This window comes from Callospermophilus lateralis, chromosome 10 (genome assembly GCF_048772815.1).
Source record: "Callospermophilus lateralis isolate mCalLat2 chromosome 10, mCalLat2.hap1, whole genome shotgun sequence".
In the NCBI taxonomy this organism is placed as follows: domain Eukaryota; kingdom Metazoa; phylum Chordata; class Mammalia; order Rodentia; family Sciuridae; genus Callospermophilus; species Callospermophilus lateralis.
This window is the reverse complement of record NC_135314.1, coordinates 114,533,185-114,821,542: the sequence shown is the minus strand read 5'-3', so window position 1 is coordinate 114,821,542 and position 288,358 is coordinate 114,533,185.

Below are 288,358 nucleotides of genomic sequence, written 5' to 3'. Positions count from 1 at the left end.
TTATTGATTATTTTTCATATTTCTCTTATCTTTCCTAAATCAATAGTTAAGGCAAACTATTTGTTGATAATAGAGAATTAGCTCTGATTTTCAGTTACAATTTTTCTCTTTAAGATTTACAAGGTCTATTGACTTAAAACAAGTCATGAAAGTATAAAAGTAAAGTCTTGATTCTCAGGTCCTTTAAAATTTGAATGTTCTGAGGGTGACAGTGAGAGCAGGCTGCTGAGGTCTTTGAATTAGCCTGGAAACAGTCTTGGCTCATGTCCAAGCATCCACTCTAAGCTGGACACACAAGAGCAAGAAAGAACACAGATTTTAAAGTACTTAGTTTTAGGTGGTCAAGAAAGGACTCTTTACTCAAATACTTACTCATTTAACCATTGAGGGATATGAGAGCTATATTAAAGTTTTCTCTCTTACCTTAAAAAGGAGACATGATATTTTGGGCCTTTACTAAAATTAAGAGCACTATCGGGGCAAAACCATGGAGCATCTGTTCTGTGTGTGTGTGTCCACAAAGTGGAATAGCTTGGCTTTATGTGGGTCATGGCTTCTGGATTCCATCTCTTTGGAAATTGTTCTGGATTTTGCCTTTGGATCATATTCCCTCCAGCGTCTGACCTTTGAGTTTGCACTCTTGCTCTTGCTATTTCATATCACTTGCATGAAAGTGCAGTTCTGGAAACCTCCTCCTCTTCAGGACTGTGTGGCAATACAGAAACTAACTGGGAGCTGGAGGGAAGGAGGCCTGGAGGAGCACCAGGCCAAATGGAAGTCAGTGTAGAAACACTTCTGGTGGCTGAGTCTGATCATTTTTTGATGAGTGTGGCCGCTGGGTTTGAAGGCCAAAGTCATAGAGCAATTCATTTTGTTTTTCCGTGTATTCAGCTATTTTGCATGAATCTTTTGAAGTTGCTAAGCGAGAGGGTTAATAGCAAAAGTAGATGTTTGAAAGGGGTTTCAGCTGAAATACCTCCTAGTTTCCTTCCCTTTGTTTCTGTATTTACCAAGAGACACCCTTACATACTACCATGAAAAAGAGCTGCCAGTCAGCTGGTACAGCCCTTGCCCATCATTATCATTTTATTGACTGAAGAGCCTTGACTTTGCTTGGAATTTGAAGCCTGTTCTGCCACTGATTAGCCAAATGTCTAGGAAAGTTAATCTTTCTAGGCATCAGTATCCTCCTCATTTATTATATGAGAATTTAATAGGATTATTGAAGATTAGAGTAGCAATGGATGTTTACCACTTATAAAAACCTCCTACATAGTGTGCATCATATAAACATTTGCTAGTATTAATACTATCATGCATTATCTAGTTAACCATTCTTTAACCAGACCTAGGCAACTTTATATCATTTTTATTCATCCATGCATTCTGGCACTAACCTAAGCACTGAGAAGAATTCTGCTACATATACATAGTAGGGTCCATGGCCCTGAAGCTGTCTTGCGAGGGAAAAGTACAGGCGCCAGTCTGTTAAGACATTATTAAAAGTGGTAGGTACTTAAACAATGCATGGGTGCCAGAGAAATAAAAAGAAGCTGAGTAACAATTATGCCATAATATCAAATGCCATACTGCATACTATGTATCAATTGTTCCATTAACTCATCCCATTCCTGAAAAGAAGATAAACTCAACAGTATATGAAAAGTGAAGTTAAATATTGAAGGACTGGTGATATTTGAACTTCAAGATAAAGAATAAAATCATTCAGGTTGGAGAGGAGCATGTAAGTTGAACCACAGTGGCTAGAGAGGAAACGAACAAAAACCAAATAAACCTTTCTGTTCACTGACAACCCAAGTGCAAGCAAAGGAAGAGCTGCCATGCCATCATCTAGGGAGTTTATAAAATAATATAGTGGAGGAAATCCCATGGAGCTGCAATTTTGATTGGACTAGCATGATAGAAAATATTCCAGTTGATAGACATCAAAGAATAATGACATTGATATTTTAACACAATGCATCTGATTATAAATATTCCCTGCCAAACCAGGTGGTGGGAAGGAAGTTAATAACTTTTCCATTTTTAAAAATTCTCATTAAAAGAATTTTTTTTTTCCTTGTTGTGAGACCATGTTCTGTAACTGCCTGGTCTGGGTCCTCCGAGCAGAGCCTCAGGTCATAGAGGTTAGGGAGGTTTGTCTTCCCAAAGACAGTCCAGGGCAATAAAGATATAAGTATTTCTTTCCTCTACCCAGAGAATGTTTGCTTATGGTCCAGAGAAAATATAAGTTCTCTCTTTCTCTTTCTGTCCACAGAGAGGAAGATGGATAGATCAACAGCAGCCCATAAAAGACCAGCTTGGGGTTTGTCCTCCATTATTGTTTTACCATCTGACCTTGACACATTTTCCAATGGAGTTTGGGTTTGGGGAATTAACACAAAATATTGCTTTGACTATTACTTCTTTTAAAAGCTTTATCTTATTCTTATATGTATGTGTGTGTGTGCATTTATTGAGTAAAATATGATGTTTCAATACGCGTATACATGGTAGAATGATTAAGTCAGGCTAAGCAAGGTATTTCTCTCTTTTAATACTTTCCATTTCTGTTGGTGAGAGCATTTAAAATCCATGCTTTTGCTGGACACGGTGGCGCATGCCTGTAATCCCAGTGGCTTGGGAGGCTGAGGCAGGAGGATCATGAGTCCAAAGCCAGTCTCAGCAACTGAGTGAGGCACTAAGGAACTCAATGAGACCCTGTCTCAAAATAAAAATACAAAAAAGGGCTGGGGATGTGGCTTAGTGGTTAAGTGTCCCTGAGTTCAAACCCTGGTACCAAAAATAAATAGATAGATAGATAAATAGATAGATAAAATCCACGCTTTTATCTATTTCAAAATACATAAACATTATCATGATGTACAAAATATTACTAGGATATGTTCTCACATGATACTGAAACTTGTCCCTATGAACACAAGTTCTCCTTTGCCCATCCACCATTCACTCCCAACCTCTCATGGTCATCCTTCCGCTCTGCATTTCTTTAAGTTCAACTTTTTAAAGATTCCACATATAAATGAGATCATGCAGCTCTCTCTGCCTGGCATATTTCACTGAGCATAATGTCTCCTATGTCCTTTCATGTTGTCACTGAGGACAGAATTCCTGCTTTCTGATAGTACAATGTTGTGTATAAATATTGCATTTTAAACATCCATGCCTCTGTTGATGGATGGACACTTGGTTGTTTCTAGACTTTGTTAAGGAGGATAGTGCTGTGATGAACATGGCAGTGCAGACATCTCTTCGACATACTGTTTTGAATTCCTTTAGATATGCGCCCGGGAGTGCATTTCTGGATCATACAATAATTCTACTTATAGTTTTTTGAGGAACCGCTAAACTTTTTTTTCCAAAATGACTATGCTAATTTATAATACCACCAACAGTGTACAAGGACTCCTTTTCCTTTACATCCTTCCAACACTTTTCATCTTCCATCATTTTTATGAAAGCCATTATAACAAGTGATGTTTTATTGTGCTTGGTTTGTACTTCTCTGATTACTAGAGATGTTGACTATTTCCTCATGTATCTGCTGTTCATTTATGTGTCATCTTATTAGAAATATCCATTGAGATTCTTTGCCTATTTTTCTTGGTTCTGGGGATTGAACTCAGGAGCACTGGACCATTGAACCATATCCCCAGCCGTATTTTATATTTTATTTAGAGATAGGGTCTCAGTTGCTTAGTGCCTCACATTTGCTGAGGCTGGCTTTGAACTCTTGATTCTTCTGTCTCAGCCTCCTGAGCTGCTGGGATTACAGGAGTGCCCCAATGTACCTGGCTTTTTGCCTCTATTTTAGTTGGGTTTTTTATTATTTTTATTATTGAGTTTTTTGAGTACTTTGTATGTTTTGGACTTTAATTTCTTATCAGATGGTATTTGCAAATATTTCAACCCATTCTTTAGATTCTCTCTTTCTTTGGCTGTGCAGAAGCTTTTCAGTTTGGTATAAATCATTTGTCTACTATGCTTTGGGAATCACATTTGAATAATCATCGCCCACAACCAACCTTATGTTGCTTTCCCTTTATGTTTTCTTCTAATACTATTAATGTTTCAAGTCTAACATTTGAGTTTTTTAATCCATTTTTATTAGATTATTTTGTATATGGTGTGAGAAAAGGGCCAATTTTGTCCTGCATGTACATACCCAGTATCTCAACAGCTTCTATTGGAGAGATCATCTTTTTCCCATTGTGTTTTGGCACTTTTGTTAAAAATTAGATAATCAGATGTATGTGAGTTTATTTTTGAACTCTATCTTTTTCCATCGATAGAATTGTCTGTTTTTATGCTAGTACCATCCTGTTTTTATTGCTGTGGCTTTGTGATATATTTTGAAATTTGGTAATGGGCCACCTCCAGCTCTGTTCTTTTTGTTTACAATGGTTTTGACTACTTAGAGTCTTTTGTAGTTTCATATGAATTTTAGGATTTTTTTCTATTATGTGAATAATGACATTGAAATTTTGATAAGGATTGCACCAATTTTGTGAACTGCTTTGAATACTGTAGTCATTTAAACAATATTAATTATTGAAATCCATGAAAACAAAATATCTCTTTATTTTCATATTCTTCAATTTCTTTCATCAATATTTTATAGCTTTCAGTCTGTAGATCTTTCACGTCCTGAGTTAAATTTACTTTTAAGCATTTAATTTTACTTTTTGAAGCAATCATAAATCAGATTATTTTCTTCTTTTTTTTTTTTTAGAGTATATTGTTGTGGGAAACACTACTCATTTTTTTGTGAGATGACTATGTGTCCTGCAACTTTACTGAATTTATTTATTCATTTGAACAGTTTTATAATGGGGTATTTAGGATTTTTTTCCTTATAAGATAATGTTGTCAATAACAGTGTTGATTTTAATTTTTTTTCTGTTTAGATTACTTGTTATTTCTTTTCATTTTTCCTGCTTAATTTTCCAGTGCTATAATAAACAAAAGTGGTGAGAGTGGAAATCTTGGTTTTGCTCCTGATCCTACAGCAAAGGCTTTCAACTTTCAACTCTGAGGATAATATTACCTATTGGCTTGTCTATATGACCTTTTTGTACTGAGGAACATTTTTTTTCAGAAATTTTATTATAAAAAGATATTGAATTTTATCCCTTGTTATTCCTACATCTATTAAGATAATTAGTAGTCTTCTTCCCTTCATTCTATCAAAATGGTGAATTACACTGATTGATTTGCATACCAGGGAGAAATTCCAGTTAATCATAGTGAATGATCTTCCTATTATACTGTTGAATGTGGTTGGCTAGTGTTCTGTTGAGGATTTTTGCATCTATGCTCATCAGTGATAGTATATGATAATTTTCTGGTATTGTCTTCCTAATAAACATCTAACATGTACTTATTATACTATCTCTAGGAAAAGAAAAATAAGAGAAATAAGCAAAAACAATACTCAAAATGTAATGACTAAGAATTACTGAATGTTCTCAGCCTAAATTTTCAAAAAACAAAATTTCCAAGCATGACTAATACAAGAAAACCATAATTAAGATCATAAAAAATCATTAATTTTTTTTAGATATTAATGAACCTTTATTTTATTCATTTATTTATATGTTGATCTGAGAATCAAGCCCAGTGACTCACATATGCTAGGCAAGCACTCTACCACTGAGCACAGCCACAACCCCCCCCAAAAAAAATTTTAATAGTTTGAAATTAGAGAATAAACCTCACTAATTTGAAAGAACAACAATAAAACATGTGGCTGATGTCTTAGATATTATACAAAACAAAAGACAATGAAATGGTATTTTAAATAGCAAATAAAAATACTGCTATTAGCACATAGAATTCAAAATGGAAATAAAGATGTTATAGACATAAACTTCTGAGTTTTGGTTTCAAAAGGCGTATACTGAGCAAGTCTCTAAGAGAGATATTCAGGCCAACAGAACCTGATCAAATTTGAAAATGTAGAGATAGAGGAAGGAATAATGAGCATCAGAAAAGGTCCATATAAATGAATATTTAGTATCCAAATAAGTTGAGTGAAATGTCTTCAAAAGTTTAAAAAGCACATAAAAAAAATTCATGACAAAACGAGTTCAAAAAATAGAAAAAAGAGAAAATGTTTAGAAAGAGTGACTCCAGCCGTGTTGGCAAATAGTGTATTTGTTTCTGAGACAAGGACACTTCTTATAATAGAGAGTCACACTAAGAGAATAGAAAGATAAATTTATGAAGTTTGGTATCATTTCTGCAGAAATGGCAATTTGATTCTAATGTTTTTTTCTTTTTTTTTGTGAAGATAAGACTTGCAAAAAACTATAGCTATGAAATAATGAAAGGAAATGAACAAAGCTCAAGGTAACATACATATAAGATATCTATACTCACAATAAACCTCTTAAAAATTAGGCACATTATGTATCAGCCCAGTCATAATACTGAGCCATGGAAATAAATAGAGTACATAAACAGATTCACTCTTATCAATTAGTTTGTGACAAGGATTTAAATGGTATAAAAAACAGATTATATTTTTAATAAAAGTGGTGAAAATGTATTATTTCTATGTAATAGAAAATGAATTATTTCTATGTAATAATTCAGGAGACTATTACATAGAAAAATAAATATTGTAACCCTCTCTCACACTGTAACTTGAAAATTAATTCCACAGGACACGATGACCCAAATGTAAAAGTTAACCGATACTCTTAGAAAGTAAGAAATCACAGGTATAAAATTGGAGAAGGTAAAATATTTCTTAGTTAAAACTTAGAATTATTAGCATAAAATTAAAAATGATAAACTAGGCAATGTGAATATCAATGTGTTTTGAAAACTTAAGAACTGCAAAAAGGAAACTTACACAAATGAAAGATATACCCAACACATATATCAAACAAAGAATTCACAGCTAGAATATAAAAAGAACTAGTGCAAATCAGTAATAAAGAAATACCCAATTAAAAATTCTAAAAGTAGTTGAATAGTTACTACATAAAAACAAGTTATTCAAATGACCTTTAATTGTATGGAAATGTATTCAACTTCATTATCTCTTATATCATTGCACATAATCCACAATAACTTAAATTTAAATGTCAGTACACTAAGTATGGTTAAGAATGTGGAATAAATGGGGGTTTCATATATTGCTCATTAGAGTCTACGCTACTTGGTATTAACTGTGACATCTAAACATATACCTTTCCTGTGACCCATTAAGTTCACTTTTAACTAAAAAACTCAGATAATAATGTTGTGCCAGCATTGTCTAGGAAAGTACACCTCAAGTCGATATGGGATGTGTTAGATTTTGAACAGTTGTTAAGAAGTCAATAAATAGACTTTCATTAGGAAAACAAAGTACTGTAGGTATTTATTTTTATTACTTATTTAGGAAGCAGACAATAACAGAATTCCATAGATGGCAGCCCAGCACACTGAGACTCTTTGGGAGTTGTTTTGGAGTTTTCAGGCTTCTTCTGCATTTGGGACCCATAGTGGGGGAAATGAAGTCAAGATAATATCTGCCAAGGCGTTCATTAGTGTGGCTGCTGCTGGAACGGGGGCCTGGTGATCAGGAAAATGCACCATGCGAATCTCCCGATGCAGAGCTGTGGTTGACTTTCAGTGCTGTCTGAGTACCCCTCTGGATCTACCCAAACATTTGCAGAAGCCCTGCTTCCCACAGGCTGCTTCTAGCTGATGTGAACACAGCAGGACTATTAGTGCTGGTCCATTTCTACCAGATGCAAACTCTTTTGGTTGGCGACTTTGGTCATCAGATGAATAAAGCTTTCCTGCAAATTCTTTGCAGTCCAACATTCTTACTTCTTACTTCCACTTCTTGCCTCCCAGTTTTTGGCGTCAGTAAAAAGCAAGTGCACACAACAGAAAATTGTCGGAATAAACACCAAATTTACTGTCATCCTATACTTCAATGACAGGGACCTAATGGTCAAAAGACATGTTTGGTATCCCAAGGATACTGCTACAAAGAGAGGAATGGAATGGTTGTGTTGACAAACAAAATAATATTAGTAACAAAATACTGGACTTGGCCAAGACTAGAGTATATGCATAAGACACAGAGTTTTATCACTGTACAGTAGGATTCACCATAGGAACTCACTTGAGTCCTATGTCTGCAAATTTTGGAAAGATGCTGCAAAACTTTGAGTTTTGTGACTGAGGAAAATCTATCTTATAAATATAGTTTCTTAAAAAATGCAATGACTGTTTTCATAAAAGAAACAACAACAACAACAGACACTATATATTACAGGTCTTAGAGAGGGGTGAAGCAAGATAGTGAACTAAGTACCTCCAGTAATTGTCGCCCCATGGAAAAAAATCAGTTTGAACAGGTATGTATGGTACTTTCACAAGAGCTAAAAAACCAGGTGAAGGATTATAATATCTGGGTTTAAGTAAAATAATAATAAAAGACATAGCCAAGAAAGTGTGAAGCAAAGAGCTGCTCATGTCACCTGCTCTCTACTTCCAAACTATGTAGCGTGAAGACAGCAACATCCTGCTCAGGATGGTGGTGGGTGGAGAGCACTAAGTAGACATTAGACTAGGAACCCAGTACCATGCCCACCACAGAAAGACCCAGTGCTGGGCAGAGCACCACAGCTGGTGCACACAGGCCAGTGACCATGGATGAAACCTCTGTATCTATGTCAGTCTTGGCTGCCAAGTAACTGCCTTCATCACCCCCACCCAGCCTTGAGAAACACAGCACAGTCAAAAACTGTGTCTGCTGGTTGACAGAACAGGAAAGCAACTTCAAAGGGACTTTGACTTCACACTGAACCTCCCTGACCCCATGGGTGGAGCCTTTATACCCCTTTCAGCACCCGATAGAAACCCATGGCTCTACTTAGCTAGACTTTTATCCAGAAATCTCATCCAGAATGCATTATCTAGAACTCCATATCCAGAACTTGTCATCTCTGGCTGGTGTAAGTGAATTGAGGCTATGAACAGACCACAGCAGCACATAGGTGCTAGCAGCATGGACCCTGTTCTTGCCCATGTGCTATATTGGCCTTGACAGGCTGGGGGCTTCTGGCACCACCCCAGCATTGCAGGTTGCCACAGTAGCAATGGGACCATTCATTCCGTACAGAGTAACACATGACAGTCACTATCACTTAAGAGAAGAAGAGTGAGGTAAGCAGAAATCATTGCTTTCAAGACCAAGGCGGAACCCTCCACATTGAGGCCCAGTGCCAGGTAGAATTCTAGATCACCTGGTCACAAGGCAGTGACTATGGATGGGACATTAAGACCTGTTAGGAGCTACAGGCAGAAGTTCATAGGACATGCTACCTTTTCAGACACTCCATTCCATCATGAACAACACACCACCTGGGAATTTGTGACAACCTTGGGCTTGAGTCTCCCTCTAGTGGTGACTTGGTGACAAAACAGCAACACGAAAACCAAAACTTCAGAACACTCTCTAGTGCTAAATTGCTTCAGTGACCATAGGCTGGGAGAAAATAATAAACAACTTGCTTAAAATTTCTGAAAGGATAGGCAAAACAAAACCATATAATGAAGATCCGAATGAATACATACTCCTTCAAAGAACAGACATTGTTGTATATCTACAAGCACCAAGAATTTATAGGGAACCATGAACCCAAACAACCAACAAAATTAGGTACTGGACACTGACCATAAACCCAAGTGATTTGTGCAAACTCTCAGAGAATTCAAAACATCTGTTTTAAAGAAAATCAATGAATTTAAAAGACAGAGTGATTTATTAGATAAAATATAGAGATTGAAACGATTATTTAAAAAATAAAATCCTAGAGTTGAAAAATACATGAAAAGAAATAAAAAATATGACAGAAAGTGATATGATTTGTGTAAATGTATCCCAAAGGCCCATGTGTTCAATGTTTGGTCCTGAAAATATGGTGCTATTAGGAGGTGGTGGAATAGTTTTTGTGGCATGGTTGGAAGTTATATAGGAGTTATACAGGAGCATAACCTTAACTTGCTGGCACCTTGACGTGAGCAGCTTTGCTCTCCCACATGCTCCATGTCAAGGTGAGCTACATTATCACAGTCCCAAAAGCCATGGGTCAATTGAGTATGGGCTGAGAGCTCCACATCTGTGAGCCAAAAGAAACCTTTACTTTTAGAGAGTTCATTATCATAGGCATTTGCTACAGTAATGGGAAGCTGACTAACATAGTGGATTTCAACAGAAGAAGAAAGCAAAAAGAAGGAAAAATCAATGATTTCCAAGACAGGATATTTAAAAAGACAGAGTCAAGGGAGAAAAAGAAAATAAATATGAAGAGGAAAAAAGAAATATTATGGGAACTATGAGACAGCAGTACCAGAGCAAATATTTGTGTTATTGGGCCTGATGTGGAACTTCAGAAAGGCAAAGGAGTAGAAAGCTTATCCAAGGGACAATAACAGAAAATTCCCTCTAGGTAGATAAGGATACAAATACCTGGAACAGGAAGGCCAAAAGTCACCAGTTTGATTTGACCTCACCAACTGTACTCCAAGGCTTATTATAATCAAATTATCAAAGATTAAAACAACAAGAGAATTCTGAAAGCATCCAAGGAAAAGAAATGCTTAAGACATAAGGCTGTTCCAATTTACCTAATAAGAGACATCTTAATAGAAATCTTGCAGGTCAGGGATGGGGGATATAGCTCAGTGATAGGGTGCTTGCCTAGCACTCCTGAGGAGCCCCTGGTTTCAAAACCCAAGGAAAGAAGAAAGGTAGGTAGATTGGCTACAGGCCAGAAGTGAGTGGGGCCAGACATTCATGTACTAAATAAAGAAAAACAAAAAAAGAAAACAAAATGAAACAAAACTCTGCCAGTCATGAATGCTGTACCAGGAAAGCTATCTTTTAGATATGAAGAAGCTATGATAGAGACATTCCCAGACCACAAAAAAGGTGAAAGCACAGAGAATTTAAGTCTAACAGAACTGTCTTAGGTGAAATGCTAAATGAAGTTTCTTCAATCTGAAAGAAACATGGTAAGGAGTAAGAAGAAAAAGTTGAAGAGACAAAACTCATTGGTAGTTAACTATACAAACAACTCAGAATGGTCTAATATTATAAACTTGGTTTATAAGCCTTTCAGATCTTTAGTGTGAACACAAAAATATGAGATACTTAGTAATAATAATAATAATTGATAATAATAATAATGTTTATATGTTGATAGGCAGTGCAAAACATTACAAAATGTAGCAACAGAAATTCACAGTCTGAGGAGGAATGGAGTGCAAGTGTGATGGTTTTTATTAGTATTGTTTTTTGTTTGTTTATTTTCTTTATCATAAATGTTTTGCTGCTCTCTGTTCAGTTTGTTATGATCAAAAGATGATTTTGTAAGCTTCACAATAATAACAAAACAAAACATCTGTACTAGACACACCGAAAATAACTAGCAGGGAACAAATCACATTACTAGAGTAAGTCACTTAATGGCAAAGAAAGACTGTGAGGGGAAGAATAAAAAAAAAAAAAGGAACTTGAACACAACAAAATGGCAGTACTGAAGAGTTGCCCATCAATAATTACCTTAAGTAAAAATAGTTTAAATTCTCCAATTAAAAAAACAAAGTGAGTGAGTGGACAAAAAATATACTCAACTGTATGCTGCTTTTAAGAAACTCACTTCACCTTTAAAGACACACACAGGCTGAAAGCAAAGGGACAGAAGAAGAAATTCCAGGAAGGTGGATTCCAAAAGAAAGGCAGAGTAGACATAATTATAGCAAATCAAATTTGCTTTAAATCAGAAGCAGTAAAAAAAAAGAGATAAGGAAAGTTATTATATAATAATGAAAAGGTCTATATAATGATTAGGGTCTAGAACATACACACCAAGCTTGTAGTAAAAACATGTTCCCCCGTATAGCAAGGTTCAGAAGATGGGCTTTTAGACAATGACTGGATCATAAACACTCTGACCTCATCTTTGTATTAATGCATTTCGTAGATTAATCAATTGACAGCTGATTAGATTTCTGGGAGGTTGGACCTCGTTGGAAGAAGTAGGCTACGGAAGGTGCCCTGGAAGTGGTTTTCCCCTTGACTTCTCTTTCTCTCTCTCTCTGATTCCCAGCTGATTTCTTGTTCCATGTCCTATTGTCCAGGACAATGGAGTTGACCCCCATGAACGGAGTCCTCTAAACTATTTATTATTTATAAAAAAAAAAGTTTATTTCACTAACTTGTGTTTATCAGGTATATTGGTCACAGTCATGAAAAACTAACACAGGGTCTATACAGCAACAGAAAGTAACTATTGAAATATGTATGTGTCCAATATTTGAGCACATAAAAAGTAAATATCAACAGATATAAAGGGAGAGAGAGATTCCAATATAATAAAAGTAGGGGGCTTTAAAATCCTATATTCAACAATAAACATATCCTTCAGACAAATTGAACAAAGAAACTTTGGAGTTAAATTGTACCTTAGATCAAATGTATGTATGTAATAGATATCTATAGAGAATTCTATTCAAAAGCTGCAGAAGATACATTGATCTCAGTAGCACATGGAACATTCTCCGTAATATGTTACACATCTTGCTATAGAAAAAGTCTCAACTAAATTTAAATATTGAAATCATATTAAATATTTTTTCTGCCTACAACACAATAAAACCAGAAACTAATAATAAGAAAAACTTTGGAAATGGTACAAATACATGAAAATAAACAACTTATTCATTGTGGATCAATAAAGAAATTAAGAAGGAAATGTTTGAAAATCTTGAAAATTGATAATGGATATACAACCATATCAAAACTTACGGGATACAGCAAAATAAGTATAAGGAGAGTCTATAACAATCAACCCTACATCAAAAAAAGTAGACAGACCTTGAATAAATAACCTATCATTGTACCTTGAGGAACTAGAGAAAGATCATGGAAATGTGAATTTAAGAATAGGAAAGAAAGAATAAATGTCAGTGCAGAAATAGACAGTTCTTCGGCTAGATTAACAAAGACCCAAATAAGTAAACATCAGAGATTAAAAAAAGAGATATTACAATTGACACCGCTGAAACACAATGACCTCATTCATTTGGGCTCCACAAAATTCCTGAACAGCTGAAACTATATTGAACAAAAAGAATAAAGCCGGCGGTACTGTACTACCTCACTTTAAGAAAAAAATCACAAAGTTATGGTCATGAGAACAGCATGATGTCAGCATGATAACACAGATAAAGACAAATGGAACAGAAAACAGAACCCAGAGGTAAGTCATGAAACTAGAGCCGATCAATGTTCAAGGAAGGTTCTAAGTATGCATGGGGAAAGACATCTTTTAAATACTTGTGGGGGATACTTGGATACTCACGTACAGAGTGGTAAGATTAGATTGCTTTTTATCAACACACAAGCAGACATAGCAAATCAATATTGATAAGGCATCGATATCTATAATGTGTAAGTAAATCAAACAACTCAGTGGCAAAAGTAATAATAATCCTGTTGAGAAAAGGGCAATGCATCTACATAAACATTTCTCAAAATAAGGCACACAAATAGTCCAGAGGTATCTCGAAAAATTTGTGAGAATCTTTACATATCAGAAAAATGCAAATCAAAACCACAATGACATAATCATCTCATTCCAGCTGAGTGCCTGTTATCAAAAAAGTCAGCAATGCTGGTGAGAGTTTGGGGGAAAAGGAAAGGATTACACACTGTTGGTGTGAAGTGAGTTAGCACAGCCATTCTGGAATACAGTACGGAAGTTCTCAGAAAATTAAAAATAGATCAACCATATGATCCTGTAATCGCACTACTAATATCAAAAGGAAATCAAATCAGCAGGTTGCAGAGACGACTTCTTCCCCATGTTCTCTGCAGCACTCTTCACAATAGCCAAGGAAGGGGATCAACCTATTTGTATCAACTGATGAATGGATGGTTAAAATGTGGTGACGTCCACAAAATGGAATGCCACTCGTTCAGCAACCCAAGAGGATGAAACCTTGTCATTAGTGACATCCATGAAAACTGAAGGCATAAAGCCAAGTGAAATAAGCTGGCCAGAGAAAGCAAACTCCACATAACCTCACTCCCAAGTAGAATCTTAAAGACTCCATCTCACCCAAGTTGAGAGGAGAATGGTAGTTAGTAGAAGTTGAGAAGAGTAGGAGAGGTGAGGGATGGGGACAGGTTGGGGACCAGTAATAATTGACACTTAGAATAAATAGATTCCCAAGCTCTATCGCACAGTAGAGTAACTATAGATAATGATAACAGACTGTATATTTCAAAATAGCCAGAAGAAACAGGATTTTGAAAGTTTTCCCCACAAAGAAATGATATATGTTTGAGAGATAAATATGCCTACTTTGATTTTAGCATTATGCAATGAGGACATGCACAAAATTTCGACTGGTTCCCCAGAGATATGTACAATTTTTATTTGTCAACTTAAAAGTATAGATTCTTGTTTAGTCCTGCTTGTTTTCCCATGTCTTGAACCATCTCATTTGTTAAAAGCTACCAAGACGTCTCTTTGTTCCTTAAACATGTTAGGAGGTCAGGGGCAGGATGTTTGGTCTGGTTTAGTGAATACGGCTGCTCTAACAAAATGCCATAGACTCTGGCTTGTAAAGATTGCAAATAAGCTTTTCACAATTGCAGAGTTAGGGATATCCAAGATGAAGGTATAGGCAGATTTGGGGCTGGGGATGTGGCTCAGTGATAGAGCACTTGCTTGGTGTTTGTGAGGCCCAGTTTTGGGGTTAAAAAAGAAAGAAAGAAAGAAAAAGAGAACAACATAGATAGAGTGTTTCTGGAAGGGGCCCCTCCTTAATAGATGGCAGTCATTTTCCAATAGTCTCACACAGCCCAGAGGAGGAGTCTCCTAAGGACTTGTCCAAAAGGGCACTGATCTCATTCATTTTAGCACCACTTGTGACCTAATCGCTCTCCAAAGGCCCTGTCCCCAACATCACCAATACATAAATTTGGGGGGAGCATAAATAATTTAGATCACAGCTGGCCCAAATTAAAAAAAAATGTTGAATGCTGATTTTAAAGATGTATTTGAAGTGACATAAAAGATGTATTTGAATTTGCAAACTTTAAATACTGAGGTATTTAACCTTTACATCCTCATGAATCATGTTAACTACAAAATGTCCACTACTATATCAACACATGGGTAGGTGTTAGTATCATTTAGAGAGGCAAAGTTCTTCCCCACCTTAGTTGAGTAAAAAGTAAGAGCTTGATAGTTGTTAAAGGCACATATTCAGGCATGTTTGGGCACACTTGTACACACACACACACACACACACACACACACACACTAAACAAACTCCTAAGTGGTAATAGTACAAATGTGTAAAAATTTCTTACAGGAAGTTATGGTAATATGTATGGAAATTGCTATAATCAGTGTGATACTTTTTCAAAATACCCTCCCAAAATTGGCCTTTGTTTTCAAAGGATAAATCACTTACAAGATCGATTCATTCTTATCTTATATACTTAATATATGTGTATGTATATATATATGCACACACACACAATCCATTAACCCCCATTTTAGAGGAGATGAATTTTACTCAGGGGGACAAATGACAAATCTAAATTCACAGAATCATTAAGTGGTAAACCTTAGAATCTAAACTCAGGTGTTTATTAATCAAAAGCTGTGCTTTTTAAAAAAAAATAAACTATGATATATTATCTCCAATCCCCCTCAAAAAAAATAAAACATAATTTGAGTGTTTTAGTAATGACTATGTATCCCAAAGTATTTCATAAGAGGGTATATGTGTATATATTCAGGCCAAAATCAGAGAAAATTTCCACTGAACAAGATATGAAGATATATTATGTGGAAACCACAATACACATAATCCCCCAAATCCTCTATAACACATAATATGACAATGTTTAACCAGAAGTCCCCAAATGGATATTACAAAACAGCAACTTAAAAAAAAGACAAAGGAGGGTGGGTGTGGTGGTGCACGCCTGTAATCCCAATGGCTGGGGAGGCCAAGACAGGAGGATCACAAGTTCAAAGCCAGCCTCTGTAATGACGAGGCACTAAGCAACTCAGTGAGACCCTGTCTCTAAATAAAATACAAAATAGGGCTGGGGATGTGGCTCAGTGGTCGAGTGTGCCTGAGTTCAATCCCTGGTACCAAAAAAAAAAAAAAAAAAAAAAAAAGTAAAGTATTAGCAATAAGCTGAATACATTAAATTATTTATTATTTATTGATTTATTATTTTTTGGGGGGATATACATGACAGTAGATTGTATTTTGACGTATTAAACACACTTGGAGTACAACCCATTCCAATTAGGATCCCATTCTTGTGGGTGTAATAATGTGGAGTTCAAGTGATGCCTGATTCATTCTATGGTCTTTCCTGTGCCCTTCTCCCCCCTTTATTCCCTTTTGTCTAATCCAGTGAACTTCTGTTCTTCCCCTATGTTGTGGGTTAGCATCATAACCCACATCTCTGAGAGAACATTCAAACTTTAGTTTTGTGGGATTGGATTATTTCACTTAGTATGATATTTTCCAGTTCCATCTATTTACCAGCAAATGTAATAATTTCATTCTTCTTTATGGCTGAACGATATTTTGTTATGTGTATATACCACATTTTCTTTATCTATTCATCTGTTGAAGGGCACCTAGGTTGGTTTCATAGCTTGGCTATTGTGAATTGAGCTGCTATAAACATTGATGTGGCCTCTTCACTATAGTATGCTGATTTTAAGTCCTTTGCATATAAACCAAGGAGTGGAATAACTGGATCAAATAATGACTCCACTTCAGGTTTTCTAGGAATCCTCATACTGCTTTCTAGAGTGGTTTCATCAATGTGAAGTCCAACCAGCAATGTAGAAGTGAGCATTTTCCTAATCCTTGCCAACATTTATTGTTACTTGTAATATTGATAATTGTCATTGGGACTTGAGTGAGATGGAATGTTGTTTAATTTGCATTTCTCTAATTTCTAGAGATGTTGAACATTTTTTCATATATTTTTTGACTCTTCATATTTCTTCTGTGAAGTGTCTGGTCAATTCCTTTGCCCATTTGTTGATTGGGTTATTTGTTTTCTTGGTATTAATTTTTTTTTAGTTCTTTGTATATCCTGGAGATTAATGCTCTATCTGAGGTACAGGTGGTAAAGATTTTCTCCCATTCTGTATACTTTCTCTTTATTCTCTTGATTATTTCCTTTGTTATGAAGAAGATTTTTAGTTTGGTACTATTTCATATATTGATTCTTGATTTTACTTGCACTTTAGGAGTCTTATTGAAGAAATTGGTTCCTAAGCTAACATGATGAAGAGTTAGATCTACTTTTTCTTCTAGTAGGCACAAGATGTCTCTGGTCTAATGCTTAGATCATTGATCCACTTTGAATTGAGTTTTGTGCAGAGTGATAGATAGAGGTTTAATATCAATTTACTACTTAAGGATTTTCAGTTATTCCAGCACCATTTGTTGAAGAGGCTATCTTTTCTCCAATGAATGTTTATGGTGCCTTTGTCTATTCTGAGATTACTATACTTATATAGGTATGTCTTTATGTAACTTTTATTCTGTTGTATTGCTCTTCATGTCTGTTTTTGTGCCAATACCAGGCTATTTTTATTACTATACCTCTGTAATATAGTTTAAGGTCTGATATTGTGATGCCTCTTACATCATTTTTCTCTCTAAGGATTATTTTGGCTATTCTGGGTCTCTTGCTTTTCCAAATGAATTTTATGAGTGCTTTTTCTATTTCTATGAAGAATATCATTGGGATTTTAATATGAACTGCATTAAATATGCACAGTGCTTATGCATGACCATTTTGACAATATTAATTCTGCTTATCCAAGAACATGGGAGATCTTTCCATTTTCTGAGGTCTTCAATTTCTTTCTTTAATATTCTGTAGTTTTCATTGTAGAGGTCTTTCATCTCTTTTGTTAGATTGATTCCCAATATTTATTTATTTATCGATTAATCTATCTATTTATTTATTTATTGTGACTATGGTGAATGAGGTTGTTTTCTTGATTTCTCCTTCAGGTGATTTGTCATTGGTATATAGAAACACAATTGATTTATGGGGTGTTAATTTTATAGCCTGTTACTTTCTGAATTTATTTATGAGTCCTAATAGCTTTCTGGTAAAGATTTCAGTCTTCTAAATATAGAATCATGTCATTGGCAAATAGGGACACTTTGAGTTCTTCTTTTTATTTTCATATCCCATTAATTTATTTCTTTTTTAAAATTCATCTGGTTATGTCTTCAAGGACTATGTTGACCAGAAGTGGTGAAAGAGGACATCTCTCTATCTTTCTGTTTTTAGACAGAATGCTTTCCATTTTTCTCCATTTAGAATGATGTTGGCCTTGAGGTTAGCATATATAGCTTTTACAATGTTGAGGCATACTCCTTTTATCCCTAGTTTTTCTAATGTTTTGAGTATGAATGGACTGAATTTTGTCAAATGCTTTTTTCTGCATCTCTTGAGATAATCATGTGGTTCTTGTCTTTAAATTTATTGATATGATGAATTCCGTTTGTTAATTTTTATATGTTGAACCAATATTGCATCCCTGGAATGAACTCTACCTGATCATGGTGCACTATTTAATATGGTTTTGTATGGAATTTGCCAGTATTTTATTTATAAATTCTGCCTTTATGTTCACAATGATATTGGTCTGAAGTTTTCTTCCTTTCATGTGTCTTATTCTGGTTTTGGTGTAAGTGTGATATTACCTTCACAGAATGAGTTGAAGGGCACCACCTCTTCTATTTCACGAAATAATTTGAGGCATATTGGTATAAGTTCTTCTTTGAAGGTCTGTTAGAACTTGGTTGAGAAGCCATCTGGTCTTGGGTTTTTGTTTGTTGGCAGACTTTTGATGGTGTCTTCAATTTCATTGCTTGAAATTGATCTGTTTAAATTTCCTATGTCTTCCTGATTCGATTTGGGTAAGTCATATGTCTCTAGAAATTTGTTGGTGTCTTCATGATTTTTTATTTTGTTGGAATATAGATTTTCAAAGTAGCTTCTGATCATCATCTGTATTTCAATAGTGTGCCTAGTGAGTTTTCCTTTTTCATTTTGAAATTTAGTGATTGGAATTTTCTCTCTCTCTTTTTTAGTGTGGCTAAGGGTTTATCAATTTCATTTATTTTTTAAAAGAATCAACTTTTTGTTTTTGTTGAATTTTTTGAATTTTTTCTGATTTTTGGCTCTGATTTTAATTATTTCCTGTCTTCTACTGCTTTTGGTGCTGATTCCCCCCACCGTCAGCCAGGGCTTTGAGATAGATGTAGTGTTAGGTTATATATTGGTGACTTTCTATTCTTTTAAATAATGTGCTCAATGCATAAATTTTCCTCTTAGAACTACCTTTATAATTTCCCAAAGATTTTTTTTTAAGAGAAACCAAAGGAGGTGATAGAGTAAGCCAGGTTGAGGTTGTAGGAGGAGATGAGAGAGAGGGGGCAGGGAGAGAGAGAGAGAGAATTTTTTAATATTTATTTTTCAGTTTTCGGTGGACACAACATCTTTATTTTATTTTTATGTGGTGCTGAGGATGGAACCCAGCGCCCCATGCGTGCCAGGTGAGCACATTACCGCTTGAGCCACATCCCCAGCCCACAAAAGATTTTGATAAGTTATGTTGTTTTTCTTATTTACCTGAAATTATGTTTTTATCTCATCCTTGATTGCTTCTCCTATCCATTGGTCAGTAATACTGTATTATTTAGTCTCTCGATATTGCAGTAGCTTCTATTTTTTATTTCATTGTTGATTTTTTATTTCATTCCATTATGATCTTCTAGAATGTAAGGTATGATCTCTATATTTTTATATTTGCTAAGTGTTGTGCTGTTGCCTGAGACATGGTCTATTTTAGAGAAGGATCAGCATGCTGCTGAGAAGAACATGTTGAATACATTAAATTCTGAAAGGGGGTCTGCCATTCTATTTCATTTTGTATGCAGTTCATTTTCTAGACTTTTTATATCCATGGAGTCTGCTGTTTCATGGCTTTTAGCTAAATAGTAAATGAAAGAAAATAATTATTAGATTTCCCCCAAAATCACAAAATCTTAGGTAAAAGCAGATATTTGAAAACGCCCATGACTAAAATTTTTTTTGGTTATTTTGAGGTGCAATTGCACTTATTAGGCCCAATTTATGTAGCCTGATTAGCTAGATCTTTACAAAGTTTGTCAGTGTTTTAAAAAATTATGTTGTCTTCAGACTGATAGTTGTGTTAAGCACATTGATTTGGTTATCAGAAATAAAAAAAATAATCTCCATCAAACAGGCTTTATATCCTAATTATTTTAGGTTAGAGACAATGCCTAATTTAGGGGTGTTAGTCAGTTTTTGCTTCTGTGACCAAAGCCACAGACAAGAGGACAGATTTCATTTAACTCCTGGTTGCAGAGTTTCAGTCCATGGTGAGCTGACTCCAAGGCTGAAACATAATGGTGGAAGGGCTGGCTGAGGGCAGCTTCACAGGTCGTGGCAGCTGGGAAGCAGGAGGAGAGAGAAAGAGGCAAGAGAGAAGATGAACCCTTCTGAGGCATTCTCCCGGGGGACCTACTGCTCCAAATGGGGCTCTGCTCCCAGTAGTCCATGCAGCTCCCACCAAGCTCAGAGCCTTCATGATTTGACCATTTCCTAGTGCCCTCACCTCCAAGCCTTGCTGCACAGGGGATCCATGCTTTCAAAACACGAGCTTTTGGGGGAATCTTTCTGGTCCAAACCATAGTGCAAAGAGCAAAAGAATCTAAGTGTGAAAGAGGTCAAGGCTGTCACACAGACACTGTCTTCACAGTATGTCCCCGTGTTCCTTGAAGGGAAGGACCACGAGAAGCTGGGGCTCACAGTTGGAGTTCTGTGATTGACTCCCATCACGACAGGCAGGAGATCCTTTTTATTGCGTGTGTCTCTTTATCTTAAACACAATTTCTACTTCCATGCTATTTTATCACACTTTTAGTGTTTATTTAACACACATCAATATACCCCTAGAAAAAAACAACACACAGAGAAATTTTCTCCACGTTCATTTCATTTGTCACAAAATCCAGGCAATTAGACTCCCAGAGAATCTCTGCATTCTTATATGAGAACCCAACACTGTATACATATTTGTAGCTTTGTGGAAAGTAATGCTACCCAGTAGCAATCCAACCATCAAGACATACTTGGGCAATCAAGAACAAAAACATAGCCACTCAGTGACAGATTTTTGTAAGGTTGAAGCTATGGAGGACTCGTAATTTATATTAAATTTAGATTAATTTATCTAGATTTAGTTTGCAAACATTTGGTGAGTCTGCAAAAAAATATTAAAAACTAGTTGCTTGTATGGGTCTCTATGTCAATTTGCATTATAAATAAGCATATTTTCGACAGGCTGATAAATATTCCTCTTGTAACCTATTACTAGAAAAAAACAGATTTCTGAAATTTAATTCCCTGAGCTTAATGAACCCAGTAAATTTGATCTGAAGTCTTCCCAAGTTAATATGTTACATCTAAATTGACTTATTTTTTTTATGGGGACAAATTTGTACACATTTAAATTAATCTTGAAGAAAATATGTATCACCATAGAAATGTCTTATTTATAGTTCCCATATATGAGGGTCTTTATTTGATTTTGTTCATTTGATGTTTTAAAAAGAGAAATTTAATTACCTCAATGTTTAATGCTAATGTATAGCAAATGCTAATTTCTTGCAATTTTTTTTTAATTTAAGACATTCATTAAGTATGACTGACCACCTGTTAATGGAGACCCCGACCCTAGGTATTGAAGAACATGTAGCCATAGTTAATATCTTTGTCCATTTTGTTTTGTAATAACAGAATAGAAGAGGCTGGGTACTTTGCAAAGGAAAGAGGTTTGTTTACTCACAGTTCTGGAGGTCCCAGAGCATGAGGTTGGCATTAGCTTCTTGGGATGGATGACATCATATGAGGCATAAATACAGGCATGAGAGGTCACATGGTAAAAGAGAAAAGCAGGAAGAGAGTGGGGGAAGTCAAACTTGCTTTATAACAACCCATTCTCCAGGTGACTAATCCTGTCCCAAGAGGAAGGCATTAATCCCTCCTAAAGACCTAATTACCATTTCTTAAACACCCAGACACCTCAGTATCATTAGTCAGAACCACATTTCCAGAATAACACCATAGGGACAAGCCACACACAAACTTTCCACCAGGAACTTCAGGTCTGTAAAGGCAGCTTATGTTCATTTGCATAAAATTCTTCAATATAATTTTCTGTTTAGATCATTAATTTTTATGTTGTATTACATTTTCTTAACCGGTGTATCTTTTTCAATATAGAAACTACATATAAGCCACATTTACCAAAAACTTAAATGACTTTAAATGACTGATATTTGCAAAAAAAACAAAAAAAAATGAGCCTTGCTTTTAGAATCTTAAAATGTATCACCATAAGATCATAAAACCACAAAACAGGAGGCATAGAAGTAAAAATAAATAAATACAGATGCACCCCGATTGTTTGCATTTTTAACCTGAACATTTTTTGATTGTTTGGGAGAAAAATGCATTCAGCAGAAGTCATAGGACAGCTTCATGGGGATGCATTCCCATCCAAACTTGAGGAGCATCTCTACTGACAAGGGTGTGGGGCGAGTGTTATAAAGATGAACAGACATAAGGCTCAGTCCAGAAGGAAAAAAAATTTAAAAAATGATGAATTGTGAACTTAAGATGGACCACAGTCCAGCTATCAGTGTAGTAGCTATGAACTCAGCCTGCCTTTTGTGTAGATCCTAGTGCTGGGCACAAAGGACACGGTGGCAATCAGAAGGAACATAGACTCTGCCTGTGCAGAACGTAGAAGTGCCTAGGGTGAAAGTGGTAAAGTTAAGCAAATCATTGTTCCAGCTTGGGCCATAAACCATGAAAACTCCTGGGCTGGAGAAGCACAGAGAAATCTGACCTCAGCAGAGACACAAGGTACTGGGTGCATATGAATGTCGTGAGGATTGAATAAATGTTACCAAGAAAGAGTGCCAGGGAATGGGAAGGGATTTTTGAAGAAGGCAATAAAGCACATCTGAAAAACAGACATGTGTGTCTGAAATGTTGATGGTGGGAGCAGAGAGAAATATGGATTGAAACCAGAGAGGCAGTTAAGAGTGCATACATGTAGAATCCTATTGGCCTTGGAAACAGTTGGATATTTTAAGTATAACAGAACCTTCTTGCTGCCTTCTATTCAGCGGTGATTTTTAAAAAAGAATTTATTACTATTGTAGGTTAGAATTGGATTGGAGGATTTCACAAATAAAGGGGAATGGCCAATGAGGTGGCTATTTTGATAGTTCAAGGCATTGTACACATTTTTAAACCCGTTCTGGTTGGGGAGAGGTTGCCCCTCCTGGGCTGGCCCATTCTTAGACATAATTTGTTTTTCAACAAGACACAAACCCAGAGCCACATGTCCTCTATCTGGCCCATACTCTTGAGGAGGAAGGATCTTCCTTGATCATTCCACAGCCAGGTAGCAGGCAAGCAGGGGCAGCACCTTCACCTTGGAGCCCCAAATTATTCAAAATATCCCATTCAAAACATTTCATCCTGCCTGGTCTTATCTTTCCCTCTAAAGCCTGAGACAGGCTCTGGCTTTAGCTTCCTCTTGCTTCACTCTCTGCCTCTTGACGATCCCAAGGCTTCCCCAGGTGGCCTTTCATGAGGCACTGTGACTCCTGTTTATAGGACCAACACCTATGATAATGTCTTGCTTTCCTGAGCTTCTCTCTCCTGTGTCCCTTCCTGTGGCCACACCCAAATGACCCTCATGTCAATGAACAGAACATTCAAGCATGAGCTGAGGATGCCGTGGAATAAGGGGCTGTGCTGGTAGTGCAGACAGAGGAGAAATAGCTTCCATGGAGAGATTTTAGGTGAGATACTTAGGTCAAGAAATCAGAAGACCTGTCATTGTGGGGGAGGTGACAAACTTAAGCAAAGAATAACTCCTAGGGCTGTGGCGGTAGTACAGTGGCAGAGCACTTGTCGAGCATGTGTGAGGTACTGGGTTCCATCCTCAGCACCACATAAATAAATAATAATAAATAAATAAAATAAAGGCATGCTGTCCATCTACAACTATATAAAAAAAAATAACTCCTAGCTTACTTAGCTGGTGATGCCATTTAGTGGAGCTGAGAACCCTGGAGAAGGATGGGATTTGGGAGCAGATAATGTGGTGGGGACCATTGTTTTGTTTTTGGTTTATGGGATTTTAAAGAATCCAAGAATGGCTATCAAGTGGATTTTTAAAATAAAGAACCTGGACTAGAGGTGTATTTTTAAAAAAATTATTCTCTGAAGTTTAATTGGAGTATGATCAAAGACAGGAAGGTGGAAGGAATGGATGTGCTATAGTATAAAAGTCAAAGGTGAAAACGTTACTAGGAGGATCTATGTTGCCTAAGAATATACTACTAAGCTTCATGATCTCATCCTATTAGGATAGAGATTTCTGCTCTATAATCTATGAAGTAGGATTTCTTTTCAGTGGCGCCCTTGTTTAGCTCATAAATTCTAATTGTTACGAGATTACCAGAGAGAAAGGTAAGAAGAAAGACAACTCCCTCTGAATGGCAGGCTCGTGTGAACATAAGCAGCTTATCTCCCTCTGCAGAATGATGCAAGGGTAAATTCAGCTACCAGTTATGTTTCACAGAAAAAGGTTCTTAGTTATGTGATTATTAAACTGCAGAGGTATCAAGATTTTACAAATAGTGTTTTTTTGCTAAGGTTTATTGTACTTCCCCTCCCCCAGGAAGAAAAGAGCTATATGTTCTCCTGATTTTACACACACACACACACACACACACACACACACACACACACTTACTTATGCTCACACATTGTTAACAACTATTTTGATAATATAAAGAGAAAATCCATTGAACATATATTAGTCTAAAATAACCAGCATTTACATTTCAGTAATTCATGCATCATCATCTTTTTTTTTTGAATAGTCAATTTCTCTACTTTATTTTATTTTTTTAGTTGTAGATGGATACAATACCTTTATTTATTTATTTTTATGTGGTGCTGAGAATCGAACCCAGTGCCTCACATATGCCAGGCAAGCGCTCTACCACTGAGCCACAACCTCAGTGCCTTCATGCATCTTCTTAAGTACCATATATACGAGGTCATCTTCAAAAATTATAATTATTTTTTAATCTCTCTTTCTCCTTTCTTCTTGTGAGGGTGGATTTTGTATGTCAACCTGGCTGAAATAAAGAATGGCCAGCGGCTACTAAGACATTATTTCCAGGTGTGATCTGAGGCTGTTTCTGGACAAGATTAGCCTTTGAGTTAGCAGACTGCAAAGAAGATTCCATTTAGCACCATGCAAGGACATCATCCAATTCAGTGAGGGCTCTTTCTATTCTTCTTTTCTTTCTTCTTCTTCAGCTAGAACCTTCATCTTCCCCTGCCCTCAGACAGCAGAGTTCCTGGTTCTCTGGTTTTTAGACTTCTGCTAAATTACACCACTGGTTGTCCTGGCTTTCCAGGGTGCAGAAGCTATTATGGGATAGCTCAGCCTTCATAATCATAAGCCAATTACCATAATAAGTATCCTCCTTTACTTCTGGGCATGGGGGCATGCACCTGTTTTCCCAGATATTCAGGCAGCTGAGGCAAGAGGATCAGCCTGGGCAACATGGCAAGATACAATCTCTAAAAACAAATAAACAAAAACCATTAAATAAGTAACTTCTTATGGCCTTGGGATATAGTTGAGGGATAAAGTGTATGCTTAGTATGAGTAAGGGTGTGAGTCAATTCCCAACAGCTCAACAAATAAAATAATAGAAAATAAATAAATAAAAATCCACTTACATATCTACCTATTTTATTGATTTGGTGTTTCTAGAGAATCCTAATATATTTCAATATTTTACCTTTCAAGATTATCACAGCCTAGGCAACCAATTTGCTAAATCTGCTAGTTTTTCAAAGCTCTGAATTGGCTAATTTTATGTGTTTTTTTTTTCCAATGTAAAGTGAAAAATTCCCCTCTTTTTAATGTAATATAATAATACAATTGGTAGATAAATCATGGTATGAATACCATTTCATGTATGTATGAATACCATGCCAGGTGTATGTGAATACAATGCCGTGTATGTGTGAATACCATGCAGTACATGTGTGAATGGCATACTGTGTGTGTAATTGAATACTATGCCATCTGTGTGAATACCATGCCATGTGTATGAATGCCATGCCATTTGTAACCCATTTCCTTTAGATGGGAGTCCCTTGTTACCACATTTGTCCTAAAATGTTTTTGCAATAGACATGCTTATGAATAAACAACTTTATATTTCTGTTTTAATTTATTTTGTGTATCATCCCAGGAGTCGTATTTCTTAGCACAAAGACATATTCATTTTTTAGAACATCTGTAACAATTCATGTTTCCATCAACAAGGTAAGAGAATCTTACAGCCTTGTGAACAGCAGGGATTGTACCCTGATTTAACTTTCCCACCATGAAGTGCATGAAGTGATAGAACTCTAATACTCTAATTTAGGTGTCCTTGCTGTCACAGAGAGAGCATTTTTGATATTCTTCTCAAATGTCTTCTAAATTATTTATCAAATGCATTCATTTTGTTTATGTATGTTCACGTGGATGAGTTTTTCACTCAATATAATCGCCATTTACTAAATCCCACAAAATTAAAATATGTAATTTTTCATGTTTCAAGTTTCCATGTAGACTGTTATCTGTTTCTAAATTTAATATTGACAATTATTACTTATATTATCTTGTTTTATTGTATTTACTAAAACCTCTAAACCCTGTATAATAATAAGAAAGTGATAACTCACATAGTGTTGCTGTTTATTTAAATATCTTTATTTATTTTATTTATTTTTATGTTGTGCTGAGGATTGCACCCAGTGCCTCACATGTGCGAAGCAAGCTCTCTATCGCTGAGCACGAGTTAAATAACTCCAGCTCCTGTGTTGCTGGTTTTAATAGAAATAATTTTAATTTTCACCACTGAGAATCATGATGAAGTGATTGTGTTTGTTTCTATGATGTTTAGTTGATAGTAATTGCCTCTCATTCCTCTATTGCTACAATTTTTATTTGAAATAACCTCTGAATTTTACTTAAGGAAGGATGTGGAGTATGTTTAGAATGGCCATATGATTTTTCTTCAGTGATTTAATGATACCATAGTGTAGGCTGGAAGAATTTTCTGATAAAGATTTATTCATTATTTTATAGAAATACTAATGTTACTAACGTATATTTTCTATAATTCTAAGTCTTGGTTTTCAAATACTTTATTCAGAATTTTTTTGCCAACAATAAAGTCATCTGTCTAGAGCTCTTTTTATTCTTACTTGAGTTGATCAGTATAAAGGTAATTCAATTACATGAATTGGAGATGTTCCCATGATATGTGATACTATCTATCTTGGCAATTATTTTTATTTTTAATTGAGAATCTTTAATCACCGTTTTAAACTTTTGACAGGTATTTTTCTAATCTAGTTTTTTTTCGGGGGGGGGGAGTTTTGATTATGCATGCTTCTTATGAAACACCATATATCCTTAAGGTCTTAAAATGTGATTCATAGGCTTGCACAGAACCTTCTTTTGAATAGTCAATTTCTCTACTTTATTTTATTTTATTTTTTTAGTTGTAGAGGATACAATAATATAAAATAATAAAAATACAATAATATAAAATAATATAGTTGTAGAGGATACAATAATATAAAATAATAAAAAATTATTTCTTGTCTCATACTCCATTTATGATTCTCTCAACTTTGCAGTGTTTGTGGTTATTTCTTCAAAATTTCACACATTTTATACTTAAGTGGCCTTTTTTCCTTTATCAGAAATTCAAGGGCTTTGATGTTTTATTGATTCCATCTGATTTATTTTAAAAATTAACATTACCCTTATATTTTTTGATTCTCTGTTTCTAATTTCCTTTGGATTATTTTGCTCTTCCACTTTCTGATTCCTTAAAATAAATACATAGGTTCTCCATTTCCAGTTATTTTCTTATATTTAAGAAAAGCCAACAGAAGATATCAGCAAGTTGATGGAATAGGAAATGCAAGCCTTTGCCGCAGTCTGGCTGGGCCAAATCACGAGCCACTCACAGCTTGTAGATTCAAACAGCAATTCTTTATTCCCGAACTGTCACCGACACTCTACAAACACGTTCTGGGGAAATCCATGTTCTCTGCCCAAATCCACACCTCCACTGGGCTTCTGTCTCCCCAAAAATACTGTCTGAATCCCGTGAGAACTCAAGGGGAACTCAGGCAGCAGAATACGCCCTATTCCCAGCAGGAATAATCTTCCTAAACCGGGAATGCCCTAAACTAGGATTATCCTAAACCGGGAACACCCTAAACACGGATCCGCCCTGGTCCTTGAGCAAGGTCACCTTCCAGGAGTCCTTCCACTAAGAAACATGGGGGTACACTGGCAAGGAAATTGTCATACCTACTTGGCTAATGGCTCCCAGCAAGCCTTCTTCCCCCTCATCCATAAAAATAACAAATAGACACATATTCTTAAATGATAAAAGCCTTGGGAGGACTCAGATATACGTTAACAAAATGGCAGCAATACAATGGAGTAAAAGAATGAAAAACTGCACAGAAAGGATTGCTGGGGTAGGTCACCATGCCTGAGACATGGGATGTGGTGAGTAACAAAGAGGAAAGGTGGCTCCATCTGTGTGACCACAGTTGAGGCACCATTATGGTTCCCAGTGGCTTACTCTGCAAAGGACACTGGAATTTTCCAACATTTACGGAACCAACTATCTTCCTGAAGCAGTTTCCACAGGCAGGATGACATTACCGAGCTCCCCACCCACATAGGATCCACATTGTGGCACCCTTGGACTGGTGTTTTAACTGTCCCAATCTCATATATGCCCTGACCCCAGAGTCACCGCTTCTTCGCATATGTCATACCCCAACTCCAGCTGCCTCAAACAACATAGCCACCACTGATAAAGGCTAGCTCTGTGCCAGGCCTGATGGCCCTGGCTAATCCGCATTTACCCAAGCTACAGACCCCAGCTCTGGATCCTCCATGTGAGCACCTGTACCCTGACGTCTGAGCCACCATCACAATCAGCTGGTCTGCTACCTGGATCTCAGAGCCACTGAGGTTCCTCCTGTGCTCATGCTCCATGGCTGCACCATACGTGCCCTTGCTTCTGACTCTGGAACCAGGTCTACAATCCCAGCCTAGGGGTCCAGTTAGACTCACACCAAGAAGAGTACACCAAGACATACTATGACCAAAATTTCAAAGATAAGAGAAAAAAAAATCATGAAAACAAGGAGGAAAAAAGATCCCAATGTACTTTCCAAAAAAGCCATGAGTTTGAAATTGTCATAAGAAATTCTGCAGGCCAGGAAAGAGTAGGATGATAACATATTTAAACACCAACCAAGTGTAACTCAGCAAAGTTGTTCCTAAGAAATAAAGATAAAGACTTTTTTCCGAGCAACAGAAGGTAAGGAGGTTCATTGCCACTAGACCTGCCTTATAAGAAACACCAAGGGGAGTCAGATTCAAAATACTCCATTATTTTAATGATGATGTGCCAATTGCATATATTACTACTACACATTTCAAAAGACAAAACCTATTCAAAAATGCTAGAGCTATAATAATATGTCAAGAGATACCCAATATTATCAGATGTAAACTGTGACATCAAAAGCATAATATGTGTGTGTGGACTGGTTTTTCTGAAGTTCCTGAGTGCATTTCTTTTCCCATTTAAAGGTAGATTTTGGTCTAGTATGTAGGACATGAGGTAGCAAAGCTCATATCATCAAACCCTAGTTGGAAAGCTGAATTTATTTCACTCAATAGGTCAATATTCTGAAATTTTAAAACAAAATTTCAAACAGAAGCTCTTCACTTTTTATACCTGTTGAATACAAACAATATATATATATAAAGCTTTCTCTTGTCCAAGCTCCTGCCTTGGTTCCATGGCTCATGAAATAAATCAGTGAAAACTTTGGCAAAACAAGCCAGCCTTTCAAGACAAAGTCTCTCCCTTCTTCTCAACTGAGGCCCACGGAGGCTGTGCCCATTCTTCATTTTTCCATTCTTTCTTGGTCCTGAAATTCTGTTTCTACTTTTGGAAGAAAACTATCTGTCAAAGCCACATATCTCATTCTTCTTTAAATGCATGGGCGCAGGTTCTGTGAAAATTTCATTGCCTTATATAAACGTTTTAGGGACTCAGAAACAAAAAGATCCAAGCCTATGAAAAGTGTAATGAGTCCCAATGTAGCCATTTGGGATGGAGATTTAACTGCTTTGTTTGTGAGCTTCAGCTAAGGAAACAGATTACCTTCATCATGTGCTAATACCCCAGAGTCGATCTCAACTCTGCTCCACTATGGAAATTATCCTGGGGATACCACCAAACACTCTGAAGATGAATTCTGTAAACCTGTCAACTGGCGAACAAAAAAAAAATTATTATTGAGCCCAACTTCCAGCTGAACACTCTTCTTTCTCATATTGGGTTAAGAACCAATAGACAAATTATCATGAATGCATTTCAAAATTGAAGTCTCATTTCATAATGATGGAACTATTTGCATAGAAAATATTGCCTATTGGATGTCTAAGAATCTAGGGAATAGCAGAGATATAATTAAAGAGAGAATATTTCTAAAAGACATAACTCCTTGGATTAAACTGTTACGGTGTCAGAAATGTCAAAACAGAACTTAATTAATGTTATTTTATCAACACAACTTTCAGTAGTGTATCTTTGTATTTCTCATAAATTTTAACCTTGTTTCATTTCAGATTCCTTTGTCACTCTTAATAATTTGTTCTATCTCTGCTGTGAGCTTCAACAATTGTGAGAGTTCTATTTAAATGCTTAGTAAATATACTACTCCCCTTTTATACACCATAACATACAGAACTAATACATTATGTAGACAATAGTAGTATTAAAGGAGATATATATGATTGCCATATATAAAAATACTAACCCAACATAAATTGGGTAAGAAAATATTTTTAAAGGCTTTCATGTTTATTCAACAAATGTTTCCTAAAAGATTTTCATTGAAGCAAAGCAATTTAATTTTCCTTTTCATATTACTCTCAGTAGTTATAAACTTAATTAGCTTCATATGCTTCACATTGGTTAGCATTCATGATAAATTTAATCTTTCCTTAGCACAACTTTTTGAAATCAAAATATGAACTAGAAAGGTTTAACTTTGATTAGTAGGACAAGAACAATAAGTAATCATAGCGATGAGATGCTAATTAGTGTCTGGGTGGTTCTATTCATAGTAACAATGGGACATAATATCTCTGTGTCCTTTTGTGTTCAACAACACTTTGCCAGATCATTTATTATAATGCCAATTATATTGCACTTGAAATTTACAGGTATTTTAACAGCAGAAAGAGACAGGAAATGATTTAAAATCTTGTCTTTTCTAACAGGGAAGCATTGTGTAAACTTAAAATGATACATTTAGCCAAACTATTTTGTTTTAAATTCCAAAGTCCAAAATGAGAAAGTTTTGAAAGTTTTAATTTCTCAGAATTCCTGGTCAAGTTGTTTTTTTGAGTTGGATCAGTTTTCTGAACAGATAATTTCCTTACCAAGTGTGAACAAGAAACACATTAATTCACATTATATAACATGTGAATTTCTTTTATAAAAATCATGTTGAGTAACTTTAGCATGGAATAATATTTTATTTTTTTAAGAGAAAGAGAGAGAATTTTTTTAATATTTATTTATTTATTTTTTAGTTTTTGGCGGACACAACATCTTTGTTTGTATGTGGTGCTGAGGATTGAACCTGGGCCTCACGCATGCCAGGCGAGCGCGCTACCGCTTGAGACACATCCCCAGCCCGGAATAATATTTTAGATACAGGTGTTGAGAGGGAATCTCTAATTGTTGCTTTGTGTTTTAATATAGCCAATAGACACAGTATATAAGTTCCTCCCAAAGTAAAACACTATCTTGTGAATTATTTCTCTATGTCAAATTTAGACAATTTCAGGGGATGGGAGAATGAAAACATTTACAGTGAGAATTATTCTGTTTAACTACCTGTATAATCTTAGTTCCCCAAGGGATGATCAGCTATTATACATTTTTAAAAATGATTCATAAACTTTCCCATAAATGTGTTCATAATACATGGAGAAAACTCATTAGAAATAATAAGCATAGCAAAAAACTCTAAAGTGAGAATGAAAAGTGATTTAATTTGTTAAAATTCGAAATGCATGGTTGGGGTGTGTATAAAAAAGGGGGAGGGAATAGGGGAGAATCACAAACTGAAATCAAATTCCATGCATGTATGGATTTGTTGGGATGAACCTAACTATTATGTATAACTACAAAGCTCTAAAAAAAAAAAAAAAAAGTGAAAAGAAAGTAAATAAAACTTTCTAGATGCAATTACAAATTGGGTCCCTTTGTTCATATACTGTATTTATGTGTAATAATACTTGAAAAATGTTATTAATTTTTTATTTTATAATAGTATTATATATTTGGTAGCAATCATACAATAACAGCTACCATTAATTGAGTACTTTCTGTTTTCAGGCACTAGGATAAGCACTTTAGGTACATTAATACATTTCATAGTCTTCAAAACTCATTAGAAATGGTTATTATCATCCATATACAGATGACAAGCCAGTCACTTATTCATGACCTCAGAAGTTATATGGAAAAAGAATTTAAATAAAGGTCAGTGTTTTGCCAAGATGTACATTCTTTATAAGCAAAATTTAAAGAATTTCTAAAATGAGAAGTTACACATAAATTTACAGACAAATGTAAAATAAGAAAATATTGGCATGAATAAAGTTTTAAAAAAAAAGGAAAAACATGGGCTGGGGATATAGCTCAGTTGGTAGAGTGCTTGCCTTGCATGCACAAGCACAAGGTCCTGGGTTTAATCCCCAGCACCACCACCAAAAAAATAAAAAAAAAAGCAGATCTCTTAAATGTAACATTTTGGTGCTTTTCAAGTACATATAAATATATTTCTAATAAAATGATCATGCACTACTTATTTATGCTTGTGTTTCATTTCTATTTAATAAAATATCTTTATTATATTATGGGGGGACAGAGGGAATATATGAATATATATATATATATATATACATACACAAACTGGCTCAAAGTTTTTATTATACTCATTTAACATTTTGATAAATACCCCTAAGTAATCCCTCCAAGATGATCAAACATGTTAGTGCACTCTCCAGATGTTTTTAAAAATGTCTAGGTCTCTCCACACTTTCTTGTGCTGTGTCTCCTCTTTGTCATGGTAATTGGAAAATAAATCTGATTTTGTAAATCATGAACAATTTTCTATTGTAGCTTTTATTCATTTCAGTTTCTCAATACCCTTTTTGCCTATTTAAAGCCAACTTACTTTTATTCATACTTTTAACTGACTTTAATTTTTATCAGTCATTTCTGTTTGAAACTTCATCCTTTGCCTTTAAGTGTGAAGCATACATTTAATAAATTTTCTTCACTCTTGGAATGCTGCACATTTTTTGTCTTATGTAGAAATTACATGTAGTCAAATTTATTAAAAAATTATTCTATAGCTTCTGTATTTTGTGATAAACTTAGAATAAAATTACACTAAACCAAATTTGCCCAACCCTATAGATTGGGTCATCCCTCTAGTCACACTCATTTAAAATATCTCCTTTCTAATTTTCAAAGTCCCTATATGGCAATGTTTCTTATTCTTTAAGACATATTGATCTCTAAAAATCTTTCTGCAAAGGCAGCTTTACAAATATTTAACAGAAGCATGTGACTTTGATCTCGCTCATCAGAACATCAAATCTCCCTTTACTAATAATTGACCTGGTGGTAAACAAAGAACTCTTACCCACCCAACACACACACACACACACACACACACACACACACACACACATTGAGGTTTTAATAAGATATTGGACAAAAGACTGAGACTAATATTTTGATGAATGGTATCTATTGCAGATATGTAAAACATGAATTATCTAAAACTACTTCATGTGTTTTTGTCAGCTTTTTTTGTTGTTGTTATGACCAAAAAACCTCACAAGAACAATTTTAGAGGCAGAGGTTTATTTAGGGATCATGGTTTCAGAGGTCTCAGTCCATAGATAGATGGCTCTACTTGTTGCTTCAAGGTGAGGCAGAGCATCATGCTGGAATACTGTGGTAGAGGAAAGCAGGTTCAGGATATGGCCACCAAAAAACAACAGAGAGTGCTGTACAACAAAGACATAATATGTATCCCACAGGCACGTCCCCAAGAATCCTCCTCTGCCAGCCACAGCCTATCTACCTATAATTACCAGTTGATCCTTCATTTGTAGATTAGCACACTGATTAGTTTAAGGCTCTCCTAACCCAATCATTTCACCTCTGAGCTTTCTTACATTGTCTCCTAGATGTAGATGAGCTTTTGCGGGACACCTCACATGCAAATCATAACATCATGGAACCTGATGTGAAAAGAGGTATAAACTGAGAAAACAAGACCAATGATGAACCCAGCCTAATTCCAACTTAAGATTGGGAGCCATCTTATCACAAAGTCATTACTATAAATTACTGAGATTTCTAAATTTGTTTGGAATTCCTGCCTGTGCTCTGAACTCATTCATGCCTAGTTCTCCTTGACCAGATAACAACCCCCTCTAAAACCTTAGTGGTGCCTCATAAATCCTGGCTCCCCCTGACCAGATAGCAACCCTCTCTGAAACCTCATAGGTGCCTCATAAATTCTGATGTTGGGATCTGAATTTACTCCCTACCTTAAAATATCATGCCATGTAGAGCATTAACCTGCTATCTGCCTTTGTATTATGCTTGTCAAAATCCTGTTGGCTGTAAGTTCTCAAGACACTACCTTTTGCAACTTTTTGTGCTATAAAACCTTTTTCCTGAAGAACTGGGGGACTGTTCCCTGGCCCAGGTTTCAGGTGAGAGTCTCTGGCCTGCTGTTGTGCACACAATACAACCTTGCTTTAATTTGATCTAAAATTGGTGTCAGTGGTCTTTTCTTGCATCATGGTTCGACAACCAATCCCAAATCAACCCATATACAAATGATCTACAAGTTAATTTTTTCTGTTTTTTAAAAGATATTAAACTTTCAAAGTTAAAGAATCTTACTGAACGTAGGAGGAACATTATTGCCAAGTGTATCATCATTTCAACATGATTAAAATGTGCATTTCTCTTTTCATTAACTTAGGATTTTCATAGACTGGGAATGTGTTGAGTTATTCCTCATCACACACATTTTAAAATGAATTCCATGTGTTTTGGGATGGGCCATTTATATCAATCATACAGAAGTTTTAGATTGTAATAGATTAAAATTCTGACTATTTCATTTCACCTGTTTACAGCTTGCTAAACATAATTTCTTCCTAGTGCTGTTTTCATCCTTCCTTTGTAAAATGTCTGTTTCCTGTCAATTTGACAATGACTGTTTTCTTCTCTGATAGCCTCAGTTTCTATTTTTTCTCTTTTTGTTTTGTGTACATTTTCTACCTCTTTACCCTAATAAGAGGAGGCTCCTGTATGTCAGCTAATTCAATTTTATTCAGGGCAAAAATAATGGAACGTTTCTTCCTTTGAATTTAGAGGCCTAGCTGCAGATTAGTCAGGTCATTTTCAACTTCATAGGAGAGGAGGAAGGTGGACATAACAGCGGGGTTGTGCTTCTGACCGTGGGCAAGCACAGCCATGGAGACCTGAATTGTAGACAGTGGCAGGGATCTGACTGCACTTTGCATCTGAGCTTCAGTTCTCTGGGTATGAAAGAAGTTGGATCCGTGTCCTCATAGCCATGTTCCCAGCTTCCTGTCTGCCCAGAGGTCTGAGCATGGTCTGTAAATCGCCCAGCCACTAGAATGGAAGGCACCATGTAACTCGAAGTTGAGGTACCTGGGGGTACACAAGTGGACTGATGTCTGGGCGGGGACACTCTGAGGCCTATGGCTTCCAGAAGCTAGAAAAGGCAGGAAACCTCCTGCAGCCCCTAGAAGAAGGCACAGCTTGTCAACACCTTGGCTTTTCTCCAGTGAAATTCATTTTCAAAGTGCTGGCCTCCAGAGCTATAAGACAAAATGTGTGTGTTGTTTTAAGTTTCTGTTTTGATCCCTCTGTTTCTCCAGTAAATTTATAATTTATAAACACCTGCATTAAATGTCTTTCTGCTTGAATTCGGTGGTTTTTGTTTTCTGCCTCCTTGTGTGAATGATACGTGAGGTCATAAATTCTGACCTGTTAAAAGAGGTTGGGAGATGAGAAAATAATAAATATTAAATGTGACCTGGAAAAAGTAACCTGCCATATGGTGAAGTAATTGCAATTTTTATATATCCCAAATTGAATTTCTTTGGTTTTTCTGTAAACACATATAAGTGGTCTATGTATATCATATTAAAAGTTTCAAAGATTTCACATATACACACATAGACATATATAAATCTGGGAACACTGTGAAACTGCAATATTGTAGTAAAAGAAAAAGTGTTTTTATTCTCTGTGCAAAATCTTGAGCCACTTATTGAAATATATTCTTAATTATAAATAAGTTTTTTATTGAAATGCAACCAAATCAGTACTCAAACTTATTATTTGTAACTGTTCTTGTTCATAAAATGCATGTATTATAGATAACAAATTAAGTAAAAATGGCAGCACTTTTGAAAAGGATTAGTTAGTTTTCTAATATAGAAAATTATCTTATACAAGGCTGCATTTTCTTTTATCCTTTCCTCCATACAATATCAGAGTAAATTGGACCTCTGTCCCATAAATAACACCGAGTCTGGAGAGAAGGAAATTTTTATTTTTCCTTTATCTTCAAATGTATAAAATTGTTTGATTATAATCATGCTGTGGTAGACTGAATACTGTCTCTTTTAAGATATCCGTTTCTCGATTTCCTAATTCCTTGAATTTGTTCATATTACCCTGTGTTACCATTTTGCAGATGTGAATAAGAGTCTTGAAAGGGGAAAATGTGTTTGCTTTAGTTTGCTGGGCCTACCATAACAATTGCCATCACTGGGTGGTTCAAACAGTACAACTGCATTGTCTCATGTTGGCTGCAGTGGTTCTTTCTGAGAGCAAGCCTGAGTGAGAGAGAATCTATTAATGCTTTGCTTCTGGGTTTGCTGGGGATGCTTGATATTCCTTGACATGTATAAGCATCACACCATCAAAACCCTCATTTTCAACCTTGGGAGCCTCTTTGTCTCTATGTCCCAATCTCTTCTTTTATAAGGATGTCAATCATATTGGATTAGGAAACACTCTAATGATCAACTTAATCAATTCCACACCCATTGACCAATTTCCAAGTAAGATCACATTCTGAGAAATTAGGAGTTAAGGACTTTCAAAATATAATTTTTACAGAAATAAAAAAAAATTCAACCCATAATACCCTGAAAAATCGTGATAGGTCACAAATGTAGTGACTTAACACTCCTTGGGAAGAGGAAGGCATGAAGGTGAGAAGGCAGAGAGAAGTGGCAGGGACTTGAAGGAGGGACAAGTCTGGAATGCAGGTGGCTTCCAGAAGCTAGCAAAGGCAGGAAACCCACTACCTCCTGCAGCCTCCAGAAGAAAGCACAGCTTGTCAACACCTTGACTTTTCTCCAGTGAAACTTATTTTCAAAGTGCTGGCCTCCAGAGCTGTAAGACAAAATGTACGTGTTGTCTTAAGCCATTAAATTTCTCATAGTGGCAATAGGAAACTGATGTAATCAATAAAATTTTGTCCTACATTTTGTTATATTAATAGTTTATAATCTGAAATTTTTTAATTGATCGAATGGGAATTAATGGAGTCAATTTAGGAAAAATGAATTTCCTGGATCATATGTCTAATATACTATGTTCTTCTCAAAGAAGGCTCTTATATTCTCAATATGTTATTCCAATTTGCTGTTCCTTTGACTAAAATTTACATTTTAATGTGAGTGTGCTTGCTTTATAATTATTTAAGGACTTTAACCTAATAATTCCCTGTCTCTTGGATTTTATGTTCATCTTTTGAATTGCATATTAATTTCAGAAAACCAAGTTTCCCTTGATTCCAGCTTTGCAATCTTTATGCAGAAACATGTCACATCATTATGTGTGTATTGTTATTTGAAATATATTTAAAGAAGTTTAGAAGCAGATCTGTCTAAAATTATGGGTTCAAGGAAGCTGAAACAGATTTCTATTTACTAATTAGAAAATATAATTATTTTCTAATTCAACCTTTATTTTATTAATCATACATCTGGTTAGACTTTAACTTAGAAGTTATATATAGTAATATTTGCTTTAAAATATTTTCTTCATCAATGTCATTACATAGGCCACAAAGGAACTCTTAGCGAATACAAAAAACATGGATATAATTTATTGCATCTTAACAGATCATAATGGAATGAAATTAGAAATCAACACAAAAAAATCCTACAGAAAATATATAAACACATGGAGATGGAAGTATACACTTTTTAATGAGTAATGGGTGATAGAAGAAATCAGGTGGAAAATTAAATAATTCTTAGACTCAACTAAGAATAGTGATACAACAAACCAGAACTTCTGGGTTTCAATAAAGGTAGTTCTAAGAGAAAAATTTACTCTTATAAGAGTTCTCATGTCTACCAAAAGCAATATACAGATTCAATGCAATTCCCATCGAAACACCAATGACAGTCTTCACAGAACTAGTTAAAACAGCCCTAAAATTTATCAGAAGAATAAAAGACTGAGAACAAACAAAGCAATTCTAAGTCCACAAAGCAATGCTGGAGGCATCACAATACCTGACTTCAAATTATACTACAGAGCTATAATATCAAAAACTGCATGGTACTGACATAAAAACAGACACATAGATTAATGGTATGGAATAAAAGACACAGAGACAAACTCGCATAGATGCTGTCTTCTGATCCTTGACAAAGATTCCAAAAACCTTCATTGGAGAAAAGACAGCCTTTTAAACAAATGGTACTAGGAAAACTGGTTATCCATAAAAGAAGAATGAGACAAGAACTCCTATCTCTCACCTTGCAGAAATTAGGAAAACTACCCCATTCACAAGAGCATCAAATATATATAAAAATCTATCTATCTATCTATCTATCTATCTATCTATATATTATATAAATGTATATCAATCTAACAAAAGAGATGAAATACCTCTAGAATGAAAACTACAAAACACTAAAGAAAGAAATTAAAGAAGACCTTAGAAGATGGAAAGATCTCCCATGAACTTGGATGGGCAGAATTAGCATTGTCAAAATGACCATACTACCAAAAGCATCATACAGATTTAATGCATTTTCTATTAAAATCCCAACATCATTCCTTATAGAAAGATAACAAGCAATCATGAAATTCATTTGTAAAAATAAGAGGCTCAGAATAGCCAAAGCAATCCTTAGCAAGAAAAGTGAAACAGAAGGCATCAAAATATCAGACCTTAAATTATACTACAGAGCCACAGTAACAAAAACAGTGTGATATTGGCACCAAATAGACTTGTAGACCAATGGTACAGAATTGAAGACATAGAAACAAACCCACATAAATACAGTCATCTCATACTAGACAAAGTTCCAGAAACATTAATTGGAGAAGATAGCCTCAACAAATGGTGCTGGGAAAACTGGAAATTCACGTGTAACAAAATAAAATTAAACCGCTATTTCTCAACCTGCATAAAACTCAACTCAAAGTGTATCAAGGACTTAGACACTAGAATAGAGACCCTGTGTCTAATAGAAGAAAAAGTTGGTCCAAATCTTTACCATGTTGGCCTAGGATCTGATTTCCTTAACAAGATTCCTAAAGGGTAAGAAGTAAAATCAATAAACAGCAACAAAAAAAAAAAAAAAGGAAAGAATTCAAACTAAAAAGCTTCTTCTCAGCAAAGGAAACAATCAATAACATGAAGAGATAGCTGACAGAATGGGAGAAAATCTATACCACACACACCTCAGATAGAACATTAATTTCCAGGATATATAAAGAACTCCAAAAACTTAACATCAAAAAAACAAATAACCCAATAACTAATTGGGCTAAGGAACTGAACACACACCTTACAGAAAAAGAAATACAATTGATTAGAAAATATATGAAAAAATCTTCAACATCTCTAACAATTAGAGAAATGCAAATCAAAACTACTCAGAATGGCAATTATCAAGAATATAAGCAACAGTAAATGTTGGCAAGGATGTGGGGGAAAAGGTACATCCATACATTGCTGATGCGGCTGCAAACCGGTGCAAAGATTATGGAAAGCAGTATGGTGATTCATCAGAAAACTTGGAGTGGAACAACCATTTGATCCAGCTATCTCACTCCTTTATATATATCCAAAGGACTTAAAAGCAGTTTATATCCAAAGGACTTAAAAGCAGCATACTACAGTGATGCAGCCACATCAATGCTTATAGCAGCTCAATTCACAATAACCAAACTATGAACCAACTTATGTGTCTTTCAAAAGATAAATGAATAAAAAATTGTGGTATGTATACACAATGAAATATTTCTCAGCCTTAGAGAAGAAAAATTATGGCATTTACAGGTAAATAGGTGGAGCTGAAGAATATCATACTAAGCAAAATAAGCCAGTCCCCACAAACCAAAGGTTGAATGTTTTCTCTGATCTGCAGATGCTAATTCACAATAAGGAGGGCATGGTAGGGAATAACAGAGGTATGTTGGATTAGGCAGAGGGGAGTGAAGGAAGGGGAGGGAGCATGGGGGTATAAACAATAGCAGAATGAACTGGAAACTATTACCTCATATATATTATTATATGACTGGTGTGATTCTACATCACATATAACCAGAAGAATGAGAAGTTATACTTCATTTGTATATGATGATTCAAAATGCATTCTACTGTCATGTATAAATAATTAGAACAAATAAGAAGCATATTTGAGAGCCTTATAAAAATAATAAACATAATTCAAAGACATCAGTATTGACATGAAACATACAGACTAAACACTTCAATAAAAAAAACAAACAAACAAAGATTCTTAACACCAGATTAAAAATGCCAGCTACTTACCAATTACATGGAATATTTTAAATTTAAGATCCTACATTGGTTTATAATTTTAAAAAATGGAAAGAAAATATGTATACTACATAAACACTACCCCAAAGATAGTGCTGTGGTTACATAATACAAAACAAAGTGGATTTTAAGTCAAGAAACATTTCTAAAGATTGAAACATTGCATAGAAACAAGAGACTCAATTTGACTGGAAACTAAACAGTCCCAGAACTGAGGAAATCAAATAGTCTACCTTTGATTGGCTCCAATCTACATATTGTGGGGTCAAACTCCAAATTCCTTAATAGGACACCCATAGCACAAGAGTTAATAACAAGAATCAACAAATGGGACTTACTTAAACTGAAAAGTTTTTTCTCAACAAGAGAAACAATAAGAGAGGTAAATAGGGAGCCTACATCATGGGAACAAATTTTTACTCCTCACACTTCAGATAGAGCCCTAATATCCAGAGTATACAAAGAACTCAAAAAATTAAACAATAAGAAAACAAATAACCCAATCAACAAATGGGCCAAAGACCTGAACAGACACTTCTCAGAGGAGGACATACAATCAATCAACAAGTACATGAAAAAATGCTCAACATCTCTAGCAGTCAGAGAAATGCAAATCAAAACCACCCTAAGATACCATCTCACTCCAGTAAGATTGGCAGCCATTAGGAAGTCAAACAACAACAAGTGCTGGCGAGGATGTGGGGAAAAGGGTACTCTTGTACATTGCTGGTGGGACTGCAAATTGGTGAGGCCAATATGGAAAGCAGTATGGAGATTCCTGGGAAAGCTGGGAATGGAACCACCATTTGACCCAGCTATTGCCCTTCTCAGACTATTCCCTGAAGACCTCAAAAGAGCGTACTACAGGGATACTGCCACACTGATGTTCATACCAGCACAATTCACAATAGCTAGACTGTGGAACCAACCCCGATGCCCCTCAATAGATGAATGGATAAAAAAAATGTGGCATTTATACACAATGGAGTACCACGCAGCACTAAGAAATGACAAAATCATGGAATTTGCAGGGAAATGGATGGCATTAGAGCAGATTATGCAAAGTGAAGCTAGCCAATCCCTAAAAAACAAATGCCAAATGTCTTCTTTGATATAATGAGAGCAACTAAGAACAGAGCAGGGAGGAAGAGCAGGAGGAAAAGATTAATATTAAACAGAGTCATGAAGTGGGAGGGAAAGGGAGAGAAAAGGGAAATTGCATGGAAATGGAAGGAGACCCTCATTGTTATACAAAATTACATATAAGAGGTTGTGAGGGGAATGGGAAAAAAATAAGGAGAGAAATGAATTACAGTAGATGGGGTAGAGAGAGAAGATGGGAGGGGAGGGGAGGGGGGATAGTAGAGGATAGGAAAGGTAGCAGAATACAACAGTTACTATTATGGTATTATGTAAAAATGTAGATGTGTAACCGATGTGATTCTGCAATCTTTGTAATGTTTTTGAATAACCAATAAAAAAATAGTCTACCTTTGAAATATATGGAAAAAGTTGGCCAAAAATCAAATTAGAGATGGGTAAAATCACAATCATGCTCGAAGGCATGTTTTTTAAAAGTTTCGTAGCTCTGTAAAATTAACAATTGACATAATAAAATACATTTAAATCATACATTTTGATCAAATTGGACATCTATATAGATCCATAAAATCACCAGCACAACCAAGAAAATAGCAAGGTCTGGTAGTGTATGTCTAAAATCCCTGCAATTTGGGAGGCTGAGGCAGGAGTATGGCAAGTTGGTGGCCAGCCTCAACAAATTACTGAGTCTGAAAATTTAAAAAAGCAGGGCGGGGGAAGAGGGCTTGCAATGTAGCTCTGTGGTGAAGTGCCCCTGACTTCAATCCCCAATACAAAATAAACAAACAAACAAACAAATAAATAAATACCAATATCCAACTCCCTCTCCAAGTGTCATCATGCCTCACTATAATCTCTTTGCCTTGTTTCTCCTTGTCATTCTCCACCTTTGGTAACCAATAATTGATCTGCTTCGTATTACTAGAGATGAGTTTGCATCTTCTAGAATATTGCACAGATAGAATCCTATAGTGGACCCCATTTCATTGTCTTCCTTCTTGTACTTAGATCTGATTTTGAGATGGTGTCACTGTGGTGGGTGTATCACTGATCCATTTCTTTTTGTGGCTGAGTAGTATTCCATTGTGTTGACATGCTAAATTTTATTCATTCCTAGTTGATTTAAGTTCACCCTTCATTTTGGTCTGGGATTCCTGGAATTCTAAATTGTCACACTTTTCCACAGTTATCTATTATAATTGCGTTAGATTACCTTTCTTCTGACTGGCATATGGCATCCATGTTTTTCTCAAGTGCCCTGTGTAAAGCAAAATAGCTTGCATCCTGTATGTCCCCAGAGGAGTTTATAAGCCTTTGGAATTCAGTTCACTTGGTACCTTTTGACTTGGAATTCTTAATGACCAAAGAAAAGTTATAATTGTAGAGGCATTCTGATATTTTTTTCTAACCACTTGTGTTCATTTTTTTCCCCACATCTAAACAGAACAGGAGTAAAATATTTGAAAAGCATAAGACTGAGTTCTATACATAAATCTCAAGATGTTAAAAGAGAAAATATTATTTAAAATAGAATAAAATAATAAACAAAATAGGAAAATTAACAGCATTGAAAATACATGCATAATTCAAAGAATCAATAAAGCCTAAGGAAGCATACTCTTTGTAATTAGTAATAAAATGTATATATCTTCACTCAGAAAAAAAGAGAAAAGAAACCCAAAATTTTCAATATAAACAATGAAAACCAAAATAGAAATATGGGTTCTTCAAACATCAAAAAAGATAATAAAGCTAATATTATAAACATGTTTTTTTTGGCTTCTTTTTTATAACCTTGATTTTATTTATTTATTTTTATATGGTACTGAGGATCAAACCCAGTGCCTCACAGGTGCTAGCAAGCACTCTACCACTGAGCCACAACCACATCCCATAAACAAATTATTTTGATGATATAAATTAAATGGACAGATTTATTTAGAAGCAAAAGTCATCAAAATTGATACATGAAGAAATAGAAAACTTGAATAATCTTATATCTAACAAAAATTTTGAAACACTGATTAAAACTCTCACATACACATACCTCCTGCTGCATAAGAAACAGGTCCAGGTAATTTACTGTTGAACTTTATAAACTTTTATCAAAGAAATAACATCCAAACAATTGAGAGCAAAGGGATAAATTCCTGCTGTGGCTTATGCTCAATCTTGATAAGAAAACTTGGAAATAAATATTAATACAGAAAATATAAGCCAATGACTTTCATGAGCAATGGTGTAATGAATCAAAGCAAAATGTTATCAAAAGTATTGAGCAATGTATATAAAAAGATAAGACTTTAGTAATAATTTGGGCTTTTCCAGGAAATTTAAGATTAAGTGAGTATTTAAAAAACTAACTGGTACAATTTTTTATAGTAGCAAATAAGGGATAAAAAATCATGTAATCTTTTCAATAGATACAGAAACAGCACTAGGTAAAGTTCATTACCTTTTCAAGATTAAAAAAACTCTTTGTAAGCCAAGAGTAGCTTTAAATAATTTAAGTTAAAGTTATATACACAATATGCTACATAGCATGCTAGTTGGATGTTGGGAATAAAACCAGGACATAGACTCTCAATGCTGTCTATTCATCAGTGCTCTGGATGGCACAGTCACTGTAATGAGCAAGAAGAAAGGCACAAAGCACAGAACGAAAGAAATAAAACTTGGATTTCTTAATGACCAAAGAAAAGTTGCAATTGAGAAGAGTCTCTGATCTATTCACATACCACATTGTGGGTGCAACAGAAAAATTGTAAAAAAACACAACGGTTAATTATTAGACTTGAAGATAATCAAACTATATTGCAGAATTTCAAACACTGATACATTTTGAATAGCATCCAAACAACATGGAAATAAAACTAAGAGAGTTTTCAGAGAAACTAAAGCATATATGAAGAAATAGAGCAATATACAATCTGATGGAATTGGAAAATTCAATGGTCAATGTTTTTCCAAATTGTTTTGTAAACCTTACAGGTGGATGCAAAGCATCATGGTGTAAATAAGTCATAATAGTAAATAGTTATTGGTAATTTTAATGCTAGTAAAATAATAATAGTGAAAATTGCAGGACTATTATATAAATATACCACATATTCATCATAATAATTAATTTAGAAAAGAGTTCACACAAATTGTAAAGAAATGAATGGAAAAATACTTTTTAAACTTTAAAAGAAACAAAACGATTGGCTGAAAAATATAAAAACTCATTATATGCATTCAAAAAAAAAAAAAAAAGGCCAATCATATTTATTTGGAAAACATGTGCTGTGGTTTGGATGTGAGGTATTTCCCAAAAGCTCATGTGTGAGACAATGCAAGAAGATTCAGAGGAGAAATGATTGGTTACTAAGAATGGTAACCCAATCAGTGAATTAATCCCCTGATAGAGATTAACTTGAGTGGTAACTGAAGTGATGGGGTGTGGCTGGAGGAGGTGGGAATTGGGGTGTGGTTTTGGGGTGCATATTTGTTTCTGTCAGGTGGAGACCTCTCCCTCTGCTCTCAGATCACCATATGACCTGCTTCCCTCGGCCCCACTCTTCCGCCATGATGTTGTGCCTCACCTTGAGCCCCAAGGAATGGAGCCACTCTCTTATGGACTGAGACATCTGAAACTGTGAACCCCTAAATAAACCTTTTCTCCTGTACAGTCATTCTGGTTGGGTCCTTTAGTCTCAGCAGTGAAATAAGCTGACTAAAACAACATACAAAATAAAAATGTATGTGAAGGTCAGTTTTCCCCTAACAGATTACCAAATTTTTATAATATTTAGTATGTGAATACAAGTACTCAGCCATCATAAACTGTTTGTGAATTTATGAGACAGTGGACATTTTGGGCAAGTGATAGGACAGTCTTGTTCATGACTTAGAAGATATGTAGTATATACTTTGAAATAGAAATTGTATTAGCTTGAATATGCTATCCTAAGTCTTAGAAACAATGATGCATAATTTTGTGGTGCATTTTTTTTCTTTTTGTCAAAAACTTTCAGTAGAGGAAAGCATGTATGATGCAGCTTCTTGTGGTAAATTGTGACATAGTAGAAGATTTTCCACTAAAACTAAGAAAGAAGCAAGAAGACACCAATTTAGGAGAATTGGGTTCATCTGCATGTGTGAATACTGAGTGATCTTTAGGACATATTAGTGTGTCTTAGTGTTGACACAAGTAGGCATATAGATACTGTGGCAGAATCAGTTTCCCTTTGAAAATTCACATTTCACTGGTAAATCAGGAAATAGCTTATCTTCATAATAAGATAATAATAAGAGATGCTTTACTACTGAAAATTTAAGAATATAGAAAATGAGTTCTAAGAATAGTAAAGGAGAAAGTTGAGTATATTTCCTGGGTACCGGCTGTGTCACCAGACACAATATACAAAGTCCTTCATGGAGCTTCCATGGTGTGAAATGTAATTATGAGCCTGATTTTTAATTTAATTTTAAGGTTTTATTTATTTAGTTAAAATAAACAAAAATGTGTATATTTGTAGGTTACCATGTGATGTCTTGAAGTCTCTACACATATGTATATGTTATATATGCTATAACATGAATTGATTGAGCTCATTGAATTATAGCAATAGGAAATTATGTTATCATATTGCTATTAATCAATTAGATTCTCTCACTATGGAAACATCAGCTTTGTAAGAAGTGTCATTCGCAGAAGGTGAAGAGGCTACCCACCGAGAAGATTTTACTTCTGTGAATATACCTAGTGTAGTGCTATGATGGTACAGTTTTCAGTTTTTTCAGGCTCAAAATTCCAAGTTTCACCGACCATCAAGAGTAGACTCGAAGGCACATTCATGTTAAGTAGTCTCTTAATACAAATATCTAAAATTGAATTGTTGGTTATTAATTTTGGAAAGGAGATTAGCTTTCCCAGTGATTCAAATACACATACCAACCTGATTGGGTAATTTCTTTTGTAGTCAGAACTTCTTGGAAGTCCAAACATCACAGTATTGTCAGATTAGTAATAAATCAGAAAAAGAGGAATTGCATTGATGTATTGCCTACTAATGGTGGTTAGAAGATGCGTGAAAGACTCATAGAGTTAATCATGCCAATGTGTCTGAAATATGTGGGGCTTATTGGTGGAAAGTTCTTGCACTCGTATGCATTGAAGAGAAACTTTGTTAGTGAGTATGGAAATCAACATCTAGAGATTCCAGGGGCTGAGGATGTGGCTCAAGCGGTAGTGCGCTCGCCTGGCGTGGGTGCGGCCTGGGTTTGATCCTCAGCACCACATACAAAGATGTTGTGTCTGCCAAAAACTAAAAAATAAATATTAAAATTCCCTCTCTCTCTTCTCTCTCTCTCTCTCTCTTTTAAAAAAAAGTTAAAAAAAGAAATAAAACATCTAGAGATTCCATAACAGAAGCTGCAATAAAGAAATAAAAGAAAAATAATGCCTAAAGCTTAAAGTTAAGTACTAGTTTGCATGGTTACAGACTAAGGGTCACGTTTTTGAGCCCTCTTCTGGAAATGACAGAACAGAAAGTCAAGGCTCCTAGGGAGAGGAAGGTCTATGAATCCTCTCCAGCCACACGGAGAAGTGGCCATACAGTAGTTCTTAGTTTACCCCTACTTTTTCTAAAAGATGGTTTCAACAATGATGACTGCTGCATCAAAGCATATGAAAGCAATTCTCAGGGAAAAAACATTTTCTTTATAGTTTTCAAAATAACAAGACTTGCTACTGACAAGCATATTGAATGCACAAAGTACATTTACTATGTAATGACATAGTATTTCTGTATTTGCTTAATAATAAGGATTTTTTTTTTGGTCAAGATATTTAGGGCACTTCTTGCTTAGATGCCAGTGTTAAATTAGTTTGATTTACATCCCTCTGGATATTTGCTTTCTATCTACCACATTAACATAAAATGAAGGGTTAGATCCTAAGTAGTCTTAAGAAAGTCTAGGAGAGCATTTTCCAAAGTCAAAAACAAAACCGAAGATCATTTGTTCTCAACTCCATTAGAAGATGGACATGTGGTTCCCCAAACATCTACTCTTAAATGTTCCATATTCCAGTATTATTTCATATATGCATAACTGGATTAGATGTATTTAAAGGTTTGGGCCAGTTCAAATCAAAAGGCACAGTATCTCAGCATCCTTCCTCTCTTCACTTTCTACAAGCAATAGCTAACCATAAAATGAGTGATACAGACAATAAGTAAGGGAGTAGTTGAAAGTTAATTTTAATATGCCCATGCAAAACGGACCATAGTCGTCACAGAAATAAAATCGACATATGCATGCTCATCTTCTTGGGCTCATGTTGCAAGAGTTTCTCAAGAGTGGATAGGTACTAGAAGAACTGCTAATGTGCATGTTCAATTTTTCCAGGCATCACCTAATTGCTCTAATAATTTCTCTGTATGGATTAGATATGAGGTGTCCCCCCAAAAGCTTGTGGGAGACAATCCAAAGATGTTTAAAGGTGAAATGATTGCATAGGAGAACTTTAACCTAATCAAGGCATCAATCCACTGATACAGATCAACTGGGTGGTAACTGTAGACAGGGAGGATGTTTAGAGTAGGTGGAACACCTGGGGCATACCCTTTGGGTTTATATTTTGTTCCTGGTGAGTGATGGCTCTCTTTCTGCTTCCTGGAACCATGTCCTGAGCTGACCTCCATTTGTCATGTCCTTCCACCATGATGTTCTACCTCACCTGAGGCACACAGCAATGGAGTCAGCCATTGATGAACTGAGATCTCTCTCTCTGAAGTTGTGAGACCCAAATAAACTTTTACTCCTCTAACATTGTTCTAGTGAGGTCTTTTGGTCACAGTTACTAAAATGCTGATTAAAACAAACTTCTCCCCAGCAATACAGGAGTGGGTCATTTTTTCCCCCATTGTTGCAAATGTTTAATATTCAACTTTTGATTCCTGACAGTTTGATGAATGTGACATGATTTCTGTGTATTGGAATTTGCACTTTCCAAACACAAATCCACTGAGCATTTTTTGCTTTCTATTGGTTCTTCTGGCCATGTCCCCTATTCTCGGCTAATTTTTCTATTAATACTTTTTTTTATTAGAAGATCCTTTTGAGAAAGATCCTTTTTTTCTTTTTTCTTATTTATATATGGCAGTAGATTACATTACAATTCTTATTACACATATAGAGCACAATTTTTCATATCTCTGATTGTATACAGAGTATTTTCACACCAATTTGTGTCTTTATACATGTACTTTGGATAATAATGATCATCACATTCCACCATCATTTATAACCTATGCCCCCTCCCTCTTCCTCCCACCCCTCTTCCCTATCTAGAGTTCATCTATTCCTCCCATGCTCCCTCTCCCTATCCCTCTATGGATCAGCCTCCTTATATCACAGAAAACATTCAGCATTTGGTTTTGGGGGATTGGCTAACTTCACTTAGCATTATATTGTCTAACTCCATCCATTTACCTGAAAATGTCCTGATTTTATTTCTCTTTTATTACTGAGTAATATTCCATTGTGTATATATGCCACATTTTTTATCCATTCATCTATTGAAGGGCATCTAGGCTAGTTCTGGAGTTTAGCTATTGTGAATTTTGCTTGAGAAAGATTCTTGATGAATTAAACTTCTGTAAAAAAAAATTCATTGACTGGTTTCAAAGATCACAGAAGATTGGAAAATGTTTGTGGGGAAAACATCTCCTTCACAGTAGCAGATATTTCTAGTTGGCAAGCTGCTGTCCACCACACTCTCACAGAGACCATTACAAGGGTAATTACTAGTTGTCTTCTTGTTATTTATCCTCTCTTTCTTACAAGCAGAACTTGATACAAATGGAAATAGAAAAGCATTCCCCTTAGAACCTATGCTTCCTGGCTCTTTGCAGGATAGGTGATTAAGTTACAAAATACTTCTCCATAGGATAAAAGTAGTAGGACTTGGTGCTTAGAAATTCCAGAAAAACTCCCGAAGTGGAGCTGGGCTAAACTGGCATATATATCAGACACTCTCCCTTCTTGCCTATCTTCCTGCCTGGATCATGGTCTCAGTGATGGTGATGGTGAGCAATGTGATCCTGTGACTACAAGGTCGAAGTCATGCCTTGAGGGTGGCAGCAAAGACAGAATAAAGAAGACTGGGGAGTTCTAGGTGCTGTGGAGAGTGAATTGACAAATGCAGTAACAACCCATTCTGACCTTTGCTGTTACTTGAGCCTAGCACGATTTGGAGGATATGAGATCTTTGATTTTGTTTGGAATAGCAGTAAGCTCTTAAATCACCAAAAATTATTCGCTAAAGGGAAATTCAAATCAAAACCACAATGAGATCCCATCTCACTCCCATCAGAATGGTTATCATCAAGGAAACAGTAAACAATAACTGCTAATAAGGATGTGGGAAGAAAAGAGCCCTTTACACATCATTGATGGAAATGCAGATTAGTACAGCCTCTATAGAAACCAGCGTGAAGTTCCTCAAGACCCTAAAAATGGAACCACCACATGATCCATCTACTCCACTCCGGGGCAGGTATCCAAAGTAATTAAAATCAGCATACTAGAGATACCTGCATATCCATGTTTTTTTGTGGTATAATTTACAATCGCCAAGTTATGGAAACAGCCTAGGGATCCATCAGTGATTGAAAGGATATAGAGAATAGGATAAATACACACAATGGAGTATTATTCAGCTGATCAGTAGAACAAAATCATTTTATTTGCAGGAAAATGGACAGATGTGGAGAGAAATGAGCAAGACCCAGAAAAATATCACATATTTTCCCTCCTGTGGAATCTAAGGGAGGGGGAAGTACGAGAGTAGCAGGGAGACCATTGGAGAAGATGAAGGCAATGGGCGAGGGGTCAGGGAAGGGAGGGTACAGGACTATAAAAGAGGAGTGGCTATGCATGCACGGAAGTGCCACCATGAAGCTCCTTGTTCTGCATCATCAAGATACACTGACAAAAATTATTTTCCAAGGAATTTTTTTTTCTTGTCTTAACATTGTAAATTCAAATTAAACTTCTTTAGGAAAGCATATTTTAAAACATTTTAATTTGGAGTAAATGACAGTATAGCTCCTTTTGGTAAATATTGCCTAATTTGGGGCATACCTCTGGTGGCCCTGTGGAGAGTTAGCCCAAGGTAAAGTCTACTAGGGTGGGAAGGGGCTGAAAATGGATTGGAGGTCACACCCCAGGGTTGCCAGAGGTGGGGATTTCAGAGAAAACAAAAGAGGTAAAAATGCTTTCATGAAATTTAGGTTCCAGTGTTGGGAGGCAGACTAGAGAGAGACCACAAAATAAATTCGCATTATGGGAATAATAGGTTCAACGAAGGGAAGGTAGGCAGAATGAGGGGACCCTGCGTCCAAAATGCTGAGGGTCCGCAGAGTTGTGGGTCCGTTTTAGAGAAACTAAAAGGTTTTCCTGATAATAGGGTTGTTGAGCATCTGAAGTGTCTGGGGTGATGATCCTGCAGGCATGGGGGCGGGGGGTGCGTTAAACACAAGATCATTAAGGACATAGGTCCCTAGGAACAGGGAGGAGTACAGGAGGTGGGAGTGAGTGAGGACAGATGAGACCAGGCGGTAAACGTGGGGTCCACGTTGAGTTTGACTCTTCTGAGGGCTAAAGTAGAGGTATAATATATTTCAAATAACTTGCCTCTTACATGGGAAAGTCAATGTTCAACAACTATTTTCATGCTGGATGTACCAATGTTCTTTGAGATCCTCGGAGGTCAGAGCATTGGCACCACAGTAGAGTGTAAATTAAAGAAGGTGTTCCCTTTCTGCATCTAAACTTTAAAAAGGGTATTTCCTGAACTGGGGTTGTGGCTCAGCAGTAGAACACTTGCCTAGCATGTGTGAGGCCCTGGGTTCCATCTTCAGCACCACATATAAATAAATAAAATAAAGGTATTGTGTCCACATACAACTAAAAAAAAAAAAAATTGGGAAAAAAAAGGCATCTCCCTGAGCTGTGTCCACTGGGCTGGCACGGCACTGAGAGCCTAGGACTTGTGTGCACATCAGAGCCCTATGACAGCCACCCTGTCCTCAGCCTTGATGTCTCTGGGTATTGAATCATCAGCATAATCACACATTGGCCCCTGAAGGACTATTTCTTATTCATTTTATTTCCAGCCCTAAACATAATCCACTCTTCTAAAAATAGGACATACATTCCTAGCACTCTTAGTATTTGATGCAAGTATAGTCATTTGAAGGTCCCACCATCTATGCACAATCATCTTTGCCCATACTGTTTTCTGGGAGTATTTTTAAGAATGAAGTGTAGACTTCAGAAAATCTTCATGTAATTTCTGTCCCATTCAAAGAGTGGATTTTTTTCCTAAAGAACTGTGAGTGGGCTTTTTACACATTGCCTTGACTATCTTGTCAGTGAAATAATACAGAGGCAAAAACCAGGCGACAAAACACTCTTCCTCTCCTCCACTCACTTCCCGGGAGGTGGAGGATGTCTCTCTTTGTCTTACATGAGGTAGTTATTATCAGACTCTGATAATGGTTCCAGTAACCCCTTCTTGAAACGTCATTTAAATTTTAGTGCCACTTTTGGATTAGACAAGCATTTTAAACTCAAGATGATGTAGAGATTGTAAATTCCCAGGATGTGAGGTTCTTCCTTTCACCATGATTAATACTTGCGACAGGAAGGATGGAATAAAGAATATTGTACATGCCAGAATTTTATAGTCACTCTGTGTGCCCTGGGGAATGAAGTTGCAAGGAAGCTCGTATTCCTGCTCTCTTTACACATACATCGATTAAAAAAAAAAAAAAGTTCAATAAGTCCAGGAAGAAGATTATGGAGTCTGCTAGGTCATGCTGGTGAATTCCTGCCGAGCTGGGGTAGAGGGTCACACGGCTCTCCTTGTCCTGCTCCAAGGAGGAAGCCTGCTGTGGTTAAAGTATGTCTTCCTATTACACATACATTGTAAAGTATCCCTGTTGGTATTGCTAAACTCCTACCATAAAAAAAAAAAGTTGTATGTAAACAACACAGCTACATTAATGTTTCCATGGAAACCCTAGCATTAAAACTTACCTAATATAACATTAACCTAAGTGGTAGCTTTTTTCGTCTTGTTTTATTTTTCTTTGTCAAAGACACAAGCACACACTCTATACATGTGTGCCATATGAAGAGTTTACAAAATCATCATAACCTGAACTGAGAACACAGTGTTCTGCTGTAAATTATATGGGTCAAACCTTGGCTTTGCTACTAAGTACGGTGTGACTCAGGTTCTCACAGCCTTCTACCAGTTTGCAGATATGTATTGACTCCTATACAGAAATTCAATTTTCTTTGAAAGGAAAACAAAAACAACCTGTTTTTTCTTTTTCCTTTTTTTTTTTTTTGAGGGGGGGTTGCACATGTAACTGGTCCAAGTAGTTCACTTTAAATTATGTAAACATAAGAAAGATTGTCTATCTATTTACAGGGGTTTTAATTGAATGTTTATTTTTAACAAAGGCAAATGTAAGAGATAATGTTAAATATAAAACACTTTTAAGTGGAATCACTATGTAACACAGAGCATGGCATTGATTTATTATAGCAGATGTTTCTGATTCTGGATTCAGCAATCAATATATTTTAACATAACTACAAAGCTCTAGAGAACTGTAATTTCAATAGATGATCTAAAAATAGGTGGTTGATATTCATCCTTGCAGATTGTAGTGTGAGAAAAGTATTGAAATTGTATAAATGTCAAAACTATCAGAATAAAATAAATTAACATTATCTATACATTCTAAGACATGTTTATAGAAAATTTTAATATTAAATCCAGCCCTTATAAAAGTCTACCATTTTAGAATTACCATAATAGTTAAGATTCAATCTGGCTTAGATGGTGGGATTTGTCCTCCCTGGCACATGAACCATTTATTTCTAAAATGAAGCTGTTTTATCCCCTGTCATCACACAGCCATAAAAATCGCAGGCAGTCAGAAGCCAGCCATGACTGCCTCACAGACCCACAGCAATGCCTAGTAACAGATTTTCAAAGCAGTTCAAAGAGTCCGGTTTCCATCTGTGTTTGGTGAAGGATGCACAAACCTTGAGGCCATCTGAAAACTCAGCTTCATCTCAAACACTTGGAATAACAAAGGTGTTATTTTTCAAAGCTGCATTCTCCCCTCCTGGGGTGGCTCTGCAGATTCAGTTCAGGGAAAGTGGGAAACTTCAGAGCAGGTATTCTCCTTCTAGACTCTCCCTCCTTCAGGGAGTTCTTTTGAGGGTGTCACAATGGTGGCCTCCTGAACATGGGTTACTGCCAAGAGAGGCCAAGAGTTAATGAACCTTGTAGACAAATCCCTTCAGATTTTCTGAGCAAAATATCCACATAGAACCTGCCATGTCCTTTCTCCCAGATTAGGGGTGCTATTTAATCAGGAGAAAGTAGAGGGTGCTCTCTACCCACAATACAATGACGAATGCAGGTAGCTTTTGAAAAGCTTTAGCAGAACATTGCTGGGAAAGGAATGGTTGAACATCCTTGTCTTTTAAGTGCTACAAATGATTGTGTTATTGCAATAAAATTACCACACACACACACACACACACACACATTCATATATATGCACATTCTCTCCTTTTCTTGTTTTTATTGTCTGGAAATGTAGATATGATGTCTTTTTATAAAGAGGAGATAATATGAAGTTGCTACACCATTAACAAGATACAATAGAAACACAGGTGCTGCTTACTATCTTTCAGAGATACTCTATCATTGAAACTCAGATGGAAAAAAAAGAACAATGTAAACATTTCACTCTTCAATTCTTTGACATTTTGAGTTATTCTGTCTCAAAAGTTCTCTGGAATTATATTCTAAATTCCCTTCAGAAAGTTCAAAGCCATCTGAAATTATTCTTCATTAACTCCAAATTCCAGCATCCAAATCTGGACAATAGTTTTATTTGAGAATATGTTATCTGAAAAATACTCCCTCACAAAAATCACTCAGTGATATCAAATAAAATATATTTATGACAACCTAAATTTTTATCCTAAAAGGTTGACCAAAAATATATCTTACTATTAGATGGGATTTATGACAGAGATAACATATACATAATTATTATGCCTTCATGATAGCAAGACTTTTAAACTTAAAAAAAAACCTTAAATGAGAACCAGTGGTAAATGAAATTTAATTCATTTAGGATATAAAATTTATTTTATTTTATAAATAAAAATAACAAAAGGGTTTGGTAAGTTAAAAAGTGGTACTTTTAACCTCTCAATTAAAATTATTTTTTGGGCTGGGGATGTGGCTCTAGCAGTAGCATGCTCGCCTGGCATGCCTGTGGCCTGGGTTCAATCCTCAGCACCATATACAAACAAAGATGTTGTGTCCGCCAAAAAAAAAAAATAATAAATATTAAAAAATTCTCTCTCTCTCAATCTCTCTCTCTCTCTCTCTCTCTTTAAAAAATAAGATAAAATTATTTTTTTGATATAATGAAGCACTTTGAAGTAGGAGAAGAGATTTTTCTATGGTGACATTAATAGTATCAATAAGACAAATAATGCAAATTACCATGCAATTCTGCTTTGTGGGGAGCAAAGTAGGGAGGGACTGAGGAAGGGTTTTCTTCTCTGGAGTTCCTGGTCATATCCCTATTTATTCAGAAGCAGCAACAGTCCCAAATGTGAAATAGCATGGCAGAACCAGAGACCCAATGTGGATACAATGGCCAACACTACTGTTTCTGCATTTGTAGCTTTCCTGAATTAACAATTCTCCACTATCAATGCCTGTATAAAGAATACAAAGATAAAGTGGAAATCAAGCTGAAAATCATTAAAATATGCTACACACAAACGGCCACCATCAACAATGCAAAATAAGGTACCTAGGAGTTATTGGGATACTGAGTATCTAAGCAATATCATACCACCCTTCTCAGTACTTCAAGTTTAGTGAGGAACAATACGTTTTGAATAATAATAGTGATGTATGGCAATAGCTGCAATACTAAGGGTGCATGTGGCCAGGTACCCACTCTAAAGACACCCAGGGCAAAGAAAGCTTAGGAGATGAATTGTCATTGGATACCCAGTTGTTGCAGAAGAATTCATGCTAAACCAGTAGGCTTTCTGGAAGGATTCAATAATTTTCAATTTATTTGTTATTTTTTTTACATTATAATGCATATTTCATATCCCAGTTTTATAAATATTACACCAACATTAAATCTTATATTTTAAAGTATTATTTGGATGGTATCAAGTTATTTTTTCAAATTGCATATATACTTCATATTCATAATGGAAAAATATGAAGAACATAATTAAAACAAATGTAATCCCTCACACAATGATTTGCTTTATTATATTTTCATGTTTCTCTTTTTCAGACATGTTTGTCTGCATATGCTTGCATATGCAATTTAAAAGTATTATCCGGTTGTATATGACTTGTAACATATGTTGTTAACTAAATAAATAATATTTTTCTAAACCATAAAGTAGTTTCGATGAAATTATTTCAAGTGGCTACATGTCATCTCATCATATACATACAGTTTTTTTTCATGTTATGAATGGTGTAGAGAGAAGTACATCAGTGTATCTAAATCACTGAACATACCCCATGTTATGTCCTAAGAATAAATTCTAGAAGTAAAATTTCCTAATCCAAGCAATGTTTCATGATGAGTTAGTAGCAGTCTTAAGTTCTTTGCTTTCTCGTGGACCTCTTTATAAATTCAGTTGCTTTTGATGTAATAAACTACTGTCAAAGCAAAATAATGAGCAAGTAGATACAGATAGAGAGAGGGAGGATAAAGCTCAAGAAATAAAACCAAGAATCAATAAGTGGGATGGCATCAAATTAAAAAATTCTGCACAGTGAAGGAACTAATTAAGGTCATGAAGACATAGTCTATAGAATGGGAGAAAATATTTGCTGGCTAGTATTCTGACAGGGGATTAATATCCAGGATATATAAAGAACTCAAAAACCTTAGGAGCAACAAAACCAATAACCCAATTAAAAAAAATGTGCAAGTGATCTAAACAGACGCTTGTCAAAAGAAGAAATGCAAATGGCCAACAAATATATGAAAACATGTTCAACCTCTGTATCAGTCAGGGAGATGCAAATCAAAGCTACACTAAGATTTCATGGTGCTCCAATTAAAATAGCAATCATGGAGAATACAAATAACCATGGTTGCTGGCAAGGTTGTGGGGACATAAGTACACATACATTGTGGGAAGGTCTGCAGATTAGTATAATCATTTGAAGAGCAGTGTGGAGATTCTTCAAAAGACATGGAATGAACCACCGTATGACCCAGATATCCCGCTCCTTGGAATTTATCTCAACTAATATCAGCATACTATAGCAATTAAATGCAAATCAGTGTATGTAGCAGAGCTATTCACAATAGCCAAGTTATAGAACCAGCCTCGGGGTCTGTCAACCAACAAGTGAATGGATGAAGAAAACGTGGTATATATACACAGTGGAGTTTTACTCAGTCATAAAGAAGAATGAAACTGTCATTTGTCGGTAAATAGATGAAACAGAGAGTGTTATGCCAAGTGAAACAGTCCAGAATCAGAAAGTCAAGGATTGAATGTTTTTTTCCTTCATGTGTGGAAGTGCACAGATGTGCATAGAAAAGAGCTGGGAGACAGACTAATAAAAGTGGGGAATATCATGAAGTAGACAGGAAATCATTAGAGTGGAGAAAGGGGAATGAGAGGGAGAAAAGAGAGAGGGACATGGGAACGTACTACTAGAGAATGAAATCTACCAAACTCTGCTACATCCATTTATGAATTAACCACAATGAATCCTGTATGTGTGTGTATAACACAGTAATTAAAATAATAACAACAATAATAAAGGCAGGACAGTGGAGCAAGCAGATCAGTGGTGGAAGGAAGGGAGGGAAGGGGAAGGTACTGGGGAAGGAGGCTGATCATGCTATTTGCAGGTATGGATATGGCATAATGAACCCCACTATTCTGTATAATTAGAATGCATCAATTTAAAATGCGATCAATTTTAAAAAGAGAAAAGAAAGGGTATGTGGGAAGAATGGCTGCATGGTATTTTGATATCTATATTTTTTCTCATCTTTGTAAAATACCAATAAAATCGAACGTGTTCTGTTTTATTTTTATTTGTGTCAGTAACCTCTGATTTTTCATATATGCACATTTACTTAAATTAATACAAGAAAAATGTTATTTAAGGTTTGTGGGAGAATGCACGGAAACCTTGACTCACCTCTGGAGATGGGAACAGGAGTGCGGGTGCTGAGGCTGTTGGGTCAGCCAAGCGTGGGTGGGTCTGCTACTTCTGCACAGGAACTGAAGCTCAGGAGAGACTGAGGAAGCGACAAGAGAGCAGCTTTAGAAGCAAGGTAGTAGGTTTGTCTGTCTCCTAGTCACGGTGCAGTTTCTCATCCAGGTACCACTTGCTCCTTGACTCAGCATCCTGAGCTGAGGTTCCTGAGGAGCAACCTCTGGTTTTCCTCTTCATTCTTAACCCTCCAGCATTGAGACAGTGACCACACACACACATGGTCTTGCTGTGGGAAGAGAGCAAGGCATATATAAACAAATGGAATTACTGAAAGGGTAAGAGCAAGAATAAATGTGCAAGTCCATCTAGGAAGGACACTACTATCCAATCAGTAGTGTCATACTAAATAAGTTCTTGCTTTCCTCTTCCTGGATAGTTAAGAAAATGGCCATGAACATCAGCTCTAAACATAAAAATAGACAAAGGAGAATTGTGTGTGTTTTTATTCAAATTAACTTAGACATAATTCCTAGCAGTTCTCAATAGGAAATCTATACTCCACCCAAACCCTTCCGTAGGCCTGTGTGTGTCTCCCTCACATGTTATACTCATGTGTAACACCTGTATTGGCACCTTCCATGGAGTCTTGGTTCTCAGGGAGGTGCTGTTGGGGACCCAGGTTGGGCCAAGCAGAAGCTCTTAAGGTCATTGAGGGTATGCTCTGATGGGAACTGTGAGATCTCCAGACTCTTCCTCATTCTCTTAGTTCCCTGACCATGATGGTGGAGGTTTTGCTTCACCACATACTCAGTCCTCTTTTGCCACAGTCCTCAAAGTAGCAGGGCCAATCTATTATGAATGGAAACCTCTAAAACTCTGAGCCAAAATAAACCTTCTCTCTTTATAAGTTGGTTGTCTCAGGCATTTTGTTACAGTGACAGAAAGATGATTAGCACACTCATCACTAACAACCTGAACTCATTTCTCCCTCTTTTATTGTACCATGTGCTTTTTAAAATCATATTCTATCCCTTCACAGAAATTCTTTCTCATGCACCACCCAGTTTGAAGTTCTCCGATCAGCCTCTGAAATCTCAAAATACCAATAATTGGACTTATTCTGTTTATGCTTTCCACTTGCTGTCTCCTATTTTCCTATTTCTGTGTCCAAGTTTCTCAACTTACAGCCTTCTAGAGGACAGTGACAGATGCTCAGGTTTTCTCATATTCCATTACATGACATGAGCAAGTGAATCAGTTAATATCTGAGGAGTGACTACAACCTGCTTGTCACTGTCTCTCTCTCTCTCTCCTTCCTTCTCTCATTTTTTCACACATGTCAGTTCATATCTATGCCTGTGGGTTTATGGACCTGACATGCCCCTCAAATGTTTTAGTTGTAGCTAAAAGTGGCAACTGGATCAGTGTCATAATCATCCAGAGAGTTAATTGGTCTAAACATTTGAGACTCTGTTGACTGACTACAACATCTAAAAATGATTGTCTTAAAAGTTAAATCATAATTATCATCTTCTCTGTGTTTTATACCCTGATATTTGACAAAAACAGATGATAATTGACTTTTGCTTTCATGGTCTTTTTGAGTCGAAATTTTCCACACTATCTTACCTGCCTAGATTTCATATTCACCTGTTGTTCTATTTCAAACACATGGCATCCAAGATTGTCAGATATATTCAGAGCAAAATAGATTATTCACTGTGAGTTTATTTAGTGAAGCTTAACTAGATAAATGAATGTGTAACTAGAAAATTTATGTGACTTAGAAAATTAAATAAATGATATTCCTTGCTGTTGAAGAAAACTATAAAAAAAGAAACACACACCCTTTGATATTATGAATATATTACATGATGCCAAATTTAATAATGTCAAATCAAAATAGAGTAGTATTAAAATGATATGACCAGGGAGATTTTATTCTAGGAATACAAAGATGGTTCATCGTTAAGAAATCTATTACTCTGTCATATAATTACGGTGCAATGTCTAGTACTAAGATTTAAAATTTCACAGTAATGTAGAAATCAAAACAACTAATAAGGTTAAAAGTATGTGTATGAGAATATAAACATCAAGTAGCACTAGCAAACTGGGACAGGATCATTTAAATTTGGTTTAGGCCTTCATATTTGGAAAAACTTCAGTTTTGACCACATGCATTGACACGTTTAATAGGCAAATATTTTGTTCACTAATACTTACTAGATTACCTGAACTTTTACATAATCATTTGTCTGTGACAGCACAGTACAGCATCACCTCTAATCAAAGAAATCAACTACAAAGGCTTGCCATTAAGATTTAGTGTTAATATCTGACTCTTCTCCTTGAAAAGAAGTAGCATCTTAAATGTAAATAGAAATGATTCAATATGGTGAATTCTGAAACATTGAAGTCATTATTGTAGACCTATTAATACAAGAACAAAATGCTGTTATCAATAATGACTGAAATACCAAAGTGATATAAACAAAAACTATGATTGATAACTATTAGCATTTAAGTGTATATGGGGGTAAGAACAATATAAATACTAAGCTAGAGGACATTAATTAGATAACCTTTGGAAATGCCTTATATCCTTTTTGAACAAATTATTTTTAAAAGTTTTAAAATATACTATAAGACTGAGTATTTAATAATACCATAACTCTAACCTTTGTAAAATTCCTTTATGTGATCACATTCATAACACTAAACAAAATAGCTTGCAAAAGATACATTTATAGTTATTTGATTACTCATAGGTCATGACTATTTTTTAAGTCTAATTGGGGAATTCCTGCTGCATTATCAGAATAAATTAAAAGCAAAATAATATTTTGCAATGCCCAAATTTACTAAGAAAGAAAACTCACCCCCAAAATAACTGACAATAACATTGAATAAAATACCTTTTTTTGGCACAGAAAAAAATATATTAAATAATCAAAAACTATGAAGAGAAAATAAAACTCTGTTAAAATAAAAATAAGGTTACTTCTTGATATCTTGATTCTTTACAATGCCACTATATATCAGTTTATACATATATTCACATCATTTATATAAGAATTCATTAGTACATTTTGAATAAGTACAAAGATTATTCTAAGTTTAGTAAGATATTACAATATTTAATGATAATAATTTGATAAAATTTGAGATGAATATTTGTATTCCAGAAGTTTATTCTCAGTCTTGATTTCAGTTTTGGTTCTAGCTTCTGACGAATATCAATAATAACACTTGGTCAGCTGTTATTTAACCAAAATGTGTATTTGGAGCAATTCTATAAGTAAATATCACTTAAAATGCTAAAGGCCTGTATTATAAATCTATAAAACTTTGCTCAAAGATATAAAAAAGCAACCTGAATAAATATGTACTTGCCTTAAAAAATATTATAAAGTTGTAACTTCTCTCCAAAATAATATTTAGTACAAAGTTACATCAATAAACATCTCTGTAAGCCTGAAAAATTGATAATAAAGAACCAATGCACATACCTCAAAATTATAAGAGACATGTGTGAAAAAGCTGGAGCAAATAGTGCTCTAAAGTGAAATACTGAAACCTTTTCCCTTAAGATCAGGAACAAGGCAAGGAAGATTACTTTTGACCCTTCTATCCAATATAGTATTGGGTTTCTAGCCAGAGCAATTAGGCAAGAAAAAGAAATAAAAGGCATCCAGATTGGAAAGGAAGAGCTAAATTTTTTTTCACAGATGGTACATTTTTATGTAGAAAACCCTGAAGTTTCCACATACAAAAGTCTTCTAAAACCAATAAATGAATTCAGTAAAACAGTAGGATACATAGGCAACACACAAAAATCATTTGTTTCCGCATACTAACAGTGAACCATCTGAAAAAAAATAAGAGAAATTCAATTTGCAATAGCATAAAAAAAGAGAATGAAGTGAAAGATGTGTGCAATTCCAACACTGAAACATACCTTAAAAACTTAAAGAAAACAACAACAAAAAAGAAATATATTCCATGTTTGTGAATTAAAAGGCTAATAAAGTTAAGATATCCCAAAAGATAGTAATTCAACATAATACCTAGTATAATATTAATATTCTTGCAAAAAATAGAAAAACCCATTTTAAAATTTATGTGAAATATCAAGGGCCTATGAATAATCAAAAGTCTTGAAAAAGAGAAAAACAACAGTGAAGGACTCACACTTCTTAATTTCAAAACTTTGAGAAAGATTTCAACCATCAATACAGCATGGCACTGGCATAAAGACAGATGTAGAGACCAGGGGAGTTATTTTAATATATGGGAAAATGATTTTTGATTACAGCATCAAGATCATTTAGTGGGGAAAAGTCAGTCTTTTCAACAAATGGTGCTAGGAAAACTGAATATCTGCTTGCAAAAGAATTATGCTGAATCCTTACCTTGTACCATATAAAAATAGTTCAAAATGGATCAAAGACAGAAGAGATCTCAAACTAGCCAGAACAATTAGGCAAGAAAAGATATGGCTAACACTTTACAGAATTTGATTTAGCAGTGACTTCTTAGATATTACATTCAAAGAATAGGCAGGGGGCTGGGATTATGGCTCAGCAGTAGAGCACTCCTCTTGCACTTGCAAGGTTCTGGGGTCGATTCTCAGCACCACATATAAATAAATAAATAAAATAAAGGTAATGTGTCCAACTACCCCAAAAAATATTAAAAAAAGAATAGACAGGGATTAACAACCAGAAGATATTAGATTATATAGAGAATAAATAAAACTCAACAACAACAAAATAAAGTACAGTCTGATTAAAATATGGTCAAAGGATATGAATAGACATATTTTTCCTAAGGAAAATATACAGTAAGTGTGAGTCCTTCAACTTTGTTTTTCTCTTTTTCAAGACTTTTGATTATTCATAGTCCCTGGAGATTTCCCATAAATTTTAAGATGAGTTTTTCTATTTTTTTGCAAAAATATTAACATCATTCTAGGTATTATGTGGGATTACTATCTTTTGGGATTTCTTAACTTTATTAGCCTTTTAATTCACAAACATGAAATATATTTCATTTTTTGTTTTCTTTAAGTTTTTTAAGGTATGTTTCAGTGTTGGAATTGCAATATACTAAGGACTAATAGATATATGGAAAGATGTTCAGCATAACTAATCATTCAGGAAATATGAATCAAAATTACAATAAGCAACCATCTCCCCTCCATTAGAATAGGTACTGTCAAAAACAAAGAAAAATGTTGGCAATGACCTAGCAAAATTGAAACTCTTGTGTGCTGTGGAAGGAATGTAAAATAGTATTACTCTTGTAGGAAACAGTATGGAGGATGGGGTGAAACTCAATTGTAGAGCATTTGCCCAGCCTGCACAAGAAAACACAGTATGATAGTTCCTCGAAACAAACAAACAAACAAATAAATAAATTAAATTTAAAAATAAATAAATAAAAATTACCAAATTATATAGCAGTTCCATTTGTGGATATATTTCCAAAAGATTTAAAAATAGGTTCTTGAAGATCATAGCATCATAACACATGTATTCACAAAGGACCAATAGGTAGAAGCAACTCAAGTCTCCATCAATGGATGGATAGGTAAGAAAAACAAATGCATATAGAATACTACTCAGCTTTAGAAAGGAAGAAAATTCTGACATATGGTCAACATAGAAGAACCTGAGGACATTTTGCTAATTGAAATGGGCCAATCATGAAAAGACAGTTGCCATAGTACTCCATAGATTTGAAGCATTTAGAGTTGCCACAACCACAGAAACAGACAGTAAAATGGTGGTTACCAGAGATGGAGGAGAAGGGGAAATGGGGAGGTAGTATTTAATGGGTGTGGAGTTTTAGTTTTATTAGATTAAAAAGTATTACACAGACAAACAGGGGGGATAGTTGCCTAGTATTATAAATGCATTTAATACCAATGAGTTGTATACTTAAAAATGGTTAAGATAGCAAATTTCATGTTATGTGTATTCCAAAGCTTCTGTAGTTTTGGGAAAGCCATTGGGAAAAAATGCTCAAATTGTCATAATACCTTTTATTGTAGCCTGATTATTTAAATGACCAATGCTTCTATTGTAATAAAACTAAAAAGAAAAGAAAATATACTTCCATGATTTCTACTTGTTGTAGTCAGGTTTTTCTCTGTTGTGACTAAAAGACTTGACAAAAACAATTGGAAGAGGAAAAGTTTATTTGGGGACACAGACTCAGAGGCCTTAGTCCATGGAAGGCCGCCTCCCTTCCTTGGGAGAGAGAGAGAGAGAGAGAGAGAGAGAGAGAGATGTGTGTGGAGATCTCTTCACCACCACAAAATATAAACCCCAAAGACAGGCTACCATGACCCACCTCCTCTAGCCACATCCTGCCTATAGTTCACACTCAGTTAATCCATTCAAGTGGATTGATGCTCTGATTAGGTTAAGGCTCTTATAACCCACTCAGTTTCCCTCTAAACCTTCTTGCATTGTCTCACATGTGAGCTTTTGTTGGACACCTAATATCTAAACCATAACACTACTTGAACTCCTTTGTAGAATTGTTACATAAACAACAGTTCAAGATATATTATAAGGTATGTACACATATGCTTCCTATCCAATCTTATAATATAATAAGATATATTATAAGGTATGTACACATATGCTTCCTATCAAATCTGATTATATCTCCTTGTTTATTTGAGGTTAAGATGGGGATTTCCCAAAGATAAGCATGGTACATTTTAAAATGACAATTTTAAGACCAGTAGATGCTTGTCCTGTCTGTCCTTAACCAAGTCTTTTATCTTCTTCAAATTGCAGGGCTTTCAAAACTTTTAATATAGGGAGAATTTAAAGCCTAATGTGTATAATTGCATAGGAATCAAATCAAATAAATATATAAAGCCCTCATCAGAGTAATTCACATAATAAGCACAAAAAGAAGCAAGTGTGATTGGAATTTTTCTGGTTAGATTTACTAGTAACAGACACAACTAGCAAAAGTCTTGAAGGATGACTTTTTTTCACTTGCTCACATCATTCTGTTCTTGAAGAGCCACAAGAAAACACTCATGGCATTCAAAGACATGGCAATAGTCTTTGACCAGGACAGAAAAAGGCCCCATTTTTCCTTAACAAATGATGGAATATTCACCTTGAATTCTCTTAAAAAAAAACCACATCACAGAAAGTACCTTCTGAACTTTTTTTTTGCTAGAGCCCTCAGTGAAGAGACTTACAGGAAAATACAGTCACATCTTATATTGCAGATTCCCAAGAACAAAGTCAGAACATGTGCCACTTTCTCTGACAAGTTCCTGAAATGTTTAGAAGAAGATTGGTTTGATGATATCATTCATATTTAGGTAGATTTACCAGCCAAACCTATTGAGCCATTCATTGACTTCTTAATTAATTTGCTCATGTGTTGATTTTTTTCAAAGGCTTACAAGTTGTAAGGGGAGATGTTATGAAAATTACGTGGAGACACTGTATTCTATGCTGAAAAGGCATAAATTTTAGACATTAAAGAGATAATGATTTATGAGGAAGATAGGTTAAAAAATGAAGATGGGTCCATTGCAAGGGTTATTATTCTACATGATCAGAAAAAAATTCTTTTTTTGAAGGCCAAGGAACTTTCATGAATATTTTTGTTTAATGCTCTCAAACTTGACATCTTCCTAAGATGACTACTGGAATCAATTTTATACCTAAGTTCTTGTGTATTTCCAGATAGAGAATGAGACTCTTCTTGGGGAATTCTCAGTAGTAAGAAATATCACTGCATAAGAAATACAGAGTTGAATTCTAATCCCATCAGTAAAACTAAATTGATTTGTCACACACGTTGAGTCCCTTATTTTTTTCTAGTTTTAAAGCTCCTTAGTAATTAAATAAGAAAGTTAAATAAGATCCTTCTAGTTCTAAAAAACTCTAGTGTAGCTAACAGTTAGAAATACCACCGGATCATTATGGATTCTCCACCCTTTCTTTTTCAGAAATGCACCACCTGATACTCTCCAAAAAGTCTCTCTGGAAGAAGAGACATTTGTGATTTAAAAAATCCAGCTTTCTGGTGTCATATGGATTTTATACAGCCAATTAAGGGATTAAAAAACATTTGATGCCATGTTTAGTATAGTTGCCTCTCAAGCAGAGACAATAATGTTCATCAAACTCATCTGTTCCTCTATCTTTTCTAGCATCTACTGCAATTGGATGTGACAGTTTGGCTGTCTTTTGGCAAAGAAGAATGTAAGCAGAAGTGACACATAGTTTTTCAGTACCTGTTATTATGTTTTGGATATGGGTTTCTCCCCAAAGTCTCACCTATTGAAGGCTTGGTACCCAAGACTTGGGGTTTCTGGGAAGAGATGGGATCATAAGAGCTCTAACCTCATTAATGAATTAATCCACCCAGAGATGCATAGCTGAATGGACTTTTAGGAGGACGTGGAAGTTGGAGAAGATGGACCTTGTGGAAAGGAGGGTTCTTTTGGGCATTCCTTTGGGGATTGGATCTTGCTCTGGTCCTTATTTCTCCATCTTTCTTAGCTGCCATGGTATGAGCAGCATTCTTTACCTCACAGTCCTGCTGCCCTGATGTTCTGCTTTACCTCAGGCCCAAAGCAATGGAGCCAGCCAAACACAGACACCTCTGCAACCATGAGTCCAAATACATCTTTCCCCTTTAGGTTGATTTTCTCAGGTAAATTTGTCACAGCAATGGGAAGTTGACTAACACAACCTGTTGGAGGCCTTGTGTCCCACTGAAGCCTTTCTTTTCTTGACAGAGAGAGAGGAAGCCACAAGTTGAAAGAGTAAATTTTATTTTATCATGTGAGTTGCCTGGGTCACTGTGTCCTTAGGTGAAGCAGAACCCCTATATACCACAATAGGCTTCATATGAGTGATAAATTAACTCTATTAAGCAATTAATATGTGAATATATTTTTAAATACAGTGTAACATAGCTCATCCTGACTAATACACACTCTTTATTAAGACTTTTCTGTCCAAACTCCCTCTAGAAAAACTGACATGAACTTAGTAAGGGTGTAATATACAGATAGCTAAACTAATAGTGAAAATGTTAATGATTCTACAATGATTTTTTCAATTTTGATTTTGACATGTTTAATGGTGATTTTTAAAATAATTTTGAATAATTGGTTAAGGTTATCTTATTTTATCTTCCATTTAGTCCTAGTTAAAATTTCTGGGACTTTTGCCACATACAAGATAATTATTTTACTACTTTACTGATTGCTTGGAACATGCATAAATTTATCATTGATCTGAGGATAAGGATTTCAAAAAAATTGAATGCCATTTGAAGAAAAGAACAACCCTAATTAAATGTCAGCTTCTCAGATGATTTTCTATTGGATATTTTATAGCTACAGTTTTTCATGAATAACTTAAATGCTGATATATAAGGGTATTTTATATGTTAAACACTATCAATGAGTATTTAAATTTCAGCTAAATATTTTTCTGATTTTTACATTTTTTTCATGATAAGTAGTAATATAAATTATACGCATGTTATATTCATATTTATAGATGTTAATTAAATATATTATAAATTATAACCAATTATATTGTAATATAGTTTGAATCCTAAAGGTGTTGTTTTGAAATCCCCCCTCTTTTATCTCACCTGCTTCATTTCCTCACCCAAGCTAGTTCTCCTCCATTATCAGTAAATATGGCTTCTAGTGTCTAACATGCTGGAAACTTAAGTAATCTTACGTTTTATTCTTTCCTTTGTTCCCTAAATAAAATTGCTCTCACAGTTCTGTTGATTATCCTGCACAATGTCTTAACTAACTATGATAGTCAATAGAGTAAAAAGGGCAAATAATAATTCAAAATAGGCAAAGGACATGAATATTCATTTGTCTAAAGATGACTAACAAATGGCTAACATGCATATAAAAAGATGCTCAAGTGTTACTTAACACCAGAGAAAATGCCAGTGGAAATTACTATGAAGATGTGGAATATAGCTCAGTGGTAGAACATGTGCCTGGTAGGCTCAAAGCCCTGGATTCAATCCTCAGTACTGCAAAAACAAAACAAAACAGAAAACCCATTGAAATATCATGTAACTATTCATATTAGGGTGGCCATTATCAAAAACCAAAAGACAAGAAATGTTGGCAACTATTTGAAAAACATTGGTGCACTGCCACACCGTTGATGGGAATATAAAATTGAGCAAAAGCCATGGAATACATTATGGGTTATGGAATACAGGATGGAGGTTCCTCAAATCATTTAAAGTAGAACTACCATAGGATCCAGCAATCTAATCCAAAATGATTGAAATAAAGATCTCCAAGTGATAGTAACTTTCTCAAGTTCATTGCATCACTGTCAGTAATAGTCACCCTGTGGAAACAACCTGAATATTCTCCAACAGGTGAAGGGATTGAAAAAATACCATGTACATGCAATGTAGCAGTCTTCATCCTTAAAAAATGGATGAACATGGAGCATATATGATAAATGAATTATGGAAGTTACAGAAGGGCACATGTTACAGATTCTTCTTATATGAAGCTGTCAGGAGATGGGGTGAGGAGAAAAGGGTAGTTTGATTGTTACCACCTACAACATTTAAGTTATGCAAGATGAATGAATTATGGAGATCTGCTGTACAACATTGTGACCATAGATAATAGTGTATTATACACTTTGAAACCTATTGAAAGTGTATCTTTTAAAAATTAGTTTGCTGATTTGTTTATCTGTTTTCTTAAATACCATCATCAGAAAGACAGTATATCTTGTATGAAATATTTTTACCACAATAAAAAATGGGTTTAAATCCCCCAGCTATTTTTCTCTGTGATTATTGAAGTAGGTCATCTTTCATCTATCCAATCCATTGTTTATACATCATGTTTTCTTTGCTTGAAGGCCTCTCGTGAATCCTTGCCTTGTGGATAGACTCTACTATTTTAGGATGGTATAAAAGAACCTGTATGATTTACGTAGTCAGCATTTATTTCTATCCTTCTTCCCTCTCACACTGAGATTTCGGTCTCACCCAGCTTTGTGATAATCTACTTGTTCACACATACATAATTTTATTTATATTCTCTGCATAGATGCTCTCTATTCTATTGGTGGTGAAAGTCTTCCTCCTCCATTAACATCCTTCTCACAGTCACTACCTCTGCTATTCTATCATCAATTCCTTCAGACATTATAGATTATTTCTTGCCTATACACCCAAGGCACATTTCCTGGCACTTCAACTACATAATAATTTTTAAAGTTTTATAATCTATTTCTTCCATTATGACTTCTAGAGCAGAGATTTTACAATATTCATCTTTGTATCCTAAGTACCAATTAATATAAGTCCTTCAAAAAGTAAGTAAAATCAAGTAATGTATTTTTTTTTACACATGCTTTTCTAAAAATTATTGTTTCTTCTTATAAAATGAGACTGACTACCAGAATTCTTATTTGGAGAGGAGGAAGAATTAACTTTTGTGGACAAGCACTCTCACGAAATTTTGACTAGGTGTGGCAGAAAGCATTCTTAAATATTGATTGAAACAAAGATTTAAAACTTACTGGTTGGATATAGTCCAGATAATTTCCAGTGATATAGAGGCCATGTGTAAATTGGGGTTTATCCCATGTATTTTACATATGAATACATTTTTTACTGCAAAAAAAAAAAAAGATTTTGTATTATCTTCTTAAGTAGGTTAAGAAAACCCAAAGTCATATGTTCTCTGGTAATAATCTAAATGGTACAGATGGATGGAAGGATTCAGGCCAAGAAGATACTAGAAGCACAAAGCAGCTATTACTTGCCATGTGAATTAATCTAAAATGGCACATGAATTAATGAAATTCATTGAATATATATGTATTAGACTTATATTAAGGTGACTCATATACTTGAGAAGAACAACTTGGAGGAGGCAAGATTTATTTTGGCTCCCTATTTTAGACTCTTAAGTCCATGGTTGGCAGGCTTTTTGGCTTTGATTCTGCAGTAAGGCCATAAAACATGATGGAAGGGTGTGGAGGAAGAAAGCTACACAGTTTATGGTCCCTTGGAACCAGAGAGAAAGGATGGGCTAGAGAAAAGATAAGCCCCTCCAGCCCATGTTTCCTCTGCCCTACTTCCTCCAACCAAGATTCACTTCCCAGAAGTTCATTCAGCCTTCAGTAAATTAATCCACTGATGACAAGGGTCCCCTTAACATCCAGTCAACTTCCTAAATCCCCACTTCTGAACATATGAGCTTGCAGGACACTCTAGATCCCAAGCATAACAATAAGGCAGTGCAAAAGTTCGTCTATGGTAGGATTGACTTGGAGAAGACAATGAAATGTATATCTAGATGGCATTAGCTACAGTGATAATGTATCTCTGGAGGATTTAGGCATTTGGTAGTCAGGCAAATTGAGGATCGTTATAATCAAAATCATCCCTTACAAATTCCTTATAAACGTGTAGGTATGGAGTTCCACATACGATCTAGCTAGTATTCCTACATTAGGATATAATGCTGTTCTTCACTTGGAAATGAGTAAAAAATTTGGCCCCAATTAGGGATTTTTTATATAGATATAAAAAAGTGTGTACTAACTTCATGTGCCATTACAATTAATATGAAACAAAAGAGGTACTGACTCACATGTTCAGTTTATGCTCACAATGGTACAGATTGTCACTGAGAATATTAGGCTAACCTTTCTCTGCTGCTTAAGTTGTTTTCCTTTCTTTTTAAGTAAATATGCATTTTGTGTCACTAATTACATATAAAATTCATGGAGTTTATTATCCATGTCCATACTGTATTCTCTTTGCTGATTGTTTTAAACAGGTCTATTCCTAAGGGAGCAGGACAAGAATTATGACCTCCAAGTCAAGCCAAGAATCAATCTGAGCACTGCAATTCAATAATATTATTTTAGAATTTAAAAAAATGATGCTTTAATTATTTAAATATATTTGGTGACTATTTTTTATATCTGGAAACTGTGATTTTTTAATGTCAAGGTAACCAATAGTATTTCATCTTGAAAGAAGATAAACCTGCTACTTCAAAGAAAAGTGCAGATGACACTTAATAATAATCTTGTGTGTAATGTGATCTATGCTTGAGGTCAAGTTATTACTCTCCTTTAATTCATATTCAAGGAGTTTTTACCTAATACTTTCTCCAATAAATTATTTAATTATTCTTAGCTATATAGTAGGCAGTTATCTTTGTTCTTCAAATAATATGCTCACTAGAAGACAAGTAAAAGAAGAGAAGTAAAAGAAAGAAAAATGAGAGTCATTATTAATATTTTAATATTTTAAGACATGAACATATTTCCAACTTATGTAATTAAAGCAGGAAGCACATACATAAATATAGGTAATATATTGATAAGATATAATGTAGTCTCTTCTCTCTATATATATCTATATATAGATATATATGTTTTTTATTTTAAACATTTGTTATTTGAAATTATTATGTTCATTGTAGTTAATATAACTGATATAGTTTAAAATAATTTCATATAAACAGAAGAATCCTTGAGATCTTCTGGCATATGTGAAATTATCAGAAAGAAATATGTGCTATAAGTTCTAATTTCTTCTTATTTTTTCTCCAGAGATATTATAAGTCAGAATGAGACAGAAGAAAATGGGCATGGGCATGATTTAGCCTGTACATTATTGTTTTCAGATGCAACATGTATTTCAGAAAATTTTGCAAAGATGATAGTGTTAGGATCTGTAAACAATGAAGCTAGGCAGGTTGGCACAAGCCTGTCATCCCAGAAACTCAGGAGGCTGAGGCAGATGGATCTCAAGTTTGAGGCCAGCCTTGACAACTTAGTGAGACCCTATCTCAAAAACAAACAAACAAACAATAACAACAACAATAACAGCAACAAAAAACAAAACAAACAAAATAAGATCTGGGGATGTGTCTTAGGGTAAAGTGCCCCTGGTTAAACCCTCAGTACCTCCCCTGATAAAAAAACCAAGAGCATTTCAAAGAGTTTTAGGGTAGAACACAGAGGTCCTTATGTTAGATATGTTCTATGATGCAGATGGGATGGAGTGATGACCAAAGGTACAATACGAATGTATAATTGCATAGTTTTTCTATGTTCTCCTAAATCCTGAGTATATTCTAGAGATTCTGTTGGGAATGTTTAAAATTCTCATTATGTCTACAGTGATCTCTGTGTGAGGTGCAGAAGTGGGCAGAGGGATGGTGGGGGAGGAGAGAGGGAGGAAATAGAGAGAAAGGTTCACAATGCCTTTGCCTCCCTTCCTGTGGTTGCTTTCCACATCCCACCTCCTGTGTCTAACTAAGATGGAATGCATGGATAATATTATTTAGTTGAAACAAAGTAGCCCCCATAAAACTAATACCTGACTTAAACCGTGAGTCTTTCAAAAAAATAAAAATAAAATGAGTACAAGTGATCCAAGATGGCAAAGCTACAGGAGTTTTGCTGCCTGTTCAAGTTCTTTCAGCCACAGGTCAACTGTAACAATGACAGGGACCTAGGCACCAAAGAAGTGAGCAAAGTAAGCTGGAAGGACCATGACCCCTCCAGTGTGTGTATTTCATGGTAAAACTTATTCTACAACAATAGCTACATTTTCATCCATTACTGCCACTAATATCACATTGACATAGATAAATGTAGAACTCCACATGAAAAGTTGTTTATCCAGTAATATTAAACAATATTTTTGAAATCATAAAGCATATCTAATTAAACTGTTCATAAGTAAGTGCACAATTGGGGCAAATACTATTTTTGTGTTTTAAAAAAGATTTTCATGTTGTAATAAGTAGAATTAAAATGACAGAGAATTTGTTTCATATTTTACTTAAATTTTTTTGTGACTACCAAAATAATATAATTTTTGTGTAAATATCACAATGTGTTATATAACTCAGAGACAAATATAGTATGTATGTTGGGGTGCTTACTCCAAGTCTTTCATTTGAATAATTTTGGAATGTTTATTTAAATGGTGAACATTATAAATTGTGGGTCCATTGGAAGTAGAGGCAAAAATGGCAGAGGGAATATATTATAATGCTAAGGTAAATGGTGGAGAGGGAGTTCAAATGCAGGTCTCTGACTTGTGAGACTCGAGGATGAGTGTCTTCTGCAAATTCATCTGAAATAAATACCTCAGGTTGCTTCAGGACTGTCCACTGTCTTCACCTGTATCTCCACCTTTTAAAGTACTCTCATGTAGCTGATAACTTACTTTCAGGGGAAAACATGGCAGAAACAGTGTTGCATTTAATGTTTTTGGTGGAGGGAAGACCTATTCTTCTATTTAGATAATATTTCACACAAATAACAAAATATTTGAGGCAGAAGAATTATTTTGGCCAGGCTCAGTAGCACAGACATGTAATTCCAGCTGATTGGGAGGCTGAGGCAGGAGGATCACAAGTTCAAAGCCAACCTCAGTAATTTAGCAAGGCCCTAAGCAATTTGGTGAGATGCTGTCTCAAAAAAAAAAAATAAGTAAATAAATAAAGAAAGAAAGAAAGAAAGAAAAAAAAAGAAAAAGGACTGGGGAAGTGGCTCAATGGTTAAGTGCCCCTGGGTTCAATCCCTGAAATTATAAAAAGGAAAAGAAAAAAAATCAATTTGAATTTTTTAACCTAGATTACCCACAGTTTAAAATAGTATAGAAATTGAAATCTCTCTCTCTCTTTCTCTCTCTCTCTCTCTCTCTCTCTCTCTCTCTCTCTCTCTCGCTCTCCCATCTTGTACCAGCTAGCTGTTTCTAGTGAAGAAACATGGAAATAATAAAATGCACATTAGAAGCATTCAATGAGCTTCTTAAAGGTTTTATTTCATTTTCTTATCAAACTTAGAAGTCTAATATTGATTCTTTTGAAGCTTGTAAGTGAAGATTAAAGCACTCTGACATGCTATCTACAGGTGTGCCATAATGAATTATGATCTTTGCCTAATCCACGGAAAGAAAAAGCTGCAGTACATAGCAAATGGTTAATCAGTGCAGTGGCACAGAAGATCAATCTTTGATTCCTGTATTCACAACCCTGTTTATTTGGCCACATAAGAGAACAGGCTGGGGTGTTGGAATGGATTCCTAGAAATGATGGATGTAATTGTCAAAACTGCCAAGGTCAATGTATAATGTTCATAAGAGAACCAACCCAATGCGTGGACCTGCCATTTGTCATTCATGCAGTCTGACCCCCAGTTCTCTTTATAATAACACGTGAAGGAGGAACAACTGCTGTGTTCATTCCAGAGGAATCCTGTGCTCTCTCCAGTATCATTCAGGTCACAGCCTTTCTCAGGATGGGATTCTAATATTGTAATAGAAAAGTACATAACTTTTCCTTTTCTGATGGTACTGGACTGATTAGTTAAAATATGGATTTAATTTTAAAAAAAAACTGATCAAGGAATCTATATGTAATTCTGTTACCATACTGTGTAGATGGCTCTGAAATTCCAAATGCATCAGGATCTTTCTGATCATCATCTACTCTCTCCTAGAATACACTCTCAACTTTGACATGGGCAGTACTGTGTTGAAAGTTATTCTAATACCAGCATTTTACAGATAAGTTTTTCTTAAAATATTTTTAAGGACTAAATGTTGACTATATTCAAATAAAAAAACCCACAAATGCCCATCATATACACACACACACACATATATATTTTTTCTATTGGTAAAATCACATAAGACTGGATAATTTTACTTATTTTCTTTGGACACTGCTTTTCTATTGTAAGGATGGGTTCCTGAACATGCTCATAAATGCATTCAGTTAAAAGTATGCAATTTTAATTCTGTAACCTCATTAAATCAATAACTATTGAGAATTCTGATGTTTTCTAGATTGTTATATTTGTGTACTTGCTATAATTTCCTAAATACTTACATTGGCACTAGAATTGAAATCTCATGAAAGACAGGCTTGTTTTTTACTCTAACTTAAATTCTTGGAAGAATGAGCACATTATATATAGGCTCAGTCATCATGTCCTGAAAGAAGATAAAATAAGGAAACAAAAATAAATTTTAAAAAGATGAAAGAGGAAGTCAAAATATTTGTTTATTTAAAAATATGTCGATATTGAAGTTATTTGGGGGAATTTCTCTTACTGCAAATAATTTATTATGAGATTAGCAAAGAGATTACATTGCCCCACTTTTCTAAAACAAAAACAGAATTTTTTAAGGTAGAATAGATAGCTATCACCTGAAAAACAACTCAACTGGTCACAGGGCAAATGCAGTCAACATGTAAAAACAAACAATAAATCTGGTGTGGTGACACAGCCTGAAATCCCAAAACTTGGGAGGCTGAGGCAGGATAGTTGCCAAGTTCAAAGCCAGCCTCAGCAACTTAGAGAGACCCTGTCTCTAAGAAATATATAAAAAGGGCTGGGGATGTGGCTCAATGGTTAAGTGACCCTGGATTTGATTTCCTGGTACAAAATATAAAAAGAAAAAGAAGTCAATCTTTGTAATGTTTTGAATAACCAATAAAAAAAAGAAAAAAGAAAAAAAAAAGGAAATTTTAAAACAATAAAAAAAAGAAAAAAAAAAAGAAATTACACGAAATAGCATTGATAAATACCTCACTGGTTCTCGTCTTCACCTCAAGGTAAGCATGTTCTTTTTAAAAACACTTTAAAGAAATCCGAGGAATCAAGAGCTCTCCAAACCTGATACTAAATGGAGAAGTATTGTGAAGTGACCATATCCACTTTTATTAAAATGTTACAGATATTTCACAGATGGAACCTTTCCAGGTGCTTAGAAAGCATGGTCTTGCTCTTACTGAAGTTCTGGATTCAGCGCAGTTCTGGATTCAGAGAGATGAATGACAAATGACAAAAAGTGATAATTGTAGGAGACAAATACAGGAATCAGGGCTTGAGGAAAGAGCGACAAATATGATCCATTAAACATTGATACACAACTGGAACTGGAAAAAAAAGGCTTATGACTTTAACAAAACTTTCCTTTTGTTAGAAACATTTCAGCTTCTTTGACTAACAGGGTCATAAGGAAATGTAACAGCTCTGATTTGTGATATAGTCCCCTCATTTATGAAAGAGGGATTTAAAACGTCTTTTGAAGGTCAAATAAGAATCTTTGGTATCTCCATGTGACCTGCCAAGCGCTACAAAAATGTTAGTCATTATTCTTAGTTATCTGTAGCACATTCATGTCACATGATTCACATGGGAGTCTCCCAGAAGAAAACTCAAAAACTGTCTCTACTGTGCAGCTTTATTTTGTCATTGTCTATAGTTATTTTATTTCTGATATACTTATTGAGGGGCAGCTATATTTTTTTTAAAAAATACAGACTAATAAGAAGATAATAAAATTATGAGACTATAGTCATAATAATTTTATTAGATTAACTTATTCATTTGTAAAACTAGATTACATTAATCCCCAAAAGTTTTCTGAAAGTTCTAAATTGCTATACTTTAATTAGAAATGGCTGCAAAACTCTTGTTTAAGGTAAAGTAATACCATTTTTTTACATGGCCTGAAGATACCATGATACTTCCCTAGGATAAAATAGAAAAAGTGTTTTTAGTCCAACTTATTCTTACCAGGAATAATCATAAATTTTTAAATGTCCTTTATGTTAAATTAAATTATTTATTTATTGCCTCATGTTTTTTAATGTGGTATTTATGTTTTATTTTCATGCTTCTATTGCTCTTCTGTAATAACCTGTTGAATTCTATTTGTAGCACAATTATGTCTAAGTTCCATTTTTTGTTCCAACATAATTGGAGAAATAAAGAATTCTAAGCACGTTTATAAGTTTCATCAACCATTTTTCAGCTAATGATATATGGAGTACTAATAGAAATCAGATAGACAATTTCAAAGATAAATGGAAAATAGAAAAAAGAAATCAAACTTTGGTCCACTTGTTCCTTGACACCACATTGGGAAATAAACATTCATTGTGAAATTGAAGACCAAGCAAACTCAATTCTGTATCAGACCAAGATTGTATTATGAGATTTTAAGACAAAGAAAGTCAGGATCACTAATTGAAAAAAATCATATTTTCTAATGTAATTAATATTGTCACCAGCCTTATCTCTGTTGAAAGAAACAAATATTTAACTTTTGTATCTAATTATAAATAATAATTAATATTTCTATCAATTGTAACATAAAGGCAACAAAAAGAAAGCGTAATAAAATCATACATATGGAAATTTCTAAGTGACAAAAAACTAAGACTATTCACTTTATGAAAACCGTAAGGACAGTTTCACAAAACTCTATTATTTAGTAATTTTTAATATTGTACTTATATTTAAAATAGTCAGCAAATTAAGAGTCATTCATAAGCATTAATTTTTGGCTACAATGTTATTCTATTTGAAATTTTTTAAGATTACATATTTTAAATAGGACATTAGAAACAGACCAATTTATCTTTCTAATAAAATCTGTATCCATAGTTATGACTAGTTTAACTTCCCATTCCCTACTGTTTTATTTTACACAAACACTATGATATAGTTTTACTGAATCCATATATTACTTGCTGCAAAGACTTCAAATAGATGAGACATAGATTTCAAATATATGGGACAATAAGATGTGTAATAAAATTCTAGGAAGGTTATGGTAGAATAGAAGAATAATTTCTTACTTATAAACTGTGTCCATGAATTTGAATACACTTAAATATATATACAGGATATGTATTTGTATATATGTATATATACATATAGCTTTGCAAATGTGTGTGCATACCATATTTATGTTACCCCAAAATACATATTATATCATTTAATTATTCTACAATTTAATATTTACCGATTCTGAAAAAGGAATACCTTATAAGTACTCAGATTGATGTAAAGTCAACTAAATCTCGTCAATATTCACTTTAATTAATGATATTAACTGCTGATGGCTTTATTCCACCCATTCTCTGTTGGCAACCTGAAAGGCAATTCTCACTGTGACTCAGCTCCTGGGGTGCCATCTGGGAGAGATTGTCACCTTGGTGTGGATTGTAACCTCTGACCCTGCCACTTTCTTCTTATAACAGTACCACCTTGCACATTTAATGAATTTCATACATGGTTAAAAAGGTATCCGCTCAGTGAAATGTTAAGTCATGCTGTGAAAAGTTCCATTGTTTCTATAGGTCTAATTGACCTTTCACATTATAGAAGATAAGAAAAAAAATCAATAAGGTTACTTAATAGCCAGTCCAATGCAATATTTATTATTAGTATGCTAAACATGTTGCTTTCAAGGCATTGACACCTAAACACACTAGAAGTATCAAATGACTTCTCATTAATAACCATTATATTAATCACTGTTGCCCAGAACTTGAATCTGACTGCGAAATCCCCTGGTGGAAATTGCTATAATCGTTCAAACTACAGGAATGAATATTTTTCAGCATAATTACTGCTGTCGTCTTATTGAAAAATATCCCATTAGATGGCAGCTTTTAGTTACGTAAATCGTGTTGATTAATTTTTAATTTCCAGCATTTATATGACATTGCGCAAGTAAAGATCTTTGATAATTTAAATGGTTAGCTGAGCAATTATTAAAATAACTCACAGCAATTGAAACATTCATTTACTTACTCGAAGTGCCATACATCATTACCTCCTGATTAAAACAAAGTTTGGGAAATTGCAAGTGCTGAGTTGATCACTAAGTTACGTATTTCAGGGTTTTATAAAAATATCCAGGCCATGAAGGACACCTCAGCTGCAAGGGTAAAGCTCTAGCATAAACACTTCAAGGCAAGGGTATCTAAATTATACTGGCAGTAGGGAGTGCCAGCCCTGTGCTCAAGTGTGTATCTGTTCCTCCAGGGAGACAACTTAAATGGTGCAAAACATCACCATATTTAGCCAGCTCAGTACCTCCTTCATTTAGAACATACAAAGGGTTTCAGTATTTTTATGAGCAAATAATGATTTCCCATTTTAAAATCCTATTCTATTTTTTTCTGATGTGTTTTAATTTTCATATTGACTGTGATATCTTAGATAATTTTGCTTATTTTTATTTTATTTTATTTTTGGTATCAGGAATTGAACTCAGGGGCACTCAACCACAGAGCCACATACCCAGCCCTATTTTGTATTGTATTTAGAGACAGATTTCATTGAGTTGCTTAGCACCTTGCTTTTGCTGATGTTAGCTTTGTACTTGTGATCTTCCTGCCTCAGCCTTGTGAGGTGCTGAGATTACAGTTGTGCGCCACCGTGCCCACCTGTTTTTTTTTTTTTTTTAATAGGGGAAATAAGTGTACTGAGTTCATGATGCTGTACTAGGGGGTACCATTACTTAAGAAATATATGACTGATTAGATAGTAGTAATAAACAATACATAATGCTCCTCGTATCATACTTCTATCATAACCCTCGAAATAAGATATACACTACTTAAATGATGGGGGCACATTCTGAGAAACCCATAAGGAAATTTTGTCATTGTGTGAATATCACAGAGTGTACATGTGCACATTTGGCTGGTCCAGGTCCACGACTGGCCTCTTGTTGCGTTGAAGAGGTACAGCAAACTTAAGACAGGTGAGGCTGCTGTGGGCGGGTCATGGCACACTGATGTAGAGCAAACATTTCTGTAAGTATGGGAGCATGCTTTAAAATAATGATTAAAAGTATGCCATTATAAATATAAGCCTGTGAAGTAGCCATGTAGTATTATATACTGAATATAATTGTATGTACTCCTACACCACTGGCAACACTGTAGGTCTCTTTATATCAGCACCACCACAGACACATGGATAATGCATTGCACTGGGACATTGTGCCATAGTCAATGACATCACTAGGTATGCCATCCTTGACTGAAGTGTCATTATGCAGGACCCAGCTGTATATGGCCATTATGCAGTACCCATTGCTTCTACATAAAAAAGTAACTATCCCTTTGATCCTTAATATATCTCTATTTAATCTTCATAAGTTAAAAACAAAACCAAGTACACCCATGCACATGATCTATCATTTATTAGGGTTTAAATAAATAAGCATGCATTAAACAAGCAGAAATTTCTTATTTCTTTCTTCCTCATATGAACCAGCTAAAGGTAAGCAGGTGCCATTTTTGGTTTAGGTGCTCTTGTATGTGGAGATTCCAGAGTAGACCATCTTTCACTATTTTTTCCATGAGTTATACAATTCCAGGCATTATTATAACCTTGGTCAATTCTTGACAAGGAAGCAAACAATGGCCCCACAAGTCAAATAAATCTTTTTTTTATCTCAAAAGCAAAGCTTTCTTAGAATTCTCAGTTGGCTTTGTAAAGTCTTCTTGTCCACAGCATGTCATGTGACCATAGTTGCAGAGGTGACAAAGAAAATATTTGTTTTTTTTTAATCTTTCTTCATGAAGGTTGGAAATCGAGAATATGGTTGATAGTTATTGATGGATCAGCCAACCAACAGCCAGGGAAAGGGAACCATTTTAACAGTAAATAAGCCAATGAATGCAAGGTTTGAAAGAAATAAATGGTATTGTTGAAAAATCTTTCTAGTAAGAAAATAATTTGGCTATAGTCCAACTTCAGGATAAACAAAGTTGAAAAGTGTTGGACAAATTCTAACTCAACAAAAAGATATTAGCATATGTGGAAACTAAAGCTCAGAGAGGGTGAACAGATGATGTTAATGAATCTGGTAAATGACAGCACCAATTCTCCAAACTGTTTTAAATTTTAAAGCATTCAAACTTTTTTTACTGTAAGGAACGGCCAAAACATGGTTTTTAAACTGTTACCAATGAACTGCTGAAATTTATATATGCATATAATCAATGCATAAATAAAAAAATCTTTCCTCCACAAAGACTAGTGTACTTCAGAGCCACTCTCTAGATTTAAAAATATGATTTCATTTCTACAAAATATTTGTAGAATAGTTCACTTTGCTCTAACCCAGATCTTCTAGACATAATAGTGACTGTTGCATGCTGTAGAAACTAGATTTTTATAAAAATAACTTTTAAAAAAGTCTGGATGTACACAGTGGAGTATTGTTAACCTCCAAATATCTTTCTGAACTACTTTGGTTCAGTTTTTGTTCTGTGTGTACTATTCATAGATAATTTTAATTTCTAACAATTTCTGTGATTGAACATCACAGCAAATACAGACAATATTTTACTCCTTCTGACTTTTTAAATGCTACCTAGAGATTCTGTTTTTATTCAACTTTCTATTTCCTACAGTGTTCCGTCCAGTAGTTACTACAGAATAGACACTCACCATTCTTTCAGTCAATTCTTTGTAGATCCAGCCTCACAGTTTGCCTCCCACACACCTCTTTGGTGACATTTGGCTAAGATAAATGTCTTAAAGTATGGTACTCAGAATTAGACATGGCAATAGTAAATCAGGCAAACAACAGCTAACATTTAATAACCTCTCCTGTGATGTACCAAGAGCTCTGTGTGCATTATTTCATATACATCATCATACATCATACCAGCTCTTCGAAGCAAAGGTGAAGCAGTTCACTGTACACTGGCTACAAATTGTCTGAGTCTGCTGAGACCAAGTGCACCCATACACAACAAGTTGTACGAAATGCGATGATTGGTGGCTGTTAAGCAGCAAGAGCCAACACAGACCATTTGGTGCAAGCTGGTTTCACAAGGCAGAGAAAAGCAGTCAGATCTGAGTGTGCATCTGCCACACTTGCAGAAACTTGAGGCCACTGGGGGTCCCAATGACAGCCATTTCTGTTAGCTACACACTGGGATCAGGAGTTATTGAGGCAAAGCTGTGGTGAAGAAAGCTCCTTCCTTATCTCAGGACGTGGAGTTCCCAGCACATCCTATGGTTATTTTTGAAAAGTCAAGTGACAAAGAGGAGAGAACTGGTTTAGACCAGGGCCACCTGGTGAACCATCCAACTTTTCTAGTATACTTTTTTTTTTTCTACCATGAGTATCCTTACTGTTTCCGTTAGTAATAAGAAACCACTCTTGGGGATACTGAATTTACCTTGAACTATCAAAGCCCAGAAACAATGGATCATCTCTTAAATGTATTTACTTTTATAATTTTCCCCTGATACTGTAGTTGTATTTTAAAAGTTTTTTTTTTAAATTGCTCTCACTGGACAAATAATTTTATTCTCCTGTAGAGTTGAGACATGTACTTATATCAGAATTTAAAACTTGACTGTCTTGTCAAGATAATTTTAAAAATTCATCTAGTTAATTTCTATTCTAATAACTTTCATTCTTTCACTGGTTTGTACTTTGTAATTTATGAAAATAAAATGCATGTCAATAATGTCATCTAAAAGTCTTAACAGAAATTTTGTAGATAATTTCTATATGAATAGGCTATAGTAACACAATAGGGATATATTAGATATGGTTTTTCTAAACATTGGAAATCTTTATAGGATTTAATGTTAGCTTTTTAACATTTATCCAATAATTTAGTATTCTCATATTTTATCATACTCCTATAATTAAGTGAAACAAACATTCTATTGTCTATGAAAATAAAAGTTTATTTTATTTGTTTGAAGTGCTCCAAACATTTGTTACAGTACCAACAGAAGGAAACAAATATTCTTGTAGAGCTAATTTATTTGAAAAGTTGGATATTTTGCATAAATCACCCAAATTTGTTTCACAATAAGCGTGATAAAACACAAGCAATTTCTCCAGAAGTTAGAGGACTGGGATTGAACTGATCATTTTTTATAAAAATAAGCTTAAGTTAACTTTATATTATTTGCTTCCAGTTTAAAATAAAGGTACATTTAGGCAGTTATTTATGATCTTTCAGAGTTCTGAATTTACATTGTGACACAGTAGGGAGGGGGTTCCAAGGTCTCTCTCCTTCATGCCAATTTAACTGAAGTGATAACATCTTTAATAGAGAAAGTGCTCCTATCAGAAATAGGAGTGTGGTGTCAACTCCTTTCATGTGTTCAACCTGTTACCCATTCTCCTAAACTTCCTGTCGCATAACTCCACATGGTTCTCAGAAGTTTCGCCCCAAAGAATCTCATGTTCCCTCTCACAATTCACTTTTTGGTCTATGCTTACTTTCCAAAATCCACTAGCCCTGCCTTTTTTTTTTTTTTTTTTTTTTTTTTTAGTTTTCGGTGGACACAACATCTTTATTTTATTTTTATGTGGTGCTGAGGATCGAACCCAGTGCCCCACGCATGCCAGGCAAGCGTGCTACCGCTTGAGCCACATCCCCAGCCCAAGCTATGCTAATTTTTAAAAAATTCTTCATGTCTATAAACTTATAAAAAAATAAAGAGAACAAATGCTGGAACCACATACATTTATATGAAAAAAACACGTTTGAGATTTAACTTTTTAAATAATCTCACATATGATTTCTGGCCAAAGACAAAATGGTAAATTAGCAAAATGTGGTGCCACTATCTTCCAAAATCAACTCTGAAGAAAATATAGATGTGAAATGTAAGTAAAGATTCAGCAGCTAACAAACACCACCAGAAAAAAATAGTCCCTTTGACCCTCTGCAAAGAATAAAGCATGGCTTCATCTGCATATAGCTATAATGTGGGGATCCTGTAAGAAGACAGGCTATAGAAAATCCTTCTCAGCACCCACCAGGTGCTAGTGGCCTTGAGTTACTATCAGGGCCTTAAATAGATTAAGGAGATTATTCAAAGATGGGTTGAACATCAACTAATTCTTTGGATTGATGGATTTTACCCAGGCACATGGCCTGGTTAAAGTTATTTCACCATAAGCAATTAAAAATAAAGTGCAGATCAGAGTTACTGCCTGGGGGAATAGCTTCATCCAGGTGGGCTCAACCCTGGGAGCTGTCTCTGGACCCTTAACCCACACTGCAGGAAGAATAGCTGGTACTACAAAAAATGTTGAAGCATGAAAATCTTTTCACAAGAAAGACATCAAGCTGAGGAATCTACATTTATCTACTACAGTACAGTTTTCAGAACTGATGGGACAAGAATGTGACATAAGCCTATGAAGTGTCTCTAGGCTTTAAGTGATGATAACAATAATATGAGATCTCTTTTACCATACAACCAATGCAAATTGATTGCTCTAGCTTTGAGTTTGACAAAACCAAAGAAACAGTAGCAAAATTTTTGAAGCTAGAAGCAATCTATAATAATATTCAACACAGAAAAACAAGATAAGTGTTTGTTGTTTGTTCCTTTGAGAATTTTTTAAATCTTTGTGTTTTAAACCTTAAGCATTGCTGCTGCAGCAGCTAGAGGGATATAGATTCCCAGAGCACTGGGAAAAATCAATAAGACAGTCGAGTGCCTACACAGGCAGCTCTGCGGATTGTCCTATGTGATAAGACACAGATAGAGATGGAGATATAGATACAGATAGAGATAGAGATAAAGGTACAGATAGAGACACAGAGGTTTAGAGAGATATATATATACATACATATAAGCATAGTTACATAAATGGTTACTCTTTTTAGGTAATACTTACACATAATGTAAAAATAAAATTGTGAAGAAGTATATAAGTTCAATGCAACTGTCCCCTGCATGACTTTTTCTTGCTTCAAGTTCTAAGCAATGATTTGCAAATACTTATGAGTGACTTCAGATTTTTTCTAAATATTGGTTCCAAGAGGACAGGGATTCCCTGTGTATTGATTGTGTGGTTTCTTACTGGCATGTGGGGACAGTTCTTCAAATGTCTACCCTGCCTTGTGTGCTCTTTGATAATCAAGAGTGAGGTGATAAGGTGAATACAACCTACCTAGGCTTGCTTTGGTGGAAGAAGAAAACTATGTGCCCCTGAGTGCGAATGTTCCTAGGTGGGGACCGGCGAGGGCTTGGTGTTCAAAGCACAGATAGCCCTATTTCTGTTCTCAGGCAAGCTTTCTCTTTCCTTGGAGATTCTGAGAAGCCTTCTTGTTTGGATCCCTGTAGACATAATCTAGGCAGTGGCTTTAGTTGCCCTGTATGGAAATGCATAAAGTAGCTTTCCTCATCTGTTGTATGACATCCAGGTCATTTGTTACTAGCAGTGTGTGTGTGTGTGTGTGTGTGTGTGTATGTACATATATGTACATATATATATATTTCTTTTTTTTTTTTTTTTACTATTTACTCTAATTTATGATTTTAATGTGGATCTCAGAAGGTAGCGGGGAGAAAAGGAAGTGGTAGACCTGTCATTTCTATTGTCACTCTTCCTCAAACATTTCCAAGGTGGCAGAAGTTCTAGTTTTGTAAACTGTGGAGTTGCCATTTGAAAAGGCTATGCTCTCCAACCATGAGATTCGTTCACTTCAGTCTCTGATAGGCAGTGAGGGACATTAGGAAGCGCACAGGACTGTCCAAAGGAACAAGGAATGGTGAGCAATTGGAAGGTGTCTCAAGGGTAGAGAAGCCACAGAGGGGGAGGGGGAAGGTCTTGTCTGTCAGTTCCGGGAACTGATGTTTTGCACATAGGCCCACAAGCATCAGTAAAGATTTGGGAAAAGAAATAGACTGTTTTTGGAAAAGCTCGTGTTTTACCATCTCCTTAAATGACACGAATAAAATACAAATGATGAAAAATAAAATGTGAATGTGAAAATGTGGTCTTAGTAGAGACAAAACAGATTATTATGCAACACATTATTTTTCTTAATTTCTAGCTGATTCTAAAATAAAAAAAAATGAATTTAGTTGCTTAATAGAAAGGATACATATATTACGACTACAAAGAGAGAAACTAAAAGCCACAGAATGGAGGAAAAAAATCTGCCATCCACTGTCATGACGCACAGATAGAGAATAGATGGGGTCAGAGCCCATTGGTAAACAAAGAAGGCAAAGTAGACTTCACAGCCTTCCTGATCAGGAGCAAAACAGCAGGCTTGTTATTTATGGGAACTATAGTTTTAACTTTCTCAAGACTTTAAGTTTCTTTGATGTCACAAAATGTCAACTTGAGTCAATAATTCTGGAAGAAATTCAGTGAGTCTGTAGGAATGAAAAGGGATTTTGGAGTGAAATGTAATTTGGCTTTTGCATTGCCAAATCTCTTCCAAGCTCAATTTTTTCACCTTTATATCCAAGAGATTTCATCCCATGCTGTGTATCTGACAATGGAGTTTCAATAGCCTTAAAAAACTAAAATACACCATATCCACCGTTAATCCCACCCCCCTCTCCTACCCCACTCCCATGTCTATATTTTCTGTTTTGATCAAAATCTCTATTCTTTTTTCCTTTAGTTTGACTGTAGATGACCCATTTTAGATGGATATGTTTAAGATACACAGATACCAAGGACTCTTTGAGTCTTCTACTGAGAAATGGAGTAACCACATTTTTTGTTTTAGTGTTCCTAAATACTAGCAAAAAAAAATGTGAGTCATATTTAGCTGTCTTCTTACAAACTAAATAAACAGAAAAAAATAAGAAGACATAAAGAAAACCATCAATAAGAATCACCCATTTTATGACTCATGTGATCTGAACTCACCAGCCAGATTTATGTGCACAGATATTGCTCCTAGAGTCTACAGGAAAGAACTAACTACAGTTTCAAGGCACCCTTGAAAATTATTATTCCCTTGTCCTCCTTCTGTCCTTTTTCTCCTTGGTGGTCTTCAGACATTCTTTTTCTTTAATAGCTCCAGAAATAGTAGGGGGTAAGAAGAAGGGGTAGACAAGGCGATTTTGTGAACAGTTGTAGATATGGCCTTTTGAAGTTTAATTCTTGAAACTGCAGCCTTGGGTTCTCTGAATCTATTTACACAGATGTTGGAGAAGACGGCTTGTAACCATCTACCACTGGCCTTGTGGTCACCTTTGCCTTTAAGCAATCTCTGGGAGGTACATTAAAAATGATTGTGTTCGACACCCATTTCTAAGATAGCATGTTTTTATTCCACGTTGTCCTTTTGGAATGTAACCTAACCCATGTTCTTTAGACACAGGCATGTTTACTTAGTATTATGTGATTAGTTCATTTGGAGACCTGTAGTTTTCTCATGCTAATATCACTGCTCTCACAATAAGTAGAAGCCTTTAAGCACCCATGATGCTGCTTAAAGAAATATTTTGAAAATGCTGTGACTGAATTTTGACATTTAATATCACGAAGTAACAGTGTACACAGAAAACAAATCTTACCTGATTTAAAATTTTCAGACTTTGATATAAGGAAAAACATTTTTTAGAAGGTAATAATGAATAAATACTAACTGAAATGTGGAAATATATCATAGACGTTGGTAGCAGTATTACTGCAAGTGAACAGGCTGTTGGGCTGTGTTATCCAGCCTGTTTTAATGGCTACTCTAAGGGACCTTACTGGGAATGCAATGAAACACGATTTAATTTTGTGTTTAATCTTGTTTCTCTCTTGTGCATTCAATATTGGGGCAGAATGGGTAGGTTCTTCCTCATTTCTGTTTTAAAGGACATGTTCTCTTTCCTCAGACTTCGCAGGTACCCATGTCCTGCTGCTGTGCCAACTGCTTCATCCCACTGGGAACTCACCTGGCCAGGTGTCATGGCTGCCAAGCTGAGGGATGAGCACTGAACTGAACCGTCAGGGAGATATGTGCAGCGATGCTCCCACCCTCCAAGTCAGAGGCGCCATCTCCATGTGGCACCATAGTGACTGTGCCATTTCACCACTTCAGCGAACTCTGATCCTGCTCACTAACGGTCCTGTGGACCTCCTGCCGCTGAGCCTAATAACTGCAGCTCAGACGCCTACCTCTTTTCTCACCTTTTTACCAGGGAGGAAGCATTGTCTTTGATTGTCCATCAGGACTAATCCTTTCTCAGCGTGATACTTGTTAGCATAATTGCAGAGAAAGAACCAAAAAAAGTACATTAGGAGTTGTTCCTTTTGAAAAGATATATGTAATTTGGATGAAAAGACATTGTATGTATTTCCCTACTCTGGTAGTTAAGATTTCTTGCATTATCCTCTTTCTCAACCTTTGTGTTTTCATTGTTTGCATGTAATTAGGATTCATACTCCATTCCAAGAAACTTTCATAATAATATTTATTAACATGATCATAATCCAGAGAAGTGTTAGCTAATACTTTTAAAGACACTTTTAGTGACAGAACATGAATTCTGAACAGCTCCAGTTACTTTTGGATCTCCTTTGGTCATGCAATTGGATTGTTGATGACTTACTTAAAATTGAATGGACAAGCCTAGTTTTGACATCCCTTTCCAAAAGGGTTATTATGAAGTCATAAAATCCTTTTTCTTCAGTCTGCAGAGAGTAAACTTAGAGTGAAAAGTACAGGTGTCCATTAAGAAAAGAGCCTGCCAGCACAGATGGGAAGACAAAATGGACAGAAAATGTATTTTGGCTGAGAAGGGCTACTGGGGATTGAACTCAGGAACACTTACCCACTGAGCCACATCCCCAGACCTATTTATTTATTTATTATTTAGAGACAGGGTCTCACTAAGTTGCTTAGGACCTCAATAAATTGCTGAGGCCAGCTTTGAATTTGCAATTTTGCCTCAGTCTTCTGAGTCGCTCGAATTTTACGTGTGCACCACTACTCCCTGATCAGAAAATGTATTGAGTATAATTTCTGTTTAGTAAAAGAATGATATATTTGAACATTAAAACATATGAAAGACACCAAAGTTTGTTATTAGGAAAAAGGTAAGGAATCATAATTGGTATGCTTGTATAAAGACTATATAATTTATAGAAGTTTAGCATTAACATTCAAAGTGAAAAACAAGCATCAATGAAGAAGATTGTAAGACTAGAGCATCACCATACATTATATGATCATTTGTTCATGTTATTATTATTATTATAATTATTAATTATCAATTTAGTTTTTCTGTTTTTTTTTTTTCACAAGTTTTAGAACTAGCACAGTGTCAGGGAAGTAATTGAAATTATCTGGGGCTTTGTTTGAGGCAATTTGTGAGAAAAGAAAAAAAGATAAGATTAAAGAAGAAAATTAGGCCCAGGACACATTTTGACAAGTGTCAAAAGTGTTATTTAAATTCCTCGAATGTTACTACAGTGAGGACTTCCCACTTTTTTCTTATATCCCAATGAATATGTAATGTTTCTTGCCAATTGTGCTTGTGCCAAAGAACTTTTTGTGATTTTTCATGGTATCACTCAGATCTTTATGTTTGAAGACACCAATGTTTAAGGAACTCTGGATGAAGAGCAGGAATCTTGATGCAAACCTTCTCTTGTTAGCTTTGCCCAGCGTTTACCAGTCAGCAAGGTAGCCATGATACCATGCAGAGCCACAATCCCAAGGAGGTTCTAGTTTAATCCTACAATAGGAACATCAGATAAGAACAAAGGGAATGTCTCCTCATCTCAAGTTCAACAAATTTTATAGAAGTTAAAACAGTCTTATAAGCTCACATTAGTCATGATAAATAAGGTCTTCATTTCTATTAATGATGGAAAACAACAGGAAATCAAATGGTTTTTGTGTAGCTCACTTCAAACGTGTTTCATAGGTAATTCTGATGTGGGATAGTAGGTTATTTGCTCAAAATCTCAGACATGCATTCAGATGTGCAGCTCCAGACACCACCATCTGTGATGCCCTTTTGCATCATTTCTTTAAGAGCACTGGCGAACCAGTTTCATTTTCCCCAAAACAACTAGGAATCCCTGAATGGTTCAGACATGTCTGATCAGGATACATGGCACTGTCCCACTTCCCACTCAGCCAAATGTCCTTTGTCTTTAGACCAGCTACCTCAGGCAGCTGCTGCACGGTCCTCCTAAAACCAGGATCTCATGTTTAATACATGTTAATGAAATGTTCAAAATAGCGTAAGGGTTTTACAGAGTAGAAAAAGAACTTCTTTATTTAGCTCTTACTTGTAATCAATTTGTAGTACATCTTATCACAAATGAGAAACCCAGAAAAAAAGAGCTCCCTCTTCACATCAAGACAAGCCATCTCAAGAGATTTTTAATTTCCTCTCTCATTGCTGTTCGATGAGGTTCCCATATGAGACCTCCCTCCCTTAAGCAAAGGTTGCGGGATTCACATAGGTCTACAGCCCCCAAAATCCAACAATAATTTGTAGAAAAAAAATCCACATTCAAAAATGAAACATTTTCAAAACAGGGAACAACAGGTAGAAATGCTACATAATGCAGCATGAGAGCCATAATATGGAAATGGTCACAATCAAGCAAATTTTAGTACTACGCAGAGTACTGTCCCTTGAAGCCTATCATCTGGCCATTTTTATTCCAGATTTTTTGTTTAACCATCTCATAACCAGATGATCCACTAGGTCAGATTTTAGGCTAGACTGTTGAACTGAAAAGTCAGGAACTTGTCACCTTTTAAACTTTGAAGTAAGTTTAGCCAGTGATCCCCAGGCCAATTATTAGGGTTCAATCTCAAAATTTAATGGTGCTGTCCCCAGCATAGTGGCTTATATTAGGCTAATATTTTCAGGATTGTGATCTACCTGTGGAAAGTCTGCTCCTAAAGTCTGAGCATGAAATGCATTCTTCTTTCCCTGAAGAAGCTTTGGAGTGAGGAAGGGGATAATGACCTTTCTGTATTCTGACAATTAGTGATATTCTCCATCTTTCTTTGTCTATCCATACCCAGCTGAAGTTAAAATTAAAAAATGGAAAAAAATTAAAAAGAATATTTAAAAATAAACATTAGCAAGTTATCAGCCTTTGATAACAAAGCTGACCATTTTAACTATACAGATTTCATTTTAACTATACAAATTTAGTTACAAAGAAAGTATGTACATAGCGTCATCCATTTCCCTACATCATAAATAACTTTTTCCAGTGGTGTCATAGGGATTTTAGTAAAACAAGCCAGCTATTGAATGATAATTATACCTTAACACAAATAGTACACTAGAGAAATTTAAAATAGAACACAGGAATCTATTGGATGGTTTTCCAAATGTGCTTTTCCTTTTATATTTGTGTAAATGTGTGTGTGCATTTCTATATCTGATACAGAGATCAGATATATGACAAGTCACCAAAAGGTAACCACATTTCTTTTGTTATGAAAAAAAGAAAAGAATTAATTTTCAAATTAGTTTTCAGTTAAATAGCAAAACGGGGTAAGGACTTGTGGTATTTCAAGGAAAAGTTCTACATTACTTCTCAGAGTGTTCTTTCTTGAATGACCTGGTGATGGCCCTCACTGCAGGAATAGATTTGTTTTTGTAGACCCCAGTAGCTAACTACCTGCAGAGAGAAGAGAATCCTGGTAGAGAGAATTCTTGACATAATTGTTAAATATTCTTTCATTGAGTGAAGCTTTCACATATGGTTTTCTCTTTGATTCAGCCTAATTTGTAGACTTTTAATTTTAAAACACCTTATTTCAGAAAAAAAATAATAATGAAAATTAACAAGAGAAATAACCATCCTGCATTAGAATGTATTAGCTTATTCAAACCTAACAAGTCCACTCTGGAATAGCTGAAAATAAGATGTAAAAGGAACAAGGAAAGAAAATACAGCAGAATGCGCCAGATGTTTTTCATGTGTTGACTACACATATATCTTTCTTTGTTAGCTTTTCTTTGGAGATTGAGTGCTGTGTACATCATTTTATTCACAATAGATGGCCATGTGTCATGTATTCACATATGGATATCATCCCCTGAAGATTTATTGAAATAGAAAGATTAAAAAAAAAACATGGCAGATACACCGAATTCTATATAAGCACTTGTGAATTGTATAGTTAGATGCTCTCTTCAAGGGGTTTCTTATCACTATCTCACTGGGTAGTGCAAGGATTAATTAGTTAAAGTTTGTAGGCTCTTTGAAGCTAGAAAACACTATGGAAGTGCTAAGCATTATCATGGGAAGTCGAGAGTGAGGCAAGTGATTTGCAACCTCATCAGTTCTTTGAAATGTGTGTCTAGCCTGATTCACAGTTTTCTCTTACAGTGTTTTATGGATTGGAAGGTTCTTATCAGATTTTGAAGATGAAACATCATCTATCGAAAGCATACTAATCTGCACAATCAATCTTTTTTCTATATATCTCGTAAAAGGATATTTCTCAGAATAGAAGCAAACTTGAGATACTTTTCCAAAGCTAATTTAATAAAGTATGATTTTGACATCAATTATAAATCATCCATTATTGTTTGATTGACTGTGATGCAGTTCTCTTAATTAGCGAAGCTAAAATCTAGTTAATTTGCAAGAGGAAAGCTATTCTCGTTTTTTATACTTTAGGAGACAGTGAGGCAAATATCCATTTCAATAAACATTCTGTAGTTATTGTTAGTATGTTTCAATCATTTATATTTTTAGCATATTTCAATTATTTATTACTGCTATCACATCAGCTATGCAAGGTAATGTATTACTTTTTACAATATGCTAAATAGTTAAGTGTGAAAACTAGGTCCTCTAAGGGAAAGTCAGATTTGGCATATAATCTTCTGTCCTCTCCTGCAATATGATTTCATACAAATAACGAGACAAGGAAAGTTGCTGGGTAAATATATTTTATTTCATACTTACATTTATAAAAGGATTTTTTTGGAAAATGCGCCACATTTCAATTTTTGTTGCTTGAAACCCTTGAATAGGGTTAGGAATAGTGGCAAGAAACTTTTTAAGCAATGTAATTATGTGAAAAAGTTATTCCATGTTAAAGTGAATATTATTCAATATGTTCATGATGTTCCTCTGAAACAAAACAATTTAAAATATAACAATACTAAATAATGTAACCCACCCAGAAATGGCTATTAATGCATACAGTTAAATTGGAATACATCTTTTGGGGTTCATTCCCTTTTCTCCCCATCCAGAAGCACCAATATTATTAACTTGATGTCTAACTTTCCCTGTAGGCTTTTATAGTCATTAGAATATATTAGTTTATAAAAAGTCTTTATAGGTCTGGATATATAGCTTGGTGGCTACCATATTTAGGTCCCTGGGTTAGATTCCCCTGTACCACACACACAAGAAGATAAATAGAACTGATTAGAGTTTTGCGAGTTTCTGGTCCTTGCCCAGGATTTCCTGCCACATCTTTGGTTTATTTTATTGTATTTTTCTGTGGTGCTGTGGATCAAACTATGTGAGTGCTCTTCTAGTGACCTATAACCCCATCACCGAGTTCTGTAAAGAACACCTGTGGAGAAAAACCTGTGAAGAGACGCACAAAGGACAGACACAGACACATAGGGTACAAGCAGGCAGACAGAAGGATGGCAGACTAAAAAGGGGTGCTGCTCCTCTCTGCTGCTGTGTTTATTACCCCCCCCCAAAAGTTACATATTACCCATCACCATGACTACACTCTAGCTAGTATTCCTTTAACCCTGAGTGCTAGCTAACTGAGATAAGGTCCAGGTTAATGCAAACACAGAGCCTCTCTCCTCCAAGGACACTACTATGGAAACCTAGTTCACCAGCATAGTTATATTAATGGCCTCAGGGGGAAACTGCTGGGCATTCCAATCGTGGGAATCAGGGCGCCAATCACCCCCTGCCCCCATCCCTGAGTTTGCTCATCTGGGGAATGCTTCCCTGTCTATGGTCAGAATACCTACAGAATTCTGTAACTTTTTAATGTTTATGTGAGCATTAGTATAAGGTGTGTATGATTTCACAATTTTGTTTCACTTAACATTCTGGCTGAGAGCTGATCTTACTGATACCATAGATCCAATAGGTTCTATTACGCTGCAAAAATGTGCTCTGTAACTGATGTACCCTGCTCTCTGCGACTTTGGGTATTCCTGTTTAAGACTTTGTAATGAATGTTCTAGAAGAAGAGCGGCTGGATTGCAGAGTATGGACAATTTCATTTCTGAGATCAAACATCTTCGTTGCTTCCAGAAATGCCACTTTACCCCTGCAGTTATTTCCCAATTGGCATAGCATATGTCCTGCATTTTAGTTGCACAGATTAAAACCAGCTTTGTGTGGATTTGTTAAAAGTTTATTTTGTCAGATACTCTTGGCTACTGTCGTGCTCTCCCAGTATGTAGAACAAATGAAACGCGAACAGGTTTCTGACTTCAGTTGCAGGTTAAGTCCAAAAATTGTCTTTATTTTCCTAACCCATTTCATATGAAATATAGCTATGGCCTCCCTTCCAAGGACAGAATACAGAGCACCTCACAATAAAATAACAGGCACTGGGTTAGTAATGCCTTGGAATGGTTGACCCCTGCCAATCTTCTATGATAGTGGGGAAAGTGGTTAAAGCAATTTTTCAATGTTGTCTTTTTACATGAAACTATAAGGCCACCATATGGTAGCTTTGGGGGGTAAAAAAGGAAAATAGGTTAGATATGTGTGCAGTATGTGCAGAGGCTGGAAGCTGAGCATGTGGAAGGTGGTTGATCTTCTTGTGTTTTGTTTGTTTGTTTATTGTTTTGTTTTTAATCTCTGATATACCTGACTCTGCTTATTTATTAGGTTGGTTGGTAATGACTATTTATTTTAAAATTACCTGTTTTATCAGCAATGTCTTAAGTGGAAATATATGTTTAATTACAAAGGAATGCAATTCCCTTTCAAGAAAGTAAATGGGGGCAGTCATAAAACTTGTACAAGGTGTTGATTGGCATTTTCTGTCTACTATTGTGGCCACAAAAGATACCATAATATCAGGATCTCAGAAGGGACAAATCTCATTGAAAAAATTAGCTTCTATCTCAAAGTTATTTAGTAACAGTAAGAAAACTGCTTAAGATGTCATTTTCCCAGGTTTAGTAAGAAAATCTGGAGAAAGTGTGAAGCACATCATTCTAGAAGCATGGCTTCTCCTTTTATCAAATTATTATGTTTTAAAATGCCATTTGTTTTCAATTTTCATTTTATATCTAACTAGTAAACATGCAACAATAATTGTTCATATAGTAGCTCTATTATTAGCACCAGAAGAAATCCAAAAACAGTTGGATGATGTCATTTAGAGGTTTTAAACAGAAAATTAGTTCTAAAAATGGTTCCATTTTTTGCATCAAGTTAATGGAACCAAAGTAAAGTGTTTATTTAAAAAGTTTATTCTTCTGGGTATAAAATATTTGATAATTATATTTAAGATTCAGTCTAAAAGTCAAGCATTACTGAAAATTTCTTAAGCAAGAATCATCTGGAGAAGTTTGCAGATAATTTTATTAAAAATAAAGTTGAAAAGAAAGACATTGATCAAAAGAAAATCAAGGATAATGAAGGCTAACAAAGTGATCAAAGTAAATAAAAATATTCCAGATTCATTATTTGGCTTGATATTTTTAATGTTTTCATAGTAAATGTAAAGATGTTATTATTTTTCTGTTTTACTTCAGAGTATGCAATCATAATTGGCATTTGTGAAGAACTTATTTCAAAAAATAGTTTTGAAGAGAACTATGATCTATTAATATACTAAAAGCAATTTATCAATAAGTAAGTATATTAAACATTACATAATTTTAAAACTTTTTCATTCTAAAAATCCTTTTTAGATTATAAATTTTGTAGTCCTACCTTTACTAAATATCATTAAACAGTTCTGTGGATTGGTGGAACAAATTTATTCTTTCTTACAACCTTTTCGACACTTAGTATTCTTTTTTTAAAGTTGACAAGCTAATGAATGAAAGATGGAATTTCATGTGGTTTTAATTTGCATTTCCCTGATTACTAATGAACTGAAACAGCTTGCTATTGTTTTAGTCATTTGAGTTTCCTTTTTAAAGAACTAGGCTTATGTCTCACTCTCGCCTTCTTTTTATTATTAGATTGATTTTTTTTCATGTAAATTTATAAGATTTATTTTGTTACTTTTGAATATCAGTACTTTTCCCATATATATATTTATTAATGTTGATCTGGATTTTATAGATCATCCCCAAAGATAATTTTTGGGACTTATGATCACATGATATGAATAGGTACAAAAGTCCAACTCAGAAGTCATTCTGGGTCTATAATGCTAACTTCAAATGAATTAAAGCATGTTGCCCCTCCACCAAAATATACTTAAAGATATTTTAAGATTTATATTTGAAATGCTAATGCAATTTATAGACCTGAAGCAAACCCTTTCCAAATACCAATGACTTTCTTCATAGAACTAGAAAAACAATTTTAAAATCTGTATGAAACCATTAAAAAAAAAAAAAACCAAATAGGCCAAGTTTAAAAGACCAAAGCAGAAAGGATGTTACCACCCAATTTAAAAACATGGAACAAAGTTGTAGTAATTAAAACAGCATGTTATTGGCATGAAATGGTCATGTGGAGTGTAATTAAAAGCCTAGAAGTCAACCTACATATCTATAGCTAAATGATTTTTTTTTTAAAGTGTTAAGTCCATGCATTGAACAGTTTTTTTTTTTTTTCAGTAAATTCTGCTGGGAAAACTGGATATTCACATGTGGAAGAATAAAGCTGGATATCCTCACCAAGTTAAAATAATCAATTTAAAATTGATTAAGAAGACTTAAATATACGAGATGAAGCTCTTAGAAGAAAACACAGGGGAAAAGCTTTAGGGCATGGGAATGGGTATTTTGAGATAAGAACATAAAAGCTCAGTAATGAATGAAAAAAATAGACAAATTGGATTGTATCAAACCAAAAAGCTCTAAAAAACGAAGGAAACAAAACAATATAGTGTATAAATGATATTTAGAATGGAAGGAATACTTACAATGTATACATCTCATACAGGTTGATATCCAGAATATATAAAAACTCCAAAAGCTTAATAGAAAAAATAGTTGTACACTATTTGAATTTAAATTAGTAGAGCTATTATAGAAAACAATATGGAAGTTCCTCAAAAAATTGAAAATAGAACTACTGTATGATCTAGCAACACCAGTACTGAGTATAAATACATAGGAAATGAAATCAGTATTGAAAAAGAGCTATCTGCCCTGCCATGCCCATAGCAGTGCTATTCACGGTAGTCAAGCAATGGAAATGACCAAAGTGCCCATCAATTGATGAGTGGAGAAAGAAAGTGTGGTACATAAGGAACACTATTCAGTCATAAAAAGAAGGAAATCCTGTTATTTGTGTCAACATGAATGGGACTGGGAATCATCATGTCAAGTGAAAAAAAAAGTCAGGCACAGAAAGACAAATATTGCATGATTTCACTCAGATGCAGAATCTGAAAAAACTGATCCTATAGAGGTTGAGAGTAGAATGTTGGTTACCAGTGGAGGGTGGATGGGGAAGTGTGGATTAATGTGTGTGGAGTTATAGCTAGACAGGAGCAAGAAATTCTGTTGTACTATTGCACAGAATGGTGTTTGTGGATGACAAACAGCTAGAAGAAAGGATCTTAAAAGTTTTCACCACAGGAAAATGATAAATGAGAAAATAAATGTGCTTAACCTGCTTTGAGCATTACGCAATGTATATGCGCATTGCATGGCACCCCATTAACACACAACTTTTATGTTGTCAATATGTACATTGCAAACATTTCCTCTATTCTGCACTCTGTTGATTCATCAGTTAAAAATAAATTCATGCACCTGTAATCCCAGCAGCCCATGGGGCTGAGACAGGAGGATAACAAGTTCAAAGCCAGGTTCAGCAACAGCAAGGTGCTAAGCAACTCAGTGAGACCCTGTATCAGAATAAAATACAAAATGGGGCTGCGAATGTGTCTCAGTGGTTGAGTGCCCCTGAGTTCAATCCCCAGTACCAAATAAATAAATAAAATTTTAAAGAATTTAAAAATTATACCTAAGGTTGTTTTTTAAAGATTACATACTAAAATGATGACCACCAATGAGATTTGCTTTGTACTTTTCCCTACAACAAAGACACACCATTCACTTGGTATAGCTTCATGTGAATATTTTTGAGAAACACCTTTCTATTGATAAAGAAAATAATAGTTATTCTGGAAGAATGTAGTACTTACTCCAGGAGCTTGCAGAGCTCTAGCTATTCTCTGAAGAATCTTAGATGACTTGCAAAAAAAAAAAAGTGGAAGATTTTGAGTTATTTAGGAGGCAGCCGTTATTTACAAAGTCCGTATAATAGTCAGCCAGGAGCAAGTTGTACTGTGTAGTGAAGGGTGAAGTGTCATTGAGTAAAGGCTTCCTCAGAGGATGAATCCTATACATTTTTACTTTGAAATATGAGTGAATTTTGCTATTAGTTTCTGAGATAGCGGAACACACAAGAGAAACCATGTTTTCAGGGAAAAAATGCAAGTTTTTGAAAGTGAAGGTGTAAAGTTAGGCCTGTCCAATATAAGAGTCAGAACAAAATCTGTCCTGGAGATATAAATGCATTACTCGGCAGCAAGAAAAGGGTATTTTAAGACCTGAAAAGGCCCACACTCAGAAATAAAAGCACAGAGGATCCGTGACAAAGACCTGAAGAGCTCCAACACCGAGAGATTTGCTACAGGGCAGCCAATAGAAGACATACCATGTCCATGTTAAGACTAATGGAAAAAGACAAATTACTTAGTAATAAGTTATTCAGACCACTAACTATTAGAAAGCTAGCAAGAGAAAATTATATTTACAAAAATTCTTTGATAAAGTATTGGTATGGTTTGTGGGCGATATGAAATATCCCCCCAAAGCTCCTGTGTAAGACAATGCAAGAACTTCAGAGATGACAGGATTAGATCAGGACAGCTGTGACCTAATCACCAGATTAATCCACGGATAGGGAATAAATGGGTGGTAACCCAGACAGGTAGGGTGTGGCTGGAGGAGATGGGTCCTGGGGGATTGCCTTTGGGGTTTATATTTTGTCTCTGCTTCCTGTTGTCACATCCTGAACTGCTTTCCTCCACCATGCCCATCCGCCATGATGCTCTGTCTCGCTTGGGCCCAGAGTTATGAAGTCAGCTGTCTATGAACTGAGACCTCTGAAAACTGTGAACCTCAAAAAACTTTTTGCCCTCTAAAATTGTTTTTATCAGGTCTTCTGATAACAGTGATGCAAAAGCTAAATAAAACAGATGTTCAAATGTAGATAAAATGAAGCTACTCATGTATTAGGAGCAAAAATGTAAAATTAATTTTTTTGATACAATTTCATTCTTAAATTTAAGCATTGTGATAGTAACTGAGACATGTCTTGAAACCTGTTTTCCATGGCCTGCCAGCCCACACCATCCTGCTCCATTCTTAATCACCCCTAGCATTTTCCATTTTTTTAATATATGTAACATTTTGGAGTAAAATCTATATTTTTGAGTTTTTCAATGTTTCAACATGGCTGTCTCATCTACAGAAGAAAATATTCTACATAAGATAAACGAAACACCACTGTGGGTAATTCTTAGACTATATCCTACTTTCTATCTCACAGGCATAATTCAAAACATTTGGAATGCAATATGCTTTGAAAATCATCTCATTTAAACAGGTATTGATATTCTCATTAGTAAGAATATTAATATCAATAGCAGAAACATTTATGGATGTAGCACTGTCTGAGGTACTTTACAAGCCTTTTCAATGTATTCACTGTCATATTTTATATAAGAGGAATTTTACTGGCAAATTTGTATAAGCAAAACTGAAATAATTAATCTAACTTACATGATCAGTTGATGTTCCCATTGTCCTCTTGCTTTTCTTCTCAATTCATTTGTATGTCATTTTAACACACCAATAACTTTTCTTTGCTCAGTTGTTATTTTTACCGAACTCTTCCCTTCTATTTTAATTATGGGCAATAGGACTCAGAAGAGAAATATTTCTCTGCAGAGAAAAAGGCAGAACCCATACTATTATATTTAAAACACTTTTGCTTTTTAGAACTGGTCTTCTGGAAAGTGGTTTATTTCATGATTCTTATCAGGTCTTGATTTTTCAGGTTACTGTGATTGCTACTCCAAAATAATCAGTGTCTGAAGGTGATGACTACAATAAAATTAAAATTATGCAGGCTTTTAAGAAAATTGTGTGTAAGTGATTTTGGAGCTCTTAAATTTGAGCTCTTAATAGCATCATTTTCATGTAAGTAAATTTTCCATTCACTTTCACCAGAATCTTATCTCATTTTTCCCCTCAGAACAGATATTGCAGCTAAGATTATTGTTCAGCTTGTGACTTAAGTAGTAGAGACCATGGAAAAATCTTCAAAAATGAAAATCATTTGGTAAATTCACAACATGAAATTTTGCCAGAGTGAAATTTTTCCAGGCCACTTTAATGTCCCTGACTTGCCCTCTTCCTTCTGGGAATCTCCTTTCCTTTCCCTGGGCACCTGGTGTCTTTGTATGTTCCAGGGAGAGAAGATTCAAGAAATCCATTCACTCTTTTTATATTTATGTATGGATGTCATGACGTGGACACTTTCACAGGGTGTATTCTATTAGCAAGTGTTTTAGTTAGTTTTTTCATTGCTGCAATAAAAAGATGTGACAAGAACAATATTAAAGGAGAAAAAGTTTATTTGGCACTCCCAGAGGTATCATTCTATAGACAGCTATAGACATTCTATAGACAGCTGGCTCCATTGCTCTGGGAACTTGGTGAGGCAGAGCATCATGGCAGATGGCTGTGGGAGACAGATACAGTTCAGGACATGGCACCAGGAAACAGAAAGAGGGAGACATTGAAGATGAGGGACAAAATATATACCCCCAAATGATACCCCCAATGACCCAGGTCCTTCAATCATACCCTAAATGCTGACAGTTATCACCCAGTTAACCCATTCAAGTGAATTAATGCATTGATTAGTTTAAAGCTCTCAAAATCAAATCATTTCACCTCTAAAGTTCTTTACATTTTTTCACACATGAGCTTTTGGGGGACACCTATATCTAATTCACAACATTGCCTATTCTAACACATGTGCCGAGGCTAAAGGTAAATGATGGAATGGCTTATGGAATCATGCTCAATTCCTTTAATAACTATTTAGAAGAGATACTTAGGAAGTTTTCTTAGGCACATTCTACATTTAAACAATATTTTTTTTTATTATTTGCAAAGGATATATTTTATGCCTAAAATACTCAAAAATATCAACTGAACAAGTATTATAATTAATAAGAAAGCTCAGTGAAAAGACTGTTATGGGGAAAAATACACCAAAATGACACCATTTTTCTTTATTGACAATAACTAGCTAGGAAATATGATTGTAAAATATCTTGTTCACAAAAGTGAGATAAAATATAAAATAGCTATAAATAGATTTAACAAGAAATATGTAAGATGCTTATGAAGAAAAATAGAACACTTTACAGAGTGGTATAAAAATGTATTTGACTTATGAAAGTTCAATATTGTAAAGAGATCCAGTTTTCCTTAATTAACTTATGAGATTATCATATTTTCCAGTTAAAATACTTTTTATGGCTTTTATTTGTTCTATTATTTTTATTTGTTCTAATTAGTTATATATGACAGTAGAATGCATTTTGACATATCATACATAAATGGAGTATAAATTCTCATTCTTCTGGTTGTACTTGATGTAGAGTTACACAGGTCATATAATCATGTATGCACATAAGGTAATAATGTCCAATTAATTCTACTATCATTCCTACCCCCATAACCTCTCCCTTCCCTTCACTCCTCACTGTCTAATTCAAAGTACCTCTATTATTCCCCCCACCTTATACAGAATTAGCATCTGCATATAAATGAAAATATTTGGGCTTTGATTCTTTGGGATTTGCTTAGCATAATATTCTTTAGTTCTATTCATTTACCATCAAATGCCATAATTTCATTCTTCTTTTTCTTTTTTAAACCAGGCAATTCAGTTTTATTGTCTTAAATTGAAACAACATATTATAATATAGGATGGAAATCTTTTTTTTTTTTTTTTTTGTGGTGCTGGGGATTGACAAGCACTTTACCAACTGAGCTATATCCTCAGCCCTCATTCTTCTTTAAGGCTGAGTAATATTCCATTGTCTATATAATACACATTTTCTTTATCCATTCATTTGTTGAAGGGCACCTAGGTTGGTTCCATAGTTTGACTATAGTGAATTGAGCTGCTATAAGTTTTGATGTGACTGTGTAACTGTCACATGCTGATTTTAAGTCCTTTGGGTATAAACCTAGGAGTAGGATAACTGGGTCAAATGGTGGTTCCATTCCAAGTTTCTGATGAATCGCCATACTGCTTTCCATAATGGTTGCACCAAATTGCAGTCCTACCAGCAATGTATGAGTCTACTTCCCCCACTACCCCATCCTCACCAATATTTATTGTTGCTTGTATTCCTGATAACTGCTATTTTGATGGGAGTGAGATGGAATCTCAGTGTAGTTTTGATTTACATTTCTCTTATTGCTGGAGATGTTGGACACCATTTCATAATTTGTTGATTAATTATATTTATTCTTCTGTAAAGCATCTGTTCAGTTCCTTAGCACATTTATTAATTGGGTTATTTGGGTTTTTGGTATTAATTTTTTGAGACTGTATATATCTTGGAGATTAATGTTCTATCTGAGGTGCATGTGCATGTGGTAAGATTTTCTCTCATTCTCTAGGCTCTCTCTTCACATTATTGTTTCCTTTGCAGAAAAGAAGCTTTTTAGTTTGAATCCATCCCATTTATTGAATCTTGATTTTACTTCTTGTGCTTTAGAAATCTTGTTAAGGAAGATGTTTCCTAAGCTGACATGGTGGAAATTTGGGCCTACTTTTTCTTTTGTAACCGATGTGATTCTGCAATCTTTGTAATGTTTTGAATAACCAATAAAAAAAAAAAAAAAAGAAATGTCCTTCATTGTCCCTTCTGATTGACTTTGGTTTGAAGTCTACTTTATCTTATATGAGGATAGAAACCCTGCTTATTTATGTGGTCCAGGTGAGTGATATGGTTTCTCCCATCCTTTCACCTTCAGTCTGTGGATGTCTGCCTATGTGGTGAGTCTCGGAGACAGCATATTGTTGGGTCTTGTTTTTTAATCCAATCTGTCAGTTTTGATTGATGAGCTTAGGCCGTTAATGTTCAAGGTTACTACGGATATGTGATTTGTCTTCCAGGTCATTTCAGTTTATTTCTAGTTTTCAATTTGAATTAGTTTCTCCTTGGGTTGACTGTTCCTTTAGTGTAGTTCTTCCCTTTGCTGGTCCCCCGCCCCTTTTTATAATTTCATCTTCATGGAATATTTTCTTGAGAATGTTCTGTAGTTCAGGATTTTTAGTTGTATGCTCTTTCAACTTTTGTTTGTCATGGAAGGTTTATATTTCATCTTCAAATCTGAAGCTTAATTTTTGTTGGATATACGTTTCTTGGTTGGAGTCTGTTTTTTTTCAGTGCTTGGTATACACTATTCCAGGACTTCCTAACTTTGAGAGTTCTCGGTTGAGCTGAGATCAAAATTGGTTTCCTCCTATACGTAATCTGGTATTTTTCTCTGGTAGCCTTTAAAATTCTATCCTTATTCTGTGGTGAAGGCAATCCCCCACTCACTGTCTTGACAGGGTCACAGTGAGATAAAGTGTTGGCAAAGCCGCTCTCCCACTGTCTTGACAGGGTCACAGTGAGGATGAATGCTGGCAAAGCCACGATGGTTGGTGGGTAACCGAAACCATGAGACCCTTTTTTATGTAATTGGGACTTTGCATTTTCATGCTTATGTTTCTCACAGGAGGCATGAGTATGTTAAATGCCAAACAAATTAAATTTCAGATGGCTAGAACAGAACAGGTAGTTCATGCCTTGGAGGCCATTCCACCCACCCCTCAGCATATCAAGGACAAAGTAAAATGCTATTCTTCTATCTTAGTACATTGTGGACAAACCTAATAACAGACAACAATCATCCTCTGAAAAACAAACTCTTTGAGAACTAGTGCACCTTGACTAAAAAACAAACTCTTTGAGAACTAGTGTACCTTGACTGAGAAACAAAGAAACTCTTCGAGAAAGCAGCTCAACCAGTTTTATGAAAATAAATTTAGGAATCAATTAAAATAGCTTTATAAGACACAGTTTTAGAATAATGTTAAAAATATTATTTTATTTAGATTTTTAAGTTTAGAAATTCTTAAGTCTTTAGTTGTATAGGTTTCTGATATGTTTTAAGGATGATTCATAAACTTTAGGATATTTTAAATATAAGATTTAAAGGGACTTTTTTAGATGGGAATTTTGAATTAGAAATAAAGTACAAGTGTACTTTAGGTTAATGATTGGCTAGGAGACTTAGAGTCTGGTTACGTAGTTTGGCATTAGTTAATAAGGAAATAACATATCTTGGGAAAAATAGTAAATCTTGGGAAAATCTGAAGGATGTAAATTGGTGATATGTTTTATTGATGATTCTGTACTTTGATGATTGTATGGCTGGGGGTCATATCCTGGAAGAACGTAGATCGGTGTGCTCTCAATCATGGTTAAGGAAATGTCATGTCTTGGCAAAGTTTTAAATTATATAATCAATGACATATTGTGAATCTATAATGATGAGAAAAATTGTAATAAAAAGGGGACCCAGAGAAAGCAGCTTTAGCTCTCTCTCTGGAGATTGCTCAAACGGAACGACTCCTGTCTCATCATTTCGCCGACGCCACTCCTCCTTCAGGACTCCCTGGACCCCGCTGGGGCTGGACCCCAGCAATTCTGTATGCTAGGCATTTTCATTATAATGTGCCTTGATATGCATCTATTGTAATTTTGTACACTTGGGCTCCTGTAAACCTTTGGTATTGAGTTTTTCCATTTTATTCTTTAGAGATGGGAAGTTTTCTGATATTATTTAATTGAAAAGATTGTGCATTCCTTTGATTTGTGTCTCTGTGCCTTCATCTACCCCAATAAATCTTAAGTTTGGTTTTTTCATGTTATGCCTTAATTTTTGGAAGTTCTGTACCTTATTTCTTAACATCTCTCCATAATCAACTCTATTTTCAGGATTATATATTTTGTCATCATTGCCTAAAGTTCTGTTTTTCAAGTGATTTAGTCTGTTGGTGATACTTTCTATTGAATTTTTAATTTGGTTTATTGTTTCCTTCATTTTGAGGATTTTTGCTTGTTTTTTTCTTCAAAATCTCTCTCTCTTTACTGAAATGATCTTCACTTTTGTATTCTTTCTCCTATTTCATATTTTACTTTCCTGATTAATTTAACTATATACATTCTAAACTCCTTCTCTGAAATTTCTTCCTCTGTGGTGTCAAAGGACTCTGTTACTAGAGTATCTTGGTTTGTTTGGGTGATATGTTCCCTTGCTTTTTCATGTTGTTTGTGTATCTACCCATTTAACACTATGAATCAGGGGAAGTAGAGTTTCTACTCTGTGGACTTACAGTGTCCCTGAAGGTTTCCAGTACCTCACTGTTTAGGGGGAGATAAATAATAACAACAACAAATACAGATAATATACAGCAATAACCCAAATAGCTCCTAGTATGATGCTTACAATGTTAATTATCACAATAAACAGAGATAATTATGATCAGCTATTGCCTATAATAATAACAGCAAGTTTGCAGAAAGGTTTATGATTTCAAATGGTAGAGATGGAGGGAACCAAAGTGATTTAGGAAGTGATGATTATGAGGTATTAGGAGAGAAGACTTAAAGTAAAAGATTAAAGGAAGACTGAAAGAGAGAAAAATAGAAATTGGCTGTTAGTGGAAGAAAAGAATGAATCAAGGGAAACCAGAGGTAGGAGAAAAAAATATACAGCATCTTAACCCGGGCTCTCCCGGACAGAGGAAGAGGGTCCACATCTGGACCGTTTTTTTGCCTGGAGTGACAGGCTCCTCAGTCCAGGGACTGTGCCTCTGAGAAGTCACACCCACCAGGCCCCAGGATGTCCCTGTCTGGTGGAGAGGGGGGAATTCATGCTGGGGAGCTCAAGTCAGTGTGGATGGCTGGGGGTGCCTATGGGTCCAGATTGGGTGGCAGGAGGTGTATGGCCAGGGCTTGTGGGGAGGATGGCTGCCAGGCTGTGTCTGCATTAGGTTGGTCAGAGCTTGGTTGCCATATTGGTTCCTTCTTTCTTTCACCGCAGGCTACCTGGAGAGATGGCTTCTTCCCTCCCCACACATAGATATTGTACAGTGTGTCTTTCAGATTTGTTGGGTAATGCCCTCGATCTCTAAACCCTCTGTACCCAGACATGCCTTAGGCCTCCCAAAAATATGGTTCCTTTAATTCCCTTATCCTCTACTATGTTCATGGAGGGACCCCTCTGTCTGGTGTTTCTGGCCCAGTCAGGGTAGCAGCTGTGCCACTGGGGGTCTTTTCTTTGTTTCTTTCTTTATTATTATTATTATTATTTAAATATCCAGTCTCCTGTATTACCAGTCTGCTTTGAATGTCCAGTTTTAGGCTCTAGGAAAGCCCCTCCCCCTTTCGTTTTTTTGTTCACCCACTTTGTGGAGAAATTCCTTGTCTACTTTCTTGGCGTCACACCATGGAACAGCCAGGAACACAATCTCCTCTATTCCACCATCTTGAAAAACCCTAAATTGATATTTTTTAAAGTGGAAATATAAAGAGAAAATAAAGAAAATCTAGACAATACAGAAGAATAGATGATCCCACATATTCTAATTCTTCCTAGTGAATTAATTCTTAATAAAACCTTGGTTAGTTTCTTATAACTTTTTAACATAATAAGATATGTGTTTTAAGTAAAAACGAGCACATACTCTGCATACTCTCCCATACCTAGTTTATTTCTCCTAATACTCTGAAAAACAAACAACCTAATTTTCTTCAATAGTGCTGATGTTTGTAATGTGCCATTTTCTGGGTGGTCAATACTTTAATTAAAGCATTTTCTTCTTTAGTGATGGACATTTATGCTGGTCAAGGGTTTTGCTCTAACAATACTGTAATGAAATCTTATACAACTTTTTATAAATATGTGATTGCATTTGAATATTTTAGTTTTAATTATTCTTTGATGCATGAAAATCTACAAGATTCATGGAAAGTGTTTTTTATTGTGCTTTTAAGTTTCTTCAAGTGAAAGATAATTTAGGCAGCTCCTTGTTATTGGTTTCCAACCTAATTGCTTGTACTTAACAGGCATTATATTTACTTTTCTCCAATGAAAAAAAAAATTAGTGATTACCCAGATTCTTGGAGTCTCACTTCTTGTAGGCCTGGAGATGTTCTCTTGTCATGTGAACATTGAAATCTGTGTCACTAATTCCTCCAACACAACTGCCCCAAGGACCCTCAGTTCTTCATTCTGAGCTTCGATTAATATTTGTTTTTCAATTCCAGGCCCTAAGGATTTTCCTCTGTTACCAGTGAGTTCAGTTTTTTAAAATATTGACCTATCATTTCTCATAGTTTGGTGATAGGCTTTAGATATCCAGATTGCAATAACAGTCAAGGTGTTGGTCTATTTATTTATAATGAGTACCAGTTAGATGTATATTAGTGTATGTACATTAGTAAGTTATTTCATTTTTTTCCTGTTTTTACTATTTATTGAAATAGTTTCAAATCCTTTTTTAAAATAAAGATATTGTATTTCACTGTATTCTTTTTTTTTCTTTTTTTAAAGCAACATTTTTTAAAGTGCTGAATGTTATTTTATTTTCTTTGCTTGGCTTTGTTTCAACAGAAGCAAGGAGTATAAATAAGAATTTTTTTGTTTTAGTTTTTAATTGATTTTTTCCTTTTCTAACATCTTTTTTGTTTTTATCAGTTTGTCTCAGTTTCTCATCTACCCTTGGTTTCTGTCTTTTCATTTCTTTAATGCAGCTCACAATGTTATAATCTTTTCATTTGTTTCCATCTATATTTTATTCCTGAGAACTTCTGACCTGTTCTCTTTCTGTTACCTTGTTGCTTCTGCTTTGAGCCAATGTAGCTAATGTTTGTGTTTTGTTTCTTCAATATTTTGGATTTCATTGAGGAAAAAAAAATGTTTTCTGCTTCTTGGTATGATTATTCTACTGTGCATTCTCCATTCATTGTTTTTTTTTATGCTATTCCTTGATTATCCTTTCCCCTCTCTTGTCATTGCTTAGTTTTCCACTTATTAATTTTTAATAAGTACTATCTTGCACAAATCCCTTCTCCCTGTGTGGAGCATGTTTGGGAAGCAACTGCAGTGAAGTGGATTGGAGAATGGTTTGGGAAAGAACACTCTCTCCTAGAGCCTAAACCTGGAGTTTGTCTTTTTTTTTTCAACGTTACTGCAGTATAGTTGATGAAAGTAGAATATATAAATACATTTAAGGTATAAAATGTGAGCTTTCACATAGGCCCACATGCACATTGTGAATTATGTGTCAGTATCAATTGATACATCCATTACCTCACAAAATAGTTACACATTTTGGTGAGAACCATTTTTCTCTTAGCAAATTTCAAGCATATTGAGAAATATGAGAGTATTGTTAACTGTAGCCACCATCCTGGGAGTTTGTCTACTTTAGTTTAGGGGAAATGTTCTTATGGGCTATCAGCAAAGTCACAGATCTCAAATTTTACTGTGTATTAGAGGCTTGCTTCTCTCCAGGTCTTAACCCAGTAATTGTGTGGATTAAGTCTCCCCAGCATTTGTTTTAAAAATTTTATTGGTTCTTTTTAGTAATATGTACCAGTGGAGTCCATTTTGATATAATTATACAAGCACTGAATACAATTCTAATTAAGACCCCATTCTTGTGGATGTACATGATGTGGATGTACATGATGTGGATGTACATGATTCACTGTGGATTATTTGTATTTGTGCATGGGATAATTGTGTCACATTAATTCCACTGTATTTTTTTTCATTTTCCTTTAAAAAAAATAGCTAGTTCGTGCAAAGGTGGCAGTTCTGTACTATCCCTCATTCAGTCCCATATTCCCACTGCCCTAAAATGTCATATAACTAGAAATTTAATGCATCCCAACTGGTCTGCCAAGCCCAGGGCATGCTTCCTTCTTGAGAAGTGAATCTCTTTGTGTTGGATTCCACAAGTGTGTGTAACTGTGCACATGCTCCGAAAGTTCTCCGGCACCAATTGCCCAGTTCCCCTCTGCAACATCCTAATCTCATAGCCTGTGGTTGAATATCAGTACAGAGGCGAGCAGTGGCTTACTTAGTACTCCCCACCCAAAGCACAACCTTTATTTGTGCATAAAATAATGTATTTATAATACAAATGCAGCTTCAATATGTGTTCCTTAACCTTTTAGGTATGCTTAGCTCTTATAAATTTCCCAATGACAGTTCCCAAGATTATCTTCTAGTTCTATAGAAAATGACTTTCTTTCTTTCTTGTTTGTTCTGGTTCTACCTTTTTTCTTTCTCTAGAAAAGAATAGGTTGAAATATTTTCATACGATCCTTACACAAACAATCCTCTAGATTACTTAAAATGTGTATGTGTTTGGTTTGAAAGTTCTTTTCTATTATTTGGCTACTAAATCAGTAGAAAACACTTGTTTTCCTTTTTAACATTAACAAAAAAAAAAATTTGTATGAATTGTGTGATGTCCAAAGTTAAAGTTACTGATGAAACTAACATTTTTTTTTGTGAACTTATAATTTCAGAAAACTTTTAAATCAATGTTAAGATATCTCAATGATTTCAAATTCAATTATATAGCATTTTCTGTCTTGACAGTCCTAAATCCTGCTTCTTATCATTTCCTCAGAGAAAATTAGCAACACAGTATCAGTGTTAGCAAATTGAAAATTTGTTACCTCTGCTTGATTTCAAAGTCTAAGCTCATTTTATTGATAAGCTTGACTGTCTTTGTTTGAACTAAGTTAACCTTTCAAAACATTGTGGTATATAAGTTAATTATCACCTAGTTCTCTGGAAAAACTCCTCCTACTCAGGGTGCTGAAAAATTATATCATTTCAAGACCTTCAGTTTCAAATCATAAAGAAACTAAACCAGACTGAATCCGTTGCTGCTTTCTCTTGACCACCCCACATTCTCACCAATCAGGAACACTTTAGGACCACATGTCAGCTCAGAGTAAGCACAAGGCATAGTACAATTTGGCTTCTATTTTAAAAACTAGAAGGGTGGGAGGCAAGAATTCTACCACTGAACCACCAATGGATAGGAAAGGCAGCAGAATATAACAGACACTAGTATGGCAATATATAAATCAATGGAAGTGTAACTGATGTGATTCTGCAATTTGTATATGGAGTAAAAATGGGAGTTCATAACCCACTTGAATCAAAGTGTGAAATATGATATATCAAGAACTATGTAATGTTTTGAACAACCAACAATAAAAAAAATAAAATAAAATAAATAAAAAAAAATAAAAACTAGAAGGGAAGATCCAAGGAGCTACACAAAGCTAAGACCAGGAACTCAACTCTGTTCCTGTGTTTTTGCTGTAAATCAGAAAGCCCAAAATTGTACTATGCAGGAAGCAGAAAGTAAAGAAATGGATCTCTGTTATCTGGTACCCTTAGCAGTATCTGGCTTCAGTTGACTCAATCAGATCCAATTTGCACCCTATGGTATGAACCAGCCATGTCTTGCAGCTTCTTTAATATGTTTAGTCTTTAGTCTTTATTTTTTTAGTGCCATCTGGAGTGTTCTATTGGCCATAATTCAATCTCAGCCCATTGATTTATTATTTCTACAGTTCAGTCTCCTTTCTGAAACTTCATGTCTTAGGAGAGACCCCTGTAACTGACATCTCCTTTAGTTTTTCTCTGACACCAAAGTTGGTGATGGACCAGCAATTCTCTGTCTTTTTAATCCCACGGAACCCATATAATTTGAACCAAGGTATTCACAAAAGACTTGTAAACCATTAAAACGTTTCTTCCCATTCTGCAAATTTACCTTCTTGTCTTCTGAATGGTTTTTCCATTTGGACTTTGTCAGCTACCTCCCCGCTCCTAGAAGGAAGATTCTCTCTCAACAATGTATATCTAATCAGAACTTCATAAATTTTAGTCAATTGCCACTTGGTGCATTATCTTGGTACCACTAAAATTATTTTAATTATTGCTGGAATAAATTTCATGGTTGTGGCAAGGAAAGGAGTGTTTTTCAAAAAGCTCGCCATTTCTTTGCTTCATTTTTTTCCAAAAAAAAAAGCTTTTTACTATGGTGACAGAAGGGAATAAATTTGACAGTTGGGGTAAATAAATCGACATCATTTCAACCTATACAATTCATAAAGGACACATACACTGACTTTAAATGACAGTATCATTTTCCACAAACTCCTCTCTTAGATAATATGGTCTTTTAACAACAACAACAAAATGTCCTTCTGTAAGATGGGTCCTTATCTGCAAGTAGCTTTAGGAAGATTGGTGATGTTGCCATCAGAAGTTACAGTAACTAGAGAAGAGTTATTGCTTCCTTAACTTTGTGGCTCTGTCTGTCCACAGGAAAAAAAATATAGCTAAAAAAAAAAAAATCAAAGCCAGATGGCTCTAGAGGAAATGCCTCTAATGCTTTGGCTGTTATTAAGACACCCCGGGAAGAGCTGTTTTATGACTGGTCACCATGGCCAGCTTTACTGGCCCATCTGCTCCCTAGATCTTGTGTAAGAGAACTTGTGGTCTCTGCTAACTTTACATGAACAGCAAGGCACCTTGTTCTGGGTTCATCGTGATGAATTTTGTTTTGAAAAATAACTTACAGGGAATAAATGCAGAAAGAAACAACATAATATATTGAATATGCCCATAGACTAATAAGAACTCAGCTAAAAACAGAAGGGAGAAATTTGAAACAAATTGATATGTCACTTTTAAATCATCAGAACTGTCTCTTATGTCTGCACAAGAAGTGACCTATTTGCAATGAAAAACCATGAAAGTTGTGAAAATTAATTTCTTTCTCCAGGAACCTGTAAGAAATCATCTTTTGAAATTTTACTTAACCACTTACATGAAAGGGATAGAACATAAGAGTGAAGGTGTATATATGATTCACAAATCTCTACATTTCCGTGTAGTTTTAGACAGCATCATTAAGAGATGACCACATCTGGTAACCTCTGTGGTAGATCCACTCTATGAGGTGGGGGAAGGTTCCTATTTATGGGTTTTGCAGAGTTTGATCCTGTGACCTGTAGCCTATTTAAGATTACCAAAGGTTTAAGAACAGGCTTGTAAACTTTGTAAATATTTAAAATTCAGATATCAGTGCCTTAATTTAGAAATATCCATATAAACTCTGGACATTTTACAAATAAGTGACATAGTTATTGTTTGTGACAGGCCTGCTCTGAGATGGAATGGTTTCTTGCAAAGCCATAATAAGAAGGAATCTAATACAAAAAGCATGACATTCTCTAGACTGGTCTTGTAAACATTCAGGAAAGGAATTGGTTCAAGAAGATTCTTTTCCCCTTATTTTTTACAAATGAGTAAGAACATGTTGTTTTATGTTACATAGAAATTTTCCTATACAATTTCAGTATTTAAGGTAGCTTAAAAGCCTTAAGCAAAATTGAAACTTAGGAACACAGTATATTCACTGAGTGTTCCTAATGTATAGGATTAAAGGTGAGAGGAGAACACCAGGTAATCTCACCAATGAAATTGTTCTCTGTCCCTCCAAAGACAGGAGTTGATCCTACTAGTGATGCTTCTATTTTCGGTGGAATTTAATAACAAACAAGTGGATAACTATGTACACTTGGAGTAGGTTTGCATATGATTGCCAGAAGGGATATCTGAGTTGACAAAAGGTGCAAAATAAGAAACACCTGAAACTTTACAGATTATTTAGATGAGAGAGGGGTCTGATTCCAGAGATTATGAATGTTTCTTCTTCTGCTTTACAAAATTCTTTGAAAATTATTCCTCATGCAATTAATAAGCACAACAGAAACGAGCAAAAAAAAAACAGATAATATTTTTATGCTGCAATGTTGTGCTGAGAAATCTAGGATCTATACCCTTTAAGAGTATGACTTCTGTTAAAAATGACTAACCATGGGTGCATGATGTTTTGATAAGCAGTAGATAGCTTTTGCTTGATTTTAATAGTTTGAAGAGTTCAATTTGAAGTCAGTGTAATGTAACTGAAATTCACTTTGGCATAAATAATCTTGGAAATTTTTGAAATAAGTTTTAGTAAATTGAATATTTAAATGTATTACATTTCCATAAACTGTGATACATTCATGTGTATCTGTAGACATACTTTTAAATTTTTTAATTTATTCCATAAAACCTCTTCTCATTAAACAACGAGTGGTCAGACTAAAAAAATCGCCCACTAGAATCAAACCGCTAGGCTTGAAACTCAGATCCCTAGGCAATTTTTTAAAATCTCTAAACTTCAGTTACTTTATCTGTAAATAAAAATCATGGTAATAGTATGTAATGCATATGGTTGTTATGAAGATTAAATGAGTTAACACATCTTTATCAAAACTAGTGCCAAACTAATACACTCTTCTGAAATTTGATTTTTGTACTTAATATTTCTTTCCCTTTGCCTGTAAACTCTTTTTTTTTTTTGGGGGGGGGGTGATAAATGCCAAATCACATTTACTTAACATACTTGTTTTCCAATATTTCATACTATAATCAATATTGAAATTACTCTTAAATATTCTGTATCTCAACTCCTGATAGTTATTTAACATAGTTTTAGACCATCATTAATTCATAATTTTTTGAAGTGTTATCAATCAAGAGTGTGATGACTCAATGATTAAAGCTATGCCATCTTCACTAAAATTTGTTTAAAATATATTTTCTATTATTAACAAATTAATTCCAATCATATTTTTAATAGACTTGAGGGTGTTTAATGCACCATGTTTGGCCTGTAGAGCACAAGCATGCTGCCCCTTTTCCTGGAAATGTGATCCTCACCATTTTGAAGTTTTGTCATTGCTCCTGGAGTACAAAATAGAACTAGTAGACCTGGTATCTCTCTCCAACCACATGGGACACAACATCAAGGGAGCAGCGATCTCATACGTCTAGTCCATTCCTAAGAAACTATGGCAAAGCTTGAGACTTTCCCTGACTCCTAGGAGGACTTTTAATTTTAGAATCTTGGAGCCTTGGTTTCTACCCTTCCTCTAAATTAACGAGTCAATTATTCTGTGAGAAGTTATCTAGATAGTTATTAGCATTCCATGCTGAATGTTTCTATAAAGTAAAACTAATAAACTTTCTGGGATGAAAAGTATTAGAACAAGGAAGATTGCCAAAAAGGGTCCGTTTTTAACAAGAGCAATAGAAATGAGCATGTGCATACATTGAAGGCAGCGACATACAGAACCTCTTTGTGGTTTCACAGGAAAAAGGTGGCAACCCAACCTCAGCATGATAGCAATTATGTATAAAGAATAATGCATTCTCAACTTCAGTGTGATAGTGTTTATATTTTTAGGTACAGTGTGATTTTTAACTTTGTTCAGTTGATAATTAAAATTAAGGTAGGTGCATGAATAATTCATGACAAATGAAAATGGCTTATATATATAAAAATGACACTACTATCAGGTATGTAGGAATTTAAAAAATTAGTCTCTACTTTCAGGTAGTCGTTACTTCCAATGAAAAGTTTTAAAGAGCACTTTTTTTTTTGGAAACATTTCAGTGTGGTTGGAATTCGTTGGTTCATTTACTTGTAGAGCCTTCTAATGGCAAAATCATCATTGAAGCACAGATCAAAATGGAATCCTGAGATGATCTTTTATATCAGCATGAAGAAGAATTTTGGAAGATGTTCATAATTATTTCAATGTCTGTTAATCAAGCTTAATGTTGAACACTTCTTATTTCTTTGTAAAGCTGCAGAATATTTGGATTAAATATTTAATCGCCATATCCAACACATTTAGCAATTTGCAGGAAGTGCAACTATATTTAAAGGTTTTTAGCTGAAATATCAAATTTAAAGCTGAAGTTATACTATGTGGCCTTATCTCTTTACTTGTGAAGATCATAGAGCTCTAGGATTCCATCTGTGTCCTGAGTCTTTCTGCAGAACCTCACTGTTCACTCCTTCGTGTTTGATAGGGCACTATTCTTGCTACAAGCAAGAAGAGCCTACCAGCGACCACATACATACAAAATTAATCATATAACCTTGTTCAGTGTCCTTGTACCATATTACACTACTAATTTCGCTAAGCATAGTTTAGTGTCTAAAATCCTCGTGAATGAGGCCTTTGTTAATAATTTTCCATGGTAACTTACTTGATCTTGGATCTGGGAAATATATTCTTCTCATTTGGGATATTTAATTTACTAAATCTATGATGTGTTGATTAATTCTTGGCTCTTTAGCTACAATGAACTATTCACAGTATATAAACAAATTAGTAAAGGCTCAAGAATATTTTCTTGCCTCATATCACATACCATCATTTAAAGGACACTAGCATTCTTATGAAAATGAGGCTATTATAACAATACTACTAAATATATAAATTTAATTTAATTATATACATTATTATTAAAAGGAGTCTTAGAAAGGGGCAAAATTTAATAAAATTTAATAAAAATAAGCATTGCAAAATTGCAATGCTTATTTTTATTAAATAGAAATAAATTTTTAAGCCATAAGATAAATTAATGTCAAAATTTGTCATATGGAATTAGTTTAATATACATTGATCCTTTGATAATTATTCTTAGTAATTGACATATAAAATTTCTCATAATTGGGTAATAAATTAAGTGTAACAATAAAGACAAAAACTTAAGTGAGCACATCAAATTTCTTTACATTTAGCCAAAACAATCCCTACTACTTGTTGATTAAATTTTCTGTGCAATGTATTTGAATTATAATATTATGTAACAAATTAGCCATGGAGACTGTTTACTTCAAAATGACAGAGACATATACAAACACATCTCTGTGTATATGTATTCCATTATATAAAAATGGGGTCCGTGGGCTGGGGAAAAGGCTGTGTGGTAGAACACTTGCCTAGATTTCATAAAGCCCTAGGTTTGATTCCCAGCACCACAGGAATAAAAGGGAGTTGTATTATGAAACGATTTGAAAATTAGTTGTTTGGAAAGATAAGTACTGGTAATAAGTACTGGTAATATCCATTGCAATTTGTAATTGCAAGATTCAAGGCTAAAAAATCTTACCACATGAAACACAGTTCACTTTGATCCTGAAATAAGTTGGAAGCGAGTTGGAGGAGTGGAGGACAGTGGTCAACTGAGGTGAGAAGATACTCTGGTGGAGGAATGTCTCTCAAATTAGAAGCCATGAGAAGGCCCATAGGGTGGGAGTTGTGAAAGAAAAGAACCATGTGCAAGTCAGTTATCTGAATGTGCACAAAAATAAAGTATCAGTTCATTACATAAAATTACAGTGATAGTTTTGCCATTTAGTAAATATACGTCCTGTGACAGAATTATGCTTCCCTGCTCCTTGGCTCTGGGTAGGGCTCAGTGGTATGTTAGCACAAGGGACACAAAGAAGATCTTGATATATGCTTGGCAATTGGAGCTACCTCTCTTGCCTTCCTAGATTTCCTCATGGGGAAAAAATAAATAAAAAAGAAAATGAGCTAGTTGTTGGTTTAAAGAGCACACACTGCAGTGGAGTAAGATCAACCCAAGATGGTGCCACTCAGTCAAATCCCAGCTGGTCTGCAAGGGCAAGGACAAAAAATGCATGTGTACTTTAAAAAATATCGAAAAATCGCTGTGGGTGATATATGGCATCACCATAGTGTTGAACTATTTGACATAATTTTTAATGCCACAAATAATTTAGCTTGTCAGGCCAACCTTGTGGTACAGAAAACACAACACAAAACCTATACAGGGGAATTCAAAGTATGTGACATTAACAAATATAGCAATGATTACCTTAGTGGCAACTGCAATGAAAACAGAATAAGCATTTTCCTGCCTTTTCCCATTTTATATAAAATTCACAATTCACATGAGCTTGAATAACTTGTACCTTGAGCTTTAAATGCCCCATTTGTATACAAATTGGACCTGGCATTTCCCACCTAAGTCTGTTCAGCCATCTCTTTGTTGAGGTTGAGCTTCTCCCACCTATACATACGGCAAGGTAACCTGTCTTAGTATGAAAAAGAATTTGGTTTCCTGAATGAAATATCAGTGACAACAAATCTCCCTGTCATTGACACCAGACCATTCTTTATGACTCTCTTATCTATGTAATTGCCTTTATGATTTGGGTTGGGCAGTCCTAAAGCCTTGAAATTGGGAATACTTCTCCTTCGAAAAGATTTACCCTAACCTTATTTTTTTTCACAAGAATATAGCATGATTTGAATAAGTCAGATAAATGGAAAAGGGCAATTCCATCTAATTATCAATAAATGGGGAGAAATGGAGAGAGAGGATGAGAAAGAAGTGAAGAAATTAAGAAAATAAATGATGAATTGTACATGGAGCTGAGGAATCTTTTATAGAAACCTTATTTCTGCATCTTCAGCCATGTTAAAATTTGCCAGAGGGATGAAGTGAAGAGATTTAATCATGTGCCAAGGAAAGAAATGAGAGTACTCAGAATTTGGAATACTGTGGTCCACCAGAGAAAAAAACAGGAAAATGTGATGAGATTAGAACATGTGGTCACCAGGCCATGGGTGGAAGGCTGTGCTAGTGGGGGCAGGAGGGGAGACTGGAGATGAAAGATTCAAGTGGACATGTGCAATAAGGACAAGATAGGACAAGAAGAAGTATTATAATATTTATAAAGAAGTATTATAATATTTCAGGTGAGACAGCATTTATTTATTTATTTATTATTTTGAATCTCAAGCAAAGACTATGAGGATAGAGAAGAAGGATACATTTAAGACATTCAAAAAATCAATGGACCATCCACACTCAGTCACTCCAATTTTAAAATGAGGCCCAGATTCCTGAACTGTGTGTGTGAACCTTTCTCACGTAGAAGGAAGAAGAAAAATCTGTAGTCAAACATGCGCAAGGTGAAAGTTAATTGTGTGATTTTAGCTTATAAACAGTTTTGAAGAATGCTAACATTTTAATTATTGATGAGCAAGTTGATGCCAAGTTACACCTTAATTCAATCCATTCACTGACCCAAGCTCAGAAGGAGATGGTATTTTAAAATACTGCTAGCTGATTCCCAAATGCATTTGAAAAAAACTTCGATTGCATTTTTAAAAGATGTAAAATTGACTTAGCCCTTGACAATTTTCTGTTTTAATCAAGATTGTTCCTCAAGTCAATTTTTCAACATTGAAGATAATCCAATATATGAATTTGTATTATCATTCACCAATTAATAGGCACGTAAGATATATCTCAGAAGGAAAACTACTACATCCAACTAAGTATAGTTCTGAGAGTGCTTCATTTTTGCACTGTTAATCATATGCAAATATGTATTAGAACTGTTGATACATCCATCTTCATAATGCCTTTTCCGCTTGTTAAAGTGAAGTTTAAGATGCTCCTGGAGGAGTAATAGGCTGTATATAATGGACTAGGGAGTAAAAACTTTGGTTCTATATGCTTAATTAGTTTCTAATTTCTCTGTAATCTCATCATGAGTCTCTAGCAGAAAATAATATTGACCATACATATGGTACAAGTGGGTGCTGGCATTGTAGAACATTCTCAAGAGGCTCACTGAATTATTTACTAAGCCTAATGTACTACTAATTCAAATTAAACTTCACCTCCAGTGTAATTGTAAATTCGGTAAGTAAGTGGTGCCCTATAAACATCATAGGCTTATTAGAATTAAGTGAGATAAAGTGCCCAGCATAATGCCTGTGAATAAATAGGCTGGTACCTCACTTGGCTCCATCCAAGAAATAAGATTCACATCTTTTTTCAGATCAGGAACAACAACAACAACAACAACTTTGCACATCTCCAGATTTAGTCAGACCAACCATGCTTTATAACATACAAGTGATCCCAGATACTGACAATTCTAAAACAATAAAACCAATCTGGACAGAAAGACCTTCTCCATAGCAGTTAAAGAGAACCTGGTCTGCCTTCTGCTCTTGCAGGAGTGGTAGGAGAAAGCCACATAGAGATGGCATATAATCTCTGAGTGAGCCATTGGCTCTTTTTTTGTATATAAAATGCACAACTTTTCTCAAGGTTTCAGGGGCCATGATTTCACACAATCAATCCCAGTGTATGCTCAAATACCCTGCCATCTGGTGAAAACTGCATCCATTGGGGTGGACATGTAGTTCAGTGGTAGAATACTTGTTTAGCATGCTTGAGGCCATGGTTCATTCCCCAGGATTTGCAAAATAAATGCATAAACAAACAAAGAAGCAAATGATGATTGTTAATAATGTCTTCTCTGGCTAATAAAGGAACATTGGTAATTGTTTTAAAATCTTAAAACATTTCTTAGTCCTTACTTGATCTGTAGTTTAAAAAAAATTCAGTCAACAAATGTTTATAATGTGTTACATTAATATGTACCCTCTTTGGAAATTCAAAGAGAAAACTGCATGTAACACACATCTTTGTTACTAAATCTCTCACAAGGACAAATTGGGAGGGAAACTGTACATTCTAAAACATTTTCAATAGCAAAAACGTGTGCTCTTTTCCCAAGTTTATTATTTAACTAATTAAGTATTGTGTCTTAGATGAATGACATTATTTGCGTCGAGCTATTTGAATGCATAGAAACCACTAATATATTTCAGTCTTCACAATTAAGATCTGTTAGATTGATGAATGTTATATTAAGTAATGTCAATTTCTAAACATTATTTGTCTCATTCATTCATCATTCTGTTCAAGTACAATTTTGTGAGCATTTACTGCATATTTGGAATTTGGAGATCAATATGTCGATGCAAAACATATGAAGAATGATTTTATCTGACACATAATAGACAATCCACTTTGAAAACCAAACATCATATTAAAGCACACTTTTAATATATATTTTTTAAGATCCTGTCTTAAAAACTTAAACTATCTTTCAAATCTCTTAGTAATCTAAGGCTCATAATTTTTAATCCTACATTGCCTGGCAACTAAATATTTTATTTTGCAAGCTAGTCAATATTTTATTTTCTTCAGCATTATTTTTTTTTTCCTGCCAGAGGAAGTGAAGTCATGTAAGGAAAGATGGAGACGAGACGATCACACAGGAAGTGGGCGAGAGCTGCACTAAAGGAGAAGGAGGCTGACTAATTGCAAAAAGGTCTTGACTGTAAGGCAAAGGAGCTTAGAACTGATTTGATAAAGACCTTGGAACCTCTGTATTTTTTTTTTCTTTCAATCTTACTTTCTTTTGTCAAAGCCTTTGGCTGTTTTCAGATCTGGGGCCTTGGTTACATTGTTACTTTGGTTCAGAGGTCATAATGAAATTAAAAAGGAGGCTCAGTCCAGCAGCTACTAGATGGGATATAAACCAAAATAATAATAATAACAACAACAATAATAATAATAAAAATCAAAGGGCTATTTCTCATTTTCCACTTTCATGGGGCAAAATAAAAAAGATTCCATTCTAAGAAATTATTTTCTTTCCTTAGGCCAAAATTAAGCTTTGAGGTTCAAAGGTAAGTAGAAAATCAAGCATCACCTCCCCTCTTGCTACAAACAAAAGAAAACAAACCTTGTAGCCAGGACAGCAGGAACCTGGCTTTGTAAAATTGCAATCAAAGCTGCTCTGTTGGTCAGCCAGCAATGGATCTCAAGTGGTGATCTGGGAGCCTGCCACCACCATGGTGCTTTCAATCCTAGTTAGCAAATGCCCCCTTCTAAGATGAAATCTGTCTCCTATGAGTAACCGTCAGGGACATAAGGTTTAGAAACCAGAACGAAAGCATCTTTTCCTGTCCAAATCCCATTATAAACTAGGCACGGTTTTGAAATAAATATTGCTTAATGTTACCTATTTTTTTAAATTAAATGCCGAGAATATAGATTTGAAGGTTATATGTATCCTGGTGTATGTGGACCAGTATGAAATGAATCATGTTACATTATTCATCTTTTCAAAGGTAGAATGAATATGAAATTACAGAACCATGCAATTAATTCAGCTGAAGGGCACAGAAAGATAAAGATGCCACTGAACTTTCTGGAAAGAATATATATATATATATATATATATATATATATATATATATATATATATGCAAAAATTCTGAAGAAACATCACAAGCTGTAGCAATATAATAAGATGTATGTTTTTTAAAATCTTAATAAAAATCAACAGGTTACTCTTTGAGTGTCTGAAAATGTAATTCTAACTCCCTTAGGACATGGTACTTCACATTTTCTATCAAGATTTTCATGGCTATAATTAAATTCAGCTGAATGAAACTGCTTTAAATGAAAGTTAATTTAGCAAGTATTATTTTGGAACTTTAGGAGAAAAAATTTTAAAAATATAGTCTGTTTATTTTGGTTCTATTAAAAGATCAATGGAAATTTTTAGTAATGGCAACCACTTGGAAAGAAGCAAACATCTCAGTGTATAGTAAGTCTAAAATTGTATTTCCTCTCTCCTCCCTCTCAAAGAAACTTGATCATGACAAGCAAAGATTGTTAAATATGCTCTTAAGAAGTGTATAAGATTTTTAAGAAAAATAACTAGATTTTTATATGTAGAAGGAAGTTATTAGTTCTGTAATCTATGTTTTATATAGATAGATAGAAACAGATATATAGATATAAGAGACTGTCTGAAAAAGGGGTCTTTAAGTTTTTACCTTTCCTTTTATGTGATGGAGTTTAAAAAGATGAAAGGCAAGCTTTTGTGTTTACATCTGGAGTATAAAAGAGGCTCAGTATGAGAAAAGGACATTCCATGAAATACTATGTCAGAAACATTCTCAGTCAGAATTCCAGAAATAGCAAGATGTTAAATAGATAATTAAAATGTCTTCAAGGTTTAAACCATAGGGACTTAGGGTTTTAATCATGTAGTGTATATTCATCAGAAGTTTTTGCTTTTATCTTGATCAGATTTTGATGCTGTCTTTGGGGGAAGAAAGACCAAGCTCTGTGCTCTTGAAATTTTTTTGGTTTGCTAGGATCTGATATTAGCATGCTTAACTCAAAATAGCTATCGTTTTATTAGATGGCTGGCAGAAGCCTTCAGCAATGCTGTCTTGCAGAAACATAATGGGCTTCTCCATTTCTGATGAAATTGGAAAGCTGTGGGAACTTCTGTGTCATGGCATAGGAATTGTGTTACCCATGGTGTAAGATTTTTTTTTTTTTTAGAGAAAGAATAAAACAGAAGACTGCAACTAATCACAGTTTTAATATAGAAAGGGTTTATTCAAAATAATTTTAAAAATGTAATGTAAGTATAAGAACATAGTTTGGGAAGCAAGGTCCTTATTGGGTAAACAAGCAAATGTCTATCTATGTCTGGAAGATTCACATATGAAATAAATATAGCTTTGAAATTCACATATTTGTGTCTCTTGGCATCTGTGGAATTATTATTATTTTTCCTACTTCACTCTCTACTTCTGAAAGAGGCAACATACACAACCTGGTAACTGTGATCATTAGAATTATAAGCACAAAAATTATCACACACTAACCCTAATATTAATTTCTCACTAAAATATGTTTTGCAATTTGAAATATGGCCCTGTTCAACTTTTAATAGTGAAAATAGTCACAAGCTCACTAACTAGTTCCCTATAAAATTCTCACATTGGTCCTTCAGTTACACTAAACAAAAGAAAGATAAGTGAGTTAAAATCATTGTACGTCTTCATGTATTATATTAGAAATAAAACATATTTCCCTAAGAAATAGTGAATGAGTACATTATAATATCTAAATATTCCTTAATTTTTTGTTAATGAACAGGGGATTAAAATCATTATAGAACAAGATGTCGCAGGTAATTGAAACCTTTCAAAACTCTCCAAATTCTACACAGAGTAACAAAATTAACCTGTCTCACTTGTTTGTCATACTGAATGAGAGAATGAGAGGAATAGAGAAATCATCTCAATGGAAATGCTCTTATACACAAATGAGTTTTAAGTAGTGAAACTGCAGATGCTGTTTATACTTTGGCTTAATCGCTTGAATACACTTGCAGGTGGAGAAAATGCTAAATTGTGCCTATTAGACAGTATGATTGTTAGCAAAGAAAAATAACCCTCGCTTATGATGAGAATTTGTAGAATAATATCAATTAAATAAAGAAAATATAATTGAGGCTTTAAAAAACATCATTCACAAATCAAAACTGATGTTTAAAATTTAATAATAGGTAGTCAAAGTCAATGATTCTAAAAATATCATTTAATAGTATACAAACATATGTTTATATATTATTTAAACACATTACATGGGGGTATAGTATAGAATTATAATGTAGATCAAATTGACCTTTTGATTGTAATTATCTTAAATTTGTCTTAAACTTTTAAAAATATCTGAATGCATTCAGCAACTGATTTTCCTGCTGATGATACTACATTTGAGGTTTGGTTTCTAATTTTTCTATGGCAGAGCTGATGCAGAATGAAATTCAGATTTTCTTGCAGACATTTAAAAACTGAGTTGCCATACCACAAACATCTAGTTAGAAAGGATATATCCTGATGTAATGATTATGTATGTGAAATAGCATATGGTCAAATAAATAAGTTCAAAAAAACAAAAAACAAAACAAAACCAAAAAAAAAAAACTTCTCACATTAAAAAAAAAAATTTTTTTTCAGTATTTGCTGGCTTAGCATTTCTAGGATTAAAGTCCAGGTTGGCTGATGGGGTGTCTGTTGATGTTACAGTGTTTCCTTTAGGTGTGTGATTCTGTGGCTCCTCTGAGTATCAGCTGTGCCATGCTGCAATTCCCAGCACAGACAGAGGCCCTGGCTGTCTCTTCCCCGGGAGTCTCTGAACATGGAGTCTTTGAAATCCATCTCACATCAGAAATCACTTGTCAGTTTACCTATTTCCATCCCAAATTCATAGTGTTGTTTTGAGCTTGTTTACACAAACTCTCTCAGCATGGAATCTGGTCTGGATTTTTCTAAAAATTGTTTGGGATTTAATTGGGAAATGTTTTTTTTTTTAAAAAAAAAACGAAAACAAAAATATTGTGAGGTTTTAACTGAAAGCAAAGTTTGAACTAAATATTCTAAGGCAAAATAAGTTAGATAAAATATGTTAATATGCTTTAATTTCATTAAATTATTGGTCTCAGATATTCACGATTACCAAAACGTCTTTAGAGCCTGAGTCAGTTGTTACACACACACTCTCACACACACTCACACTCTCTCACACACACTCACACACACACACTCTCTCACACACATACATACTTTTAAAATAGTTGAATAAAATGACAATCAAAAGACTTCATATTATAGGCAACATATGTATTTCAATTTGACATATTTAAAATATTAATTACTAGGTCAAACTTTTTAAAATTTTAGCAGTGTCATTCATATATAAACAAATCATAAAATGTATTTTCTCATACACTTTTATTCAATCACATTGTAATACCAATTTACTATTATTTTCAATATATTATATTTTAGTTAATCAGGAATTTTAAACAACTAAGATTGAATATTTAAAGCACAAATTCATTCATATCAATCAGACATAATTTTTATTTTGCCTTTTTGAGAAATGATCTAAATACTCAATCATTTAGGAATAGAGATTATAATTAAAACAGTATGCAATTTAATGTTAATCAGAAATTATATGATGTACAGTAGCAGGTAAAAGATTCAAATGGCTTCCAAGTACCAAGTAAAGCTGAGAACAGTCTTTTAATAAAGGCTATTTTGCCTGGTAGGAAAAAATTGTTAGTTGTAAAAAGAAACCTTTTAAACTAATATGATGAGGTGCATGTAAAAATTAATATTATGCTCTAATGTTCTCTCTAGTGAGTAGCCTAGGTTGATTTATTCATTTAGGTAATTATGTTCAGCAATATTAGTAATTCACTGTTAAATTGAATTTGGAGAACGCACAATAAATTGAAACTGTAGTCATATTTCTTTCTCACTGTGTAACAAACAGAGATGTATTGATGTAAGTTCTGAGTGTACTACATAAGTTAAATTCCCTAGACTGCAATTTGATCAAAAAGCTTTCGACATTTACTTGAGCTATATTAGGCAGCTGCCATTGGATGGCAGTAAAATTCTACATCAATCACTTTAAGCAAAGTGAAGCTGAGAAAATAATGGGACTTTTCTTTTATTATTTAACAGCAGAATGCTGATTTAAAAGGCAAAGCTCAGGGGGTTGTATATATTGTTGCAATACCAACTAATTTTTTTAAACTCTTTTCTTCTCTCTTTCATTTAAAGGGAGATTGAATTGGGGAAAAAATCATTTATAATGTTTTGTTATGCCAAGACAAATTATATTCTTGCTTTCCTTTTATGCAACAAAAAAATCCACCATACATTTTAAAAGAGAAGTCAATAAAAGGAAATTAAAATATATATATATATATATATATATATATATATATATATATATATATATATATATGATGTGAACCTCTTGTTCAGTATCCATGCCCATGTCTTTGTTCTTGTTAATTATGATTGTAAAGTACTCTTGAATTTTTGTCACAGTCAGTCCTTTATAGGCTGATTTCATTTTAAGAGCCGTGAACATAATACATGTGAAATTTGTGTTAAAAATTTAAACAAAGAAGAAAAAAAAATGAAATCACACAGTAACCCTTGCTGAGGTACTGTGAAGAAGAGATTTTTTTTTTTCCTTTCAATGAGACTTTAAATTCTATGCTTGGAAACTACTGAAAGGGGTCAATATTTTCCCTTGAGATTTTTTAAAGACAATGTTGAATTTTTTTTTAAGAAAAAGGGTTAGACCATATTTCTAATGTTAATTAGTGGTTGCTGGAGGAAAATTCAGAGAGGGAAAATCTGAAGGAAAACCTTTTTCATCTCAAACCTGTTGTGTTTATCCTATGAAATTAGCAGGAATAGATAGCACAGAGAACAAATAAAATATGTTCTAGAGGCTATGCCACATAAAAAAAAATGTGCATTCTTGGCTTTCTTCCCCTTCACTGAGGTTTTTATTTGGTTAGAAATTGGCATCCTCTATTACAATTTATTTGGCAATAAAATGAACCAATTGTTTTCAGGAAATATTCAGGGTGGTCTGGCACGATGTGAAGGCTATTAATCAGGATTTCCGGGGATCAAGCCACAGACTTCCCTGCTATTTATCTTTTTCCTCACTTTATGTGTGAAGTCTATTAAAAGTTTATAGTCTTCCAAAGATCATATTAGGCATTAAAATTCAGGCATCTCATTCTTGCTGCAAAGATTGTTAGAAGAAAAGAAAATAAATGGCTTATCATGCATCCATTCTCATCATGAGGAGTGTAAAAGCATGCACAGTGGAACAATATTCATTTATTTTTACGACAATGCTTGAGAAAAGAAAAGAGGAAGTAAAATAAACCTAGGGATATGTAGTATTATTACTTCAATGCACAGGGAGTTAGGAAGGTTGGAATGAAATATCTCAACAGGCAGAAAGGGTACATTTAAGTATGCACTTGTGTGTGCACATGTGTGTGTGTGTGTGTGTGTGTGTGTGTTTTGAAGTGTATGCTCTTTGCAAGTCATGGCTTACTGAGTTAAAGAGTTTATTTATTTCTGATGAAAAATTAATGTTTCATCTATTTCAATTGATAATTTTCAGTATTTTTTAAAGTTCCTGTAACAACATTTTTGTCTGAAAAAGACATTTACATTTTTTTTACATGTACCGTTTCCAAACAAGACTTGGTTGTATATATATAAAAATGAATATCATATATTTACGGATATAGACAAAAAGAGGAAGTGATCATTTACAAATTTTAAATGCAGATAATTTGCAATAACATATGTGATCAAAGCAAACACATTTCTTTTGATGCAATACAAGATTGATTGATGCCCTCAGGTTTACCTTAATTTGATTATTTATGCATATATGTGATGATTTTAACTGAAAATTTGAGAAAGTAATTGTAACTTTTCCTGCTTATTGAGAATAAATTTTACCATGGTATTATCTTTTTGAGATAATGTTATCATTTACTTTTGGACATATCACAATATGAAGAAATCTAGCATCTGCACACACAAATGTCTTCTTATATTTAATGGTAAAGTTATTGAAAATACCTATTTACAAGTCCATAAATGTCATAGAAAAATTGCACAGACCTTTGAAAAACTACGTGGTTTTATCCCACTCAGACTTATGAACAGAGATTTTTATATTAATTGTTGAAATTGATGCACTAAAAAGGTACATAAAAAATATGTCTATTGAGCATCCACAATATGATTTATAGTCTTCTGATGCAAATTTAATGTTATTAAGCCTGTACTGAAGTATCCTCATAAGGAACTGAAATTCCTGAGTTTTAATATTAACCCTGACACTAACTGTGACCTTAAAGAGTTTAATTAATCTATGCTTTTGTTTTAGAATGTATAAAATAAAATTTTCTACATCATAGGTTTGTGGCAGTGAGTAAATATATGTATCTCTATATATTATACACTATAGGAAAGATTGATTGCTCAATATAAATATTTCAATAGTTATTTTTATATGCCAGGAAATTAAAAGGAAATACCTGGTTCCCATTCTGAAGAAGCCAGATCTAGATTTGGTGTAGATGAGTGCTCTGAGGCGCTAGCACATACTAGACACTGGAGATGCAAAGATGCTTGTTTCAAGGTTGCTCACAGGCATGGACAGGAAACTAACAAGGAGAACAGTGAATTAAGTGACAGAGTTTGGTCTGGCCAGAATGGAGCACATAGAAGGAGATACCCAGCCCGACCACAGGTAATACATTTAGTGGGGGTTGGACAGAAGAAGAGCAATTCAGAAAGAGGCACACCTTTAACTGAGTCTGGAAGAATAGGGCTGGCCAAGAGAGGAGAGTATGAGAACTCTAAGCAGAGAAAGCAACTTGTGCAATTTGTCCCCACCCCCAAATCTTTGTAATTTATCTATGATACAGACATAAGCTGCTTATGAAAAGCCAAGCATGAATCTTGTCCTCTTAGAGATTTAAAGTTAATCAGAATAAAATAATATTGCCTTTTATGTATATGATCTTACACTAGAGTAGATCATATTTGACTTTTGTTATTTAATTTGACATGCAAATTATCCAGTGAGGAAAATGGGACTGAGTAGTTATAATAGATGACATCTGTATTTTATTTTATTTTTTCAAAAATCATTTTAGTTATACATAACATTGGGGTGTTTTGACATAACTGTACAAGTATAGAATAAAATTTGCTCCAAATAATTTCCTTTTCCTTTTCTTCCTCCTTCTCCTTAATCCATTTTATCACTTGAACGATCTTCTATTTATTTATAGCTTTTTTAAAAAAATATTAGTGCATTTTGGATATACATACAGGTGAAATTTATTGTAGTATATTCATATATATTCATAGGAAAGCTTGGTCAGTTTCAGTCCACCATTCCACCCTTTTCCCATCCCTTCTCCCTCCTGCTTGATCTCCTTCTTCTAATCTACTGATCTTTCTTCAATTTTCATTGAATCACCCCTTTTTCGTTCTTTGCCTTATTTTGGTCTAGCTTTCACATATGAGGGAAAACATTTGACCCTTGACTTTGTGGATCTGGCATATTTCACTCAGCATGATGTTCTCCAGTTCCATCCACATACCAGCAAGTGCCATAATCTCATCCTTCTTCATGGCTGAGTAAAATTTCATTATGTATATATGCCACATTTTCTTTAATCTTTCATCTGTTGGTGGGTTCCTAGGCTGGTTCCTTAGCTTGTCTATTGTCAATTGTGCTACTGGAAACATTGATGTGGCTGCATTCTTAGAGTAAGATAGTTTTAGATATTGTGGATATACACCAAAGAGTGAAATAACTGAGTCATGTGGTGGTTCCATTGCCAGTTTTATGAGTAATCTCCATATTACTGCTTTCCAGAGTGTTTGTACTAATTTGCAGTTTCACCAACAATGTATGAGTGTACCTTTTTCCCCACATCCTCACCAACACAGATTATTATGAGTATTCTGGATAATTGTCATTCTGACTGGAGTGAGATGAAATCACAATGTAATTTTGATTTGCATTTTCCTGATTGCTAAAGATTCCGACATTTTTTCATATACTTATTGACCATTTGCCTTTCTTCCTTTGAGAAAAAGTTTTAGTTATTTTGCCTATTTATTAATAGGTTATTTGTTTTTCTTTTTTGTTTATTGTTTGTTTTGGTGTTACGTTTTTTGAGTTCTTTATATATTCTGGATAATAATGCCCCATCTAAGGAACAGGTGACAAAGATCTCCCGTTTTGTAGGCTCTCTCTTCATGCTTCCTTTATTGTGTAGAAGATTTTTAATTTGATGCCACCTCTTATTGATTCTTGGTTTTACTTCTTGTACTTTAAGAATCTTGTTAAGGACAACCATGTCTGTGCCAGTATTTGAAGTGTGGAACTTACATTTTCTTGTAGTAGTTGTAGAGTTTGGGGTCTAATTCCTATACTTTTGATCCACTTTGAGTGAACTTCAGTGCACAGTGAGATGGGGCTCTGGTGTCATTTTTTTCTACATAGAGATATTTAGTTTTCTCAGCACCACTTGTTTCAAAGGCTGTCTTTTCTCCAGTGTATGTTTCTGACACCACTGTCTAGTATCAAGTGACTGTATCTATGTGGGCTTGTCTCCCTGTCTTCTGTAACATCCCTGTGGTCTCTAGGTCTGCTTTGGTGCTAGTAGAATGCTGTTTGTGTTACTACAGTATAAGTTGAGGTCCAGAGTTGTGATATCTCCAGCATCACTCTTGTTGCTCAGGATTGTTTTGATTATTTGGGGTCTCTTATTCTTCCAAATGAATTTTTGAAAAAAATTTTTTTTAGAACTGTAAAGAGTGTCATTCGTATCTTGATGGGAATTGTACTGAACCTATGTAACACATTTGGTAGTATGGGCATTTTAATGATATTAATATTTTAATAATATTTAATAACATTTTAATAATATTAATTTAATAATATTAATTATGAACTTGGGAAGTCTTTTGATCTTCTAAAGTCTTCTTCAATTTCTTTCTTCAGTGTTCTATCATTTCACTGTAGAGGTCTTTCATCTCCTTGGCTAGATTTATTCCCATGCATTTTTTTTTCAGACTATGAATGAAAAAATGGAATGGAACAGTGAAAAAAATGTGAATGGGATAGCTTTCCTAATTTCTTATTTTAGCAGATTCATTGTTGGAGTATCTGAAAGCTATGATTTACATATCAGTATATATTGCTAAATTTGTTTACCAAATCTAGAAATATTCTGGTGGAGTTTTTCCATCTTCTAAATATAGGATCATGTCATCAGAAATCAAAGATGATTTGAATTTTTCTTTTTCTATTTGTATCCCTTTAATTTTCTTTTCTTCCTCAATTGCTCTGGTTAGAATTTTGTTTTAGTCAGTTTTTTTTTTTTTTTTTTTTTTTTTTTTTTTGCTGCTGCGACTAAACGTTCTAACCAGAGCAATCGAAGAGGAGGAAAAGTTTTTTTGGTGTGCTTATGTTTTCAGAGGTCTTACTCCATAGAAGACCAACTCCATTCTCTGAGGCTCAAGATGATGCTCAACATCATGCTGAATAGTGTGGCACAGGGCAGGATCTCACATGATGATCAGGCAGCAGAGAGAATCTGTTCACCAGATACAAAACATATACCCCAAATGCATGTCTAAGGTTATCTACTTCTTACAGCCACACCCTATCCACTTTCAGTTACCCCTTAGTTAATGCCATCAGGAGATCAATTCATTGATTCAGTTAAGGCTGTCATATCCCAATGATTTCTCTAAACCTACTCTAAACCTTCTTGCATTGTCTCAGAAATGAGCTTTTGGGAGACACCTCCCATCCAAACCATAACTGTATTGAGTTGGAATAGTGAGAGTGGGCATCCTGTCTTGTTCCTGATTTTGGAAGTCATGCTTTCAGTTTTCTGTGATTTTATATGATGTTGGTCCTGGGTTTGTCATATATATCTTTACAGGTTTGATGTAAGTTCTTTTATCCAGAGTTTCTCGAATGTTATAAACATGAATGGGTGCTAGACTTTGTTAAATGCTTTTTCTGCATCTATTGAGATAATCATGTGATTCTTGTCCTTAATTCTGTTTATGTGATGAATTATACAAATATATACAATTATATATATTATATATATATACATTATATTATACAAATTATCAATTTGTATATATTGAACTAAACTTGCTTCACTAGAATGAAACTCACTTGATTATGGTGCACTATCTTCTTAATGTGTTTTGCAAATATTTGATTAAGAAGTTTTGTAAATATGTTTACAAGGGAGATTAGTCTTAAGTTTTCTTTCCTTGATGTGTCTTTGTCTGATTTTGGTATCAGGGTTATACTGGCATCAGAGAATGTATTTAGGAGTTTTCTCTCTTTTCTAATTTCATGAAATAATTTGAGAAAGACTGGTATTAGCTTACCTTTAAAGGTCTGATAGAATTCAGCTGGGAATTCATCTGGTCCTGGGCTTTTCGTAGTTGAAAGATTTTTAATAGCTTCAATTTTGTTACTTGATATTATTCTGTTTAAGTTTTATATATATTTATGGTTCAATGTAGGTATGTCATATGTCTCCAGGAATCTGTCAACATCTTTGTTCTAGTTTGTTGGAGTCTAACTTTTTGAAATAGTTTCTAATGATTTTCTGGATTTCAGTAGAATCTGTAGCAATATCTCCTTTTTAATCTCTACTTTTATTATTTTGGGTCTTCTCTCTCTTTCTTTTGGTTGGTTTTATCAATGTTGTTTGTCCTTTTAAAGAAACAACTCTTTGTTTCATTCATCCTTTGCATCATTTAAAAAAATTAATATCATTAATTTCAGCTCTGATTTTAATCATTTCCTGTCTGCTGCTGATTTTGGCACTGGCTTGTTCTTATTTTTAAAATGTCTTTAGATATAATGTTAGATTCTTTATTTGGTATATTTCTACTATTTTAATGTAGAATATCAGTGTGATAAACTTTACTCTTAGAACTGCTTTTGTACTGTTCCAGAGATTTTGATACTGTGTATGTTTCATTTGTATCTAAGTTTTAAAAAAAATTTTCTCTTATAAATTCTTAAGTTCATTCCTTATTCAAAAGTATATTATTTAGTCTCCAGTTATTAGAGTAGTTTCTGATTTTTATCTTGTCATTGAGCTCCAATTCCATTCAGTTTTGATCTGGTAGGGTGCTAGAAATTACTTCTTCTTTTATTTTTGTTGAGATTTGCTTTGTGCCCTAAAATGTGATCTATTTTAGAGAATGTCCCATGGATGAGCTATTATATAGATGGTCTGTGTCCATTTGATTAAGAGTATTGCTTAATTCTGAAGAATATTTAGTTTATGCCTGGATGATCTATCTAGTGATGAGAGAGGTGTATTACAATCATTCAGTACTATTGTTTTGCATCTATTTGATTCTTTATATTGAGAAATGTTTGTTTTATGCATATAGATGCATCATTGTTTGAGGCATAAAAACTACAATCCTTGTAACTGGTTGTTGGATGAGTCCCTTAATCAGCATGAAGTACTTTCTTTGTCTCTTCTGATTAATTCTGGCTTAAAAAATACTTTATCTGATACACAAGTAGTTACCCCTTCTCACTTTGGTTTTCCATTTGTATGAGACATTTTTCACCATCCTTTCATCTTCAGTCCATGGACATTTTTGTCTGTAAAGTGAGTCTCTTATAAACAATATATGCTTGGGTATTGTTCTTATTCCAATCTTCGAATTTATGTCTTTTGTAGGTGAGTTTAGACTGTTTACATTCATATATCTCTATTTTAAATCTAGAAACACTAACAATAAAATGTCAAATGAATTATCTAATTCTTGTCCTAGAGATATATGACATATCCAAATTGAACCCTGGGTATATATAAAACTTAAACACTCCAAAATCAAGTAATGAAATTAAAGCAACCACTTCAAGTCTTCCAACTAAGAAAAGCCCAGGAGTAGATGAATTCTTAGCTGAATTCTACCAGACCTTTCAAGATGAGCTAATACTAGTCTTTCTCAAATTATTTTATGAAATTAAAAGAGAGAGTAAATTTCCCAAAATATCTGGAATAACAACATCTGGATTAAAACCATTTGTTTTTTCGATTTTAAACTCTTGCACTTACACAAAATATTTTTTATTTTATTGTTTCTTTTTTTAATTATACATGACAGTAGAGTCAATTTTGGTATAATTATACAAGCATGAAATATTTCTTATTCCTAATTAGGGTCCCATTCTCATGGACGTACATGATGGTGAGAATCACTGTGGTGTATTTATATATGTACATAGGAAAGCTATGTCAGTTTCATTCCAAAGATTTTCCTTTCCAATCCCCTTGCCTTTCCTTCACTCCTCTTTGTCTAATCTGTTGAACTTCAATTTCTCCAATTGTGGGGTAGCCTCCACCTACCAGAGAAAATATTCAACCTTTGAATACTATTTTCTAACGCAAATAATCCATTGACAATACTGCTTTTGATTTACTGGATTATCAATAAGGACATATGATCTTTAAAAATCACCAATATAATAAAAAAATAAAATATTTACTATAGAGCTTCCCAACAGATTGCAAATAGGATAGATATTGCATTTAAATTTAACTCTCTTTTAAATAAATAATATTATAAAGTATTACAAACCCAAAGTTGAAAAGCAGAAATGATGAGAAACTCTTATGAGAGCAAATAGATGGGATTGGGGGAAAAACAAAACTAAAAAATTAAAACAATGTATTTTTTTCAAGAAAAAAAGCTTTCAAAATCAAAATGAAAGTTCTGTTTTGGTTGGAGAAATACAGTATTCAAATTAAAACTCAATGGCAAGTAAGAACCAATATTTAAAATCTCCCATCACTTGAGGAAAAGTAAAATTATTAAAAAAAGTAAGTATAAGAGAGAGTTTCTTAAAAAAAGTTTCTAATTGAACAAAAGAGGAAAAATTTTTTTTAAATTAAATAAATAATAACTAGAGAGAATATGATAAACCATTAATTGATAATTATAGAAAATTGTGATAATTAAGAAGTGATCATTATAAAAGTATAAAATCCAATTATGAAAAAGTAAATTATCCTAGCAGAAAATAAAACTAGTGAGATTATGCTAAAGAATTAAGGGCTATATCTATAAAATGTCTTTGTGACATTCAATCTTCAAAAAATGTGTTATATTTATTGAAGTTTATATGGTAAAAATGTACATTTACTTATCCAAAAACATTTTTAACAAAGTAACTTAGGCAAAAACTTTGAGTTATAGTTCAATAGTTAATCATAATTATATTTATTTATTTATTTTAATTTTTTTTTAATATTTATTTTTAATTTTTCGGGGGACACAACATCTTTGTATGTGGTGCTGAGGATCAAACCTGGGCCACACGCATGCCAGGAGAGCACATTACTGCTTGAGCCACATCCCCAGCCCTTAATTATATTTAGACATTTGTAAAACACAGTGTTAGCAAGAACAATGGTATATTGGTTAATGTGGGTGCTTGGAAAAGTAATTCAAATTAATTTTAGTCTCAATGATAACATTTCATGCTGAATGTTTTTGAAGTAGTATAATCTTGATATTAAAATAGAAAATCTACTTTAACCTACAGTGCCAAAGCACAAAGAGATGGTTGAGACAGGGTCATAGATTGAGAAGTTCCTCTATACACTGGTTGCATTTCAAAGTCAAGAACACAACAAATAGAAGAGGAAATGATTTGGAGCTCAAGAAAGATATAACTTCACTTTAAACCTGTTCCATCAAGATACAATTAAAGGAAGGACAAATAGATGCCATGTGGTGAGATTTCAAATCAATGAAGGAAATGATATAAGTATAAAAATGAATGCTACACATTAAAACAAGCAAGTAAACACACCTAATTCCCCCTCCCCCACAAACTAATATTATTTAAAAAGATAATCAAAACAGCATCAGATTTTCCCTCCACAATATTGAATTGAGAAAACAATGAAGCTTTATCTTCAAAGTTCTGATGAAATTTTAACTTATTTCCTTTCTCTCTCTCTCTCTCTCTCTCTCTCTCTCTCTCTTTTTCTCTCTCCACACACACACACACACACACACACACACACACACATACACACAAATCTGTTTATGTATCTACCTATTTATTTATTAGAAGCAGTTCTGGAAATGCATTGCAACCTATGGAAGTCTACGATATTTAAAATACCCAGAGCAATATTTCTGTTCCTACATTTTATTGCAGAATGTCAGCATTTCTCATCAAAAGCTGAAGATTCCCCACCATGTCCTTGAATTTGGAAAGAATATTTTAACTGTTATGATGAAAACCAATACTTGGTAATAATGATTATATAAAACTTTAAAAAACTCAATGATAAAATACATATCAGCAATAAAACATTAATTTGGGAAAAATACATGAAAAATATGTAAAATACACAAAAATGACAATTATCACATGTATTTTTTTGTAATAGAATTTAAAAGTTAATAGACCACAATGGCAATTTAGAAATTGAGCAAATTCCAGTATGAACAAGTCACTAAAGAAGAACTAAGCATATCAGTGAAAAAAATTATGTATAACTGAATAAATACCCAGGAATATGCAAACTGAAATGATGGAGAGACATAGTTTTAATGTATATTATCAGCAAAATGTATTTAAGATTTTCAATATCTGATATTGGCAAGGGTTTGGGATTTTAAAGATTCTTATCCATAATTGCCTTCATGAACATCAACTATGGAATCTACTTCAACTTTCAGAGGTGAACATTTCATAAATCAAGAGTTGTACTTGTCATAATTTATCATACAGAAATATTCTTGTGTGTATGTGTGTCTGCACATCCATAAAAGGACATTCATTAGAGTACTGATGATCCCCAAAGCTAAATATAACTAAAGGACGCATATGCCTACCCTTGAATTCCAGCACATACATAATACAAATGATAACACAAAATAGCACCATACTTAAAGGAAATAGTAAATGTGTTTATAGATGTTGACAGATTGTTTAAATCACCAAACATATATGAAAATAAATAACACTCTATAATTTGATACACTATAAATTAATATATATGAATTTGTAAGTGTATGTATGTGATCAGTTTTGATAATACATGCCAATCGATGTATCACTGGAAGTTTGGAGGTAGGTTACTTGCGAATAACCAGGATATGAGCCATTTTTTATTTATATGATTTGATGTTGATTTCTCAAAAATGTGAATGTCTACTTATTTATTTAACTTTTAAGTAAAAATATTTAAGGGAGGCCAGGTGTGGTGGCACACCCATGTTATTCCAGAGGCTGAGGCAGAAGGATTGCCACTTCAAAGACAGCCTCAGGAAAAGTGAGGCACTAAGCAACTCAGTGAGACCCTGTCTCTAAATAAAATAGGGTTGGAGACATGGCTCAGTGGTTGAGTGCCCCTGAGTTCAATCCCGGTACACCCAAAAAAATATTTAAGGGAAAGCAAAACCAAGATTCTATGATCTGGGCCAGGCTCAGTGGGAATAGATTATGTCAGATTATAGTTGCTTCATGTAGATTTTCTGAGATAGCTTTAATGACACCACAGGATCTACTTCCAACATGACTCCACATTGATTGTTTTTTTTTTTTTGTTGTTGTTGTTGTTGTTTGTTTGTTTTTTCAGTTGGGAATTCAGGTGAGCAGTAATATGCAGAATCTTAATTCCCTCAATGTCACTACTTCAACAAGCAAAAATGGGCATGTCAAGTGACAGTGTTTCAGGGTAGCTGGACTTCTTATAAGGTGATTTGTGTTCAAGGAATACTCAGAAACCAACAAAAGGAAGTGGAAACCAGAAAAACCTAAGGGGGTAATTCAACATCTTCCCTCTGCAAGGCAGAAAAGGGTTAAAGTTTTAGTCTCAAAAGTTAGATAGATCAGACAAAAATCTTAGTCTGTCTATTGGAATCTCAAGGTAGCCTTTAGTTTGCACCTGGAAAGAGATTCACTTTAAGAATAGGGCAAAACCCAAATAGTCTCACCCTAAGAAAGCATATGACAAAGTCCCTACAAGAACAGTGTAGTGGGCCAGAAATTTCTGCTAAAACACAACAGCACCCTTCAGAGAAAGATAAAAGAATCCTCTAGACATGTGACTGAATTTTGTAATAAATTTTTGTTACATATATAAAGAAATAGAACGTGTTTCATAGGTCAGAGAAATAGGCAGTCAACGGTAAAGACTTCACGAGGATTCAGATGTTGAAACCAGAGGAAAAAGGCTTTAAAATAGTTATTTTAAATATGCTCAATTACCTAGAGAAAAAGATTAACAGAGAACTTCAGCAGAGATGATTCAACATCTGAAATTTAAATCACTGTATAATATTAGCAAAAGATCAGAAAAATCATCGCACAAGGTCAATAATCCAACATATGGTAGCAGAACAATAACCTCAAAGTTGTTCACATCATGATCTCCAGAACTGGTGAGAATGTTTCCTTACTTTGGGAAAGAGACTTTGCAGATGTGATAGATGAAAGATCCTGAGATTGGGAGATTTTCCTGTATTACCTGGATGAGACCCAGGTCACCAAGAGTCTTTAAAGAGGAAGCAGTCTCTAATGGCCTTCTTTGTCCATTCTGCTTAACTTTATCTGATATGATGATAGAAACCCCTACCTGTTTACAAGATCCATGTGAATGATATGTTTTTTTTTTCCCTCATTTTTTCACCTTCAGTCTCTTTCCTTATGAGATAAGTCTCTTGGAAACAGCATTTTATTGGGTCTTATTTTATAATCCCATCTGCCTGAGTAGGTCTTTCGACTGATGAGTTTAGGCCAGTTACATTCAATGTTATTATTTTATTCCCTGTGATTTTGATTTATTTCTACTTTTTAATTTGAGTTAGTTTCTCCTTTGACTATTCTTCTAGGGTAGTACCTCCCTTTGCTGATTTTCACTTTTATTTTTTAATTTCTTTTTCATGACATATCTTATTGAGTATGTTTTGCAGTACAGACTTGCTAGCTGTGTGCTGGGTGTAGTATTCTTGGTTGGCATCCATGTCCTTTCAAAGCTTGGTATATGTCATTCTAACACCTCCTAGCTTTAAGGGTATGAGTTGAGAAATCATCTCTGGATTGTTTTCCCTCCAAATGTGACTTGTCATTTTTCAAGAGTTAAATTAGGGGGAAGGTTGGAAGATGTCCAACTGCTAGTTTGAAGTTAGAGAAACAGGACAGAGCTGAAGCCCATAACCTAGAGAAGACTAAATAATGGACAACCTGTTAGATCATCTGAAAGACATGCGTCCTTGCCAACATGTTCATAATGGAGCTATGAACCATATAGACCTCAAACCTCCAGAGATATAGAGAGACAAAGTTCAGTATAAGACCTGAAGGTAAATAAAATGTCAGCTATGGGAAGACTGAAGGAAAACAGTTACATTTATTGGGAAAAGCAAGAGGAAAGGCCCTAAACCAAGAAGAAGCTGATACACCTGAGGAACTTAACTAAACATACTTGACTCAGGACTAGTGAGTAGATTTGAGCAATGAGGCCACAGCTTGGCAGGGATCAGCACCTGAGAACCTTGCAGATCAGACAAAAGCAGGTAGATTTTTTCTAAGGTGAGTCCTACTTAGAGGTATTTTAAACAGGAGAGTGACTTCACATGTTATGTACTGAAAAAACAGGTACCAGAAAATAAATTTGAGAAAAGCAGTAATAAAATATTTTCAATGTTTGGGAAGAAACTGCAATAGATAAATCAAAAAATATAATGATGTTTTGACTTCTCAGTGAGTGTGGAGCATGTAGTCTGATTTAGTGAGATTCTGGAAACTCAATTTAATAGGACTTACTTAAGAATTGGATGTGGAGTTTTAAGGAAGGGAGAAAACAAGGACAAATTTTAAGCGTTCTGACTTGAAAGACCAATAGTGTTTTAGAGATGTTTAGTAACAAATGTAACTTTGTTAATAAACAACTTAGTTGGTAGTTGCTAGATCCATATTGTTCCACAGCACCATACTGCAAAATTGTCCCCACTTGGCCACAGGTTTTCTTGACTGAAAATAGAAGGGAGTGATTAGATTCATCTCAGTTTTGTGATTCTCTACAATATTTAAGACTTGCAATCTATTTCTTTGTGTACATATCAGAGAAACGTGAAGTAGATAAATATATATCCAATTTAAATATTCCAGTTATGCCTACCCGAGAAATTACACAACACACACACACACACACACACACACACACACACACACCACACACAGAGGTTAAATTAGAAAGTACATGGATTTTGTATCCATTTGTGTGTCTTGGCACCAGCATTTCCCCCTATGTATCAATTAAAAATCATTAAGTCGTTCTAAAACTCAAGATTTTCATAGGTAAAATGGCTGAGGAGACTGAGGCAGGATGATCACGGGTTCAAAGCCAGACTCAGCAAAAGGGAGACACTGGGCAACTCACTGAGACCCTGTCTCTAAATAAAATACAAAATAGGACTGGGGATGTGGATCAGTGGTCGAGTGCCCCTGAGTTCATTCCCTAGTACCCCCAAACAAACAAAAGTCCTTGTATTATTATAAGTATATAAATTAGATGACCTTGGCCCATTTGTAAATTAATAATTGGACATGTTTGTTGTTTTATGCAGTAGTCTTTCATCATTGTAACATTTAAAAGCAAATACACATACATAAAATAAATTAATAATTTCCTTTTCTCACCCTCAAATAGAACCACAATTGTAATTTGACTTGTTAACTTTCAAACATTTAACATTTCATATAAAATATTTATAGATATTTTGTTTATATTATATAAAAATTATATTACAACATATACACTTATGTGTACATATAATGCATACACATTCTATATTTTACTTTGGGACCTAGCACTATATATTACAGCTATCCTTCAAAAGCAATACATATATCAAACTCATTTTTGCTAACAGTTACATAATAATAATGTTATATATACACCAAAATATCAATAAATACATCATTGAATCATTCCAGTTTTGAGGAGAATTCAGATTATTTCAAGCCTTTGTTATTCAGAACATATCATATAATAATTTTATCAAATTTTATAAAATGTATTATAATAAATATTTTGAAATACATTTTAATAATAGTAATTTTATTCATGTTTGGTAAATGCTCAGAAATGGAAGAACTGGGCCAAATGCTATATATATTTTAAATTATTTAAATGCCTAAATTAAAAAGTTAAACTAACCCATAAGAATGTAAATACTAAATCACTTTCCCCAAAATATACATTTTTTTACAGTTTTCTAAGTCCTTAATATGAACTAATAAACCTCATTTAAATTTTTCTATTTTCTAAGTATCTACTTTTTTATGTTTGACATTCATCATAAGATTATTTCTGTGTGCAATATGTATTAACATATGATTGATTTTTTGCCAATATATATAATGACTCTTAGCATAGGTTTTGAATAATGGAGAAATGCCCCATAAACCATATTAAATTTCTATATGGACTTCAATCAGTTTCTCCATCTAATTTTCTTCTATGGATAACTACGTCTATTCTCATACCAACTCAGTGATGTCATGATTATATTAGCTTCTCACCAAGTTTTGAAATCTGCTAAGCCACTTTTCCACTCTTACTATCAATACCTTGGAAATATTTACATTTTCATTTACTGTGAACTTTAAGAAAATTTATTGATTTAAGTCATACTTTTTATTTCTATTGGAATTCATTGTATGGAGGAATTATAACTTATCTGTCCATAATTAACTGTAATATTTCTATGTGAATTATTGGTAATTAAAAAAATATGTACATCTAAATTCTTATTTGATGGTAAATCGAGCAATAGGAAAAAAGCATTTTGTACCAGAGGTCTTTAAGAAATAAGTATAAGCCAAGAAACAAACTTTTGAAAGGAATAGAAATAACTTAAAGAAGACACTAGTTAGAAGGAAGCATAGCTATAGTTTATTAAATGCTTGTTCTGCCATTTAAGTTACAGAGATTATTTCCTGATTCTTGGAAGAATAATTAAGGTACCTATTACCAAGGAAGATTGACTAGAAATATCTGTGGTCCAGGAAACGTATGCTTTAGGAAAGAAGAGATCAGATCTCATATAGCAATTCTCTTGCTTTGAAATGGCTGAGTAGGACCACATCAATAGCTTACTTCAGAAGACGGCCTCCGTTTACCTTCTCATGAAAATCCTTTCCCAGTAGTGATGACAGAATAATTATATTCCAAACACTTAAAGAAGAAAGTGTTCTTTATCAGTTACACATTCCTGGCCAATATGGAAAGTCATGTATGGGAAAATCTGTAAAAGTTTTACCTATCTACTGAAAACCAAACATTAAAAAAAATCTGACCAAGTCACATAAAGAAAGCCTAATTACCAAAAAATAGTTTATGTGGTAAGGCTTAAAAAATACTGAAAAAGATTTCTAAGAAAGTCTCTGAAATCAGTTTCAGGTAGAAGAGATAGAGATCTTGTCTGAAGGTGTGGAGGGAAAAATAAGGACATTTCAAACAATTCCACTACAACAAAAAACTTCTTTTGATCTGCTGCCTTTATTATTTGTTTTCATCCTATGGTCTTTTCTTGTGATCTAATATACTGTGTAATACCTAAATCTTGGATATTCCATCTTTTTAACTGCTTCTACCAATATTTCTAACTCTGAAATGTCTGATCTATTACTGGTTTTGACACTCTTGAAGTGTAAATGATTTATGCAAAATTCTGGAGTATTCAGATTTTGTTTGAATTATCAGTGTTTACTTGCAAACAGAAAAAAACAAACATGAGAGGGAATATTTATACAACTAGCTTAAATTCAAAGGTGCATACACATGACTTTGAACTTTGCCACTTTTAAGCCCAGAGGAACATTAAATGATTGACATACTAAACATTTTATTGTCTTGAAAAATCTACCTAATATAAAGTACATAGATTATAGCAAGTATACAATTTTAATTGGGTCACATCCCCAGGAAGTTTGCTATTTAAAAAAGCTTGAAGAAATATATATGGAAAAATAATTTGAAGGATAAAAATCTAAGGTTTCATTTTGAAAATGAGGGTGGACTGCCATTATATTTCATTATTATTCCCTGAGACACTGGACATAGATGTCTGGCTGGGTGGATGTTTCTTCCTTCCTGCTTCCGATGTGGGTCTCTGAAAGCTAAATATGTAGGGGGAAATGAGAATATTCACAGTAGCATCTATCTATTGAAGTAGCATGTCATTATTTCTTTTAAAAATAAATAATACACAAGTATACAATGTTTAGTCAACAAAAGTACCAATCAGAAATGAGGTCCACTGTTAAAAGTCCCAGGAGTAAGAGAAATGCTGAGACCTCTTGCACATGCCCACCATACTGTCTACCTGTTTCCTGCAATTACCTGGTTTTTCACTTCTTTGGGGGCTGCTTATTCCTGACTCTCATAATTGGTTCCATCACTGTGTTTAGCTAAACATTGTTAACCTCCCTAAGGTTTAGAATCTTGTCTCACTTTTATAGAGCACTAACCTTGCTTTACCCACCTGGCCAAACTACTCCCCGCCCCCTGTTCTCTGAACTCTGTCATTGGCAGATCCACCTGTTCTAGGCACTCCAATTGGTAACTTGGATTATATTTCTTCCTACTCTACCTTATCTTCCATCAGGGGATAAAGACAGGCAGTGAAAAGTAGAGTCACTAGCATGGTTTTTAAAGAAGATGAATTTTACAACTGACATGAATACAACCTCATGGAATTTTCATAACGTAATGTCATAAAAAATACAACATATAGCAAGGTAAATGTGTTAGCTTTCCTCTTTGGACAGGAATTTTGTGATCAAAGTAACTGATAAGAACAACTTAGAGGAGGAAAAATTAATTCTGGCTCCTGGTTTCAGAGGTTTAGTCCATGCTTGGCAAATGCTAATAGCCTTATGCAAGGCAGAGCATCATCACAGAAGGTGCAGTGGAGGAAAACTATTCAGTTCCTAGCTGCCAGGAAAGCAGAGAGAGCACAAGTAACGAGGGAAAAGAGCAAGCCTCAGTGACCTACTTCCTCCAGCCATGCCCAAGCAGTCTAGTGTTACCACCTGATAATCCATTGAAATTATTCACTCATCAAATGGATTAATCCATTGAAGGGTTTAAAACTCCCCAAATCAAATTATTTCACCTTTCATTAGTCCTACATTGTCTAAAGTGAGTTTTTTGTGGGGACACCACATATTCAAACTGTAATAGTAAATATTATTTTTGGTAAGAAAGACAGCAAATGTTACCATGTGAAAATTAGGTTTTTGCCTTCAACAAATATTGAACATATAAATGTATAGCAAATAATAGTATATAATATTAGAGATATTATATAATTTGTCATTCAAGACCCTCCACGATATTTTTATGTTCTATCTCTAGGAAGTCTTTCACTAAAGTAATTTGGTGAAAGCAATCTGATGCATTTGTCTGCATTTCAACAAAATATTTTAAGAATAAGTATTTTTATGGGACTTCATGCCCACAACTGATCTCTCAAAAAGATGCCACTCAATTTATAATAACTGTGTTGTATACTATTGTCTTAAATGCTATTTACATCATTTTGATGGTTCTGAAATATTACAAATAGTAAGTCCATTTTTCTTTCCTAAATTTTTCCTACTCAAAATGGTTGCTTCAGTTTTTTTAATGTGTACATTTTTTAAAAATTTTTATTATTGATGTGTACTTTTAATATAAAATTCTATGTTGAATTTTTGATGAAGATTTCACTATCTTTATTAATGAAGATTTTATTTGATTAGAAGTAATCTTGTTTTACAAAGCATCATATTATCAAATTAAATAAAAAATAACCCTTTATTGTTTTTGGATTGCAGTTTTGATAATACAAATTTTGTGTCATTCATTCATATAATTTTTTTTTTAATCTAAAGTTTAATTTATCTTGTTTAATTTTGTTTTACAAAATCTCTGAATCTTGGCTGAGATCAATGTACTTGATTTCAGAAATTCCTATTCAGTACATAGGAAATTTTTAATGAAATGAAGTTTTTTTTAAATTTATATAAGACAGTGGAATGCATAACAATTCTTATTACACATATAGAACACAATTTTTTATATCTCTAGTTGTATACAAAGTATATTCACACCAATCCGTGTCTTCATACATGAACTTTGTACAATAATGATCATCACATTCCACTATCATTTCTAACCCAATCCCCTCTCCCTTCCCCTCCAACCCCTCTGCCCTATCTGGAGTTCATCTATTCCTCTCATGCTCCCACTCCCTATCCCACTATGAATCAGCCTCCTTATATCAAAGAAAACATTTGACATTTGTTTTTTTGGGATTGGCTAACTTCATTTAGCATTATCTTCTCTAACTCCATCCATTTACCTGCAAATACTATGACTTTTTTCTCTTTTATTGCTGAGTAGTATTCCATTGTGTATATATGCCACATTTTTTTACCCATTCATCTATTGAAGGACATCTAGTTTAGTTCCACAGTTTAGCTTTTGTGAATTGTGCTGCTATAAACATTGATGTGACTGTATCCCTGAAGTATGCTGTTTTTAAGTCCTTTGGGTATAGACTGCGGAGAGGGTCAAATGGTGGTTCCATTCTCAATTTTCCAAGGAATCTCCATACTGCTTTCCATATTGTCTGCGCCAATTTTCAGTCCCACCAGCAGCAAATTTCCCTACATTCTCGCCAACACTTATTGTTGTTTGTCTTCTTAATAGCTGCCATTCTGACTGGAGTGAGATGAAATCTTAGAGTGGTTTTGATTTGCATTTCTCTAATTGCTAGAGATGTTGAACATTTTTTCATATATTTGTTGATTGATTGTATATCTTCTTCTGAGAAGTGTCTGTTCAGGTCCTTGGCCCATTTATCGATTGAGATATTTGTTTTTTGGTGCTTAGCTTTTTGAGTTCTTTATATACCCTAGAGATTAGTGCTCTATCTGATGTGTGAGGGATCAAGATTTGCTCCCAAGATGTAGGCTTTCTGTTGACCTCATGGATTGTTTCTTTTGCTGAGAAGAAACTTTTTAGTTTGATTCCATCTCATTTATTGATTCTTGATTTTAATTCTTGCACCACAGGAGTCTTATTAAGGAAGTTGGGGCCTAATACCACATGATGGAGATTAGGACCTATTTTTTCTTCTATTAGACACAGGGTCTCTGGTTTTATTCCTAAGTCCTTGATCCACTTTAAGTTGAGTTTTGTGCATGGTGAGAGATAGGGGTTTAATTTCATTTTGTTGCATACGGATTTTCAGTTTTCCCAGCACCATTTGTTGAAGATGCTATCTTTTCTCCAATGTATGTTTTTGGCAACTTTGTCTAATATAAGATAATTGTAATTTTGTGGGTTAGTTTCTGTGTCCTTTATTCTGTACCATTGGTCTACCAGTCTGTTTTGGTGCCAATACCATGCTGTTTTTATTACTATTGCTCCGTAGTATAGTTTAAAGTCTGGTATAGTGATGCCACCTGCTTCACTCTTCGGCTAAGGATTGCTTTAGCTATTCTGGGTCTCTTATTTTTCCAGATGAATTTCATGATTGCTTTTTTGTATTTCTATGAGGAGTGTCATTGGGATTTTAATTGGAATTGCATTAAATCTGTATAGTGCTTTTGGTGGTATGGTCATTTTGATAATATTAATTCTGTCTATCTAAGAGCAAGTTCTTTCCATCTTCTAAGGTCTTCTTTGATTTCTTTTCTTAGGGTTCTGAAATTTTCATTATATAGATCTTTCACCTCTTTTGTTAAGTTGATTCCGAAGTATTTTTTTAAGCTATTGTAAATGGGGTAGTTTTCCTCACTTCCATTTCTCAGGATTTATCACTGATATACTGAAATGCCTTTGATTTTGGAGTGTTGATTTTATATCCTACTACTTTAATGAATTCATTTACTAGTTCTAGAGATTTTCTGCTAGAACTTTTAGGGTCTTCCAGGTACAGAATCATATTATCAGCAAATAGTGCCAATTTAAGTTTCTATTTTCCTATGTGTATCCCTTTAATTTCTTTCATCTAATTGCTCTGGCCAATGTTTCAAGAACTACGTTAATCAGAAGTGGTGAAAGAGGGCATTCCTTTCTTGTTCCAGTTTTTAGGGGGAATGCCTTCAGTTTTTCTCCATTTAGAATGATGTTGGCCTGGAACTTAGCATAAATAGCCTTTATAATGTTGAGGTATGTTCCTGTTATCCTTAGTTTTTCTAGTATTTTGAACATAAAGGGGGGCAGTTATATGTCAAATGCTTTTTTCTGCATCTATTGAGATGGTCACATGATTCTTATTTTAAGTCTATTGATGTGATGAATTACATTTATTGATTTCCATATGTTGAACCAACCTTGCATCCCTGGGATGAATCCCACTTGATGGTGGTGCATGATCTTTTTGATATGTTTTTGTATTCAATTTTCCAGAATTTTAGTGAGAATTTTTGCATCTATATTCATTAGAGATATTGGTCTGAAGTTTTCTTTTTTTGATGTGTCTTTGCCTGGTTTTGGAATCAGAGTGATATTGGCCTCATAGAATGAGTTTGAAAGTGCTGCCTCTTTTTCTATTTTCTGAAATAAATTGAAGAGTGTTGGTATTAGTTCTTTAAAGGTCTTGTAGAACTCAGGTGTGTGTCCATCTGGTCCTGGGCTTTTCTTGGTTGGTAGACTTTTGATGGCATCTGCTATTTCATTACTTAAAATTGATATGTTTAAATTGTGTATATCATCCTGATTCAATTTGGGCAAATTATATGACCCTAGAAATTTGTTAGTGCTTTTGATATTTTCTATTTTATTGGAGTACAAGTTTTCAAAATAATTTCTAAGTATCTTCTGTATTTCTGTAGTGTCTGTTGTGATATTTCATCACATATGTTAGTGATTTGAGTTTTCTGTCTCCTCTTCATTAACATGGCTAAGGGTCTGTAAATTTTATTTTTTTTTCAAAGAACCAACTTTTTGTTCTGTCAGTTTTTTCAACTGTTTCTTTTGTTTCAATATGATTGATTTCAGATCTGATTTTACTTATTTCCTGTCTTCTGTTGCTTTTGGTGTTGATTTGTTCTTCTTTTTCTAGGGCTTAGAGATGTAACTTTGTTGACTTTTTCTTCTTTTAAGGAATGAGCTCCACACAATGAATTTTCCTCTTAGAACTGATTTCATAGTGTCCCAGAGATTTCAGTACGTTGTATCTGTGTTCTCATTCACGTCTAAAAAATGTTTAATCTCTCTTGATGTCTTCTACAACCCATTGTTCATTCATTAGCATATTATTTAGTTTCCAGGTTTTGGATTGGATTTTGTTTCTTATTTTATCATTGATTTCTAATTTCATTCCATTATGATCTAATAGAATGCAGAGTAGTATCTCTACTTTTTTTTTTTTTTTTTTACATTTGCCGGGAGTTGCTTTGTGGCAGAATATATGGTATATTTTAGAGAATGATCCATGTGCTGCTGAGAAAAAAGTGTATTCTCTTTTCGAAGGATGAAATATTCTATATATGTCAGTTAAGTTATTGATTGAATTGAGTTCTATAGTTTCTTTGTTCAACTTTTGTTTGGAAGATCTATCTAGTGATTAAAGAGGTGTGTTAAAGTCACCAAAAAATATTATATTGTGGTCTATTTGACTCTTGAACTTGAGAAGAGTTTGTTTGATGAACGTAGATGCTCCATTGTTTGGGGCATATATACTTATAATTGTTAAGTCTTATTGGACTATGATTCCCTAGAGCATTATGCAGTGTTCTTCTTTATCCGTTTTGATTGACTTTAGTTTGAAGTCTGCCTTATTTGATATGAGAATGGAAACCCCTGCTTGCTTCCACAGTCCATGTGAGTGTTATAATTTTTCCAAACCTTTCACCTTCAGTCTGTGGATGCCTTTTTCTATGAGATAAGTTTCTTAGAGGCAGCATATTGTTGGACCTTTTTTTTTTTTTCTCATCCAATCTGCTAGTCTAGGTCTTTTGATTGGTGAGTTTAGGCCATTAACATTCAGGGTTATTATTGAACATGATTTGTATTCCCAGCCATTTTGTATTCCCATTTTGATTATTTTTGGTATTTAATGTGACTTGATTAAATTTTCCTTTAGTGTAAATGCTCCCTCTGCTGATTTTCATCATTGTTTTTCATTTCCTCTTCTTGGAATATTTTGCTGAGGATGTTCTGTAGTGCAGGCTTTCTAGCTATAAATTCTTTTAACTTGTTTATCATGGAACATTTTTATTTCATCATCAAACCTGAAGCTCAGTTTTGCTGGATATAAGATTCTTGGTTGGCATCTATTTTCTTTTAGAGCTTGGTATATGTTGTTCCACAATCTCCTGGCTTTGAGAGTCTGGGTTGAAAATTCTGCTGAGACATGAATTGGTCTCCCACTATATGTGATCTGATTTCTCTCTCTTGTGGCTTTTAAGATTCTATCCTTATTCTGTATGCTAGGCATTTTCATTATAATGTACCTTGTTGTTGATCTGTTGTAATTTTGTACATTTGATATCCTGTAAGCCTTTTGTATTGGTTTTCCAATTCATCTTCACGTTTGGGAAATTTTCTGATATTATCTCATTGCAGAGATTGTGCATTCCTTTGTTTTGAATCTCTGTGCCTTCCTCTATCTTAATAACTCTTAGATTTGGTCTTTTGATGCTGTCCCATAATTCTTGGATGTTCTGTTCAGAGTTTCAAACTATCTTCACTGTGTGATCAACTTTCTTTTCCACATTGTATACTTTGTCTCTATTATCTGAGGTTCTTCCTTCCAAGTGATCTAGTGTTGGTTATACTTTCTATTGACTTTTTTATTTGATTTATTGTATTCTTTATTTCTAGGATTTCTGGGGTTTTTTTCAGAGTCTGTATGTCTCGAAGTAATCTTTGCTACCTATATTTGCTCTATTATCTCATTGTTAGAGTGATCAATTTTTGCCTGTATTTGCTCATTTAGGTCATGCTTTAATTCAGAGATCATTTTAATTATGAACCTTCTGAACTCCTTCTCTGACATTTCATCAGCTTTGCTGTCGGTGGGTTCTGTTATAATAGTGTCCTGGTTTGTTTGGGCCACTTTCCTCCCTTGTTTTATTCATGTTGTCTATGTGCATTCCTTTCTTGCACTGCGGATCTGAGATATTACAGTTTCTTCCCTATATTCTTGTAGTGCCAGTGCAGATTTTCTGTACCTTACCTTGATGTTGGGATTCCAGTCCCTGCTGGTGTCCCTCAATGAATGCTACTGCATCCTGGATCTGGGACCTGTGTAAGTTGGAGTGGGTGGATCTGGGCCTCTGGCTTGACCTCTTGTGGTAGTCTACTGGTTGGAAGAAGAGGTCCTGTGCCAGAGGATAGGCTCTGGTGGTGTCTGCCCCACTGGGGGAGGGGTGGACTGGGCCTACTGAGAGCCTGGGTCCCTCATGGACTGGTGTGGGCAGTTAAGGTGGAATCTTGTCTCCTGAGCTGAAATGAAGTTTTGAAAGAATAAAACTTTGGGAGATTAGAAAGGTCCAGAGAAAATATGATATGTTAAACAACAATATTATCCAGTGTTTTAATAAGAAAAAAACAGACTCTTCTCTCATTACAAAAGATATTTATTCTAAGGATATGCCAAAAATTGTGTGTTCTCTTGATCTCCAAGAGGAAAGCAATTGACTACATCTGATTGGATGTAGAAATCAAGAATAACATAATGACAAGAATTCATTATTTTAAAAACAACAACAAAAAACCCTCTAAGCACATTCACTGAGCTCTTGTTCTGCAGAAGTGAACTGATCTGTCCAGATGGAGGGCTGGACTGAACACCAGACAAAAGACGCTGATGCTTCGTGATGACAGTACACGGGTGGTACCAAACATGATGATGTAGAAAGACCATCCCCCTCTTGGATTGGGGATGTGGCTCAAGCGGTAGCACACTTGCCTGAGGATCGGGTTCGATCCTCAGCACCACATACAAAAAAAGATGTTGTGTCCACCGAAAAACTAACTAAATAAATAAATAAAATTCTCTCTCTCTCTCTCTCTCTCTCTCTCTCTCTCTAAAAAAAAAAAAAGAAAAAAGAAAGAAAGATCCCCTCTTTCCCAGTGTGCTGGCCCTGCCTTTCCTCCAACTGCACTAGCCTCATGTTTGACAGTGGGTGAATACTTTATCCCAAGAAGCAGGGCCAAACATTTGACTTGAATAATCCCATGGTCATTACCTCACTTTAATATCCATGAATGACTTGTTTGTATTTTCTATTTCTTGCCCTAGGTGAAAATGTTCATTAAAAACAGTTAGAGGGCTGGGTTTGTGGCTCAGAGGTAGAGTGCTTGCCTAGCATGTGTGAGGCCCTGGGTTCCATTCTCAGCACCACATATAAGTAAGTGACTAAAATAAAGGTTCATCAATATCTAAAAATAAATAAATAACAAAAACAAACAAATAATTGGAACTTTGAATGGGTTATTAGGTTCCAAGGGAAGGGAATTGAGAATTCCTTGCCTGGGCATATTCACAGGTAAAAATTGTAAAAGTACATTTCTGTCAGTTTTTTAAAAAATAGGACCTTTTAGAGAAAATTAAACTTTGAGAATTATTGTCTTATTTGTGCTTTGGAGTTGTGGACCATCTCTAAAATTTTTCACAGATGTCACATTGATAGAATCTGTCAGGCATTAGATGAAGCTGTGGTTTTTTAGTCAGTTTCGATTAATTACATTTTTTTGTGTGTGGCTAATGTTGCAGATTATTCTTGTCTTTTGTATTGACTACAATCTTCTAATTTGTGGTGAAATAATTTACTATAATGCATTTGGGCTATATTATATCTGCTTAGAGAAAGCTGTGGTAAGAACTTAATGATTGATATCATAAGAAGGATGGCAAACAAACTCAGAAATAAGCTTTCTGAATACATGTGCATCTGTACCCCTGAAAAACCTTCATCCATTTACTCAACATGCTTTATTTAGCACATATTTTCTTTTCTGTGGATGTAACAGGGAATACAGAGCAAGTCCATTTTTTAAGAGACAGTGGAAAGAGTAGAGACTACCTATTTTTCACTTCTCTATAAAATTTTAACTCAAAAATTAAAAAATGTTTAAATAGTATTTACGTTATCATACAATTTATACAATACATAGATATAAGAACAGTAATATAAGACTTCATACCAAAAAATTATGAGTTGTTATTAGTAAAAATATTTAAATAATAGGAGAGAATTGTAATATGTTCATGGATTGGAAAATATATATTGTAAGACTTAAGTTCTTCTCAAGTTTACCTATAGAATCATTGCATGCTATATCAAGATCTCTGCATTTACCCAAATTCCCAGTCATACCACTCTTGGATATATGTTCCAGAAACACCTGTGAGTGGTCTTCAGGGAAAGAGTATCAAGATATTTATAACAACAATATTTGGGGTAGTACAGATTTGGAGTAACTTAGGTGCCTACAACAAAGGGAATTAATATGTGAAAATAGGTGGATGAATTCTTTATAAAAAGTATGAGTCATTTGGGAATAATGAATCTGAAGTATACTCTACAATAAGGATCAATCTTAAATTCAAATGTTGGGAGAAAAATTAGCAGAATGAAAACTACAGATGAATTCATAGCATGATGAAATTTATGTATTTCTAAGGAGTATACAGAAAACCACCATACATTTCTGAAAATTATATGCATAACCTAGGGTATATGGACATATACTAGAGTGTGTATCATTTGAGAAATGAGAATAGGAATGGGTTCATCATGAAGTTGAAAATAAATTGAAATAAAACAAGAAAAGAGGTTTGCACATAATGAGGGTAATCATGTGCCATGAAAAGAAAAATAAGTTCTCTTTATGGTACACCATTCTCTTAAACTCTGATCATCGGATAAGTATATGTAAATAAATATAAGTTTTGAATAGATGTAGGACATCATGGATGAAGTCCACTGTTCCTGAGAACTTGAAATACATCAGAGGGGAAAAAATGTTTGTTGGATTTGGCAAATAGTTCTTTAATGATCTCAGCATGAATTTCAATTGAGCAGCACAATTATTGCTGTTCAATTCTGTATATCTGTCCTCTGGCCCCCAAATTACATATGCTCCATATGAAGAGTATATTCACCCCATCCCAACATCCCCAAATATCTGAATCCATTATGTTATGAAAAATAAATTCAAATCTCATCTAGATATCAATCATCAGCTCAAAATTCTCAAACCTCATATTCTTAACTTACCTCAATTAGGTTTGGGGGAGATTCTGAGTAGGATCCATCCTGGGGCAAAATCATTCTCCATTTCCAGACTTCCAAATAATCAGTTTTAAAAGTGTCACAGTGGGAAAAACAGGATAGACATTCCCATTTTAAAAGAAAAAAAATGGAAAGGATACGGAGTGGTTAAGCAAGTTCAAAATCTAACAGGGAAAATTCTGTAAGGTTTCAAGTCATAATAGTCTTCTGTGGCTCAAGGCTCTGCCTTCTGGGCCCATGACTGCTCCGTCCTCTGGGTTTTTGCCCATCTCTGTATCAATACCTCTATGCTCTGCCCCATACCACCAACCTTGGCCTCAGCCTTCCTTCTACAACTGCCTTGACAGCCCATATGGCTTCTGCTTATCGTAATTCCATCACTGGGGACTTTTTTTTTTTTAAGAATAGCATATATACCATGAATCTCTCTTGTTCCATTTTCTACTTGAAAAATCCCAGGAAGCTGAAAGCCTGCCTTAATTTCAACCAGTCTTAGCCCCTTCACTTGAAGCTATTAGAGATACTGTTTTATATTTTTTTTATTGGTGCATTATAATTATACACAATAGCAGGATTCATTGTAATATATCTGTATATACACACAACACAAATTGGTCTATTTCATTCCCCAGTACCTTCCTTTTCTCTCTCCTCCTCTCACCCCAAGATCCTCTGTTCTACTAGTCTCTATTCTATTTTCATGAGGTCCTTTATTTATTTATTTTTCTTTTTTGATGCTCGCAGTATTTTCTGCTGTTACAGCATTCTCAAAAACCTTCCGAGACGCCTCTGTATATTGGAGATCCATGCCTTTAAGCAAGAAGGCTCATCACAGTACTTTCCTGGATCATCCTTCTCTATTCTGGACTTCCACTGAGATGGGTGAGTGGACAAGCGAGTTCCATCCAAACCCTTCAGCAAATGTCTCCAGCCATACTCTTGGCCATGTCTCTAGAACATACTTTCCAAGTGAATAGCTTAAATTTAGCACCCTTTGCAATCTGGACAGTAGAAGATCTGCCTATGTCACCCAGTGTGCTCTCTCCTTCTTCCCTGCACCTTCACAATCTCTCAGCATCATCTTCTTCATTTTCTCCCTTTTCTCTCCCATGTTGCTACAAATAGCAAGAAGGAAGCAGGTTGTGTTTTCATATTCCACATTTGGCTTGAATTCCCCCTGTTAAATTTTCAAGTTTATTGATTACAAGTTCTGCTTTACACACTACATCAGAAAACAATTGACCCAATTGACTATGTAGAAGAAAACTATCCCCAGCAATATCTTTAATATCAACATTTGTACCAATAAGCTCTTAACAGTCTAGGCTTTCTCTACTATGTGCCTCAAAATCTTTCAGCTTTCATGCATCATCCAGTTCCAAAGTGACTTGCATAATTTTTGATATTTATTACATCAACATGCCTCCTCCTTGTTAGAAGATCTGTATTAGTTTCCACAGGCTGCTGTAACAAGCTGCCATATAATTAATGAATTAAAAGAAAATACTTCTGGAGGAAAGAAGTTGAAATCAAAGTGTTGGCAGGGCCACGCTGCCTCTGAATATTTTAGGGAAGACTCTCTTCCTTATCTTCTTCAGCTTCTGGTCACTCCAGGAGTGGTGTGACTTGGGACTGCATAAAAGCTGCCTTTGCTTCCTCAGTCACGCTGACTTTTACCTGGTGCATTCCATTTTTTTTTTCTCTGTAAAGAACATGTCATTGGATTCAAGGTCCACCCCATGCTAGGATGTTCATCTTACAATCCTTTATTTACAGGGAAAGTTTCTCCATTCACAGATTTGAAGACACGGATATGGTATGTGTTTATCAGTTGGACACATTTAATTGGGAGTTAGGGAGTCATAGTGAGGGCAAAGATAAACCCTTCATCATGTTATGGCACATTTTGCAGCATATTTGCACTTGATAATTATTGCAAAAATCAGAAACATATCTTTACAATTAATGGAAGTTTTTCTGGAAGTTTGTTCAATAACCATGTTAAGCCAATTTAAAAAAAATAAAAACAATATCAGTAGAACATCATGGTTTCACAGCATGAAAATATGAACCCAGATTGTTAGCAAGGACAATTGCTAACAATTGTTCTTGTTAGCAAAATTCTAATTACATGAAAAAGAAATGGGCATATATATGATGTGAAATATATGAATATAATTCAAAAATTGGCTCTAACTATTGGAAATTGCAGAGAAATATTGATTTTTTATAAGCCTGTATTGGCATTAGCTCAATTCACCACCATGGTCAATTACATAGCCAAATACATTCTTGATGGGACTTGTGTAATGGGCCATCATTCTTTCAAGAACAAAATTGTTTCCTATTCCTCTGATTTGATAATTGGTAATAAACATGTAATATATCAATTTACAAAGTCAATTACATAATCAAGAAGAGTGCCAACAGCAATAACCAAAGTACTCTGTACTGTATTTACTTTCATATTCTCCACCTTCCCTAAGGCACCAGGGCTGGCATTTTTCCTACTTTCTCAATTTTCCTTGCATAATTTTCCACTTGGTGGACCGCCATTGTCAACAGCAACACTCTTCAACTTCTGGAGGCCTGATAAGAGCAGTTGAGGAGATGAGAACTGAGTTTAATTAAGTCCTGGTTGCTGAACGTAAATGTGAAAGTGCTTAATTATTCAACATTGGTGGTGATGAAAGTCACAGAAGAGGCTCCAGAAGAAACATGTATCTCGTGATCTTTGAGATGCAAGCCTGAAAAATATCAATTTCCTCCTTACCTCCTTTAAATTAAAACAATGTTTTAGAGGAATGTTGATGAAAGTATGCATAACTAATAAAATACCTTGCTGAATAATTCCAGCTGCAGAAAAGATCCATTTAGAAGTAGATAATGTGGTATAATTATGTGTAAGATATGCTCCATGAAAATATCTACCAGCTTTGTGTCCATGTATATTTAAGGAAAATTTTTAAGTAAAAGCAAAATATTGTTTTGAATTTGGCAACAAAAAGATGATTCCAATTTAAAATTCAATTTTGTTTTTTTCAAAACTCCTTTTAGTTTTTCTAAATTTATTTTTTATTCTAATTTGTTATATATGGTAGCAGAATTCACTACAATTCATTTACATATATAGAGCAGAGTTTTTCATATCTCTGGTTGTATATAAAGTATACTCACACCATTTGTGTCTTCATATATGTACTTTAGTTTTCAGAGTATCACTTAAATATAGACTACAAAATGTTTGGAGTTATTTCAATAAAAATAATGTAATTTTAATCACTATTGTGACTCCTAAAGTGTTTTTCTAGTAAACATGAGTTAACATCTATTTATAATATCAGCTATCAAGTTATTTGTTCAGTGTAAGCACAGATACATTGGGCCTGCATTGTAGTTCTTAAATATGCATGCCAATATAGAAGAGAGAGAATTTTTGGGGTAAATTTCATGGTTTGCACAACGTCACATATGAACTCTTTGTTTCTTTAAATGATGATTTAGTTTTTCCTGACAATATTACTGGCAACATTTGGATAAGGTGGCATTTTAAGTTTTTCTGTAGAATAGTTAACCAGAAAAAGATTAAATTTTATACAGATGGGTCTATCCCCAGATGTGAATATAGGAAAAACTTAGTTTTGTCTCAGGGTATTTATTCACCATATAAATCTACTAGCACATTCTTATCTGTTATGTAAATAAGATGTGGAATTCCAATAGTGTATCAGTGTTCCATAGCAGATGGTACACTGAGATTTACCACACCATTACATTTAATGGGTTTGAATTCATTTGGATTTCTTGATGTTCTCTCTGTCCTTCTCATAGCAGCAATGTTGCCAATGTTCCTGATTATATATGATTTGAGAGAGTGCTTAAAGAAGAAAAACTCCTTTATCCTAGAAATATGAGTATTTTATGTCAAAGTTTAAAGTGTATATGCATTGCATTTTTGAGAATTTATATGCCCTGAAAGAAAAGGCTAGTTAATGAATATTCAACAAAGTACATGCAGTCATTACACTCAAAGATATTTTATAAAATGGAAATACTCAATTAACTATTGTAGTGCTAATTGGGAGTATTCATTTGAAAAACAAAAAGAAAGTTTTCACTTAGATAATCTTGGATGAAGTTATATAAAAAACTGAATATGAGAATACCTAGACTCAGGAAGGCAAGCATCTTAGTCATGGCAAGCAAAGATACTCATGACTATTTGTCAACAAACATTTATGTAATATTGGGCTTATTGATTGCTCTAGATTAATTTAAAAAACACTCCCTGATTTTATGGAGGAAGGATCAGACCTCAGTGATAACTGGAAATGACAACATGAGCCATGTGGGTATTTTCGTTTGTGAAGCCTCTTTACTTCAGAGCACAGAGAGAGCTGGTGCAGTTTTGATCGGATAGTCACAGGAATCACTGTGGATGAACACAGAACACAAAAATAATATGAAATTTAATGTTATAAATAGATCCTCTATTTCTAAATCAATTTGTTCAAGGAGTAGCCGTAACAGCAAAATCACCTACAAAATCTTGTTAAAATGGAGAAGCATCCCAGATACTCTAAATCAAAAATCTATGATGAAACTTGCTCATTAAGACATTAAAAACAAGTAAACAACAAAACCTTAAATCTCTGTTGATTATCATGCACATACAGATGGGTATGGCTATATATATACTGTATATGTGTTTGCATGTGTGTGTTCACACATGTATATTTGAATATTTGCATGTATGTGTGTATACATATACTCACAGACCTGGCAAATCAACCCTCACACTCAGTATCTAAAGCCAACTGTCTGGTTTAAATTAGGCTCCTCACCTGCTAGTTCTGGACCACAGGCTTATCATGACTTGCCCTCTCCCTGCCTCGGTTGCCTCTGCTCTCAATGGGGTTAGCATAACTACATCCCAGGATTGTTAGCCGAACTGAATGAGGCAATATGTGTAACACACTCGGTACCTGATACATGACATTCACTAATGAAATGAAATTTTCTAAAAAATTTAAAGATGGAAATGTTTAATAGAATTGCGAGACACCAGGTTAATTTCCAAGATTTCCGTTAGAAAGAAAGAAACAGCAACTCCGTAGGAAATAGCCAAGCACTGATTATTGCATAAAATATTATTTCCTGTTTGAAAACCAAAGTGCATTCAGATTTTTTTTTTTGTTGTTTCTCCCTTGTTTCCACTTTCAGATCATTATTTTTAATACTGTCAGTATCAGTTTCAGGAGCAACTCTGAATTAAACAGCCTCTCAGGTTTTCCCAGTCACACCCTATGTGCTTTCTGGTGACACTCATTCTCATGAATGATAAGGATGTTCCCCCCTCCACACTGGTATAAAATGAGGCTTAAATACAGTATCTTGGTGCATATATGTGCATGCTATTTCCAGCAAATCACTTCAGTGATACAGCACAGCAGTCACCTTAAAGTGACACTACAGGCATGGTACTCGGGCACAGTTCATTTGTGGGATGTGGGGCTCATTTGGCAGCAGTGCTGAAGTCACATTCATTTATAGGCACTTCAGAGGCAGCCTTAAGCCCTTCCCTAATTACATCACCACTGCCGGCCTTGCCATGTGTTTATCCATTTTCAGGTCTTAGAAGCCTTTTCCATTATTATCTGCAACTCCCTTAGATCTGCAGTCACAGATCACGATTTAGAAGAAGAAAACCTGAATGCCAAAGACAGGTAGAACATGATTATGTTTCATTGGTCTCATACTTAGCTTTTCACCTAGTGATGATGAATTCCAGAATGAGCCAGAGTGTTTCATCCATCACGATGCCACCACCTCGCACCCGCACTAGTACCAAGACCCTGGGTTTCACATGCCTCTGACATTCACATGTCAGAATCAGCCGTCCAGGGCTTCTGTCGAGAGCACTATTTCTGGGCACCTCGTAATTGTACTTCCCGCATTATTCACACAAGCTTCCAGTAAGTCTAATTACTTCTCCAAATTGGCCTGAAAAGCATTTAGACAGTGGGGCTTTCCATTGGCCCTGAAGTCATTTGATCTCTTTATGACTTCCCTGAGCTAGCAGCAGCCATTTCAGATTGGCTCTGACTGTGAGACAGGCAATGGTGCATCTGTTTTCTGGTTTGTGTTTTAATGGGAAAAACACTTTCGAAGAAGGCGAACTTCATATCCTTACTTATGTAAGAGTTATGTGTAACCCTTTGCAATATGCAAATGAGTGTACCTCTTGGGTGGGAAAAAAAGTTTATCTGAACCTAATTTGGAAACTAGGAAAATGTTCCCAGATCAATTTTAATATCCTGAGGATTTTTTTTTTTTTTTTTTTTGGCATAGGTATGTCTGTGTGAGTGTGCAAAATAATAAGAATGCTGCCAAATTGGTTCGGGCTGACTTATAATATCCTGAATATAAAATCTAACATTAATTTTGAAAGTTACAAATCATATGATTTAAGTAAAACTGAAATTTGTGCTGTGTGATATGATTTTTGCCTTTTTAAAAATTTTCCAACATGCTTTTTTTTTAAATTAGCAAATCAGTATTTTAATATCCTTAGAAATTGAAATGTTTCTGGATTATAGCTACTTGGAAAAACCTCTAAAAATTACTTTATACTACATTTTATTTTCAGGCAAAATTTAAAAATATTCTTAAGAAGTTGACAGTATAGTAGTTAATAAATCCTAAATATTTACAAACATATGAATGTAAAAATGTAAATGTTACCAGTTTCACCATTTTAGAAAATTTCAATTTATAAAATTTGTGCAAAATATTTAAATAGGGGTTAACAGTATCCACTGTTTAACCATATTCTAATTGGGATTTTTTATAATAATTCCAAAACTTCCTTTGATACTTTGAAATTATTCCTGAACCAATTATAAAGAATACATCAATTTGATTGTTGAATATAATTATTTTTCTTGTCTATTTATGAGATTTACTGATAGTATAAAAATGGTAATTTAGATTTTATATTTTTTGAGTAAGTATTACATGGGATCTGGGATTGAATCTTCATTTATTTATAACATTTGAAGTCTGATAGATATGTAAGTATCGATGATCCAGTGAGTAAATGTGTGTTTTTATGAAAATGCTAAAGAGTTTAGCATTTTTAATATTGCAAAGTTTATGTGTTATGGTATAGATATGAGGAGTCCCCCAAAAGCTCATGTGTGAGACAATACAATAAAGTTTAGAGGTGAAATGATGGGTTATAACCCAATTGTTGAATTAATCCCTTGGCAGGGAATAACTGGGTGGTGACTGCAGGCAGGTGGGGTGTGGCTGGAGGAGGTGGGTCACTGGAGGGCATTCCTTTGGGGTATATATTATGTACCTTGTGAATGCAGACTCTCTCTTTCTACTTCCTGGTGTGATTTCTTGAGCTGCTTTCCTCTGCCGTGCTCTTCTACCATGATCTGTTTTACCTCAGGCCCTGTGGAATGGAGCCCACCATCTAGGGACTGAGACCTCAGAAACTGTGAGCCTCCAGATAAATGTTTCCTCCTCCAAAGTTGCTCTGGTCAAGTATGTCAGTCACAGCAAAAAAAAAAAAAAAAGCTAACTAACACATTATGATAAAACAACAATTATAACTCAGTGTCAGCATAAAAGATTTAATCTTTTATGAAATTTATCATTTTCTCTAATATTTATGATTGAAGAAGCAAAATATTTCATAATACAGAGCAGAGGAGGGTCATGCACAAAACCTTCTATTCTTTACATTTCTCAATATTTGCATTCAAATACAAAATTGTGTCAGTATTGTTTTATTTATTTAACAAGCAGTTATTTAGCTCATACCATATTCCAGGCAATTTAATAAGATACTATTACTTCAATAATAGACATCTATATAGGTCTTATTCCTATCCTCACAGAAGTTATAAAGGAGTCAGGAAAGAAAGTAAGAAATTCCAAAAATCTAAATAGAACCTGGGTGGTGTGCTGTGAAGAGAAGTTACAGTAATCTATAATAGAGTTCAATGGCTCTAAAAAATTTTTCCTCAAGAAATTATATTCTTGGGGCTGGGGTTGGGGTTGGGGCTGGGGCTCAGTGGTAAAGTGCTTGCCTTGTATGTGTGAGGCACTGGGTTCGATCCTGAGCACCACATAAAAATAAATAAATAAAGACATTGTGTTCACCTACAACCAAAAACATTATTTTAAAAAAATAGAAAATTATATTCTTGCTCTGTTCTGAAATATGAGCCACACAGCATCAGTAACAGTGAAGGAAATCATTTGAAGCTCCAAAGCCCTGAGGTCAAAAGTGTGGGGGAAGCAGTTAATGGAGATCATTGCAGAGAGAAAAGGGAGAAAGTATGAGACTAATGTTAGGTGAGGTGACATCATAGAGCAGTAGGTTTTTTAAAGCACTCCAGTTGCTCCGTGCAGAATGAACGAGTGACAGACAAAAGCATATTCAGGAATGATAGCTGGTGTACTACTACTGCAATTGTCCAGGCAGAAAGGGATTATGATATGGAAGTAGCAGCCCAGGGAAGGCAGTGGAAATAGAGAAGTGCACAGAACTAGAAGCTTGGGAGAAAGAATGCAGTTTGGTAGAGTGGGATGTGAAGTGTGAAAAAAATCCATGTCAAGGATGATCTATGCATTTCTGGATGTTTATTTAATTGTATAGTGCTGACCACTCCTTAAAATACAGAGATCAAGAGTAGGCCCCCTACAGGGAGGGCTAAATTATTTCAGTCATGAGCAAAGTAAATTTAAGACTTTAAAAAAATATCCACATAGAAATGTCGAGGAAAAAAATGAAAATTAGAGATCACCAAGAGACAGTATAGAAATCAAGGAACTGAATGGTATTCCATATGTTAGAGTACACTGTTTTATGTATGGGGAAAAAGAGATGAAGAAAATCAAATATTTATTATGATAATTCCTGCAGAATATTCAGTAGACTTACCGAATTACTGATCCAAAAAGAGAACTCAGATTACCAACTGTGATGTTGATATGCTTTTTTTATATAAAATAAAAATTATTTTGATAATCACTTTTTATAAATAACTTATACAGAGTAAAGCTGAAGACACAGTGACCTGTGGTATTTATAGGAATTCTCAAATTTTAGTTATGCTTCTATGAACAAGGTGGTCCCTTTCTGCATTACATTACATGTATAACTGGAATAACACTGTGTAACCACTTTCCAGTTCAATCACTTCCATAAGCCAATCTCTTGGTATCATGTAATATCTCCCATTGAGTTTTAGGCTTATGGTTCAAAGAGTTCAGATGGTTTTACATAGAGCAAGTAAAAGAGAGTCATCCTTTCATACTAAAAAATCTCAGGAACAGGAAGCACAAGAGACACAGGTGTGGAAGAGGATCTTGTAGATAGATTACAACTTCCCTTTATGGGTTTTTTTTTTCCTAGAGAAGAAGAAAAGGTATATTCTCAAGTTGAGAAAAACAAAAAGGGAAAGAGACTTTTGCTCAGTACGTTTTAAGATTTGGGGATGTTTCCTTCACTGTCAGCTTCTGCTTTTCCTTAATTCTTGCTTTCCAATACCAGCCCCTGCACACGTTTGGAGAGGAATCCACAGCACAATCGATTTGGCTTCTTGGTACACTTAAGGAAGAAAAGAGCCAATGGGAAACTGGGCTCCCTGAGCCTCATTCCTATGTGAATGAAACTTAGAGGTCCCAGCAAGGTCTTTGGAGACAGGATGTCCATCAAGGAACTGGCGAGCCCTGGGGCACTGGGGAGGCTGAGGAGTCAACCTTTGGGCAGGGTCTAGATGGAGAGATACGACAGGGGCCTATCACCTGCTCTTGCTGAGACAAGGCTGAACTACCTGTGCACACCCACCAGGCGCTGACAAAGCCTGCAAGGGCCAGAACATACCTTCACTCTAGAGATAAAAATAGCAGCCAAGTCAGAAAATGCCAGTAATCAATAAGGGCAAGATCTTTCTTCACTAGTACAAAATCCTTCTCATACATCTGTTGCCATCTTGGATAAGAAAAAGGAGAGAGAAACAAAATGAGAAAATTGGACATTTTATTTCTAAGGAACATTTTATGACTGTCATTGATGTAAGATTATGTGATATTCTGAATATGACTTTTCCCTCTCTTGGGGTTCAGAAGGCTCAAAGGGAAGTCAGTAAACTTAAAAGTGTAATAAGGTTACTTTTTCTTTATATGTGAGCATGTTGCCTTCATAAAAAAGTTCACGCAACCTTTATTTTCTTGCAGAAAAGTGTATTCCCTTTATTTCCAATAGCAGAGTTGGTACTAGGGATTGAAGTCAGGGGCATGTGGCCACTAAGCCACATCCCTAGCCCTATTTTGTATTCTTTCTTTCTTTCTTTCTTTTTTTTTTTTTAAAGAGCGTCTTGCTGAGTTGCTTAGTGCTTTGCTTTTGCTGAAGCTGGCTTTGAACTTGCAATCCTCCTGTCTCAGCCTCCTGAGGTGCTGAGATTACAGGAGTGCTCCATTGTACCTGGCCACTTGATTATTTATTCTCAGTTCTGTAGTTTGGATCCTAAGTCCCCAGAAAGTCCATGGGGTACAGGCTTAGTCCCCAATGTGAACTATTGGAGGTGGGGGAACTTTTAAGAAGTGGGATCTAGTGGGAGGACTTTAGGTCACTGGGGGTGTGTCTTGAAGGGAATAAGGAGACCCCAGCTCTTTCCTCTATTTCTCTTTTGCTTTTGGGCTATGAAGTGAGCAGTTTTACCCCACCAAGAGCTCCTGACATGATGTTCTGCCTTGCCAAAAGCAATCAGGCCCACCAGTCATAGATTCTATGTCTGTGAGACAAAATAACCCTTTATTTTTAATAAGTTGATCATCTCAGGTATTTGCTATTTATATAATAAAATTTTATTAAGTGAATTTGAAATTGAATAGTATCATGTATTATAAAGTAACATGTATTATATTAAGATGGAATAGCACTAAAATATTGCAACATTAAAAGAACAGTGCATTAGAATATTCATAGAACTAGTTATTTGTATTGACTTAAATTTTCTTATCTGGATTAAAATTGAAAAAAAAGTTAAAAAAATCTACAACTAGGGTGGGAAAAGTTGTACCTATTGAAGAAAATATGATACAGATTTTTAATCTCTTTTATTTTGAGATGAAATCAAGTTTACATTCTTATCAATGTATAGAATATATGAGATTTTTTATACTTGTAACATCAGTGACTTGTGAAAATTAGTATATACAATTTAAAGTAAATTCCACAGATGAATGTGCATAACTAGATACTATTATTCAAAATGTATTTTTTTCTGGGTATTATAGGCTGAATTTAGTCCATTTAATAAATATGATTTCAGAATAAAACTTCATTTAATAGCTGTTAAGAATACAAAGGTAGAGACAAGAACCAAATGTAGCCCCTTTTAATAAAATAGTTAATGGTATCACCATATGCTAAGCTCTTATTAGAGTCTACTCTGGATCTGAATAAAGGAAATGTTCAAAAATAAAATGCTTTGAAGGTGATTAGCTGCAGTAGTGTCCTAGAGACAGGACATCTTGTTCCTTTGGCTTAGCAGGTGTGTGCATGCCTTAGGCAAGTGTAAGACAATTTAGCTGTGGTTGTGTTTGATTAGCTTGATCAAATATACATTTTACACTATAAAGAATGTTTTTTTTCTTTTATATTAGCTGAATACCTGTTTCTAAAAACTCCCGAGCCTTCCTTTATTTTATGTCATCTGCTCATGTCTACTATGGTTTAAATGAGAAAACCAGGTGGCTTCCCAAAGTCATGAATATATTACAAAAAAAAAAAGGAATTCTCTGGGTCACTGATGATAAATAAAATCGTTTTTCGTACCATTGTAGTCACGCATTGCCCATTTCATTGCGAATTGAAAATTATTGCTTATGTTCACTGTTTGTCTGGAAAACACCATTTCAAGGGGTACTGGTTTGTATTTGTTTCTAAATTAGGGAAAGAATAAGTTCTTTTGAAATAACTGTAACTCCTAGGAAAACTTAGAGCCAGGGATTTCTTGAATGGCTTTGTATATGATAATATATTTAATATTCACAGAATATGAGATCATGGGATAATTATTATTATCTGTGTTTTATAGCTAAAAAAATGTGGCTGTGCAGAGGCTGAGCTGCTGGACCCATGCACAGAACTATGGAAGAGGGAGTCTGAGGCTGATCTTCTGTGCTCTGAACTGCTAGGCCAAGTGTTTACGGTGTGCGTGCTGTTGTGTTTCAGTTCCCACAGGCACTGGGACTCTGTCCTGGACATCCTCAGCCATGTCAGCCCTGTTCAGCTCTCCCACTTGCACCTCCTCAATGTCTGTCTCACGTAGAGTGATGCTTCATTTTTTTTCTCTTATTTATGCAGTCGTCACATTTTGCTGTGATTTTTGCATGACATCTTCAATTTCTTCCTTTTCCAATTCCTTACATATAGACATTAGAATACCCTTGCTGACATCCTTTCATGATAACAACACTCATCAAAGTAGGAATAGAAGGGAACTTCACCACACTTGTAAATGGCATCCAAACACCAACATCTATCTGGCACGGTACATAATGGTGAGACATGAACAGAGTGTTCTGTCCTGCCATTTCTTTCTCTGTTTGACTAGAAGTTTAGCCTGTACTATGGGACAAGAAAGTGAAATAAAAGAGCCCGGTGTGGTGGCGCACACCTGTAATCCCACCAACTCGGAAGGCTGAGACAGGAGGACCACTAGTTTAAAGCCAGCCCCAGCTATTTATAGAGACCCTAAGCAACTTGAGACCCTGTCTCAAAATAAAAATAAAAAGGGTTGGGGATATGTGGCTTAGTGGTTAAGTACCCCTGAGTTCAGTTCCTAGTACCAATCAATCTATATTGGTTGGAAAAAAAAAAAAAAGAAAATGAAATAAAAGCCATCTGTATTAAAAAGAAAAATGATGTCAAAATAAAAATCTCTCTGTTTGTGGATGATGTGACCTTGTGTAGAGAAAATCTTGAGGAAAATACTAAAGAACAGCTCTTTCATGTGTCACAGCTATAACACATGAGTCCAGCAAGGTTTCAAGACACAAGGTCAATGAATAAAAATCCATTGCATTTTTATACACTTGTAATGAAAATTTTAAGAATAGTGTCGAGAAGACAATTCCCTTAACAATAACATCAAGAAGAGTAAAATGCATAGGGAAATTTTCACAAAAAAAGTGCAAAAATTATAGTCTGAAAGCTGCAATGCATTGTTTTTTAATACTAGAAACTGAACTCAGGGATGCTTAATCCCTGAGCCAAATCCTCATCTCTTTTTAAATTTTTTTTCTTTTTTTTTTTTTATTGGTTGCTCAAGACAATACAATGATCTTGACATATCATACATTTGATTCAAATGGGGTATGAATTAATTCTCTTTTTAAATTTTGAAACAGGATTTCATCCAGGTGTTTAGAGCCTTGCTTAGCTGCTAAGGTTGACCTCAAACTTGCAATTCTCCTCCCTCAGACTTCCAAACCTCTGGGATTACAAGCATGCACAGCCATGCTCAGCTTTAGCTGGGTTTTTAGGACTGTTTCATCAGGATTCTTAGTTACAAATAGAAGAATCTATTTTGATTAGTTTAAGCTAAAAAGGAATTTTCAAAAGTGCTTTATCTTATGGAATTTCCGTAAGTGCCAGAGAGCCATTCTTAGCTCTCTTGTCAGATAAAAAGCCCAAACAAACTGCAGATATTTATATAGAGAAAACACCACCAGTCCCCTCCATATGCTCAGCACTTACAGACACAAGACTGGATCACCAAACTTGTTATTGTCACTACTTGCAGAACTGGGCACAAGTGTTTGCTAGATTCTGCAGAATTAATATGTGCATCTTCCTATCAACCTCTGTGGATACCTCTTCCTTCAGAATCTGTTTCACATGAAAGCCAAATACATTTAGCAAAGCATGAAACAACTACAAGTAGTCATCAGTGGTCACAGAGTCACATTTTAGCACGACTTCAAAGGTGTCATAGACCTCCTATTTATTTTTCTGAATAAACATTGATCTCATGAAGAGTGAAGTACTCAAGGATGCGGGCCGGTAATGACCCACCGGCTAGGTACACTGTCATTAGCCATGATGAAAATGCCTCTGGATTTCCATGTCACTGCATATTGCCTGCCTTGCAAGGTATTACTCCACAGAAAAGAGAATTCAACCTCCATGTCTTGATCGGCCCAATCTCTATCAAGCAGACGGGAAGCCTGCTGAGCCAGCCTTGGGTTTCAATGCTGGCTTGGCAAGGGGGTGGACTCATTGGGATAACAATTCAAGTTAAAGATGAGTGCAGTGTACTTTAAGCAATAGCACCTGTCAGTCATAGAATGAGGATAAAAATAGTGTGACAAGAATGACCTTCAGAAGAAGAACCAGAGCACTTGATTTTAATGTCACTAGTCTTACAGAAAGTCCCCAGTTAGTTTTCTTTCCGTGATTGTGTGATGTAAATTCATACAGTTACTCCCTGCAGGAAAACAAGTCAGATGGCTATGCCAGGCTTTTACTAAAAAAAAAAAAAAAAAAAAAATGGAAAACCCCAAGAACATGGATTAACAAACCCCTAAGAACATGGATTAACAAACCCTGAGTGTGGAGGAAGTGGAATTGTGGGAAAATCATTTAGCCTCTCTTGAGCCTCATTTTCCTCAACACTAAAAGAGAGAAACTGTGAAATATGCCATATGGTTGTTGTGAGGACCAAACTGAATGAATGTGTTCAGAGGATATAAGACTGTCTGGCCCATTGTAGGCAATAAATTATGGATAGCTAGAATTATTAACTGTAAGCGTGAGATATTTTTCAAATTAGTTTCTATTTCTAATGATCTTAATTTGTTCTGTGTAGTAGTTTTCTATGCATTCTCCACAGAGGTAGCATAGGCCTTATGCCGGTCATTTAACAGGTAGGAAAACTCAGAAAAAATAAAGTTAAGTGATTTAACAAAGAGAAGTTAAAAAGGAGCTACCATTCTATGTTACATTTATACTCTTTCTACTAATGGAGGGTAGTGGTGTCCTGCATGAAGGACAAGAGTTGTGTGATAAATGACATGAGGTAAACTTACAGGGGAAAGATGGTAATTTTTAAACCCAGAGTCTTTCAGACGCATGATTCTTCTTTATAAAATCATAGACGGAGTGGGTATTAAAAATATCCATTTTGGCTACCTATGGCATTCCTTTATCAAGTGAGATAAAGCATTTCAAAGTCTTTTTTGAATTGTTCATGATGCCAATCTATAACAGATGTCATTTGCCCCTCATAACCATGCTTTTTTTTTTTTTTTTTTTTTTTTTTAATGCAATAGAACTTCTGGCTAATCACGTGGCCACACAGAGAACGGCTTCATATCCCAGTTTTGCCTGAAATCAGGTAAACCTTGTGATAGAGGTCTGCCCGTGCACCAGATAAGAAGGGGTCTGTGTCTTCAGAGGAGGGAGTCAGCCTCCTGTTTCCTGTATCACCCATCAGTAGAGCAAAATCAGCCTTTGGACCATCAGAAGAAAGGTGCCCTTGAGGATGGCTGAGCAATAGCAGAGGCTGCCTAGGTCTCTCCGAGGGTTGGAGCCAAATAAGCTTAGAACTCTATGTGAAAGGAAATCAAACTTGTGTCCCATTCAGATCATTTTCGCAGCTAAAATGATCCCTTAAGGAAGCACGATGCAGCTTGCTTTTTCTCCCTACTACTCCTCTGTGCGCAGCTCTATTATAGAATCTGAGACTATTGTCCGGGGTGGATAACCAGCCAGGTCGCAGTCTTTCCTCCTCCATCCCATGTTGGTCAAGTGGAGAAGCTGAGATCATGGCCTAGCAGATGTCAGCATTTAAAAATAAGTGTCCTAGTTTACAATTTAATGTAACATAAATTTCACCTGAAATGTGCTTAGGTTTCTGTTTTTGCTTGCCTCTCCATTAAGTAACTAAGGAAATATATTATCAATATGAACATATATTATCGATAATATGAATGTTATATCTCTATTACTTGTTTTATTTACAATTTTCTTCTAAGAATTTAATTTTAAAATTATTTAAGGACATGGGTATCCATGAAAAATTATTTGACTCTAGTTTTAGGAGAGCATGTGTCCTGTGTTCTAATTATTGCTTTGATAAATGCACATGCCCATGTTTATCCATATTTATAGAGATATGTGTGTATCTATTAAAAAATATATGGAAGCACAAATATTAACTTCTCAGTTACATTCTCTGGGATAAGAATTAAAAAGGAGATGGGAAGGTATCTGACATTGTTTTTAAAGTTTACTCATGTATTAGTTAATTTTTCAAAAAATATTTTCAAAATTTTATGACTTAAATACAAAGAAAATACATTTGAATTATTTGAAAATTTCTCTAATGTCTAGAAATTTAATAGGAATGACCCAAAAGGGACAGTGCCATATTCAAGACACCAAGAATAAGAATAGTTCAGGTAATTTCTGGTCTACTGATGAACCCTCAGGTCAAAGGTGGGCATGGGGGTCATCTAGGTGCACAAGGCCCAAAGCAAGAAAGGGTGGAGGAAATGACAGGAGAAGGAGAAGATAGAGAAAGAATGGAAGAAAGAGAGACTTGGAAAGAAGATAAGGAGGAAGAGATAGAGAAGGAGAAAGAACAAGGAGATGTTAGGGCAGAACAATAAAGGGTAATCTGAATTTTACTAATCTCAAATATAACGAATATTTACAAATAAAAAAAAAGTCAGTCTAACCTCATTAGCCAGTATCTGAATTTTTCAATTAGTGAACAAAATGATGACCTGTGTTCTGGATATGATTAAAAGTTCTATCTGTCATGTGAGAAATTTTGAAAGTATAGAACTTTATTTATATAACATAGATCATTAGAGCTTTAGTTTATTCAGTAATTTAATGTACCAAAGCAATCTTTCACTGTTTTGGTAGAATTAAAGAAATCATGAAAAAAATTAGTAAATGCTCAAGTATAAAAAGCACAGCTAAAACAAAGGCCTAGCAAATTAACCTATGAATCTCATAGTTTGTATATTGATTCAGGGTAAAAAATACAACTTCTCTTCTGGTTGAATTGACCATAGAGAATTATGAGGAAATTAATACATAATGAGTTAGTCATAAAATGAATGTATTTATATATTTTGCAAGCTTATAAAGAGCAAAGCTTTTGCCCCTTTTTAATCACTATGGAGGGACTGGGGTTGTGGCTTAGAGGTAGAGCACTTGCCTAGCATGTTCGAGGCCCTGGGTTCAATCCTCAGCACCACGTAAACATAAAATAAGTAATTACTATGGATCAGGAAGAAAATAATATTTAGATGATACTTGATTTATAACAGAACTTTAATGTCAAGATATTCTGCTTTCAAACAAGGTTCTGGGAAGTCTGAAGAACTAGAAAACACCTAGGAATAAAACACAGAGATGCAATGCTGATGTTACTCCAGAATAATCTCTGTTTTGTTACAAGTTAATTTTTCCTATTTATACTTAAGTTCTTTTGAATCAGGTAGAGAAGAAAGGTCAGTTTCTAGTAGGAAATAGCACCGAAACTCCAGCACTGAGAAAGCTGAATTACAGCCAAGTGGTTAAAATCATTAACCTCCAATGCAACCCGGGATATGTAAAGTCTATTGTTTCAACACTCAAGCTACAAATCTAGAGAAATGAATAGTTTCCATTATACAATAAAATGACTTTTAGTATATAATTCAGCTGTAGGAGGAAAACCAAGGTTTCATTCTGAATAAGGGACAATTGAATGAAAATTGCCATGCAAAGCTAGGTAAAGATTCTTTGTCTTTCTTCTTGTACATTTATTTTTATATATAGATCCAGTTGAGTAATATAATTGGTATTTTAATAACATGTTTTCTATTTTTGTCTTAGAAGAAGAAACATTTTAAAAAGCGAGAATGAAGAAGCATCCATTGCTCAGTTATTTTTTGGTCAGCTTTATCTGAAATGAGAAATGCTCTGATGTGACCCATTACCAACATCTGGTGCCAATTATCTCATATTACAGCACTAATATCCCTGGATACAATAACCAATCCTCGTACCATTGTAGTGTAAATACAGTTTTTATTAAAGATTCTATAAATGTGTGTGCATGGAAATTTGTTTTATATAGATATGAAGCGTAATATTTGGTTAACTTAATTATCGAGACCATATTCAGAAGCTTGTGCAATGCAGATAACACATGGTATACAAAAGAAAGGACTGAAGAACATAAATACTGCAAAATAAGTAGTAATGATAAAATGGATTAAATAGTTGGATAATGAATGTTCATTTGAAATATTGTCATGTTTAAGGTTTTTTTATTTTCTCAATATATATCATTTAGTTTTTTTGTGGAAAATGATATGTTTAGGCAAGATATGTTTGACAGTTCTTACATGTCATCATCCTATATTAACTATGGAATTAATAGTATTCTCAAAAGTGGGAATAATCTACTAAAGGAAGTATGAACTTTATCATGACTCATAGTAGAACACATATTCATTCATTTATTTATGCACTTTGATATACATAGATGGGATGTAATTTCTCATTTTTCTGAGTATACATGTTGCAGAATCATATTGCTCATGAAGTCACATATATACATACAGTAATAATGTCTGTTTCATTCTACTATCTTTTCTATCCCCATATCCCCTCCTCTTCCCTCCCATCACTTCCTTCTACCTAATCTAAGGTAACACTATTTTCCCTAGTGCCCCCCGCCTTGTTGTGAATTAGCATCCACATATTAGAGAAAACATTCAACCTTTGGTTTTATGGAATTGGTTTATTTTGCTTAGCATGATATTCTCCAACTCCAACCATTTACTGGCAAATGCCATAATTTTACTTTTTTTTCAAGCTGAGTAATATTCCATTGAGTATAGGTACCACATTTTCTTTATCCATTCATCTATCGAGGGACACCTACATTGCTTCCATTGTCTAGCTATTGTGAATTGAGCTGCTGTAAAGGTGGATGCGGCTGTGTCACTCTAATGTGCTGATTTTAAGTTCTTTGGTTATAAACCAAGGAGTGGAATGGAAAACGCTGTGATTGAGGGGAATAACCCAGATACTGTGTTAGAAACAAATTCTGAAAAGGGTCGGGATCGTTTTCAAAATCTCACTAAGAAGCTCAGGGAGTTACTCGTTGGGGAAGGGATTTATTAGATGTGACCTACAGGATAAGAAAAAGACCTACGAGTCCAGAAAAAGAAAACAACAACAACAAAAAAATATAAGACCTGTATCTGAGCATGAGCTTCCTTGACACACGGAAGACAGCACAGACAGCCTCACCTGAGACTGGTGGAGGCTGATTTGAAAAAAGGCGGGAAGGACAAGCACACCTTGAAGTGTCCCGGATTTAGTCTACGTCTCAGAAGTTACTGCCAGAAGCCTGGGGGTGGACCTGCAGTCCTGCAGCCTAGAACTGGAAGGTGCCACAATCCTTTCTACAAGGGCAAGAGTCCCCTTCATGTCCCCTCCCCACAGTCCCATTTGCCATTTTGGGATTTATGAGTGGCAATCTGTACCACAAAGCAATTTTCTGAAGAAAAAAAAAATTGAGTCAGAGCCCGAGATGCTATTCATGAGCCAGTTAAAAATCTCCACCATGATCCCTGTGCCTGTTTGGCAGGGTCAGGGCTTTGTGGAAGATTCGATTTGTTAGAGACCATCAAGAACCCTCAATTACTTTGTACATTAGAGTTGTCCTAAGTGTAAATCTGCCGCACTACAATACTCGGATTCAATCATTATTCCATCTATTTCAGTTCATTGACTGCCCATGTGTAATTAGTACACATTTAAAAATACATGTTTATTAAGCTATGGGCACTGCTATTAATGAAATCCTCTGAAATGAAAAGTGTTCTGAACCTGAGTCAGAAACCGTGGATTCTGTGGCAGAGGCTGTCACTACCACCAACTGGCTCTGTAACCTGGGGCAAGTCATTTAATTTCTCTGGGCATTAATTTTCTCTGAAAAAAAAAAATGAGGAGACCAGACTAAATCATTGCTAAGGTCAATTTTGATTTCTGATGTCTGTCATGTGAGTGCTAAAATGAGGCCTGCTGAGATGATGGTGGCTAGATTTGCATTAATCAAGAAACAAGGATAATAAGTGGAGAACCATTTAGTGGGTCCAGGCCATTTGCCTGGCACAAAGTAAGCCATTTTGTATAGGTTATTTCTAACCATCCAAATAAACTCATGGAGAAACAGGTTCAGAGAGGCCGCGATTTGCTCGGTGCTACACAGCTGTTAAGTGGCAGAGGCAAGCTTACAAGCCACATTTTCCGTGACGCATCTGAATCAGATACTGTGGTGCTTATCATTCCTCTGTTTATATTATTTTACTTGAAGAGTATGCCTTACAGGAATTGTTTAAACCCTCGACAGCCTTCAAGTTCCTGAAGCTATTTTGAGGCAAACTGCCCCTCAACTCCTAAAGAAAATTGCTTCAACCATCTATGTAGCATTTATTTTCAAATCTCATGTTTTTCTAATCTTCTGTAAATATCTCCTGTGCCCCCACGGAAGATATAAATGCTCTGAAGGAGTGCTTGGAGAGTGTGTGGCGCCACCGGGATTGGAACTCAGGAGAACAGGCAAGAGTGAAAGTCCCAGGAGGTCTCCCTCCCTTTTCCTGATGGCACAGTGCCACCTCACCCCAGACCTGGCCCTGAACCGCATAGAGGGGCCAGCTGCTGGGATGATCTGAAGTTCAGCAGCATCAGCTCTCAGCTGTGATGCCTACTGAAGTCTGGCTTTCCAGCGAGACCCTGTGTAGTACCTGGAGAATCAGCTTTAGTGGAGATAGAACTGAAGTCCAGAAAGGCAGATCAGAGGTAGGGAGAGTGGGAACACCTTCTCTGGGAGCATGAACTTTCAGTGAAAGAACAGGTCACTGAAGAGATGAAACAAGGAGAACTGAGCAGGTATCTGCTGATGCAATGGTTCCCTGGAGCTCAACCCCAGAGGTGGAGTGTTATAGATGGAAAGTTTTCTAAAGCAACTTCTGTGGGTTCTCTCAGGCCTTGATGTGTGTGTGTGTTAGTCGGCTAGGACTCCAGTAACAGAGTGCCAGAGACTGGGCAGCTGGAGTAACAGAAATGTATTTTCTCATGGTTCTGGAGTCAAGAAGCCCAAGGCCAAGGTGTGGGCAGTTTGCCTTCCCCTGAGGCCTCCCTCTTTGGCTTGCCAATGGCTTCCCTCTTGCTCTATGTCCACATATGCTCCTTTCTCTGTGCTCATACATACCTCATGTCCCTGTGCATGTCCAAATTTTCTCTTCCTGTAAGGACACCAGTCAGATTGAATTAGTGCCCACTATAATGGCCTCACTTTAACTTAAAGTTAAAGTCCTGTCTCCAAGTATAGTTACATTCTGAGACAACAGTGTTAGGGCTTTATATATAAATTGGGGAAGTGTCATGATTCATCCAGCATCACCGTAGATCTGGAGAAGGGCAAGCTCTCAGGCAGGCATGCATGTCTATAACAGCTGGCAGGTAGCTATCCACATAAATAGGGAAGCACTTACTTCTTCACACTTCAAAATTTAACTCAGACATCTAGGCAAACAATGAACTTTTGCTGAATCAACATCATTGATTGAATGATTAAATTTATTTACTGTCTTGGATAGTCACCATCAAACTCTGCAAGCAACAAAACTTACAGTTAGTGAGGTGGCTGAAATGAAAATCAATAAATCACCACCATCTTTTTATTTAAAAATGAGTACTTAATTAAACAATTGAACTCAAACAATTTTATAAGTTGAAGGGTTGATGCTTATGTATAAAAACCACTCCTTTTTTTTGTATGTATGTATGTAGAACTGAACATTTTTCTTACTTTTTCTTTTATAATAGCATTTTCAGGCCTGATTTATAAATTTAACTATGAATTGAATGTTTATTACCCTTAATCCTATAAGATAATCAGCTTTGGACCTCTGATTTTCATGAAATAAATATGTTGCACTAGGTTTACCTGCTCCAAAGTTCTCTGCATCCTGCATACACACCCTAATTATTTGTTTAAACCATTACACAAATGATAGAAAGTGGTCAGTTTTTATCTATTTGTTGCATTTTTATCACTATACATCTCTTCATTAGCCAAAAAGTTTGGGCCTTTTCCCTTGGCTTCCCTGCTCTATGATTCCCTGATTTCTTTTGCACATAGCAATGAAAAGAAAACAAAAACTAATCTTGTAGATGTTCTCACGATCCACCACCACTCTTGTCTCAAGTCTGTCCAATTGGATATTATTTTCCAGTTGACTCTTAAAAAATAAAATTATACATCATCACTCATCAATTACTAGCAGGAAAAACTGATTGGTTTTTACTTGGAATTCAAAGTGGAGGTTTTATGTTTGGCAACAAGCAGCAGCTGAGCTCATGGTAGAAGCAAAGTTCTGCAAGCACAATTTTGGGAAAGCATATATTTCTATTTGTTAAATTTATTTTTATGTTTTATTACTGAAAAGATTCAAAGAAGATTATAAATTATGAGATTAAACAGGATTCTTGTTTATCAGAAAGGCTGTGTCAGATTTAAGAAATACAAAAGACATAAATTCATGGATAGAAATAATCATTACAACCTTTCATGTTATAAATAAAGAAACCACAGCCTGTGTAGTGATGGGAAAGTTGAAAGCAGAAACAGAGAAATATGTTTCATTTTTATTTTTAAAATTTTATTTTAATTGAATGTAATTATTTTTAATTTATTTACTGGATTTTTATATTTTTTTGCAGTGCTCTACCTCTAAGCTACATCCCCAGCCCTTTATAGATTTTATTCTTTTCTTTTCTTTTTTTTTTTTTTTTTAAGAGAGAGAGAGAGAGAAAGAGAGAGAGAATATTTATTTTTTTAGTTTTCGGCAGACACAATATCTTTGTTTGTATGTGGTGCTGAGGATCGAACCCGGGCCGCCCGCATGCCAGGCAAGTGTGCTACCGATTAAGCTACATCCCCAGTCCTTTATAGATTTTATTCTTTTTTTTTTTTTTTTTTAAAGAGAGAGAGAGAGAGAAAGAGAGAGAGAATTTTAATATTTATTTTTTAGTTTTTGGCGGACACAACATCTTTGTTTGTATGTGGTGCTGAGGATCAAACCAGGGCCGCCCGCATGCCAGGCAAGCGCGCTACTGCTTAAGCCACATCCCCAGCCCTATAGATTTTATTCTGAGACAGGCTATCATTATGTTGCCTAGGCTAAGCTTGAACTTGAATCCTCCTATCTCAGTCTCATGAGTCACTGGGATTACAGGCTTGTGCCATCATGCACAGCCAGAGAAACAATCTTGTAGGGACTTTCATTTTTTTAGGTTCAAACAATATTTTGGAGATATGTTTCAGGCAGGATGGTTGGGGAACCGTGCCTTTGTCTGCAGGTAACATGCATAAACGAAACATAAGTAGCTCCACAGGGGAGAGTGCTGAGGACCTGTGGTAGGTTCTGAAGCAAGGGAAGAATGAATTTTGTGTACTGGTGCCACAGTCCGGCTGCAGCAAAATAACGGTGGGGGGCGGAGGGGGGTGACAAACAACTTGCATACGTTGATACAGCAGGAGAGGGAGCCGTTTATTGTAGGACAACAGAGGTATTTAGGTATTTATACATTCCACACAGCTTATCTTAATTAACATAAACTAGATACAGCAGTCAACCAATAAGAAATCTCCACACTTAATGGCTCCCTGGCTCCACCTCATAAACCACTCCCTCTAGCATTTTGCCAGGCGCCATCCAGACTTGTTTACAGACTCTAACATTTTCCAGGCGCCATTCAGACTTGTTTACAGACTCTAACATTTTCCAGGCGCCATCCTGACTTGTTTACAGACTCTAACATACTGGAAGATGGGAGTCTGTTCAGAAATGGTACCAAGTTCAATATGACTATTATAGTTTGGATCTTGAATGCCTCTCAAAGGTTCATATGTTGAAGGCTTGATCCCCAAGCTCATGATGCTATTGGGAGGTGGTAGAACCTTTAGTATGTGGAGTCTACTGGAAAGAAATTAGGTCACTGGGGTTGGGCTCCTGAAGGGACTGGTCCCTTCCTGTTTCTCTCTTTGCTTTCAAGATGCTATGATATGAATGGGTTCCCTATGCCACGTGCTCCTGACATGATTTCCTGGGCCATCACAGGTCCAAAGCAACAGGCCTAGTGACCAAATCCTCTGAAACTGTGAGTCAAAATAAAACTTTCTTCTTTAAGTTAATTTATCTTGGGTGTTTGTTACAGTAAGGGAAAACTGCCTAACACAATAATTTAACTGCATAGTTTTTGACGTGCCAGTTGACATATTTGACTAATGATGGGATAGTAGGACTAAAGACACCAGTAAAATAATGATTGCCTTTGATTCAGTTGTGAATTAACTTGAATCTGAATACAGACTAATATGACGACAATGAAGAGAAGAAGTGAAGCCGCAAAGTGTGGTGAAGAAAAAGGACTTGTATTGCACAGTCCCACATTAACGTCTAAGAATTGTCTCAAGTATCAAAATCAGTCATATCAAAATTTCAAAGGAGGCAAGAATCATTAATAAAGACAATAGGAAAAAGTTGTCATCGAAGAGGATAAAGAGTGTCAAAGATTAAAACATTCCAAGCTTGGTATTAATAATTGTGTGTGTGTGTGCAAAATCAATGAACCAAGCCAACTCTAGGTTCAAGAATTATTGCACAAAAATGATTTAAAAATAATAAAAAGTGGCAGTCCTCTTATAAAAGAAAATGGAATATGTATTTAAATTGCTCATGCAGAATGATGTTAAATGCCTCTGACCTTTAGTACTTCCTGAATACAGCGGGACTCACAGTCCAGACCTGAACTCTCTTCTACATGACTTCACATATTTGCTGGGAGGAGGGCCAGGAGCAGTGGGGAATCTGTCTGCTTTCTCACATACTTTGTACCAAAGTTATTTGCCACCATAGAAAAACTCCTTTTTCCCTTAGCAGTGGTGTGGATGGCGAGGAAAAAGGGTATTACCCCATGGTGATCATTTTTACTTTGTCATGGTGCTAAGCCATCTACCCCAGAGGACCTGGAGATGGTGGGAAGCCTCAAATCCCAGTCATTTGAAATGGGAAGACAACTGTGGTGCTTTGCCGCCTTTCCTCTTTTCCTAATCTCCACCCTGTGTTTTTCAATTCCAAAAGTATGAACAGCAAAGCAAACCGAAACATCGTGAGTAGCAAGGACACGTCTCATCCACGTCTGTCTGCACGTGTGAGTCATTAATCACCCGTCACTTCCGAAAAGGGAGGCGAATCTGGGAGACTTCATGAAAAAGGAACTTACTGAATTGGGGTCAGAGAAATTACATGGTTTTTATCGCATGTTTTCAGTGACTGCCCCAAAGTGGTGAGATTTGACAGTTCACCTGTATAAAGAACGTTCTGAGATTGTTACCTCACTTCTATTTGTGTAGACACTGATTTGTGGAAAGCAGTGTCAGAATCCCAAGAATTATTTGATAATGCTCAGTATTTGGTGAAATTATGTTCCCTAAAAAAATAATCTGTTTTAGTCAGATTTTTTTTTTTTTTTTTTTTTTTTTTGCTCCTTACCAAAAGACCCAACAAGAACAATGTAGAGGAAGAAATGTTTTGGGGTCTCATGGTTTTAGGGGTCTCAGTCCATAGACTGACTCCATTGCTCTGGGCCCAAGGTGAGGCAGAACATCATGGCAGAAAGCCCTGGAGGAGGAAAGCAGCTCTGGACATGGCAATCAGAAGAGAGAGATCTTGACTCAGTTCACCTGAATTGTACATGTGGTGACCTTCCTCCTTCAGTCATATACTACCTGTCTACATACCACCCAGTGAATCCATAGCAGGGAATAAATGCACCAGTTAGGTTAAGGCTCTCATAACCTGATCATCTCACCTATGAACTTTATTGCACTATCTGAAACATGAGCCTTTGGGAGACAGCTATATCTAAACCATAATATAACCTTATTTGGCAATAGATTCTTTGAAGACAATCAAGGTAGGGTCACATTAGATTAGGGTGGACCCTAAATCCAGAGACTGACAGCTTCAAAAAGAAGAGAGACTTTGAAAATGCAGACACACTCACAGGGAAGACAGCCAGGAAGAGACTGAGTGAGGTACTGGAGCGATATAGCTACAAGCTGAGGAATGCAGAGGGTGTCTGGACACTAGCAAGAGTGCAGAAGGGGAGAGGAAGAATTCTTCTCAGGAACTTTTAGAAGACTCATGACCCTGCTCCATTTGAGATTTCTATAGCTTCCACAATGTGAAACAGTCAAGTTGCTTTAAGTCATCTAATTGGTGGTAATTTTTGCAGTGATGCTAAGAAACTCATACATAATTTGAACTATAATTTTTCTCTGATTATAAATGTTTTGCTCATTGTTATGTATGTTTATTTTAATTTCCACATGGTGAAACATTCAATTTTCAGGTTTTTTTTTCTTTTTTTTTTTTGTGTGTGTGTACAGGAGCTCTTGACCACTAAGCTACATTCCCAGGCCTGTTTTGCATTTTATTTAGAGACAGGGTCTCACTGAGTTGCTATGCACCTTGCCATTGCTGAGGCTGGCTTTGAACTCACCATCCAGGAGCTGGGAATATATGAGTTTACCACCGCACCCGACTCAGGTTTTTTTATATAGAGAATATTGAGATATTTTTAGAACTTCTTATAATCTTGGGGACTTCTGAACACAATGTGTGAATTCAAAGAGGAAGAAATGTTTTATCTTCCTAATGAAATCAATTTCAATTGGGTGAAGACAGAGATCGTCCTTCCCACCTGCAGTCTGGCCTTAACTTTTTCTGCAAGCACCCATGTACTAAACCATGAACCCTGTTATCTTCTTGTGAATCCTAGAGGGAGGTGTTGATAATGACTGATGATGGTGATGGTGATCCAGTGATGGTGACCACTATAAACAGGTGTATTATGTATAGCTTAACATAATTTGCTAACATTTACCGATGCATTTTATTAACATGTAAATTAAATATTGACTGCAGAATTGTCATAGGTCCTGAAAAGTTGTGCCCAGCAAAATATGCCCATTTCCCCTAGCACACTGGAGCTGAGAGATGATCAATGTCTTGCTGGAGTGTATGTTTTGGTGCTGAGGATTGAACCCAGGGCTTTGTGTAGGCTAGGCAGGTGCTCTGCCCCTGAACTAGATCCCAGTCCCAAATGTTTTCATTAATTTTTTTTAAATTTTGATGTGATTTGTCACCCAGCAATATATAACATATATAGGATCGGTTGCCGTAAAGAAAGAAAGAGAAGAAGGGAGGGATGATGAGTTTTGCTGGGCTAGAAACTGAAGCATATGCTGGAACCTCATGTTTTGTGATTGAGTAACTGGATCAACAATGAAGCCTCTGAAGGGGTAATGTGAAAGGAAGAAAAAAAAGTGGTGGAAGGAAGTCATGTGTACCCCGTGACACACCTCATGGATGCCTCCCCCATGAAAGTATTGTTGGTGCCCCTGCCTACTCAGGTCAGCCCATGAGGACCTGCTGTTCTAAACAAATGATGTGTCCTGGGCAGGATGACTCTAATCCAGGGTTCAACTTCTCTTTTTAGGTTATCTGAATAATTTAATAATACCTATTTTTTTCTATCCCCAGGTTCTCCAGCTTTGTTTAATTTAGTAACATTTTTGTGTCGTCAATTCAATCCCACCCATAGGAAGTCACCAATAGGAGGTACAGATCTCAAATTCTTTGTCACTTTTCTCTTCTGCTATTTCTTTTGTGGATCATGACAATGATGCTAACAAAGTCGTGATACTTGACAGCCCGGCTTTCTGTAGTTACCAACGCCGCCACTGAGTTTAACCTTTGTTCCTAGGTGGCTAGAGACTATTGTTCCCATTGCACCAGGCAGACCCTTGATCTCTCTATTCTAAATTTATCCTTGGATTGGCTTGCTTTGTGCTTTGAAAGCTTATATCTGGGATAATTCCTCACGAGTTTATAACTAACCCAATTTAGACACTGACCACATACCATAAGCATGATAGAAGTCCAATCAGGGCATCCATAAACCTTCTGCATAGTGTTAGGATACCAGAGAATGGGTGAGTTGCTTTGTCTGCCAGGGCCTCAGTTTTCTCATCTTTCCAAATGGTCATCTCTCCATGATAAGGTATCTGGGAGGTTCAAACAGCGTAAGTACTAACATTGCTTAGAGCAGTGTATGTGGCAAAAAGGAAGTCATATATCAACTGTATAAATCATATAAACTTTCCAAAAAGAGAACATTCTTATTTCAGTAAATGATGTTCAGTTTTTCACATACATAATCTCACCCAAACGTGGCAAGAAATGTTGAAGGGAAAATGGCAGGAGTGATTGAACCTCATTTTATAGATGAAAGAGAAAGGTTTGAAAAGTTTAAATAACAGGCACCAAACCTGGGAAGGGTCAGGGCTAAGATTTGAATCTAGGTTTTTCTCAAAAATTTTTTCAGAAGCTTCTTTTGTGTGCTTTAGAGAAAGCCAATAGGTGCCAAGGCATTAGCTTACTCCACGAGCTCATGGCTGGCTCAGTCTCTCCACTGTAAGACAAGGTACGGGTGATTGTGTGTGTGTAGGAGCGAGAGGTGGTGGGGGTGTTTAAGAGCTCAACTAAATTAGAGGCAAGGGAAATAAGTGCCACAGAAAACCTAGTAGTTCATGAAGCTTGGAATGACACACTCCTGTTGTTCATTTCTTGTTGCTACTGTCTTATTTTATTTTTCCAATTTCATAAATTCATAGAGTGATTGGGGGGCCAGCGTTCAAGAGCATGGGAATAATAGTGCTCAGGGCAGCAGTTCCGAGTCTTTCTGGAGAGAGCAGAGTTGTTATTGTGTTGTTTTTGCTTTAAGAGTGAGAAAATGTCCAATGTCACCATTTGATCAAATGAAATGAAACCATGAAATAAAGCAGGATGTACACCTCACATTTTGATGGCACTGGAATGACGTTTTCTAGTTTTATCATAAACTGATACATTGTCTCCATGTTTCCAGCTGCACAAAATGCAAGAACACAAAGGCAGTGCTCAGACTGATGGGGTGAGCCATGCGTTCATCAATTCATCCAGGGCGTTTCAATCCTTCCTCTCTTCCTGCACCATTGCCAGGAGCCATAGACATCACACTTAAAAAATATCAGGAGAATGTACTGAAAAACATATTCCAAGCCTGTTTTAATGTGTGGATTTAGTGTCTTTTATATTTTACTTTTTTATTTTTATAGGAACTCACTGTCAGCAGAGAGCTATCAGGTCCCAGTGTTTTATCTATAGCACCGGTGAAGCTCCGCCTGTCTCCTTCTGGCTTGTGAGAGCATCTTTCCTTTGGGGTGGTGGCTGGTGCCAGAACGAGAGGAAATATCATGCCCTCTGAGAGTCAGGAGCAGCTGGTGCAGTGGCCCTGGCGTTTATGGGATATTATAGGCATAAAGGCACATTGGAACTGGTTGGGGAAAGAACTTAATGCTTCTTTCTTTTATCTTTATAATCCACTTTCCTAGCAAGGATTATCTTGCCGTTTATACTAAATTTAGCAAATGCAGGCTTAAAAAAAATAAATAAATAAAATCCATGTTGCCACAAGGTGCTCTGAGAATGCAGTGTATGTACTGCGTAGATAAACTGCCTTTTATCCCATGAAACAATAAAGACATTTTTTTTTTTTTAAAAAAAGCCTTGTTCCAGTTGTTTGGTTGTGTTTTATTTTTGAACAATGAAAGCTGCTTTTGTGAGAATTAACCAGAGGGAGTTGTGCATCTGGAGAGCGGTGAGCACGTTAGTTTCTGTTTGGGAGAAAACCGGCATTCCTGCCAAAAAATTATCCATCTGTACTATGATCCAAATTTGTCAAGCTGGGAGACTCATGAACAGGAATTTGCTACCAGAAATTTGCATTCCGTGGCATTTTCACTATTTATTTTCAATGACATCTTTTGTTTTGGGCAGAATTTCTATAATGTCTATTGAGTGATGAGCTACAGAGACTGGATACAATAAAAAGTAGGGTCCTGCTGTCATAAGGGTGACGTTTTCCCCTAAAAAACTCTGGTGTCAGGCCAATTTTGCAAGTCACAGAAATTATTCCTCAGTGTTCTGTGTGCTGCTCTTCTGTACTCTCATCCTTCCTATTCTTCTGTCCGATTGTTTTTTCCTCCTAATCATATAGATTGGATCACTTTGCTGCATAATCCTCACCCCCTCAATGAATGGCTATTATAGTGTGGCTATTATTAGGGTGTTTGCATCTGCATTAATTAAATAATTAATTTGGCAAACAATTGAGGAGCATCTATGGCCCACAGACCTGGGAAGTCACTGAAACTGTAAAGATGAATCCATACCTACTTAATACAGTAGGGTATGTGCTTAATAGAGGGAAAAGGAGGCCTAAATCTTCATCACCCCAGATTAGGCCCCAACTTCCTTGACAAGACTCCCAAAGTGCAAGAAATAAAATCAAGAATCAATAAATGGGATGGATTCAAACTAAAAAGCTTCTTCTCAGCAAAAGAAACAATCAACAAGGTAAAGAGATGGCCTACATTTGGGGAGCAAATTTTTGCCACATGCACATCAGATAGAGCACTAATCTCCAGGATTATATAAAACTTAACACCAAAAAACCCCAAACAAATCAAAAATCAAAACAAAACAACCCAATCGATAAATGGGATAAGGAGTTGAATAGACACTTCTCAGAAGAAGATATACATTCCATCAACAAATATATGAAAAAATGCTCAACATCTCTAGTAATTAGAGAAATACAAATCAAAACTACTCTAAGATTTCATTGCAGGCCAGTCAGAATGTCAGCTATTAAGCATACAAACAACAATAAGTGTTGGTGAGGATGTGGGGCGGGGGGAGACACACTCATCCATTGCTGGTGGAACTGCAAATTTTTGCAACCGATCTGGAAAACAGTATGTAGATTATTTAGAAAATTTGGAATGGAACCACCTTTTGACCCAGCTATCCCACTCCTTGGTCTACACCTGAAGAACTTAAAAGCAGTATATTACAGGGACACAGCCGTATCAATGTTTATAGCAGCTCAATTCACAATAGCTAAATTGTGGAATCAACCTAAATGAATGGATAAAGAAACTGTGGTATATATACACAATGGAATATTACTCAACATTAAAAGAGAAGAAAATTATGGCATTTGCAGGTAAATGGATGGAGTTGGAGAATATCATGCTAAGTGAAGTAAACTAATCCCCAAAACCAAAAGTCGAATGTTCTCTTTGATAAGTGGATGCTGATCCATAATGGGTGGGGAGACGCATGAGAAAGATGGAGGAACTTTGATTGGGAAAAGGGGAAAGAGTGGAGGAGACATGGAGGCAGGAAAGATGGTGGAAGGAGATGGACAACATTCCCCTAGGTATATGCATGACTGCACATATGGTGCAACTCTACATCGTGAACAACCAGAGAAATGAAAAATTGTGCTGCAATTATGTACAATGAATCAAAATGGACTCTGCTGTCATATATACCTAATTTGAATAAATAAATAAATAAATTTTAAAAATTTAAAAATACAGCAGGGTGGATTTCTACTTTAAATACGTAAAATGTTGCATAAATGAAAATTATTAAATATAATGATATATGGCTGGACTTAAAGAAAAAAAAGCTATTAACTACTGTAATGAGAGCACATAATACCAGTACAGTGAGCCAGCACTGAGGTCAAGGTGGCCTTGGGTTGTCCAACACAGGTTCAAACTTTATGGGGGGCCCGAACACCGATATTTATTTATTTATATTTGTTCTTTTTTAGATAAACATGACGGTAGAGTGTATTTTGACAAATAATATATACATGGGGTAAAATTTATACTAATTAGGAGCCAATGCTTGTGACTGTACCTGATGTGGAGTATCACTGGTGGTGCATTCATATATGAACACAGGAAAGTTATGTCTGATTCATTCTATTATCTTTCCTATTTCCATCCCCCCTCCCTTCCGTTCATTCCCTTTCATCTAATCCAATGAGTTTCTATTTTCCAAGCATCCCCTCCCCCATATGGTGTGTTAGCATTTACATATCGGAAATAATATTCAGCCTTTGGTTTTTGGTGACTGGCTTATTTCACTTACCATGATGTTCTCCAGTGGAACGTGGATTTTAATATCCAGATAAGGGTGTAAGAAGAGGTCCCCATGCCTAGGAAGGCATGAAGCCTCTGTATAAACTCAGGAACTATATGATGCCCTTCTCATTGTCTTATAAATGGTACAGAAGCACCCCATCTACCCACAACTCTGGCAGAAAGAGAGGTCTGTCCAAAGTTGGCCCCTAACCTGCCAACTTGCAGCTTGGAGACCAGACTTTTAACTCACAATGTGTTTAGAGCATTTTTTGCTCCTCTCAGGGTCGAATTTAAAAACCATGTGCACGCTTGCATTAAAAAACGGACTATTTTCCCAAAAAAGATGACGGGCACTGGAAATTCATACCATGAAAGTTGCCAAAATTACCATGATAAATGAACATCCATTAAGTCAATAGATGCAACAAAGAAAAGCAGTAGGGATTTGACCATGAAACTTGATAAACATGGGTTCCTGAAACATTTATAATATTTGAACTAATTTTATAATTTATTTCAAAAAAATTCTTTTAAGATTCTTAGTTCTCAATTCTACACATGTCTATCTCTGGGCTCACCTTGAACTTCAGAAAAATATTCAGTTCAATGAACTTGAAGGGAGATTTCATACTTGCTCTGTCCACATTCCCTCAACAAGTATCTATGGGGAGCTCTGTTGTATCAAGTACTGCTCAACACGCTAATGACACAGCATAAAAAATATACTCTAGTGTGGCTATAGATATAAAGCTTAGTGAGGTAGAAAGACAAATATATAGAAACTTATAATCCAGTGTGATATATTAATGATGTAAATAACATGGCATACATTGTTTTGAGTTAACCTAACTTTTCATAATCTAGAAACATGTTGAGCTTACCTGCTCAAGTTTTTTAGTTTATTGTATTAGGGGAAAAAAAATCCTAAGCCATCTGAATAAAACAAGAATTTGCCTTAATAGAAATTGCAGATCAAGTTATCCTTGAATTAGTCTCTCTTAAAACCCTTACTTCCAGAATACTTGTCCATGGCTATAGAATTCTTTTTTTTTTAAATTTGTTGTTTTAGATATATGAGAGCAAGGTGTATTTGTACATAATATTCATACAAGGGGTGCAACGCATTATAATTTTGATCCCATTCTTGTGGTTGAACATGATGTGGAGTTACACTGGTTGTGTATTCATATATGAGCAGAGGAAAATTATATCTGATTCATTCTACTGTCTTTTCTATTCCAATCCCCCTCCCTTTCCTTCATTCCTCTTTGTCTAATCTGATGAACTTCTATACTTCCCCTCCCTACCCTCTCTTATTATGGGTTAGCATTCACATATCAAAAAGAACATTTGGCCTTTGGTTTGTTGGGGATTGACTTATTTCACTTGTTTTTCAGTGTTTTCCAGTTCCATCCATTTACCTGCAAATGCCATCATTTCATTCTTCTTTATGGCTGAGTAATATTCCATTGAGTACATATACTACATTTTCTTTATCCATTCATTATTCTGTTAAAGCTCATCTAGGTTGGTTTCACAGTTTGGCTATTATGAATTGAGGTGCTATAAACATTGATGTGGCTGTATCACTGTAGTGTGCTGATTTTAAGTCCTTGGGTATAAGGAACTGAAGAGGAACTTCACAGAAGAAGAAATAAGAATGGTCAAAAAATATATTTTAAAAAAAACATGTTTAACATCTCTAGCAATTAGAGGAATACAAATCAAAACTACCCTAAGATCCCATCTCATGCCAGTCAGAATGGCAATTATCAAGAATACAAGTAATAACAGATGTTTTGAGGATGTGGGGAAGAAGGTTCACTCATATATTGCTGGTGGGATTACAAATTGATGCAACCCCTCTGGAAAGCGGTATGGAGATTCCATACAAAACTTAGAATGAACCCACAATTTTACCCAGTTATCCCACTCCTTGGCTTATACCCAAATAAGGATTTATTTACGGGATTCTTGGTAAACAAAATAGCATGACCCAAATCCTTATGCATCTAAGTTTTCAATTTCATTAGAAATTATCAGAAAGGTAATTTTATATATACAGGAGCTGAGAAGATAAACCACCGTGCTAACCAAGTGAGAAAAAGTTAATAAAAGGCTCAGTGCAGTAGAGCCAGAGATAAAACAAAATAAAGAATAGGAAGCTTAGGTTATAAAAGGATATGATTCCAAAGTAAGTATAATTCCAAAACCAAAATCAAGTGTTAAAAACTATTCTGGAAACAGGAAAATGTACTCTCTAATGTAAATTTAACAATAAGCAGGGATCTGTGCTTCTTGGGATGGTGCCATATTACTCAGTCAAATGGAGAACATTACTAAAGGAGGGAAATGGAAGCCAAAAAGACACTGGCTGTTCTTTTCTTCCTCAGACTGGGAGGATGTGAGACAATACTGTAGCAACAGCAGCAAAGGTTCAAGTAGATGAACCTGCATCAGATGGCTCCAAGGTCACGTTTCTAAAATGTGATCCTTGCCAATTTGCAGCATGATGATGTTGCATCTGCATATTTCATATTGAAATAGATCTTGTCTGTGATAAAAGGTTTATCTTTTAAAAGTATCTTGTGTTGTAAATTCTTGCTGACATCCAAACTATCAATGAACATTCATTGTGTTTGCTATCCTTTGTTGTACTAAAAATGCCACAAGTAGATATCAAAGTCTTCTGTGAACATTACCCACACGTTCATGAAATCTGAGATGAGATAATGGAAAGCATGAGTGACCCAATAAACAGCAATAAAAGATTCAAAATAAATGGACATTTTTTTCCCCAGAGGAGGGTGGGGGGGATTAGGAAATATTTATAGTCTACTTGTGACCTATATATTATCATCTCATGTTTTATTTATTGTAAAATCAAAAGACTGAAAATTATCAAGTTTGTAATGGGAATTCTAAAGGAATTTCACAGTCAAGATAAAGTAGCTCTCTCAAAAACTTTTTTTTTTATCAGTAAGATAAATAATCTGGGTCAAATTACCAGCTAATATGAACCGAAATTCAAAAGTTGGTTTCCTCATTGCAAAGAAAGGAGAAATCACCACTACTATAACCTATGATAATATCATTGGAGAGTAAGCTGTGTTTTTAAATTGTCAACTGTAGGGAGAATTAAAACAAACTATATACTTTTCAAATCAACAGGAAGTAAAAATTAAATAGGTAAAAGAAAGAACATAAGATAGAAAAAATATTAAAGACCAATGACTTGAAAAGCTGAACATAACACAATAATCACCACCATCTTCAATGTCACAGGGAAGCACGTTCAAATAATTCCTCATCTATAAATTTTTTAAAATTTATCTTAAATGTGTGTTTTCAGTTGTGGGTGTTTTTGGAGTTCAGAGAGCAGGATAGTTTTCGGGGCCTTATAAATGTTATTATACAAAGGTTTGAGGAGGTAATTATCTCACTATATTGAAAAGTAGAGAAAAAAATGTGGAGCTGTAATGGGTTATTACATTCAAATTAAACTCAAATTATCTCATTATGATTTAACTTGTACAATGACTCAATGAGTTTTCTTATTTTGTAGCCAGATTGGTTAGCCATTGTATTATTTCTTGTAATCATGATATTTTTCAATTTTATCAAGTCTGCCATTATAAAATCATATTGAGCATACTCCTCTGTGCAGACATTAGAATTGCCAGGGCAGACTTACTAAGTGCCAAGGAGTCTGATTTCATCTTTCAGTGAAACATGACAATGAGGTGGATGCAAGGCAAATGAGAGTCCAGATGACCGACTAGATTATAACATGCATGGAAAGAGTCTGCTTCCAACCTGCAGGAAGGGAAACTAGAAGCTGCATTGAACTGAGGCTGGGAACTGAGCTCTCTCCTTTTGTGACACCTCCCCTAGTGCCTGTTGCTCTTGTCCTGGGGTCCTTGCACATCCTGTTCCTTGTGCCCGTGAGGTGCTCTGCCCCCGATCTCCACCCCTTCCAGCTTCCTGACCTTGCCACTTCTCCAGGTCTCAGGCAAGGTCAAAAGCCAATTCTTCAGGGAAGTTGGCCTTGACCACACTGAGGTCTATTTTCCCTGTTAGGCTGTCACAACACTGCTTCATCTCTCTGATGAAAATCTACTTTATTTCATTGGATTTAAGACACTGTGGGTGGTGAGACATACTTAATGTGTGACACCATTTAACTATAGCATAATGTTCCATAGGATTCTGAATTTTTACTCCTATTGAAAGTAAAGTTCTTTCAGAAACATTTAAACACAGGATTTTACCATATTTCACTCTTGTGTACATATGAGAAGAAAATTTGAAATGAAATTAAGATATTCCTAAAATGTACACATTCAGAATCCAAGTTTTCTTAGTTCCTTTCAACTCGGAGAAGTCAATATCTGTCGATCCATACAGCATTGTCTTTCAAGCTATAAAAAGCATTGGTAATGAAGTGTTTCTTAAAAGTTTGCTTCAAGCTCTCAGTCACTTGCTTTCTTCAGAAAGTTAGCTTTTAGCTTATTCTTTGCTGGAAGGTGTACATCAGTATTTTACTGATGCTACTAGGTTTTGAATTAAGGCTTTCTGGTACAATTAGAACTATATCCTTCTTCCTCAAATGGACCTTTAAGGTCTCTAATGAACCAATAAGAATAAACCATAATGTTCAAAAATGAGTAGATAATAATTATCATACCTTAGCTAAATGAAAATGTTACCACTGATTATAAAATAGCCCAATATCTAAAGGTTTATACTATATATTTCAGATTGATAAAACACTGTATATGAATATGAATGCTAATGTGCCAAGGCCTAATTTCAACATGTTATAGACATCCAGTCATTAAATAGTCATAAAAATTATGAGAGATTTAAATATTATTCCCATTTAAACTGGGAGAAAATAGAAATATATATGACACTAAATAACTTGCTGAAATGTATATACCCACAAAGTGGCTGAACTACGTACATTTGCCTATCACCTAAAACTAAGACAAAGTAATTTCTGTTCACTGTTTTAAAACATTCTTTCCTCTCCCACAATGGAACTCTAGCAGACTACCAAGCACACTGCTCCCATGTAACCCCAGCACATACCACATCTTGATACAATCTAAAGGCTCCAAAGACATTCAGTATGAAATGAATATGAATACTCTTCACAACACCTAGCCAGCCTGTTTCTTCCCTGTTCTTTCCCACTGACTCTGGGTTTTCCAATTTAGCTTTATGTCTAAAGAGAATAGATGATCTCATGCATATATTATCTGATGGACGTTCAAGATGTTTTTACCTTGAAATTATCTTCCTTAATAATTAAAAAAAGCTGACTATCAGTGATTCATATATTTGCCTGATTTTTTTTTGCCTTTAAAAACCCACTTTTAAAATATACTGTATGAGTAGTATGATACATTAAATAACACTGTGTGAGTCTGGCTTATCTCCACTACTGATAAAAAATAAGGACTGATTTAACACAGGATTCATGATGCCTTCGGTGGGAATCAGTATGAATTCAGGGAACCTGCAGGAGTGAAAATCAAATTTCACCAAACCTAGATCATATTAACTTTTTTTTTTAAAGTACTCTATAAGACTGATTCAGAAAAGTGAACCAATCCAACTTAATGAATTTTCAAAAATAAAACAAATCTTAAACAAAAACAGACCACTATCAAAATCTTAGAATCCCGTAGCCAGGAGACTATCCTGAATGACCACTTTCTCACTTCCATCACTAATTAAGTTTTGTCTGTTTTTGAACCTTACCTAATGGAATCCTAACATATGTATATGGCTTCCTCCACTCAGTTTATGCTTGTGAGATTCTTTAATATCTTCACATATAGTTGTAGTTCATTTTTTTTTCTCATTGCTATATTGTATTCCACTGGAAAAAACCACCACAATTTATTTTACTGTTAAGGAGAGTTTGTATATTTTCCAATTTGGAGTTATTGCAAATAACCTTGTATGAACCTTACATGTGCCTTTTGATTAAAAAAAAATGCTAATTTCTTCTGGAGAATTTTTTGCCTATGTTTTATGTAAAATGTTCAGCATTTGTAGACACTGTCAAATATTCTTCTAAAGAAGTTGTGCTATGCTCTTTTGATTTTTTAGAGGGGGTGGGTGGGTGCAGAGTTCTCATCAGTCATAACAGTCATCTTGCCTGATCTAGAACTGTTTTTCTGCCAGGTTCAATTCTTTATTCAAAATGATATTTCGAGACTCTATAGGTTCAAGGAAATACTAATAGCCAATTTTATAGTTTTATTTTGAAAATAGGCTTGTTTATTCATTTCCTCTTGATCACCATAAAATTATTATAAAATGGATGGTAGAGACTTGATCCTTCTTTCCTGTAGTTGGGTTATGAGGCCCAGACAGGTTAAGTGACCTGCCATTCTCGATGGTGCCTGGGATGCCGAATGCCACCCAGGAGTGTTGACAGTAAATCCTGCCATGTCACCTCATTTTAGGCATGTGACATGTTTGCTTCTGTCCACCCACTTGTTAATTGTGGGGCAGCTGATGACGGAGTCCTTAGGACTTCTTCTGACACTCACAGCAGCCACTCCCTCATGAATCACGGAGGTGGCTTCCAGTTTTTGCTTTTACCATCTACCAATGGAGTAACTGGATGCAGGAACTGGGCTGGGGCCAGAACACCAGTTCCTCTTTGTGAGCACACCCTGAGGTAACCCAGGGGTGAAAGCAGCCTTTATGTTTCTAGATGTTCTGGGTAAATGTCAAAGGAAGCAGGCAGGGAGACTGAGCCAGCTTCATGCAGCCTCCTTGGTTGTTACTGATCACGCTTTACCTCACAGACTGCCCTTTCCTACCTCATCTGACTTTATCAATTAATAACCATTTGATCATGTACAACCTATGAAGCTTTGATTAGCCAGATTTAGCCTCCGTGGCAAATCAGTCCATTTACAATGGGTTGAAAGAAGGAAAAGATACATAACAAAGAATATTCTACCCTAATATTGACAGAGCATAGATAATTTATGTCTAATGCTATTGCACAAATGGAAAATTCACAGTCACCGAGTGGTTTTTCTTTCTTTCTTTTTTCGTAAAGACCAATGTCATGCCAAATTGCACCTTTGATGACATATCCATGTACGTACACCAGTGGGCCTATATGCATTCAGGGTACTGAAAGATGTGCTTTAATTGTGCACAGACGTCCTGGAACAATCTTTTGTTTCTTTATTTACCTCTATTATGAAGTCTGGGCAGACTTAGCCATTAACATTTTCTGCTTTCTCGAGGAAAAGATAATTTACCCACTTAAAGATATTAGGCTCCTGTGTATTGTTTTTCTCCATTTGGTACCCTCCATTGCTCCTTGGAACACTGGAGCGCACGCATCAGGGACAATGACGCTCACCTAACAGCTGAACCGCGGCACCCGCCATAATGCTGAGCAGCTCTTGGCTCCACCAGCTCCCAGCCCCGGCAGTGAGGAACCGGTCCCCCAGCAGAGGCCGGCTCCTTCCACAGCCACATCTGTTCCCGGCTCCCACGGGGGCATCAGCCGTGAAGCATGACCCTGCCAAGCACACACAGACCCCAACTTGGGCCTTCTTACCCCCCAGATCTCACACCCTCAAATGCTAGCATTGGAAATTCTAATACTCAGACATTAAAATCCTCTGGAACAAAACTAAAAATTATAATAGTATCCTTTTTTCCCTCCATTGAAGGTATTTATTTACCTTTGACAGAAATAATAAAAAGAGGTTAGCGTGACTTCTGAGAAAAAAAAAAACAGCAGATTTTTATTTTTGCTGATAGGTAGTAAAGAAATGGAATCTTTTTTTTAAATTAATTTATTTCTTTTAATTAGGTTTATATGACAGCAGAATGCATTTTGGTTACTTGTTCACAATTGCAGCACGGCTTTCCATTTCTGTGGCTTTACAGGATGTAGGTCACACCGTATGTGCTGTTCTACATGTACCTAGGGTAATGATGGAATCTTTAATAAAATGAAGATGGTAAGAATGCAAAGATCATCTGCTCTGGAGAAGCTGTGACTCTACGTCAATTATTTTATTTTATGTTTTCCCTACAGCTTGCCTTTATCCTCATGGTCAAACATATCATGTTTTATTTTTACTGCGTATGTTTTAAAAATATTTGACGGTCAAGGATCAAAGGATGGTATGATCCCCCTGAAATATGTAAAGATAATCCAGTAAGTCATAAATCACAACAAACTAAATCGTGAAGACAGGATAGAAAATGTTCTTTAGAAACAATGGAATCCTCAGGTTTCTAGCGGTTGTTTGGACTCCCTCAAAGTATGGTACCCAGGGTAAGCACTCATGGATTTGTATTCTGTCTGGGCTCCCTCACCACTATAATCTTACTCAGGCCTTTAAAAATTACAACAGTATTACATTAGCAGATTGGGGGGTGGATAATAGGGAATAGGTACATCTTCGGGTGTGAATAAAAAAAATCTGTTTTTGTTCTCTCATTCAATATTGTCAATGCTTTATGAGCTTAACATGACTCACATCTGCGTATAGTCTCCTTTTACTCTCAAGAATTGTCTTGACTGCCAAACTAGGCACCCTCTGTAAGTTACACAAGCCAGCAAGAACAAAGTATGCAGTAAATATCTGCTGAATAAATGAATGATTGACAGCAGGAATTACAGGATTGTCCCTGCACTTAGATGAGACATTTACCTGAGGATTGTCTATTACTTTAGTGCCAAAATGTGGTAGATGTATAATTTGTTGTGTTTTAAACTGTGAGTTTCTAACTGTTATGTCAGAACAAGATAGGACTCTACAAAGACAGAGAGATGTATTCACTCTGGTAAGGTTAACCCTAGTTTTACCCCTGGTCTTTCACTCAATTCCTCTCTCACTAATCAGGCAAGTGAGCTGAGAGGCTGGCCTCTATTTCACACCACACTGGGCTGAATTAGTGCTGAGTTTATGTTGGCATGCTTTTTTTGGGGAAAAGGTATCAGTCAAGAGATGAAACAGAAGCAGAATACTGCAGGATCTTCTCCTATCCTTTCTCTTTGAGCCCTTTCAATTTTCCTTTTCTTGGAGAAATTCCCATCACCTTGTGCAGACCCACTAAAAAGAGCCAACTTCAGCCAGAAAAAACATGGCTGCTGACTGTCTCTCCTCTTGCCTGTCAAGAATCAGTGACGTTTTCTCCTTAGGCATTATGGATCTGCTTTCTGCCTGTGTGTCTCCTCTTCCCTCCGCATTTTAATAGTAAAAATTAGGTAGAAAGCTTAGTGTTTATATTATCTTCATCATTACCTCTCAGAGGAGCTTGGGATACGTCAACTAACGTATAAAGGGACCACAGACATCTTTGGGGACAAGATATAATATTAATTACTGGCATGTGCTTCCTGTTATTTTTGTAATATCCACATCCAGCGCTTGAAATACACGTCCTCGAGAGCCTGGAGGGGCTGTGCTCAGCCTGCAAGCAGGAATTTGGCTGAACTTGCCACCCCAAAATTGCAAAAACCTTTCAGCAAAGACAGGGCATTCTGGGTGCAGAGTCCCCTGCACAGGGTTACCTGTGGATATGAGCTGGACAAGGTGATGTGCCAGTGAGGTGACCCAGGTCCCAATGTCCCTCCAAAGTTGGGTGTAGACTCGGATCTGAGATCCAAGGGGGCTTCAGGGTGTGCAGGGTGGCATGGATGATGATAACGCCCCCTCCCTCCAGGCAGTGCTAGCCTGCAATGCAATTTCTTTCTTTTTGTGGTGCTGGGAGGCTTTATGCATGCAAGGTAAGCACTCTATCAACGGAACTATATCCCCAGTCCCTGCAATGCAATTTCCACAAGGTACCGACCGGTGAGATCTCAAAACCAAACCAAACCAAACCAAAAAATTCTGGCAAAACAGAGAAGCAGCTAGCAAAGCTGCAGAACAGCAGCCAGGTTTTTTCTCTCAAATAAGCCAGTGGAGCTTTAAATCGTGGCAGTGCTTGCTGTTTCCTTTTTCTTGTTTTCTTGTTTGTTTTCTGTTCACATTTGCCCCAAATGTCGATGGAGCAGGAAAGGTGTGGTCAGAGAGCACAAGCCAGGCTCTCTAGCTGCTTCTCAACCTTCATGACCCTGAAGAAATCTCTGCTCCTGTGTTCTGAAAATGGCAAGAGCTAGTGCATTTGGATAGCCCAACAATATAGCAGTAAAAAACAAGATTCAAGGGTTGTTAATCTCAAACATATTATGGGATTGCAGAGCAACTAAGGTACTAAGTGTCTCCGTTTTAATTACCAGGGTTGGCAGAGGGATCCAATTACGTTGCTGTGTCCCCAACATAACCCTCTCCCTTTGTTTGTCGCTTGCTTATTCTAAGCGTGCTTTGATCACCTTTTGTTTATCTGTTTTGTACCACGCAGGCCTCATGCTCTAATTTGAGGAGCATTTTTCGAGGTTACATTGCTATTGGAAAAGCTGCTCATCAGCCTCCTGCACACAGGAAATATTTCCGGTTAAGGATATCTATATCTATATATCTATATATCTATATATATATTTATTTATTTTTTTATCATTCTCTAGTGGAACTGAAGCAATAAGAATAACTGGCTCCCCCTATGTGCCAGATCACTGTTTTAGTCTGATGGCGATAGGTGTGGGCTGCTCGCACCACCTAACACAGCTTCTGACATCCCTAGAGAATTTCAGGAAGAGGCGTCAATTTCCATTCCACGGGAATTCTTGGTACCATGACAAAGGAGCCCCAATACCTTCTGCTTCTAAACATATTTCACACTGCAGTATCTACAAGCTGTCAGGACCAAGTAGACGTAAAACTCAATAAATGGTCACTTTAAATGATCATTGCCATTTACAGTCAGGCAGAGACATTGTTGGCATGGAATCAGTCACTAAGTTTTCCTCCTCTGCCCTCCATTATCTCTGGAATCCCATCTTTATTCTGGTCCTGGCTGCTGGGGCTGCTTTACCCTCATTGTTCTTCCCTAAGGATTTCAGTAATTTCCTGAGGAATCTCTGCTTCCACTCTCTCCCATTTATCCCCAGAAAACACAGATATGGCCATGTCGGTCTCCTCCTTAGAGATCTTACAAATTTCTGTGCTGCTTACAAACTGTCTTTCACCCTCAAAGCGTCATTCCAAATGTCCCTGACCTCATCCCCATCATGCCTGGCTGCCAATGGGCTTATTTTATAGTCCTCTACAGTTCCATAAGCTCCATTGCTGATGCTTCCTGAATATGCCACATTTTTCTCTTACCTATTTTTCACCCCCTACTGTATGATTGGCAAGGACTTAAGTCTTGCCTCAATTTTCAGACACTTTTTGATCTTCTCTTTCAGTAGGAAGCCCAGTTAATACTATTGGCCCATTCACTATCAATATATTGAAGGGGGCCACAGGAGAAAAGAAGAAGAAAAACTGCAGTATTAGGAATCTTCTGGTCAAGGTCACATAGAAGGCGTGGCGAGTCCGGGATGTAACTGTGCAGAAGCCCTGTGGATCCTCCTCCCACTTAGTAACCCAAGGGGAGAAGAAGGGACATCGAGTTAGGCTCACACTCCCTGGCCTTGGAGAGAGGCAAAGCTCCCTGCCAACCATGATGATGCCCTAAATGACCAAGCTAGCTGTCTATGGTGTAACCTGACCACAACAAGAGGACAGAGAAGAGGAAAATGGAGGGGAGACAGAGGGAGAAGCGGAAGGAGAAAAGAAGGTTTCTCCAACTTTTGTTGCTCTGACCCAAGAGGTGCCAGTTCTCCAAGACAGGGCACAGTTCACAGTTGGCAACGATTCAGGCATGTTGCTGCAGCACCTCTGATTAATTGCTCCCCTCAGAGACTTTCTATTTTTGTTCCTTCATGCATAAGCTTCAGAAAAGCAAATTACTTTGGTTCAATTCTTAAAACGCAGTTACTTGGTTTGGTCTTTGTATATAAAAATCCCCCTTCCTTTAGCCATTCTTCAATTCTGTCATTGCTATCCACAGAGGCACAGGTTGAAGTAGCAGCTTCTACCCACAAGACAATCTTCTCCAAGTGCATGGCTATGTCTCACAAGAGGTAAGATGTGGTTGGGAAGGCATTTTTTTTTTTCATTCTGAATAGAGTGATGGCTTAATACTAGTGGGTGGAAACAAAAAATTCATATTGGATCAACTAGCTGTGTCTCACAAATGGCAAAGAAAATTAACTAGCAGCTTTGAATAAGGACTGCCCATTCTGTGTTAAGGTGCTAGAGAAAGGTTTATTTAAGAATGAGTAGAGTTTAAACAGAACAAAATGGATGAAGTCCAGATACAGAATGCATAGATAATTTCTTAGTGGAGGGTGTGGGCAACAGATTATCTAGAACGGGCCAAAAAATTTGGAATAGAATAAAACAAGACTGTAAAAAAAGGCTTATTATTTTTGTTTATGTTGCTGTGAGTAGTGCTTATTTTTACCTTTGCTGAATATGGTGCACACCTGTAATTCCAGCTACTAGCGAGGCTGAGGCAGAAGGATTGCAAATTAGAGGTCAAACTGGGCAATTCAGCCAGACCCTGTTTCCAAATATAAATAAAAAGGGATAAAAATGTAGCTCAATTGTAGAGTGTTTGCCTAACATGGGTATAGCTCTGGTTTTAGTTTCCAGTGATATACTAATACTGCTACTATTACTACTAATAATAATAGAAAAAGATTGAGCTTTAGTAATGAAAGGTTTGAAGAAGTGAATAAAACTGGGTGTTAGCTAATGAACAAATATTAGCCATTAAAAGATAAGAGTAACCACCATTTGACCCAGCTAACCCACTCCTAGATTTATACCCAAAGGACTTAAAATCAGAATATTACAGTGATGCAGCCACATCAATGTTTATAGCATTGCAATTCACAATTGCTAAACTATGGAACCAACCTAGGTGCCCTTCAATAGATGAATGGATAAAGAAAATGTGAGATTTTATATATATATATATATATATATATATATATATATATATATATATATAATGGAATATTACTCAACCTTAAAGAAGAATGGAATCTTAGCATTTTCTGGTAAATGGATGGAGCTGGAGAATATCATGCTAAGTGAAATAAGCCAATCACAAAAATTCAAAAACTAAAAGTTTTCTCTGATATGTGGATGGTAATTCACATGAGGTGGGGTAGAGAAGCATAGAGTTACTTTAGGTAGAGGGGAGTGAAAGGAGGGGAGGAGGTCTGGGAATAGGAGGGTTGGTAGAATAAATCAGACATCATTACCTTATGTAAATATATAGTTATATGACTGGTGGGATTCTACCTCACGTATAAACAGAAGAATGAGAAATTATACTCTGTTATATATTGATGTATCAAAGTATATTCTACTGTCATGTATGACTAATTAGAAGAAGTTTAAAAAAAAAAAGAAAGAAAGGTAAGAGAAGAAAGTTGTAGCTGGGTGCAGTGGCACACACCTGTAATCCCAGCAGCTTAGGAGGCTGAGACAGGAGGATTGAAAGTTTAAAGATAGCCACAGCAATATAGTAAGGCCCCAAGCAATTTGGTGGGACCCTGTCTCAAAATAAAAAGGGCTGGGGATGTGGCTCAGTTGGCTAAGTGCCCCTGGGTTTAATCCCCCGTACCAAAAGAAAGAAAGTTTTAAAATGATAAAATCTCTATTTTATTTTATTGAGATACACACACACACACACACACACACACACGTATATTTTTTGAGAGATCCATCTATTGTGGGACAGCTACATCAAACTAATTGCCATATGATTTCTCTCATATACTTATCATATTTTAAAATGTTTTAAGAATGCAGAATCTGCTCTCGTCTATATGCTCAGGCAATGACTTCCTGAGAAAAGTCTCTATAGCTCAGGAAATAATAGCAAATATTGACAAATGGGAAGGCATCAAATTTAGGAGTTTCTGCACAGAAAAGGAAACGATTCACAGAATGAAGAGATAACCTACAGAATGAGAGAAAATCCTTTTCAGCTCCTCTTATGGATTGATATCTAGAATACATAAAGAACTCAAAAACCCTAGGACCAAAAATACAAATACCCAATCAATAAATGGGCAATTGAAGTGAACAGATACTTCTTAAGAGAAAAAGTAAAATGGCTTATCAATATACAAAACATCTTGACATCTTTATCCATCAGGGATATGTTAATCAAAACTCCACTGAGATTCAATCTCACCCAAGTCAGAGTGACAGCCATCAGATGTACAAATAACAATAGGTGAGGATGCAGGGGAAAGATACCCTTATATTCTGTTGGTGGGAGTGCAATTTATCCATCCACTATGGGAATCAGGATGGAAATTCCTCAAAGAACTAAAAATAGAACTACCATGTGACCCAGTTATCACATTTCTTAGTAGATATCCCAAAATTCAAAATCAGAATACTGTTGAGACACCTTCATACCCATGTTTCTTGCAGCACAATTACAATAGTCAAATTGTGGAATCAACCCAGGTGCCCAACAACAATTGAATGGATAAAGAAAATGTGATATATACACACAGTGGAGTATTACTGTGCCCTAAAGAAGAAAAAAGCCATGCCATTTGGAGGAAAATTAGTGAAACTGGAGATCATCATTTTATCCAAAATCAGTCAGATACAGAAAGATGAGGATTGCATGTTTTGTTTCATATGTGATAACTAGGTGGGGAGGAGAGACAAATGTGAAAGGGATCTAGAGGAGGAGGAAGATAAGGGTTAATGGTATAAATTATCAAAATATGTCATATGCATGTGCAAATATTTCACAATGTAGCTCATTCTGTACAATGAATATGTACTAATAGCATCAATTTAAAAAAATTCTCTTAGACATGTTTAAGTATACAAAACATTGTTAACTGAAGTCACCATGTTTTACAGTAACTCTCTTGAACTTATTCTTTCAAACTCAAGCTTATGTCCTTTGAGCGTTTTAGGATGAACATAAAAAATAATTGGAAAGGAAGCAACATAACATAGATATTAAACCAAAGACTGTGGTATTAGTAATAGTGAAATCTGACATATAAAGTACAAAAAAAAAATCTTAGCTGAAATTAGATAGTGAATCTTCAGGGTTAGCAGGTAGATTGTATTATTTTATGCATTTATTATGTGTTTGTTTTCTTGTTTATCAGGCTATCCACCAACACACTGTAATTTGCCCCCCACTAGTTATAATCAGCTCATCTTTTACGTGAGATATGTCATTTTTTTCTTGGAACATTGTGCCCTCAAGTCGCATTTGTTATGCTTCTGATACCATCACAAACCCTTTGGAATATAGACTGCTATTGAATTGGATTCCCATTTGGATTTCTTCCAGAGCCATTGCTTTGTAAGCAGCACGAGAAATAACAAAATTGGCATGGGCTGGTTTAACTCCATGGCTAACTGTCGCTTCCTGTTCATGATAAGTGTGTAAAATCGTCGAAAATGCAATCTACAATGTCATTTTTCTATGCAGACAGATTACATTATATATAATTTAGCATTTATCTTCAGTTATACTCCAAAGCTTCACACATTTCAGTAAACATCTCTCTTACGGCTTATGGTAGATAATTGATAACAATCGAGGATTGAAAATAAAGACGCAGAAATGATAATACTTCGTCGCTAGCTAGCACACAATAGCCAACCTTGGATTTTCCTCTTTTATAGTGATTGCACTTTTCTGGCAAAGGCAATAATGTGATTTAGGGATTTGAAATTCTTTTTATATTGCTATGATATCAAATAAGGGTAAGCATCTTGGAAACGAATATCACTTAAAGGAAAACAGGACCATTAGAGCAGTATCAGAGCATTTTTGAGAGTAATCTGTCAGAATACTCTCATGCAACTCCTTCCGATTTCATTCACTTAAAGCAGCATTTGGGAATTATGCTTCTAAAGAAATATCAGAATTTGCCCCACCACGCTCCGCCAGAAAACTCATTTCGATGAAGTTTGATGTTCAAAAAAAGTTTCAAAATGTGTTTACTCCATATAACCTAGATTTCAGCTGAGATGCCCCGTGCATCTGGATTTAGATTAAATTACCTGCCTTCTTTCCTAGATGGAATGCCCGCTCACCCTGGAATCCAGAGCACGTTTTTAACCGCACGCAGACTTGGAGTTGCTAGAAGGTAGTATTTCACGAGGGCTCTTGCACTGTGGCGATTAACTTTCTCTTTTCTGACTTCGAGCCTCCTCTTCTGGTGAACTTGCTCTGCAGCTGTCACCCTGCATTCTGTACTTGAATCACCAACATGAAGCAAAGTCTCTTTTCTCAATTCCCCTCCAAGCCTCTCTGGCTCAAGGGGATCAAGTTCAAGACTTAACATGAGATTTCTGAATGATAGAAGGAAATTGTTTTAAGGTGTTTCATAACGATAATCAAAAGAGAAATGGCAACCACCACTGTTTTTTAAAAGTCTTTGCCCGTGTGATTTAGGGACTTCTTCCTTTCACTCCACTTGATTCCACTATTCCTTTCTCACCACCAGACTTACAACTGCCCAAGGAAACAAAGACCTTCATTTTATTGTGCAGAGTAACGTCATCCCCCGGTTTACCTTTTCAGTAACCAAATACATGTGATTTATTCTTGAAAATAATGGCCCATGGGCTCCATTTCTCAAGTTTTGCCTCATTCCACAAACCTTGGCCAGTGGGATGAAGCTGCATAGAGAAGAATTTGTCCACTGATTATAGCACTGCTCAGAGAGGAAAGAAGACTTACTGTTTTAATTTGGGTTTTTAATACTATTTTTCTGTTATATGTACATGAATTTGTATATCATCCTACATAATAAGAACAGTTAACTGGAGGGTCATGCATTAGTCAGTGGACTCAGGACAAAGCTGTCCTGTATTTCTGGGTCTGATGTGAAGCAGTCCCTTCTGCCCATCAAGTTGAAAGTCTTCAATTGACAGTGAAGTTGAAATTATCTGTTCAATAAGTTGATTTCCATGAATCTTAATTGTTGTATATTAATTGGTGTAGCAACTTACAATGAATATAGCCAGTGAAACTTTCGCTGTCACAGAGGCTGCGTTTGAATCATAGCAACAGAATAGAAGCACAAAAATGCAGAAGACAATTTCAAATAGTGCTAAGTGCCCAGGCTCAATTAAGAATGATGAGATAGAGGAGGTGATATTTGGTATGATACACAGTGAGAGGTAACAGAAGTTCATTAAGCAGAAACAGGTGTGTTCGAGAATAGAGAGAGGACTAGTACAAGTGAAATATATGACCAAGATGGGGAAGGACTTGGGTAGAGAGAAGCAAGTCAAGAAGGAAAACCCAGATCGGGTAAGATCACAGGTTCACAAAGAATTTCTATTTTATGTTTCCTTTAACAGTGAGTTCTTGGAGAGTTCGGAGCAGGGGTGATGATATAATCTGATTTACTTTTTTTCTTTTTTCTTTTTTGGTACTAGGATTGATACTAGGGATTGAACTCAGGGATGCTTAGCCACCACCGAGCCACATCCCCAGCCCTTTTTATTATACTTTGTTTGGAGACAGAGTCTTGCTGAGTTGCTCAGAGCCTCACTGAGTTGTTCAGGGCCTTGGTAAGTTGCTGAGGCAGGTTTTGAACTCGAGATCCTTCTGCCTCAGTTTCCTGAGCCTCTCTGATTACAGGTGTGCCCCACTGTACCTGGCCTGATTTATATTTTTTGAATCACTTTGTGTAAAAAAAAAAAATGACCTGTAATGGGGGAAACTGGGAATATGGTACCAGTTGTGTCTATTAAACTATTTTGGTTTGTAATATAAGGAACTAAGGAATAGTGATTATAAATATAGCCAATTAAGATTCTAAATTGTATGTCTGATTGTGTATGTCATTAGCAATACTAATAACTCACATTTCTGATGTGATATAGTTTTCTAAAGAATATTCTTTTAATGTACTTTATAATCATGTTTTTAAAACAAATACAGGTAATGGCATATATTTTTCATAATTGATAATTTTTTAAAGTTAATAGAACAGTTGCAGTGAGAAGGCAGAAACTTCAAAATTTTAACCATGAATCACATGACTAGCCTCTTTTTGTAACTTTAGAAGAATTTAGCATTTATTAAATTTCACAAAGTCTTCTACTCTGCAACTGAGAAAGCTGGTGAGGTATTAGAGGAATAACATTGAACTCGGTGTTAAGATTCTGGTTTCTAAACATAGAACTGCTGTTAAATGTGCAATATGAGAGATTAACGGATCACTTGGAATATTTTTAGCTCAAATATCCTATAATCTATGTCTACATACTTGAAATGATACAGACAGAACTAAAGAGCCTAATCAACTGTGTTATCTGTCTTGTTTAGAGGAACTGTTAGCAGTTTCTAAAATTCAATAGAAACTGTATTTCAGAGGGTGGTACGGTATTGACCTTAAAAACTTTTTTGAGTCTTCTAACTTCTGGGAAGATGGGTAGATATTTCTTACCTTATTATTTCTACTAAGTTGAACTACTAACCCTGGACATTCCATAAAAAAATAAACATAAGTCAACTGAAAGGGTAGAGAAAGGAAGAACAGAGGAATGAATCTAACTGAACTTTCTTATGTGAATTCATAAATATATCACCACAATGATTCTCATCATCATGTACCACAAGACACCTAACAAAAAGAAACAATATATAAAGATAAATAGCAGAAAGATCAGTAGAGTAGAGGGAAGGGAACAGGAAGAGGAGGAGAGGAGAGAAAGGGGAAATACTAAGGACTGAATTTGAGCAAATTATATTCCTTGTTTTTTTAGTTAGGTCAAAAAGAATCCTAATGTTACATATAACCAAAAAGAAACAATCAAAAATGTTGATCACCACTGTTTACTGGAAAAACTGAATATTATAGATCTTTTTTTTTTTAAATTAATTTTTATTGTAGGTTGTTCAAAACATTACATAGTTCTTGATATATCATATTTCACACTTTGATTCAAGTGGGATATGAACTCCCATTTTTTTTTAATTAATTTTTATTGTAGGTTGTTCAAAACATTACATAGTTCTTGATATATCATATTTCTATAGATCTTAACAGTAAACATAAATATTTTTAAGTAAATCCTTTAATTTTGAACTTAATTAATCCTAAAAATTGGTTGAAAACTTTTTAAATAAAAATTGCTAGTAATGGGATAAAGAAATCAAAACCCTTTCTTGGCAGAATTCTGACCATCCCAAATTGGGATTCCTGAACAAGTAATTTAATTAAGTCATGGAACTGAATTTTGTGTCAGATTATCAGTTTTTCATCTTAGAATGAAAATGAAAGTTTTGTTTATTTACTAAAATCAGGTTGTTGGAACTCTTACTCCTTTGAAAGTAAGTAATTCTTCAACTCGGCTTTTGCCAAATATGAGAGAAAACAACAAAAGGACAATACTAAAAATCAGAGAATTATTGACTAAGTAATTGTTAAAATCACAAGACTTTCCTAACTCTGGTTTTCTTCGCTGTTCTTCATGGAGATTTTTTTTTTTAATCTCATGTCCTGGTCTTCTGAAACTAAATTCAATTTCTTCTCCCAAGTAATTTATGTTTCTATAGAACTAACTTCTCTGGGGTATAATATTTTGATAGTTTTCTATCGTCTCTCTTAAATTTTTACAAGAGAAGGTGAAATAGAGGAGAACACGACAAGCAATTAGAAAATCTTAGAAAAATGAAATTATTATGTGAAATTTAAGCCTCGATCACCCTACTTGGCCTCCTTCTTCACCAAATGAAGATTTTTTTTTTTAATCCACTATACAGAGAAGGCAGTAGGGTAAGATGCTAAAGCGATCTGCAAACAACAGCAAAGCACATTGTAAGCAGGTAAATAAAGCCGAATGAATGTTCGAATGGGTATTATTAGGTGTTAAAGTGGAGAGTATAATCTGGGCTTCTCTCTCAATATTTGTACTTCCACTGAATTTATTGTTGGTTACATTAAATATAAATAACTCATGATGCCCTTAAGTTCTTTGTATAGGCAAGATTCATATTTCTTATTAAAATTCCAAATTTTTTCCCTTTTATTCTTTTTTCACCAAACAATGTGCTATTTAGTGACAGGACAAAGAGAAAAATCGTAATCCCATAGGGATCAGGAAACCATTCGCTTAAACTACTCTATTTATTCACTTAAATATCTGATACTTAATCCAGACCTTGCCTTGAAATGTCATCTTTTCATTCTTCCAGTAATTATGTTTCAAACAAACATGAAATGTTTTCTATTTCTACACCTTGATGTATCCATTTACATGAGCTTCTGGGTTTAAAATCATATTAGTCTTATAAAACTTTTATTTTTGTTGGTTAACGTATACATTTTACACTTAGGAACAGGTGTAAACTCTGACATCTGGAACATCCATCAGAAAAGAATGTCCCCGAGGCACTCACACAAGAGGATCTCAATACACATGCACACAATAGCATTTCAAACAGATAGGTGCCCTTCTATCAGGGCACCAAATAAGAAAAATAGAAAGCATGAGCACAGAGCACATGACATAAAATGAAATACATATGTAGGGACTGACCATCATTTGCAGGGGTTAGGGCCCAATTCCATGGTGAAACTCAAGTCCATTTGACAATGGAAGATTTAACATTTAACAGCTAAGCACATAAAAAGGAATTCATAACAGAAAAACCTACATCAATTGGAGTGACCTTTCTCAGAGATATCTTTTACAGATTTTTCCTCCAGGCTGTGTCTTTTCTTTCTTGTTCTACCCTAGACCTTTTTCAATAGAGACTCTTTTCTTTCTTTCTTCATAGACGGCCCTTATGTTACCCTCTCTGTCTTAGGAGCCAGTCACCATCGTGGAAGACTTTGAGGTGATATTTTTTGCCCTGGTGTGGAAGATTGTTGGCGTTCCAGGATCTTTTGTATTCATGGGACCCCTTCTTTTGGAAAGTTCGTGCAAATCGCGATGCTAAGGAAAAGTAATGTAAAAGACGGCCACCGTTGAATCTGTGAAAGTTCTTGAAACCTTGTTTTGTCATTTTTCTGTATTCGATCCCATTCGTAAAGGACACTAAGAGACTCCTTTTTATAGCTTTAACCCACGCACCCGAAGTCAAAACTTCAGAAGAGAGTCACAAATTTTATCTTGTAAGATGCAATAAGTGATGGAACACCCTCATTATTCTAATAAATTTGGTTAATATTCACTTACGAATGAATTAAATATTATAGAAATGCTAAATCCTTATGTTTTATTCTTGTTGAGAATCTTTATTTGCAGGGCAATAAGAAAAGTTTTTGTTGTTGGTGGTGGTGTATTTTAGTCATTATAGCTATACATAATGTTGGGGTCCTATATCTAAACCTTAATCAAGTTGCATTTTAAAGAATAAACCTTAAAGAGGTTTTTAACCTTAAAGAATACAGTTTTGGGAAAATGGTAAAAGAAATATAATATTTGGGAAGTTTAATGACCAGTTCCCTCCTTTACGTATGCACTCAGAGGGTGTGAACCTTCAGGTTCAGAGTGAGAACCGAATCTCAGGGAACATAAAAGGAGGTGCTTCTGAAATTCTTAAATTTCATGTCTTAGTAACTCCAACATTATAGGATTTCTAGGTAACTTTTTGAAAGCAATGTCATTTCTGAGCTCAGATTTTAAGTTCTTAATGAGACAACAGCATCCTCAAAGTATATTTTGCACAGAAGGCGTAAATATGGCCAGTCATTGACCACAGGTAATGGCTTTGAAATTATGTAAGAATGACCAGTCCACTCATATTCAAGCATTTAGCTGTTCACACAGGCTTTGGAGTAAAGAGCTTGAAAAACATAAGGCCCATTATGGCAAAGATGTAGCTGAGAACTGCCCGCGTGAGAGCATTGTTGTGATGAGTCACAAAGCCCTCTGGGTTCTTCAGTCTCCCCAAAGTCCTTGCAAATGGTCAATGTGGTTATTTTCAGGAATAACACTGATTCATGTAAGAGACCTCAGTCCTTGACCTTGGTGTCATGCTGCCCAAACTGACATTTAGAGCTAATGCTTCCCTGGTCTCTCTAGTAGAAAGGTGAATAGATCCAAGTGCAAGCTACAAAACAGCAGGCGCAATTCTAGTGAAAAAAAACTTATTTGGATCCAATTTACTTACTGCTGTTTATGATGATGAAGAAGATAGCCTGGTCTCAGATGGAAGGTTTTCAATGGAATACAGGCATGTGAATGGTGAAGGGGTTCTAGCCTGAGAGACCAAGTTGAGTTTAAACTAGGATTCGAATGTGTTTAAGAGTCTGGTGAGTCTAAATGTCTGCTGGAATATTCTTTCATTAAGGACTAGAGAATATATTAGCAAAGAACAAAGCCTTTTGGAAAAAAGAAAGTGAGCATGCGTGTACACACACACACAAACACACACACACACACACTTGCTTTGAGTTGCAAGAAAAAATGGAAAATTTGGGATATGGGTCAGCTGTTACCTCTTGCCTCTCTTCCCTCAAAGAAATGTAGCAAAGAACTGTTGGAAAGTGTGTAAGTAAAAAAGAGCTAATTCCCTGCCGGGCGTGGTGGCCCATGCCTGTAGTCACAGAAACTTGCGAAGGCCGAGGCCAGAGGATCTCAAGTTCAAAGCCAGCCTCAGAAAAAGAGAGACATTAAGCAACTCTGTGAGACCCTGTCTCTAAATAAAATACAAAATAGGGCTGGGGATGTGGCTCAGTGGTCCAGTGCCCCTGACTTCAATCCCTCTCCCCACTAAACTCTCTGTAAAATATGGAAAACACACACACACACACACACACACACACACACACCAACAATAGCCTTGTAGTCTATGCAGTCCTGTGTAGAACTTTCCAAAATTTAGTTAATTGTTTACCTCTGTGGTCACATTACTAAAGCAGTAAACCATGTACAAGGAAGGACAAGAAAAGAACTAAGTCAGGGCTATTAGAAGACAAAGCAGCTGAAGGGACGCTTTTCAGCTACCCACATTAGTCAGTCTCATGTCCTCTTGAGAAACTTGAGGGAAGATGAAACTTCTGAAATTTTATGGTTAGAGTCAAATTCAGAGAAATACTACTTCATACAGCCATCAAGCCATTTTCTTTATTCCTAGACTGTTTTAATTAAAGAAATATGGGTTTCAGATATAGGCTGTTTGGGAATTTCTCCTCCTTTATATTATTTTTATAACCCTCTCATTTTAGAAAGCCCGGGGTAATAGCTTGAGGAAGTTTTTGATAGAATGCACTATTTAGAACACATGGCTTGAACAATTCTGCACTGTCAGTAAGAACTGGCTGGAGATGCAGTCTGACTTTAGGATTCTTCAAGGTTTTTCTCTCTAATCAATATATGGTAGCTAGTGATGATTGGTTTACCTGTTCCATGTTCTTGAATACAGGTGGTGACTTGTTAGAGTCTGTAAACAAGTCAGGATGGCGCCTGGTATTTTGCCAGGGGGAGTGGTTTGTGAGGTGGCGCCAGCGAGCCATTAAGTGTGGAGATTTCTTATTGGTTGATTGCTGTATCTAGTTTATGTTAATTAAGATAAGCTGTGTGGAATGTATAAATACCTCTGTTGTCCTACAATAAACGGCTCCCACTCCTGCTGTATCAATGTACACAAGTTGCTCGTCACCCCCCCCCCCGCCACCCCCCTGTTATTTTGCTGCAGCCAGACTGCAGCAGTGACTCAGGAGATAGAAGCAGTAGAAGGGCAGCCTGGGACGTCTTATGTTTCTGCATGACGTCATAAAACCAGGTGTGCACCCTTGGACTTTTGTCGGTACAAGCCATTAAAATCAGGGGCTAAGAGGTGTTGATCAAGGCCAAGGTTATTTATTTCTTTCCTTGACTTCTCTGTTGCCTTTGATGGTTATTTGAAAGGAAATAAAAATAGCAGAATTTAGATTTTGTCTTCCTCAAAGAATATTCTTTTTTTTCCCCTCAAAGACACGGGATACCAAATATCTAATTTATGTAGCATTGTTTAAACATTAAATAGAAAAAAGTGGCCAAACACGACTGAACATCATGCTGATTGCATTAAGATCAGAAATAAATACTCAATGCGGGCCCTCTTGAATTTTTCTGTTTCATGATGAAGAAATAACACACTGACATTCCCCACTAGCTGTCTTCAAATGAATACCTTTAACCAAACTACCCATGATTCAGTTAAAAATCATCCCAATTAACAGGGAAAGTATCTCCCTGGTAGAATGGCTTTCACTAATGTGTTGAATTATTTCACTGTTTAAATGAAAAACACCATGTTTTGAACAGAACTTTAAGCATCTATTACAGCTGCACTTTAGTGAACGTTGAATTATTGTTGAATGAGTTTCCTATCAATAAATTTATTTTGCCTGGGTATGGTGGCTCATGCCTGTAAGCCCATGGCTTGGAAGGATGAGGTAAGAGGATGTCAAGTTTGAGGCTAGCCCCAGCAACTTAACAAGGCCCTAATCAATTTAGCAGAAACCTGTCTCAAAAAAAAAAAAAAAAATCATCAAAAGGATTGGGATGGGGCTCAGTGGTCAAACAGTCCTGAACTCAATCCCTTGTCCCCTCTCCAAAAAAAATAATAATAATAATTTTCTCTAACATCAGAAGTATACTTTATTTTAAACCTCTCAGTCTGCCCTGCGACCAATGCTGGCTGCATTAAAGAAGGTTCGATTCGTGAGTAAACGCTAGGGAGTTTTAAATTAAAGAGACAAGACTCTAATTACCTTTAAAACCAGCTCCAGGACGGCTTCTCACAGCCACCTAAAGCGGTAGTGAGGTTTACAGAAGAGGCTAGCGAGAGAAAGAACACGCCAGGGAGTGGACTTTTATTGGAGAACAAAAAATTCCAGGGAATATTCCATCCAATGAAGGTTAAGGGGGGCAGCATCCCAAGGTCAGGGGCAACGATTGGGTCTTTGGGGCAGTGGCCAGACACGCCTCTGCAGGGACAAGCCCTCAGACCTGGAGAAGGGTGGGGAATAGCTGTGACACATCTGTGTCTAAACTCCTCTCACCCAGCCTGGGAGGTAACTCACATCAAATGGCCTCCCACATCTCAGTTCCCTACCCCACCACCAAAAAAAAGAGAGAAATTTCAAAAATCTTTTTAATTCTTTCCAGAAAAGAACGAAATGTTTGCAAATAGTTATGTTTAGAAAAGAAAGAAAGTGACATTGATTTGTTAAATCAATGAAAAAAAAAAAAAAGTCCCAATTTTACCGTGTGCTGTTAGAGCTAAATTTTCTTAAACTCCTTTTAAATGAGTGAGAGGAGAGATAATTGAGGTTGGGAATATAATGTGCTGAAGAAATGCTCACGTAAAGAACACACACCACCTCTGAGATTCTAGAAGTCTCTCATAGAGCTTAAAGATCTTGGGAAATATAGGATGGTATAATTCAATTTTATTCCCAGTGTGAAATAATTGTGATTAAATATAGTTTTATTATCTCTTAATAAAGCTCTAACTTCTCCTACAGCACATGGATTTGTGGCTAATCTGGAAAAACTATTCAGCTTAGAAAAGGGTGAATTCATTGTTTGAGAAAGCTCCTTCTATTTACCAACAATGCAAACATATTTTTTACCCTCTTCAGAAGATATGACCAGTAGCAAGAGTTTATTTACTTTTCAATTTTGATTAAATTCACACAAGTGCATTGGGTGAAAATTGATTTTCGTTTCCCTTTTGTTAAACTGATAATCTTCCATACCCCCTGCACAAGGATCAAATGTGTGACTTCTTGTATGTGCGAAAATCATCCCTGACAGCCCTCTGGAAAGTATATTGTGCACAAAAACATACACACAAAAAAAAATGGTTCTTTGTATTACAATCATGTCACTCTTTATGTAACAATTGACACTGATAACACAATTGAGAAAAATGAAATAAATATGGGGCAATTCTGAACTACTAACTTCTGAGGGTTAGAAACAGTATTTTCAGTTCATCATTTTTCATACTTTGTTTTCAGACATATATGAACATGTGTGTATTTATAAAGGGATTATATGTATGCATGTATATATACAAAGAGTTAAAAATGTACCATATCTTCATCCCGTGTCAAGCTGGTACCATCTCAGCAGAGTCTTGTACAGGAATAAATACAGAGAGAGGGTTCTTGCTAACACACCATGTAGGCTCAGCATACAGACTTCCTGTTTGGCAGGAATGAAAAGACGGCGGAAGCAGGGTTGAGTCTCCCCTTGTGAAAGAGGGTGAGGAGTGTGAGGCTATGACCTCAGACAACCAGACACTCACTTCCAGAATCTCCCACCTCCAGAGAGTGGGGGCAAGCGCTGAGATCATTTATAATGGATATAGTGGAGTAGTTACGTGACCAGTGAATGTCAGAGATAGCAGATAGCCCCAAACTCATGTTCTAAGCTAACATTTGTCAGGATTTTTTCTCTTCCTGCCTAAGCCTGTTTTTCAAGTCTTCCTTTGTAGCCCATGGTGTGCCTTTCAGGAACTTAGTTAACTAGAGTGGCTTCTATCACTCAGCCAAGATCCCATTCACATGGTACCTGACCCCCATGTGTACTGGGAATTAACTCAGGATAGTTTAGGTCTGACATAGAAAAATAAAGGGCTTATGTAAGGTATGTTTCTAGAATTAGCAGCCTCTACATGCATTACCTGTATAAACACGTTTGATAGATATTTAGTTGGAAACTTGAAATTGCTTGTCTTTGATTATTTTTGATATTCACTTGTGATTTCATAGAGTTCATCCTAATAATAGAAATATGAGTATTCCTATTATTATTGATATTATTAATAATAAGAATTATTAATATTATCAATTATTATCAGTAATGGGAATATTTTACTGTGTTGAATAAATCATTGTAGTGTACATTTTTTTGCCTTAGAAATTGAAGAATTTTTTTTTCCATTCTAATATTCTTATCTCCAAAAAGATTCATGAATTCTGTGATTACCTTCAAAGTATAAGAATGTCACCTGGGATCCAGAAAAGAAATAGACTTTGACTATGAAATATTTGGAAGGAATCATGATGCCTGTAATTCACCTACAGAACACACTTCCAATGAGAGCACTAATTTCAGCTTGTGTCCTCAAGCAGGGCTGCCCCTCCCAAAGAAACACTGGAAATGTCTGATGCAACAAGTAGATGGGACTCATTTTCCAAACAATTTAGAACAAAATACCAAGAAAGCAGTGATTATTACTTTTCAACGTCAAGGGAGCTGATATCTATGCGCCTTTGATACATGCTATCTTTGGTCCTCACGCAAACCTACTGGAAATATTACTCTGCCCACTTAACACATGAAGTACTAAATCTTAGGAAGGTCCAATAATCTTCATGAGTTGACAGAGGGCAGAGGCACAGCTAGGGTCCTAACCTAGCTCCCTCTAGCTCCAAAATCCATGACTATGAACATGGTTTTTGAATATAACTGGCTGCTTGGATATTTTCCACAGAGGTGAAAGATTTTGATTTTCTTTTAACCCTTTGATGATGGTGTTTCTGTCTCTACCCTGTGGTTTATCCTAGGCTCTTTCATTTCCTTCTTCACTATGCTTTGTCTTCTTTTGAAGAACAGATACTGCTGATCCATCTGCTGAACCCACGATGGCCGTCTAGCTGTGACATGTGGCCACATTTTTTCCTAGCTATCAGTCAAACTGCCTGCATATTGCCTCTGGTGTGGGGACAGAGAGAGTATGTACATAACACAAAACTGTTTGTTTTCCAAGTAATGGCACTGTGTCCATGGCTTCGTGATTCCTAAACCTCTGATTTCTTCCCTCCAACACAATACTCCAAACACTCCAATTAGGCTTTGATTAATTAAACCAAGACTGGTTACATTGAAATAAATAAGCCAGTTCACAGCCAGGTAATATTTGCTAGGTTCTAGCCAAGTCTACTGTGGCTTCCAGAGCTTACCAATTTTCATATCTCAAAAAGATAAGGTCAGGTGAAAATATCCATGACAATGTAAGTAGTTTTCTGTTTCTATGGTCCTTACAGACACTGTAGGAGATACTGCATTCTCAGTCCCTATCCCTATCCTTATATTTGAAACCCAAGTTTGCAGTCCTTGAATAGTAGTTATTTGTCTTAAAAAATGTTTACATTTGTCTGATAGATGAATTGATCTCCAAAGAATTTTAACCAAAATATTGTCTGATGTAGGGACAGATAGTTTGTTATGACCTTTGTAATGTAGAAAATATCATTGCTTAGAAAGGATGTGATGATAAGGTCCTCGTCCCCATAATAATCTCTGGCCTTTAGGAAAACCCAAACTTGTGTTAGCTCTTTGATGGGACAGGAAAAGTAAAGTAGAGGAATATAAAGGAAGAATGCTACAATGTACCACTGAGTAAGAATTCCTCTCTGTTATTCACCTGAATACCACAATATAAGTTCAGAAAAAATATTTCAGGAGGGGTTTCCAGGATACAGAATGACAATCTACTCATGCAAATTAGTTGTATTATCTAATAGCTGCTAAAGCATCTCCAAAATAAAAATATTCTGTAGGATGATTGTTTTGGTATTATCTTAATTTACTTCTTTGTGTATAAAAAGAATTGGGGGTGAATAAATGAAAGCATGATACACAAAATCCAAAGGGCTCCTTAGAACCTTATTCTGGTTCTTGTCCAATCAGAAACGATCAGTTGCACATAACTTTTTATCATGCCCACTTGCAACACAAACCTTTTACATTTAGGTTATGTTTAGCAAGGTTCTCCTCTTCACTCTGTGTGAGCACGTGTGTGTGTATTTGTGTTTGTGAGAGAAAGAGGAGAGAGAGAGGAGAAATTATAGAGACAAAGAGCATTGGTATCTCTCATTAAGGCTTCACTCCCAGGATCTCATCACCTCTCCCAGATCCCACCTTCTAACACCATCACCTTGGAGGTTAGAATCTTAACATGAACCATTTGGGAGAACAGAAACATTGAGCCCTTAGTGCTTATCCACATATCCACACAACCTGTACACTGCTACTAATCTGTCCATCTTCTTCTTCTTCTTTTTTTTTTTTAACTCCTTACCATCAATCTGGATGACAGAAATGAAGAGTGCAGTTCACAAGAATATACTTTTATTTAGTCCACAAATATTAGCTGATTACCTCTGACATTTTCCTAGGCATTTTTGATATTACAAACAAGGTAATCAGGGCTGGGTTTGTGGCTCAGTGGTAGAGTGCTTGCCTAGCATGCATGAGGGCACGGGTTCAATCATCTGCACTGCATAAAAATAAAATAAAGATATTGTGTCCACCTAAACTTAAAAAAATAAATATTAAAAAAAAACACAAGGTAATCAGCTGTGGTGACACATACCTATAGTCTTAGTGACTGAGACAGGAGGATTGCAAGTTCAAAGTCAGTCTCAGCAACTTGGGGAAGTTCCTAAGCAACTTAAGAAGACCCTGTCTCAAAATTAAAAAAAAAACAAAAAAATTAAAAAAAGATGTTGCTCAGTGGTTAAGCGCTCCTGGATTCAATCCCTGGTACCAAACAAACAAAAACAAACAAGGTAATGGAAAGGAGATTACGTTTATTAGGGAATATAGTAATCAAATAATTACATAAATATAATTCAAGCTCTCATGAATCCTATAAAGAAAAATAGCATGGAATTATAGAATCATACAGGAGCTAGTACAGGGGGTCAGAGACAATTTTCCCCAAAGCCATATTTGAGCTGACATATGAAGGTTTTTCGGCTCTCCAGGAGTTAACTAAGCAAAAGAGCTGGAAGATGGGAGAAACTCTGCTAGACAGACAGCCTGGATAAAGACCCGATGTGTTTCCAGCATTTGAAAGAAAACCAAGGTATCTGGAGAGCACAGATTAAGGGGAAAGGGTTCCGGATGGTAGTGGATGAGTGAGATGCTGAAACAATCTTTTGGAGTTGCCTGAAGGAAGGCAAAGAACAGAGGTCTTCGAACACAGCCGTGGGAAACTCTGAAGAAGAAGAGGTGCCAGGTTTAAAGAGGATTCCTCTGTTCTAATGTAGGACAAGAAATCATAAAGGAGTGAGAGAGAAAATCAGAGATTGTTAGGAGTTGAAATTTTGTCCCATGTTGGGCGAGGTAGACAGGGTGTAGGAAAAACTAGCTCTCCACTCCAGCTCACAATGAAGGTGAGCCTCTGAACTAGTAGCTGTGTCTCTTCTCAATCCGTTCAAGGCCTATGTGGAAGACAGGCCTGCATGAACCCCTGTGGTATGGAAATGGCCTCTCTTGATGTGATGGTGACGCAAAGGAACCCAAAGGCACTGGTAGCTGGAGCCCTGTAGTTCTGTGGAGTTTAGAGCAAAGGTAACTTGATTTAGAATTCAGATTTATCCCTTTAATCACATGGGACCATCTGTGAACTATTTGACCTGTTCAAGCCTTGAATTACTTAGCTGGTTGTTGGTTGGGCTTGAAATATACACCACCACCTCATGCAAAGGGTCTCCTCAAGGATTAACAGGAGGTCCTTAGTGCACAAGACCTAGCAGAGGTGACAGGTAAAACCCTATGTGTCTACTACAGTCACTGAAATAATCAGAAGTTCCTCCCACGGCATTTTTAGGTCTGTTAATATTACCTCCTTATAAACCACATCATTAAAATGTATCATGTTTTAGACTCAAATTATGTACCATTTTCAAGCAACTTCAATTATTCCAATTATGTGAAAAATGGCAACCAAGGTAGAAATTAAATCTTATTCTTCTACTTAACAAAAACATCTAGCATATGAGAATCATGCTGGACAATGACTTGATTGATAATTGTAATACATTCATATAATTTTAAATCATTTAATCTAGTAAAAGTGATTTCATTACTATTAAATTCAGAATTCTCTTGTTACCTCCTTTACCAAAAAGAAGAAAAAGGAAAAAAAATAGTTTAGACTCTAATATAATAGAAGTCAGACTCTATAGAAGGAAGCAGTTTCATATTTTTGTTTCTGAATTTCTTCTTATTGCCCATTGAGATGAACATGGTAGCTGTTAGAAGTGGGGAGAGAGAGAAGTTTGTCTATACTCGAATGGTATCCATCCAGTAAGAGGAAGTCAGAATTCCAATAAGCACTGAGTGCCTATGTCTTCTCCATCCTACCACATTGCCTTCTGGGCCTTCTGGGGCAGCTACCAAGAAGAGGAGGAAGCTACCCAAGGAGAAATCTTGAATTCTCTCTGCACACTCTCTCTGTGAGCCTCACTAAATCTGGAATCTTAGAACATGGCTGAGAACTTCTCCTCAACGCAAAAGCTTCATTCATGTCCTCACATCCTCAATAGAACTCAAAAGCAAACAAAAATTCAGGACCACAAATAGTATACAAAAATTCTGAAAATAAGCAAACATCAGTAATTCTTCACGCCTTCATTCTTCTTTCATGTATTTATCTCAGGATAAAGTGCTCTCACAAGGAGTTACTAGGAAATATTTAACCATGATTCCTAAATATCTGCTAACCAAGCAGTAGGAGTAATGTATATGATCCTTAATGACAGGCATGTTTCCCCCTAGCTGCTGTTTAAAGCCACATAAGACCTAGTTATTGTGGAATATACTAATAACAGACTCCCTTTTTTTTTCCTTTGGCCCATATAGACCTATTTGGGAAAATGTGACATTTATCCAGATGTTTAGTCAAATGCACGCTAATTAAGCTGTATATGCTTATAAAGAAAACAAAGTAGTTTAGACCAAAAATTACTTGAAATCTTGTCTGGAAGAGAGATTTGCCAGATTGATTTAAATAAAATTCTGAGACTTGATTAAAATATTGTTTTCTACAATTTATAAATTTTAATGAAGGGCAGGGAATATAGCTCAGTGGTAGAGTGAACGTCTAGCTCATGTAAGGCCTTGGGTGCAATGGAAAAAAAAATAGAAATGACAAAATTTCTAAGCCTTAACTCTATATGTTACTGTATCTGTGCGAAGAAGTAATTTGTTTTCTTATTTCTGAAACAGAAACTACTTTTAAGTGTTGATTAATGCAAATTTTAATTTACATAATGACAGTAGAGGAGGTGTCAAGCAGAAAGAGAGGTTAATTTAAAAGTGCCTTCATGAGTTCTTCCCTTAGGATCCCAAATTACAAGATCCCAGTGACAATGACTCATGGTGTTCCAGGCACAAGGAGGGTTCTATTCTCAGAGGCCACTGGTTAGAGAAATTACCAACTCTTCTGCAAAGTTCTTCTCTTTCACCTTTAATAATAAGCCTCATGAGTTTGTAAGTCAGGAAAATCTTTAAACACAATTTCTGTATCTCACTCATTTATGTACAAGCCTCACAAATGACCTTGGCTACATAACATAGCATAAAATGTCCAGGTGACATCTAACTATCAACATGTAGAACACAAAAAGGCCTACAGAACAACAAAAGTAAGTGGTTGTTTTTTCTTTAATCAGGAGTTATTTTCTTCTCCAACTTTGCTGTCACAGAAAAGAATCAACTTAGGAAAATTCACTGGAATCATCCAGTAAATGTTTTAACGGAGACAAAATAGAATCGTTTAATAGTCATTGTATTCTTGCTTGACAATAGACTGTTTGGAAATTTTCAAATATCTTATAAGAAGGAGAAAAGTGTATTTCTTTAAATGCATGTAGTACAATAATGCTTTTAGTGGAAAAAAAAAAAAAATCTACACTATCCCAGGAAATCAATCTCTACTCCTTGTATGGAAGATGATGTGTTTGTAGATGACACCTTAATGCTGTCCATTCTGAGGCACAGTGGGAGAACGCAGTTACCAGTAACTGTTCTCTCCCCTGGCATTCTTTTGGTGGCCTGGCAGACAGACTGTGACATCACTGGTGGTGCTGTGGATATAATGTAAAGGTCATCTCTAGCATTGATCTGAGGTCGGGGAAGATTCTGAGCACTATGAGACATTCTTCAAGTGCTTTACACATACTGGGCCATAGAATCCACTTACAAATGTGTTTTCATTGTACTTCTAGTCAATGATAGAATTAGATGGATTTGCACTTTGATGTAGAGGTAAGAGGAAAACTGTTAGTACTACTAACCCTTTTATGCACACACAAAAATCTGTATTTTCTTATCAGGAAAATACAAAATAATATTATTTGCACTTGCTTTAAAATAAGCAATATACATTCATACACAGGCAAACACACACACACACACATATAATCTGAACAATGCCACGTGTCATAACTCCTATGCTCTCCAAAAAAGATTCACTTAAAAAAAACAATTTGATAATAGCTTTACATAGTAAACTGGAGTGGTGGGATAATATAGTTAGGATACTTAGTAAATAAATCAGTAAGGAAATTCAAGGAAGCATTAAATTCTGACTTACAATGTTTTTAAGGTCAGGCTCATCAATTCAAACAGTATTGAAGTGTTTGAAGTTGATTCAAAACCGTGAGGAGAGTTCAAAGCAAATATTCTCCTTTTTGTTTGGATGATGGCCTCATCTGGTTCAATCTGTCAATAATCCAAGGCTACTAAGAGCGAATTCAAAATAGTTTCCATGTATTCATTGAATAATCCTAAGTATTGGGAGTCTTTAAAACAATTGTTTCTTGAAAACTCATTCTTCTTCAAGTTAAATTGGAGGCTTTTTAAACTAGATCGTAGAAAAGGATTAGAAATTTGAAAATTGGAGGGTGGGTGGACAAAAATAGTACCAGCTGTGAGAACTATGGGAACTTTTGATGTCGTCTTTTGTGCAAACAGTGGCCTCTGTACATTCAGTCCTCATTTTGGAGAGCAGCAGATATTTGATGGTGGTTCCCACTTGTATTAGAAAGGGTAGAGAACTGGTAGGGCCGCATCTGATGCTTAGAGTGTGTTCTTCCTGTTTTCAACTTGGCACCCGCTCCTTCTTCTTCCCAGGGGTTACATGTAATATTTGTTCTCCACCCAGGCTTATATCATCTCCCTGGATTTGGATATCTGACCACCAACAACCTGTCTTTCAATGGCCCCTCCCATGATTGGCATTTTCTGTCTGTTTCAATCCAGACAGGACAAAGGTTTTTAGTCTGAAAAAATCAGAGACTGAGAAATAACTTATAAGCGATGCAAGGAGTGAAGTAGTTTGCAACTTTCATTTTATGATGACATATTAGAATAGAGGTAGCAGAAGGCAGGAAACTCAAGTGTGAGCCTTGGGAATGCCAATAGAGTTTTATGACTCAGGAAAATTCTGGAAAAGAATGTGCCATTTAGCACTCTATGAAATATATATCCAGAGCTAAAGTCTGAAACATAGGCAAAGTAGTTCAATGAAGGTCACTAAAGAAAATTAGAGATTCCTAATCAACAATTCGATAAGAGGAAATATGTTCATTCAATATATGTTGTCAATGATGGCTGTAAAAGAAAAAATAAAATATATACATATATATTTAAGAAATATACTAGTAGATATAAAAATCTCTAAGTGTAATTTTAAGAACTGGGTGGACATTGGAGCATATATGGAAAATTCAGACCCTAGAATCCAATCAACATTTTATTACTTAAAATATAAAATATTAAAAAGCAGATTTTGTAACCGTATGGTTCATGGCTTATCTTTTCTCAGTTGAAGGAAATTATCTTCATTAAAACTTTTTACTAAATTAACATTTGTATTTGAATGAAGGCCTACATGTTCTTGCCTACCATACTTAACCCTATGTATTCACTATTGGCCATGTTGGAAGGCTTAGGTGTATGAACTGTCATCCAATCTCAGGAGCTGAACCCACACAGATATGGTCCCTCTTCTCCTCCCACTTTCCTCTTCCAGAGGGTGCTACAAGAGGGGCAATCACAGGCTCATTGTCAGGGGTTCCAGTACACATCACACACAATTATTATAAGCCTTTATTATTGCTTCAGTTCTCTTAAAATCTATAATTAAAAGGTTAGGTTCATTGATAAAGAAAATGTGGTACATATATAAAATGGAATATTAACTGAAGACTATCAGTCTAAGCGAAATAAGCCAGTCCCAAACAATGAAAGGCTGAATGTTCTCTCTGATATGCAGATGCCAACACACAATAAGGAAGTGGGGTGCGGGAGGGAAGAATAGAAGTACTTTAGATTAGACAAAGAGGAATGAAGGGAAAGGAGGGAGAATGATAATAGGGAAGACAGTAGAATAAATCTGACATTACATTTCTATGTTAATATATGAATACCTATCAGTTAAACTCCACATGATGTACAGCCAAAAGAATGGGAAGTTATAGTCTATGTATGTATAATCTGTCAAAATACACTCTGTTGTCATATATGATTAAAAAAAGTATAGATGTGTAAATGTAAAAAGTAAAAATATGAAAAGCAATGAAGAATACAAATACAAAAAAAGTTAAGTTAAAATCACCAATAAATATATTCCTGAGTGTGTATTACCTATTAGCTATTCTTTTGAAGTTAAAGACTTTTCAATGGAGGGTAGAAAGGAAAATAGTTTCACGTATGATGAATAATAGTAAGTAGCTTGACTTGGACTGTTTCTAAGTTCTAGGTCCCTGGAAAACTTATTTGTTTCAACATCATGCTATCGAGTGATAGAGAGATTTTACCTTTGTACAGTTGCCCCCAAACAGGTGAAAATAAGTTCAGGCACAAACCTGAGAACTCAAAGCCTCTTTCCTCTTTTTTTTTTTTAAACTCATTTCTTGAAGGCTGTTTTGCATACCACAAAACCACCTGTTTCAAGTATACATTTAAATGATTTTCATATTTTACTGGGTGATTCAATCATCACTATATATCAGTTCTAGAATATTATGCTCCAAGAAAGATCCCTCATGCTTATTTTCATTTAACCCTCCTTTCTGCCATCAGCCTTGGGCAATCATTGATCTCCTTTTTGTTTATAAAATGATCTTTCCTGAACATTTCCTATAAATGTGGTCTTACACTATGTGGTCTCTGCGGTCTGACCTCTTCCACTAGGTGTAGTGTTTGAAGTTCACCCATGTAGCATGCATCCAGAGTTCTTTCTTTCTTTCTTTATATTTTTGCTGAACACTATTCTGTTGTTTGGTGTATTATTTTGTTTTTCTACTTCTTATTTAATAAAAATTTAGTACCCCCCACATGCTTTTTGTAACCTAAGTGCCCCTCAACAGATGAATGGATAAAGAAAATATGGTATATACACATAAGGGGATATTACTCAGCCTTAAAAAAGCATGAAATGATGGCATTTGTTGGTAAATGGATGGAGCTGGAGAATATCATGTGGTGTGAAATCCCAAAAAAACAATGGTTAAAAAAATGTATTTTTTGATATGTGGATGCTAATTCCCAATAATGGGGAGAGGGTTACTAGGAAAGAATAGAGGTACTTCAGATTAGGTAGAGGGGAGTGAAGGGAGGAGAGAGGGTACAGGAGTAGAAAAGATAGTAGAATGAATTGGACATTATTGGCCTATGTGCATATGTGAGTACCCGACTTGTGTAACTCTACATCACGTACAACCAGAACAATGAGAAGTTATAATCTATTTATGTGTGATGTGTCGGAATGCATTCTACCATCATGCGTTACTAATTAGAACAAGTTAAAAAACTAATACTGCTATGAAGATTTGCAAGTAAGTCTTTGGATAAAACTGTTCTAATTTCTTTTGGGTAGATATCTAAGTTTGGAATTGTTGGGTCATGTGATCATTTTATCTTTAACTTTTTGAGGACTGACAAATTGTTCTTCAGAAGGGTTGCTCTACCTTGTGTTGACTCTGGTACTTTATGAGTGTTTATCCTTTTCTACAGAGTCCACAACATTTTTACCATCTATTTTATTAACTGTAATCACTCTAGTGGGCGTGAAATGGTATATCATTATGGCTTTAATTTGCATTTATCTAACAACTGATGATGTAGAGTATATTTTTGTATGCTCATTAGTCACTCATGTATCTTTGTGGTGATATTCTTTGTTCACTTTGATTGGGTTGTTTGTCTTCTTATTGACTTTGGAGAGGTCTTTATAAAAACTGAATACAAGACTTGAATTGAATACATATTTTGCAAATATTAACCTCCAATCCATTGCTTCTTTTTATTTTTCTTTGGGGGCAGGTGTTACTGAGGATTGAACTCAAGAGCACTTGACCAATGAGCCACTTCTCCAGCCCTATTTTATATTTTATTTAGAGACAGGGCCTTACTGAGTTGCATGGTGCCTTATTTTTTATGAGGTTGGCTTTGAACTTGCAATCCTCTTGTCTCAGCCTCCCAAGCTGCTGGGATTACAGGCTTGTGCCACCCTACCCAGCGTCTTTTTCTTTTTTGTGGACTATTTTGAAGTGAGAATGTATTTTTTATGTCTATCATCAACCTTTTTCTTTTATTTACCATGTTTTTGGTGATATATAAATGGAAATGTAAGTATGTATTATTCACACAGTAAATATATACACACACATTAGAAATCTTTGATTAATTCAAATTGAAAATTCTCTTAATTTCTAAAATTTGCATTTTGTTAACATTGTACATCTTTAACATTGTGTATTTATGAGCCTATACTTATTGAACCAATAAATCCTTCAAGAATCGCCATACAGTCTTTTACTTTTTCATCATCTCAGTATGATTAAAGAAATATTAAGAATTTTTAAACACATAGACACTTCCCACTACTTTGGATATAAGGTGTCCCCCACAAAAGCTTGTGTGTTAATGCAGGAATATTCAGAATCAAAATTCTTAGATTATGAGACTGCAATCTGATCCATTTGCTGGTTTAAAATTTTGAGAGGCCTAATGAACTAGGTGGTAACTCTAGGCAGTAGGGTCTGGAGGGAGAAAAGAGGACACTGGGTATGTGCCCTTAGGGCTTATATATGTCCTTGGCTGCTGGTGCTCTCTCTGTCCTGGCTACCAAGAGTGGTTCAGACTTACTCAGCCACCCTTTCACCATGATGTTCAGCCTCCTCTCAGGCCCAGAGCAATGGAGTTGGCTGACCATGCACCAAACCTCTGAAACTATGAGCCCCAAGAAAGCCTTTTCTTCTCTTAATTGCTCGTCTGGTGTTTTAATCAGAGCAACACAAAGCTACGCAACACACACATACACACACACACACACACACACACACACACTTGATTCATTTAATATTTTAAAGTTCTGAAGTAAAACAGTTTGTATTTTAAAAATAATCATAGCCAATAGATTGGGGATGTAGTTCAGTGGCAGAGTACTTGCCTAGTATATAGTATGTATGAGGTCCGGAGTTCACCTCTCAGAATGGCAAAAATAATAATGATGGTGATGATGATAATAATAATAATAATTTTTTTAATAAAATGAAGCATAGCTGAAACAATGTGTTGATATTTGTTGCCATTTTCAAACATGCAGGGTATAAAGGGAACATTTTGTAATCATATTATCTCTTTCACTGCTTGATCCAGTATAAATCCACGATTTTTATAATGATCTAATAGATACAGAAATTCAGAACTATTTCTGCTAAAAATGAGCTATGTTCACAGACAGTAGTCTTTTCTGGAAATTGTTGCTTGTTTTTTGTCTAGCTCTCTATTTCCTTTGAATCCTATTACCTAAAAGTTATATGTTCAGTAGGGGAAAGACATCCTCAAATGACACTAAGAGAACTCATTTATTATAAAATTGAGTCCTCCTTTACTCTGATGTATTGATTTGCCTGGGTTCCTTGGATATAATGTGGACCACTGGACCCTTACGGGCACTTTCCTAGGTAACTGCATGGGCAAAGGGGAATTACCCATAATTATTGTGTACTGGCTCAAACAAAACACTATTTGTGAGTATCAAGACCAAAACTTCCAACAGTTTTAAGGACTTAAAAGAGGAATGTGATAAATGGAATTTAAAAGTAAATTAATCCTACAAACAGTTCTCTGTGGCCTACACCCCCACTCTAAATATTTCTAGATCTATCAATCTATATACACATATCTCTATATATATTCTATTATATATCTTTATTCCTGGTTCGAGTCACTATGTCAACATGTAGCAGATTCCCTGCACTTTCTTCCTTGTACTTGGAGTTACAGCCTTTATAGTAAGAAAAGCCAAAGATACTGGGTCTCACTCTTTCTATCACAACAATAAACATTATAACACAAATATTCCCATTAAAACCTTAGAAGAGAAGCCTGGATCGTAGCTCAGTGGTGAGGTGCTTGCCTAGCACATGTGACGCCCTGGGTTCGATCCTCAGCACCCTCATAAAAATAAATAAACAAAAGAAAGGTATTGAGTCCATCAACAACTAAAAAAAATATTTGATATTATATATATATAAACAACTTGGAAGAGGAAGAGTCATGGATTCTATTCATTTCAAATTCTTTACTTTATAGGCTAGAAAGACTGTTGGTATGGAGAAAGATGTCAGATTATTGAACACTCAATCAGGGAACAATTCTAATGCTGCTGTTATTCCTGGTGGGAACAGAAAATACAACCTCCTGCCTCAAAGAACAACGCCCCATCTTTAGTTCGCCATCGTGCCATCCCATAGGACATCACAGTGAGACCGATCCTGACTCCATCCAGATGGTGTGATTTGAAGAATCGGAATTATCATTTAAATAACGTGGGATTATGGGCCACCATACCCTCATGAATATGTGATATTTTAATGTATTACATTTAAATTTATCCATTTTTTCTCTTCTTCTGTACAAATGATGTGCTGCCCAATATTACTTATGCGGCTTAGTTATAGGCTGTCAACTCTCATGAAAGAGCCATTATAGAACCAGAGGAAAATAAATGCCACCCAAACACTGGACTCACAGAAGAGTGATCATGTGTTTTCATGTAGCCACTGGACAGTACATGGGTTGTCTACCTTTGAGAGGGAGAAGCCCTTTTGAGGTAATAGGTGAAAAAGAATTATGTATAGAGATCCACTGTGCAATCATATGTTTAGGCACAAAACTGTACCATGAGATTTTAGGTAGCTTAGATTTCGATCTTACTGAACACTTTTTTTGTTGTTGTTTCTTTGTGGGGGCTACCAGAGATTGAACTCAGGGGCACTCAACCACTGAGCCACATCCCTAGCCCTATTTTGGATTTTGTTTAGAGATAGGGTCTCACTGAGTTGCTTAGCACCTTGCTGTTGCTGAGGCTGGCTATGAACTTGTGATCCTCCTGCCTCAGCCTCCTGAGCCACTGGCATTACAGGCGTGTGCCACCACACCCAGCTCTTTTACCTGTTTTTATTAACAGGTTGCATATCTCAAATCACTAAGGTGAGAAAAATTCTCAAACAGATTCCTTGTCCTCAACGTGTTATTATTGATCAGTGATGTACAGAATCAAAGAAAATAAGATTTAAATGACCTATGTTGAGAAACCAGATAGAAAAGCCACATGTGGCTGCTGACAGGTATAAAGACAGCTCTGTCCTGGTGTCTATACCTATTTTGCTCAGATTTTGTGAGTTACCTTCAAGTATTTCCAATAGATTTCTTCTCTTTCTCATTCTCTCTGCAGATTCTCAGTGTCAGAAGTTAGATAACTATGTTAGACAGGAATAGAGCTGGAAGCAAAAGATTCTGAGGAATGTAAATACATGGAGTTAGTTATTAGATGAACCAGAAAGTACTGAGACTCCTAACCCTGTTCAGAGATATAAAAGTTGCTTTCAAGGGGAAAAAAATCCTAAAGGAAACACCAGCAGGAGCTGACGGGTACCTGGGCCTCCCAAGATGAAATCTGGGGAACAGGTGGATGCTGTTGTTAAAGAGGATGATGAAAGGCAGACCCACTGAGCAGAATGGCAACATCCATAACAAGATTAGGGAAGAAAAATCTCACGTCTATGTACTTTGAGACACAGGAGGAAACTGGGTGTCACGTGAGTGCACAGAACAGTCACTACCTGTGGCCATCAATTATTCTGGATAGGCCTGAGTAAAACATGCAAAAACATAAATGACAACATAGGAGATAAACAGAAGGTCAGTGTCATGAGGCTAAAAGTCATTGAGTTTTATGAGATCCCTCAGATAGCATGCCGTGGGTATACATTGTCACATTTTTCTTAGATGCCTTCTTTATCAAATGACTTTATTTGATTTCCTGTATTCAAACAGTTGTGCAGATTTCTATGTAGTATTTTAAACTTATGTTCTATAGCAGGGATTCGTCAAACCTAAATATTTGTTACAGAATTTCACATTTTGGGTTTTGACATTTATTTTCGATTTCTGAAGCCAATAGCTGAATCTTTAACATCTAAAAGACAATACAGTAATCCAAGCGGAAAATGCTTTGAAAGCTCTTTGTGGTTGGCAATAGGCTTTATTAATGACAACTCTTCCCACATGATGGATGTACTCGCCATAATACCTATGGGCTTATACTGTTACTATTAGTATTTCCTTCAGCAATTCCCTAAGTGACCATGTATAATTTAATACACCTAGCCTCTCCAAACATGCTGTCGTGTGGATTTGTCAAGTAGTGCTGCTTTCCTTAATGAGAAAAGTGTCCTCTTAAATCAAATGTAAATTACTTTTTTGAAAATAATTTAACTACAGTTATAACTCACTTTAAAGGGTATGATCATTGTGATGTATTTGTTACCAAAGGATGCTCATTGAACCACTTTTCCCATTTTGTTTTGCACTATTCTATTAGAGATGAGTTTGTATAGGAAGAAAATTTGGCCCAAGGTGAATAAATATCACAACTAAGAGATGCAGACTATTTTGATGACATACTGATAGAGAAAACAGTCTGCTAACGCAGTACACAAAAAATTGTGAATTTTTCTGCACTCTTATTGATAAATTTTGAAAACAATACCTTAATCATATAGGCCTTTCCAAGAACAGTGAAGCATGACTTTAAATGCTATAAATTCCATTTACTGTACCATGTTTCCATCGCCCTCTTCACAAACGATGTGGCTTTTCTGTAGTTTGTCTGTCTTGCCGTACAGAAACATGGCCTGGTACATAATGGTGACCTAAACCATTTTCATTGTTCTTTCATCTGGATCATTTTATTATTTTGTCAACATTTTTACATATCGAAGATCAACATTTGTTTTGCTTAGTTGTTTTATTGATCTCTAGTTCCCACTTATATATTGCCTTTCTGTTTATTCCTTCCATTTAGTTCACATCATAACAAGTGACTCTTTCCTTCTGTAGAGGTCAAGGAGAGGGAATTTCGGTCATGTGGCTTGGTGTACCCAAGAGCTTAAAAGCTATTAATCTAGTTCCAAAATGGACAACGTTCCAGGGAGATGTTGAACAGACCCCCCTTCACTTTATTTCTGTGGCTCATCCAGGATTTTAATGCAAGTGAAATCCCAGAATGTGAAATATCTGGATGTCACAATCATACGAAAGAAGTTGCTGAAATGCATACTTAGTTCTCACACCCTCAAATTCACCCACAAATTCCCTCAAAGATACCCACCAAGCATTTCTCTTCTCCATTCTATCTTCTCCATCACACCTCCTTAACTGAATTGGAGTGGACTTCTCTCTCCCTGAACTGTATGTACATACCAACAGTCTCATACAACTGCACCAACCATGTAGGAGTAGATGATGAGCTCCTAGAATCATGGCTTCTTCTCACTTAATTTTGACTTTTCAAACTACTGGCAGTTCATATTTATGGACAGAATTCTAATCACTTTCCTGCAAAAACATCAAAAGCTCTTCATGGCTTTGAAGTAAAACCTACTCTCAAGCCCACAATTGAAGGTCCACTCTCACCCAACCCAGTTATTTATCTTTGCCACACATTTCCCTTCTACTCCAATAAAGCAGGAGTACTCAAAGCTCCCTATCAACATCGGCCTGAATTTCACTTCCTTTCCTTTGTCCCAATCTGGAGTGTATGGTCCCTGTCTCTCCACCCCAGGCCTCTCCAACCTCCCAAGGAGGAGCCCTTCCTTTCATCTTAAGATATTTAAACTTTTAATTTTTATGCTTGTTTTCAGCATTTTTGTCTTAAATTACTTGAGGTTCAGAATTTTTACTAGTACAATGCATAGTCTGGATTCAGAAAATCTCTAAAGCTTCTAAAATCATAAAATTCTGCTCTAAGCACTCAGAATGTCATGGCAAATGTGAACGTTTCTTTTGATGAAAGTGTTGTATTAAAGGCTGTGTTTACAAGAGAGATGCCTATGCTTGTTTCAAGTTAGTGCCTCAGTACATGGAAAAGCCACTGTGTGTCCGTGTCCTTAGTTTTCTAAGGTACTGTGATTTCTCATTTTCCAGCTAAACCTAGCACAACACCTTGTTCTTATTAAAAACAAAACAGGTAAGCCTCAGAGTTTTAATAACTCTTTTTTGAAAATGCAATTCTCATTTAGTAGAGGATTTCATCCTTAAATCAATATTTTTCTTAGGCAGCCACAGTAAATATTTATCAAATTACAAAATATTTAGAAAACACAGCGTGGAAAATTCACACTAGAAAACACTTCACATTTTTAAGAAGCTGCTGATTTCTCTTAGGTTTGATAGAATGGTTTCCGACTATCTCAGAAGCATGGTTCACAACATGTAAATTGATAAGCAGGTTTTGCTTTGAGCTAAAGATTCTGCCTAAGAATAATTTTTCAACTACAGTTCAAAAACTAAGAGAAAGCCATGAATAATCAATTTTCTGAACAGTTTAAATTTGGATTCAACTCCGACGCTTTGAAGACTTTGACAATTCTTGATGGATTTCAGAAGAGAGTAGATCTGAATCATTAGAAGAGACTCCATGGGCAACAGAGATGAACTGAAAACAACATCGAGTCTCCCAGTGAGTTCCCATCATTTTCACAGCTGTTGAGAAGACAGAAGATAGATGCGTGCCCTTCATTCGTTTATTCATTCACCCAACAAATATCATTAAGCACCTATGTGCCCAGCACTGCCTGAAACAATGTGTTAGAACAGGGACCCAGAGGTAAAACCCCTGCCTCATGGAGCTTACATTCTAGTCGGGGGGGGGGGGGTGGAGAGACAGATACAATTAGTATGTAAATATTACACAAGTTTAGGAATCGACATGGACTCTGAGAAAGAGAAAGAGAAATCTCAGTGATAATGGAGGCATAATTTTAAATAATTGAGGCAGGGAAGTCCTCACTGAGTGAGTAAGGAAGGCACACTTTCCTGGCCTCACTGGAAGTGGTGAGGTGGGCCAGAGAGGGGCCAGCAGTGCAGGAGGTGTTTCCCTTGGACTTGGAGAACTCTGCTCTGTCAGGTGGTGGGGCTCAGTGGCAGACAGAGGAGAACTGGCTCTCTCTGAAAGAGCAGGCCCAGGGTGTGCATGTTCAAGTGGGAGTCCTGGAGTATAACCTCAAAGGTAAGGACGTACCTGAGAGAAGACTATTTCAGCCTGGAGAGCTGTCAAATGCTCTCAGGCCCAGAATGCCTGGGAAATTTGGAGAACTGGGGGTGAGTGGTGAGAGATGAGGGCAGAAGCTTATAAAGAACAGAACAGCAGGATTCTTCGAGGGCATTGTGGATTCATCTAAGTGAACTGGGGTGGGGTTGTACTAGAGGATTTTGAGCAAAAGAATGATGTGATCTATTTTGTTTTAAAAGAACCATAACAATTAACAGAAGATACAAAAGAAGAGGTAATAGAGTAATAGACATCCTGAATGTGTGTGTGTGTGTGTGTGTGTGTCTGTGTGTATTTGCACTGGGTATTGAATCCAGGAACCTCCGAGGCCTATCCCCAGCCCTTTTTTTTTTTTTTATATTTTATTAGAGACAGGGTCTCACTGAGTTGCTTAGAACCTTGCTAAATTGCTGAGGCTGGCTTTGAGCTCACAATCCTCCTGCCTCAGCCTTCTGAGCTGCTGGGATAACAGGCATTCAACACTGCACCCGGCCTGAAGTAGATATTTTGATTTACTGGATTTTCACTTGAGGAGACATCTCTGCCTGTCAATTGTGATTTGTGTTAATGGCTCTGTGAGCCTGCAAAGAATCAGGTCCAGTTCCAGTATCAGATAGATGCATGATGTTGGAAAAATCTTGTGATCATTTGGTATGTTTTTACCTAAAATTGTTGGCCCTTAAATTTGTCTGTGCAATTAAACTGTTAGACCAAATGGTTAAAAATATATAGCATTTCACTTGGTGGAAAAGTTATGAAACATGCACTCTAAAAATCTTCTTGAGTCACTCTGATTTTAAAAATTATCTTTATTAGTTGTAGATAGACACAGCATCTTTATCTATTTTTATATTGTTCTGAGGATAGAACCCAGTACCTCACACATGGAAGGCAAGGGCTCTATCACTGAACCACACAGCCCTAGCCCCTCATTCTGATATTTTAAAAACTTGTTTCCATATAATTTTAGGTTTTAGGCATCTTCGGTAATGATAATTTGATTGTGAAAAAAGTTTAATATTCCATTCTCATGTGAATTATATTGTCATGATACTTGAAATAGTATATTCTGATTGCCTGTTGAAAAGGCAGATTTTTTGTTTTGTTTTCTCTGTGCACTATGAATAAAGTTCACTAACAAACTGATAACATAAAATATATTGGGAGAAAAATTGTGCATAATTCAGTTAAAATAATAACAGTGTACAGCATTTATCACTTCTCTATTAAAAATAAATTAATTGGAGATATCAGAATGCTTAAATTTCAATATTCCTGAGGTTTACTGTTTCTAAGCTTTTTACAATGAGACATGTGAATCTGTGACCAGACAGAAATTCATAAAAGAAAATCTGTGGAGGCTTTAGTATTTTATCAGTCCTACAAATTACTCTTGGAAATATGAAAGTAGACCTTTTAATGGGAGTAAATTGAAAAAAAAATGAATGCAATAGTTTATTTAGCACACTTTAAGAATCACATCATTGGCACATTTGGTGGAATCTAGATGTAAATGCAATCTAGATGTTAAGAGCTGTCTCTACACCTTGGAATAAAGTTTTAGGAATAATGTATCTTTAATTTTCTCATCTGAGTGCCCACTCCAAGTCTGCTCAGTCAGTTAGCTTTGTTTGGCCACTACATTTAAGCACATAACTGCTCAGTAACTCAGGCATGAATAGCAACTTCAGAAGAGAGCCCTATTCATTGAACAAGTTGGTGAATAAAATTTGGGGAAAATTAAGGCTCTCAAGTGCTGATCAACATTTCCCCTGGCATCCTATTAGTCTCATGCTGTAACTGCTTGACAATAAGACTATGCAATTATCTTACAATTACAGCTTCAAGATTTTAACCTGAATGAGTTTGTTGGGTCCCACTTCCATTATTTTTGCCATATGTCATCCTAATGAATGTTTTATTCTGATCTTTCTTAGCCAAGTCTTTCTCATGAGACTGAGAAGTCAAAACAGTAATACCTAATCTACTATATAATGAGAAAGATAAACTCGCCAGTTGATAGCTTCTCTTTCTTCTCTCCCTCATTTTCCCTTTTTCATGATGGACTGTCAATTAGATCTTTCTTGTTGAAGTTATTTTGTTTGGATTAAAAGAATGAAATGGAGGGAACATGGAAAAGACTCCATAAAAAGGAAAGAAAAAAATTTGGAGAAACAGGAAAAAGAGGTAGTAATAGAGGAAGCAAAAAATATCATATGAAAATTGTAACTATGGCTTAAAACACTCAGATATGCTTCACTTTTTTTTTCAGGATAATCAAGGTGTTAAAGCCTCTCTGATTTGTTTCCACTCTGTTTTGGGAGAAAAAAGTAAAAATGGAAAATCACCCCACATGTCTCAAATGACATTTTCCCTAAAATTTCAAAAACTTGAAATATAGCTACAGCTGGAACCATAAAAATGGTGTATGTATTAGAGTTTCTTATTTTTACATCTTCCTTATGAGAACTTTACCTATGTATCTGTGTCCATACTCATCTTCATTTATTCACTCACCTACTCAACAATTAACCTATCAGAAATGTTGCTTATTTTCTGCTATATTCATATAGAAAGTCTGTTTTATTTAACACAGAATTCTGAAATTTTTGTTTCTACCCAAATATTTTCTGCATAAAGTTATTCTGATAGTTTATTCAAAATGGAAGACAGAGCAGAGTATAAATGACAGAATAGATGACAAGTTCCATTTTTTTTCTAGACATAAATATAAATGAAAAATGCACAATAAAATCAACCTAAAAATTTTCCTCAAAAAACCGAAATTATATATTTAACATTTGAAATGTCCCAGAGACATTTCCTACTACATATTAAAATATATTTCACCATAAAAATTTAAACAGATCATTTAAAGCAGAGCCCTGTATATGTAAACTATTTACATGTAATATAAAAACATCTCAATTTAATGGGAACAGGATTAATTGGTGTAAATCTGCTGTTTGGGAAGCCTCATACTGAGAAAGCAAGTTGACTTATAGCCTCATCCCTAAGTACACACAAACGCCTAGTTAGAATGTGAGTTTGGAGAAGGGTTGGGGTGGGGGGAAGGTTCACAAAACTAAGAAACACAAGAACTTGCAGAAAACCTAAGTGTATACAACTATCAGGATAGGAAACAGTGTTTCTGAAAACAAGGAAAGAAATAGCAAAAGTTGACTCTAAAATATCAGAATGCAAATTAGAAGGCAGAATAACAAATGTATTTGCAGTATGCATAATAGAATGTTGGATAACAATACTATAGAACAAGATTTTACAGATGCCTGTTTATATGCATCTCAATAAGGAAGACCAGTGTTTGTGTGGAGAGAGTAGCAAGATAATGAGAAACAACTTATTAGTAAACAAATTCATATTTCTCTCTTAATTGTAATAAAACATTCATATTTGAGGATGATTTAAACAACATAAAATTTAATAATATAAAAGTAAAAGCATTGTATCTTTCCAAGTTCATGGGCCATGGTGAAATAATACTGTATTTGTACGATGAGCTGCTATAAATATCACAGCTCCAGAAAATACTTCATGATATGGAAAAACATGAATGCTACAATTTGAAAAAAAATGAATCAACTTTATATATATATTTTTCTAGTTCTTCATAGAAAGATAGAGTTGATAGGTAATAAATAAAGGCTGAAATAAAATACATATAAATGTTAATAGTGTCTATTTTTGACTATGGCATTTTGGTGGTTACTTTTTTAATTTTAATTTTTACTTTTTTCCCTTTTCATTGTTATTTTTCTGGATGGACAATAAATTTGTATTACAGTCATAACTTAAAAGATACTTATTGTCGATAAATTTTTTTCATCTTCCACCTGTCATTTTTTTCTGTCTTCACATCCCAAAAGAATTCTATAAAATCAGCCAACACAGAATGAAAAGAATTGGAAATGAGAGTATTTGACCCAGAAACAGCCTGTTTCTTTTCTCAGAGCGCACTTTCCCCCAACTCCCCCTTCAGTGCAATCTTTGCAGTTTGGGGACATGCCTGGCTCCTGAACTAGACCCGGAGGCTTCAAGAGCATGACACTGCTCCTGTCCTTCCCTGACTGCTCCCCTCTCCCACTGCCACAGTCTGCAGTCATGGCGACAGCTGAGCAGTCCTGTTAAATTTTATGTCAGATCGTGTCACCCCTATGTTCAAGACAACTCTGATGGTGTCTTTTCGCTTAGAGTAGAAGTTAAACTTGGCGCAGTACCTTATGATGCCATCATGATCTGGCCCCCTTCTCTTACCTCTCAAAAGTCTTTTTCTCTCCTCTTCATCTGTCCCAGTGGAAATTCTCTAGTCTGTCCTGATCTTGGAACTGCCCAGCTGCTGCCACCCCAGGGCTCCAGCTCTGGCTGCTCCTTCCACCTGGACCCCTGTGGAAATCGCTCAGATTCAAATCATAACACCCTAGTCCTCCTAATCCTTTATACTCTGCTTTATATTTTTCTCCCTAGTATTTATCAGCTAATGAACATTAGAATCTAGTTATCCATTATGTTTTGTTAGACTCTTGCCTCCCTTAGATTTTCACTTCTTCTATCCACTATCATCTCCAGTGCCTAGAATAGTGCTTGACTGTATAGTAAATGCTCAATATAAATTTGTTGATGAAATGAAAGTTTCTAGTGCTAGCTCCTAGCCCAGGGCCTTGCACAGAGACCCAAGATATGTCCAATAAGTGTATTTGATCAAAAACTTTAAATGACTTTATACAAATTTTTACCCAATCAATTTACAATTTGTTTTTGCTTCTCATTCTCCCATATCATTATTAAAGGGAGTGGAAGAAGACAAATAAATCTTTACATTCATCTGTGTAATACCAAACTAAAGTATATTAAATACGCTTTTCTCAGATGATAAGCAAAGTTTAGTGTGAAAAATAATTTTCTTTTTTTAATTATCAAATGCAAAAAATAAGACTTTTGTTAGAAAACTAGCAAATATTTCTTATCAAAAGAATTTTTACATATTTTGTCTTTTATTTCCATTTGTAGAAGGAAAAAACATATATACATGTTATATATACATATATACATATATACATATATATTTATTTGTTAAATCTGTTTTCTCAATAATGTATTTCCAAAGACAGTTCCCTCTCTCACACCAAAATATTGTGATCAAATTAGAAAAATATTGGATGACAAATGAGAGTAGCAAAGTTGAAAGCTTGTTGTTTAAATAGGAGTAGTTTATCCTATGTAATGGCAAAAGACTCCATCTAGTAAAGTTTCTTCCTATAAATTGAAATAAATAATTTGGACACCACATGAATTCATATACTTACCATGGTTAGAATTCCTCTAGAGTCAAAGGAGAAAGTAAGAACTACAGTAGGAGCCGCCAAATAATGAGGATGAATAATAAAGTTCAGGAAGTTTTTTCTAATATGTTAGTCCTGCGATCATTGTCATGGCCCAGGTTAATACAGTGAAGGCAGGGAGCTACTTTCAGAGATACTGGGGATTCTGGGAGCTGGTGGAATCTGCTTACTTGGGAGCACATATATTCCTAATTATAGGAGGTCTCCATAAGGTACTGGGTGGTGACAGAGTGAGTGGTACTTTAAAGGAAAGCAACTTTGAAGGGAGTCTTGGTTATCTACTTTAAAATCTGAAACCTGGGCCAATCCATGTATGTTTATTTAGCTAATCTTTCCTATTTTAATTCTATCCCAAAGAAGGTTGGAATTTAGTTTAAAGCTCAGTGAGGCAGGAAAAAAATGTCCTTTTTGCTCTATCTAGCAGAGTCGTGCTACCATGCAAAACCCTCAAGGCCAACTAACCAAGACAAGTGTCTAGTGTCCAGACTTTCAATCAGAAAAGTTCTATGAAGGATGAGTCCAAGGACATGTTTTCATTTCTATCATGTGTTCACAGCCTCAGCAACTCTCTTCCTCTAGAACAAGGTTTAAGGAGTATGGCGACATTCAGAATTAGGGGACAAGCAAATGAATTTTATTTACCTGAGGGACTTCTGACAACTTTAACATCCTCCCTCAGAAGGGATGGGTCCAGCTTCAAAAACAACACTACAACTTATATCTTTCCCTGGCCAAGATTCACTGAAAAATATGTTTTCATGTCATAAAATAGATAATTTTGTGTAAAGAGTCTGCATGCTGAATTGGGCTTTGACTGCCAAATAACAGACAAAATCAGCAGATTGTTTATCTTATGCTTTGGCACAATTGTATCATTAACTTCAAATTGTGTACAAACAGTGGACAATTCCAGAAAAAGAAATGTAAGAATAAAACCTTAAAGCAGATATATGGTAAAATCCTTAAGTTTAGCCTGACAGAATTTATTTGAATCAGTAAATTTCTCTCTGGCTACCCAGTGGCCTCAGGAATGCCATATTAGCGCACTATTGTATTTAAAAGGTAACCTTCAAAATCAGCTTCAATTTTCCTTTCTTAACTTAAAACATCTTAAAACTACCTAATTCTGTTATTTGCCAAAGGCAAACAATGTGACCTATTAGCATTGGGCTGTAAAAAAGCCCTAACCCCAAGACAACAGAAAGCTAAACATCTGGAGAAAATCTACTACCCAAAGATGGATTCTACAGTGTGGTAACAGGTGGCACTAAGAACTAGTAAGCTGCGAATGTCTCCAATTCCATTTCTCCCAATAAATTCCTTTAAGCAGGTGCAAGGGTAAAGGAGAATTACTTTCCTTGCATTAAGTTCAAAAGAACTTTCTTCTCCCCCCCCCCATTCTAGAATTTTTGAGATGATATCACTCTAATTAAAATACCACTGTACACTGTGTTTTCTTTTTCTCGTTAGGGAGACATGTCATTGATGCATTATCAAAGTATCTAAATATCTCAAACAATGGTCAAAATACTGACTGATAAACAGATGAAAATTAAACAGCCGAAATATAAAGCCAGTTTTCTTTCCTTTAAAAGGGGTTAAATTTTTGTTTTAAATTAATTCCAAATAATGAAGCTATCTTAGAAAAAAAAAATAGTCTTTTAGGATTAAAGGAAAATTCTGTTCCCAGAGTGTCTTTATTATTCCAAGCAGGACATTTAAATTTTTAAGTCCTCAGTTTTCTCTTCTTTGAAGTAAATATTGGAGATAATTTGGTCTCTCTGTATTTAAAAAAGGCACATATGGAAGGTTTTGGGGTCATTTTCTTTAAAAATACTAGTGCCAGATTTCTCATCCTTAGACATAAGATAGCCAAGCAATCCAAGATGAAAATAGGACAGTGGCATATGACTCCTCTGTTAATGACTCCACAGATGGAGGTTGAGTTCTGATTACCCACAGTCAGGAAAAAAAAAACACTGAAGTTAATAGATTCAGAAACTATAACTTGACATTTATAAACTGATGTTTTTCATTGAATTTTTAATCCAATCATGTCAGGCATAGACTCAATGGGAACTGCCGAGAGGGTTCTGCCATAATTGGTCTAGTTTGCAGCCATTATACATTGATAGGGAAAACTTAGATAGCTCATGAAGTCTGAATTTTTATTTTTTTAAATTTTATATTATAATTTTTTAAACTGAAATTCATCTCCTATTTCCATGAGAACATGGAACACAAAGACACATATACAATTTTGCATCATAAACAAAATATTTCTGAAATTATTTCTAAATTTTTTTTGTGTTTTTTTTCTCCCACAGGTCCAAGTAAAATACACATTGCATAGTTTAAATTATTTTATTTGTATCCATCACATAATAGTAAAGTTACCAATATAGAGTATTTATAAATTTATTTTCTTACCTCTGATTCTTTTCTTTTCTTTTTTTTTGGTACTGGGGATTGAACTCCGGGTCATATGACCCCCTGAGTCACATCCCCAGGCCTATTTTGTATTTTTTATTTAGAGACAGGGTTTCACTAAGTTGCCTAGTGTCTCACCAAACTGAAGCTGGCTTTGAACTTGGCGATCCTCCTGTCTCAGCCTCCCAACCCGCTGGGATTATAGGTGTGTGCCACCATGCCCAGCTTATGTGTGGTTCTTAATATGTTATAATTTGAACTTCAAAAATCCTTGCTTGCCACATGACTAACTTCTCTACATTTAGTAAGAAAAATTACACACCTCCTTTACCCCATAGCTATTTTTATGAATATATTTTGCCATAAGTCTAAAAATGAATTTTACACATATATTTTAAACACAAACTTTGGAAATGTTGCAGCTGTCTGGTTGTAAGAGATTTGAAGACAGATTTCTATTAACTGGAAGATTATTTCAGGTGCTCGTGTTTTTGCATCCCTCCTAATTCTTGCAACAGCAAAACTATAATGACTCTGATCTTCACTCTATTCTTCTTCTGCAGTGAGAAGGAGAAAGTGATGTTCAATGAAGGGGGTTTGCAGAGCCCCCATGAACTCCAAGGGTGAGTAAGACAGCGAGCATGTGGTGTTGGAAAAAAGCACTGCAAAGAGGAAGACAGGAACCAGGCATAGTCCCTTTGCCTTTAGGATTCATCTTTCCTTCCCATCCCATCCCAGAGAAGTCTCATTCTCTGCTAAAACATCAGAAGATAAGATAGCTTATCTGTTTTTACAGCCACAAAAAATTATGGGCCTTTTTTGTTCTAATAATTTCAAGCCAAAATAACTATTCGGTGTAGCAAAACATGAGGGATTTAACACCATCGTGAATCTACTTTTTTCTGAGTAGAAAAATGCAACGATTCCTGCATTTTATTGGCATATGTGCTTTTCTGCTTTCTCTTCTTCTCCTTCCCTAGTTCCGACTTCCTTTTTCCACCATTTCTGAAGCAAGCAGGGAGAAAGATCAATTTGATTTATCTGTATCTCCAGGGAGCTTAGAACCTAGTGAAGCCATGAAAATAAACTTCAGTGACTACCATGACAAGGTAGAAGATACTCTGGAAGCAACTTGCCAGGGCAGCACAGAGAATTCACCACTGAGACCCAAAAGGTGAGTCTGAGCCAGGTGCTAGCTCCAGGTGCAGGAAGTGTGGGCATCACAGGCTGAAAGGAAGCAAGTGAGGCTTAAAGACAGAGACGAGGCTGTAGCAGAGCAAGCTAGCTGTGAGCCACAGAATGTCTTCTTCCTGGACACTCAGCCACACTGCATCTCCCAGCCTCTCTCCCTTGCATGTGGGAGGGTGTGTGTGACTATTTTCCACTGACAGAACAGGAGGATGAGCATTGCTGCCTAGCCAAGTCCTGACCTCCCTTCCCTGAACTCCCTCTGTCAGCCAAATAGCAAAAGTTCAAGTCCCTGAAAGTCTGCAGAGCCACAGATGGGACCCCCGGCTTCCTAAGGCACTGTCAGAAAAGTCTGGCCAACAAGAGCCCTCTGTGGACTACTATTTAAACAAGAAATCTACCCCCCCCCATGTTCAAGTCATTACACAGCTGACCTAACTCAAGTACCCAGGGCTAAGCTGGGGTGTGGCCATTTGTAGACCAGATTTTTTTTTAATTAATTAAAGTATTTATTAGTTCTAATCAGTTATACATGACAGTAGAAAGCTCTTTGGTTCATTCTATTTTTATGTTAAGGGCAATAGCGACTCCTGAAGGACTTTAAATTGGGAAATGCCATAATCACAATTAGCTCTGAGATGAAGGAGCAGGCATCGTTTTAAGTAATTGTAGTCCTTTTCCTGATTTCCTGAGCTAATCACATGATGAATAATGTGTGGCAAGACTCACTCCAATAGTGTTAGTGAATTCCAGTCTTAACACAGATAATAATAACCATGAATGTCTGGAGCTTGAAAGACATAATGGATCATTTTCTTAAAGTCCTTTACAAAACAGAAAAGGCCATAGAGGTGAGGTGCCTAGTCAAGGTCACCTGGGGATGCTCACAGCAGTGTGGGAGACAGGGACGACAGCCAGGTTCTTTTGCTCTCATTCCAAGGTTTTTTCCACTGTACTTGGCTGTCTAAATTCCTGTAGCCCCAGTGCATGAAACAGATCAGACTGCTCTGGGGAAATGAATTAAGAGGATTAACCACTGAAAAGTTATAGTTTTTGCACTTAAAAGAAATGAGCTATCAAACCATGAAAAGATAGGGAAGAAACCTAAGTGCATATTACGAAGTGAAAGATGCCAATTTGAAAAGACTACGTGTGGTATGATTCCAACTATACAACCTTCTAGAAAAGACAAAACCATGGAGACAGTGAAAAAGATGAGTGTTTGCCAGGGGGTGGAAGGGAGGCATGATGATGAGACAGAGCAGAGAGGTTTTTTGAACTACTCTCTATGATACTATAATGGTGGATCTTTGTCACTACACATCTGTCCAGACCCATGAAGTGTACAACACCTAGAATGAATCTTAATGCAAACTATGGACCGTGGGTGACAAGGACATGCCGAGATAGGATCATCTATTACAACAAACGTTCCACCCTGGTGGGGGATTTTGATCATGGAGGAGCTGTGCATACATGAGGCTAGGCACTACAGGAAAATCTCTGTTCCTTCTTTCCATTTTTGCTTTGAACCTAAAGGTGCAAAACAAAGTAAGCTTTTATTTTATTTTAAGTTAGGGAACTGGGGATTGAACTCAGGGCACTCGACCACTCAGCCATATCCCCAGCCCCATTTTGTATTTTATTTAGAGACAGGTTCTTACTGAGCTGTTTAGGGACTCACTTTTGCTGAGGCTGGCTTTGATCTTGCATTCCTCCTGCCTCATCCTCCCCAGCTGCTGGGATTACTTGCATGCACCACCACATCTGGCTAGTAAAGTATTACCTTAAAGTTAAAATTTGGGCAATAAGATTTTGTTTATAAACTTGGAAATATTTAATAATACAGATATTTTTAAATATAGAAAGTTTAATAATATAGAAATATAAGATATTGTTTCTTTTACCTTTCTTAGGTTGATATTTTATTTAACTTAAATAACTGAAATATTATAACATCTTACATCTTCTTTCAAACACCTCTGTCAGTTCTAGAGGGTTTTGTGTATAAATATCCCTTTTTAACCTGCAACTTCCTCCATATTCTTTTCTGAATTCATTTCCTGGCCTGGAAGGGAACAGCCACAGTGCCTACCTGTGAGTCTACCGCTGTTTGTGGAATACCTGATGAGAATGAACGGGTTTGGATTGGCACTTTGCTTGTGCTGCAGAACATTAAGAAAGAAAAGGCATTGTTTTGAGAAAATGGCTTTTTAATTTTCCTGGGGCAACTAAAAGCTCTTGGCTGCTGTTAGGGAAAGACAAGGGAAGTACATCCACCTTCTTATGTGAGTAGAAGATAGTTGACTACATATCAAACAAAAGCAAAGGGCATTAGCTTAAAGAACAAGAAAATAAGAGACTACAACCAAGAACAAATTTGCACATATTAAAAAAGTGTTAGCCAATATAGACCCTTCCCTGCATTGATATTAATTGCTATCAATATAAATACACAGAATGAAAAACTATCTTAAGTACCCAATGGCAAACTCGAAATTAATGGAAATCCAATAAGTTAAAGCTCATCAATAATTTGAATTTAGCTCCATATCCTCTACTCCATAAATGTAAAAGCATATGTGATTATAAATAAATGAGTCAGTCTATAATGTTGCATATGCCAATAAGATGCAAGAATCATTTCAAAATAAAATATCAAGTGAATCTAACCTTCAACATTGAGGATAGCTCCAAGAATAGGTTCTTCCTATCTCTATATATCATACACCGTGTATTATGTAAATATTTTTTTAAAAAATGAATACCTGACACATTCGGAATGGCAAGTACATATTGATAATGTATAGGATAACAGTTCAGAGAACAGACATTTCAGAGAACAACCAACTGGCTGTGATTGGGGGTTAGTGATTGGGGAAAGAGAGAAAGTATTCAAGGCAAGGCTACTTTTGGATGAGAAGCCTGTCCGTTCTTCCTTCTCTTCATCCATAAAGAGGGTACGATCCTAACTATCATATAAAATTAGAAATTTCACACACACCTACCCAGCACATAAGCTAGAGAGACACCTGAAATGTGATAATCTTGTTACTATCATCATCATTATTTTTACTATTATCATCACATTAGGTTGCCCAGGACAAAGCCCCCAGTTAGTACATCAATACATTGTTCCTTTCAGAATCAACTGATGAATTTTTTCACAGAAGGGTCACTACTTACGAGATACATTTTCTAATTGTCTCTTGTACATTCAAATATATATATATATATATACTCATTACTAGGAAGCAGAAGAATATAAAGATGTTCCTTCTACTGGGACTAAAATAAATGATTGTATGCTACAAAAGGATGGTTACCAATTACTTTATTATTTCATAGGGAAGAAGATAATTTGCCACAGCTGTTATCTGAGGTTTCAGCACCTTTTGTTCAAGCTGTATAAAAGTGCTCTTCCTTTTACAACAATGAATGAAAGGTAGCTGACTGAAAAAAAGAAATGCTTCAAGCATATTATTTCATGGTGGCCCTGGAGAGCATTGGACAGAAAGTTCAGGATAATCTATAAAAAGCAGGGTGAAGGGAGGGGGCGATGAAAGAGGCTAAGGGGCTACGGGGCCATGTGAATCCATGTGGAAAAATGATCAGTACTGGAGAAGGTTAAATTCTCGGTCCCTGAAGTCTTGCTGTTGTGGCTACAGCCCAAGAAAGTTAATGAAAGAAAGGCCCACTGACAACTCCCGCTGCTTCGACAGGAGCTTACCACCTCATTACTGGCCAGATTCTTACAACCAAAAGAAAAGAATACTTCTGCCAAGGAAAAGAGTAAGGGTTGGAGTGAGAGAGTCATCCAAGCAAGGCCCTGCTGATATTGGGTGAGGATCAAAGTGATACCAAACAAAGGGAAGTGGACAAGAAATAGCTGCGCCAAGAGCCTTGGCCACAGCATAGACGACTCTCCAAACCCTAGGCAGGAGAGACGGAAGGACAGTTCAACCCCTCCGTCCTCCTGCCGCACAGGCAAAAGTAAATGAAGTGACACCATCTGCTCACTTCCCCAGCAGAGAGAGCCTCAGCTCCTCATGGTTAGCAAGGCAAACATTTCCAAAAGCATTACTCTAATTACAAATGATTAGAAATGATTCCTAGAAGTGGAGACTTAACTCACAGTGTGCCTGGTTAATGAGCGTTTTCTGCACATCCCCACTGCCTTCTGAGCTGACTTTGAAAGCACTGGCTAGAGACGGTTTCTGAGGTTTTGAAATAAGTCTCTTAAAGACAATAGGAGGCTACACTTTTTCTGTTTCTCTAAGCATACCAATGCATGAATTTTTTTGGTTTGTTTTTTGTTTTCTTTTTGATATATATATCAAAAAGAAATATATATATATTTTAACCAAAAGCACAATAGAAAATCACAGGATTCTTTCAGGGCTAACAAATACAATTTTTATGGCTGCAGGGTATTTGTGCATGTGTGTTTGTGTGAACATGTGCACACATGTGCATGTGCTCACCAAAATGGTGGTGGGGGGGGCAATAGAGTACCAAGCAACCAATCAACTAATATTAAACATGCAAATTTATAACATTTTCCATAGAAATATAGTCCTTGTTATAAATTTAAACTCTGTTTTCATTTGTTTAAGGTGTAAAGCATTAATACTCCCCATTAAAAACTGACAATACCAAGTGTTGACAGAGAAGTGAAGCAACCTGAAATCATATGCATTGCTGGTGGGTAGAAACTCAGAAATCTGTCTAGTAGTGTCTACCAAAGCAGAACCTAGGCCCTCTCTGTGACCCAGTAATTACAAAATTCAGTATATATATAGCCAATGTACAAATGTATGTGCATCAAAAGATGTGCACTGGAATGATTTTTAGCATCAATAACCAAGCAATATCAACAGCAGACTGAAAAAAGAGATATAGTATATTCTCACAATAGAATAAGCAGCGTAAGTTGGCAAAACTAAAATTTATGAATGAAATCTGGCTCATCAATTGCTTTTGTAAATAAAATTTTATTAGAATACAAACATATCTCTTCATTTACCTATTGTATATGCTGCTTTCATGCTGTGATAATCAAGAAGGGCAGAGTTGAAAAGTTCCAACAGGAACTACAGGTCAATATACCAATCATTAAATATCTACCTTATTTGCTCTTTATAAACATTTTCAAATCCCTGCTCTCCAGCAAAAAATAAAAAAGTTAATAAATTTTTAGTCATCAACAACATGGGTAACCCTCAAAAACAAAATGTTAGGTGAAGGTAAAATTTACAATTACTGTTTGAGCCTGTGTATATAGAGTTCAAGTGCAAACAAAATTTATGTATGATGATGGGTGTCAAAAAATGCTTAACTCTATGAAGAGATTAAATGCTAGATGGGGCATTATCAAGACAAATTATTAAGACTACTGGTTCTATCTTTATATGGAAGACAGGTTCATGAATATGTTCATTATAAAAACTGACTTTCAATTTGTGAACTTTCCTCTGCTTTTCAATAAAAGTTTGCTTAGAGTGTAAAAAAAAAAGTTTATCAAAAGTGAATAAGACATTGCTAAAACAAGTTTTTCTGAGATTATTCTTTCATGTTTACTTCAGCATTAAGTCATTTAGAATATTTAAATTATTAAGATTTATTTTTTCTCAGACTAAATCAAGAGAAACCTTTTTATTTACAAATACTACCTTTGTGTTCTCTCTCTCTCTCTCTCTCTCTCTCTCTCTCTCTCTCTCTCTCTCTCTTTGTACCAGGGACTGAACCCAGAGGCACTTAACCATTGAGCCACATTCCCAACCCCTTTTTATCAATTTGGTTTAGAGACAGGGTCTCACCAAGTTGCTAAGGCTGGCTTTGAACTTGCAATCCTCCTGCCTCAGTCTCCCAAGTCACTGGGATTACAGGTATGTGTCACCACACCCAACTTACTCTTCATATTGATGAGAAATAAAATTGAGTACAAAGCATATAATTTGTATTATTGCAGGTGAAATTGAAAACTTATCTATGAGGAAATTTAAAAAAAAATAAAACTATGAGGCGTCTTGGATGTGATCAATGATGACCATCTAGGAAATTAATGATCAATTTTGGAAATCTTTGAGAATGATTTCATTTTGAGGACTCTTGCCCTTGCCTTTCTTTCTTCTTTATCCTTAAACCTTAAATTTTACCGAAGAAATGTCACATAAAAGTAGCATAAACAACTAGAAAATTTCTTCAGGAGATAAATCAAATGATAAATGCTTTTTAATTAATTCTATTATGAAAAGAATATTATATCAGAAAAGCATCTCTCCATTGGAGGCTTATATCCGATTTCTGAGATTAAATTGGTTTCAATTTGTTTTCATGTTTAAGGTATGCAGATCAAGGACTATAAATGTAATTTCTACATATAAAATATGAGAATCTTAAGATAAATATTTAACGTTCTAAACCCCTGACAATTCATAAGTCCTAAAAGAAGTTATTTTGCATTATATTATATAGATTATGCAGTAGATCAACACATGTGTGTACACACACACACACACACACACATACACACACACAATATCAGACATCAAAGTGCAGACTAATTCTGGATGCTAGATGATTGATAAACTTTATAGATCATCCAAGTTTTCTTTTCTTCATTCACCTAGAAAAGGATTCGTTCTTTTCAAACACTGAGTTCTAAGTCTTTCTCTTTGTAAATCCTCTGATACTATCTGCTCTTCTAACTATAAGTTCCCTGAAGGCAGAGATGATGTGTGTTTGTTCAGTGTCATGTTCTCAGAGCCTGTCATAGTACCTAAAACACAGTAATAAATATTTATTGCATGAAAAAAAAATGAATGAATTATGAAGGCAGACAAAATAGATCCTGAATGACTGAAAATGGATCCAGCAGATGGGAAAATGTTGTAAGATAAAAAAAAATATATATTGACTAAGAGCCAAAATGTACAGGGGAAAAAAAAAAGCATGTTGGGTTTGGGGTAGACCTTGCTTCTTCATCTTAAACACCAAGTCCAATTCAATCAGAAAAAATGATGCCAATGCTAGTAATGACTCAGGATAAGACAGCTAAAAGTAGCAGATATTGTCTTTATTTAAAAGTATTTTTCAAATATTCTACAATAATGTTTATTATTTTATATTCAGAAATAAAGTGAAATAAAGGGAATCAAATGTTTTTAATGAGTAAAATTGAAAATCAAATTTCATTGAAATCAAATTTCAATGATATTTACTCATTATCTAACACATGCAAGGCAATGCCCAGGTATCTAGATATAAATGTGAAAAAAGTCTTTATAATATATTCAGAGCCCAGGCATAGGTAAGACAGACATGAAAATTAACCATTATAAGCAGTATAATTGATGCTAGAGTAGGTGCATTTATTAGGCACTAGATTGAGAGCAATTGAATGTGAAAATCTGTGTCAGGGTAGAAAAGCCTGAGAAGGTTCACAGAGTTGGTGACATATAAATTGTTTTTTTTTTCATGATAAGATTTAAAGAAATTACTAAATGAACCATTATATTTCATAATGCTGAGCTTAAAGCCTCTCCACCATTTTTTTTACTAAAATTATGAGAGTTTGAGAAAATAACCTAATGAATAAACCAACCACTAGCAAAATGCTATAATTACAATCATGAAGACAGGAAAGAAAGAAAGTAATAGAAAGTATTTTCAGGTGGACCAGAAAAGGGAGTTGCCCTTTTCTTTTTCAGGAAAATCATTGCTAATTTAAAATAAGTAAATTTTTACAGTTGGTAGTCCCAATAATACTTTAGTCTTTTAGAAAACAATAATATTTTGATGGTGATTTCTTATATGAAAAAACAGTCTGATAATCCCATGGATTGTCTAGATTTAGATGAAACCAAGAGCTAGCAGTCACATTTGTTCATTAAAAACAACAAAACAAAAAATAGAAAGAAGAAGAAAAGACCATTGTATTTCCTTTTAATGATCCTTTTGCATGTATGCATTTATGCTTTTAAATCCCCCAGTAGTAGATTAGTGAAGAATACTTTTTTCCTTTTGCTCTTCTGGAAACTTGGAAATCAGTTGGAGCTTCAAACACACATGGACACACACACACACACACACAGAGAGAGAGAGAGAGAGAGAGAGAGAGAGAGAGAGAGAGAGAGATTGTGAGAGGAAAGAAGAGCATTGGCCTTCTGAAGGCAAATCTCTAGTTTTATCAATGCCTGTGTGAAATGCGGACATTTTAAATACATCCATCTTGCTGAACACTAACTGCTTAATGAATTGACTGACTTTACATTTCAGGCAGTGTCTTTTCACTGTTATAAGCCTTATAATAGAAAAGCTTTGTTTTAAGGTTGATAATTCTTATTGTAAATCCATTTCTGTGTTTTGTGCCAGTTCTAAACAGTGAAAGAGGCAATAAGGGGGCATCCTTGTTGCTCAGCTGATGAAAATAATGTTTTAAATTCATTTGAATGAATTTAATGAAAATAATGTTTTAAATTCAAATAAAAAACTGTTGCTAATCCAATATTTTCAGGAAACCATCTAGTCCTGTTCCCCAAAGAAACATTTATTGAAATGTGTCAGGTCTTAACTGTCAGAACATCTCGAAGGTTCAAAGTTTAATAAGCTGTGAATTACTGCCTTGTTCTTCACAAGACAGGGACCTTGAGAGTGAAGGATCTTTACTGACAGTGAGTGTTCTGGAAGGATTGCTTTCTCTGGGTTTATTTGAAAGTTACTGGGCACCTTCCTAAACATTTAGTCTATCCAGATGGGCCGCCTGCAGTAATAAAGAACAGTCATAAATGTCATTATGCACAGAGAACACCTGTCTTGTACCTGAAGTGATGTTCATCACAAGCTTGCTTCAGATATAGCCTGGGTTCTCCAAGTGCTTCCCAGGTGACTCCCAGCTGCAGTTGTGTGTTCTTTAGATTCAAAGTGCCCCCAACTGGAGCTGACAAGAATAATTTTCTAGTTATTAATGCAATATAGAAGATGGATTTTTGACAAAGCATGCACAATCTAAAGATGCAGCATATGTTAAATAAAATTTGAAAGCAAAAAGTCATACGTTGTCAGATATTTAAGTAATTTTTAAATATTCGTCCATACTGAAAAAAAAAGCAGTTAGAATCATGGATAGTGTGAGCCCTAAGGAAGATGAACTCTCTTATGATTTAGAGGTGAGGTGTGCCCCAAAAGCTCATGTGTAAGACAATGTAAGAGGTGTAATGATGGGGTCACAGAGCCTTAACCTAATCACTGTATGGGTCTACTTGATAGGTTACCTGAGTGTTAATTGTAGGTAGATAGGGTGTGACTGGAGGTGGTCACGGGGAACATGTCTTTGAGGTTTGTATTTTGTCCCTCTCTTCTTCTTGGTGCTATGTCCTGAGCTGCTTTCCTCAGCCATACCTTTCTGCCATGATGTTCTGCCTCACCTAGAGCTCAGAGCAATGGAGCTGGCCATCTATGAACTGAGATCTCTAAAACCATAAGAACCAAATAAATATTTCTATGCTCTAAAATTTTTCTCATCAATCTTTTGGGCATAGTAACACAAAGCTGACTAATAAAAATTCCATGATGATATATTAACTTTGTAGATGACAAAATAAAATAGAAAAAATAGATAGTGTAATGATAAAAATAGTATAATAGAAAGACTGGGGACCATGCTACCAAATATAAGTATAAATTAATCTGGCCTATCAAATACACTACTACCAAGACCATTTTTTTATCAAAAACTTATGTGACTTTCAGGTGAATCATATTCCCAGCTCTCCTGCTGGTAACAGATTTACCAAGATGCATTTAATGATCTGAACTCCACTGAAGAAAGTTTATAGCAACCTGCCAAAATAAGAAATCTACCTTGAACTCTTGTTTCAGTTTTTTATTGGAAAAGGATCAGTAGGCTTCTGCTCTCCAGAATTCCATGAAGAACAAATTCTTTTGTTATCCAATGCACTATTATCCTAGCCCCATCCCCTTGGTCTTGGAAGAATGAACCAGAGGCATGGAATGCCAAAAGGCATTTTAGAAAATCATAGTTTCAAGTAAGCTAAGTTTGAAAATATTTGCCATTATCTTTTCACAGGGCATTGAAAAATCAACTCCCAATAATATTGAAATGGAGAGACTTTGAACAGAATATTAAGCCCTAATGGCAAAAATATAGTTTATTTATAAAGAGAAAATGAATTAGCCATCAATTACCTCTACCAATTAGGAGAGGCTGGTGTGGTGTGGGTTTGAGAGAGGGGAAGGCTATAGAAATTATGCAGAGATTCTTGAGCCTGAAATTCAAAATGTGATGATGCTTCTGACTGATTCTATGGTCAGCTATGACATGATCTAACTTCCTACCTGAATGTGCAAAATGGATTATAAAGGAAGTCAAGCATGGAGAGTGAGGATAATTTTGGGTCACAGAGAAGTCTAGTGACCAAAGCTGGAGGCTTGTACTGAGCACAGCAGGGAAAATCTGTGGGGTGCATCCAAGTTATTGGTTGGGAAATTTTCTTAAAACTTCAACAGATCTCATAAAAGTTTACCTCTTTTTGGTCTAATGTTGATTGACATTATGGTAACAAGGAAGAGAAGAGAGAAGGTTATTAAACAATAGTAAAATAAGCAAGATCTATTTGTATTCATTATTCATTCTAGAAAAGCATGTCTTTAATTTGTTGGTTTGTAAATTTTAATCATTTTTTCTCATAACAGTGTAAAATTTTTAAAAGTTTTGATTTTACAGATGGATTTTTGCAGAAATATTAGTATCTATAAAGTTTAGATCTTATTTTTAGTTGGTGAAACACAATTTTTCCAAAACTCAATTTCTCCTGTGAAGGAAAAGCTAAGCAAAAAGGGGGGGGGGGCGGGGGAGAATCTGTGTGTACTTTTATCCCTAAGCCTAGAAAGGGCCATTATGTAATTTTTAATTTCTGTTTTTAGGAGCTAAAATTTTAAGCATTAGTTCCTTAGTAAAATCTCAAAATTATTATTTTGGAGGCATAGATGTTTTTAAAATATTTGACTTTTCCATTTCTATGAAATCGAATTATTAGATGAACTTATTTCCAAGAAAATATTTTAGCAAGAAAATTAAATTGAAACACAACAATTTACAAAAATTATACAGAAGATTTCAGAGGCAGCACTTTATAAGGATAAATGATAAAGGATCTCATCATTACAAAGCCTACTTGCTAAATACCAGATCTTGCTCTCCATCTTCCACCAGCTGAAAGAATGAAGGATATGTAGTGTTATTGGCAGCCACCACATTCTCATGCCCTTGAGAAATGAAGTAAGATCATGCATGAAAATAACGCAACAATAAAAACTTGGTGGAACAAGCACTATCTTATTCTGGGGAAGCAAAAATAAGAAGATTGAAGGGTTTTATTTTTATTTTTTGTTTCACTAAGTTTTATGGAAAGATCTTTAAGGTGCATAAAATTCTCTTTGGGTCCTTGAGTTAAAATTCAGACAACAAATTATTTATACATAAAGGATAAAAATAAGCTCATATTCTAAAATAAGTATAAATCTGACTATAAAGAACTTTATCTCTTCATTATTTTGTATTAGACACTCTGTATCATACACTCCCTTTCTTTATACTCTTCATACATTGGCATTGAAGTAGGGAAAAAGTTAAGGGAACGTTTAGCTATAGGCAACACATTAGATCACTTGGAAAGTTTTCATTTGGAAAGAGAAAGAGCAACAGAAGATGTTTAAGGATAAGTCATCTCGGTGCAAGCCATCTTAAGGTAACAGGCACTCTTCAGTAGATAGAGCTCCAGCCACCATGAGAGCTTGGTTATTAGAGATGGTAAAGCTGACTGGGATTTCTCCGAAGGAACACAGTTGGGACTTGTTCCTAGCAAAATGCAGTATGCTCTCTCAGAGGTAGGGGTCCCTCCAAAGGGGATCATTTCCTGCCAAAGAGCTCATTTGTATGAGCATCCCCCCTCCCAGGCTCCCCAGCAACCCTCCCCTTTGCTTGGCACCACGCAGCACCGTCACGTGACTTTTTGGACTGCCTGACTGAGTTCATTGAACGCGCCGTCTTGGCATGGCAATTATCCTAGCAGTGACAGAAGCCAGGAAACATATACCAGTAAATGGATTTCATTTTAATCACTGTACATAGGGTTTGCTTGATTTATCCCATATCATACCCAGCTCCAACGTGGCAGCCAGATTCTGAACTCAGTTGCCATGCTCAGCAAAAGGCCTACGGGTTGAACTTGGGTTGTGTTGCCAAAATACAGGTTTCTTTAACTATCTTTTCCTTTTTATTTATTTTTTTTTTCCTGTTATCTTCATTCTCCCTTAGGGTTCATTGATAAGGTTGAACAGGTTCAATTATTAGAAACTGTGGAACAATAAAGCTATTTGTGTTTGAACCACCAAGTATCTTGAATGGAATTTTAAAATAGAAATTAAAAATCATTATTTTGAAAGAGATTAACAGTTTTGTGCTCCATTAACTTTTCATGTAATCTGATTCTTTTGTGACCCCATTCATCTTTAAAAATTCTATCTTGTACTCTCTCTTTAATTAGGTTAATATGGTGCTTAAAATTGTGTTAGGAGAATAATGCATTGTCAAGAGCTGCTAGCTGTTGCAACTCTTTCACTCTGCACATACTAATCTACTTGTATAATATTTTCTCACCCTTAGGGGCTCCTCCACTTGTGCCCATGGCTGTCCTGTTGATCTGCATTCCCCAAATCTGGCAAACAACACTGCACTCAATGATGTTTCTCACTAATGGCAAATAGTCACCATATCATCATCAGGATCACTGTCAGCACAAAAATTACAGCACTGTCATTGCTATGACATATAATGATTTCACTATATATCATATATAATATGATTTCTTACATATGTAAAATCAGGAGGTAAAAGAGACACAATCTTAACAACAGGAACACACTAGAAATTGGGAAGGTGAAGAATGAGAATGGCTTGGGAAGTCTGTGACTTTTCATACTGAGCAGAGACAGAGAAGCTTAAAGACACCTAATCCCAATATGATGATCTAGTTCCTGATTAAATTTCTATACCTAATTTTCCAATTGTGCTTGGAGTGGTGAGAGAAACCTTACATATTCCATTTTCTACTTTTGAAAATAAAAAAGTTCAGAGATTTCACCTTCACAGTTATCTACTCTAGCTTCATACCATAATCAACTCTTGATACTGTTAATCCCTATACCAGGTGAAAAATGTTTCTCTTGCTTTTGAAAGATTTGAAAATTGTGACTAGTAGTGTCTGTTTACCTGCTTTTGTGCCTCCATTGTAAATGTCTGAACAAAAATCAAAACAAGAGAGATCATCTTTCTGCTTAAAACACAATGATGGCCTTTCAGGTGTGTCCATTTGGCTAGGCTGCAGTCCACAGTTGTTCAATGTAACATTTATCTAGATTTTGCTGTGAAGCTATATTATAAATACAATACATCTAAGGGCTTAAAGTCGGCTCCAAGGCTTCTATGAGGAATAAGAAATTCTATCTAAGGGCAACAGCTTTAATCCATATGTAGGAATTCTAACCTGACCTTCCTTATGGCCTCTCCTATGGGTTTCAGGTTTGTGAAATCAGTCCCCCCAAACCACAGAAGCCAATGCTTTATGGATAATCTTTTTATGCATAGATACCTTCCACCGGTTCTTCTCTGTTTGAACTCCAATTGACAGAGTTTGTTACATGGTAGTGGAGTATTGTTGTAACATATGCATAGAAATGTGAAAATGGACATGGAATTGTGCAACGAGAAGAAATGAAAAGAATTTTGAGGAAAATAGGTTTCAAAATGTCCCTATATGGCCTTGAACAAAAAATTAATAGAAATATGGATGTCAATAACTCTGCTATAAATGATTGATGGTAAATGAGGTATGTGAAGCTCTCACGAATGACTTGAAGAAGATCATATGACTATTAAACTTGCCCCTGGTGAGGTTCCAGAAGGAAAGGAATATGTTATTAGAAACTAGAGGGAAGGTGATTCTGTTAGATACTGGCCAAGTTATCAGTAAAACTCTGTTTTGCATAAAGAAATGCAATCCTACTTTAAAACCCATGTTTTATCCTGTGATATTAGTGTCATTTTTTTTTTTTTTTCTGTACTGGGGATTGAAACCAGAGGTACTTTACCAATGAGCCACATTCCCAGTACTTTTTAGTTTTTATTTTGAGACAGGGGCTAAATTGCCTAAGGCCTCACTAAGTTGCTGAGGCTGTCTTTGAACTTGTGATCATCCTGCCTCAGTCTCCCATAGTGTCAAATTTTTGATGTGCAGAACTATAAGATAATTAACTTGTGTGCTGTTTAAAAAAGTTAAGTATTTGTGATTCATGATCACTGGTAAACGATTTGGCTGAAGGTACTTATAAGAACACAATTTGAAATTTGAATTCAACGAAGTCTTGGAGAGAGGTATGTGAATATCCCTCCCTGAACTGGCAAACAAGGTGAAGACATTTATTTGTTTCCTTTGTGAATGCTCATGAAAGGATGAGCAGAGGACAATTTTATAATCAATGAATAGGATGACCTTCCCCATGGGTAACAATGGACCTCAGCCTTTCCTCTGCACAATGGGCTCCTCATCAATATGGTCCAGGTTGCAGGTTCGAGATTATGCATGGGCTCTGTGAAATAGATTTGCATTCAGCAAGGCTGACCTGGCTAATGTCACTTTTAAATGCTAATCAGCCAGCATAAAAGACCAACTCTGAGTCCCTGAGAGTTGTGACAACATTCTTTGAGAGATCAACCTAATGATAAATTGAATATATTAAACCCTTTCCATTATGGAAGACCCAGATATTTATTCTTACTACAATAGAAGCTTATTCGTGACACAGATTTGCCTTGTATCCCACATGTTTCTTCCCAGCCTGCCTTCCATGGACTTACACAATGCCTTCTCCACTCTTGTGTCACTTCACATATCATCACTTCTCATAAATACCTCACTTCACAGTCAATAAAGTGAAACAATGGGACCAAACTTCTGAACTTCTTAACCGTGGGCCCCATTATCCTAAAGTAACCGGATACACATACTATTAGATGGCTTTTTGAAGACCCAATGGAAATGCCACCTACATGACAATTGCTCATTGTTGGGACAAATTTCAGACTGTTGTATATGCTCTTAATTTGATGCTCTTCCTCTCATAGAAAATGAAGGAGTATAAACAGGAAGAAATCAACTCTCATACGGATCTACTGGTAAACATATTTGCCTCCAATTTCCATAATCTTATGCTCTGCTGGCCTACTGGTCATAGTTCCAAAGGGGAAAATGCTTTTGCCAGGACATGCAACAATGATCTTGTTAGACAATTGAAAGGGCTACTTTGTGATCCTCATGCCTGTGAGTAAATGGGCAAAATGGTTAGTTAATATACTAGCTGGGGTACAGGGAAAATGGGTTGAACATGATGGAGTTAGTGGAAGAAGTGTGTGTGTAATACAAGAGATCCCTTAGAGTTTCCCTTAGTTCACCTATGCCCTGTACAACCCAGTTTAGGCAGAACTGATCATGATTCAGCTCATAAACGATGGTTTGAGTCACCTCACCAAACAAAGAACCATGACCAGCTGAGGTCTTACTGAGGACAGCGAGGCTGTGGAACAGGTAATGGAATAAGATAATTAACAATACCAGCTGTGACCACATAACTAGATGCAAAAACTAAGGATATGAGCATACCTTCCTAATTTTGTTTTGAATATTCGTGCATATATTACTAAAATATATTTGTTTCCTTCTCTTATTGTTCCTGTATCACCTAATATAAAACATATTAACATTTTAGCTTTCTTTCACATCTTTTAAGTTGCAGGATATCCAAATGACAGAGTAGATATCATTCAGGGATTTTGCCTCCTCCTCTTCTACCATAAGCATTAGCTTGTTTGGGGTTGTACCCAGGAGAGTTTTATCATATAAAGGCATAAAATACATCTTGTAATTGTCTTTACTTGCAGATCAGATAAGTTTTAAGGAGATGTGTTCCAAGGAGATGGATGGCAAGTTGAGAAGGGTGCACTGTGATGGTCTTGATGTGTCCTGCAGTCCCTAGTTACTCAGTCAGATATTTATATAGGGGTTGCTCTGAAAGTATTCCCAGATGTGATTAAAATCTTTGAGCAATTGGAAGTGGACAGTCTGGAAAAATTGAGTAAAGTTGAAAAACAGGGCATTTTTTTGATAGTTGAAAAATTATATGGAATATCGAGAGTGAAATTTGAAGGAAAGTGAGCGTAGGTTCCCTTGAGTGACTCCATTCAACCCTGAATTAATGTTTCACATGTAGAATGCAATGTGTCTTTGAATCAAATACGTAAAGAAAAGCTAATATATGGTGGAGAGTGCAAGGATTAGCATGAAGAAGAACATGATCGAGGTCAGAAAAAGAAGACTGACAACAGAAGAAGTTGTTTGGAATTTCAGGAGAGTAGGTCTGTGGCATCAAAGTAAAATGTCTCTATGGAAACTTGTTTTATGTAGACCATTAAGAATAAGAATCAAGAGTAAAGTACTGAAAATAACTAATAAGATGCATGACAAATTTAAAAACTGTGTATAGAGTGATAGTATTAGCAATGTGTAAATGAGAGAAGATGGTATTAAGATAGTGTGTGTAAAATAATTAGCACCTGCATGAATAGCTCTAAACTACAATCAGCCAGAGAAAATCAGGGTCTTGGTATTCCATTGCTACAAAGGTAGAACTAGTCTCATATTGTGATCTTGGAAATGACATCACAGAGGCTGAGAGCAGGTTCTATTGATGGTGCCATGAGCTCATTCAAGGTGGCAGAACTAAGGTTCCAAGTTGGTTTGTTTATACCTTTTTTCAGGGCTAAGCTAATCACATTCTAAACCTGGTGCAGTGATGAATAGCACGGTCTGTCAAAACAGACAAAATGGTTTTTGAATACTGAGTCTTTCAGAGGTTTGTAAACTTAATTGTATAGTGGTTTTCTTGCCTCTAAAATGGAGATAATGAAAAATTTCTCTACTTCCAAGGAATTTTGAACATTTAAATTATAAGTCAGTATTTTCATTCAAAGTATATAGAAGAGTGTCGGGCACAGTGGATGTCAGCTATTTTTATTATTATTACTATTATTTGAACAGTTCTATGAAATTATAGTGGATAAGTGTTTTGTTTTGTTTTACCATATAAAACATGAAACACCTGGTGATGAAGCTGTAGTACCCCAATCTCTGCAAGGCTAATGTGAGATGGATTAAAGGAGGATAAAGGAAATACAACCATGGAGACTTTCTTCATTGTGTGGATTCAAAGGTTGTGGTGTCGTCCCATTAGCAAACAGAAATGCAAGTGAAGTTTTTGAATTGACTAATGGGGTGAGACCTGAATACTACCAAAGAAAAGGATTTGTCCAGTAGAAGTAGAAGTTGCATTCCCTTCTTCAAGTTGGGTCTTCAGTGACCTTTGGATTGAGAAAAATACACATCACACCCTAGGAGTTCTTTATGGGAAGAGAATGGTATAAGGAGACCCATGAGTGGAAACCCTGGGTAAGTGGTCAGAAAAGCAGAATGGGAAACAGCTCCATCTCTTGAGGTTGCTATAGGGATACTTAATAAGCCTGTGAGGTGTTGATAAATTGAAAATGTCACAGGAAGAGGACAGTTTGGGACTCTACGTAGAAAGACACAGGGACTGGGAGTCATAGTATAATATTCAACTACTCCAAGAGTTGTTAGATTTAAATAGACCAATAAGGGCCAGTGGAGCCCAGACATAACATCTCAGTGGTATCAACAAATCTCTGAGAGCAATTAAAAGTTAAATGTACTTAAAATGCTAAGCTCTCTGACGGAATCTTTCTCAGGATACAATGAAAACGGCTTTTTGAATGGGTAGAGCAATCGGCTAACCCTAACTTAACAAGACCCCGTATATATTTTTGGTGTAGGAGTTGCATCCATGAGTCACAAAAGGCAGTTAAAAAATTAACTGTTTATAGGACTGGGTACTAAGAATTTTTGTATCTGGCTACAGAACATATTTCCTTTCCACAGGAGGTAGTTATGACAAATTAGAAGTCTGAAAATTTTCTGATGGTGTAAAGGCCCAGCTGTCACTGGGGAGATAGTGATCAGATTTCATAGCTGCATGGTCCCGTGGCGCCACGGAGAGCTCCATATGGTCACCCAAATGTTCCAGCTAAATCCACTGAAAATTTCCAGTCTTGAGTTTTACTCGCACAGAATAAAACTCGACTTTTATGGATTTATCATTATGTGCCTACAAAAAGAGAAATTCTTGTTAACCGCTTACATTTAAAAAATGGAAAAAAAAAAACATAATCTGCCTAAGAACAACATCACACAGCTGTTAGGCCATCCTCATGATATACAGACAACTATGTCCTCCTGGGAACTCTAAGAATTGACTCTGTATCTGTTGTAATAGGACCTAGGGAAGGTGCACTTTTTAATGGATATATAGTGAATAATTAAAATCGGTGGGAATACCTTCTTCTTCTATGAAAAACACTTTTCTTAACCCACTGTTCTCTCTTTTCCTCAGAAAATCACCTCTGCTCAATTGTTAATGTAATTACTATGGAAGATGTCAGCCTCAGCCTTACCCAATAACAAACGGCAAATGCATAATTTATTGATTCTTAAATGGCTATGTCCTTGGATATATTTCCTAAAAACAATTTGCTTAGAAACACATCTGGCTCACGAAGGTAACAACTTCAAAGAATCTCACAGCTAAAGTGCAGCTAAAGGGAAAAAAAAAAAAAAGATACAGTAATCTTTTACTTGTGGCATTTCTGTTCTGAATCAAAAAAAAAGTTTTAGGTAGTGTAATATCATTTTGGGTTTCATGATAATAACATAATAAGAATATTCTGTGAAATTTCTACATATTTAAAATAATAGGCCATGAGCCAAATAATATTTTTGGTAAAGTTGTTTCATTTTTAATAAAGGCACCTGGTTTACTTAATTTTCATGATAACCATCAGACTCAATGAAGCCAAATTTGTTTTTTATTAAAATGCAAATATAAGTATTTGACATTTATCATTGAAAATACAAAGCTGAAACAGTCATGATGAGGGTGCTTTGAATATTTGATATTTTCTCATTGAAAAGCATTTTTACCTCATTCTTAATCATATATAGATAGATCACATAGCTATTTTCATTCCTCATATTGATATTAAATTCATGCAACATATAAAATTATCGCATGTCATTAATTACCCTAAACTTTGTTTTTCTGATAGATGTGATCTATACCTCTTGAAATATACATCAAAATTTTTGAAAATTTTATTGGTTGTACAAAGAAATGCACTGTAAAAGATAAAGATACTTTAAAAATCCTATAATAAATAGTAAAGCACCTTTAACTTTACATTTCACCTTGCAGCACAAAAAAATGTTTAATTATTTGAGGATTAATGGCGGTAGTTTATAATTAAGCTGAAGTATGAACTGATGTCATCATCTCAGTATGATGATATACATTTTTATGCCAAAGCACCTGTTGTTTTGGAAGGAAGCAGCTGATATCATTATCTGCGCAGCCAGATAGCCCTGTTTCCTGCTGCTTAAAAAATTATCCTAAGGGTTACCTAAGTTGGAGTAATTCAGCATTTACGTTTTCATACCCAGAAGAGGACAGAATGGAGAAAATGACTTCTACAGCAATCAAAAAAAAGCGGGGGGGTGAGAGTCACAGTAGGATTGAGCAAGAGGCAGGAAATGGAGATCTTCAAGTTATGTGAGCAAAGGGTACAAGGCTCGCCTTCATTATTTTTCTAAGAGTATGTGTAGATTGCAAAAGAATAGAACAATGGAATCACCTAATTAATTTTGTTGATGTGAGTAAAATGCTACATCATTGGAGGAAGTGGAAGGATAACCATACACAACTTTACATTTTAACACAGTATTTGCATTTACTATATTATTAAATACTAATGAAAATGCTTCCTTTTGCAAATTTAATGTTCACAGAATCAACAAACTACTGACAAAAGACAAGTGACTCATATTTTCATTTTTTTCACATCTATTTTTACTCTTCCTTTTTAATTAATTCAGCTTTTTGGTTGCTTCTTTGAATTTTTTTTTTTTTTTTGGATAGGCCATTGGTTAGCAGTAAAGGGGAAGGTGTATGCAAAAAACAAAATTGCTGAGTAAGCCTGTTGGTTAATATATTTACTTGCCCTGTCACTTTCCTGGCCTGGAAACTGGGAAAGCATGAAGTTTTATAGCACAGGACAAGTGTATATCATCACACACTTCCAAAACAATATTCCAAATTAATACTGACTATGTACATTTCTCCTGGTATCCTGGCCATCTGTATGGCTTACATACTCTTCTACTAAGTCGTTGGCTTCTCTCTGCTCCCTGCTGACTTCTCAAGTGAATTCTTCCCTCTTTCTCGTTGGAACTCACTGTCCTAATATTACCCATGTGCCACATCTTCCATATATTTTTTCCTCTCCAAGGGCTAAATCCCTTGATGCCCACAGACTCTAGTTACAATTTTCCACCAAAGATTAATGCTGTTGATCACTGAGCAATATATAATTCTTGGAAAAAATTCACAAGTTACTAATATTTTAAGATATTAAGATATATCTTCCTAGTAACTAGTATCTTAAGAAAGCTAGGCTTTGTGGAGTTCAAATAACTTCCCCAGGGTCACATCATTAGTAAATGGTAGAGATGATGTTCAACCTCTGTTTGCCATATTTTTGGTCTAAATTATTTTCTTCTTTTTTTTAGGGAGAGAGAGAGAGAGAGAGAGAGAGAGAGAGAGAGAGAGAGAGAGAGAAAAAGAGAGAGAATTTTTTTAATATTCGTTTTTTAGTTATCGGCAGACACAACATCTTTGTTTGTATGTGGTGCTGAGGATCGAACCCGAGCCACTCGTATGCCAGGCGAGCGTGCTACCACTTGAGCCACATCCCCAGCCCCTAAATGATTTTCTTAATCACTATATATTTCCATTCCAACTGAACATTTTTCCTCAATTTCCCTTTCATTTCATTTCCTTTCCTGAATGCTATTTTTTTTTCTCAATGGATCACATTTTCTTACAAAACTTGTGTTAGCAGCAAAGGAAGCAATTAAGAAAGTGAAGAGAGAATCTACAAAATGGGAAAAATATCTTTGCAACCTGCACCTCAGATAGAGCCTTAATTTCCAGGATGCACAAAGAACTCAAAAACTTGCACCAAAAAAAAAAATACAATTATGAAATGGTCAAAGGAACTGAACAAACACTTCACAGAAGAAGAAATAAGGTCTGTCAACAAATGTATGAAAAAATGTTCAACATCTTTAGCAATTAGAGAAAGGCAAATTAAAACTACACTGAGATTTCATCTCACTCCAGTCAGAATGGCAATTATCAAGAATACAAGTAACAATAAATGTTGTTGAGGATATGGGAAAAAAGGTACACTTGTACTTTGCTGGCAGGACTGAAAATTGGTACAATCAATTTGTAAAGCAGTATGGCAATTCTCCATAAAATCTGGAATGGAACCACCATTTGACCCACTTATCCCACTCCTCTACACATATCCAAAGGACTTAAAATCAGCATACAACAGTGATGTGGCCATATCAATGTTTACAGTAGCTGCAGCTCAATTCAAAATACATAAGCCATGGAGCCAACCTAGGTGCCTTTCAGCAGATAAATGGATAAAGAAAATGTGGTATATATACACAATGGAATATTACTCAGTCATAAAGAAGAATGACATTGTGGCATTTTCTGGAAAATAGATGGAACTGGAAAGTATCTTACATAGTAAGTAAAATAAGACAATCTCCTAAAACCAGAAGCCAGATGTTCTCTCTGTTATGCAGATGATAACACACAATAAGGAGTGGGGATAGAAGTTCATAACTTTCCTATGTTCACATATGAATATATGACCCGTGTAACTCCATGTATGTACAACCACAAGAATGGGAAGTTATACTCCATGTATGTATACTATGTCAAAATGAATTCTACCATCATATATACATATAAAGAACAAATTTTAAATACCTTGTGTTAGGATTGCACTACTCTGAATTTTATCCTCTTGTTCTCTCAACACACCAATATTTTTAATAGGCCAAAAGCATGGTTAGCAGTCTCTCTATTGCTCAGTTTATACTTCCAGATATTTGTTTTGCCTCCGTTACACCACCACTTTTATTTATGTAAAACTGAGATATACGTGTTTTATCTTTCATGTTTCTCATCAGTTTTCTACCATCTCCTTTGAAGTTCCCTTTCTGGAAACCCTTAATTTTATCTGGCAAGTCTAATAACCATGCACAGACTGAATTCTTGTTCACTCAACATCCTTAACTCCAATGACCCACACTGTTCCCTTTCAGTCACAATTTGGGCTCCATCACACAAAATTTAAAATACCCCCTCTAACTGTAAAATATTCTCCATAGGTGCATTCATTCCCATTCTCTGCTGACCTTATTCTTCATCTTTTCATGACCTCCAGCTCCTCATACCTTTCAGGGTGATTTATTCTATTACTCCAGTTTTTAGGTTCCTTTCATCCCTTTTCAGTCTCAGTGCATGAACCTTGTGGTTATCAATTTCAAATATTTTTTCCTGTTGTATTATTCCAGGTACTTCCTCCTAATCATCTTTAAAAAACCCCAAACATAGTGAATAAGTAAAAGTTTATCTTACTCATGTCATAATGCAAGTGGGATTCTGACCCTCAGTTTTAAAAAGAGGGAAAATGTAAGTGTGGAACTCTAAGTCATGATTCAAAGATATTGTCCCTTCACCTATTGGTGCCAGTGTGGGGTTATGAACTTTAAAGTCCACCACCGAGTTCTGTGCAAAACACTAATCACATGGAACACTTTAAGACCCAGATTCAATAGTATCATGAAGTTTATTTTGTTTTTGCATTTGTTCTAATTAACTATAAACATTATAGTAGAACACATTTTGACACATCATACCTAATTGGAGTATGACTTCTCATTCTTCTGGTTGTACACTATATAGAATTATACAGGTCATTGAATCATATATGCACATAGGGTAAAAATGTCCAATTCATTCTACTATCATTCTTACATCCATATCCAATTTCCTCCTTTCATTCCCCTATGTCTAATTCAAAGTACCTTTATTCTTCTGTAACCCTGCCCCCCTTGTTGTGAATTAGCATCTGTATATCAAAGAAAACATTTGGCCTGGTTCTTTGGGATTGGCTTATTTCATTTAGCATGATATTGTTCAGTTCCATTAGTTACTGACAAATTCCAAAATTCATCATGAAATTTTGTTGGCCTAAAACCAACCTATTGACTCCACTTAGCTACTGTGATTCTGGCAAGAAGAGAAGAACCCATTTTTGAGGGGAAGTACTAAGAGTTTTGCTCTACTCTCTGAACACAACACTTTTGAGGAACGTGAAAATATCTTCAGATACTTGAAAGAGTATTTTCAGTAGGGAGATTCCTCAAAAAACTAGGAAAAAAACATAATTTTACTTGGCTATACCACTCCTCAATAAATCCAAGAAGTTCAAATCAGCATACTACAGTGATGCAGCCACATCAATGTTCATAGCGGCTCAACTCACAAAAGCTAAGCTATGGAACCAACGTAGGTGCCCTTCAACAGAAGAATAGATAAGGGAAATATAGCATATAAAATGATGGAATATTACTCAGACATAAAGAAGAATGGTTTTATGAATTTTGCTGAGAAATAGATGAATCCAGAGACTATCATGCTAAGTCAAATAAGCCAGTCCCTAAACACCAAAGATCAAATGTTCTCTCTGATGTTTGGATGCTAACAATCAACAAGGGGGAGTGGGGATCAAAGTTCACTGGTTTATACAAAGGGGAATGAAGGGAAGAGAGGGGGGGATAGGAATAAGAAAGACAGTGAAATGAATATGACATCTTTTCTATGTTTAAATATGACTAAATGCCCAGTGTGACTCCACATCATGTACAAACATAAGGATGGGATACTAAATTAGAATAAGTTATACTCCATATAAGTATATGTAATATGTATATATAATATGTCAAAATACACTCTACTGTCACATATTCCTAAAAGAACAAATTTAAAAATGAATAAACATAAAAATAAAAAAATAAAATGAACCTGTTGTCTTCAATGTCCATTTAGCAACTTCAAGGTGCATTCTCCTCATTTCTAATATCATTTGGATTTCTCCATACAGTTTCCTGTTTGAGTTTCATGAAGATACAATCAAATATCATGGTACACATCTAAGTTACACATGACTTGTTTACTCCTTGCCATTTGTGTCTCCTAATCTTTGAGCAGCATTTTGCAATCATAGGAACAAGGCCAACATATAAAAAAGTCCCAGAGCATTTTCTACCTGCTACTGACAGAGGGATTTTTACATAGTAAGTGCCACAATTTTGTGCAAATGGGAATTTTGCCCACCACGTTTCCTTCTCTAAATAAAAACTTTCATGAAAAGGGTTCAAAAATCCATCCATGATTATAGAATTCAACCTATATGTTCCTGAAAGGGAAAAGCAAATTAAAGTAGAAAATTCCATATTTTATTTTTCAAATCAAAAATTTTTATAACCTAATGTTCAAAAAATAGGAAGTGTGAAACAGGAAATATAACATTTTATTTGTAATCTGATACAACTTTTACGAAGAGAAATAACTTTCAAAATTAGAAAGGCTTGCAACTGGATAAGGGAAAGAATGAGGGATCAGATATCGTAAAGATATAGGGAAGATCAGCAGAGGAGAAGGAGACCATGATGGAGAGAAGAGAGAATAGAAGAGAAAATGTGGAGTGAATTTTAACAGAATCCTGTTACATGCATATATAAATATGCTCGGGGATATCTCCTCTTTGTGTGTGTGGAGAGCACCAATCAAGGATGGATGAATGGATGAGCAAGGGAAGGATCAGTGGAGGGGAGGTGGGATTTATGTTAGAGGAGGTAGGAAAGAGGAGGTAGCAACAGAGACTGAAGTGGAATGGCTCAGATTCCATGCATGTATGATTTGAGGGGGTGAGGAACTCTGCTACTATGTATAACTCAGTGAATCTAATTTTAGGTAATTAGCCTTTGGATGTATGTATCCCTTCTGCATATTTACATTCACAAAAAAAATGATCTGCAGCTCATTAGCAATGGCAAGTCATCAGAATCAACCTAGATGTCTATCAGTTATTGAAGCAGTTAAATAGAATAGAATATACTGCACAATTTGAAAGGATAATGCAACTTATGTAATGATATGGGGAATTTTGCAATATGTTGTAAGAGGAAAGGAGGAAGGTATAGAAGAGCACACTTCATCAATTGATCTGTGTATGTTTTTGTGTGCGTGCATTTTCTGGAAGAATACCACAGAACTGATGTCAATGCATGTAACCACTGAAAAAATAGGAAACCAGGGGGAAAATGTTTATCTGCATTATGTAGCATTTGAATGTGAGGTGTCCTGTGGAAGCTCATGTGTGAGAAAATGCAGGAATGAACAGAGGTGAAATAATTGCACTACAAGAATTGGGACCTACTTGGTGGATTAATCCATTTGAATTAATAATTTGAATTGATTAATGAGCGGTAATTGTAGACAAGTACGGTGTGGCGGGAAGAAGTATGTCTCTGGGGGTGTGCTCTTGGAGATTATATTATTCTTGGCTCCTGGCTTTCAAGCTCTCTCTGCTTCTTGGCAGTCATGAACTGAGCAGCTTTTCCCCCAAGCCCTTCCACCATGATGTTCTGTTCCACCTTAGGAACAGAAGTTGATGGACCATGGATTGAACCTCTGAAACCTTAAGCCAGAATAAACTTTTCCTCCTCTAGGTTGCACTTGCCAGGTCTTTTGGTCACATTTAAAAAAAAAATGACTAACACAGAAATTGGTACCCCAAAGTGGTATTGATTCTGTGACTAACCTGACCGCACGGTTTAAAAGCATTTTTGGAACCAGTTTGTAGGAGTTTGGAAAAAGTTTGAAGATGCTGGTGGGAGAAGCTTTATGATGTTGGAATCAAATAGGAAAGACTAAGCTCAAGAGGTTTCAGAGGGAAAGAAGGACTAGATTGGAAATTGGACTAGATGCCATCCATGCTCCGTTCTGGCCAAGAAGTTGTCTACATTTTTCTCTGAGAGTTTCTGTTAGGCTAAATTTAAAGATGATAGACTAATTAATCTCACAGAGGAAATTTGAAGGCAGCACCACATTCAGGTGGTGGCATGGATACTGCTGGTGGCTTTTAGCCAAGCTTACTGTGATCATCAGGAACAGAAACACGGAGTGGGACGGTTTGAAAGACTTGCAATTTGACCAGAAAATTGCATGTGAAATTTGGGCCAAGGAAGGTAGGTGTGACGAAGTGAGAAGGAAGCCAACATTGCCGTCGAGACCTCAGAGATGAAGACACGTCAGTGATGGGGACTGTTTGCAGAGCAGAAATTAAGCAGACACCGGCCAAGAGAGGCCACGTGGGCAGCAGTCACAAAGGCCACAGTCATGGAGGTACAAGCTTTGGAGAGAAAGTCATGATGCCCTGGGCTCCGGCGGCTGGATGTAGAGCTGCAGGACTTGTTTGCCCACCTGGGTTTTGGTCTCACTTTGGTCCCATCCCTGTTTTCTATGCACCTATTTCTCTCTTTTGAAATGGAAATATTTACTCTGTTGACACTGTGGACTGGGTATATGAAACTTGCTTTTGCTCTTCCTAGGGTCTCACGGCCAAGAATCTGCAAGTTGTCTCAGATGAAATTTGGAACTTGACCTTTTGGACAATCCCTTGACTGTTAATGCTGTGGGGGGCGGGATTTTTGGAAATGGATTAAATGTATTTTGCTTTGTGAGATGTGCATGAGCTTTGGCGGGGGGCAGGAGTAGAATCTTATGATTTAGATATAAGGTGCCCCCCCAAAGCTATGTGTGAGATAATGCAAGAAAGTTTAGAGATAAAATGGTTCAATTATGAAAGCCTTACCCTAATCAGTGCATTAATCCACTGAGGGATTAACTGGGTGATTACTTTAGGCAAGTATTGTGTGGCTGGAAGAAACAGTCACTGGGGGTATGGCTTTGGGTTTCTATTTTGTCCTTGAAGGGCGAGTCTAGCTTTCTCACTCTGCTTCATGGTGCCATTTCCTGAATTGCTTTCCTCCACCACACCCTTCCATCATGATGTTCTTCTTCCTCTCGGTCCCAGAGCTATGGAGTCTGCCAAGCATGGACTGAACCTCTGAAACCATGAGCCAAAATAAACTTTTCCTCCTCGAACTTGTTCTCATCAGGTCTTTTGGTCACAGTGATTAAAAATCTAATACACATTTGTAGTTTGTGAATTGTGTACTATATGCATTTTTAAAACAAATGCATTCAGATGCCATAAATAATAGTTTTGAAACATTAGTACTCTACTCCATCTTGCAGGAGGATGGAGGACAGGCCAGACACTAGGAAGAACAAAACTGGAGCCAAGGAGGTTGATGCCATTGGCATGGTTATAAAGGGTAACTCTAAGGCCAAGAAGTCCAACGAAGGGACACCTCACGGCAGCTGAAACCCTCTCCTGGTTTAAGAAAGGAGTTGGCAGATGCTCACGGTCTGCTATGCGTTCCACAAAGGGCAAGTATAAGGGGAAGCACCCAGCAGCTAAATTAAAGAAGATTGAAAAGAAAAACATGAAGTTTCTTGCTACTGTCACAAAACCAGCTGGTGGTGAAGAGAATGGTGGTACCTGGGCAGTTAGGCTCTGCCATATGCATAGGTACTGTCCTAATGAGGATGTGCTGAAAGCTGTTGATCCAAGGCAAACTCCTCCCCTCAGCATGTAAGAAAACATCAAGCAGCACCATTCCAGGACCATCTTGATCACACTTACTGGAAACACAGAGGCAAAAGAGTAACTTCCCTGAAATAGCTGAGCAGAGACTTGCTACTTGTGACTGGGCTCTTTCCCTCAGTTGAGTTTCTTTACATAGCACACTCCACAAATCTGTAGTCACCACCTCCACAAAAATTGATATCAGAAATGATTATTTCAAGAAGCAGCCACTGTGGAAGCCCAGATCCCAGGAAGGTGAGATCTTGAACACACAGAAATAGGAGATTTCAGAGCAGCGCAAAGTTGATAGGAAAGCCGTGGGCTTGCAAATTTTACCAAAAGCAAAGTTAGTGCTCAGCTCCAAGGCTACATGTGATTCATTATTGTTCCAACAGATGGAATTTAACTTCACAAATTGGTGTTCTAAATTTCTTATCAAGAACCTAATTAAGTAATAATAGATTTTTTTAATTAGCAAAACACACCCCCCACACACACACACTGATGATAATAAAGCTGTAAATGCACAACTTGGACAAGAATATTGTCTTCACTCTGCAATAGATAGCTTTAACAAAGTTCATAAGAAAAAAATCCCAGCCTGTCATGATTAAGTAGTGGACTCGTGAAATCAATCAGGGTTAAACCGGAAATCATAAATCCCTCAAGATATTTTTTTAGGATTTTAGTCCTGTGAGATTTATTCTAAAGCTTTTGCATGATATTACAATATCTCTATATAGTTTTAGTAAACACAGATGATGTTTAACAAAATACCTTTGTAAATAATTCCTCTGCTCTAAGAAATTAATCTAATAGTGAAATATAAAATGCCTAGGTGGGAGAGAAGAGAAAAAAAGTGGGTTTTACTTTGAAAAGGGGCCTTTGGGCAGTTCCTGAGTCATGTCATTTAGGCACTGTGATTAAGGACCCCTCAACATATTTTTAAAGCTAGAATTTAATGCTAATAATTGGTTATATACAAGATAGAAGAAGCTGAAAAACCAAACAGGTGATAGTGAGTTTCTCCAGAGATTACCAAAACTTGGAAGCTACTGCCAACCCTAGGTTGCAGGGAGAAAAAGGGACAAGATGTGTCACCAAGCTCAATAGCAAGAGGTAGCTGGTTAAAACCTTCCAGTAGAAGCCAGAGTCTCAGTGCAGCCTGAGATATTGCCTAAACAAAAGAAGAAACACAGTCTACTTCCTCAATGTGTTAGGGTTCTCTAGAGGAACAGAATACATATATAGGGATGATTATATAAAGGGATTTATTCCACTGGCTTGCACAACCAGAAGCTGAATAGTCCTACAATGGTCATCTGGAGGCTGGAGAGCTAGAAGAACCAGTGGCTGCTCAGTCCAAGAAGCTGGAGAACAAGAAGGATCAGTGAGGCCACCCTTATCTGGGACCAAAGCCTGGAAAAAATCTCTGAAGAGTCACTGGGCAGAGTCTACTGTAGACAATTGAAGGAGCTGGAGTCTGAGGTTCTCAAACGATCCCAGGAGCAACCAAGAAAGAACTCACTCAAGAAAAACCAAGCTTGTGTCTGCTGCTACCTCCTTGTTCTTCAACTTTGGTTCCATCTAAGCTCCAACCTATGGGATGATGATGCCCACACTTAGACTTGATCTGTGCCTCAGTTTGCTGCCCCACATGCCAATCATCCCTAGGAACACCCTCACTGAGATATCAGGAAGCCTCTTAACATTAGGCATCTCTTAATCCAATGATGTTGAAAATGCAGATGATCCATCTTACTGCACCTTCCACTGCCTGAATGCAGCAGGAAATCAGCTCACATGGAGGCTGGGGAGGGAGATATTCAGGTATCACACCTCTCTATGCACAAAAAAGAAATAAAGAAAGAAAAACCTACTCACAACTGGCTCTTCCTTTGACTTAGCAGTCATTCTCATTCTTGTGCCTACATGTAAATCACACATAGCCATGCTGTGTTCTTTTCTAACACAAGGCAACCATTTGTTGTACAAACTGAGATGTTTTTGCCCTGCCTCCAAAATTGCATTCCTCTCAAATCCAAGATCTATAAAAGTTTTTCAAGTTCTGTCTGTCAATCAGGTCCAGATGTGACACCTCATGGACGCTGGTGACATGTGGACTGAGATTGTAAAGTTACGCACCATTAACGCTCCTCCAAGCAAATAACAAGTGTGTGTAGGAGGAATGACTTCTTACATATGTATGAAATATTTTGAGATATATATGTATAAGAATTCATATATGTATATTTGTATACACACACACATACACACACGAACACACAAAAACTATGACATCACATACAGTGCTATATCTCAGTTTTGGAAGTAGTTTTGAAGATAACATTGACATTGATTACTTCTTCTTCCTATGCACATTCCACTTTACTCTAGCTCTTAGAACAACTGGTCAGGATTCTCTCCATTGCAGAATGTCCCAAACCTTCATTTTAGAGGATATGTATCCTTAATGATTTTGCCACTTGGAATGACTTTCATTATCAGTCAGGGAAATAATCTGATGATCTCCAGGGAATCCCATGAATTCCAAATATATTATTTCTTGCTCCTGTCTTATAGCAAGCAACCAGCAGCCCAATCTTCCCTTGACAGTTTGGAAGAATTGTCCCTGTTAATACTATAACAGCTCTTCTTGTTAACTCAGAGGTAAGAAGAGTGCCTATGAAAATAGATGCCTTAGCCTCCAGTTCAATTGATTCATTGTTGTGTCCCATAATAGTCATTCATAAAATGTTACAGGAAACTAAAAGAAAAATGTGTGTGAGTAGGTTAGTTGATCTATTAGTGACAGGGACCCTTCTTTTTCCCACTTCTTGTATACTGAATGAGGCTGAGGCAACTACCATCACATGACTGTAGCTGATTCAAAGCATGTGCCACATGATGCTAGAGCAAGCCTCCATACAAGTGTTTTTAGTAGTTCATTCAACCTTTTCTTAAGCTTGATGTTTCTGAACATTGGCATTTGTAGCAATGTCAGAGAACTCCCTTGGTGTGAGCACACTGTTGTACCTCTCTTGGAGTAAAATATTGATTTTATTGGGATAACCTAATGGTGCACATGAAATTTTCTAAGTCCACGGGTATTACTAGTAGGGGACATGAAATGCAAATTCATATCAAGAATGGATGTTTACACCAGCAAGGAAAAGTTACATTCACAATGAAGAAGTTCAAGATGATTCATTTACAACAAGTTGCCTGAGCAGATCTTTAGGATGTGGTACCATAAAACAGTCAATGTTGGTGTCTGCTACTCAAAAATTTAAAACAGCAGAGACAATAGTGAGGTCAACCTTGATGAGGAATCCATGATGACTTTCTTTAACTTCTAGACCTGCTTGCCATCGATCTTTTAATTTTCATCTTTGTATGTCCCTGACCGATGAGAACAAATATTTATCATTGCCAGTGAATCAGTGCAGAACTTCTCTTCAAGATATCTGACATGCACAAAAGGGACAACTTTTACAGTGTCCAAGGTTTCAATCATGGGAAGTTTGATCTTTACCCTTGAAGTTTGATCTTGTCCTTGAAGTTCACCTCTGAGTGGAGCTGTAACCCGGCAGCAGTCCACTAGCAACGTATTGCGCAAATTCTCAGTAAACTAAGAGCAACCATTTCTTCTTATATGGACTGCTCACAGAATGTCCACATAGACCACAACTGTCAGCCGGTGGAGAAGCAGCAATGCAGAAGAAGTTGGTGTCATACAAGCATGAGCCACATTTTTACTTGCCTACTTGTGTCTGCTCAATTCAACTTCACGCACGTATTCCATTTCATAATGTGAGGCTGCTGCATAAGTCTCAAGCTTGTTTATGCAAGTTAAATTAGAGTTCTGTAATTTGTACCATTGGATTAGGAGATTAATCCTCAATCACATCTTCCTTTCTACAACAAAAGATGTTATTTTAAGGTGCTTAATCATCTCTCTGGTTATTGAACCATAACATAAACAAAAGAACTCAAAGCCCTGAATCTATATTCTTCTTTCTGTATGTTTTCTAAAGCTGTCAGAAGCAGTTATTCAAAAAAAAAAAAAAACGTTCTCGAGATGATCATTACTGCCATTCTGGAAGGCAGCGGTTGATACTTGTTTTCTGAGAGCCTTTTCTTGGACTGAAACTTCCTCCAAGAAATAATAGACTCACTCAAGTAAATTAAGTCACTTCATGGCAGGTATTAGTAGCGACCTATTTTCCACCTGAAAGGAAGCTATGATTGCATTCACACTCAAACAGAAGATGAATCCAACCTAGCAAACCAATTTCCAATGTTTGACATTTAGGATGACTCCTAATAATAAGAAATTTGTCAATCAGGGTCCAATCATAAAAATAAACAGTCATAAACAGAGAAGTTAATGCTATAATGTGGCTACACAGATGACAGAGGATGCTAAGAATCAAATCAGGGAGTGGTAGAGCAATCCCGAGATTAGTAACAGCAGAAACTGTTCCCTGCTCTAGGATTAAGTTACAGAGAGATCAGGAGGTATTAGCAGAGTCTCAGAGCCCAGATAAGTCAGAAGACTCTGACTCAGAAGGATCTGGAGCCAAATCAGAGACATGGCAAAGGACTATGTCATTTGAGGAACATTCAGAGGAGAAAAGTCCAAGTGCATTTTATCCTGTCCACCCCTATCCACAGAAATCTTTCCACCTAAGGGACCTTTCTATATTTTCAGCTCTCCAAATCCTACCCAAGGCATTGATTGCAATTCAAAGTCCGACTCATCAGTCATCATAATTTTGGTGTATCTGAAATCAGTCGAAACACTTCCTTTAAAATTATTTATAGCAGTCACAATATAAAGCTGTTCTTGTCATGTTGTGTGGCCCCCTGTAGAAGTCGGAGACTGTCACCTTGTTCTAGGGAATTCTAGTGATTGGTTTGATTTCAATTCAATGGAAACCAGAAATGAACAATTTAGGGAGTGAGATAAAAGCAAGAAGGAGGCTGATTGGATAGAAGAATTTATGCTGTGGGGGAAATATGCACTTACAGCTATAAACTGTGTTATGGTTTAAATATTAGGTGTCCCCCAAAAGTTTATGTGTGAGACAATGCAAGAAGGTTTAGAGGTGAAATATTTGCATTATAAAAGCTTTGAGCCAATCAGTGAATTAATCCCCTGATCGGGGTTAACTGACTGGTAACTGTAGCAGGTAGAGTGTGGCTAGAGGAGGTGGGTCACTGGGGTGTGTGCCTGCCGGGTATATATTTTATACACGAGCTAAGCTTAGCTCTCTTTGCTTCTGTATTGCAATGTCCTGAACTGCTTCCCTCTGCCACACTCTTCTGCCATTATGTTCTGTCTCACCTCGGCCCCTGAGGAATGGATCCACCATCTATGGACTGACCTCTAAAACTATGAGCCCTCGAATAAACTTTTCCACCTCTAATTGTTCTTCTCAGGTCTTTTGGTCACAGCAGCAGAAAAAAAAAAAAAAAAAAACTGCTGAAAACAAACTGTTTAGCTCAGCCATAGTGAGTGACAGCTGAGACGTGGCAGAGTTGAGAAGTGGCTTCTCACTAAAGGATCATGGTCAGTGGTTGGATTATGTGTAGAAGATATGCCAGGACCATGTCATATCTTAATAAATGGAGTCCTAGGCTGTGACAGCTGTCGTGGTTTGCACATTAGCGAATTATTAGCTTTTATTTGTATGTAAGGGAAGAGCACCTGCCTAGAAATTAATAGACATTGAAATCTGTAGCTCTCAGGTTGGAATAATACTAAGGCTGCCTTCCCCACTGCCTTTCAACATAATAAATCTTTAATCTAAAATGGGTTTTCAAAAATTATATCCAACAATAGTGAAAGACACACAAGCTAAACTGACATTCAGAATATGCAGTAATTTCCCAGGGGTATGCACTATGCTTGTAACTGATTAATAGCAAGCTTTGAATATTATTTAGTTATTTTCCATATAGGAACAAAAAAAGAGTGTCAGTAATGTTTTTAATGATACTCATGCAGCAACAGCCATTGCCTAACAAATGAAACAGACAGATCTGAACACCATAAGAAAGACATATGCCTTTCCCCTAACTCAAGTAGCACTCTTCAGAGTTAATATCCAAGGAAAAGTGTGAATAAACATAATTTTCAAATATTTAGTACAGTGAGAAAGAATTTTTTGCTGTCTGATTTTTAAGACTAGACTAAAATTAAAAATCACTCTAGAGTTATGATTTTAAAGGAGCCCAATTCACAGTTATATGAATTAATAGTTCTATAATCACTATCTGTAGCTCTCACTATTTAGCATATAAGTAAAAATATTGACAATAGTGAAAACCATGTTTCTTCCAACTGGAGAAAGAAGCTAGAAATTTGAAAATGGATAAAAACAAAAATGAATTATGTTAAAATAAGTAGAAATGAAGCATGTAGTATGAAATAATGGTTTTTAATGTGGAGATGCAGAAGTAAAATTACGCCTATTGATAGGAAGGTAAAGATGAGTATGTGTCCTTATATTGATCAGCTCTTCCCACTGAAAGCATCTAAAACGAAAGAGACCCCAAGTGCAATGAGCAAACAAAGCTTTTAGGTATACCATATCCTGCTAAAGGAAGCAGGACTCTTAGAGGAATGGCTGAGTCCAAAGCTACAGAGGTACAAGATGACTCTATAGCATCCTTGTGGTGTTAAGAAGTAAACTACTAAAAAAAAATAATAATATGTCAAATCGTACTGAAGCAATCTTCAAGTGGTTCTCCTGGGCGAGTCTGAGACAAGTTTATGAAAATGAACAATGGGAGCAACTGAATATTCATAAAGTAAACTAAGAGTCTACGAGTCAATAGTACTATTAAAATGTAATGAAGTTATAAAATCATCAATTTGTAGTTACCATAGAAATTAGAGATTCAGCCATGAAACAGTAATGGATGAAACTATTTAAAGTAGTTGGCTGAGGATATACACGAGTACTTCCATGAAATAGTTAAAACTTCAAAAGGAAATACAGTAATAGTAAAACTGACGGATCTCATAAAAATGGTCAGATTTAACAATTAGAGAAGACCATACCAAGAGCCTCTTGGCATGTGGCATTACAAGGGACATGATGCCATTTCCATGGTATTTCTGCTTAAATCTATAGCCTGAATCTAATTATAGTTAACTGGGGGGAAAGTATGACTATTGTTTCAACAGTACAGAGACTATTCACACTCAACCAAATGGCTGAATTAAGTTTAGGTATCAGAATTGATAATGGAATTATGAATTCAATATCAAAATACAAATCATGGGTTAAGAGTTTAAGAGCCAGGAACCCTTAACCAAAAGCTTCTCCAGTACTGACAAGATTCAGATGAGCAAAGATACATATTGTGGTCAGAAAGAGGGTTGGGAATAATATCCAGAATGGCTAAAAATGAAAATATAAATATATTTATAAATTAATATAAATAAATAAATTTATTAATAAATTAATATATTTATATTAATTTTTGATATCCTTGTTATAAAACACAAGAATGTATTTTTTTTATTAAGAAAACAAAATCAATGGAGCATCTAAAATTAAAGAGACCCCAAGTGCAATGAGCAAACAAAGCTTTTAGGTATTAGCTCCTGTATACCATATCCTTCTAAGGGAAGCAGGACTGACAAAACATACATAATTTTTGAAATATACTCTTCTTAAACATATACTTCAAGCTATGGAATTTTTAATAACCCAGATGAGTTATTTGCAAACAAAACTGACACAAAATAGAATTACTTATCTGAGATCAACTGACTACAGAAAGGTCTAGATATTGGGTCATGTAGTTAAGTGACACTGTTTGACATTTATCCTTTAGCCAATAATAATTCATTTTCTTTTGTTATATTCAAGAATTTTTTGACAAACATAAGGCATGTGTATTTAATACACATAGGAAATAAATACATACCCATGAAACTAACAAAATCCATGCTATAAACTTATTCCCTATTACAGATTTTTCCTACCCTTTTATTTATTATTGTTATTTTGGTGATAAAACATTTATCATAAAATCTACCATCTGAAAAAAGGATCTATTAGGAAATTTTTAAGTGCATATTAGCATAATTGTTCTCATAGGCTCTAAACTGCAGTGGGTACGCAGGACTTGTTGATACCACTGGTTATCAGTGAAGAGTCCTGCTCCCCCACATGCTGAAGTTTGAACTTTGGAGAATCACATGGAGACATGCATATAAAACAGGGTTTATATAAAAAGGGGTAACATACACTTCTCCTGGGAAGGAGAAGGGGATCATAGATGGTATCCTGGTATCCAAAGAAGCAGCGAGGTGTTCTGCCCTTTTTATGTATCCTAGGCTTCCTTTGTTCTCCTGCCCTCTTCCCCTATCTTTCCTCCTTCCTACGTACAAGACTAGGCCCAAGAATGCTTGTGTGATGGCCAAGAGGTGGGAAACAGGTGGGTTGAAGGGGGAAGGACAGGATGGAGCAGCCCAGGACACATTAATTAATAACCGTATAGCTTCCTGTAGGGAGGGACAATTCCTGGGACAGGTTACTTAGCAACAGGTTGGAACAGGGGCAGGTTCTTGATAAGGGTGAAGAAAGGGATCTGAAGGAATTAACATTTCAATCCCTCAGGGGACAGTCTCCAACTTCCTGGACTCACTCAAATTTGGCCTCCTTGATCCGACCTGACTCAGTTTACCTATGTATACTGACTGTTTGTCTAATTCTGGCTTCATTGTGTAACCAAAGCTTTATACCCTTTGACTAATACCTATTTCCCCTTTCCCCCAGCTCCTGAGAACCATGGTTCCACTCTTTTGCTTTTTTTTTTTTTTTTTTTAAATATAGCTATTTTGGATTCCTCGTATAAGAGAGATCAGGTAATATTTGTTTTATATCTGTGCTATTTCATTTAGCATAACATCTTCAAAGTTCATCCACCTTCCATAAATGGCAGATTTCTTACCTTTTAGGACTGAAACCATCAATACCTCTTACAACATATACCATTGCGTGTATGCAGCACATTTACTTTATCCATCTCTGACAATGAACATTTAGATTATTTCCACATGTGAATATACCCATGTATACGTAACTGACTTCTATGTCTTGGCTATTGTGTGAGTACTGCAATAGCAGGAGAGTGTAGGTATCCCACTGAAGTCCCAATTTCAATCTCCCTGAATATATACCTAGAAGAAGTCTTGGTGGTTCTAGTTTTAATTTTTTGTTTTTCTGACGGACAGCCCTACTGTTTCCTACAATGGTTCTACTAATTTGCACTTCCCTCAAAAATGTGCAAGAGCTCCCTGCCTCCTATTTTCCTCAACACTCATTGTCCTTATCTTTCTGATAGTAGCCATTCTAACAGGTATGAGTGGGAACTTACCTCCTTGTGGTTTGAATTTGTATTTCCCAAACTGTTAATGACATTCAGCACCTTCTCTTCACTATTAGTAGATTGTCTTTGGAGACAATGTCTGTCCAAGTCCTTTGTTTTTCTTATTATGCCTGTTTGTTTGCTATTAAGGGTAGGAGGTCCTCATTTGTATTAAAAATTAACTATCTGATATGTAGGTGGCAAGATTGCTTTTTCATTTTGTTGGTTGTTTCATTGCTGTGCAGAAACTTTTAGTTTGACATAACCCCACTCATCCATCTTTGCTTTTATTTTCTATAATTTTAATATCATATTCAAGAAATTGTTGTCAAGTTCAATACCCAGAAACTTTTTATTCATGTATTCTTTTAGGAGATTGTGATTTCAACCTTACATTTAGTTTTTAACCCACTTAAAGCTGATTTTAGTATATGGTGGGAGATACTAACTCCATTTATTCATTGTGTGTTTGTGGTATACTTGCCAACAGATAATTGACCACCCAAATATGGGTTTATTTCTGGTCTCTCTTTTCTATTCCAATGGTCTATGTTTCACTTTCATGCCAAAATCATACTGTCTCAATTACTGTTGCTCTGTAATAAATTATGAAAATTAGGAAGTCTGAAACCATCACTTTAATTTTGTTCAGTGTTGTTTTAGTTATTCAGTCTTTTGTGATTCCATATGAATTTCAGGTGAATTTTTTCTATTTCTGCAAAACCTGCTGATGAAATTTTGATAGGGATTGCACTGAGTCTGTAGAATGCTCTTGAGATATTTGCAACAATGATACTCTGAGATATTTGCAACATACATGTCTACAATGTGCTCACTGATGTAATCTTGAGTATTTACATTATTCTATATCATCTCTTTCTGTCTCTTTCATTTTGCTTTTATTTTCTTTTTCTTCTTTCTTAACTCTTCCTTTCCTTTTTTTGTTCCTTCATCCCTTCCATTCCTACCTTATTCCTTTCCTCACTTTCACCATTCCCATCTTTTCTCATTTTCTTTGTCTTCCAAATCATAAAGAAGATTCTTCCCCATTTAATCAATCCAAAAAGCTCACTCACAGAAGATTATTTTTACTTAGACTATGTTAAATCCCCCAAAATGAAAAAAAAAGTTTAAAAATTCAAATTGTTTTATGGTTAACGCCCACCTTTTCCCCCTGATTTACATATGCAAATCCAGACACTGTTCTGCAGTCCTCTGTTTGCTCTCTCTGAAATCAAGACTCTGATAAAGCTGATGATTGTGTGTCGTGAAAGAACACATTGCGGGTGAGTAGTGTGGACCTATTTGCCATCACATATTACTATGATATTGACTCCTCTGTATTGTCTGTTGATGGGTGGCTTCACACTCTTCCATAGCTATTTGTGATAAGCATGTGGAAAATCATTACAAATGATGCATGATTAACTGAAGGATAACAGAATTCCCCTGTCTTGTAAGCTAGCTTGGAGGAAACCTAAACCCATTCTGAAAACAAGCTAGTAATCCTGAGTAAACTAGGGAGCTTCTAAGTCTCCTCTGGAGACATGTTTTGAACAGCTATTAGGAAGACAAAGCAGTCTTAAAAGATTTTAACGATAGAACAATTACTGTTTATAATTGTTTATTTAAAATTATACATTAATCAAGACCAGCTTCTTCTAACATCAGAAAGAAGAACACTTAATTTTGAATTGATGAAATAAAAAAAAATAAGAGAAATGCAGCAGTTTCACAAATCTAACTTATAGTCATTAAAGTGAACAGATATCTGTGGATACAGAAAGAGAAAATTATGGCCATGTTTTCAAATTTAGTAAAATCTGTTGGAGATTCCTACAGTCAATATTAACATTTCTCCATCTAAAAAGTCATTGCTGTTTGCTGCTTCTTGGTTTTCAATTTTTCTGAAAGCTCAATGAGAGCTTTTTGTTTGATCTATTAGATATTTTCCCACAGCAGGGCAAAACTTTGAGAAATCTGGGTGCATGATTAGACACCATAATTTTTTCCACACATCAGGCACAAATGATTAAATTATCTTCATGAATATAAGATTATGCATGCTAAATAAACAAATTTTAATGTGTATACAATTACCTGTAATCTGGAAATGAAGTACATGTTGTTCATGAACTGTAATTATTTACTTTCACACATGGAGATTTTTGGGGGGCAAGTTTCATGATTCTTATTAGAAACAGGTCATGAAGTGCCACTACTTAACCTTGCCAGTTTTTTATGATAATATGGCAAGAGAACTTTTTTGTTCTTAAAAATATTCACAGTTTTGAAATCTATCTTCTTTTATCACAAACCTCAGAGCCTTGATTTTATGTACAATTAAAAGAAATTTTACTCAATATGGAAATTGTATTAACCTAGGAAGCCCAATGCATTTTTCAAAATTCTCTGTCATTCTTTGCTTCGCTGCTAATAAAGACTTCCAGTCAACTAGTAATGGGTTTCTTTTAATGCGAATATTTCAATATGTTTCTTTTCTGAAAGAAGTTTTCCTAAGGATAATATCATCTAAAACATAATTGTTGTACTCAAATATTTATTTTATTTCCTTGAACTATTAAGTTTTCATGAAAGGCTCACAGAATCTTTTGTTCATGGGCCATAAATAAACCCTTATCCACCACTTCAGCACGTTTCTAATTGTTATGCACCATGTAATGTTACAGGCCATTATGCAGATGTTTTCTGTTATTGTAAGGTGGCAGGCAGTGACACCCAAATGTGTTCTTGAGTTACAAAGATAGGGTGAGCTCGATCATGAGTCCTGATGTAATCATTTTTTTTTTTTTTTTTAACTCTAGGAACACAAATTGATTCAGCCATGTTTCCCCTTCAAGTAAACTGTTACAATTGAATTCCTACAATCCAGTAGTAGGCATAGATTGTTCTCTCTGAATCAAATACCAATAAACATGTAAGTTTTTTTTTTCCCTGATTCATACTTCGCTGTGCATCTTAAGAGATTTTAGAGTTGAAATCCAGCATACTGTTCATAGGGAAAGTTTTCATGCTATATTCCTTGGGTTTGTGACTAAGTAGTGCTACCTTTTGTCACAATAATAAAAATAAAATCTGAGATTTTTGTTCTTTTTCTTCCAGTATATGGTTGCATTCATCTTTATGAGGAATGGATGAACCCCATGTACAGATAGAGTCACCCACATAAAAAATAAAATGCAGATCCTGGACGTGATGCGCCCACCTGTAATTCCAGGATCTCGGGAGGCTGAGGCAGGAGGATCACAAGTTAAAAGCCAGCCTCAGCAACTTAGCAAGGCCCTAAGTGAATTAACAAGACATTGTCTCAAAATAAAAGGTAAAGAAAGAAGAAATAAGAGCTGGAGAAGTATCTCAGTGGTTAAATAACCCTGAGTTCAAACCCTGGACCAAATGTATGTGTGTGTGTGTATATATATATATATATATATATATATATATATATATATTCAAAATCGGCATATATATGAATGTATATATATTCATAATATACATAAATTTATATATGACTATATATATATATATATATATTTGTTTGAAGTGCCTGGTTCTATTGACCAGCAAATTGTGGTGGGCAGAATTCTAAAGTGATCCTTGGGATTGCTGCTTAGTGCTGTACGCCATCTGTGGGAATTAGATTAAATTATGTTATATGGAACATTGGACTTTAAGACAAAGGGAAGAGATTCCTCACTGTGGGTTTTGAGAGCCAAACAGAAATGCTGGCATATATATATATATGCAGAATTTTGTTTCAGTACTAAATTTCCCTTAGAGAAAAAAGTTGCTAAGATCTGTATTTCCTGCCTGTAGACCCAAGTATTAATGTTAATAACCCATTCTTCCAAGACTAGAAAAACAATCAGGCTTACTTTAAGACCATGACATATTGCATATTATATTTCAGTCAAAATTAAAATATTCCAGTGACTCCATGTCAAACTTCTAATCTATAGCCAAAACAATATTAACCACATCTTTATGAAGGTACTGGGGTACCTACATTACCCAGAAGACTTTTTAGGTTTCACTTCAATGAATCATTAAAGCAAAATAACTAAATAGCAACTGGCATTTCCTGGATGCTCAAAGAAGTGTTTTAATTTAATTATTTTCTTTAGTTTTTGAAATAAATTCAAGACTGTAGTATACGTATTCCCACTCTACTGAGAAGAAAACTGAATGATTTTGTCATTCACCAAATATTCTTGTGGTTGACTTCTATGTCTGCATAACAATTACTGAAAACTTAGTGGTTTATAGCGACATCCATTCAATTGCTTGAAGTTATGCAGCTCAGTTCTAAATATAGCGTGGCTCGGGTTTCTACTGAGAGCCCCCCAAGGCAAAAGTCACCTTGTCTTTTAGACCAGGTGTTATTTAGGGTACTGGCAGGGTTCAGTTCTTGTGACTGTAGGACTGATGTCCCCCATTTATTGATTGATTTTCAACTGGGGCTGCTCTCGGCCTCCAAAGGCTACTCGTATTTCTGGCTAGTTGGCTCTGTCAATCTTCAAAACCCATAGTGAGGAATCTCTTCCCCTTTTCCTAAAGTCCAATGTGCCATATAACATAATCTAATCTAATTCCCACAGATGGCATACAGCACTAAGTAGCAATCCCGAGGATCACCTTAGAATCCAGCCCACTGCAATTTGCTGGTCAATAGAACCAGATTTTTCAAACAAACCTCAGTTGTCAAAATGTTAACCTAACCATTTCTCAGATACACAAGAGGTTAGCATAGGAAACTGGAAGTTCTAAAAAGCTAGTTCAAAGTAAAAAAGAGTTTTTTACTTTCCACCCTGGGAAGCTCTGCTTTTAATGTCACTTTTACATGTCAGTTTATTGATAAGTTTGAACTTGAAGAAAATCTCAGCAGTTATTAATTTTGAAAATTAATAACTTTGATATTACATTCTCTTTTAGTACTAATATTGCCTGAATTTTAGCAATTAAACAGTTTGTGTATGTATATAGAAAAGTATAAATTAATATTTGAGACATAATTTACATAGTATAATGGAACTCTTTCACAGTTTTATCAATATATATTGCATAACATTGAAATCAGGCTAAAGAAAGCTATTGTCCTCAAACAAAAGTTCTTTAATAGAGAAATCTTTTCAAATCCTTGATTCTCACTTGATGGAACATAGAGTACATTATTGTTACCTGTAATCACCCTGCTGTGCATACCAGAATTCCTCATTCCTTTATAAATATAACTTAGTAACTATTATTCAGTCTCTCTCCATCTTACCCTCCCTCCTTTCCCCAGCCTCTGATAACCGCAGTTCAACTCTCAACTTCTATGAGAGCAACTTCTTTATGTCCCACATATGAGTGAGATCATATGGTCCTTGTCTTCTCTGCCTGGACTGTGTCACTTAACATGTTGTAAGTGAAAAGATTTAATATTTATAGCTAAATAGTATTTATATGCATATATAAACATATATGTATAAACACATATTCTCTTTCTTTTCATTATTTGATGAGCACTTGATTATTTCTATCTCTTGGCTGTTGTGAATAAGGCTGCAATGAACTTGAGAGTGCAGGTGTCTCTTCAACGTACCAATTTTATTTCCTTTGGATATATATAAATATATCCAGTTGTGGGACTGAAGGATCAGATGGTCGTTCTATTTTGAAAGTTTTGAGATATATCCAAATCCGTACTGTGTTCCATAATGACTATACCAATCTACACTCCCACAACAGGAAAGATTCCCTTTTTTCCACATCCTTGCTATCATGTGCTATCGTTAGACTTTTGACAATCACCATTCTTATTGGAATAAAATGGTATGTCACTGCAGTTTTGATTTGCATTTCCCTGATCATTAGTGATGTTGAACATTTTTCATATACCTTATAACTCTTGTATCGTCTTATTTTGAGAAATAAATATATATTAGGCCTAGTACCTATTTTTAATCAAGTTTTTTGTTTGTTTGGCTTGGTTGGTTTTGCTATTGGGTTTTTGGGTCCCTTCTCTATTCTAAATAATATCCCAATGCCAAATATATAATTTGAAAATAATTTCTTCTATGTCTCTTTATTGTGATCCCTTTTTCCTTTCCTATGGAAGATATTTTATTTGAAGGAAAAATTTAAAATTTTATTTTTAGTTTAGCAGAAAACCTTTTTCCTGCACATGAAATCTAAACATGGCATGTTCTTTTTACTTATTTGCATTACATGGCATTACATTTTCTTCTGGCTTACATTGTGTGTGCACGTGCACGCACATGCTCATGTGTGTTTGTGTCTGTGTGTTTGTGTGTGTGTGTTGTCTGGGATCTGTTTAGGTTTGTGGATTCAAAGATGAATAACTGTCATCACATTTTAAGGTTTGTATTCAATATTTGCTCAAATATTTTAACCCTGATCTTTTCTTAGTCTTGAAAATACTAATGACAGGTGTTTTAGGCTCCTTTATGTTTTCTTTTTTAAAAAATATTTTTTAGTTTTGATGGACTTTTATTTTATTTATTTGTATGCCATTCTGAGAATCAAACCCAATGCGTCACATATGCTAGGCAAGCGCTCTACCACTGAGCCACAACCCCAGTCCCTCCTTTATGTTTTCTAATGTGTTACTAAGCCTCTGATGATTTTGAAATTTTTTCATTGATTTACATCACTTTTGAAAATTTCTAATGCCCTGTTTACAAATTTAACCATCTTTTCTGCTGAGTGTTCAATTAGCTGTAAGTACATTTTATGAATTTTTCATTCAAGTACTATGCTGTGATCTAATGTATTACTTTGGTTATTCTTTATAGTTCTGTCTGTTCTTGATGCAGTGCCTTTATTCTTCTTATCCCTTAAATACTTGAACATATTTATAATACCTATTTTATCATGTTTGTCTGCTATTACCAACATCTGTATCACATATTTGCTTCCATCATATGCTTTAACTCTTGAACATACTTCAAATTTCTTGATTCCTTATATGATGAATAAGTTTTCAAATGTATGTTGAACATTTTACATTCCATCTCATTGAACTCTAGATGTTACTTCCTTCTAAAGACTGTAACATTATTCTAAAGAGTTGGGTTTTTTTTTTTTTAGGTGAGTGTTTGTCCAATTTTGTCCTAAGCATTGTTTGGTGTATAGAGTAGTTGTTATATTCTTGGTCTAAAGTTGCCCTCATGTTAATGTATGACTTTCTGTCCTGTCAGTTTTACATACAGGGTATTCATCAAAGTCTTTTTATTGGGATGCTTACAATTTCTTTTCTGAGCACAGTGTGATCTATGGAGCCTCTCTTCATTTCAAAACCCACTAGTGGATTTTCTCTATCAGGATTTCTGGAGTCACACCTTCAGCATGCCTAATTTTTTATCTAAGTACTCACGGGGACTTACATAAAGATCATAATTTTTTTTTCTGCACAGCTTCCTCCAACACAGTAGCCAACCCACAAATGCACCGCACCCTCTGTAAACCCAAATCCAATCTTTATTATCTTACACCCAGCAAAACTGAAGTTTTGTGTCAAAATTCTACTTTGCTGTGCCATGATATAGAAAAATTCCCCACTGAGAAGGTCAGCATGAATTTGGAGCTCACTTCATATAGATCCTTTTTTCTAAAGGATCACGTTCTGTGATGTCTATCCATTGCCTAGAATAATTACTTCATATATATTGTCTAGTTTTATAATTGTTTCAAACAGTAGATTTATTGTAATACCTATCAATTTATCATAGTCAGAATCAAAATTCTTTCCATATCATTCTTAATGCTATCTGCAGTCTAAATAATCTCATTAGGAAACTTGAATAACTAAAAGTACTTTGTCTATATTGTTTAAACACATGGACTTTGTAAACATCTTTTCTAAACTCAAATCCTATGTAGTTGTTTATGAGTTGTAATACTTGGGGGGCCCATAACCTAGATCTTCTATGCATATTTCTTCATTTGTAAAATGCATATCATGATTGCTCTTAATTCAAAGTTTCTGATGAAAATTAAGTTACTTAGTAAGTGATAAAAGAACTCAAATGTTACAAATACTCATACCTACCCTAAACTTCTATAAGTGAAATAAAAATTATAAATTTAGGTAAATTTAAAACACCATCAATTTTTCATAAGTGTGACTGTGTTACCATTTTGTTCCTCAATCTGAGTTTTCCAAAAGAGGAAAATTAAGTAAATTATCTTCAAGGTATCCAGAGTAGGCAGTAATTTATTGGTTTAAATTCCTCTTTTTCTGATTTTCCACAATGGGTAAACATGTGTACTCTAGATAATCATGATCAAGGTGAGAAGAGGATACCAACCTTTTAATTCAATGCCATCTGAACCAAATAAATGCTACAATTTAATTAACACTGAGTAAGTCCCAAAACAATACAGAGATTGTGCCTTTGTTTGAAATTGTGCATTTGTTTATCTAAACTACTTTTTTATATCACTGGCTTCCCCAGTGGCTAAGTGTTTAGAAAGTAATATGGGAATGCTTACTCAAATTTTAACTTTCCCTCCAAATAAGTTTATTTTCTTATCATCTACATGATGTTCCATTTAAGCCTTTCTCCCTATCAGAACAGCATACCTCTTCTTAAGAAAATAGAATGCAAGTCCATATTCCTTCTGGGTCATGGCAAATTCTGCGCCACAACTTTCAAGTTGTTGCAAATATGACCTTTACATAATGTGGATCCTTATACCCCTTGAAAAGTAAGAGAATAACTATTATTTTTGAGACTGGCAAGTGGATATCTCTGCACGTTCACCAGTGCTGTGGTCAAGTAACTTCTGAAAATACAATTTCCCATAAATAATATGAGAATTTTTTTTTCAAAAAATCATCTAGACAGTATACCTGAGATTTATGGGAAACATGCTCATCTGCTTTCACCTGAACCATACCCTGTTGAGAGCGACAGCCAAAGCGCCCCAGCAAACTTCCAGCTGATTGGCTCCTCTGCGGTGAGGCTCATTGGGCTGTTTCCCCGCCTTTTCAGTCCATGGAGCTGCTCATTGGGGGATTCTTTTGGCTCCGTCCACATGACCCAGCCAATTGGCCTCAAGGGCGGGAAGAGTGCGGTTGAGAGGCTCGCTGGAAGCTGGTGGTGGCAGTTAGGCTCTGAGGGAATTCCTGAAGAGCTCTTGTGGTGCAGCATGTGTTCTAAAAATAAAGTTTGTTCCTGTTTGACAAGTGGCTCCTGAATTGTTCCCAGCCAGATTGTGGCAATACCCTACGCAGCAAATAAATGCATAGAACTTTTGCCTTCCTATTTATGTAATAATTATATTATCACTGAAGCCTACCAATCTTCCAGCCAAATTTCAACCCAAATAAATGGAGAGCACCTCTGCTGAAGCTATGTGGATGAGCACCTCTCTCACTGTTTCTCACATTGAGCCTTTGCTTTATGCACTGAATAGCAAGCACATGAGTCTTCCTTGACCTAACTTCAGATCTGTCATCTGCAATAGCAACTAGACCCTTGTAGGTAAACACTTAATCTTCAACTTTTTATTCCCTACTCACTGCTCCTTCCAATGGATATTTAAATATGTGTAAGTCTCTCTCATATAAAAAAAGAAAAGAAAAAAAAAGCTCAGTAAAATGTCATTGATCTATGTGGAATTCAGGCACCTGTTGTCTTTTCCCTTTTACTGTGGAACTTTTTCACAGTTTTCTCTGTAATGTCCAGTCACTGTACACAGGCTCATCAATTTGCTGCTCTCTGGCTATGGAATCTATTCTATAGTATTAATTGTAGTTACCAAGATCAATTCTTGGTGAATCCAGTGTTCCTTTCTCAGTCTGTTCTACATCATTTGATGCTGCTCTATCCTGTCTCTAGACTGGAGCCCCTGTCCTCTTGACTCCTGTCACACATGGCTCTCATTATGTTTTCTTCACTATTGTAACTCTTCTACTTAAATATTAATGTTCCTTGAGGTTTGATCCTAATCCAGTTGCATGGACAATGTTATTCTCTCTCAGAGTCTCAATTGCCATCTTCTCAGTGCTTTTTCTTATTATACAAGTCTTTCCAGTTTCAAACTTCAAAATCCCTACTTGACTTTTATGCTTCTAAGTGCACATCTTCCATAGGCTTATCATATCTAAAACTGAACTTGTCACTCACTATGGCTGTCATTTTTCTTGTGTCCTCCGTCCCAGGGAATGTTATAATCATTCTCCCATTTATGTAAATCAGAACCCTGGGCTCAAAATGCAAGTCATCCTTTTCTGTCCTATCTAATTAATGTCCTATCTCCATAAAATGTATCTCACAAATCTGTTCATTTTCTTCTATTCATAATCATTACTTTAATCAAAGTTCTTGTTACCCCCGACTAGATAATACCAGAGAAGTACCAATTCTTCCCACTGCCTTACTTGGTTATTTCAAATGAAAAATGCCACCCCAAGAATATTTCATGAGGACAAACTTGATACTCCCTCAGCCTAAAACCCTTCTGCAGCCCCTCCTTCTGCTAAGGAATATTCCAAACATATTTTCCTCAATACAAACTGTGTGACTTTGCCTCTGCTTATGACTAAGGATTATTTCTCCCTTTGTCTCTTCCAGTCTGTATCTAAATATCAGGTTTACGAAATTTTTTTTTTCAGTACCACAAGCATGTCCTATGCCTGCTGGCTTCCAAGCCTTCTCATATGATGTTTCATCTTTTCTAGAACATTCTCCCCACTGTTCATGCTGTTTGCACTGGATAATCCCTATGAAGACCTCGGATCTCTTTGTGTATGTTAATTTTCTATGAAAATTTTATGTAATTCTCTGAAGAGACTTGAGGGTTCCATCTGATGCTGTTATATCCTGTTGTACATTACTCATCTCTTCTATAAATGATAAACAAGATGAATGCAACACCCAGAAACAATTGATTCACCATCATGTCTCCAATGGACATGTGCCATATAGATATGTGTTGAAAGAATAATTTAATGAAGTTATTCATTAAAAAATTCCTTTCCAAAACATCTTTGAAAACACCAAAACAACAACAGCAAAGAAACTTCCTGCTTTGCACTGGGTCTCTTTCTGGCCTTAGTCTTTCACCTAGTCCCATGTGGTACACTCTACATAATATGCTTATGGTTTTCCAAATTCATGTATTCTCTGATACCTCTGTGCTGTTGGATTTCTGAATCTCCCTTTCTGGAGTACCACATTTCTTCTTCCCCAGGTTACAGAGCTGAGTCATCAGCTTTTCTAGAACCTGATTCTTTGAAAAAAACTCACTTTTCTGTTATTCTCCAGACTTCCAACAGCTGTGGGACTATTCCTCATAATAATGAACACCTGACACTGCTCTACCAGTAGTTTTATCCCCAAAATTAGAGGAGATACTTTGGTAAATCTTTTTCTTAAATATCTTATAATGAAGCTAGCTAATATGAGGAACCAATGACTGCTTACAAAATGAAAGAAGGAAAAGGCAATCATGGTGATGCCTATGCTATTCCAGTGGTCTGATGGGGTGGGAAAATATACCTATGAATCTGGAGGCCTCAGTGGGGGTCGGGGGTGGGAAGGCCAATTCACAAGTGAAGTTGAAACAAATAAAAATTAAATGTTAGCTTCCTTTACCTTGAACATCATTATGGGTGAATTTTCTTAAATCATTTCTTCATAGTCAATGAAAAGGAACTACTTATGTCAAAGAAACAAGTGGTAAATCATAACTCCTGAAAATCTTACCTGATCTGAATTGATCATGTATGCCTAGATAACTTCACTTCTCCATAGAAACTGCTCTCTGCGTTCACTTTAGATGACAAAGGTTTCCATTAATAGCAACACACCTGCTCCTTGATGAGTTCAATGTCAGCCAATTGGGGGAGGTAGTTATTGTATGTTGGTATAATTTTTAAATTTTTTAATATTTCTGCCTTTCCACATACTATTTTAACATTAACAATATTGGAATGCCCTAAAAAAAGCAAAATGTACTTAATAACATATGCTGAAGTAAGATATTCTCTATCCTTTTCTGAATGTCAAAACTAATTAAGAGGAACTTAACAATTGAAAAAACAAATATTCACAAATTCTGAGAAAAATAGAAAATAAATAAGGCTAACAATATTTAGATTTTTTTGTAAAAGGAGATTTGTTATTTACTGTTTTCTTCAAGTAATTGATGAATGTCTATCCTAGTTCATTTCTTTTAATGGCTATATCATATTTTGAACTTACTACAACACTTAGTTTTAAGTTCATAATACTTCAAAACTGAAAAGAGAAAAATAATTGATGAGTTGCTTGGGATATCTTTATGCACAAGTTTGAGAGTCGGTGGGTAGCAGCATCTATGCCTTTCCAGCATCCATTGCTCCCCTCTGGATTTACTTGCTTTACTCTGTGTA